Raw genomic sequence first — 288,358 nt, forward strand, 5'->3', positions numbered from 1 at the left:
AGCAGCTACAGGAAGCCTTGGGTCCTGCAGTCATGTCAGTGGGATCACACTTGCCTCTGATAAAGCTGAAGTTATCAGTGAAACGTGTTAGTCTCTACTGGGGTCTTGGGGTGCCCACACAGATACTAAAGACTCTCCCACTGCTGCACACTACTAAGGTGACCAGAATGGGAATTTTGCTGATTTTATTATGGACAGCAAACAACAAAGTCCAGAAGCATTAGATACAGCGTTGGGGCACACATCACTGTCCCGTACATGGGACTGTATAGGCTGCAGGAAAAAGGCTGCTCCCTACCTGCTTAATCTGGCAGAACCCAACTTTGCACTTTTCAAAGACTGGTAATATTTATCTGCCTTAATGCCTCTATTGATGGAGATATTATAATTTAATAAATAAATTTACCGTTAATATATTGTGTATATGTATATGTATATATATATAAAAAAAAAAAATATATATATATATATATATATATATATTTATAAAGGGGTGCCAGAATGTGTTGTTGTTGGAGGGCGGCATATATAAAAATAAATTTTGGCGCTCCCCCACAATTATCCCACCCCATCTCACCAGTCCCACCCCACCACACGTGGGGAGCAATTCAGATCGCAGCGGAGAATCTGTTCAAAAACTCAGATGCTGCAGTGTGCTGCCCCTTGTCCTCCTGCCCTAGCCGGCTCTCAGATGCATTGCTGGGAGGAGGCATGGCCATGCTGAGCCTGCTGGGACATCCCCGCCTCCGCCCAGTAATGCCTCTGTGAGTCGGCTGGACAGGACACGGGGCAGCATGCTGCGGCGCTGGAGTTTTGAAGTCTCAGTCTCCGCGGTGATCTGGGGGGGTAAGTGCTCTGTCATGTTTGGGAGGGGGCATGCTGCCCCCTTGCCTCCCCCATTCCGATGCCTATGTACATATATATACTGTATATATAAATATATGTAACTAAAAATAGGATTTTAATTACCTACCATTAAATCCTTTTCTCGTAGTCCGTAGGGGAAATTGGGAATCCAGTTAGTACCATGGGGTATAGACAGGTCCACTTGGAACCATGGGCACTATAGAAGTTTGATTACGTGTGCTGGCTCCTCCCTCTATGCCCCTCCTACCAGATTCAGTCTAGGAAAGTGTGCCCGAGGAGACAGACATACTTTGAGAGAAGGCCATAGAAAAGGAAAGTGGTGAGAATTCGAACCAGCACAACCAGAACAAGTGGAAAGCCATGCTAATCAAACTTGCAAATAGGGACAGCAGCAGCTGAACCAAACAACATTACTTAATCAACTAACAGAGCAGGAAGAACGAAGCACCGGGCTTTGTGCCTCCCAAGGTGTCGTAGGAGGCACAAAGGGAGGTTGTAAGTGCAGAACACCTTTCAAGAATGTTTGGACCTCAGGGAGAGACGCTAATTGTTTCTGAAAGAAAATAAACAAGGCTGAAATCTGAACTTTAATGGAGCCTAGGCGTAGGCCCACATCCACTCCCGACTGCAGAAAAAGCAGAAAATGTCTCAGATGAAATTCCACTGCAGAATATTGTCTGCTCTCACACCAAGAGACTTATTTCTTCCAGATACAATGGTAATGTTTAGACGTTACCCCCTTTCTGGCTTGGATCAAAGTCGGGATGACTTTGTCAGGAATCCCTCTCATGGCTAGAATCAGCCGTTCAACTTCCATGCCGTTAAACATAGCTGTGGTAAGTCTTGATAGACGAACGGGCCCTGCTGCAGAAGATCCTCTTGAAGAGGCAGAGGCTGCGGATCTTCGATCAGCATCTTGAGGAGATCCGCATACCAGGCCCTTTGTGGCCAGTCCGGAGCAATGATGATTGCACCTTTTCCATTTTTATTCTTTTTAGAATTCTTGGGATCAGAGAAATGGGAGGAAACAAGGACACCTAATGGTAAACCCACGGAGTTGTCAGTGTGTCTACTGCTACTGCCTGTGGGTCCCTCAACCTGGAACAATACCACTTGAGCTTCTTGTTGAGTAAAGAGGCCATCATGTCGATTTGTGGATACCCCCACCGACGTGTTAACCACTGGAATACCTCCGGGTGGAGACCCCATTCCGCCGGGTGCAGGTCGTGTCTGCTGAGGAAGTCTGCTTTCCAGTTGTCTACTCCTGGAATGAAGATCGCTGACAATGCCACGGTGTGTTTTTCTGCCCAGAGGAGAATTCTTGACACCTCCGACATTATGGCTCTGCTTTTCGTTCCATCCCTGTTAGTTTATGTACGTTACTGCTGTCACATTGTCCGACTGAACTTGAATGGCCTGATTCCGAAGAAGAGATGAGGCCTGCAGAAGGGCATTGTAAATAGCCATGAGTTCCAGGATGTTTATTGGAAGGATGACTTACTGACTTGGCCAATTTCCCTGAAACTGTACCCCCTGGGTGACTGCGCCCCAACCTCTGAGGCTTACGTCTGTGGTTAGCAGAATCCAATTCTAAATCCCGAACCTCTGACCCTCAACTAGGTGAGAAGTCTGTCTCCACTACAGGAGGGAGATCCTGGCTTTTGGTGACAGACTGATTCTCCTGTGCATGTGAAGATGTGATCCGGACCATTTGTCCAACAGATCCAGCTGGAAGGGCCTCCCATGAAACCTTCCGAACTACCACTGCTTCGTAAGAAGCCACCAGTTTCCCCAGAAGGCGTATGCAGAGATGCACTGAGATCCGGGTCGGCTTCAAGACAGCCCGAACCATTGACTGGATTACCACTGCCTTTTCCAAGGGAAGGAACACTTTCTGAGACTCTGTGTCCAGTATCATTCCCAGGAAAGGAAGCCTCTGTGTTGGTTCTAGGTGAGATTTTGGTAGGTTCAGAATCCACCCATGATCCAGGAGTAGTCTGGTTGAGAGGGCAATGTTCTCCAACAACTGTTCCCTGGACAGTGCCTTTATCAGAAGATCGTCCAGGTACGGAATTATGTTCACTCCTTTTTTGCGGAGTTGTATCATCATCTCTGCCATCACCTTGGTGAAAACCCTCTGTGCCATGGAGAGACCAAATGGCAGGGCCTGGAACTGTTAGTGACAGTCCTGCAGTGCAAACTGTAGATAAGAACATAACGGGAATAGGGGAATGGGATATGCTCTGCAACAGCTGAGTATTTAATATTATTTGAGAAGAGCCCTGACTAATGTCCATCAAATAATATATGCTTCCTACTGGATGTTCGGGGGGTGCTACCAGAGACAAATTGAATTGTACAGAAGAAAAGAGAAAAAGAATGTCTCTTTGTTGGTGCACAAAGGATAATTAAAATTAACTTTTATTATATTCATTAAGAATGTCCAATCACGAAATAAAGACAATACAATACAACAAAATTACACTTATAGTGGAGAAAGTTCTCAATAAAGTGAAGTTTAAAAGAGAATATTATCAGCCATCGACTATATGTTCCATAATCACCCCAAGATTAGTTGTTCTTAAGAATAAAAGAGCATATAGCATTGCAGTATCAGAAGCCATTTCTGAGAATTAATAAGAGAACTGCCTAAATAGTTTCTATTATAATCACCATACAGACTACAATACTTATTGACACACCATAGGTGGAATTTTGAACAACTAATCTTGGGGTGATTATGGAACATATAGTCGGTGGCTGATAATATTCTCTTTTCTCATGAATAAATGGTCCAACTAGAGATTGAAATCTGGACTCTGACCTGCAGCAATACATTCAAATCAGATGATAAATAAAGATACAACACAGGTAGCGAGCCTTGGTTTTAAACTTCACTTTATTGAGCACTTTATCCACTATAAGTGTAATTTTGTTGTATTGTATTGTCTTTGTTTTGTGATTGGACATTCTTAATGAATATAATAAAAGTTAATTATTAATTATCCTTTGTGCGCCAACAAAGAGACATTCTTTTTCTCTTTTCTTCTGTAGAAACTGTAGATAAGCCTGATGAAGTGGCCAGATCGGATTATGAAGGTACGCATCCTTGATATCCAGAGAAACTAGGAATTTCCCTTCCTCCAGAGACACTAGGAATTCCCCCTCCTCTCAGAGACTCCATCTTGAATTTGAGCACTCGTAAGTACGGGTTCAATGACTTGAGGTTCAGAATCGGTCTTACCGAACTGTCCGGCTTCGGTACTACAAACAAAGCTGGAATAGTAACCCTTGTTTTGTAGATGAGGTAAACTGGAACAATGACCTGGGTCTGTACCAGTTTTTGAATGGCGTCGTGTAAGGTTACTCTTGCCTCTTGTGAAACTGGTAAGCCTGATTTGAAGAATCTGTGAGGTGGGAGCTCCTGGAACTCCAGTCTGTAGCCCTGGGATATAAGGTCTATGACCTAGGGATCCTGGCACGATCCCATCCAGATGTGACTGAAGAAGTTTAGCCAGGCTCCCACCCTCCTGTCTTCCAGGCATCGCAGTCCACCGTCATGCGAAAGGTTTTAAGGAAGCAGCGCCTGAGCCCTGTTCCTGTTTGCGTGGTTTACCTCTAGTACCTCTAGCAGTGGTTGAAGAACCTCTGGCCTTGCCCCTAAACTTGGCAGTCCGAAAGGACTGTAAATTGGGTCCTGAGTAGGCCTTCCTAGCTGGCGGAGCTGCCGAAGGTAGATATGTCGACTTATCCGCAGTAGCTCGGGAGATCCATTTGTTGAGTTCATCTCCAAATAAGGCCTCTCCTGTGAAAGGCAGGCCTTCCACTCCTTTCCTGGAGTCTGCATCAGCAGTCCACTGACGTAGCCATAATCCCCTGCATGCCAACACTGCCATAGCTGTAGTGCGTGCATTAAGCAAACCTATCTCTTTTATGGCTTCCACCATAAAATTTGCAGAGTCTTGTATATGTTGCAGGAGCAAAACAATTTCCTCTTGAGGTAAGGTGTCTAACCCCTCAATTAAATTACCTGACCATTTAGCAATGGCTCGTGTAATCCACCCACATGTTATAGTGGGTCTCTGGGCCACCCCAGCAGCAGTATACAAAGATTTGAGTGTAGTCTCATCTTGCGATCAGCGCATCTTTTTGGGAGGCTGCACCAGGGACAGGTAATACAATTTTACATGAGAGCCTGGAGACTGACGCATCCACTATCGGTGGATTTTACCATTTTTTCCTATACTCAGAAGGAAAAGATGATTACAACCACCTAGGAATTAAAAATGTCTTATCTGTTTTAACCCACGGTTCTTCAAACAGGGTATTTAGTTCCTTTGACACAGGAAAAGTGGCTGAGAATTTTTTCTTAATATTAAAGTAAGATTCCTCACTCTCCTCTGTCACCTTATCAGGGATATTTAGAATTTATCTGATAGCATCTATGAGAGCCTCTACACCCTGTGACAGAGTACCCTCCCCTACCTCTATGTCCACCTCACCTTCCTCCATTTCTGACACTTCATTATCAGAGTTAGAATGCAGGATATGGGCCAAAGTACGTTTTTGCGGACAAATAGTAGAGGACTTAGAAGCTGGTCTGGGTACTGAGCCCTTTTTCATAAACTCAGCCATAGACTGTCTTAAGTATTGCGTCTCCTTCTCATTACGAGATAATTTTGTAGAAATAGTGGAAATCATTCCCCTAATGGAGTCCAGCCATGCTGTTTCTGCCCCACTAGCCTGGGAATGGATACTACACTGAGTACACACTAGTGAACTACCTGGAGAAGAGGAACATTGTGCCTTACATGAAATAAACTCTTTGCCTGACATACTGCAGTAGTGACAGCACACACACAGGAAAAGGTTAAAAGCACAATTACCCACAAAGAGCCCTTCCAGAGAGACACAGAGAGAGTATGGAACCAGCACACGGCGACCTTATCGCTAATGCCATGCTTAGCCGGGTCGCAGACTAAGTACCTAGATTAGGGACTTAGTACACTAGTAAACTGCACCCCTCTGCTATGACCCTCTGGTACCGCTGAGTTAAACTGGAGGCTTTCCGGAGGAGCTGCGCGTCCCTGTCAGTCAGCATCTGTGTCAGCTGCAGTAGGGAAAATGGCACTTGTGAGCTGCTGTATCCACTCATAGTGAAGCCCCGCCCCTTCAATGGCGTGCGGTCTTCCCGCTCTTCTTTATACTGGCTTTATGTGTCTGTATGCATAAAATGGAGACATTCCCTTTTATGGCTGTAGTGCCAGTCTGGGTACTGTGTACACTACAGTGTACTTAGGAGACTCAGTCCGCGCCATGGAGAAGCCGTGCGTCTCCGTACCCTTATGCCGCCATAATGGCCGGTGACCCGCTAACCGGGATGCTGGCTTAGTACTCACCACTCTTCATTCTTCTGGATCTTTTAGGGGTGGCGGCGTGCTGCGGAAATGTACGCTCGCTGTGATGGGGCTTGTGAATATTTCCCTCAGGTGCTAGCGTCCTGTCAGTGGGAAACGGGACCATTAACCCTTAGTGGGGTTGGGCCGTTCCCCCCTAAGTCCCACGAAGCAGGCAGGCTGGTACCAACCAGTCCTGCCTGAAAATAATAAACTTTAAAAATAAATGTAGAAAACTCTTCACGAGCTTCCAGAGATGTGACCGGCTCCTCCCGGCACATTTTCTAAACTGAGTCTGGTAGGAGGGGGCATAGAGGGAGGAGACAGCACACGTAATCAAACTTCTATAGTGCCCATGGCTCCAAGTGGATCCGTCTATATCCCATGGTACTAACTGGATTCCCAGTATCCCCAAGGACGTAAGAGAAACTATATCTATACGTGGTGTGGCTAATAAATAACAAGACTGTACTTGTAAAAAAATAAACCATACTGCATACGTTAAAAGGGAGTGGGGGAACATTAACCTTGGACTATCCCAAAACAGTTTTGCAAGTTTTACCCCTCTTGCACAGATAGTTTGCTATACATTTCATGGGTTACCCATACACCAGATTGAGCACAGCATGTTTTTTGCTGAAGTGCTGTCACACAATGTTTGAAGAGTTGTGTTTTCCTGTGCATCATAAAAATGCCTAGTTCAAAAGAAGAGCAATGTGTTAATTTAAATTTTTTTGTTAAATTGAACAAAATGCCCCCTGAATCTTTCCATATGCTAACCAAGGCTTATGTGTGAGATTGAATGTCACATGCTTGTGTGTTTGAATGGCATAAAATATCCAGTGATGGTCATGAGGATGTCAAAGACCATGAAGATCCCGGAAGGCCTTACACATCAATAACAATGTAGAACAAATTGTGAAAGCTGTCCAAATTGACCGTCAACTTAGCTTCCGAAATATGATAGAAATGGTAAACATCGACAAAGAAACTGTTGGGCAAGTTTTGCATCAAGATAAGTTTGTGCTAAGTTGGTTACAAGGCTTCTCACTGCAGAGGAAAAGAAAATCAAAAGCAAATTTGTGCAGACATTTTGGAACAAAGTCAAGCAGATTCACATTCTTTAGATAAACTTATTACCTGTGATGAAACATGGATCTTCCAGTATGATCCTGAGACAAAACACCAGTCCATGCACTGGAAAACACCAAGAAATAAGATAACACCTCAAAGCAAATCCAAATTCAAAGTCATATTAATGGTTATTTTGGCAGACTCGATACCAGAAAGCGCAACAGTGAATCAACATTAGTACAAAAATGTTCTAGAAACTTTACAGGAAAGAATCAAAAGAAAGAGACCAGAGTTGTGGAAAAATGGTTTCATCCTCCATCAGGACAATGCACCAGCTCACACAGCTTTCTCTGTGAAGCAGTTTTTGGCCGAGAAACAGATTGCAGTGCTAGAACACCCTCCATACTCAGTAGACCTAACACAGTGTGACTTCTTTCTTTTCCCTAAAGTGAACTCTGTACTCAAGGGAAACTGTTTTGCATCAGTTACTAAGGTAAAGAAGAAAACAACAGAAGTCTGACAGACAATGAGCTACAGGAGTACAGCATGCCTTTGACCAATGGAAAATAAGAATGCAGTTGAAGATAAATGCAGAAGGTGAGTACTCATTATTTAAAGAACATAAAAAAGGCTTGGCCAATAGATGCTTGTTTCAATCAATTCTAAGGACATCAATTCAAAGGACAGCTAAAATGTTAAATATCATTTTGACATTACACCAACCTTGTTAGATATATAAAATGTCTATCGTAGACTATCCTTCATTCATACGCATACTCAAGACATACTCTAAAGAAATAACTGACAACGACAACTGAAATAATTTTGCCAAATAAAAATGTCAGCTTAATTATTAGAAAATGGTATGGTGGCAAGGAGGGACGGCCTATTTAAATCAAGTCCCTATTTATTCTAAACTTTAACCATTTTTATTGTGGCTGACCCAAACAAATTCTAAGTTTCAAACCACAAGAAGAGGCAAGGGCTCAACTTCAGCCCTGCCTCCATCGCATCACAAGGGGAAATATGGGGCCATTTGCCACCCCTTGTGTTGATTAATCTTTACCGGGGATACCGTGGCCAACTCTCCACTCAAGGTATTCCCCAACTCCATACCAAAGGGTGCTCAGGTGTCTACCCACTCCACCGGAGACCAAAGCCACTCTGGTCCGATGGTACTCTGGCCCCATAATGTATCAAACTCCACCACCTTCTCATCTCCTGATCACCTATAGACCCTTTATCAACTACAGCCACAATTTCAGGCCGTCCCAACCCGTCAAAGTTTCAACGAAACCCCGCCACCATACCTCTAACCTTAACAACTCCACTTTCTCCTTTTCCAAAAACTCCTACCTAACTACTAACTCCCAACTATAGACAGATGACAACAAGTCTTCCAGAGAAATTTCCATACCCCTCAAATTTAAATGGACACCATCGGCCATGTAGACCTGACGTGTAGAAACCGAAATTGATGGATGCGGGACCACAAACCCCCAGTTCTCACTCACAGCCTGGCCCACCACAGAATTGATCCATGGCAGTTTCTTTGCACCTCTCCACACTAAACGTGGAACAATGTCAGACCATCCCATGCTTAGGAAGGGTAACCTGTTTTGTAGGCTAACTAGATCCCTAACCATGGTTTTACGGAGGTCCAGACCCCACCTTCTGGTCAAGTCGTTCCCACCGGCATGGACCACCACTCTCAACGGGCATCCCAACCTCTGAAGCTGTTGCCAAAATAGGACTTGCTCCCGACGTTAGCCCCTCACACCGATCCACCTGATCATCTCCACTTCAGGGGACTGTAGGCACTCCAACCTTGATCTTTCGCCGTGAAAGACATACGAGTGCCCCACAATCCATATCGGACACTCATCCAAATGCCAATCTGAAAAATATAAAATCAATATTCACACAACCTTTATACCACCAGAACTGAAAGAAATAACCTAAAAGCAACCTTACTACAAAGACCAAAAAAAACAAAACACAACTATCCCCATTATAACCTTTCTAATATGGTACTTTTAATAATTATACAATTTTTAATTTGTACTCTATGATGACATGTTTGAAAAGGTGAGGGTGTGAATGGGGGGGATATAAAGAATCAGACTTGACGAGAGGCGAAAAACACACCCCAGGGCTTAAGGCACCTGACAGGATAAAAAAAATCCTCAAGACCCCCAAATATGGCGAGTGGCTAAAACCTCAAGTCTGATTTAGTTATCAATGGTCAAAACCTGATATATTTCCAAAATACATCAGACTTCCACTTACCAAGAGTTCTAATTTGCTCAGTCGAACAGCCCTCTGTATCCGCTGATGTCGCCGCACCTATCCGGAATGAATGGGTACTGTATTTCGATACTGGCAAACCCATCGTGCAAATACAACATTCCATAACCCATCAAAAATAGGATTTTGGTACCTACCGGTAAATCCTTGTCTCGTAGTCCGTAGAGGATGCTAAGGTCCATATTAGAACCATAGGGTATAGACGGGTCCACCAAGAGCTATTGGCACTTTAAGAGTTTTAGAGTGTGGGCTGGCTCCTCCCTCTATGCCCCTCCCACCAGACTCAGTCTAGAAACTGTGCCCGAGGAGACGACATACTTTGAGAGAAGGATATTACACAGATAGTGGTGAGATTCATACCAGCTCACACATACAAGGCACATCAAGTCAACTAGCTTGAACTACTCAGCAACAGCTGAAACATTACTTACCAAGTAACAAAGCAGTACTCAGCTAAAACGAAGTTATACTGAACCAAATAACAATTGCAGGAAAACAAAGCGCTGGGCGGGCGCCCAGCATCCTCTACGGACTACGATAAAAGGATTTACCGGTAGGTACCAAAATCCTATTTTCTCTTACATCCTAGAGGATGCTGGGGTCCACATTAGTACCATGGGGATGTACCAAAGCTCCCAGAATGGGAGGGAGAGCGCGGAGGCTCCTGCAGAACTGATTGACTGAACTTCAGATCATCAGCAGCCAAAGTATCGAACTTGTAAAACTTTGCAAACGTGTTCGACCCCGACAAAGTTGCAGCTCGGCAAAGCTGCAATGCCAAGACACCCCGAGTAAAGTTTACGAGTAAAGTGGGCGAGTAAAGTGGGCCTTAACAGATTTTGGACACGGCAGTCCTGCCGTAGAATAAGCATGCTGGATAGTGAACCTAATCCAGCGAGAAATAGTTTGCTTAGAAGCAGGGCACCCAATTTTCTTGGGATCATAGAGGACAAACAGAGAGTCCAACTTTCTGTGATGACAAGTTCTCTTCACATATATCTTCAGAGCCCTTACAACAGTCAAGGACTTTGAAGTAATTGAGGAGTCAGTAGCCACTGGCACCACAATAGCTTGGTTGATATGAAATGCCGACACAACCTTCGGAAGAAACTGCTGACGAGTCCGGAGCTCAGCTCTATCTTCATGGAAGATTAAGTAAAGGCTTTTACATGATAAAGCCCCCAGCTCGGACACACGTATAGCAGAAGCCAAGGCCAACAAAGTGACCGCCTTCCATGTAAGAAATTTGACCTCTACCTCCTGTAGAGGTTCAAACCAATCCAACTGGAGGAACTGCAACACCACATTATGGTCCCAAGGCGCCGTAGGCGGTACAAAGGGAGGTTGGAACTGCAGAACTCCCTTCAAAATAGTCTGAACCTCAGGGAGGGCAGCCAATTGTTTCTGAAAGAAAATGGATAGGACTTAAATCTGGACCTTTACAGATCCCAAAATCAGACCCATATCCACTCCTGCTTGCAGGAAGAGGAGGAAATGTCCCAGTTGAAACTCCACAGTAGGAAACTTCTTGGACTCACATCAAGAGACATATTTCGTCCAAATACGATGGTAATGTTTAGACGTTACCCCTTTCCTAGCCTGTATGAGGGTAGGAATAACCTTCTTCGGAATGCCCTTCTGATCAAGAATCAGGCGCTCAACTTCCATGCCGTCAAACCTAGCCGCGGTAAGTCTTGATAGGTGAACGGCCCCTGCTGCAGCAGGTCCTCCCGAAGAGAAAGAGGCCTCGGCTCTTCTTGCAGTAGATTCAGAAGGTCCACATACCAAGCCCTTCTTGGCCAGTCTGGGGCAATGAGGATCGCTTGAACCCTTTTCTCCTTATGAGCTTTTGGATTCTTGGGATGAGTGGTAGTGGTGGAAACACGTACACTGCCTGGAACATCCACGGACACACCAGGGGGTCCACTGCCACTGCCTGTGGGTCCCTCGACCTGGAACAATAACGCTGAAGCTTCTTGTTGAGACGAGAGGCCATCTTGTCTATTTGGGGAAGACCCCAAAGATCTGTTACTTCCTTGAACACCTCCGGATGGAGACCCCACTCTCCTGGATGGAGATCGTGTCTGCTGAGGAAGCCTGCTTCCCAGTTGTCTACTCCCGGAATGAAGATGGCTGACAGCGCCAACGCGTGCTTTTCTGTCCAGAGGAGTATTTTCGTCACCTCTGACATCGCCGCTCTGCTCTTCGTTCCGCCTTGTCGGTTTATGTAAGCCACTGTTGTTACGTTGTCTGACTGAACTTGAATGGCCCGGTTTCTTAGAAGAGGGGCCGCCTGAAGAGGACCGTTGTAGATGGCTCTTAGTTCCAGAATGTTGATGGGCAGGCTGGCTTCCAGGCTTGACCACCGTCCTCAGAAGGTCACCCTTTGAATGACTGCTCCCCAGCCCCGGAGGCTCGCATCCGTTGTTAGCAGGACCCAGTCCTGAATTCCAAACCTGCGGCCTTCTAGGAGGTGAGGCAATTGGAGCCACCACAGGAGTGAGATCCTTGACCTTGACGACAGACCAATTCTCTGATGCATGTGGAGGTGAGAACCTGACCACTTGTCCAGGAGATCCAGTTGGAAGGTCCGAACATGGAACCTCCCATACTGGAGAGCCTCGTAAGAGGCCACCATCTTTCCCAATAGGCAAATGCATTGATGAACCGACACCCGGGGTGTCTTCAGGACATCCCGGACCATGGATTGGATCACCAACGCCTTGTCCCGTGGAAGAAACACCCTCTGCACTTCCGTATCCAGGATCATTCCCAGAAATGAAAATCTCTGGGTTGGTTCCAAATGTGACTTTGGAAAATTCAGAATCCAACCGTGACTCTGGAGCAGTCGCGTCATTAGAACAATGGACTGCAGCAGCTTCTCCTTGGACGATGCCTTTATAAGGAGATTGTCCAGGTAAGGAATGATGTTCACACCCTGCTTGCGGAGTAGTATCATCATTTCCGCCATCACCTTGGTAAACACCCTCGGTGCTGTGTAGAGGCTGAATGGCAGGGCCTGGAACTGAAAATGACAGTCCAGCAATGCGAAGCGGAGATAAGCCTGATGCAGCAGCCAGATCGGAATGTGAAGGTACGCATCCTTGATATCCAGTGATACCAGGAATTCCCCCTCTTCCAGACCTGATATCACCGCCCTGAGAGACTCCATCTTAAACTTGAACTCCTTTAGCAAGGGGTTCAATGATTTTAGGTTCAGAATGGGCCTGAACGAACCATCCTGTTTCGGTACCATGAAAAGGTTTGATTAGTAACCCTTGGTCAGCATGTGAGGTGGCACTGGCACAATGACCTGTGCCTCCACCAGCTTTTGGACAGCGTCTTGAAGCACTGCGCTGTCCTCCAACAGAGTTTGTAAGCCCAACTTGAAAAAACGATGAGGAGGGAGACTTTGAAATTCCAGCCTGTATCCCCGAGACACAATATCTATCACCCAGGGATCCAGGCCAGATGATACCCAGACATTACTGAACTGTCTGAGTCTCGCTCCCACAGGTCCCACCACCGGGCTGTACAGTCCACCGTCATGCAGAGGACTTTGGGGTACCTGAAGCAGGCTTTTGTTCCTGGGAACCTGCAGCGGCAGGTTTTTTGGACTTAACCCTACCTCTTCTAAAGAAGATATTGGATGATCTGGCCTTTCTAGGCTTGTTAGGCCGAAAGGACTGCTGCGCAGCTGAGGAGAAGGATTTCTTTGGAGCAGGTGCTGCTGAGGGAAGAAATGGAGACTTACCCGCTGCAGCGGTGGATATCCACGCGTCAAGAGCTTCCCCAAAGAGAGCCTGACCTGTTTAGGGTAGCGACTCCACGCTCCTTCTGGATTCCGCGTCGGCCGACCACTGGTGCAGCCACAGTCCCCGATGAGCTGAAACAGACATGGAAGAAATTCCCGCAGCCATGGAATCCAGGTCTTTCATGGATTCTACTATAAAACCTGCAGAATCATATATGTTGCGTAAAGATAATTCAACGTCATCCCTATCCATCATATCCCAATCCTCAAGCAAGGTAGCCGACCACTTCACTATTGCCTTTGCAATCCATGCATTAGCAATAGTGGGACGTAATATGGCCCCAGAGGCAGTATACAGTGATTTAAGTGTGTTATCAATCTTTCTATCTGCCGGCTCCTTTAAGGCGGTAGATCCCGGAACAGGTAAAACCACCTTTTCTGAGAGTCTGGATACAGATGTGTCAACAATCGGCGGGTTTTCCCACTTTTTCCTGTCCTCTTCAGGGAAAGGAAAGGCCACCAGAACCCTCTTAGCGATCTGAAACTTCTTTTCAGGGTTAACCCATGCTTTTTCAAATATAGCATTCAGCTCCTTTGACGCAGGGAAGGTTAGCGAGGCTTTCTTGTTTTCAGTGAAAAAAGCCTCCTCAACCTGCTCAGGTGTGGTATCATTAACATTTAACACATCCCTGATAGCCTCTATCAACAATTGCACCCGCCTTGCAAGAGATGCGGACCCGAGCAACACATCCCCATCACCATCTGTAGTGTCAGAATCGGTATCTGTGTCGTCTTGTGTGACATGCACCAGCGCACGTTTGTGGGGGTATATAGCGGGGTGTCCTGAGGTAGCAGACATGGGCCGTACAGCCATAGAGCTCTGCAATACCTGGGTTGCAGATTCATTACTAGCAACCCTGTCAGAAATCTGAGAAATCCAAGTTTTGATAAAGGAAAACCACTCTGGTTCCCTTGCTGGTATCTGTGCTAAACCAGTGCTAACCTGATTACATAGAATGGGATCATCCTGGGAGGATAAATCCTCTGCAGCATATGACACAGTATCCCTGGACATAGCTAAAGGAGACCACCAAACACTCCACACACACACACACACACACACACACACACACACACACACACACACACACACACACACGTGGGGCAGACAGAGTTTCCCCCCCAAGAATGGCAAGAGAGAGACAGAGATTGGAGCCAACCCAACACACAGCGCTTTCTAGCAAAGGGAGACCCCTTGTTAGCACTGACTGTGCTCCTTAATAGGACACACAGTCTAATTACAGCCACCCCTCCCTTCTACAACCCCCTGGTACCGTGTACTGACAGCTGGAGTTGCTGTGGAGGGGCCTGTTCTTCCTCCCAGTGCTGTGCAGGCAGGAAAATGGCGCTGGAACACTGCTGGGTCTGCTCTGAGGAGAAGCTCCGCTCACTTAATGGTGCTGTCTTCCCGCTCTTCAGATGTTTATACTGGCCTGAGGACTTTTGCTGGCAGAGATCCGTGGACCCCAACAGGCTTGCTGACCAGTGTGTGTGTGTGGGGGGTAAGCTCTGGCCCAGGGCGCCCCTCACAGCGCCGCACTATGTGCCTCTGGAACCTTCCTGGAGCGCAGTTAATACTGCGCTCCCTCCCCATTGCCGCCATCTTCACACTGGCCCCCTGCTTCCTAGGGGGGGTCGGTGACTCACTCACCACTTCTTCAGATCTGTAAGGGGTTGGCGGCATGCTGCTGGGGCGAGCGGTTCCCCTGTGGCGGAGACCGATCAGACCCCTCTGGAGCTCAGTGTCCAGTCAGCGGAGTCAGTGGCTCAGACCCCGCAGGGCGGATACTGCTCCCCCCCTTAGTCCCTCGCTGCAGGCAGGCTGTTGCCAACAGCCTCCTGTAAAAAAACAAACCGAGTTTGATGGGAGGGGCATAGAGGGTGGAGCCAGCCAACACTCTCAAACTCTTAAAGTGCCAATGGCTCCTGGTGGACCCGTCTATACCCCATGATACTAATGTGGACCCCAGCATCCTCTAGGACGTAACAGAAATTTAAATTGAGTAACCGGCATACCATCCCCATGCTGTAACCATGGACCTGGCACATCAGTCCTTGCTCTCAAATATTCTTTTGCCAGTGACACTGGGCAAATCTCAATATCCTCAAAACTCATCAGAGCCACCCAACACCCTTTACCTAATTGATCGGTTTTGGGACGCTGCACTTTGCACCATAAGGATCCCTCTTCCAGTGACACATGCTCAAGAAGCATAGGTGACATTGCTCTTTTTGGTGCTGACACCAATTCACTGACTCTAAAGGTCCCAAAGAAGGCCATAACGAAACACACAGACCTTTTGTAATACGATCGCCATGTGCCGCAACATTGAAATGGTTATTGGTCTGCGTGCATCCTGTAGAGGGGGCATCATTCACACCCACCCTTTCAATACTCTCGCTAAAAAGAAAGATTTAGTGAAATCATGCCGGCCTTCAAGTCTCAAGAAATAAGATAGAGCAGAGTGTGCTACAAACACTCTTGACTTGCCTTCGCTAAAACATTCCCAAACATAATCCAACAACATGGCATAATTGCTCTTACCTTGGTCTCGACGTATGCGGACGTATCTCTCCCACTCTCTCATTGCTGCTCTATAACCCCAAAGAGTGGAAGGCGCCAAAGACCTTAGCGCCAGGTCCTCCAATCCGGGTGAATCACCTGCCAGGCATAAGATGGGCAAGGGTCACCAGATACATTCGCATCCGGCACTAACACCCTGAACCTGTGCCACTCAAAACGTGATAGAGCATCTGCCACGCCATTTTGAATGCCTGGAACATACCTGGCGCAAAAATTTATATTCCACTGTAGACAACGCAGGACAATCTGACCCAACAAACGCAAAACAGGTAGACCAGCCACTCTTTGCCTGTTAATTGCCTGAACCACTCCCAAAAATCTACTGAAACATTGGCCAATACCTCGTGCCATAACTCATAACAACAACATATTCCCTGTTAGGCTTTCATCAAACCATGCTTTCAGCCAGGGGGACGCACACCACCTGCCCTCCAGATATGCACCAAAACCCAAAGAACCAGACGCATCAGTGAATAACTGCAACTCAACATTGGATCTGGGTTCAGTCTGCAAAATGTGAACACCATTGAAATCCACCAAAAACTCTTCCCAAATATGCAAATCCCTATGAATTTCTTTAGCTAAATGTATAAAATGACCTGGCCTCTTAACACCAGCTGTCGCTCTTTCTAACTTCCTGCTAAAGACCTTACCCATTGGGATAACTCAGCAAGCAAAATTAAGCGACCCCAATAATGATTGAGCCTGTTTCAACATCACCTTGCCATTAGCCAATGCCACCATTATATCCTCTCTCAACTTTTCTACTTTTTCCATGGGCAAACGACAGCAACCCATAATCATATCAATTTCAATACCTAAGAAGGTCAACACCGATAAAGGGCCCACCGTCTTTTCATCAGCTACCGGACCCCCCAAATCAGCGAACAATGACAATGCATTCGCTAAAATATTACCACAAATATCGGACTCAGCCGGGGCCATGAACTAAAAAAATCATCTAAATAATGAACAATTCCAGACTCGCCTGAATATTCTGAAACACACCAATGCAAGAAACTACTAATCTTTTCAAAATAGGAACAAGATATAAAACAACCCAGAGGAAGACATTTATCCACATAGAAACCATCCGCCAGGCGAAAACCCAAATAGCAAAAAAATTCTGGATCAATGGGCAACAGACGGAAAGCCGACTCATCAAAGCTCCTCTACCAAATGACCTAACCTATGTCAACGCATCTTCAAAAGATTGATAAGATACCATGGTCAAAACCTCTGGAATGGCATCATTAACTGAAGACCCCCTTGGACATGACAAATGCTGCATTAATCTAAACTTTTCCGGGGTCTTCTTAGGAACAACACCCACCGGGGACAAAATTAAGTCCGAAACTAGTGGAGAACTAAAAGGCCCTACCATTCTTCCCAAAGCAACCCTTTTATCCACTTTTTCTTTGAAAATTTTCGGAAACTGCTCAGCCGAGCGCAAATTTCGAACCACACCTGAAAAAACTTGGCCCTCAATAGGCAAAGGGAAGCCCCTGGAAAAACCCAACCTTAACAAATCAGCATCTTCCCTGTTTGGGTAATAGTCTAACCAATCAGACAATTTATCCAATCTCACTGGAGTAGGAGCCCTACTTGGTACTGGCAACCACGGGGGCGCGGTCCTGCTGTCTGTTGAAACCTCCTCTACCACCTGAAGGCCGCGTGGAGTCTCTAATGGGATGTGACCCCCCCCACAGCGGTTACAAACATGCCGAAAATGACACCTAGACCCTAGGGTACATTGGCCATTATTAAAAGCATAGCACCTACCTTAACTATTCTTCCCTGACGTCCATCTACTACTGCTACCACCAGGTTTTTCACTAATCGCTTCAGAACCACTCTTCTGTGGGTGTGTAACGTCTACAAAAATCTTAACATCTTTTTTACCAAAATCCATAACAGCTCTATCATGCTGTTTCCTACGAAAATCCTCATCATAAATCCTCCAAGCTGTCCCACGCCCTGATCTCACTAATTCGTTCAACAAATACATATATTTGAATACGTTCAAATGCTCTTGTGGTCTAGTCTCTAAATAACAGGCTGCAAGGACCAGCATACCTTTTTGCCAATTTGAATATGATTTATACGCCTCCTCACCTATACCCAATTTCTTTCTGGCTGCAGCTAATGCCTTCTTCGCTTTGCTCGTTAACGAAAACATGTTAACATATCTGCCCTCGCGTATGCAATCCCTAATTCTGGGCCGGATCCCTCTTAAAACAGCCGTATTAGCACATTGCAGAGAATCCTCGGGACCCTCCTCCGAGGACATGCTAGAACTGCTGTGTTTACGTTTCCTTTTGTGTTTTCTCTTACAACCACTGCAATCACTATCCTCCGAATATGAGGACTCTGACGAAGATGTTGATGAAACACTCTCCTTCCTGCGCATGCGCCTACGTTTACACTTATCTGCGGCTTTTTGCTTGCATGTTTTCTCTGTAACCACTGACCTATTAACCGAGCTGGCTTCGCACCCTCCTGGTGCACCTTAAGGTCAAAATCAGACTCACCATCACACCTTTCGCCATCGTCCTGAGCGGATTCGACCACAGCTGTCGATTCCCCCGAATCCTCCTGTAGCTCGGGGACAATCAAATACTCTGCAGGAGAAATGCAAGGGGATACATCCACTAGACACTCATCAAGATTCTCATGACCATCCCTTTCCCTGTGTGCTCTAGCGCGTGAACCAGAAGCCGCTGCTTCACTTACAGTACCCTCATTAATCCTGATGGACTTCTGCTCCCTTAAAACTCTCCCCTCTACATGACCAGCATTAAGAACAGGGACAAGTGCTTATATCACTGAGGTGCATATGGACGCCACCTCAGACGAATTCCAGACAGCACCTTTGTACCCTCCCGCCTGGCAACAGCGCCCTGAATGCACTGCATCTGCATATGACCACCCAGGGACCGTGAGCCTGCCTTGTGTTCCTTCAGAAACCACAGTTCTGCTCCTCACACTCAAGTTAAAAGGCTCAATTCTCCGCTGCACGGCAGAATTACAGAGGCCTGAAGTACGTGCACGCTGACCAACACCCCTTAAACTGGCCCTTTCCCTGCTATCGACTCCAATCGGGTGCTCCCAATCCTTGCACCGCTAATCGTTTACGTTTTCCACTAGCTTCCCTTCCAGACTGCTCACATCTAGAAAGTCTGGTTCTCTCACGAACGCCTCTGTTCGCCACGGTCCCCCGCGGGCCCACGGGGTGACTGCAACGAACCTCTGGAAACATGCAATCTTGAGGTAACACCTCTCGATGTTACCGCTCCCCGCATCACCCCACTCCTTGATTCCACCAAGGCGCCAAAGCTCCGAGACATTGTACTTTCCGTTTGCACTTCCAACGCAGTGGCACTCACTCCACTATGTCTGCCACAAGCATGTGTCACAGACGTGCTGGTCACCCGGTCTCTGTGTGATGCAGCTCCGCCCACCACCACAGCTCTCTCTGGAGGTCGAGCCCGACCCCTGGTGGTGGTACTACCACCCACATTCACTATGCCCTGCCGTCTTGCCTGTACTGTAATGCCCTGGCCCCCTCCTGACACTGACTCCGCGGTACCCATTCCTCCGCTTTCAATAAAACGAATAGGGGGACCCGCAGCACGACTGGGCCTAAGCATGTTAAATCTAAGAATAGATTAGCTAAAGGAAAGATTACGTAAAAAGGGGAGAAAAATAGAGAATGAAAGGAAATTGAAAATAAAATACAATAAATTCACAATTATAATCAGTTCAGTACAACACAAACATAGAGCACTTCACTGTTCAATTTTTCCTCGCCTCATAAGTGCTAAGCCCCTCCCATCACCTGATTTCTCCGCAACCCCATAGGTCAAGCAGTTACCATAGAAACACCTCTATCTGTTATTGCTGCTTCATTCAGTATACTACTCAGAATTTTATGTCATTGTAGACATATGAAATGTCCTCAGTTCTCTTTATTTATAGCTTCAACTGATATCATTGTAAATTGACTCCTTGGGGTGTTTACTAAAAGTCGATATTGGTTCTATTTAAAATTGACCAGAATAAAACCAACATCCCCACAAAATCGACTAGAGTGTTTCTATTCCATATAGCTAATTTACTAAAAGTCAATTTTGAGTTCCTTTTAAAAATTGCTGTGCGATGTGAGTTCTATTTAAAGTTCTAAAAGTGTTCTATTCAACAAAAATTGACCCAAAATTGATCAAACATCGACCAAAAATAGACAAAAGCATGTTTATTGGTCAAAACAGGTCACATGCACTGTATTAACCACACACCTTCATTCCTGGGCTAATTTGGATATCCACAATTTTTTAAAATCATTGCTGTGCCTTTCAATGTGATGATTTATGCAGCCAGAGTTCCCCTCATGCTTCTCTACCATGTTTTTTTTCATCATATTGAAGTTTCAGACAATTCCACATGAAAAAAACAAACAGTGAAACAAACAAACAGTGTTTCTTATGGGTCTATTAAAATATGGGTTTGGAACTGAACACTATATTAAAGTATTGAAGGTTCTGTTGTAGTTCTATTTCTATTTCAGTTGATTTTGTGTAGATTTTAAGTCAAATTTGACTTTAGTGAATACCTGTCATACAAAATCGACTGAAAATCGACTCTTAACCAAAATCGACTTTTAGTAAGTATACCTCTTCCTCTCTCCTTCTCATCAACAAGTAAAGATAATTGAAAGTTGCAGACTATTTCTCCTGGTGTGCTGCATGTTTAAATGGTTATGATTATGTAAAAAAAAATTAGAACCCCCCTGCAGATTATCTCTACTGATTTCACTAAAATATTAGTTAGCTAATTGGGTAATAAAGAATTATAGCATTGCCATAGGCCCAATGCATCTGTTTTGTAATAGATTGCCTATGCATATGATGTGTTGTTAGTGATAAATTGGAATATTTGCTATCTCCTGACTATAGGCTGAAATAGGGCATGACTCTTTGTCAAATCTTAGATGGTTGGTATGTTAGCTTGTTTTTTTGTTGTTTTTTTAACTGTTTTATTGCTAGCCATTGCTGGGGAAGGGTACACTGGAGTTTGGGTGTAATCATTGCATTTACATGATTGGTCTCATTATTTAAAAATAATTATAGAGGCTTGTGTTCATCAATATTAAGGACATGAATTCAAAGGATAGCTAAAATTTTAAATATAATTTCAATGTTACACTAACGTTAAACCAAAGGAAAACAGAAGGAGAACATTCTACCCAAAATCTGGATCAATGAAGGACTGCTTTCAAACAAGTGTGAGTCCAATTACTCTACACATCAAACAACTCTGATCTGAGTGACCTGGACACCTATCTATTAAATCTGTGTTAGGAATTCTGCAAGACCTTTCCACTTCATTTGCAATTACTCACATTTGTGCTTATTGTCTTCAAACTGAAGGACCTGCCAACCAGGGGTGTATCTACCTATTGGCCAGGATGGCATTCGCCAGGGGCGCCAGGAAAGGAGGGGGCGCCGCCTGGCTGTGCCACCTGCGGTCAAAGGGTAGAAAAGCAGTACTGTCAGACTGTACCTGGTGAGAGTCTGTTACTGCTGGAGCGGCGCTGGTGTCCGGCAGCACTGCACTTGTAATCAGACTCAAAATAAACTACAGCTCCCAGCAGCCCTTGTTTCTGGGAGCTCCCAGCAGCAAGGGCTGCTGGGAACTGTAGTTTATTTTGAGTCTGATTACAAGTGCGGTGCTGCTCGACACTAGTCTGATCACTAGTGCAGTAACGGCGCCGCGCCGGCAGTAACAGACTCTCACCAGGTACACAGCAATTGTTATACAGCACAGTGCTATAGATCTATTTGTTGCTGAAGATAATAAAATAGTGTCAGTGTTTGGGAGAAGGGACTGTGGTACCTGGAAAACTACACGATTTTTATGCATGTTAGATGTAAGTCAGTAGTAAGTAAGCGAAAACTTTAACTTGTTGAGTGTAATAAAGAAAATACATATCTTACCTATTTCAAGGCCAAGTTCAAGGAAATGTATATCAGTTAATTGTATAATTGATCATTTTATCTTGGAAGAGATGGCACCCTGATGTTTTTTCTAACAGGAAGCACTTCTACCATCCAACTAATGGTGTTTGGTTAATGGCTGGGTCCATTTGAGGCTCATCTCACTGCAGCTCATTAGCATTTCATTCGGGATGCAGTCAAGATGTCGGTGTTTGGCATCCCAGCGGTCGGAAAGCTGACGCCAGCATCCCGAAACTGCTCGGAATGCTGATGCTGGCATCCCAACATAGATAGCAATGCAGAATGCCAAAATCCGGATCGAGTTGGTGCCAAAGTTTCCACTGGCAAACCACGTGGGAGGGTTAGGGTTAGACTGCGAGGGTGGGAGGGTTAGGGTTAGGCTTCAGAAAGGGAGATTAGGAAGGGTGGGTTAGGGTTAGGCACCACTGAAGAGGCTCTTGGGGGGGGGCAGGTTGGTAAGGTTAGGCTGTGGGAAAGGTGGGTAAGGGTTAGGGGGAGGGATGGTGTAACGTGAATACGAGACACTACTGTGCGGTGTAATGTGAATGAGGGACACTACTGTGTGGCATAATTTGAATTGGAAGTACTATTGTGTCCACACCCTTCCCCCACAAGACCATGCCCCATTTGCAATACTCACACCTTATTCCAAATGTGTGCAAGGGGGGGGGGGGGGGGGGGCGCCAGCCCCTTACTTTGCCAGGGGCACTCGGACCCCTAGATACACCCCTGCTGCCAACGATTAGTGACATGTCTACTGTCACTGCATATGATTCTGTCACCATTGAAAGAATGGTGGAGGATTATATGAGTGACATCATCCAAGTAGGCATGTCAGACGGTCCGTACGTATACTGGCAGGAAAAAGAGGCAATTTGGAGGCCCTTGCACAAACTGGCTTTATTTTACCAAAATTGCCCCTCCTCCAGTGTGTACTCCGAAAGAGTGTTTAGTGCAGCCGGTAATCTTGTCAGCGATCGGCGTAGGAGGTTACTTCCACTAAATGTGGAGAAGATGATGTTCATCAAAATGAATTATAAAGTCCTCCGGGAAGACCTTTACCAGCAATTGCCTCCAGAAAGTACACAGGGACCTGTGATAATGGATTCCAGTAGGGACGAATTAATACTCAGTGAGGAGGATGTACACGGTGAAAGGGGTGAGGAATCGGAGGATGATGATGAGGTGGACATCTTGCCTCTGTAGAGCCAGTTTGTGCAAGGAGAGATTGATTGCTTCCTTTTTGGTGGGGGCCCAAACAAACCAGTCATTTCAGCCACAGTCGTATGCAGACCCTGTCGCTGAAATGATTGGTTTGTTAAAGTGTGCATGTCCTGTTTATACAACATAAGGGTGGGTGGGAGGGCCCAAGGACAATTCCATCTTGCACCTCCTTTTCTTCTTTGCATCGTGCTGTTTGGGGACTAATTTTTTAAAATGCCATCCTGTCTGTAACTGCAGTGCCACTCCTAGATGGGCCAGGTGTTTGTGCCGCACACTTGTGTCGCTTAGCTTGGCCATCCAGCTACCTAATTGCACCTCTTTTTCTTCTTTGCATCATGTGCTGTTTGGGGACTAGTTTTTGAATAGTGCCATCTTGTCTGCAACTGTAGTGCCAATCCTAGATGGGCCAGGTGTTTGTGCCGCACACTTGTGTCGCTTAGCTTAGTCATACAGCCACCTCAGTGCAACTTTTAGGCCTAAAAACAATATTGTGTGGTGTGAGGTGTTCAGAATAGACTGGAAATGAGTGGAAATGATTGTTATTGAGTTTAGTAATACTGTAGGAGCAAAATTACCCCCAAATTCTGTGAATTTAGCTGTTTTTATGTTTTTTCAAAAATCATCCAGATCCAAAACCAAAACTCGATAGGGGGGTTTTGGCAATTCCCAGCGCTTTCAAAACCAAAACACGAAAATGGAATTAAAACCAAAACACAAAACACGAAAAGTGCCCGCCACACATCTCTAATATTTACCAACACCGTACTTTTACCTGCACTCATGCAATTCTGCTATTCTATATCATACAGTCTCCAATCCGATTTTCAATTTTTTATCACCCATTTACCTTACCCATACTATGCCACGGTTTTCATCTCTGCCCGCCTCCTGTAGTTTCCCCTCCTAATTTAGGAGCCAGCAGCAACACTACACCTGCTTTATCCCAGCCATCCAAATTAATCTCACCTCAATGCTACAACAACCATGATAGTCTTATTCACATCTCTCCCACAAACTCACACCTCACTGCTTGACCCATTCCATTCTGGCTTCCATCCTCTCCACTCCACAAAAACTGCCCACATGAAAGTCTGCAGTGACCTCCTTTCCAAGGTCCACTACTCTCTTCTTATTCTCCTTGTCCTCTCTGCTGCTTTTGACACTGTCCACCCTCTCCTTCTGTAAATAATTCACTCCCTTGGTCTGCATGATGTTGACCTCTCCTGGTTCTACTCCTGCCTCTGACTGTTCCTTCTCTGTCTCCTCTCATGATTCCGCCTCCCCCCCACTTCCACTAACTGTAGGTGTCCCCCAAAGTTCTGTTCTTGGTCAACTCCTTTTCTTTCTCTGTATGTCCTCTTTGGGTGAGCTCATTAGCTCTTTAGACTTACAATATCATCTCCATGCTGATGATACTTAAATCTACCTTTCCTCCCCTGACCTCTCCCCTTCTCTCCTCATTCGTGTCTCCATGTTTCTCTCTGCTATCCTTGGATTTCCCAGCGCTTTCTTAAATTTAACATGTATGAGACTGAGCTAATCATCTTCCCACCCTCCCGCACAACCACACCTCCCACAATGTAATTATCCCTTGATAGCACTACTATCTCCTCTAGCCCCCAAGTGCGCTGTCTTGGAGTAATCCTTGACTCCTCCCTTTCCTTCAAACCACACATTCAGTACCTCTCACAAACCTGCCATTTTCATCTCAAAAATATTTTTGACCCTTTTAAACCCAGGATTCCACTAAGACCCTTATTCACTCACTGGTCATCTCCAGACTGGATTACTGTAATCTCCTACTATCTGGCATCCTTGACAAATGCCTCTCTACACTCCAATCTATACTCAGTGCTGCTTCCCAGCTCATCTGCCTTTCCAAATGTACTAAGGGGGTAATTCAGAGTTGATCGCAGCAGCAAATTTGTTAGCAGTTGGGCAAAACCATGTGCACTGCAGGTGGGGCAGATATAACATTTGCAGAGAGAGGTAGATTTGGGTGGGTAATTTGTTTCTGTGCAGGGTAAATACTGGCTGCTTTATTTTTACACTGCAATTTAGATTTCAGTTTGAACACACCCCACCCAAATCTAACTCTCTCTGCATATGTTATATCTACCTCCCCTGCAGTGCACATGGTTTTGCCCAACTGCTAACAAATTTGCTGCTGCGATCAACTCTGAATTACCCCCTAAGTCCACCTCACCACTCTTACAAGCCCTTCACTGGCTCCCTTCCCATTCAGAATCCAATTCAAGCTTCTCATGCTCACTTACACAGCACTCACCCACTCCTCTCCCATTTACATCTCTGGTCTTATCTCCCTTTACACTCCCGCCCATCCTCTTTGTGCTGTTTTCTTGCTTGCTCATTTGATTATGTACTGTGTAACGGGCGCTGCGGATCCCTTGTGGCACCATATAAATAAACTATAATAATAATAATATTAACCTACCAGTATGTTTTTGACTTGTAGGAGGAAACCAGAGTACCCGGATGAATCCCACACATGCACAAAGAGAAGGGTGGTCTTCAGTATGCCGACTGACGGGATCCCGGCGCACAGTATACCGGCGCCGGAATCCCGACAGCCGGCATACCGACACTTATTCTCCCTCGTGGGGGTCCACGACCCCCCTGGAGGGAGAATACGCGCGCCACCGTGCCCGTAGCGTGGTGAGCGCAGCGAGCCCGCAAGGGGCTCATTTGCACTCGCCACACTGTTGGTAAGCCGACGGTTGGGCTCCCGGCGCCAGTATGCTGGTCGCCGGGAGCCCGACCGCCGGCATACCATACTGAACCCCAAAGAGAAAATACAAACTCTGTATTGGAAATCAATCCCAGAACATCAGGGTAGTGAAACAGTAATGCTAACCACTACTGTATATCAATCCTGTCGTGTAAAGTAGGATGGATCTCTGCAAATATCTCTGAATAGCCTGCATCTTCATCCACATGTCCATAAAATGCAAACTTATATTACGTGCAAATGCCCAGAAGCCATAAAGTTACACCCATTTAGTCACAAGTGCAGATAAAATTGAAATCCATACAAAACTGAGTTGCTCAGAATTGAGCTAAGGTGTATAGTTTGTGTGGGCAACTCTTCTTTTTCTTCCCATGTCTATGTGGTACATAAGTATTGCTCAGGGGGGATGTTCCCTATGGCGTTGTGTTTGGATAAAAGTTGGCTGTGGTGTTTGACTTCTCCCAGATACTCCACATGGATTAATCTATAAATTCTTGGAAAGTTCCAGGAAAAGCCAACAGCATAAGCTTCTTTCTTATTTGCACATACATGTAGATACTAGATAGTGGGGGATATTCAATTGTTTGAAAAGTCAGTTGGGTGTCTGTTTTTTCCTATCTAATAGACAGGAAAAAACAGACACCCAACCAACTTTTCAAACAATTGAATTCCCCCCAGTGAGTCAGAGCAGCAGCTGCCCTTAGTACATGCAGATATTCATTGTGCACAGTAGAAGTCACACTGTAGCCGCCAGGTATAGTTTCACCATTGTGTTCTATTCAATGGTGTTTCAAGGGTATAGGTTTGGTAAATGACCCTAAGATTAGAGACGTTGGCGCTTATTTTAAATATTTGGAAATACTGTAGAATTTTACAGATTCTATAGCTCATATTCAGAGTTAATGAGGTATTGGGGTCTATTAAGGATGTTGATTTACACGTTAAAAATGCGGAAAGGAGTATTTCCGCATTTTTAACGCAACCGTGTTGTTCAGCAAAGGGTTAACAGAGAAGATAACACAGTTATCTTCTCTGTTTATACCCATCTCGCTGAATATCGCACAGTAAGGATCACTCCATTGATCTCTGTTGTGGTTTAACGTGTTATGCTATTAACCAAGCATAAACACGTAAAACTTCACAAAATATCTTTACTTTCTATAACGCTGTTTTATATAAAGAAAATCTTAAATTTTTTCCAAAAATGCAGGGAGAGAGGGAATTTTTTCCATCAGTCCCTTCAGGATGTTATGACATGCGGCAATTGGGCTATCAATTGTCACTTGATACATTGCAGACTTAACAATGCGAATAGGAGACTATTCGCATTGTTAAGTAAAAGAATGACTGAGCATGCGCAGAACTAAGGGGGTCATTCCGAGTTGATCGCTCGCTAGCAGTTTTTAGCAGCCGTGCAAACGGTAAGCCGCCACCCTCTGGGAGTGTATTTTAGCTTAGCAGAAGTGCGAACGAAAGGATCGCAGAACGGCTACAAAAAAAAATTGTGTAGTTTCAGAGTAGCTCCAGATCTACTAAGCACTTGCGATGCCTTCAGACTGTTCAGTTCCTGTTTTGGCGTCACAAACACGCCCTGCGTTCGCCCAGCCACGCCTGCATTTTTCCTGGCACGCCTGCGTTTTTTCGAACACTCCCTGAAAATGGTCAGTCGACACCCAGAAACGCCCATCTCATGTCAATCACTCTGCAGCCAGCAGTGCGACTGAAAAGCGTAGCTAAACCTTGTGTAAAACTACTTCAGCCATTGTGAAAGTATGTCGCGCGTGCGCATTGCGCCGCATACGCATGCGCAGAAGTGCCATTTTTTTGCATCATCGCTGTGCAGTGAACATTTTCAGCTAGCGCTCAACTCGGAATGACCCCCTAAAACCGGAAGGTTTTGTTTTGGTTTTCCGAAAACAAAGCCTTCTAGAACTTTACAGAAGCAGCTGTTACTGTGAAGTTTTATGCTGAATAGTATGCTAAAAAAAAAATCTTAACACTTTTTTTGTGTCGATATTGCCTGATAATGATCGAGGCAATATTGACTTTTTTGCTGAATAGACTGCATTATCAGAAGACATTAAAATGGACATCCCATGTTCTATGAGTGAAAATACCGTACCCGCAGGTGAAATTTCATGGATGTAACTAAATGGTCCCAGGAGCAAGTAGAAGAGAAGATATGGCCATGGCTGATATCCTGTGGAGGTCACATTAATTGGTGTTTATGAAATGGTTTGCAGGCCAAGTGCAATTAGCGTGTCATTCATACTATTCAAAGTCAATGATCTTACACTGCAAACCATGAATGTCACACTTATTGTTTGGCTCTTTCTAGGTCTGACCATAAGGAGAAGAAAATAAGCAGTACTGCGTATATTCCATTTGCTTATTATTTATTTGGGAATTGATGGTTATATCGGAATAAAATGTGTATACAGTATTATAATAAACAAAAAACTGGATGTTTTGATGTATAAATATTACAATAGCATACAATTAAGATGTTTGCACAAATTGAGTTGGTTATTGTGTTTACTGTATCTTTCAATTAGAGATCTGCGGCTGGCACTTTTCATGTTTTGTGTTTTGGTTCTAATTCCACTTTCATGTTTTGGGTTTGGCTTGGTTTTGCCAAAACCACCCTTTCGTGTTTTGGTTTTGGATCTGGATGATTTTTGAAAAAAACATAAAAACAACTAAAATCACAGAATTTGGGGGTAATTTTGCTCCTACGATATTATTAACCTCAATAACAATCATTTCCACTCTTTTCCAGTCTATTCTGAACACCTCACACCTCACAATATTGTTTTTAGGCCAAAAGGTTGCACCGAGGTTGCTGGATGACTAAGCTAAGCGACACAAGTGTGCGGCACAAACACCTGGCCCATCTAGGAGTGGCACTGCAGTGGCAGACAGGAGGGCAGATATAAAAAAAAGACCCCAAACAGCACATGATGCAAAGAAGAAAAAGAATTGCAATGAGGTAGTTGTAAGACTAAGCAAAGCAACAGAAACAATTAGGCCCATCTAGGCGTGGCACTGCAGTGGCAGACAGAAGGGCAGATATAAAAAAAAAAAGGCCCCAAACAGTACATCATGCAAAGAAGAAAAGATTTGCAATGAGGTAGTTGTATGACTAAGCCAAGCGACACACACAATTGGCCCATCTAGGCATGGCACTGCAGTGGCAGACAAGAGGGCAGATATAAAAAAAGGCCCCTAACAGCACATGATGCAAAGAAGAAAAAAAGGTGCACCGAGGTTGCTGATGACTAAACTAAGCGACACAACCACCTGGCCCATCTAGTAGTGTCACGCAGTGGCTGAATGTCGAGAGTGAGTCGCAATTGTTCGGTCCACTGACAGCATCTCCAGCACGCTCCAGTCACTTTTTAAAAAATTCTGCAATTGGTGGACTTATACGGCAGTACCCCAGGAAAAATACAGCAGTACCCCAGGACTCATATGGCAGTGTCACACAGGATGGCACTTTTCAAAAACTAGGCCCCAAACAGCACCTCATGCAAAGATGTCGAAGAGGTGCAATGAGGTAGCTGTATGACTAAGCCAAGCGACACAAACAATTCAAACTGGAATTATACATCCAAATCACTGGAGTTAATTGGCAAGATCACTGTAATTAATAATTATAAATCACTGAAATTAATTGGCAAAATCACTGTAATTATACGTCCAAATCACTGGAATTAAATGGCAAGATCACTGTAATTAATAATTATAAATCACTGGGATTAATTGGCAAGATCACTGGAATTAATAATTATAAATCACTGAAATTAATTGGCAAAATCACTGTAATTATACATCCAAATTACTGGAATTAAATGGCAAAATCTCGCTATCGCCTGCCTAGTGAAGTGGAATCTAGATGGGATTTGGTACCGGGGACACAATACCTCCATCAATTGTCTAAATCTCACTGCACTAATGGCATATACTGGGCGCAGGTCTAACACCAACATAAGTGTCAAGGCCTCAGTTATGAGGGCTTCCATCATCATGTGAAGCTGAACCACTAGTCATGAACATAGGCCAGGGCCTCAGCCGTTCCTTGACACTCTGTGTCGTAAATGGCATATTGGCAAGTTTACGTTTCTCCTCAGATCATTTAAATTTATTTTTTGGGGTCTTTTTACTGAACTTTGGCTTTTTGGGTTTTACATGCCCTCTACTATCACATTGGGCATCGGCCTTGGCAGACGACGTTGTTGGCATTTCATTGTCTATGTCATGGCTAGTGGCAGCAGCTTCAGCACTAAGAGGAAGTGGTTCTTGATCTTTCCCTATTTTATCCTCCAAATTATTTTTCTGGAGTTATATAACACAATATGCGGCACAGGAATGGCTGATGGCCAAGACACTACCACTGGTCTGATGCAGCACAACACATCAATACTGTAAGGGACTTGTGGTTGTTGTTGTTATTATTATACGGCAGCAGTGTACATATAGCAGCAGCGTATATCGTCACAGGAATGACTGATGAGACAGGACACTACCACTGATCTGATGCAGCACAACACAACAATACTGTAAGAGACTTGTGGTTGTTGTTATTATTATTATACGGCAGCAGTGGACATATAGCAGCAGCGTATATCGTCACTGGAATGACTGATGAGACAGGACACTACCACTGGTCTGATGCAGCACAACACAGTCAACAACACTTTATACAGCTACACTGGCAGGAGAGGACACCAACACTGTGACTGCCTGGACTGATGCAGCACAATACACTGTGACTACACTGGACTGGACTGAGCAGCACAACACAGCACAAGACTTGCCACCTCACTTTCCCGCCCCCACACAGACACTGGAGGACGAAGACACGTCCTCTCACTACAATCTCCGAGACTGGAGTGAAAATGGCGGGGACGTGCGGCTCCTTATATGGAATCCAAATGCCGCGAGAATTCGACAGCGGGATGATGAAGTTTTGCCGCGTTCGGGTTTCCGAGTCAGGCGGGAAAACCTGAGCCTGACTCGGATCCGGGCTCGGAAGGCAAAGTTCGGTAGGGTTCAGTTCTCTGAGAACCGAACCGCTCATCTCTACTTACAATGCTTGCAATAAAAATACATTTATATTTAGAATAAAATTAGGTTGCATATTAACTAGGAATGTAAGATGAGTTAATGCCTTATTTTTTTTCTCTTTCAGCTCATAATTATTATTATTATTATTATTAGTCCTCCATTGTCTTTAAGGAAGCCAAAGTCAAAAGAATTCTGAATATTGGCCTTCATTCCGAGTTGTTCGCTCGCAAGCGGATTTTAGCAGATTTGCTCATGCTAAGCCGCCGCCTACTGGGAGTGAATCTTAGCATCTTAAAATTGCGAACGATGTATTCGCAATATTGCGATTACACACCTCGTAGCAGTTTCTGAGTAGCTCCAGACTTACTCGGCATCTGCGATCAGTTCAGTGCTTGTCGTTCCTGGTTTGACGTCACAAACACTCCCAGCGTTCGCCCAGACACTCCCCCGTTTCTCCAGCCACTCCTGCGTTTTTTCCGGAAACGGTAGCGTTTTTTCCCACACGCCCATAAAACGGCCTGTTTCCGCCCAGTAACACCCATTTCCTGTCAATCACATTACGATCGCCAGACCGATGAAAAAGCCGTGAGTAAAATTCCTAAGTGCATAGCAAATTTACTTGGCGCAGTCGCAGTGCGGACATTGCGCATGCGCATTAAGCGGAAAATCGATGCGATGCGAAGATTTTTACCGAGCGAACAACTCGGAATGAGGGCCATTGTGTTACAGCCTAAATGAGGATATTTCCAGGATTTGCCATAGGGCAAACACAAAGAAAATAGGTCAAATGTGATTCCTCTCTAGGAAATTGTGCATAGACAGTTTCATTGTCATCAATAGTACGACTGCATGAGACAATATAGCCAAACTTCAGGAAAAGCTTATCATAATATTCAGCCTCAGACTCAAATAGGCCTTTATCAGAAACATCATTCTGACCTATTTTATCCAAGATAATTTTATCTTCTCAGTATTACCATAATTTTATCTTCTATTTAAGAAACTGTTATTATTAATAATAATAATAATAATAATAATCATCATCATCATCATAATAATCCTTTGCTTTTATCAAACTCCAATTTTTCTTTCTACTGGAGCACGATTGGCTATGAAAAAACATCTATGTGTCGCAGAGGTTGATATGGGAGTTTAAATAGGAGAACATGTAAGCAGCGAGAGGAGCAAATACATTTTACACAATGGAGAAAGACAGAGAAAAAGGGCATACATTTTAATTAACTTGTCTAAATACAGTACTTAGGGCTTCATTTAGGGATGTCTGCTTTAAAGGGTGCAAATTTGCACCCTGACGCGCCATGTTGCAAAGCAAGTGTTGCAAATGCTTTTTTTTTTTGCAATGAAAATACTGGTTATGTTTGCATATATAACGTACTGTTATTTTTACACTTTAGAGTTGAGCTAGGATACGACCCTTCCCAACTCTAAATCTGTCTGAACATTTATACTTGCTTCTATGCAGAGCAACATTTTGAAATTGAGCAAGATTGTATTTCATTCTATATTAGGTTCTTTCACTAGATGTACATGCTTCCTGTGTTTCACTAATATTTAGTATATAACAATTTAATTTCACATTTATTCCTTTGCAGTCCTGTGGTCGTGGAAATACATGAAGTGTGGAAATAACTAAGTGTATTTTAATAACAATTACATAAACAGTTATACAAACATCTAAGACAAGATGGTTTCACCATAGAACTTGCCATTTTCTTATGTACTATCCTAAACATCTATACTTTTAATCCAAAATCACCATGTACCCCAAATTGCTTTTGCTAATCTTACTCCGTGGTAACTTCTGTAAGGCTATAACATTCTTTACTCTCCATGCAACTCATCTCTTTCAGCAGATTGCAGCCTCAGTAATCTCCTCTCCTCTTGTTAAGACTGAACTTTTTTATTTTTATATACTCTGACTGTAACATCATCAGCCTTCATCATAAAAAACTTTCACACACCTCCTACAACTATACTTATCTCTCTCTCCTTCTGCTTATACTAGCTGGTGACACCCAGATGGAGCCTCCGTTATCTTTGATGGCTGAGGCGCACACGTGCACTCCCGGTGTGACAAGGCGATCTGTCCGCCTAGTCACGCCGGGAGTGCACAGAGCCGCTACCCATTGTAAGCGGCTCTGTCTGAGCATGCGCACCCATCCGGACGGAGACGCTCTCCATTCAAGTGAATGGGGAGTGTCTCCATCCAGGTGCGCGCGCCCGTCCAGATGGAAACGATCACAGTGTCTAGGTGCGCCCAGGCGGGTGCACCTAGTCACAGACGGAGCCACGACTAGCATGGCTACATCTGTATTACTAAATCCAGGCCCTACCCACATGCCCATCTCACATTCAGATGATTTACAATGAAATATAAATCCAGCAAACCTCATAAACATCACATGTCCCTCATCACCCTCCAAGTCACTAAAATGTGCCTTATGGAATGCATGCTCTGTTTGCAACAAATTAAAATCCATCCACCTCTTCATCTCAAAAAACCTAAACCTGCTGGCTTTAACAGAAACTTAGCTCACACATTGAGACATAACCTCCCCTGCAGTACTTTCACATGGTGGTTTCTTCTTCACACACACCTCCAGCCCTGTCAACAGCAAAGGAGATAGGGTTGGAATACTGTCCCAATTTTACACATACACAGTACTACCACAGGTACCATCACGCACATTTACATAATTAAAGTGCATTCTATCAGGTTTTTCTCCCCTTTCTCTCTGTGAGTTGTGGCTATCACCAACCTGGGCAACCCAAACAATTTCTGGAACATTTTTTTTTACCTGGCTTCCTCACTTCTTATCGTCTGACATCTCCACCATCATTATGGGTGATTTCAGTATGCCAGTTGACAGTCCACAATCTCCTCATACCTCCAAACTTCTCTCTCCAACCTCCTCTCTGGCCCTCTCCCAGTGGACTAACTCTTCTACTAATCAGAAGGGCCATTGCCCTGATCTTATATTAACCAGAATATGTTCAGTTTCTGAATTTACTAACACTCCTTTCCCTCTCTCAGATCACAAACCTTATCACCTGTGTCACGATCCGGGTATCTGGACGCCATTTCTTACCCATCAGATGCCTCCTAAGGCTGGCTCAGCGCTCCAGGACCGGATCCCATCTGTTATCCTGATGTGTACATTCCTGTATCCTCTCCTGTCACTCTGGGACGCTGTCACAGTAAACGCCATATTACACCTGGCATGGCGTCTCCCGCGGCCTCCGCCGCCGTCCCTGAACTTCTGCATGCAGAGTGTCTGAGTGGCGATTACGTCAGCCGCGGCCCTCCGCTGTGTCCGCGTGGTTGGATGTGCATCTGTCAGCCTGGCGCCTCCTGTCTCCGGTGGCCGGCGCCGCCATTTCTGTTTTCATTACCACATGGATTACAAACCAAACTTCCCTCCAAGTGTCTGCATGGGCGCAGCCATCTTGGATTCTGTCAGCTGATCATTTCCACCAATCTGTTCTCAGTATTGATAATCTGCATAATTGCCTAGCCAATCCCTTCCTTGCTGCAGGTATAAATACACTGTGCCTGAGCAAGGAAGGCGTCAGTGCTTTGGTTGTCAAACCTAGTTCCTGTTTGTCTCTCTCCTGTGATTGTCTTCCAGGTTCCAGCTCCTGTCTCAAGACTTCCACCATAGAGACCCGCACCAGCATTCCACCTGCGGTGTAGCCTGACTCTCCAATCCATTGTGGATTCATCTGTTTCCAGCTACAACATTACCTGCTTCCAGCAGAGTACAGCTTCCCTTAAAGGGCCGGTGTCCTTTCTACACTTTACCACTCTCCACCGGTATTATTATTTCTCCGCTCTCAAGTTCTACATTTCAGTTCATATTTCATCGCTCCCAAGTTCATTTATTATTTAACTGGTTCCAGCCAGTATCCACTCCGTGCTAACAACAGTCTGGTTCCAGCCAGTATCCACAGCAGCTGTTTTATCTTCAGCAACCCAGCTTTTCCTGGAACACCAGCTGGCACAATCCTGGGTTATCTCCATTGCTACAGTCGGGCCTGGTAAGGACTTTCCATCTAGAAGATCATAAGAACTATCTCTCACTACCAGTGCCCTGTGGCTCCTGCCATCCTGTAGTACCCAGGAACTGTATTTATTCTTTGCTGACTTTTACGTTTTCTTTTACTGCTGCTGTGTTGCGGAGTTGTCATAATAAACATCATTGACTTTTATCCAAGTTGTCGTGGTCACGCCTTCGGGCAGTTATTATTCATGTTACTTACATGTCCAGGGGTCTGATACAACCTCCCAGGTTCCGGTACATCTCAGCCCCTACAACTGAGGCTGCCTCCCGTCAGCTCAGGCCCTCAGTTGTGACAGTAAGCACTGACCTAATGAATCCAGCCGGAGACCAGGATCAAGCGGCCAGGCCGATGCAAGAACTGGCAGCCCGACTAGAACATCAGGAGGCTGCACAGGGCGACATCATCCGCTGTCTCCAGGATCTCTCTACTCGGCTGGATGGGATTCAGACAACTCTCCGTGGATCAGGCGCGTCTGGTGCGTCAACCACAGTGACTCCAGCTATAACCCCACCCACCTTACCCATTTCTGCTCCACGTCTTCATCTTCCAACGCCAGCAAAATTTGACGGATCTCCAAGATTCTGCAGGGGATTTCTCAACCAGTGTGAGATTCAGTTTGAGCTACAACCTGGCAATTTTCCCAGTGACCGTACAAAAATTGCCTACATTATTTCTCTTCTCAGTGGCTCAGCCCTTGATTGGGCATCACCGTTATGGGAGTGGTCCGACACCCTGCTATCTTCCTACACTGCCTTCGTGTCAACATTCAGGAGCATCTTCGACGAGCCAGGCCGGGTAACCTCAGCTTCATCCGAGATTCTCCGTTTACGCCAGGGGTCACGTACTGTAGGACAATATCTGATACAGTTCCAGATCCTGGCATCCGAACTGGCATGGAACGACGAGGCCCTGTATGCTGCATTCTGGCATGGCTTATCTGAGCGTATTAAAGATGAGTTAGCTACCAGAGACTTACCTTCTAAGTTAGATGAGCTAATCTCACTCTGCACGAAAGTTGATTTACGTTTCAGAGAGAGAGCAACTGAGCGTGGAAGATCATTTGCTCCAAAATCTTCTGCTCCTCCTCCTCGTCAACTGTCACCATCTAAAGATGAGCCCATGCAACTTGGCCGTTCCCGTTTAACTCCTGCTGAGCGCCGAAGACGTCTCTCCGAGTCTCTCTGTCTCTATTGTGCAGCTCCGTCTCACACCATTAATGCCTGTCCCAAACGTCCGGGAAACTCCAAATCCTAGCTCGCCAAGGAGAGGGCCGGCTAGGAGTAATGATCTCCTCTCCATCTCCTCAAGATTGTAATCTCCCAGTCTCGCTTCAAGTTGCTCAACGTTATCGGAACGTCATTGCCCTCCTTGATTCCGGAGCGGCTGGGAACTTTATTACCGAAGCCTATGTTAAACGGTGGTCCCTACCCACCGAGAGACTTCCTTCGTCCATTTCTTTAACTGCCGTGGATGGCAGCAAAATTTTTGATGCAGTTATTTCTTTAAGGACTCTACCAATTCGTCTGAGAGTGGGAGTTCTTCATTCCGAACTTATTTCTTTTTTAGTGATTCCAAGAGCCACACATCCTGTGGTCCTGGGCCTTCCATGGCTCCGTCTTCACAATCCTACAATTGATTGGACGACTACGCAAATCCTGGCATGGGGTTCCTCCTGTGCTGAGACATGTTTGTTTAAAGTATTGCCTGTCTGTTCTTCCTCCCCCAGGTCGTCTGATGTTCCACCTCCTCCATATCAAGATTTCGCGGATGTGTTCAGTAAAGCTTCTGCTGATATCCTTCCTCCTCATAGAGAATGGGACTGCCCGATTGATCTCGTTCCAGGGAAGGTTCCACCTCGAGGCCGAACTTATCCGTTGTCTCTGCCTGAGACGCATTCTATGGAGGAATATATTAAAGAGAACCTAGCAAAGGGGTTCATTCGACCTTCTTCTTCTCCAGCCGGCGCAGGCTTCTTTTTTGTAAAAAAGAAAGATGGTGATCTGCGGCCGTGCATCGACTACAGAGGTTTGAACGACATTACCATCAAGAACCGTTATCCTTTACCCCTGATTACTGAGCTCTTTGACAGAGTTAGCGGAGCTACCATCTTTACAAAGCTGGACTTGAGAGGTGCATACAATCTCATCCGGATCCGTGAGGGTGACGAGTGGAAGACCGCCTTTAACACCCGTGACGGACATTATGAGTACCTCGTCATGCCCTTCGGATTGAGCAATGCTCCAGCTGTCTTCCAGCATTTTGTCAATGAGATCTTCAGAGACATTCTATACCGTCATGTCGTGGTCTATCTAGACGATATCCTCATTTTTGCCAACGATTTAGAGGAACATCGTTTTTGGGTTAAAGAGGTTCTGTCCCGTCTCCGTGTCAATCATCTCTATTGCAAATTAGAAAAATGCGTCTTTGAAGTCAAGTCCATTCCGTTTCTAGGGTACATTGTGTCCAGTTCCGGACTAGAGATGGATCCTGAGAAACTACAAGCAATCCAAAATTGGCCGGTACCCTTAACCCTCAAAGGGGTCCAGAGGTTCTTAGGGTTCGCCAACTATTACCGAAAGTTTATACGAGACTTTTCCACCATTGTGGCGCCTATTACTGCTTTCACTAAGAAGGGTGCTAACCCGTCCAAGTGGTCCGAAGAAGCCATGCAAGCATTTCATCTTTTAAAACAAAGGTTCATCTCTGCGCCTGTTCTGAAACAGCCTGACATCGACTCTCCTTTCATCTTAGAGGTGGATGCCTCCTCCGTTGGAGTAGGAGCGGTGTTATCTCAGAGGGCTAAAGATGGCCATTAACACCCTTGCAGTTTCTTCTCCCGGAAGTTCTCCCCAGCTGAGCGCAACTATGCCATTGGCGACCAGGAGTTGCTAGCCATCAAGCTCGCTCTAGAAGAGTGGAGGTATCTGTTGGAGGGAGCTTCTCATTCAATCACCATACTTACAGACCACAAGAACCTTTTATATCTGAAAGGCGCACAATGTCTCAACCCTCGTCAGGCCAGATGGGCACTTTTCTTTTCCAGGTTCGACTTTAAACTCCAGTTCTGTCCGGGCTCTCAGAATCGCAAGGCCGATGCCCTTTCCCGCTCATGGGAGCAAGAAAATGAGTCAGAGTCTTCAGACAAGCATCCTATTATAAATCCGTTGGCATTCTCCATGGTAGGGATGGACTCTACGCCCCCATCAGGGAAAAGTTTTGTGAAACCGATGCTAAGGAAGAAGCTCATGCATTGGGCCCATGCTTCCCGTTTTGCCGGACATACAGGTATCCAAAAAACCCTGGAGTTTATCTCTAGGTCCTATTGGTGGCCAACTCTGAAAAAGGACGTCTTGGAGTTTATTGCATCTTGCCCAAAGTGTGCCCAACATAAAGTATCCCGCCAGTCGCCTGCGGGGCAACTGGTTCCACTATCCGTTCCCCGTCGACCATGGACCCACTTGTCGATGGATTTCATTACAGACTTACCCATGTGCAACAAGTTCAATACCATCTGGGTGGTAGTTGACCGGTTCACCAAGATGGCACACTTCATTCCTCTCACCGGTCTTCCGTCAGCTTCCAAGTTGGCTCAAGTATTCATACAAGAGATCTTCCGACTCCACGGTCTTCCTGAAGAAATTATCTCAGATCGAGGAGTTCAATTCACAGCCAAATTCTGGCGAAGTTTATGTCAAGTCCTCCAAGTCAAGCTAAAGTTTTCCACGGCTTACCATCCTCAGACCAATGGTCAAACCGAGAGGGTGAATCAGGACTTGGAGGCCTTCCTCCGCATCTATGTGTCCTCCTCTCAAGATGACTGGGTTCAATTACTTCCCTGGGCCGAGTTCTGTCATAACAACCAGTATCATTCTTCATCTGCTTCAACACCATTCTTCACTAACTTTGGATTCCACCCTAAAGTCCCTGAGTTCCAACCGCTTCCAGCAACTTCTGTTCCCGCAGTGGATATCACCTTGCATCAGTTTGCCAATATCTGGAAGAGCGTACAATCAGCTCTGCTCAAGGCATCGTTCAGGTACAAGAAGTTTGCGGATAAGAAGCGTCGAGCAGTTCCTGCTCTCAAGGTGGGTGATCGGGTATGGTTATCCACGAAGAATTAAGAGTTCCCAGTATGAAGTTTGCACCTCGCTATATCGGTCCTTTCAAGATTGAACAAGTCATCAATCCTGTTGCTTACAGACTCCAGTTGCCTCCCTTCTTAAAAATACCCAGGACATTCCATGTTTCCCTGTTGAAACCGCTGATCTTGAATCGGTTTCATTCCTCACTTCCTCCAACTCCGAAAGTCCAAACTCAACGAGGCGTTGAGTATGAAGTGGCCAAGATCCTGGACTCACGTCACCGTTACGGTCAACTACAATATCTTATTGACTGGAAGGGTTATGGTCCTGAGGAACGTTCATGGACCAATGCTTCTGATGTCCATGCTCCTGCCTTGGTCCGGAGATTCCATTCCAAGTTTCCTCAAAAGCCAAAGAAGTGTCCTGGGGCCACTCCTAAAGGGGGGGGTGCTGTCACGATCCGGGTATCTGGACACCATTTCTTACCAATCAGATGCCTCCTAAGGCTGGCTCAGCGCTCCAGGACCGGATCCCATCTGTTATCCTGATGTGTACATTCCTGTATCCTCTCCTGTCACTCTGGGACGCTGTCACAGTAAACGCCATATTACACCTGGCATGGCGTCTCCCGCGGCCTCCGCCGCCGTCCCTGAACTTCTGCATGCAGAGTGTCTGAGTGGCGATTACGTCAGCCGCGGCCTCCGCTGTGTCCGCGTGGTTGGATGTGCATCTGTCAGCCTGGCGCCTCCTGTCTCCGGTGGCCGGCGCCGCCATTTCTGTTTTCATTACCACATGGATTACAAACCAAACTTCCCTCCAAGTGTCTGCATGGGCGCAGCCATCTTGGATTCTGTCAGCTGATCATTTCCACCAATCTGTTCTCAGTATTGATAATCTGCATAATTGCCTAGCCAATCCCTTCCTTGCTGCAGGTATAAATACACTGTGCCTGAGCAAGGAAGGCGTCAGTGCTTTGGTTGTCAAACCTAGTTCCTGTTTGTCTCTCTCCTGTGATTGTCTTCCAGGTTCCAGCTCCTGTCTCAAGACTTCCACCATAGAGACCCGCACCAGCATTCCACCTGCGGTGTAGCCTGACTCTCCAATCCATTGTAGATTCATCTGTTTCCAGCTACAACATTACCTGCTTCCAGCTCAGCTTCCAGCAGAGTACAGCTTCCCTTAAAGGGCCGGTGTCCTTTCTACACTTTACCACTCTCCACCGGTATTATTATTTCTCCGCTCTCAAGTTCTACATTTCAGTTCATATTTCATCGCTCCCAAGTTCATTTATTATTTAACTGGTTCCAGCCAGTATCCACTCCGTGCTAACAACAGTCTGGTTCCAACCAGTATCCACAGCAGCTGTTTTATCTTCAGCAACCCAGCTTTTCCTGGAACACCAGCTGGCACAATCCTGGGTTATCTCCATTGCTACAGTCGGGCCTGGTAAGGACTTTCCATCTAGAAGATCATAAGAACTATCTCACACTACCAGTGCCCTGTGGCTCCTGCCATCCTGTAGTACCCAGGAACTGTATTTATTCTTTGCTGACTTTTACGTTTTCTTTTACTGCTGCTGTGTTGCGGAGTTGTCATAATAAACATCATTGACTTTTATCCAAGTTGTCGTGGTCACGCCTTCGGGCAGTTATTATTCATGTTACTTACATGTCCAGGGGTCTGATACAACCTCCCAGGTTCCGGTACATCTCAGCCCCTACAACTGAGGCTGCCTCCCGTCAGCTCAGGCCCTCAGTTGTGACAACCTGCATGCTGTCCTTCATTACTTCAAACTCAAAGTCAATAAAGTCTATCAAGGCTCCTCAAACCTGCAGAAATATTAACGCTATTAGTTTTTAACAACTAACCACCTCACAACAACAACTGCTCTCACTAATTTTTACATTCACCTCTCCTGAAACTGCTGTATCACACCTGAACCAGACTCTAAATATAACCCTCAATGAAGTGACTCAAACTACCCATCACACTCCACATAGACTTAGATGTCAAACATGGCTCTCTAAATTAACAAGACACCTAATAAAACTTTTCCATAAAGTACAATATAAGTGGCATAAATCTTGTACTCCAAGTGACTTCCTACATATAAGACTACCTACCACTCTTATCGCAATGCTCTGGACACTGCCAAACAAACATATTTCAGTCTATCATTTCTGCTCAAGCCTTTAACCCCAAATGACTTTTTAAAACATTTAAATCACTTCTTATACCTCCCCCACCAAACCCACTAGCTACTATCAGTGTAAATGATCTTGCTTCCTATGTCAAGGACAAGATTGATGAATGAATGAATGAATGAATGAATGAATGAAATTAATCATATGCTCTTCCAATGCTAGTGACCTACTCAATTCCCTAGTATATGATAGGGAAGTGGGCAATTTTAGGTGCTTTACTGATAGGTTGCAGCCTCTCAACATAATTTTAGATCTATCCCAGTGATCCTGGTAGTTTAGAACAAAGTGGATATATGATGTGGCGGATAGCACTACCTTACTAAACACATTCTAAATTATGCTTCGGTTAGGTGAATTATATATGCATGTTTATTACACAGAAAAAGAACATAATTATAAATTCCCTAAATTATATGAAATACTCATCCGCATAGGGTCCTCTTTGTTGTGGGTCATCATAGGTACATGAAGAATATATATGAAAAGTCCCACCATGTGTACTATATATCAGCTAGAAGTGTAATATATTATATCATGCTGACTTGATAGGTGTCTCAAGTTGAAAAGAAGAGAACGTGCCTCAAAATTCAATTTCCTACCTGACCCCTCTAGCATTGTCTCTTCATTTAATCCCACCAAAAAAGACAGTGTCTACACTCTTCTCATCCTCCTATTCTACTGCCACTCCTCCTGATTATATACTGTCATAAATCGGTAAAGATCTGTCGCCTGTGCTCATCCCAGACCTTAACTAAAAGCTGTAATCTCTCTCTATCTTCTGGTATCTTTCCATGACTGTTCAAACATGCAATGATTACTCCCATTCTGAAAAAATTCTCTCTCAAACTACCATTCCTTTTCTCAGCTCCCATGCCTCTCCAAGCTTCTTGACAGACTTGCCTACACTCACCTCACACACTTTCTTAATTCACACAATACAGAGACAGTGCTGACTAAGGTAGTGAAAGATCTGGTGATTACGAAGTCTAAAGGCCATTACTCACACTTATTCTTTTAGATCTCTCTGCTGCTTTTTACATTGTTGACCACTCTCTTCTCATACAAACGCTACAATCTCTAGGTCTTCTGGACACAGCATTTCTTAGTTCTATCTGACCTATCTAATCATTCTTTCAGTGTTCGCTTCTCTGAATCCACCTCCTCTTCGCTACCTCTCTCAGTTGGAGTACTGCAAGACTCAGTCTTAGGTCCTCTGCTTTTCCCAGTCTATACCAGATTTCTTGGCAAACTAATCAGCTCTTTGGATTTCATTATCATATGCATGCAGATGATACTCAAATCTACCTATCCTCACCAGATTTGTCACCATCTGTATTGGTCTATGTCACGGAATGCCTGTCTGCCATTTCATATTGGATGTCATCTTACCACCTCAAACTTCATATTTATAAAACAGTATTAAGTATAATTCCACCAGCCAATAGTAGTTAACAACCTGATATCTCTATCTCTGCTGATAACTTAACAATCAACCCTACCCCACAAGCTCGCTACCTAGGTGTCATCCTTGACTCTGAACTGTCATTTGTTACCCACATTCAATTTGATTCAAAATCATGTTACATGCATCTAACAAAACTATCCAAAATATGACCATATCTTACACAAGTTCTAATCCGTGCTCACATTATCTTCTGCATTGATTGGTCTCTTTACTAGTCTTCCCAAAAATAGGCTCTCACCACTACAATCCATTTTGAATGCAGTTGCGAGGCTGGTCTTTATCGCCAACCGTTCATCGTCTGCTGATCCACTCTGTCAGTCCCTCCATTGGTTACTGGTATTTCACTGTATTAAATATACAGTAAAATGTTTTTACTTACACATAATTCTATTAACCAAACTGCACCAACATACATCTCATTGATTGCTTATCTCAAAATATCTCCCTACCCAACTTCTCGGCTCTGCACAAGATCTGACTCTCTCATTCACATACTTTACTCCCTCCCATTCACGATTACAGGACTTTTTTCAGGCTGCACCCACTCTGTGGAATGCCCTCCTACACACAATAAGATGCTCCTCTAGGGCCCTATGTAATAGGGTCCGAGTTTGCCGGAGTTGCGGGATGCTGGCCAATCTCACAGTTTTTTTTAAAGCAGCAATCATTTACAAGGCAAAACCATGCCTTGTAAATGATTGCTGCGTTAAAAAATCATCCCAGATCAGCCAGCATCCTGCACCTCCGACAAACTCGGACCCTATTACGTTACGTATGCCCCCTGGTCTCCATAGTTACCTTAAAAGTCACCTCTTCAGACAAGCTCATAAGATTCCAGATCCGCCTACATAACCTTCATAAATATGTTACCCAATTACAGCCCCTCTATACAGACAACACATAACCTCATATAGTTTCTCTTTATTCCACATCCTGCTGACTCAAAATCTACATTCCTGTGTGACCATATCATACAGCCAGTGCTGGCCTGACACATACGCGGGGTACACGGCTGCATAGAGCGACAGGATGATGAGGACGCTGCTGCAGACAGTGAGCTACTGTCACTCACTCTGTACCCCTCCATCTGGACTCATGCTGGAAGTAGCCTAGCTGCAGCTCTCCCTATTGGCTTGTACCCACTCTCCCAGGTCTGCCGGTGGCAACTATAGGAAGGGGAGTGGGTCCACAGTGCTCAATCACCACTGCAGCTTACGAACAGGTCCCGCTGCAAGGGGTTGTGTTGTTCTAGAAAGTGGCAGTATGAAGCTCCGCCCTCCGACCACGACTTCCTCCCCCTGTGAAGTACCACCATAATCTGGAGCAGAGAAAGGTTTCACTTGCATGTCCTCCCTGTGCTGCATGCTGTCTTGGCGCTTCTGCACCATGTATGCTGAAACCGAGCAGAGCTCCACAGAGGCGGCCCGGCTGGGTGAGATTACGATGACTAATGATCCTCATGTGTCAGTCCTGTCCTGCTGTGGTGGCTGGGTGAGTTGCAGTGTTGTTTCTGATATACTCACATATGATTGGTACCATATGTGTATAAATTTTTATTGGGAGGAGAGGTGTATATGCATATGCATATGTGTAGGAGGATGTGCGTGTACAGGAGGATTTATTTGTGTATATTCGGGGTATGTTATATGTAGGAGTGGGGTGTATATTGTAGAGGAGGCTGTATATTGGGGAGGGGTATGCATATGGGAGGTATGTGCATGTACAGTAGTGGTGTATATAAGTTTATGTGTTGGGGGATGTGCATGTACAGGAGGGGTGTATATATGTATTGTATATGTGTTGGGGATGTGCATGTACAAGAGGTTGTATATATGTATATTGGGGAGGAGTATATGTAAATAAGTATATTAGGGTGTATGTGTATATATGCATATGGCGGTATGTGCATGTACAGGAGGGGTTTATAAATATATAATTGGGGGTTATGTGTATGCACAGGAGGGGAGTATATATCTACATGGGGAGGTATGTGTACGTACAGGAGGAGTGTATATAATCAGTATAACGGTGTGCTACGACACACCCATCTGGCGGGGCACCCCCTAATAAAATGTGCTGCGCACGTCTGTGCCAGACTGCTTTAATAAAAGAGCCACTGAGCAGAGGTGGAGGGCCGAACGGCTCCCCCTCTGTGACTGAAACTCGGTGCTCTGCACAGTCGGTTGACTGAGAAGCTGACTGGGAGTGCAGTGAAGAGGGTGATGCGCTGTCACTGCCTGCTGAGTAGAGAATTGTGCCAATGTGTATGTGTTTTTACCTGCAATGGGGTTAGTAATGCAGTGTAGGGTATAGAGGGTCTATAATGTAGTGTAGGGTACAATTGGGTCAGTTATGTAGTGTAGGGTACAGAGTGGTCAGTAATTTAGTATAGGGTATAAATGGGTCAATAGTTTAGTGTAGGGTGTAGAGGTGCCAGTAATTTAGTGAATGTTATAGAGAGGTCAGTGAAGGGGATAGAGGGGTCAGTGGTGTAGTGGTGGGTATAGAGGGGTCAGGGATGTAGTGTCAGGTATTGAGGGGTCAGTGGTGTAGTGGTGGGTATAGAGGGGTCAGGGATGTAGTGACGAGTATAGAGGGGTCAGTGGTGTAGTGGTGGGTATAGAGGGGTCAGGGATGTAGTGACGGGTATAGAGGAGTCAGTGGTGTAGTGGTGGGTATAGAGGGGTCAGGGATGTAGTGACGGGTATAGAGGGGTCAGTGGTGTAGTGGTGGCTATAGAGGAGTCCGGACAATTTTTTTCTTGCCTCTGGGCAACTGGGATGAAGTTATGCCACTGACCTATTCCGTGTGTATCAAAGCCAATTTCCCTATAGATTGTAAGCTTGCGAGCAGGGCTTTCCTACCTCTATCTCCATCTGTTATTACCCAGTTTTGTTCTATTACTGTTGTTCCAATTGTAAAGCGCAACAAAATATACTGCACTATATAAGAAATTGTTAATAATAATAAATAATGTCAATATAATCACATTTATTTTTGAGATTACAAAGTAGAACTTTTTTTTTCCTTTTTCCTTCCACTAGAAATTATGACCTCAAAAAAAGTTTTGTGTTATAACAATATTTTTTGCAAATAGTGTGATGTAGTCCTAAAGAAAAACAGAAGTGCACAGTAGCCTGACCCGCTAAGGACAGAGTAACAGAGACATTGAGATAGAAAAGTAAAATATTCCCAAAAAGTCTACATTCCTAGGAGTCAGGGAGCTTCTGCGCTTAACAAGTTTGCCCCTTCTACATTCACAGTAAGATGAAAAGAATAATAATATGGGGGCTCTTTAAGAGGGCCATTTCCTGAAACAGCAGTATCCTTTCACTTAGTTTGTGATATAAAGAGAGGACGAGAGGGTCTCACGGGACCGAGGATAAAAGAATCCTTCACTACAGAGAGAAACTTAGAGTGCAGATCTGTAATTATCATCACCACTTCAAATTCATCTAAATTAAGACAAATAACATATCCAGTTCCCCATTCATCACCAGACCTCCTTCTCTTAACAAGCTGGAATGACTCGTCTCAAGTCTCTGCTTCCTTTTGCTAACATAACAAGATTTGGGTTGTATTGTTGCCAAAATAACAAGCTGTTCAGTTTTCATATCTCTCTCACTCTGTATGTGCCCTGAATATGTTGAACTGTGTAGAACGAGGAGGTGTTCTCTAAACAGGGAGCTGTAGGGTGCGTGGAATTCTGCTGACTTTATCATTCCTCATTAAAGAGGAGGGGTGAGAGGGCGAAGGACATTCAGGAAACACTATTGTTTGGACATCGTCTGGACAGGTCCATTAATTTGCTGAACATTTTTATCTTCTGTACTACCTTCTTTCACATATATTCTACATGATCTATAATTAATGTTTTCCTCTTCATTTTGTCTCTTTATTTTCCAAATACTATACTCCCTCTTTTTTATACCTCCTATGTTTACTAATATCACTTAAAATGTAACTTGCTCTACTGTTAATATAGACAATAGAGCCAAATGACATATACTATGATATACACGCTGCAGAATAAATGACAAATAAGAAGGCACAAGACCACAGGTCAGGTGGTGGATGTCTATGCAATAATTAGGGATCAGCAAAATATTCAGAACTTTTCCACTAAAGCACACTCTGTGCAGGCCCTCTCCCTTCTGCTGCGCACCCGCTATGTTCCTGCTAACTTATCTCTATTGCGCATGCGCAGTTCTTTGGAAACATGGCACCCACCATTTCTCCTGCTGGGTCCACAGGTTATCCACAGGATAACATTGGGATATGCCGAAGCGACAGCGGAAATGGCACCAAATAGTCACAAGCTTTCTGGCCTCCCATGATGCATTGGGGCTCCTCCATATAATCCCTCCCACTGACTCAGTCAAATCAGTTTTTTTGTTTGGTGCGGCAGGAACCGGACCATGGTCACAGGGCTGCTGTTAAAGCAGCCCTAAGCTTTTATTATTTTATTTTTATAGTCTTACTATGTTTTGAAGTGATCTTTCTTAACAGCGTCTTAAATGCATGCTAGAAAGAGTCGCTCCAACAACTCTCCACCGGGTCGCAACAACGCCTACCTTTGGGTATTAGTGCTGTCTCGGCGGGCGTCTGTGACGGATGTTCTAGCAGGTCCAGCAGACGTTACCAGGCTGTGGCCGGAGCATGGGGAGAAGGTAAGGCATCAGTTCCACTTATTAGGGGATTCCAGACACAGCCGCATTGTATTGGAGGAGACTACAAACAGTGGTTGATGCGCCGCCACTCTTAAGTGCTCCAGCGGTATGCTTTAGGGATCGTAGGTGCCAGGACTAGGTTGAGGCCGCGATCCCTGGAGTTTATGTCAGCAGGGGGAGTCAGACGCTCACCTGGTCGTCCCTCCCCCCCAGTCCAAGACCAGTTTCCGTGCATCTCCCGTCCATGAACTGATGACCTCACTTCCGTCTCAGACGCCACCACGAGGGTACTCGGTCGCAGCTTAGGCCGCTGCGGTTGTGTACACTAGAGTTGCCACCGAGACCGGGTCACAGACAGGAGCGTCTGTATACACTCATCGTTCACTGAGCATCTGTGTCCGATATCAGTTACCGGAGCGGCAGTGTACACTAGTAGCTTCTGAATCCACTCAGCGTCTTTTGAGCGTATTGATCGATCTTGGAAGTGGGGTGATTCTCCCTGTATCCCACTCTACTGAGTAAGGGTTATACAGTACTAAGGTTCTATCTACTTGTTAGTACAAATAGTTAATTTTGGTACACAATGCATATGAGGCCTGTACAGTACTGTTGTTTTCTGCATATTATGTCTGAAAAACTTCTTGTAATTGCTGTTTAAAAACAGAGATACAGTAATTGTATTCCTACATACTAGAAAAGTATTTTTGTGGTTGATTATATTCTCATATGACAATTTTTAACATGTGACTGACTGCTAGTGTGATTGCTGACTTTTATATGTTTGTCAGTATTGTTTCTGAACCTCAATTCAGGTGCACGGGTTGTGGTCAGATTGATATCACTTCTATATCTATATAGGTTATTTTCAGTCACAGAGAGTGTAGTATTTGTAAAAAAAAAAAAACGGATTATTTACCATGTCGGTGAGCGGCAAAAGTCAGGGACTCCTACACCCTTAACATTGTTATCTGGTAAAAGGGTTTTTGCATGGAATAGCCCAGTATCTTACTTATGAGGGGCAACACCATGCAAGAAGGGGTGTGGTCGCACAGACCTTGTCTACAATAGCTAACAGATTAGCACCTGCAGTTCCACCCCCGGGAATAGGTTACACAATTAACCCATACATGCAGCTCCCTCCTTATGGTTTGGTTCCAGCAGCTTCTACAAATAGCCAGGGTAAAACCAGGGTAGATACATCCATGTTACAGACTATACAAAATGATACAACAGATGAGGATACAGTGTATTCAAATACCCCATATGATGATCCGTCGGAGGGTTTCAGTTCAGAGGATATAGCTGAGCTTATTGATGCCATGAAGGCTGTTCTATCTCTGGAGGAATCAGCCAAAGCAGTATCAAAATCTAAAGCACCTATGTTTAAACGTCCAAAAACAGTTAGGACTGAATTTCCAGAGTCAGAAGATCTGACGGAAATTATGGAAGGACCTTGGGCTACACCCAATAAAAAGTATAAGATTCCGAAAAAATGGGATTCTTACTATCCTTTTCCAGCTGCGGACTGTTCAAAAAGAGAAGTTCCTCCTAAAGTAGATGCACATGTCGTGTGACTTGTGCGTAAATCTATTTTACCATTGCCATCTACCTCACAGAATGATGTCACAGTTAGAACAGTAGATGGTTTCTTGAAAAATATTTTTTCTCTCTCAGGGGCTGTTGTAAGGCCAGCTATGGCTTCAGCCTGGATGGCGAAAGCAATGGTAGAATGGGCGGAGGAACTAGAGAATGGCCTCTCATCTTCTACCAGGGAGCAGGAGTCTCATCTAGGCTGTATAAAACAAGCTGCGCAATATTTGGAAGAAGCAGCAATTGATATAGGTACGATTGCTTCCAAAGCATTAGCCTTGACGGTAGCCGCTCGCAGAGCAATTTGGCTACGTACTTGGAAAGCGGATGCAGAATCAAAAAAAATAAAAGTTTTGGAAGCTCTGCCTTTTGCTGGTGATATTCTGTTTGGAAAACAATTGACAGATATTCTAGAATCGGAAACTGAACCCAAGAAGGTCAGGTTTCCGGCTAGTTATAACCCTAAGCCTAGGGGTTTGAAATTTTGGCCATTTCGATGGCAAGGCAGAGCAAAAGGGAAATGGGCCAATAGACGGCCAGCTTCCAAACCAGAACAGAACCCATCAGTCTGAGGGTGCGGGCCTCCGCCTGGAGGACTCCAGAGTTGGGGGCCGACTCCTTCACTTTGCACACATATGGCATCAGTCAACGACAAATGCTTGGGTGCAGAAGGTGGTATCTCTCGGTTATGTTTTCCCTTTCAAGAGGCAGCCTCCTCAAAGGGTTTTTTGCACCAGCCCGTCTCGTATAGAGTCGAAGGCCAACGCCCTGCAAGAAGCAGTTCAGAAATTGCTTCAGTCTGGGGTAATTATCCCAGTTCCCCACACACAACGGGGACAGGGTTTTTACTCCAATCTATTTTTGATTCAGAAGCCAAATGGGTCATTCCGACCAATTCTCAATCTCAAAATGTTAAACAAATACATTTGGGTTCCAAGGTTCCACATGGAAACATTATGTTCCATAGTTTTGGCTATGGAACCAGCAGATTACATGGTGTCTTTGGATATACAGGATGCTTACCTACATGTGCCCATAGCACGATCCCATCAGTGTTACCTCAGGTTGGCCATCCTCCAGCAACATTTTCATTTCCAGGCTTTGCCCTTTGGGCTAGCAACAGCCCCCAGGGTATTTACCAAAATTATGGTGGTTATGGCAGCTTATCTCCGCAAACAGGGGATAAGAATTTTTCCATACCTCGATGATCTTTTAATCCTGGCACAATCCCAGGAATTACTCTTGAGCCATCTCCAACAGACGATAGTCTGTCTACAAGGACACGGATGGCTCATAAATTGAGAAAAATTGTCTCTGAATCCATCACAACGGATGGTTCATTTGGGGGCCATATTGGATTCAAGTCTACAAAGAATAATTTTACCTTGGAAAAAGATATGTAAGGTGCAAGAATGACTCAGGAGTTGTTGCACAATATCAGTCCATGCAGCAATGCGACTGATGGGTCTGATGGTGTCAACATTCGATATGGTGGAATATGCACAATTCCACTCCAGACCTCTACAACACCTCATTCTGACCAGATGGAACGGAAGACATCAGACAATAAAAAGACAGATGATAAAGCTTCCAGTAAACGTAAAAAGGTCACTAACCCGGTGACTTCAGACGGATCATCTAGACAAGGGGAGACCCTTTTGGATAACAGATTGGCAAGTCCTGACAACAGATGCCAGTCTTCAGGGCTGGGGAGCGGTGTTCGAAATTTTCTGGTTCCAGGGAAAATGGTCCACAAGGGAAAGTTGCCTGCTAATAAATCTGTTGGAAATAAGGGCCATATATATATGGCTCTGGTTCAGGCAAGGACATTCTGCAAGGAAGACCAGTCCAGATCCGCTCAGACAATGCAACAGCAGTAGCGTACCTCAATCATCAGGGAGGAACTCACAACAAAAGGTTAATGGAGGAAGTAACTCACATACTAAGATGGGCAGAACTCCATCTTCCGGCATTGTCCGCAGTGTTTGTTCCAGGAGTACTGAACTGGGAAGCGGACTTTCTCAGTCGACACACCATTCAGGAAACCAAATGGGCGTTACACCCGGAAGTATTTCAGACTCTAGTAAACAGATGGGGTCTGCCAGAGTCAGATCTCATGGCGTCCCATCTGAACAACATAGTTCCGATATATGGGTCAAAAACAAAGGATCCCGGGGCGATCCTTGTAGACGCACTGTCAGAGAAATGGGAATTTCATCTGGCATATCTGTTTCCTCCAATCTCCCTGTTACCCAGGGTGGTGAGGAAAATAAAGCAAGCAAAGTGGGCTATAATTCTAATAGCTCCAGCTTGGCCCAGAAGGCATTGGTACACAGATCTCTACTAAGGATGTCCGTGGAAGCTCCAATACTGCTCCCTCAACGTCCAGATCTACTAATGCAGGGTCCTTGTTATCACAGCCATCTGGATCGTCTGTCTTTGACGGCGTGGCTGTTGAAACCTCTATCCTAAAGTCAAGAGGATTTTCACAACAAGTAATTCAAACTATGCTTAGAGCAAGAAAACCTTCTTCAGCTCATATTTATCATCGAATATGGCAAGCCTATATTCATTGGTGTAGTGAAAGGAGTATTGATCCAAGATCTTTTAGTATCCAGGATTTTGGATTTCCTTCTAGCAGGATTGGATAAGGGGTTAAAAGTAGCTTCCTTGAGAGTTCAAGTATCAGCATTAACTGTATGGTTTCAGAAAAAGATTGCTAACCTACAGGATGTGCGTACTTTCTTTCAGGGAGTGTTGCACATTCAACCTCCATTTGTTCCTCCTGCAGTTCCCTGGGATTTGAATCTGGTTCTTAAAATCCTTCAGGGGGCTCCATTTGAACCACTTAAGACAGCAGATCTTAAATGGTTGACAGTTAAGTTCTCTTTCTACTGACAATGGCGTCAGCTAGAAGAGTGTCAGATTTAGGAGCACTGTCGTGTAAGTCTCCTTTTCTGATCTTTTATCCAGATAAGGCAGTTCTCAGAACTAGATCTGGGTATCTTCCGAAGGTGGGCTCAAAGTTTCACCTTAACAAAGAGATTGTAGTCCCGGCTTTTCAGGTATCGGGACTTTCTGCGGGAGAAGCGTCGCTGGACGTGGTCCATGCATTAAGAATCTACATAGATAGTACTAGTGCCATCAGAAAGACAGATTCTCTCTTCATTCTCTACGGATATCACAAAAGAGGATGGCCTGCTAGTAAACAGACGCTGGCAAGATGGCTCCGAATGGTAATTTCAGAGGCATATTCTCGTGCTGATCTCCCTGCTCCGGCTAATGTCTCTGTGCACTCTACACGTAAGGTAGGTCCTTCATGGGCAGCACAACATGGTGCTTCAGCAGAACAGATTTGTAAGGCAGCCATATAGTCTTCCATTAACACATTCATTAGACATTATGCCTTGGATACTTTTGCCTCTTATGACGCAGAATTCGGGCAAAAGGTTCTCCTGTCTAATCAGGAGCGTCCCCACCACTAAAAATGGCTTTGGGAATCCCAATGTTATCCTGTGGATAACCTGTGGACCCAGCCGGAGAAATATACGTTATGGTAAGAACTTACCATTGATAACAGAATTTCTCCTATGTCCACGGGTATCCACAGGGATCCCACCCTGACGCACCTGATTTGAGGATCTTTACAATCACTAAACCTCTTCCCTCTTGTATGGAAGGGTGTGCATGTGTGTTCTTATCGCCTGAATAGGTTTCTACATGATGCTCCTGCCTAGATTGCTGTGAAAACAACTGATTTGACTGAGTCAGTGGGCGGGATTATATGGAGGAGTCCCGATGCATCCTGGGAGGCAAGAAAGCTGGTGACTATTTGGTGCCATTTCCGCTGTCGCTCCGGCATATCCCAATGTTATCCTGTGGATACCTGTGGACATAGGAGAAATTCCGTTATCAACGGTAAGTTCTTACCATAACGTATATTTTACAGACGACAAATCTCTACTGCGTATGCGTGAATCACGCGTGCACCATTTTCCAAGTTATTTCTGTTGCAGTAGCTGCGCAGACGTGGCCTAATTGGATACCCTCCTCCAAATGATTAAAACTAGGTATGATTTGTGTGGGTATTACACAGAAGGCAACATTGGTGTTGGAATGTGACCAGCTTACAAAGTTCCAATAATGGCTCAGCATTGGGGTGAATAAAGCGTCAGAAGTGGCAGAGGTAAAGGTATGGCCAGTACTCCACATTAGTGCGGCCAAAGATATTGTACATTGTTAACGACCCACGGGAGCGCGCATCGATAAAGATATAGTGAGCACACAATGGACGATGTGAACGATATATCGTCCGATCCGCTGGACAATATATCGGGTGCTTATCGCCAAGTATGTACCTAGCCTAATTAGAGTCTTCAGTAATCATCAACTCAATCCATGAAACTAGGAGAGCATCCCATTTTACATTATCTCCAAACACGGTTTAAATACAGTGTCATAAGTCTGTCACAACTGAGGGCCTGAGTTGACGGGAGGCAACCTCAGTTGTAGGGGCTGAGATGTAACGGAACCTGGGAGGTTGTATCAGACCCCTAGACATGTAAGTAACATGTAGAATAACTGCCCGAAGGCGTGACCACGACAACCAGGATAAAAGTCAATGATGTTTATTATGACAAACTCCGTAACACAGCAGAAAATAAGAAAACATAAAAGTCAGCAGGGCAATAATACAGTTCCTGGGTACTACAGGGTGGCAAGGGCCACAGGCACTGGTAGTGTGAGACAGTTCTAATAATCTTCTAGTTGGAAAGTCCTTACCAGGCCTGACTGTAGCAATGGAGAGAACCCAGGATCGTACCAGCTGGTGTTCCAGGAAAGGCTGGGCTGCTGAAGGTAAAACGGCTGCTGTGGATACTGGCTGGAACCAGACTGTTGTTGGTACGGAGTGAATACTGGCTGGAACCAGTTAAATAATAAACGAACTTGAGAGCGATGAAATAATAATACCGGTGGAGAGTGGTAAACTGCAGAAAGGACACCGGCCCTTTAAGGGAAGCTGTACACTGCTGGAAGCTGGGCTGGAAGCAGGTGATTGACTTGAGAGCGATGAAATAATAATACCGGTGGAGAGTGGTAAACTGCAGAAAGGACACCGGCCCTTTAAGAGAAGTTGTACACTGCTGGAAGCTCGGCTGGAAGCAGGTGATTGCTGTAGCTGGAAACAGGTGAGTCCAGAATGGATCGGAGAGTCAGGCTACACCGCAGATGGAATGCTGGTGCGGGTCTCTATAGCAGAAGTCTGGAGACAGGAGCTGGAACCTGGAAGACAACCACAGGAGAGAGACAAACTGGAACTAGGTTAGACAACCAAAGCACTGACGCCTTCCTTGTTCAGGCACAGCTTACTTATACCTGCAGCAAGGAAGGGGTTGGCTAGGCAATTATGCAAATCAACAATACAGACAGCAGATTGGTGGAAATGATCAGATGACAAAACCAAGATGGCTGCGCCCATGCAGACACTTGGAGGGAAGTTTGGTTTGTAATCCATGTGAGAATTGAAACAGTAATGGCGACGCCGGCCTCAGGAGACAGGAGACGCCAGACTGACAAGCGCACATTTAACCACGCGGGCACAGCGGAGGCCGCGGCTGATGAAATCACCACTCTGACATTCTGCATGTGGAAACTCAGAAACAGCGGGATCCGGTCCTGGAATGCTGAGCCAGCCTTAGGAGGCATCTGAAGGGTAAGTAATGGCGTCCAGATACCCGGATCGTGACAGCACCCCCCCCTTTAGGAGTGGCCCCAGGACACTTCTTAGGCTTTAAAGGAAACTTTGCGTGGAAATTTCGGACCAAGGCAGGAGCATGGACGTCTGAGGCATTGGTCCAAGAGCGTTCTTCAGGACCATAGCCCTTCCAGTCAATGAGGTATTGTAACTGACCGTAACGGAAACGTGAGTCCAAAATCTTGGCCACCTCGTACTCGACTCCCCGTTGAGTCTGAACTTTGGGAGCTGGAGGAAGTGCGGAATGAAACCGATTCAGGATCAGCGGTTTCAACAAAGAAACATGAAATGTCCTGGGTATTTTCAAGAAGGATGGTAACTGTAACCTGTAGGCAACAGGATTGATGACTTGTTCAATCTTGAAGGGTCCGATGTAGCGAGGTGCAAATTTCATGCTGGGAACTCTCAACCTCAAATTCTTCGTGGACAACCACACACGATCACCCACCTTGAGAGCAGGAACCGCTCTACGCTTCCTATCGGCAAACTTTTTATACCTGAATGAGGCTTTAAGCAGGGCTGCGCGGACGTTCTTCCAGTTATTTGAAAACTGACGCAAGGTGACATCCACTGCTGGAACAGAAGTTGCGGGAAGCGGTTGGAATTCTGGGACTTTAGGGTGGAATCCATAATTAATGAAGAATGGTGTAGAAGAAGATGAGGAATGGTATTGATTGTTGTGGCTGAACTCGGCCCAAGGAAGGAGTTGAACCCAGTCATCTTGAGAGGAAGACACATATATACGGAGGAAGGCCTCCAAGTCCTGATTCACCCTCTCGGTTTGACCATTGGTCTGAGGATGGTAAGCCGTGGAAAACTTTAACTTGACTTGGAGGGCTTGACACAAACTTCGCCAAAATTTGGCTACAAATTGTACTCCACGATCCGAGATGATCTCTTCAGGAAGACCGTGAAGTCGGAAGATCTCTTGTATAAACACTTGAGCCAACTTGGAAGCTGACGGAAGACCGGTGAGAGGGATGAAATGTGCCATCTTGGTGAACCGGTCAACTACCACCCAGATGGTATTAAACTTGTTGCAGATAGGTAGATCGGAAACAAAGTCCATCGACAAATGGGTCCATGGTCGACGGGGAACAGATAATGGAACCAGTTGCCCCGCAGGCGACTGGCGGGAGACTTTGTGTTGGGCACACTTTGGGCAGGAGGCAATAAATTCCATAACGTCCTTTTTCAGAGTTGGCCACCAGTAGGACCTAGAAATAAATTCAAGGGTTTTCTGAATGCCTGTATGTCCAGCAAAACGGGAAGCATGGGCCCAATGCATGAGCTTCTTCCTTAGAACTGGCTTAACAAAATTTTTCCCTGGTGGAGGCGTAGAGTCCATCCCTACCGTGGAGAATGCCAACGGATTAATAATAGGATGCTTGTCTGCAGACTCGGACTCATTTTCTTGCTCCCATGAGCGGGAAAGGGCATCGGCCTTACGATTCTGAGAACCCGGACAGAACTGGAGTTTAAAGTCAAATCTGGAAAAGAAAAGTGCCCATCTGGCCTGACGAGGGTTGAGACATTGTGCGCCTTTGAGATATAAAAGATTTTTGTGGTCGGTAAGTATGGTGATTGAGTGGGAAGCTCCCTCCAACAGGTATCTCCACTCCTCCAGAGCGAGCTTGATGGCTAGCAACTCCTGATCGCCAATGGCATAGTTGCGCTCAGCTGGGGAGAACTTCCGGGAGAAGAAACTGCAAGGATGTAGATGTCCATCTTTGGCCTTCTGGGATAACACTGCTCCTACTCCAATGGAGGAGGCATCTACCTCTAAGATAAAAGGAGAGTCGGTGTCAGGCTGTTTCAGAACTGGTGCAGAGATGAACCGTTGCTTCAGAAGGTGAAAGGCCTGTGTAGCTTCCTCGGACCACTTGGACGGATTAGCACCTTTCTTGGTTAATGCAGTGATAGGCGCCACAATGGTGGAAAAGTCTCGTATAAATTTTCTATAATAATTGGCGAACCCTAAGAACCTCTGGACCCCTTTGAGGCTTAAGGGTATAGGCCAATTCTGGATTGCTTGGAGTTTCTCAGGATCCATCTCTAGTCCGGAACCGGACACAATGTAACCTAGAAACGGAATGGTTTTAACTTCAAACACACACTTCTCCAATTTACAATAGAGGTGATTGACACGGAGACGGGAAAGAACCTCTTTTACCCAGAAACGATGATCTTCGAGATTATTAGCAAAGATGAGGATGTCGTCTAGATAAACCACGACATGGCGGTACAAGATGTCCCTGAAGATCTCATTCACGAAGTGCTGGAAGACTGCTGGAGCGTTGCTCAATCCGAAGGGCATGACGAGGTACTCATAATGTCCGTCACGGGTGTTAAAGGCGGTCTTCCACTCGTCACCCTCACGGATTCGGATGAGATTGTAGGCACCCCTCAAGTCCAGCTTTGTGAAAATGGTTGCACCACTAACTCTATCAAAGAGCTCAGTAATCAGGGGTAAAGGGTATCGGTTCTTGACGGTAATGTCGTTCAGACCCCTGTAGTCGATGCACGGACGCAGACCACCGTCTTTCTTCTTAACGAAGAAGAAGCCTGCGCCGGCTGGAGAAGAAGATGGTCGGATGAAACCCTTCGCCAGGTTCTCTTTGATGTACTCTTCCATGGAGTGTGTCTCGGGCAGAGACAACGGATAAGTTCGGCCTCGCGGTGGAACCTTCCCTGGAATGAGGTCGATTGGGCAGTCCCATTCTCTATGAGGAGGAAGGATATCAGCAGAGGCTTTACTGAACACATCCGTGAAGTCTTGATATGGAGGAGGCGGAACATCAGTTGACCTGGGGAAGGAAGAACAAACAGGAAGAACTTTGGCTAAACAAGTCCCAGCACAGGAGGGACCCCATGCCAGTATTTGCGTAGTCGTCCAGTCAATTGATGGGTTGTGGAGACGGAGCCATGGAAGGCCTAAAACCACTGGATGTGTGGCTCTTGGAATCACTAAAAAAGAAATATACTCAGAATGAAGAACTCCCACTCTCAGACGAACTGGAAGAGTCCTTAAGGAAATGACTGCGTCAAAAATCTTGCTGCCATCCACGGCAGTCAAAGAGATGGACGAGGACAGTCTCTCGGTGGGTAGGGACCACCGTTTAACATAAGCTTCGGTTATGAAATTCCCAGCTGCTCCGGAATCAAGGAGGGCAATGACGTTCCTGTAACGTTGAGCAATTTGGAGCGACACTGGGAGGTTACAGTCATGAGGAGATGGAGAGGAGATCATCACTCCTAGCCGGCCCTCTCCTTGGCGAACTAGGATCTGGAGTCCCGGACGTTTGGGACAGGCATTGATAGTGTGCGACGGAGCTGCACAGTAGAGACAGAGAGACTCAGAGAGACGTTTTCGGCGCTCAGCAGGAGATAGACGGGAACGACTAATTTGCATAGGCTCATCCTTGGATGGAGATGGTTGACGAGAAGGAGGAGCAGAAGATTTAGGAGTAGATGATCTTCCTCGCTCGGTTGCTCTCTCTCTAAAACGTAGATCAACCTTCGTGCAAAGAGAAATTAGCTCATCCAACTTAGAGGGCAAGTCTCTGGTAGCTAACTCATCCTTGATGCGTTCTGATAAGCCATGCCAGAATGCAGCATACAGGGCCTCGTCGTTCCATGCCAGTTCGGATGCCAGGATTTTAAACTGTATAAGATACTGTCCCACGGTACGTGTTCCCTGGCGTAAACGAAGAATCTCGGATGAAGCAGATGTTATCCGGCCTGGCTCGTCGAAGATGCGCCTGAATGTAGCTACAAAGTCAGTATAGGAGGATAGCAGGGGATCAGACTTCTCCCATAAAGGTGATGCCCAGTCAAGGGCTGAGCCACTGAGAAGGGAGATGATATAGGCAATTTTGGTACGGTCACTGAAGAAATTGCCAGGTAGAAGCTCAAAGTGGATTTCACATTGATTGAGAAATCCCCTGCAGAACCTTGGAGATCCATCAAATTTTGCTGGCGTTGGAAGATGAAGATGTGGACTGGAAATGGGTAAGGTGGGTGGGGTTACAGCTGGTGTCACTGTAGTGGACGCACCGGACGTGCCAGGTCCACGGAGGGTCGTTTGAATCCCATCCAGCCGTGTGGAGAGATCCTGGAGACAGCGGATGATGTGGCCCTGTGCAGCCTCCTGATGTTCAAGTCGGGCTGCCAGTTCTTGCATCGGCCTGGCCGCTTGATCCTGGTCTCCGGCTGGATTCATTAGGTCAGTGCTTACTGTCACAACTGAGGGCCTGAGTTGACGGGAGGCAACCTCAGTTGTAGGGGCTGAGATGTAACGGAACCTGGGAGGTTGTATCAGACCCCTAGACATGTAAGTAACATGTAGAATAACTGCCCGAAGGCGTGACCACGACAACCAGGATAAAAGTCAATGATGTTTATTATGACAAACTCCGTAACACAGCAGAAAATAAGAAAACATAAAAGTCAGCAGGGCAATAATACAGTTCCTGGGTACTACAGGGTGGCAAGGGCCACAGGCACTGGTAGTGTGAGACAGTTCTAATAATCTTCTAGTTGGAAAGTCCTTACCAGGCCTGACTGTAGCAATGGAGAGAACCCAGGATCGTACCAGCTGGTGTTCCAGGAAAGGCTGGGCTGCTGAAGGTAAAACGGCTGCTGTGGATACTGGCTGGAACCAGACTGTTGTTGGTACGGAGTGAATACTGGCTGGAACCAGTTAAATAATAAACGAACTTGAGAGCGATGAAATAATAATACCGGTGGAGAGTGGTAAACTGCAGAAAGGACACCGGCCCTTTAAGGGAAGCTGTACACTGCTGGAAGCTGGGCTGGAAGCAGGTGATTGACTTGAGAGCGATGAAATAATAATACCGGTGGAGAGTGGTAAACTGCAGAAAGGACACCGGCCCTTTAAGAGAAGTTGTACACTGCTGGAAGCTCGGCTGGAAGCAGGTGATTGCTGTAGCTGGAAACAGGTGAGTCCAGAATGGATCGGAGAGTCAGGCTACACCGCAGATGGAATGCTGGTGCGGGTCTCTATAGCAGAAGTCTGGAGACAGGAGCTGGAACCTGGAAGACAACCACAGGAGAGAGACAAACTGGAACTAGGTTAGACAACCAAAGCACTGACGCCTTCCTTGTTCAGGCACAGCTTACTTATACCTGCAGCAAGGAAGGGGTTGGCTAGGCAATTATGCAAATCAACAATACAGACAGCAGATTGGTGGAAATGATCAGATGACAAAACCAAGATGGCTGCGCCCATGCAGACACTTGGAGGGAAGTTTGGTTTGTAATCCATGTGAGAATTGAAACAGTAATGGCGACGCCGGCCTCAGGAGACAGGAGACGCCAGACTGACAAGCGCACATTTAACCACGCGGGCACAGCGGAGGCCGCGGCTGATGAAATCACCACTCTGACATTCTGCATGTGGAAACTCAGAAACAGCGGGATCCGGTCCTGGAATGCTGAGCCAGCCTTAGGAGGCATCTGAAGGGTAAGTAATGGCGTCCAGATACCCGGATCGTGACAAAGTCTAATTAAGGTTACTTGACTTAAAACAAGGCTGATCTGCCCCTTTACCAAACAAACAACATGACATTTTCACTAGGCATTCCTTGGTCGAGTCTTCTTTGGTTGAGGATTTGTACCTTGGGAAATCTAATTTTTTTTTTAAATATTTGGTGCAAGCACTACAGAAATACTGTAGCAAGTCCCCCCTAACAAATGAGGACAGAGTAAATGACTTTTAACCACTTAATTGGCATAGTTGCATGTGATGCTACTGGAGCTAGGTGTACATTGCTTGGCTTGGTTGCATCACATGCGATGTGCTGCCCCCAAAGTGCACTGTCCCTCCATTCTGCGGAGCCTCAGGTGTCCGCTACCCCCATTACGCCCTCTGACCATAGACATCACTGCCGTAATTGTGCCCCAGATTGCCGTGTGTGCCCCAGATTGCCCTGGACATTTTAGCTGATTTCTAAGATCAGCCAGTGGTGCACGCAGGGGGGGTTTCTAAGTACCCAGAAACCCCCCTGCTGAGCCAAGGTCTTTATTTTTGTTGACAGTGGCTGATGAGCAGCTCTCCACAGTCACAGTAACTGCCACAGGATCGGAGCCGCCGTATGCGACTCTTCAGAAAGCACTGCACATCTAAGCTCTGCAGATGAAAGTGGAGAGGGGAGCTGTGGGCTCTCAGTGGCAGCGGGAGGCCAGCAGTCATCACTTGGAAGCAGCGGGAATGGCAGCATCGGCAGTGGCAATCGGGAGGGGTCATCATTTGGGAGCAGCGGGAATGACAGCAGCGGTAGTAGTGGCAGTCACTTGGGAGCGGCAGAAGTGGTAGGCACGCTTTGTTGCCCTGACTACTAGAGCTGCAGACAGTTGGCTGCACTGCCCCCAGAAGAGGGCTTTTATATATATATATATATATATATATATATATATATATATATACATGTCTGGCTGTCCCTTAAACAAATTAACTCCGGGTACCCACACAGCAGCAGCAGCAATATATATCTCACCAATGTACCACTCCTGGCATAAACCATTACCACTTCGCACTGGCATACAGTATAATTTCATAATAATAATGATATGCCAATGTGAAATTGAAGTGGTATTGATATATGCCAGGAGTGCTACATTGGTGATATATATATATATATATATATATATATATACTGCACATATACTCTGTAGAGCTGGCACACTCCGCACCGGCTCTGCTGAAGTGATGCTGGTGATGGGAGGGGACAGATCCAGGCTGTGGGGCAGGGAAAAGAACCCGGGATATGGGTCAGAGAACATTGCAGTACTGCAGGGGAGAGGACAGAAGCCGGGCTGCGGCAGATGATCCACAGAAGGCACAAGTGCAGTGGCTGCAGGTAGGACCAAAGACACGGGCAGATGCCCTGAGATTCTAAGGGCACATAGCTGACTCTCCCCATATATATATATATATATATATATATATATATCCATTGGGTTGGGAGGGTAATCTCCAGGGAGCAATTATAACCAGAGGGAGGGGGGGGGGGTATATGATGCTATTTATTTAAATTATGCTGGAGGGGGGAATTATACCCTGGTCACAGGGTATGAGGGGGGTGGGGATTTATAAAACATGTTGTTGTTTTTTTGCTCCTAAAGGACTGTAGGAGCTGCTATTATTAGGATTTAAGACTAGTGGGGGTCTATGGCCGATTGGGAAGTGGGGATTTTTTTTTTTAAGGGGGATTATGGATGTGGGGGGAATGTGGAGTGAAAAACACTTCCTATAAAGAATTTTTTTAAATAGATACTTTAATATATTATCACAAATATATATTTTTTATTTTAATAAGTGAAAAAATAAATAAAATTCTGAGCAGTTTTTCAGGGGAAAAAATAGTCTGTTAAGTGGTTAAATATACACATTGTGACTGTCCCTTTCCAATCATGGTGATTTCCATATTATAGTTACAGTGCATTAAAAACAGTCCCATGTAAGTATAAGTTAGATCAATATGTAAACAGGGCCGGGCTGTCCCTCTGGACTTCAGGCCTAAGCCAAAAGGGCTAATGGCCTGATGGGCTGGTCTGGCCATGCAGAGAGGCCAAGCACCTTTGATTGGCTGCCTTGCTCACAGAAACTGCTTGGCTGAGCAGCTCCGCCTCCTGTGTGCCCCTGTGACTTGTCATGTGCGCACACAGTACTATGCCAGGGCTGGTTAACATCTCCAGTCCGTCCATGTATGTTAGTGTTAATATGGGCACATCTGGCAAAATCACTTCTAAAAGCAGCTATCAGGTGGGTCATCTGTAATTTAAAGCAGGGGTCTATTTGGTGTTTGTCAATAGAAAAACTTAAATAGAAGCATTTAGCAACAAGCCCATCACCATGTACACAAACTGATGAGTGCTGAGAAAATATACTACAAAGTTTGTGCAGCCCAATACATTAGGTAGTGGAAAATTAAGGCACCCTCTAAACAAATCACTGTTACTATGCTGTTTGCTGCTCTCAAAGAAAGGTATTAGCAGACCCCTAAATGGAAAAAAACCACAAAAGAGAGAATAGAGAGCGCAAACATACTTAAAACTTTTTTAATATATTTAGTTTTTATTTACTTAGTCTCATATAATTAATATTGATATCAATATCCCTTTAAATATCAATTAACATAATCATAAAAGACATATACCGATTATATCACAATCACAACACCCAGCATATAATACAACAATGTTTCAGAATAGAGAAAGAATGTTTCAATAATACTGGAAAACTTAAAATAATATAAAAAAGTCACAGTCTCATTGGAGTGTTTTCTTTATATATTAAACGTGCCTTCAGTTAAATCCAATGTTCATAATGACCTGCACTAAAGGTATTATTCTGGAACGTAATCGCTTGTTGTATTGATCTGACTTCTAGCACAGTCTCCACATGATGGTATATAGCTTATTCAGAATGCCGTATTCGAAAGTAGCTAAGAACTCAAATTTAAAGTGCAGTCTGGAATGAAACTGTATGCTGGCCAGCAATAATTAACACAACTCCCATCGGAGGCAACTTAGGCGAATGGCTCCAATTCAGGTTGTTAAGGCAGCTCATATACCTGTAAGGCGGCTCCGTTTGAAGCTCCGAGTAGCTGCCAGCATCCGTCACCATCAGCGTCCCATATAGCCGCGGCCTCCATGTAGCAGAGAAGCTGGTGCAGGTGGCTCCGGGTGAAAGGGCTTTGACCGCTCAGTGGTATTAGTACCTGCCAGCATCCGTCACCATCAGCGCTCCATATAGCCGCGGCCTCCATGTAGCAAAGAAGCGGGTGCAGACGGCTCTGGGTGAAGGGGTTTGGACCGCTCAGGGGTATTAGTATATTCCGTATACTGTATGTGGTAGGGATATTTGGGATAGCAAACCCCGTATCCTGACGTGTTTCTCAACCACAAAAACCTAGTCGTTTCTTCAGAGGGGTTGTGGGTTACAAAAGGGTAGGATTGATGTTGGATATGTGGTCCGTTGTGTACCCATCGGATGAGTTTAAATATATCTCTCTTGTGGGTTTTCACTGATGGTGACTTCAGATCACCATCAGTGATCATCAGTTTTCACTGATGGTGACTTCAGATCCATCACCAATACCCGCAGTATGTGGATTGGTTTGATATATATCTTATCAAATGTCCTCGGTGTGAGCGATGTGTTTATACTGGTGCATGGAGATATATATATATATATATAAAATTCACTCCCTTTCCTTGTTTTTTTCTGTATATTTACCTCTATGAAATTTCTATGTAATTTCCAAGTAATCTTGTTGTTGCTATGGACAACAAACGAATTCAAGCATTGGTCACTCCGTGCAATTTGCTCCCTATGTTACAATCTGGATGTTTTTGTGTTTATTTTGATGCTGCTGTCTTCTCTAAATACTTATATGTCTTTTACAATAATTTAAAGTATGAATATATATATTTTTTTACATTGGTTGATGTTTTTATATAAATTTTTATATACATTTTTTTAAACTGATATGTACTGCTATCAATATATCTTCTTAGTAGTGACTAAATAGTAATTACAGAGTATATAATAGATACATTTATACTGTGCGAATGTTAAATAAAATGTTCATTATTTTTAGTTGCACACTCCTAAACTACCTGGCTCAATGTTTGTGAACTCAGGTGGTTTTAATTATTAGGTTAATTGGTTACCTGTCCCTATAAGAAGGAATATTGGACAGGAAATGACTATCTTGTTCCTCTGAAGAAACGACTAGGTTTTTGTGGTTGAGAAATGCGTCAGGATACGGGGTTTGCTATCCCGAATATCCCTACCACATATACGGAATATACTAATATCACTGAGCGGTCCAAACCCCTTCACCCAGAGCCGTCTGCACCGGCTTCTTTGCTACATGGAGGCCGCAGCTATATGGGGCGCTGATGGTGACGGACGCTAGCAGCAACTAATACCACTGAGCGGCCAAAGCCCTTTTACCTGGAGCCGCCTGCATGGCTTCTCTGCTACAAGGAGGCCATGGCTATATGGGACACTGATGGTGACGGACGCTGTCAGCTAGTCGGAGCTTCAGATGGAGCCACTTTACAGGTATATGAGCCGCCTTAACAACTTGAATTGGAGCCGTTCGCCTAAGTTGCCCCTAATGGGAGTTGTGTTAATTATTGCTGGCCAGCATACAGTTTCATTCCAGCCTGCACTTTAAATTTGACTTCTCAGCCACTTTCGAATACAGCATTCTGAATAAGCTATATACCATCATGTGGAGACTGTGCTAGAAGTCAGGTCAACACAACAAGCGATTACGTTCCAGAATAATACCTTTAGTGCAGGTCACTATGAACATTGAATTTTAGGTACTGGAATCTTTTAATTGATGTCTAAATCGGAAGTCACATTTAATATATAAGGAGAAACACTCCAATGAGACTGTGACTTTTTTCTATTATTTTAAGTTTTCCAGTATTATTGAAACATTCTTTCTCTATTCTTAAACATTGTTGTATTATAGGCTGGGTGTTGTGATATAATCGGTATATGTCTTTCATGATTATGTGAATTGATATTTAAAAGGATATTGATATCAATATTAATTATATGAGACTAAGTAAATAAAAACTAAATATATAAAAAAAAGTTTTAAGTCTGTTTGCGCTCTCTATTCTCTCTTTTGTGTTTCAATACATTAGTTTATTTCAAAACATGGGAACCTGTACATACCTATTTGTAAAATGTAAAGTCACTTAGTTATATTCATTATTTAATTATATTATTTAAAATAGCCAAAAATTGCATCCAAGAAAATGAATTAGAGAAACACGAAAATCATTTTGTGGTCTAGACAGAATTAGTGTGGCTGTAATGTCCTGCAGACAGGCTATTTATCATGTCTAATGGAAAAATCACCTACACAGACTATGAAACTGAACATGGATTCTTTAAAGAGATTCCAAATTAGCAATTGCAGCTTCACTGATTATCACTAACAATTAAACCAATGATCAACAATATTACTGCTATCAATTTTGAAGAGTTAAAGTATTTCTCAAGGGTTTTTAAGGAGAAAGGTCCCCATGGGTCAGCAACCCAAAAAAGCAAATAGGCTTTAAATAGGTCTGCCAAAGCTTGTTATAAACACACTACCCTACAAAGTGTCAACTAGCTGACATTGTAGAAGAAAGCTAAGAGCTCATTTAAAAGTGATTACACAGCAACATGTCTTTAATTGAGCAGCACTGTGACATGTTCATGTTCGTTCTTTCTCAGTCTAAAATAGTGGATACGAAGATCCCTCCCCACTCACCCCCACCTCTCATTTGCTCCACACAATGTAAGAAGCAGAAAAGAAGAGCGGAGTGCAGCAGCTGAGTGGAAGCACATGGCACTTCCTTAGCCCTGTTTATGAGGCACAGGTAACTCATACCTCACAACTTTTCTGTTACGTGAATGCTGTGTGCATGCATCTATACAGTACAATAGGGCAATACAGATACTGCCCTACTCATTAATTCCTTTTTATAGACTTGCATTTCTTCAGGACTGTTTTAAGCCCTGGAAAAAAATTATATTATACAATTGTTCCGGCACTCATGATTAGGGTGTTTACTGAGGTTGGAACCCTTGGAATAGGAACTTTTTCCACCTTTTTCAGACCGCTACTCTTAATATCAAAAGTGTAAAATAAAATACACAATTTTATTACAGAAAAAAATACTTAAAAAGAGAATTGCCTAAACACCTTATTGATCAATTTATGAAATCTAAAATAAAACCTTCCTAAATCCTTTGTAGTCAAATAGACAAATAAAATATCTCCTCAAAAAATGTTCTCCCCAATCCCACACACCCTTGCATCAACTGCTGCTTATAGATCAAAAGTAGTATCCTCAGGAGTCAACCTTACAAACAGCCCATGACAAGCATTTTTCTATGGCAGTGCTTGTGACTGGCTATTAGTGAAGAGGGTTCCTAGACTATGTAATGCTACTCAGTGCCATAGGGGTATATATACTAAGGTGTGAGTGTTTTTAGAGGTGCCAATGTTGCCCATAGCAACCAATCAGATTCCACTTAACATTTATCTAGCGGCTTCTAGAAGATAATAGTTGGAATCTGATTGGTTGCTATGGGCACATCTCCACTTCTAAAAATCTCATATACCTCATCATGTGGGTGGGTTTGCAGGTGGCTTTCTTTTCCAAATGTCCCTCAGCACCAGGGTATAGAGCTCTAGCTTCCTACTGGCCACGGCAGAGTCCACCTTCTCCTCCTCCTGTGTGCGGAGAGCAGGCTGAAGGACTAAGCAGTGGAGCATAGGATGCTGGAGGGGCCACCACCACCAACATGATGGGGGCAAGAATGCTGCTGCTGGGAAAATCACAGGGTGGCAGCAAGGAAGGTGTTTAGTGCCTGAGGAGGCGGATGCAGAGGCATCACTGGAGAGTTGGATTCAGAGTGGCGCACTGGCAAGCAGGGAGGGACACACTGCAGGTGACATGGCGATTGACTGAGGTGACACTACAGGTGGCATTGTGATTGGCTAGGGAGACACTGCAGCGATTGGCTGTGGCACAGGTGCACACAACCAGATCATTGCGCATCTAATTTTCTAAAATTGGGTCCTAAGCAGCCACTATAATGCGTTTTTGCAATCACTGTTAAACATTAGAAAAATTAAAAGAAACACCCAATTGCCCAACACAGTTACCTATTTATATATAGTCACTTACTAGTACATATAGCTCACGGCTGATACAGTACACAGACCCCAAAATACAAAGCCCTAAGTAGCAAAGGGGCCCTTAGCAACATTTAAGCATGGCTACACTGCTCTACCTGTGTCTGAGAGCAGAGGTAGACCTTTCCTGATTATGTGGATGCATTGGCTTTGAAGCAGAGTAAAGACACTCAACCTTTAGAGAGCTAAGGCAGTCATCCCTTGATGAATGACAGAATTAATTTGATGGTACCGTATGATGTGCTTAGAAATACAATCTCCTTAATTGCTCCTGCCACAAACATTGTGGTGGAGCTTCCATGACTGCAGAGGGTACAGCTGGTATAGAGCCACTAGGTGAGCAGCTTGATCAGTGCCAGTCACCTTCGTGAGGGTCTCTCTCTGCTCACAGACCAGCACAGAGGTGGCCTCTTCTAAGCATGTACTACTCCAGTTCATGAGCAGTGATGCTTAAAATAAGGCTTCACTGCACATACGCCAAACCCACGCATGCTCAGAAGAAACTCCCACTCTGCTATTCTGACAGTAAATTGGGGGTTCAGGAGGCTGACATCATTGGGTCATTTCCTAAATTATGCTAAGTCATGCCCAGGTTCCACCCATGCACATGGATTCATATGAAGGATACATTTAGTAGAAATAATGCTATCCACTGTAAAGTGTTCACTGGAAAGATTTCTTCTTTTTGGAAAAACATTCTCTGAACTAGAAACTAGAAAAGGAAAACCAAAGTAATTAGCATTTTCTGCGATTTCATTATGGTTTAACTGCATATTTACAGCTTTCAAGTTATTCTTTTGTGTGTTAAATAAGCCGGGACATTGTAAAAAAAAACAAAAAAAAAAAACATTTTATATCCTTCAGCATAGAGTGGGACCATGCGTGTATTTAGAAGTTGTCATGCTCAAAAGCAAAATTTACTAGTGGATCAATGAAAACGACTCTCTATAATTATTTAGTTTAGGTTGTCTTGTTCACTATACCTGCAGTCTCAAGAAACAGAGGAGGGGCAGAAGTATTAACCTGGAGAAGGCATAAGGAAGTGATAAACTAGTGATATGTGCATGGTGATAAAGGCACCAGCCAATCAGCTCCAATATGTAAATTAACAGTTAGGATCTGATTGGCTGGTGTGTTTATCACCTTGCACATATCACTGGTTTATCACTTCCTTATGCCTTCTCCAGGTTAATACATCTGCCCCATTGGGAGATCAAATAAGGGGGTTATTCATTGGCAAGATTCCCTCACCCTATTTGCCCGCAAGTATAGCAACATACTAAGGAAACTGTAAATATTTGAAGAACATGATTTTAAACCAAATGTACATTATACATTTATTTACATTATAAATACATTATACATTATAACTACTATTTCTGAACTAGACAAGCAAACTAATACAGTATGTGTGAGAGCTGCTTTCTTCAAAATTAATTTCTGGCTGGGTACAAGCGCAAACACACTATACTTATGGGGCAGCTATTTTTATTTCATTATATTATATTATGTTTTTATTATTCACCTACTCTATGTTCGATGGATCCACCCCATAGCATACAAATCTTTAGCACCTTGCGTCATTGTAATCTTCACAATTACAAATTCTTACTTTAGCGCCATCCTATTCAATCACATACTGTAAGCTTTTCCTTTTTTTTAATTTAGCCTCATGTATGGCCAACAGTAGGCATGGCTATTGGCAGAACCTATGATTTAATATATGAAGGGATAATTCTCAGATGTAGAGATATTGTATGTACAGTATATATTTTTTATATGTTACACTTAAATATATTAAATATTATTCTTACAGTTTGTATCTGAATACAATTTACCTATTTGTACACAATTTTAAAATTTCATTAAAATGTGTTTAAATCACATTGTTAGGTTGTGTACAAATAGTGTATTGCCACTTCTCTATCAAGCACTACCATCAGGTGTACATACACTGGTACCCTTGCTAAAGTACACCTGGTGTGTAAATACAAATTTTTTGAGTTGCTTGCATCACAAGACATGCCCTCTCTACAAACGGAGGCAAGTATGCCTTTTTCTTGTGTGCATATTCCCTACTGTACCTGCACGGAAGGAGCTATGCATCCACCTCTCAATCAGCCCTTTTCACTTAAAAAATGGTCTGGGTCCAACACAGGTTAAGATGATAATGCTAAGTGCTAACTACATACCCTCCAACATGACCCGCCCCACTAGGTACAAAATGCTCTGTTTCTGGACTTCCCTCTTAATTTATTATTGCCATCACCTGTGAAGATACAGCTTTCTTATCATTTAACTAGTTCAACACAGGTGATGGAAATCATAAATTAAGAGGGAAGTCCAGGAACAGAGCATTTTGTACCTAGTAGGGTGGATCATGTTGGAGGGTCTGTAACTAGTGCATTGAAAGTGAAAGTGAAACTGCCTTGCTTTTGTACCAGCACTTGACTTACTGTATTTCAGCCAGGTACCTTCTCCCCAGTTTAAGACTATGCAAACTAAATGTGTAATCAGGGCCAGCACTAGGGTGCCAATGGTTAATGAACACTGAATGAGGAACATCATGTTTTTAACGTCCTTGCTTTGTCCCCACATTGAGAACTGTCCACTGAACATGTGAAGCTGTTCAATAGACATACTGTATGTGTTACTGGCATCCGGAATCCTGGCAGTCAGCATCTCAAAGCCGGGATCCAGGCCGAAGAATGCTGGCTGGGGGGTAGTGATGAGCGCCTGAAATTTTTCGGGTTTTGTGTTTTGGTTTTGGGTTCGGATCCGCGGCCGTGTTTTGGGTTCGACCGCGTTTTGGCAAAACCTCACCGAATTTTTTTTGTCGGATTTGGGTGTGTTTTGGATTCGGGTGTTTTTTTCAAAAAACCCTAAAAAACAGCTTAAATCATAGAATTTGGGGGTCATTTTGATCCCATATTATTATTAACCTCAAAAACCATAATTTCCACTCATTTTCAGTCTATTCTGAATACCTCACACCTCACAATATTATTTTTAGTCCTAAAATTTGCACCGAGGTCGCTGGATGACTAAGCTAAGCGACCCTAGTGGCCGACACAAACACCTGGCCCATCTAGGAGTGGCACTGCAGTGTCACGCAGGATGTCCCTTCCAAAAAACCCTCCCCAAACAGCACATGACGCAAAGAAAAAAAGAGGCGCAATGAGGTAGCTGTGTGAGTAAGATTAGCGACCCTAGTGGCCGACACAAACACCGGGCCCATTTAGGAGTGGCACTGCAGTGTCACGCAGGATGTCCCTTCCAAAAAACCCTCCCCAAACAGCACATGACGCAAAGAAAAAAAGAGGCGCAATGAGGTAGCTGTGTGAGTAAGATTAGCGACCCTAGTGGCCGACACAAACACCGGGCCCATCTAGGAGTGGCACTGCAGTGTCACGCAGGATGGCCCTTCCAAAAAACACTCCCCAAACAGCACATGACGCAAAGAAAAAAAGAGGCGCAATGAGGTAGCTGACTGTGTGAGTAAGATAAGCGACCCTAGTGGCCGACACAAACACCGGGCCCATTTAGGAGTGGCACTGCAGTGTCACGCAGGATGTCCCATCCAAAAAACCCTCCCCAAACAGCACATGACGCAAAGAAAAAAAGAGGCGCAATGAGGTAGCTGTGTGAGTAAGATTAGCGACCGTAGTGGCCGACACAAACACCGGGCCCATTTAGGAGTGGCACTGCAGTGTCACGCAGGATGTCCCTTCCAAAAAACCCTCCCCAAACAGCACATGACGCAAAGAAAAAAAGAGGCGCAATGAGTTAGCTGTGTGAGTAAGATTAGCGACCCTAGTGGACGACACAAACACCGGGCCCATCTAGGAGTGGCACTGCAGTGTCACGCAGGATGGCCCTTCCAAAAAACACTCCCCAAACAGCACATGACGCAAAGAAAAAAAGAGGCGCAATGAGGTAGCTGTGTGAGTAAGATTAGCGACCGTAGTGGCCGACACAAACACCGGGCCCATTTAGGAGTGGCACTGCAGTGTCACGCAGGATGTCCCTTCCAAAAAACCCTCCCCAAACAGCACATGACGCAAAGAAAAAAAGAGGCGCAATGAGGTAGCTGTGTGAGTAAGATTAGCGACCCTAGTGGCCGACACAAACACCGGGCCCATCTAGGAGTGGCACTGCAGTGTCACGCAGGATGGCCCTTCCAAAAAACCCTCCCCAAACAGCACATGACGCAAAGAAAAAAAGAGGCGCAATGAGGTAGCTGACTGTGTGAGTAAGATAAGCGACCCTAGTGGCCGACACAAACACCGGGCCCATTTAGGAGTGGCACTGCAGTGTCACGCAGGATGTCCCTTCCAAAAAACCCTCCCCAAACAGCACATGACGCAAAGAAAAAAAGAGGCGCAATGAGGTAGCTGACTGTGTGAGTAAGATAAGCGACCCTAGTGGCCGACACAAACACCGGGCCCATTTAGGAGTGGCACTGCAGTGTCACGCAGGATGTCCCTTCCAAAAAACCCTCCCCAAACAGCACATGACGCAAAGAAAAATAAAAGAAAAAAGAGGTGCAAGATGGAATTGTCCTTGGGCCCTCCCACCCACCCTTATGTTGTATAAACAAAACAGGACATGCACACTTTAACCAACCCATCATTTCAGTGACAGGGTCTGCCACACGACTGTGACTGATATGACGGGTTGGTTTGGACCCCCCCCCCAAAAAAGAAGCAATTAATCTCTCCTTGCACAAACTGGCTCTACAGAGGCAAGATGTCCACCTCATCATCATCCTCCGATATATCACCGTGTACATCCCCCTCCTCACAGATTATCAATTCATCCCCACTGGAATCCACCATCTCAGCTCCCTGTGTACTTTGTGGAGGCAATTGCTGCTGGTCAATGTCTCCGCGGAGGAATTGATTATAATTCATTTTAATGAACATCATCTTCTCCACATTTTCTGGATGTAACCTCGTACGCCGATTGCTGACAAGGTGAGCGGCGGCACTAAACACTCTTTCGGAGTACACACTTGTGGGAGGGCAACTTAGGTAGAATAAAGCCAGTTTGTGCAATGGCCTCCAAAGTGCCTCTTTTTCCTGCCAGTATAAGTATGGACTGTGTGACGTGCCTACTTGGATGCGGTCACTCATATAATCCTCCACCATTCTTTCAATGGGGAGAGAATCATATGCAGTGACAGTAGACGACATGTCCGTAATCGTTGTCAGGTCCTTCAGTCCGGACCAGATGTCAGCATCAGCAGTCGCTCCAGACTGCCCTGCATCACCGCCAGCGGGTGGGCTCGGAATTCTGAGCCTTTTCCTCGCACCCCCAGTTGCGGGAGAATGTGAAGGAGGAGATGTTGACAGGTCGCGTTCCGCTTGACTTGACAATTTTCTCACCAGCAGGTCTTTCAACCCCAGCAGACTTGTGTCTGCCGGAAAGAGAGATCCAAGGTAGGCTTTAAATCTAGGATCGAGCATGGTGGCCAAAATGTAGTGCTCTGATTTCAACAGATTGACCACCCGTGAATCCTTGTTAAGCGAATTAAGGGCTCCATCCACAAGTCCCACATGCCTAGCGGAATCGCTCCGTGTTAGCTCCTCCTTCAATGTCTCCAGCTTCTTCTGCAAAAGCCTGATGAGGGGAATGACCTGACTCAGGCTGGCAGTGTCTGAACTGACTTCACGTGTGGCAAGTTCAAAGGGCAGCAGAACCTTGCACAACGTTGAAATCATTCTCCACTGCGCTTGAGACAGGTGCATTCCACCTCCTATATCGTGCTCAATTGTATAGGCTTGAATGGCCTTTTGCTGCTCCTCCAACCTCTGAAGCATATAGAGGGTTGAATTCCACCTCGTTACCACTTCTTGCTTCAGATGATGGCAGGGCAGGTTCAGTAGTTTTTGGTGGTGCTCCAGTCTTCTGTACGTGGTGCCTGTACGCCGAAAGTGTCCCGCAATTCTTCTGGCCACCGACAGCATCTCTTGCACGCCCCTGTCGTTTTTTAAATAATTCTGCACCACCAAATTCAAGGTATGTGCAAAACATGGGACGTGCTGGAATTTGCCCATATTTAATGCACACACAATATTGCTGGCGTTGTCCGATGCCACAAATCCACAGGAGAGTCCAATTGGGGTAAGCCATTCCGCGATGATCTTCCTCAGTTGCCGTAAGAGGTTTTCAGCTGTGTGCGTATTCTGGAAGGCGGTGATACAAAGCGTAGCCTGCCTAGGAGAGAGTTGGCGTTTGCGAGATGCTGCTACTGGTGCCGCCGCTGCTGTTCTTGCGGCGGGAGTCCATACATCTACCCAGTGGGCTGTCACAGTCATATAGTCCTGACCCTGCCCTGCTCCACTTGTCCACATGTCCGTGGTTAAGTGGACATTGGGTACAGCTGCATTTTTTAGGACACTGGTGACTCTTTTTCTGAGGTCTGTGTAAATTTTCGGTATCGCCTGCCTAGAGAAATGGAACCTAGATGGTATTTGGTACCGGGGACACAGTACCTCCAACAAGTCTCTAGTTGGCTCTGCAGTAATGATGGATACTGGAACCACGTTTCTCACCACCCAGGATGCCAAGGCCTCAGTTATCCGCTTTGCAGTAGGATGACTGCTGTGATATTTCATCTTCCTCGCAAAGGACTGTTGGACAGTCAATTGCTTGGTGGAAGTAGTAAAAGTGGTCTTACGACTTCCCCTCTGGGATGACCATCGACTCCCAGCAGCAACAACAGCAGCGCCAGCAGCAGTAGGCGTTACACGCAAGGATGCATCGGAGGAATCCCAGGCAGGAGAGGACTCGTCAGAATTGCCAGTGACATGGCCTGCAGGACTATTGGCATTCCTGGGGAAGGAGGAAATTGACACTGAGGGAGTTGGTGGGGTGGTTTGCGTGAGCTTGGTTACAAGAGGAAGGGATTTACTGGTCAGTGGACTGCTTCCGCTGTCACCCAAAGTTTTTGAACTTGTCACTGACTTATTATGAATGCGCTGCAGGTGACGTATAAGGGAGGATGTTCCGAGGTGGTTAACGTCCTTACCCCTACTTATTACAGCTTGACAAAGGGAACACACGGCTTGACACCTGTTGTCCGCATTTCTGTTGAAATACCTCCACACCGAAGAGCTGATTTTTTTGGTATTTTCACCAGGCATGTCAACGGCCATATTCCTCCCACGGACAACAGGTGTCTCCCCGGGTGCCTGACTTAAACAAACCACCTCACCTTCAGAATCCTCCTGGTCAATTTCCTCCCCAGCGCCAGCAACACCCATATCCTCCTCATCCTGGTGTACTTCAACACTGACATCTTCAATCTGACTATCAGGAACTGGACTGCGGGTGCTCCTTCCAGCACTTGCAGGGGGCGTGCAAATGGTGGAAGGCGCATGCTCTTCACGTCCAGTGTTGGGAAGGTCAGGCATCGCAACCGACACAATTGGACTCTCCTTGTGGATTTGGGATTTTGAAGAACGCACAGTTCTTTGCGGTGCTACTGCTTTTGCCAGCTTGAGTCTTTTCATTTTTCTAGCGAGAGGCTGAGTGCCTCCATCCTCATGTGAAGCTGAACCACTAGCCATGAACATAGGCCAGGGCCTCAGCCGTTCCTTGCCACTCCGTGTGGTAAATGGCATATTGGCAAGTTTACGCTTCTCCTCCGACAATTTTATTTTAGGTTTTGGAGTCCTTTTTTTACTGATATTTGGTGTTTTGGATTTGACATGCTCTGTACTATGACATTGGGCATCGGCCTTGGCAGACGACGTTGCTGGCATTTCATCGTCTCGGCCATGACTAGTGGCAGCAGCTTCAGCACGAGGTGGAAGTGGATCTTGATCTTTCCCTAATTTTGGAACCTCAACATTTTTGTTCTCCATATTTTAATAGGCACAACTAAAAGGCACCTCAGGTAAACAATGGAGATGGATGGATACTAGTATACAATTATGGACGGACTGCCGAGTGCCGACACAGAGGTAGCTACAGCCGTGAACTACCGTACTGTACTGTGTCTGCTGCTAATATAGACTGGTTGATAAAGAGATGTAGTAGTATGTATAAGTATAAAGAAGAAAGAAAAAAAAACCACGGGTAGGTGGTATACAATTATGGACGGACTGCCGAGTGCCGACACAGAGGTAGCTACAGCCGTGGACTACCGTACTGTACTGTGTCTGCTGCTAATATAGACTGGTTGATAAAGAGATGTAGTAGTATGTATAAGTATAAAGAAGAAAGAAAAAAAACCACGGGTAGGTGGTATACAATTATGGACGGACTGCCGAGTGCCGACACAGAGGTAGCTACAGCCGTGGACTACCGTACTGTACTGTGTCTGCTGCTAATATAGACTGGTTGATAAAGAGATGTAGTAGTATGTATAAGTATAAAGAAGAAAGAAAAAAAAACCACGGGTAGGTGGTATACAATTATGGACGGACTGCCGAGTGCCGACACAGAGGTAGCTACAGCCGTGGACTACCGTACTGTACTGTGTCTGCTGCTAATATAGACTGGTTGATAAAGAGATGTAGTAGTATGTATAAGTATAAAGAAGAAAGAAAAAAAAACCACGGGTAGGTGGTATACAATTATGGACGGACTGCTGAGTGCCGACACAGAGGTAGCTACAGCCGTGGACTACCGTACTGTACTGTGTCTGCTGCTAATATAGACTGGTTGATAAAGAGATGTAGTAGTATGTATAAGTATAAAGAAGAAAGAAAAAAAAAACACGGGTAGGTGGTATACAATTATGGACGGACTGCCGAGTGCCGACACAGAGGTAGCTACAGCCGTGGACTACCGTACTGTACTGTGTCTGCTGCTAATATAGACTGGTTGATAAAGAGATGTAGTAGTATGTATAAGTATAAAGAAGAAAGAAAAAAAAACCACGGGTAGGTGGTATACAATTATGGACAGACTGCCGAGTGCCGACACAGAGGTAGCTACAGCCGTGGACTACCGTACTGTACTGTGTCTGCTGCTAATATAGACTGGTTGATAAAGAGATGTAGTAGTATGTATAAGTATAAAGAAGAAAGAAAAAAAAACCACGGGTAGGTGGTATACAATTATGGACGGACTGCCGAGTGCCGACACAGAGGTAGCTACAGCCGTGAACTACCGTACTGTACTGTGTCTGCTGCTAATATAGACTGGTTGATAAAGAGATGTAGTAGTATGTATGTATAAAGAAGAAAGAAAAAAAAACCTCGGGTAGGTGGTATACAATTATGGACGGACTGCCGAGTGCCAACACAGAGGTAGCTACAGCCGTGAACTACCGTACTGTACTGTGTCTGCTGCTAATATAGACTGGTTGATAAAGAGATGTAGTAGTATGTATGTATAAAGAAGAAAGAAAAAAAAACCTCGGGTAGGTGGTATACAATTATGGACGGACTGCCGAGTGCCGACACAGAGGTAGCTACAGCCGTGAACTACCGTACTGTACTGTGTCTGCTGCTAATATAGACTGGTTGATAAAGAGATGTAGTAGTATGTATGTATAAAGAAGAAAGAAAAAAAAAACCTCGGGTAGGTGGTATACAATTATGGACGGACTGCCGAGTGCCGACACAGAGGTAGCTACAGCCGTGAACTACCGTACTGTACTGTGTCTGCTGCTAATATAGACTGGTTGATAAAGAGATGTAGTAGTATGTATGTATAAAGAAGAAAGAAAAAAAAACCACGGGTAGGTGGAATACAATTATGGACGGACTGCCGAGTGCCGACACAGAGGTAGCTACAGCCGTGGACTACCGTACTGTACTGTGTCTGCTGCTAATATAGACTGGTTGATAAAGAGATGTAGTAGTATGTATGTATAAAGAAGAAAGAAAAAAAAACCACGGGTAGGTGGTATACAATTATGGATGGACTGCCGAGTGCCGACACAGAGGTAGCTACAGCCGTGAACTACCGTACTGTGTCTGCTGCGACTGGATGATAAATAATGATATAAAAAATATATATATATCACTACTGCAGCCGGACAGGTATATATTATATAATGACGGACCTGCTGGACACTGTCTGTCAGCAGAATGAGTTTTTTATAGAATAAAAAAAAAAAACACCACACAAGTGAAGTCACACGACGAGTGTTTAACTTTTTCAGGCAATCACAATATAGTATACTACTAACTATACTGGTGGTCAGTGTGGTCAGGTCACTGGTCAGTCACACTGGCAGTGGCACTCCTGCAGCAAAAGTGTGCACTGTTTAATTTTAATATAATATGTACTCCTGGCTCCTGCTATAACCTATAACTGGCACTGCAGTGCTCCCCAGTCTCCCCCACAATTATAAGCTGTGTGAGCTGAGCACAGTCAGATATATATACATAGATGATGCAGCACACTGGGCTGAGCAGTGCACACAGATATGGTATGTGACTGAGTCACTGTGTGTATCGTTTTTTTCAGGCAGAGAACGGATATATTAAATAAAACTGCACTGTCTGGTGGTCACTGTGGTCAGTCACTAGTAAACTCTGCACTCTCTACACTTCTACAGTACTCCTAAGCTCCAGTAAATCAGGTCAATCTCTCTCTCTCTCTGTCTTCTAATCTAAATGGAGAGGACGCCAGCCACGTCCTCTCCCTATCAATCTCAATGCAAGTGTGAAAATGGCGGCGACGCGCGGCTCCTTATATAGAATCCGAGTCTCGCGAGAATCCGACAGCGTCATGATGACGTTCGGGCGCGCTCGGGTTAACCGAGCAAGGCGGGAGGATCCGAGTCTGCTCGGACCCGTGAAAAAAACCATGAAGTTCGGGCGGGTTCGGATTCAGAGAAACCGAACCCGCTCATCTCTACTGGGGGGGGGGGGGGGGGGTTGGGGGGTTCGAGCGCAACGAAGGCCCTTGTGGGCTGGCTGCGCTCACCATGCTGCGGGCTCGGTGGCGAGTCACATAACTACATCCCAATAGACAATGGTTCCTTGCGCATAAAGGGGCTAATTCAGACCTGATCGCTGCTGTGCGATCAGGTCTGAACTGCACCGACGGCTGTCTCAGCCCTGCGATCGCCTCTGCCTGATTGACAAGCAGAGGCGGGAGGAGGTGGGCCGGCGGCGTTTGCCCGCAATTTAGGGGGCGTAGTCCGGCCAGTAGCTGCGCTGGTGGAGAGCTACTCTTCAAGTACAAAAGCATTGCCGCCGTGCAATGCTTTTGTACTTGTACAACAGGGCAGGGCCTGACATGCGGGGCGGACTAGCCCTGTGCTGGGCGTCCCCCCGCATGTCAGAGAATCTGAAGGTAGATGTGCTAAATTTAGCACATCTACGATCAGGTCTGAATTAGGCCCAAAGTGTGTGTATAATAGGGAAAATGACGCTTGCACAGGTGAGGATACCCGACCTCACTAAAGTGTAATAGATAGGATATGGTGCAGCGTGCAATCGCTATAACTAATGTGATGGTGTTACGGTGTGTTAATGGTAATAAACCAATAAGGCTGTGTGTGTGTACAAGTAAACACAATTAAATCCAAGTAGACAATACACACAATAGATGTCAGTACAATGCTAAGGGTGTGAATATATGATGCAGTGAAACTTGGCACCGACAGGTACAGAAGGTACCATGTGGAGGGAGTGCAGTTCCTGCAGCATATTGTTCCAGGTGATGAAACATGGGTACATTATGTGACACAAAGCAAGCATCCATGACATGAAAACATGCATCATCCCCACCTTCAATAAAATTCAAAACAACTCCATCTGCAAAGAAGGTCATGGTTACCGTGTTTTGGGACCGCAAATGCGTGCTTCTTGTTGCTTTCCTAACCAGGGGAGATACTGTGAATGCTGACTGCTATTGTGACATACTGTGTTGGTTGCAGAGGGCAATTCATCGAAAATGACCTGGGTTGCTGTGAAAAGGTGTCATATTGCTGCATGATAACGCCAAGCCCCACTCAGCCAACAGCACTCGTGAGTTGTTATGGCACTACCATTAGAAGATACTGGACCATCCTCCCTACAGCCCTGACCTGGCACTGATTGATTTCCAGGTCTGGGTTGAAGGCATCATTTCCTGGCTTAAGGTGCTTGACATTGATAATTTTCTATACTGTGATACAGTGGATGCCTTGGTGTACTGTTGTAACAAAAGCTTAGACAAGTATGGGGACTAAGTGGTACCAAGGCCATACTATTGATAATATGTATACTGTATGTACGAGTTGAAGAAATGTAAGCAATGAGAGATTTCCCTTATTTATTGGACCACACTCATAAATCTCCACAGTGGGGGTAAATATACTAGGCAGTGCTTTTCAATTCTGCTATGAATTCAGTGGTTTCAGCTGCTGGATTTAAAGGGGAACTGGTTATGTATGTTATATTATTGCCCCTTTAAATCCAGCAGCCAAAACTGCCAAAGACACAGGAGCTTTGAAAACTCCAGATTACTAAAAAAATGATCCCTTATTATCTATTATAAGAGATACTTTGATGTCATTGCTCAAAGGGATATACCAAAGGTTACATGCAAATTAGAGATGAGAAGGTTCGGTTCTCATAGAACCGAACCCCCCCGAACTTCACTAACCAAGCCTGGATCCGAGTCAGGCTCAGGTTTTCCCGCCTGACTCGGAAACCAGAACAAGGCAAAACATCATCCTCCCGCTGTTTGATTCTCGTGGGGTTTGGATTCCATATAAGGAGCCGCACATCCCCGCCATTTTCACTCCGGCATTGGAGAGTGTAGAGAGAGGACGTGTCTCCGTCCTCAGTGGTAGTGTCTTGTGCTGCATCAGTCCAGTCACAGTGGTGGTGTCCTCTGCTGCCATATGTCCAGTGCTGCTGTATAAGTCCAGTCCAGTGGTGCTGTGTTGTGCTGCATCAGTCCAGTGGTGGTGTGTTGTGCTGCATCAGTCCAGTTACAGTGTTGGTGTCCTCTGCTGCCATATGTCCAGTGCTGCTGTATAATTCCACTCCATTGCCGCATAAATCCAGTGATGCTGACGTATAATTGCATTGGTACTGGCGTATAAGTCCAGAGATCCTGTCGTATAATTCCAGTGCTACTGGCGTATAAGTCCAGTCCAGTGATACTGCTGTATATATGCAGTGGTAGTGCCGTATAATTCCAGTGATCCTGCCGTATAATTCCAGTGGTACTGGCGTATAAATCCAGTGATCCTGCCTTATAATTCCAGTGGTACTGGCGTATAAATCCAGTCCAGTGATACTGCCGTATATGTCCAGTGGTACTGCCGTATATGTCCATTGATACTGCCGTATATGTCCAGCGGTACTGCCGTATAAATCCAGTGATCCTGCTGTATAATTCCAGTGATCCTGCCGTATAATTCCACTGGTACTGGCGTATAATTACAGTGATCCTGCCGTATAATTCCAGTGGTACTGGCTTATAAATCCAGTGATCCTGACGTATAATTCCATATAAGTCCAGTTCAGTGGTGCTGCCATATAACTTCAGTGGTGCTGTCCTGTGCTGTATATTATTTACTCTAAATAAAGGGGATATTAATATTTTATCCAAATTTTCACAGGGTTTGCCCTGTGTGGTGTAGAGGTACGCGCTCATGTACCGCATAATGGGGGTCATTCCGAGTTTTTCGCTCGTTGCCGATTTTCGCTATATTGCGATTAGTCGCTTACTGCGCATGCGCAAGGTTCACAGAGCGCATGCGATTAGTTATTTTACACAAAAGTTAGGTATTTTACTCACGGCATAACAAGGATTTTTCATCGTTCTGGTGATCGTACTGTGATTGACAGGAAGTGGGTGTTTCTGGGCGGAAACTGGCCGTTTTCTGGGTGTGTGCAAAAAAACGCTGGCGTTTGTGGGAAAAACGCAGGAGTGTCTGAAGAAACGGGGGAGTGTCTGGGTGAACGCTGGGTGTGTTTGTGACATCAAACCAGGAACGAAACTGACTAAACTGATCGCAATGGCTGAGTAAGTCTCGAGCTACTCAGAAACTGCTAAGAAATTTCTATTCGCAATTCTGCTAATCTTTCATTCGCAATTCTGCTATGCTAAGATACACTCCCAGAGGGCGGCGGCTTAGCGTGTGCAATGCTGCTAAAAGCAGCTAGCGAGCGAACAACTCGGAATGAGGGCCATTGTAATATAACTCCAGAAAAATAATGGAGAACAAAAATTTGGAGGATACAATAGGGAAAGATTAAGAACCACTTCCTCCAAGTGCTGAAGCTGCTGCCACTAGTCATGACATAGATGATGAAATCCCATCAACGTCGTCTGCCAAGGCTAATGCCCAATCTGATATTAGAGGGCATGTAAAATCCAAAAAGCCAAAGTTCAGTAAAAAGACCCAAAAATAAAGAAATTTAAATGGTCCGAGGAGAAACGTAAACTTGCCAATATGCCATTTACGACACGGAGTGGCAAAGAACTGCTAAGGCCCTGGCCTATGTTCATGACTAGTGGTTCAGCTTCACATGGCGATGGAAGCCCTCATCCTTCCGCTAGAAAAATGATAACATTTAAGCTGGCAAAAGCAAAGTAAAGAACTGTGCGTTCTAAGATGGTATCACAAATCCCCAAGGAGAGTCCAAGTGTGTTGGCGGTTGTAATGCCTGACTTTCCCAACACTGGACGTGAAGAAATGGCTTCTTCCACCATTTGCACGCCCTCTGCAAGTACTGGAAGTAGCACCCACAGTCAAGTTTCTGATATTCAAATTGAAGATGTCACTGTTGAAGTACACCAGGATGAGGATATGGGTGTTGCTGGTGCTGAGGAGGAAGTTGATGATGAGGATTCTGATGGTGATGTGATTTGTTTAAATCAGGCACCAGGGGAGACAACTGTTGTCCGTGGGATGAATAGGCCCATTGTGATGCCTGGGCAAAATACCAAAAATACCAAAAAAGCCACCTCTTCGGTGTGGAATCATTTCTCCACAATTCTCCACAAATCCGGACAACAGGTGTCAAGCCGTGTGTTGCCTCTGTCAATCCTCCCTTATACGTCACCTGCAGCGAATTCATCAGAAGTCAGTGTCAAGTTGTGAAACTTTGGGTAAGAGAGTAATCAGTCCACTGACACCTAAATCCCTTCTTCCTCTTGTACCCAAGCTCCTGCAAGCCGCACCACCAACTCCCTCAACGTCAACTTCCTCCTCAGTCAGGAACGTCAGTAGTCCTGCAGGCCATGTCACTGGCAAGACTGAGGAGTCCTCTCCTAACTGGGATTCCTCCGGAGGATCCTTGAGTGATACGCCTGCTGCTGTTGCTGCCGCTGCTGTTGTTGCTGCTGGGAGTCGATCGTCATCCCAGAGGGGAAGTCGGAAGACCACTTGTACTACTTCAACTAAGCAATTGACTGTCCAACAGTCCTTTGTGAGGAAGATGAAATATGACAGCAGTCATCCTTTTGCAAAGCGGATAACTGAGGCCTTGACAGCTATGTTGGTGTTAGACGTGCATCCGGTATCCGCCATTAGTTCAGTGGGACTTAGAGAATTGTTTGAGGTACTGTGTCCCCGGTATCAAATCCCAACTAGGTTTCTCTTCACTAGGCAGACGATACCGAGAATGTACAGAGACGTCAGAAAAAGTGTCCTCAGTGTCCTAAAAATTACAGTTGTAACCACTGTCCACTTAAACACGGAAATGTGGACAAGTGGAACAGGGCAGACTAAGGACTATATGATTGTGAAAGCCCACTGGGTTGATGTATGGCCTCCCGCAGCAACAACAGCAGCGGCACCAGTAGCAGCATCTCGCAAACGCCAACTTGGTCCTAGGCAGGCTACGCTATGTATCACCACTTTCCGTAAGAGGCACACCGCTGACAATCTCTTTCTTACGGAATCTGAGGGACATCATTGCTCAATGGCTTACCCCAATTAGACTCTCCTGGGGATTTGTGATATCGGACAATGCCACCAATATTGTGCGTGCATTACATCTTGGCAAATTCCAGCACGTCCCATGTTTTGCACATACATTTAATTTGGTGGTGCTGAATTTTTTGAAAAATGACAGTGGCGTGCAGGAGAAGCTTTCAGTGGCCCGAAAAATTGCGGGCCACTTTCGGCATTCAGCCACCGCGTGCTGAAGACTGGAGCACCATCAACCACTGCTGAGCCTGACCTGCCATCACTTGAAGCAAGAGGTGGTAACGAGGTTGAATTCAACACTCTATATGCTTCAGAGGATAGAGCAGTAGCAAAAGCCACTCAAGCCTATACATCCACCTACGATATACTGTAGGCAAAGGAGGGGGAATGCACCTGACTCAAGTACAGTGGAGAATGATTTCCGTCTTGTGCAAGGTTCTCCAACCCTTCGAACTTGCCACACGTGAAGTCAGTTCAGACACTGCCAGCTTGAGTCGGGTCAGTCCCCTCATCAGGCTTTTGCAGAAGCAGCTGGAGAAATTTAAAGAGGAGCCAAGATGGAGCAATTCCGCAAAGTATGTGGGACTTGTGGATGGAGCCCTTCATTCGCTTTGCCAGGATTGAAGGGTGGTCAATCTGTTGAAATCAGAGCACTACATTTTGGCCACCGTGCTCCATCCTAGGTTTAAAGCCTACATAGTATTTCTCTTTCCAGCAGACACAAGTCTGCAGAGGTTCAAAGACCTGCTGGGGAGAAAACTGTCAACTCAAGCAGAACATGACCCGTCAATAGATCCTCCTTCACTCTCTCCCGCAACTTGGGCTGCGAGGAAAAGGATAAGATTTCCTAGCCCACCCGCTGGCGGTGATGCAGGGCAGTCAGGAGCAAGTGCTGACATCTGGTCCGGACTGAAGGACCTGCCAACGATTACTGACATGTCTACTGTCACTGCATATGATTCTGTCACCATTGAAAGAATGGTGGAGGATTATATGAGTGACAGCATCCAAGTAGGTATGTCAGACAGTCCGTACATATACAGGCAGGAAAAAGAGGCAATTTGGATGCTCTTGCACAAACTGCCTTTATTTTACCTAAGTTGCTCCCCCTCCAGTGTGTACTCTGAAAGAGTGTTTAGTGCAACCGGTAACCTTGTCAGCGATAGACGTAGGAGGTTACTTCCACAAAATGTGTAGAAGATGATGTTCATCAAAATTAATTATAAATTCCTCCGGGAAGACCTTTACCAGCAATTGCCTCCAGAAAGTACAAAGGGACCTGTGATGGTAGATTCCAGTGGGGATGAATTAATACTCTGTGAGGAGGAGGATGTACACAGTGAAAGCAGTGAGGAATCGGAGGATGAGGTTGACATGTTGCCTCTGTAGATCCAGTTTGTGCAAGGAGAGATTGATTGCTTCTTTTTTGGTGGGGGCCCAAACCAACCAGTCATTTTAGCCACAGTTGTGTGGCAGACCCTGTCGCTGAAATGATTGGTTTGTTAAAGTGTGCATGTCCTGTTTATACAACATAAGGGTGGGTGGGAGGGCCCAAGGGCAATTCCATCTGGCACCTCTTTTTCTTCTTTGCATCATGTGTTTGGGGCCTAGTTTTTTTAAGTGCCATCCTGTCTGCAACTGCAGTGCCACTCCTAGATGGGTCAGGTGTTTGTGCCGCACACTTGTGTCGCTTAGCTTAGTAATACAGCTGCCTCATTGCAATTCTTTTTCGTCTTTGTATGATGTGCTGTTTGGGGCCTATTTTTTAAATCTTCCATCCTGTCTGCCACTGCAGTGCCGCTCCTAGATGGGCCAGGTGTTTGTGCGGCACACTTGTGTCGCTTAGTTTAGTCATACAGCCACCTCTGTGCAACCTTTTGGCCTAAAAACAATATTGTGAGGTGTGAGGTGTTCAGAATAGACTGGAAATGAGTGGAAATGAATGTTATTGAGGTTAATAATACCGTAGTGGCAAAATTACCCCAAAATTCTGTGATTTTAGCTGTTTCTATGTTTTATTCAAAAATCATCCAGATCCAAAACCAAAACCTGAAAGGGTGGTTTTGGCAAAACCAATCCAAAACCAAAACACGAAAAGTGCCCGCCGCACATCTCTAATGCAAATCTAGATCAGCATTTTCAAAATAATATTTGAATCCAATGAAGCTTCATTTTCAGAGCAAGAGGTCCAGAGGAAAAGTTGATTGTAACATAATTTAAGTGGTAGGCAAACAAAACTAAACATAGAAGAGTTTCAACAAATTACTATTAACATTTGGCAATTGTCAAACCTCCCAACTTCTGTTCATCGGAAGGAGGGACATCCGCTCGTGCGAAGCGGCCGCCCGTAAAGTGGGCATGGCCTATGGAAAAGGGTTGTGGCTTCACGGGAGGGCCGCAATCTCGAGCCACGCCCCCGTTTTCATCACTGAGGGGGCATGCTAAGCAGAGCAGCGAGTGCAGGAGCCTCCCAACTGCTCCCCCCCCCCCCCCCCACCGTGGGACACTTTGGCCCACGGGTGGAACAGCAGGACAGTCCCAAAAAAACGGGACTATCCCACGGAAATCGGGACAGTTGGGAGGTATGAATTATGACTCCAGTAATGGTTATTATTAGTGCTTTACAATTGTTGGGTTCCTTTGCTCTTTAAAACAAGAAACAGGAATTGCAGCTGTTCTGAGTATAAGGAAGGAAAGAGGATAAACTGTGCTGCACCACACAGAAAGGTACTGTAGCAAAAATGTGCAGTCAAAGGTGCTTCGCCTTTGACAAAAATATCACAACAATTAAAAAACCACCAAGGAGTATTCAGTCATTTCAAATATTGCTTACAGGAATAAGAATTGCAGTTGTTACTCCTGTATGTGAGTATGTAACAGATTGTCCTCTTTTTTTTCTGTGGATATTTGGTTATCCCGCCTTCAACCCTCACCGTCATTTTCCTCCACTCCTTTTTTTAACCATATTCATCCAGAAATCTTGTAGGCCCTGATAGGCCTGTTCTGAATCAGATGGATCTCTTTACATGGACGCAAACGGTGAGTTTTATGCGCAGGTGCAAATATACACATTTTTGCATATCTATGTCCTATTCTGAGAGTGTCAAAATCTGTCTTTCCTTGAAATGGGTGTTTCAGGGCGGGAACTGTGTAGTGACAATGTGGGAGTGTCATGAGGGTTTTGCTAAAGTTCCATGCTATTCTGAGTTATGCTTATGGAGAAGCGAATTCTGTTTCAGATGGAACTCTTGCACCTGTGGCTGATGCAAGTGCTTATACCAGGGACATGCGGTGAGGTACATGGCTCATTTGGAGCCTACTTGTACTAGAGCCAGATTTACACACAATATATAAGCCCAAAGGTTCATGTGGGCATTATACAAAGATGCAGCAATATATACTCCTTAGGGCCAGCTCCAGGCATGTCCCACACGAGCGGAAGCACAGGGCGCCACCCTTATTGCGTGCCGCTATTTGTGGCCATCATATTGTCTTCACATACCTGGAGCCGGCCTGGCCCTGATCACAGTTATCCACCACAGCTCCCAGCAGTCGCCGCAATGATGGGGGAGTGTTGTGGGTGTGAATTTGTGTGCGGTGCCTGGCCTGCCTGAGCAGCCCCGCCTCCCTCTCGACACACCCACTGCCTATCTACGGCCACTGTGCTCTCCTCATCCCCCTCACCTCCCCAGAATGCCGACGCTGGCGCGACGTCATTGTGCACGGCATTCTGGGAGCATAAGCGTTGGTGGGAGAAGAGAGGAGCGGGGAAGATCGAGGAGCAGTGACAGCCCCAGCAACAGCGCGCCCTGTACTCCATGCGCCCACCCATCTGCCTACATGCACCAGCCTGCCTAAGCACCTGGCCCCGAGGAGGCATCCTGCCAGTCCAGGATCCCAGTACCAGCAGCAGCACAGCACACGGCCAGCATGAGCACTTCAGGGAGAGTGCTGCCCCCCAGCCGGGGTGAGTGTGGATGTATACATGCCCTGGCTGACTCTCTCTGTCCTCTCTCTCTCTGTCCTATGTACCTAGCCGCTTTCTCTCTCTCTCTTGTACTCAGCCTCTCTCTCTCTCTCTTGTACTAACCTCCCTCTCTTTCTTTTGTCATTACCTTACTCTCTTTTGTCGTTACCCCCTCTCTCTCTTTGTCATTACCCCCCCCTTTCTTTGTCGATACCCCCTCTCTCTTTGTCATTACCCCCTCTCTCTCTTTTGTTGTTACCTCCACTCACTCTTTTGTCGTTACCCCCTCTCTCTCCTTTGTCGTTACTCCCTCTCTCTTTTGTCGTTACCCCCTCTCTCTTTGTCGTTACTCCCCCACTCTCTCTCTCTTTTGTCTTTACCCCCTCTCTCTCTTTTGTTGTTACCCCCACTCTATTTTGTCATTACCCCCTCTCTCTTTTGTCGTTACCCCATCTCTCTCTGTCGTTACTCCCTATCTCTCTTTTGTCGTTATCCCCCTCTCTCTCTCTTTTGTCGTTACCCCCCTCTCTTCTTTGTCCTTATCCCACCCTCTCAATTTTGTCCTTACCCCCCTCTCTCTCTTTTGTCCTTACCCCTCTTTCTCTCTTTTGTCCTTACCCCCTCTCTCTTTTGTCCTTACCTCTCTCTTGTCCTAACCTCTCTCTCTCTCTCTCTCTAGTCCTCACCTCTGTCTCTTGTCCGCACCCCTCTCTCTATCTCTTGTTCTCACCTCACCTCTATCTTTCTCGTCCTCACCCCTATCTTCTCTCTTGTCCTCACCCCCTCTCTTTCTTCTCTTTTCCTCACATCTCTTCTTTTGTCCTTACCCCTCCCTCTTGATCTCTATCCCTCTCCTTCATCCTCACTCCCTCACTCTCTTTTGTCCTCACCCTCTCTCTTTTTTGTCTTCATCTCTCTCTCTTGTCCTCACCCCCCCTTTTGTCCTCACCTCTCCTCTCTCTTGTATTCACCTCTCTCTCCCTTGTCCTCTCCCCCCCTTTTGCCCTCACCTCCCTCTCTCTTGTCCTCACCCCTCTCTCTCTATCTCTCTCTATCTCTCTCGTCATAGCGCACAGACGGGAGAGAAGTCCTAGGAGCAGCAGTAAGGCGTTGAGCAATGGCACGTGGTACTACATGCGGCTGGCCACCCACAAGCACCCAGTCGGCAGCCTGCCTGCCTGACTGCCTGAGCCCCTGGTCCTGAGGAGGAGTCCTGCCACCCATGCAGTCCGGGATCCCAGCAGCAGCACAGCATACAGCCAGCATCAGCACTGCAGGGAGAGTGCTACCCCCCTGGCCAGTGTGAGTGTGGATGTATACATGCCCTGGCTGACTCTCCCTGTCCTCTCTCGCACTCTCTGTCCCTCTGTTCTCACCTCCCTCTCTCTTTTTATGTCCTCACCCCCTCTCTCTCTCTCATCCTCACCTCCCCTCTCTCTCTTGTCCTCAACTCTATTGTCCTCAACTCTCTCTCTCTCTTGTCCTCGTCCCCTATCTTCTGCCTCTTGTCCTCACCCTTCTTTGTGTTGTCCCCACCTCTCTTTTTTGTACTCACCCCCCTTTCTCTCTCTTTTGTCCTTACTCCCCCCTTTCTTTTTGGCCTTACTCCCTCTTTCTCTTTTGTCCTCACTCCCTCTCTCTCTTTTGTCTTCACCGCCTCTCTGTATTTTGTCCTCACCCCACTCTCTCTCTTTTGTCCTCACTCCCTCTCTCTCTTTTGTCCTGACTCCTTCTCTCTCTTTTGTCTTCACCCCCTCTGTATTTTGTCCTTACCCCGTCTTCTCTCTTTTCCTAACCTCTCTCTCTCTTTTGTACTCACCACCCTTTCTCTCTCTTTTGTCCTTACTCCCTCTTTCTTTTTGTCCTTACTCCCTCTCTCTCTCTTTTGTCCTTACTCCCTCTCTTTTGTCCTCACTCCCTCTCTCTCTTTTGTCTTCACCCCCTCTCTGTATTTTGTCCTCACCCCCCTCTCTCTTTTTTGCCCTCACCTCTCTCTCTCTCTGTCGTCCTCATCTCTCTCTATCTCTCTTTCACTTGTCCTCACCTCCCTCTCTCTTGTCCTCGTGTCTTTCTCTCTCTTGTCTTCCAGATATATACATGCCCTGGCTGACTCTATCACTCTCTCTGTCCTCTCTCTCTCTCTGTGTCTTCATCCCACTCTTTCCATCCCTCTGTCCTCATCAGCCCCCTCTCTCATTTCTTGTCCTCAACCCCTCTCCTTCTCTCGTCCTCACCTCTCTCTCTCTCTCTCTCTCTCTCTCTCTCTCTCTCCCTCCCTCACCTTTCTTTCTTTCTTTCTTTCTTTCTTTCTTTCTCGCTTTATTTTTTTCTCTCTCTTTCTCTCTTGTCCACAATTCACAGCTACTTCCATAGTGGCTCTACTGGGGTGTAATGTGTATAAGGAGCTCTACTATGGCATAATGTGTGTAAGCGGCTCTACTTTGGTGTAATGTGTCTAAAGGTTCTGATGTGGCATACCATGTACAGTTTAAGCGTCTCTACTGTGGTGTAACGTGTATAAGGGGCATTACTTTGTGGGGCATACTAAGGTATAAAGGGCATTACTGTGTGGGCATATTAATGTGCAAGGAGCATTACTGTGTGGGGAATGATACAGTGCAAGGGGCATTACTGTGTGGACCCACTGTAGAGTATATTTGAGAACTGGGATTGCATATAAGAGAGATATTTTACAAGGATCTGCTATATGACATTAACCAATATCCTGGAGTTTGAAGGGAATTAATTTGGAACAGCGCTGTGGATTCCTTTTTGGTCTGGTATTTTCAAATATGTGTATCTGGCACTACGGCGGGCATATGTGTATCTAGCACTGCACTACTGGTGTCATTATGTATATCTGGCACTGCACTACTGGGATCATTATGTGTATCTGGTACTGCACTACTGGGATCATTATGTATATCTGGCACTGCACTACTGGGGTCATTATGTGTATCTGGTACTGCACTACTGGGGTCCTTATGCGTATATGGCAATCTACTGGGGTCATTATGCACATCTGGCAATCTACTGGGGTCATTATGTGTATCTGGCAATCTACTGGGTCATTATGCGTATCTAGCAAATCTACTGGGGTCATTATGCGTATCTGGAAATCTACAGGGGTCATTATGCATATCTGGCAATCTACTGGGGTCATTATGCATATCTGGCAGTCTACTGGGGTCATTATGCATATCTGGCAATCTACTGGGGTCAATATGCATATCTGTCAATCTACTGGGGTCATTATGCGTATCTGGCACTCTACTGGGTTATCTGGCACTATACTGGAATGTTATGTGTATCTGACAGTCTACTGGGTACCAGTGACGTGGGTACATTATGTGTAAGGAGCACTACTGTGGGAGTTATGTGTAGGGATGCTAATTGTTTTTGTAGAGGGGGGTGAAAATCTATATATTTATAGTTTGATATAATAATATAAAGCTGCGTGGCCACGCCCACTTTCGAAGGCGCGTGGATTGAGAGGACGGGGTGCTTCAAAATTTGCCTGGAGCCGGCCCTGATACTCCTGGAAGTTTGGTGAGTGTTAATCAGAGATGTGCAGGGAAGGTAGACAGGGGAGACACTGCCTCACCTGTCATAGGCTTTTTACTTCAGAATGATTAGAATAATACAAAGAAGATATTTATAATATATTCTTTGTATTTTTCATATACTTTATATGGGTGTGGTTCATCAAATCGACAGTGTCTAGGTCGACAATGTTTAGGTCGACCACTATAGGTCGACAGTCACTAGGTCGACATGGATGGAAGGTCGACAGGGTTTCTAGGTCGACATGTGCTACGTCGACAGGTCTAAAGGTTGACATGAGGATTTTTTATTTTTTTTTGTGTCGTTTTCTTCGTAGAGTGACCGGGATCCCAAATTAGTGCACCGCGTCCCCTCGCATGGCTCGCTTCGATCGCCATGCTTCGGGCATGGTGCCTTCGCTCCGCTACCGCTTCGCTCGGCACACTTTACCGTTCCAATCGTAGTCCACGTGGATCGTTAAGTATGAAAAAATTCAAAAAAAGAAAAAAAATGTGAAAAACTCATGTCGACCTTTAGACCTGTCGACCTAGCACATGTCGACCTAGAAACCCTGTCGACCTTCCATCCATGTCGACCTAGTGACTGTCGACCTATAGTGGTCGACCTAAACATTGTCGACCTAGACACTGTCGATCTTCAGATCGGATCCCCTTTATATAGTCAAAACTCGGGCTTATATGTTAGTATGACAGGAACGTCTTTGTCTCACCTGCCTCACCCCATGCCACTGGCCTATACTAATGATAGTGGTTGCAGCTGTGGATGGAAAAACTGTGGGCGGTGTGGCTTCCTGCTTGATACCGCATAAACTCTTGCATTATCCCTATGCAAACTTGCGTTACCATAAGTTAGGAGATCAGGCTTCCTTGACTACCTGTACATACAGCCAATTTGCTGCTGACTCTCAAACACACTAATACACTCAAACACCTGTACATATAACATATATCTAAAACATGTAACCCATTTACTTTGAAAATATTTTAAATGAAACAATTGGTGCATGCAGAGAAAGACATGTTAGGTGCAGGATTTGAGCAATATGGTAGGTGCTCTGAGGAAAGGTATGCCTATCCTTATAGTAAAGTAAAATAACAAATGAAATAATAGCTATCAAATTAGTTATAAATGACATGGAATGCTTGAAATATTCTGCTATAAACAGATGTTAAATACACACCAGATTGCGTCCTAGGCGCTTAAAAAATAATTAATTTGTACAATACGTTCCTTTATGGAGATGGGATGGCCTCAGAATTGGTTTCCGTCTTGTATTCTAATCTCATCCGGTTATATTGTACCGTAAATATTCAAACATGTGGAAGAAAAAAATAGCATACAATGTGTAGTATTTCTAATAGTCAGATGATCGTAATAGAAAAGATGCTCCACAGATATCTTGCGTACCCCACTCACAATAAGGTGAATGTAGGTGTATCCATAAAGGTATCTTTTAATATGGTGATGTTAACTGCATCCAGACAACCAAACACTGTGTAGTGGTGGTTTAATAAAACACAGGCGTACCCAAAACTCACACAAAGGAAGCAGAGGGCACTCCTTGAAAGGTATCTTTTATATTTCTTCAAAAATCAAAGCGTACCCCAACTCACACTGGCACGGAGGGCTGTAATCCTATCAAGGTTTCTTTATTCCGTAATGGTGCTGTCAGTAGACTTCAGTATTTTGGTTTAATGACTCGCCGATATACGGAGAAAAGGAAAATAATAACAAACAATGTGTGATATTGTTTTCACCCGAAAAATGCACAGGATAGAAGGCACCAGTGTTGCGTGGGACAGTCGTGTTTAACGTACCCCACTTACATCAGCAAAAGGGTAATAATAAGCCCATAAAGGTATCTTTCATACGAAGACTATCATAGACCATGGAATAAAGGCTTAATCTAGAATGGATTGCTGTAGGCAGGCGTACCCCAACTCACACTGGATAGGTGACACACGTTCCTATAGCAGTATCTTTCACACCATGACACTCTAATGTAGGCGTACCCAAACTCACGTTGCAGTGGAATAGATGAATCCTATCAAGGTATCTTTTGTGGGCTCAAAAAGCCTTTCTCCAATCAGTGTATAATAGTAGACAACTTCCCACATAAGAAATATGTTGTAAACTCTCCAGAGGAAATTCCAAATAAAATATCCAAAAAAATTTGTACTTTATTCCGATCTGACAGAACAGCAGGTTTTTCAAATACGGGAAAAATCCAAGTTCAATACAAAACAATAAATGTCCATAAAAAAGTTATATTCAAATACCCGAAAAAAAGGGATAAAATCTAAAAAAAGAAAAAATACTTAAGAGAGGAAAAAATGGAAATCTTGCTACTCACAGTCCAGATAATGTCGACGCGTTTCGGTCGTGAGACCTTTGTCAAGACATATCTGGACTGTGAGGAGACTAGGTATTTATAAGACCACTGTCCTATCTGTGAGTAGCAGGAAGTGATGCCGTCAATTAGCCAACTTCCTGTTCCTTGATTTCATTAATCATAACGTTATGAGCAAAAGTTACAATATAAATAAAAAACATTACAGTTAGTGTAATATTATAAAAAGTATATCCATAAAATACATATATTCAGCACAGAAGCATTCATTCCTAGACGATCGCGCTGGCTGCGCTTGGCCTTGTGGGATCTGTAGTTTTCTACGTCTAATTTAAGGTCCATATATGGTGTTTCCGCCGGAACCGGAAGTGGAAATGACGTCACGGACACTCGCGTCAGCGCTATTTATCACAGTGCATCCTGGTCTTGGTAGTTTAATGTCCCGGACTCAACGGATCACTGTGTACTATAACGATATAGTGTTCCCGCTGTAGCCGGAAGTGACGTCTCGGCCGCTCATGTCAGCGCAATTGTCCCAATGTATTCTGGTCTTTGTAGTTTAATGTTCCGGACTCGGTAACTGTGTATCATAACAGTAAAAAGAGCATTTAGGGGAGGATACAAAGATCGATCACCGCATTCTGGCAATATGTATATTGTTTTTAAAAACCATATAATGAAACAGTATCATATGTTGATGATTAGTGGGACATTAATAACATCAATTTGAGAAATAAGAATAACAGTGAAAATAGGATTTTAAAACCGCTCCTTAATGGAATATTTTCCAATCTCATTTATAAACAAGTGATATTAGCAACCCTCATACAACCCCTAATTCATGTTATTTTCAAATATATATATTAGGGTGTTCCTGGTTGTATCGTAGTCTAAGATATATTTAAGATATATTTATAAGAACCATTGAGCGGCCGAGACGTCACTTCCGGCTACAGCGGGAACACTATATCGTTATAGTACACAGTGATCCGTTGAGTCCGGGACATTAAACTACCAAGACCAGGATGCACTGTGATAAATAGCGCTGACGCGAGTGTCCGTGACGTCATTTCCACTTCCGGTTCCGGCGGAAACACCATATATGGACCTTAAATTAGACGTAGAAAACTACAGATCCCACAAGGCCAAGCGCAGCCAGCGCGATCGTCTAGGAATGAATGCTTCTGTGCTGAATATATGTATTTTATGGATATACTTTTTATAATATTACACTAACTGTAATGTTTTTTATTTATATTGTAACTTTTGCTCATAACGTTATGATTAATGAAATCAAGGAACAGGAAGTTGGCTAATTGACGGCATCACTTCCTGCTACTCACAGATAGGACAGTGGTCTTATAAATACCTAGTCTCCTCACAGTCCAGATATGTCTTGACAAAGGTCTCACGACCGAAACGCGTCGACATTATCTGGACTGTGAGTAGCAAGATTTCCATTTTTTCCTCTCTTAAGTATTTTTTCTTTTTTTAGATTTTATCCCTTTTTTTCGGGTATTTGAATATAACTTTTTTATGGACATTTATTGTTTTGTATTGAACTTGGATTTTTCCCGTATTTGAAAAACCTGCTGTTCTGTCAGATCGGAATAAAGTACAAATTTTTTTGGATATTTTATTTGGAATTTCCTCTGGAGAGTTTACAACATATTTCTTATGTGGGAAGTTGTCTACTATTATACACTGATTGGAGAAAGGCTTTTTGAGCCCACAAAAGATACCTTGATAGGATTCATCTATTCCACTGCAACGTGAGTTTGGGTACGCCTACATTAGAGTGTCATGGTGTGAAAGATACTGCTATAGGAACGTGTGTCACCTATCCAGTGTGAGTTGGGGTACGCCTGCCTACAGCAATCCATTCTAGATTAAGCCTTTATTCCATGGTCTATGATAGTCTTCGTATGAAAGATACCTTTATGGGCTTATTATTACCCTTTTGCTGATGTAAGTGGGGTACGTTAAACACGACTGTCCCACGCAACACTGGTGCCTTCTATCCTGTGCATTTTTCGGGTGAAAACAATATCACACATTGTTTGTTATTATTTTCCTTTTCTCCGTATATCGGCGAGTCATTAAACCAAAATACTGAAGTCTACTGACAGCACCATTACGGAATAAAGAAACCTTGATAGGATTACAGCCCTCCGTGCCAGTGTGAGTTGGGGTACGCTTTGATTTTTGAAGAAATATAAAAGATACCTTTCAAGGAGTGCCCTCTGCTTCCTTTGTGTGAGTTTTGGGTACGCCTGTGTTTTATTAAACCACCACTACACAGTGTTTGGTTGTCTGGATGCAGTTAACATCACCATATTAAAAGATACCTTTATGGATACACCTACATTCACCTTATTGTGAGTGGGGTACGCAAGATATCTGTGGAGCATCTTTTCTATTACGATCATCTGACTATTAGAAATACTACACATTGTATGCTATTTTTTTCTTCCACATGTTTGAATATTTACGGTACAATATAACCGGATGAGATTAGAATACAAGACGGAAACCAATTCTGAGGCCATCCCATCTCCATAAAGGAACGTATTGTACAAATTAATTATTTTTTAAGCGCCTAGGACGCAATCTGGTGTCTATTTGTTGTGTTAAATATCTGTGTTTTATAAATGTGGTGGCATTTATTTTGATACCAGAAGTGTACAGGCGGCTCTGCGCCCAGGGGACTTGCTTGACTTTCTTTAGTCTTTAGATGTTAAATACAGTATAGAAGCAAACAGGCCGGCATGGCTGTTATAACCTTGCCTTGCAGATACCTAAAGAAACACTCTTTATGGGGCCTAGTTATCATGAAACCCTATGTGACAGGTAACAGGACATCTCAGGGAAGTAAATAATTGTACAGGTCACAGGACATCTCAGGGAAACAAATAGTAGTACAGGTAACAGGACATCTCAGGGAAGTAAATAATTGTACAGGTCACAGGACATCTCAGGGAAACAAATAGTAGTACAGGTAACAGGTCATCTCAGGGAAACAAATACTAGTACAGGTAACAGGACATCTCAGGGAAACAAATAGTAGTACAGGTAACAGGACATCTCAGGGAAACAAATAGTAGTACAGGTAACAGGACATCTCAGGGAAACAAATAGTAGTACAGGTAACAGGTCATCTCAGGGAAACAAATAGTAGTACAGGTAACAGGTCACCTCAGGGAAACAAATAGTAGTACAGGTAACAGGTCATCTCAGGGAAACAAATAGTAGTACAGGTAACAGGACATCTCAGCGAAACAAATAGTAGTATAGGTAACAGAACATCTCAGGGAAACAAATAATGATACAGGTAACAGGACATCTCAGGGAAGTAAATAATTGTACAGGTCACATGACATCTCAGGGAAACAAATAGTAGTACAGGTAACAGGACATTTCAGGGAAACAAACAGTAGTACAGGTAACAGGTCATCTCAGGGAAACAAATAGAAGTACAGGTAACAGGACATTTCAGGGAAACAAATAGTCGTACAGGTAACAGGACATCTCAGGGAAACAAATAGTCGTACAGGTAAGAAGACATCTCAGGGAAACAAATAGTCGTACAGGTAACAGGACATCTCAGGGAAGTAACTAATGATACAGGTAACAGGACATCTCAGGGAAACAAATAGTCGTACAGGTAACAGGTTATCTCATGGAAACAAATAGTCATACAGGTTACAGGACATCTCAGGGAAACAAACAGTAGTACAGGTAACAAGTCATCTAAGGGAAACAAATAGTAGTACAGGTAACAGGTCATCTCAGGGAAACAAATAGTAGTACAGGTAACAGGACATCTCAGGGAAACAAATAGTAGTACAGGTAACAGGACATCTCAGGGAAACAAATAGTAGTACAGGTAACAGGACATCTCAGGGAAACAAATAGTAGTACAGGTAACAGGTCATCTCAGGGAAACAAATAGTAGTACAGGTAACAGGACATCTCAGGGAAACAAATAGTAGTACAGGTAACAGGTCATCTCAGGGAAACAAATAGTAGTACAGGTAACAGGACATCTCAGGGAAACAAATAGTAGTACAGGTAACAGGTCATCTCAGGGAAACAAATAGTAGTACAGGTAACAGGACATCTCAGGGAAACAAATAGTAGTACAGGTAACAGGTCATCTCAGGGAAACAAATAGTAGTACAGGTAACAGGACATCTCAGGGAAACAAATAGTAGTACAGGTAACAGGACATCTCAGGGAAACAAATAGTAGTACAGGTAATAGGTCATCTCAGGTAAACAAATAGTAGTACAGGTAACAGGACATCTCAGGGAAACAAATAGTAGTACAGGTAACAGGACATCTCAGGGAAACAAATAGTAGTACAGGTAACAGGACATCCCAGGGAAACAAATAGTAGTACAGGTAACAGGACATCTCAGGGAAACAAATAGTAGTACAGGTAACAGGTCATCTCAGGGAAACAAATAGTAGTACAGGTAACAGGACATCTCAGGGAAACAAATAGTAGTACAGGTAACAGGACATCTCAGGGAAACAAATAGTAGTACAGGTAACAGGACATCTCAGGGAAACAAATAGTAGTACAGGTAACAGGACATCTCAGGGAAACAAATAGTAGTACAGGTAACAGGACATCTCAGGGAAACAAATAGTAGTACAGGTAACAGGACATCTCAGGGAAACAAATAGTAGTACAGATAACAGGACATCTCAGGGAAACAAACAGTAGTACAGGTAACAGGTCATCTCAGAGAAACAATTAGTAGTACAGGTAACTGGACATCTCAGGGAAACAAATAGTAGTACAGGTAACAGGACATCTCAGGGAAACAAATAGTAGTACAGGTAACAGGACATCTCAGGGTAACAAATAGTAGTACAGGTAACAGGATATCTCAGGGAAGTAAATAATGATACATGTCACAGGACATCTCAGGGAAACAAATAGTAGTACAGGTAACAGGACATCTCAGGGAAACAAATAGTAGTACAGGTAACAGGTCATCTCAGAGAAACAATTAGTAGTACAGGTAACAGGACATCTCAGGGAAACAAATAGTAGTACAGGTAACAGGACATCTCAGGGAAACAAATAGTAGTACAGGTAACAGGACATCTCAGGGAATTAAATAATGATACAGGTAACAGGATATCTCAGGGAAGTAAATAATGATACATGTCACAGGACATCTCAGGGAAACAAATAGTAGTACAGGTAACGACATCTCAGGGAAACAAATAGTAGTACAGGTAACAGGACATCTCAGGGAAACAATTAGTAGTACAGGTAACAGGACATCTCAGGGAAGTTAATAATGATACAGGTAACAGGATATCTCAGGGAAGTAAATAATGATACATGTCACAGGACATTTCAGGGAAACAAATAGTAGTACAGGTAACAGGACATCTCAGGGAAACAAATAAAAGTACAGGTAACAGGACATCTCAGGGAAACAAATAGTAGTACAGGTAACAGGACATCTCAGGGAAACAAATAGTAGTACAGGTAACAGGTTATCTCAGGGAAACAAATAGTAGTACAGGTAACAGGACATCTCAGGGAAACAAATAGTAGTACAGGTAACAGGACATCTCAGGGAAACAAATAGTAGTACAGGTAACAGGACATCTCAGTGAAACAAATAGTACAGGTAACAGGACATCTCAGGGAAACAAATAGTAGTACAGGTAACAGGACATCTCAGAGAAACAAATAGTAGTACAGGTAACAGGTCATCTCAGGGAAACAAATAGTAGTACAGGTAACAGGTCATCTCAGGGAAACAAATAGTAGTACAGGTAACAGGACATCTCAGGGAAACAAATAGTAGTACAGGTAACAGGACATCTCAGGGAAACAAATAGTAGTACAGGTAACAGGACATCTCAGGGAAACAAATAGTAGTACAGGTAACAGGACATCTCAGGGAAACAAATAGTAGTACAGGTAACAGGACATCTCAGGGAAACAAATAGTAGTACAGGTAACAGGACATCTCAGGTAAACAAATAGTAGTACAGGTAACAGGACATCTCAGGGAAACAAACAGTAGTAGAGGTAACAGGTCATCTCAGAGAAACAATTAGTAGTACAGGTAACTGGACATCTCAGGGAAACAAATAGTAGTACAGGTAACAGGACATCTCAGGGAAACAAATAGTAGTACAGGTAACAGGACATCTCAGGGTAACAAATAGTAGTACAGGTAACAGGATATCTCAGGGAAGTAAATAATGATACATGTCACAGGACATCTCAGGGAAACAAATAGTAGTACAGGTAACAGGACATCTCAGGGAAACAAATAGTAGTACAGGTAACTGGTCATCTCAGAGAAACAATTAGTAGTACAGGTAACAGGACATCTCAGGGAAACAAATAGTAGTACAGGTAACAGGACATCTCAGGGAAACAATTAGTAGTACAGGTAACAGGACATCTCAGGGAAACAAATAGTAGTACAGGTAACAGGACATCTCAGGGAAACAAATAGTAGTACAGGTAACAGGACATCTCAGGGAAGTTAATAATGATACAGGTAACAGGATATCTCAGGGAAGTAAATAATGATACATGTCACAGGACATCTCAGGGAAACAAATAGTAGTACAGGTAAAAGGACATCTCAGGGAAACAAATAAAAGTACAGGTAACAGGACATCTCAGGGAAACAAATAGCAGTACAGGTAACAGGATATCTCAGGGAAACAAATAGTAGTACAGGTAACAGCTCATCTCAGGGAAACAAATAGTAGTACAGGTAACAGAACATCTTAGGGAAGTAACTAATGATACAGGTAACAGGACATCTCAGGGAAGTAAATAATGATATAGGTCACAGGACATCGCAGGGAATCAAATAGTAGTACAGGTAACAGGTCATCTCAGAGAAACAATTAGTAGTACAGGTAACAGGACATTTAAGGGAAGTAAATAATGATACATTGTAACCCCGTTATTTCACACAGACATCACTTCCTCACCTTGCCATCCGATTTGATCAGTCTGGAGCCACCTGCATTGGTCTTCCCTGCAAGACGGAGACCGTGGCTACCAAACATCTAACCAGCGAGCACAAGCGGCGTAGCCAGCCGCTTACGGTCATCATCAGTGCCGCCTGTCTGGACCTCTCTGGAAGCGGTAAGCCGCAGTCACTCCAGACGCTACTCTAAATACGGTCACACAAAGAGCGGCAGACGGAGTCGCTGCAGTGTTAAGTTCATTACATTGTTCTCCAAGTGTGCAATAAGGATAAAACAATATCAGATGCCCTGGTCAGCAGTGTAACATTCCAGCGTTCAAAGGTGTCAGCTCTCTGATTCCCGCACTGATTAAAGGGCAAGTACCCTCAACGAATATTAATTGATTATACCAAATATCCGTATGGAACATGGAATAAATATTTTCTGCAGAAAACATAATCATTTGTTATAACTATTAATTATCTCTTGAGGGACTCTTTGTTTCTAACACCAAACAAAGGAAAATACACAACCAAAACCGGTACTTTGTTATTACAGTATATCCAGTTCCATGGAACAATTAGTTGATTATAGCCTGGAGGACTTCATTTAATTCAATTTAACATTTTAATGTTTTTATTGGTTAATTTTTGTTTTTGTATATGTATGCAAATCAATTCAACCGGTGATAAATATGTTTGATAATTAAGTGTATATCCGTTTGTGGAAGTTGTTAGTATAATATTAAATATCTGGTGAACCACAGTCTGTTTGCGCTCTCTATATTTTCTTTGTTGTTGCATTTACAGGGTTTGCTAATACTAGAGATGTGCACTTGAAATTTTTCGGGTTTTGTGTTTTGGTTTTGGGTTCGGTTCCGCGGCCGTGTTTTGGGTTCGACCGCGTTTTGGCAAAACCTCACCGAAATTTTTTTGTCGGATTCGGGTGTGTTTTGGATTCGGGTGTTTTTTTCAAAAAACACTAAAAAACAGCTTAAATCATAGAATTTGGGGGTCATTTTGATCCCAAAGTATTATTAACCTCAAAAACCATAATTTCCACTCATTTTCAGTCTATTCTGAATACCTCACACCTCACAATATTATTTTTAGTCCTAAAATTTGCACCGAGATCGCTGGATGACTAAGCTAAGCGACCCTAGTGGCCGACACAAACACCGGGCCCATCTAGGAGTGGCACTGCAGTGTCACGCAGGATGGCCCTTCCAAAAAACACTCCCCAAACAGCACATGACGCAAAGAAAAAAAGAGGCGCAATGAGGTAGCTGTGTGAGTAAGATAAGCGACCCAAGTGGCCGACACAAACACCTGGCCCATCTAGGAGTGGCACTGCAGTGTCACGCAGGATGGCCCTTCCAAAAAACACTCCCCAAACAGCACATGACGCAAAGAAAAAAAGAGGCGCAATGAGGTAGCTGTGTGAGTAAGATAAGCGACCCTAGTGGCCGACACAAACACCGGGCCCATCTAGGAGTGGCACTGCAGTGTCATGCAGGATGGCCCTTCCAAAAAACACTCCCCAAACAGCACATGACGCAAAGAAAAAAAGAGGCGCAATGAGGTAGCTGTGTGAGTAAGATAAGCGACCCTAGTGGCCGACACAAACACCGGGCCCATCTAGGAGTGGCACTGCAGTGTCACGCAGGATGGCCCTTCCAAAAAACACTCCCCAAACAGCACATGACGCAAAGAAAAAAAGAGGCGCAATGAGGTAGCTGTGTGAGTAAGATAAGCGACCCTAGTGGCCGACACAAACACCGGGCCCATCTAGGAGTGGCACTGCAGTGTCACGCAGGATGGCCCTTCCAAAAAACACTCCCCAAACAGCACATGACGCAAAGAAAAAAAGAGGCGCAATGAGGTAGCTGTGTGAGTAAGATAAGCGACCCTAGTGGCCGACACAAACACCGGGCCCATCTAGGAGTGGCACTGCAGTGTCACGCAGGATGGCCCTTCCAAAAAACACTCCCCAAACAGCACATGACGCAAAGAAAAAAAGAGGCGCAATGAGGTAGCTGTGTGAGTAAGATAAGCGACCCTAGTGGCCGACACAAACACCTGGCCCATCTAGGAGTGGCACTGCAGTGTCACGCAGGATGGCCCTTCCAAAAAACACTCCCCAAACAGCACATGACGCAAAGAAAAAAAGAGGCGCAATGAGGTAGCTGTGTGAGTAAGATAAGCGACCCTAGTGGCCGACACAAACACCGGGCCCATCTAGGAGTGGCACTGCAGTGTCACGCAGGATGGCCCTTCCAAAAAACACTCCCCAAACAGCACATGACGCAAAGAAAAAAGAGGCGCAATGAGGTAGCTGTGTGAGTAAGATAAGCGACCCTAGTGGCCGACACAAACACCGGGCCCATCTAGGAGTGGCACTGCAGTGTCACGCAGGATGGCCCTTCCAAAAAACACTCCCCAAACAGCACATGACGCAAAGAAAAAAAGAGGCGCAATGAGGTAGCTGTGTGAGTAAGATAAGCGACCCTAGTGGCCGACACAAACACCTGGCCCATCTAGGAGTGGCACTGCAGTGTCACGCAGGATGGCCCTTCCAAAAAACACTCCCCAAACAGCACATGACGCAAAGAAAAATTAAAGAAAAAAGAGGTGCAAGATGGAATTGTCCTTGGGCCCTCCCACCCACCCTTATGTTGTATAAACAGGACATGCACACTTTAACCAACCCATCATTTCAGTGACAGGGTCTGCCACACGACTGTGACTGAAATGACGGGTTGGTTTGGACCCCCACCAAAAAAGATTAATCTCTCCTTGCACAAACTGGCTCTACAGAGGCAAGATGTCCACCTCATCATCATCCTCCGATATATCACCGTGTACATCCCCCTCCTCACAGATTATCAATTCGTCCCCACTGGAATCCACCATCTCAGCTCCCTGTGTACTTTGTGGAGGCAATTGCTGCTGGTCAATGTCTCCACGGAGGAATTGATTATAATTCATTTTAATGAACATCATCTTCTCCACATTTTCTGGAAGTAACCTCGTACGCCGATTGCTGACAAGGTGAGCGGCGGCACTAAACACTCTTTCGGAGTACACACTTGTGGGAGGGCAACTTAGGTAGAATAAAGCCAGTTTGTGCAAGGGCCTCCAAATTGCCTCTTTTTCCTGCCAGTATAAGTACGGACTGTGTGACGTGCCTACTTGGATGCGGTCACTCATATAATCCTCCACCATTCTTTCAATGGGGAGAGAATCATATGCAGTGACAGTAGACGACATGTCCGTAATCGTTGACAGGTCCTTCAGTCCGGACCAGATGTCAGCATCAGCAGTCGCTCCAGACTGCCCTGCATCACCGCCAGCGGGTGGGCTCGGAATTCTGAGCCTTTTCCTTGCACCCCCAGTTGCGGGAGAATGTGAAGGAGGAGATGTTGACAGGTCGCGTTCCGCTTGACTTGACAATTTTCTCACCAGCAGGTCTTTGAACCCCAGCAGACTTGTGTCTGCCGGAAAGAGAGATCCAAGGTAGGTTTTAAATCTAGGATCGAGCACGGTGGCCAAAATGTAGTGCTCTGATTTCAACAGATTGACCACCCGTGAATCCTTGTTAAGCGAATTAAGGGCTCCATCCACAAGTCCCACATGCCTAGCGGAATCGCTCCGTGTTAGCTCCTCCTTCAATGTCTCCAGCTTCTTCTGCAAAAGCCTGATGAGGGGAATGACCTGACTCAGGCTGGCAGTGTCTGAACTGACTTCACGTGTGGCAAGTTCAAAGGGCAGCAGAACCTTGCACAACGTTGAAATCATTCTCCACTGCGCTTGAGACAGGTGCATTCCACCTCCTATATCGTGCTGAATTGTATAGGCTTGAATGGCCTTTTGCTGCTCCTCCAACCTCTGAAGCATATATAGGGTTGAATTCCACCTCGTTACCACTTCTTGCTTCAGATGATGGCAGGGCAGGTTCAGGCGTTTTTTTGGTGTTGCTCCAGTCTTCTGTACGTGGTTGCCTGTACGCCGAAAGTGTCCCGCAATTCTTCTGGCCACCGACAGCAGCTCTTGCACGCCCCTGTCGTTTTTAAAAAAATTCTGCACCACCAAATTCAAGGTATGTGCAAAACATGGGACGTGCTGGAATTTGCCCAGATTTAATGCGCACACAATATTGCTGGCGTTGTCCGATGCCACAAATCCACAGGAGAGTCCAATTGGGGTAAGCCATTCCGCGATGATCTTCCTCAGTTGCCGTAAGAGGTTTTCAGCTGTGTGCGTATTCTGGAAACCGGTGATACAAAGCGTAGCCTGCCTAGGAAAGAGTTGGCGTTTGTGAGATGCTGCTACTGGTGCCGCCGCTGCTGTTCTTGCGGCGGGAGTCCATTCATCTACCCAGTGGGCTGTCACAGTCATATAGTCCTGACCCTGCCCTGCTCCACTTGTCCACATGTCCGTGGTTAAGTGGACATTGGGTACAGCTGCATTTTTTAGGACACTGGTGACTCTTTTTCTGAGGTCTGTGTACATTTTCGGTATCGCCTGCCTAGAGAAATGGAACCTAGATGGTATTTGGTACCGGGGACACAGTACCTCCAACAAGTCTCTAGTTGGCTCTGCAGTAATGATGGATACCGGAACCACGTTTCTCACCACCCAGGATGCCAAGGCCTCAGTTATCCGCTTTGCAGCAGGATGACTGCTGTGATATTTCATCTTCCTCGCAAAGGACTGTTGGACAGTCAATTGCTTGGTGGAAGTAGTAAAAGTGGGCTTACGAGTACGACTTCCCCTCTGGGATGACCATCGACTCCCAGCAGCAACAACAGCAGCGCCAGCAGCAGTAGGCGTTACACGCAAGGATGCATCGGAGGAATCCCAGGCAGGAGAGGACTCGTCAGAATTGCCAGTGACATGGCCTGCAGGACTATTGGCATTCCTGGGGAAGGAGGAAATTGACACTGAGGGAGTTGGTGGGGTGGTTTGCGTGAGCTTGGTTACAAGAGGAAGGGATTTACTGGTCAGTGGACTGCTTCCGCTGTCGCCCAAAGTTTTTGAACTTGTCACTGACTTATTATGAATGCGCTGCAGGTGACGTATAAGGGAGGATGTTCCGAGGTGGTTAACGTCCTTACCCCTACTTATTACAGCTTGACAAAGGCAACACACGGCTTGACAAATGTTGTCCGCATTTCTGGTGAAATACTTCCACACCGAAGAGCTGATTTTTTTGGTATTTTCACCAGGCATGTCAACGGCCCTATTCCTCCCACGGACAACAGGTGTCTCCCCGGGTGCCTGACTTAAACAAACCACCTCACCATCAGAATCCTCCTTGTCAATTTCCTCCCCAGCGCCAGCAACACCCATATCCTCCTCATCCTGGTGTACTTCAACACTGACATCTTCAATCTGACTATCAGGAACTGGACTGCGGGTGCTCCTTCCAGCACTTGCAGGGGGCGTGCAAATGGTGGAAGGCGCATGCTCTTCACGTCCAGTGTTGGGAAGGTCAGGCATCGCAACCGACACAATTGGACTCTCCTTGTGGATTTGGGATTTCGAAGAACGCACAGTTCTTTGCGGTGCTTTTGCCAGCTTGAGTCTTTTCAGTTTTCTAGCGAGAGGCTGAGTGCTTCCATCCTCATGTGAAGCTGAACCACTAGCCATGAACATAGGCCAGGGCCTCAGCCGTTCCTTGCCACTCCGTGTGGTAAATGGCATATTGGCAAGTTTACGCTTCTCCTCCGACAATTTTATTTTAGATTTTGGAGTCCTTTTTTTACTGATATTTGGTGTTTTGGATTTTACATGCTCTGTGCTATGACATTGGGCATCGGCCTTGGCAGACGACGTTGCTGGCATTTCATCGTCTCGGCCATGACTAGTGGCAGCAGCTTCAGCACGAGGTGGAAGTGGATCTTGATCTTTCCCTAATTTTGTAACCTCAACATTTTTGTTCTCCATATTTTAATAGGCACAACTAAAAGGCACCTGTTAGGGTCTCCTGCCCTGTGCTGCCACGTCGTCATGGCAACCGGGAGACAAGTGCTAGTGGAGTAACCTGAGCGCAGCTGATACTCCGGTTCGGGTCTTTTGCTGTGCAGTGGTTATAGGCTCTGTGCACGGCAGGGGATCCGGTGCTGGTTTTTGTGCTCACAGTCTGTGAGGTCTGAGTGGGGCGTGGACAGCACCTGCTTTATAAGGCCTCTTTTCAGGGTAAGCAGATGCTGCTGAATCTTTGTTGGTTAGTCAGTTCATGAAAGTTAGCCAGTACTGTGTAGCTTTGTATTTGTTTGTTGCTTACTGCAAATAGGCCTGGGGATTTGGTATTACACTCTGCCAATCCAGACCTAGCAGTAAGACTGGAGTCAGTCGTTTAGCTTGCTGGGGTTCTGTTACTACTCTGTGAACTTAGCAAGTTTGCGGCTGTATTCTAAGACTTGCCTGTCTAATCCTGTCTCACTGTGCTAGGTGTCAGGGGTCAGTTTAGTGGCAGTAAGCTAAAACCTGCGCACTGCAAGTGAGAATTAGGATTGTGGAGATTCTCCTTGTGTCTATCATTCCATCTCTGACCAAGGAGTTTACTGCCACACCCGTTGGTAACCCTTTAGGGTTTTGCTGTTGCCCTTAGCAACAGCATTTCGGGTTCTCTACGTATTAAAACACAACATCTTGCTTTTCCATCTGAGCAGTTCTAATACAAGGGAGATACCCAGTTCCTTAGCCTCTGGGCTTCTCTGTTCACTTTGTGTGTATTTTGTTACCCTATCACCTTCTGTGTACGTTATGTCATATCCCCCAGTTTGTCTGTGAGTCCATCTGTTTTGCATAACAGTTCAAACACCAGTACATTCCTGCAGACACTGGAGTGCATAACAGTTCTGACACCAGTACTTTCCTGCAGGCACTGGTGTGCATAACATATTCAGCAGCCTAATACTCCTGTTGAAATTTTGTGGGAATATGGAGCATACCCCTCAAAATACGTTGCAACAGGTGGTCGATCAGGTGCAGGTCCTGACTCGACAATTTAATGATTTGTCCATTAAAATGCACACCTCCCAGGCTGCTGGCGGAGCTCCCGCAGCAGCAGCACCTGCAGGGGTTAAGGAGCCGAAAGTAAATCTCCCGGATCGTTTTTCTGGAGATCGCTCGCAGTTCTTTTGTTTCAAGGAGAGCTGCAAGCTATACTTCCGGCTTAGGCCTCAGTCTTCTGGGTCGGAGATTCAGCGGGTGGGCATAGTGATTTCCTTGCTACAAGGAGACCCACAGGTCTGGGCATATGGGTTGCAGCCTGACTGTCCGTCGCTTAAAAGTGTTGATGCTTTTTTTACGGCACTGGGCATGTTGTATGATGACCCTGACAAGACGGCCTCAGCCGAGGCTCAGATTTCGATCCTTAAGCAAGGGCGAAGGCCAGTTGAGGTTTACTGTACGGAGTTTCGGAGGTTGGCCCATGATACCCAGTGGAATGACCCAGCCCGGAGACACCAGTACCGAAGAGGTCTTTCTAACCAGATATAGGACCAACTGGTACAATATCCCTTGCCTGATAGCTTGGATCAGCTCATGCAGTTATCCATCCGGGTGGATAGACGGCAGAGAGAGCGTAGGCTTGAAAGGGAGACTGAGATTTCCTTCCTTCCCAAGGGAACCTCAGACTCTGAGGAATTTTCTGAGGAGCCTATGCAGATTGGGGCTACCCGCCTCTCCTCGCGTGAGAAGACGCGGAGGAGACAGCAGGGGTTGTGTTTGTACTGTGGGAATAAAGGTCATGTGGTAGTATCATGCCCAGAAAAGCCGGAAAACTTCAGGGCCTGAGGGTGATGGGAAATATCCTGTCAGGCCAGAAGTCAGAATTTCCCAAGAAGACTTTTATCATTCCGGTGACCTTGAAGATCCTCGGTCAAACTGTCAAGACTGAGGCCTTTGTGGACAGTGGGGCCGACGGGGTTTTTATGGACCGCCAATTCGCCCTGAAACACTCTGTTCCCTTAGTACCCTTGGCATCGGAAATTGAGATTTGTGGGTTAAACGGGGAACCATTATCCCAAGGTAAAATTACCTCTTGCACTAGCCAGATTTCTTTGTTTATTGGAGCCACACACTCTGAAAAATTGTCCTTTTATGTGACTGTCTGTACTTTTGCCCCATTGGTGTTGGGGTTACCCTGGTTAAGGGCCCACAATCCTCAATTTGACTGGGTCTCTGGGGAGATTCTTAGTTGGGGTACTGATTGTTTCAGGAGTTGCTTGAGCCTTCCAGTCAGGCTCTCGCAGCTAAGTTTGCCAGGATTGCCAGGGTGTTATGCAGATTTTGCGGACGTGTTCTCCAAAAAAGTTGCAGAGGTACTACCTCCCCATCGCCCCTATGACTGTGCCATTGATTTGTTGCCAAATGCTAAGCTTCCCAAGAGCAGGTTGTACTCCCTGTCACGTCCTGAGACTCAGGCTATGGCAGAGTACATTCAGGAGAACTTGGCTAAGGAATTTATCAGACCTTCACAGTCTCCAGTTGGGTCGGGGTTCTTCTTCGTGGGTAAAAAGGACGGTTCGTTGCGACCCTGCATCGACTTCAGGGAATTGAACCGTATCACGATTAAAAACTCATACCCACTGCCTCTCATTTCGGTCTTGTTTGACCAGCTTCGTACTGCCACCATTTTTTCTAAGATTGACCTACGTAGTGCGTACAATCTAATCCGAATAAGAGAGGGGGATGAATGGAAGACTGCCTTTAATACCCACTCAGGGCATTATGAATATTTGGTGATGCCTTTTGGGCTCTGTAATGCCCCGGCAGTCTTCCAGGATTTCATGAATGATGTGCTCAGGGAATATTTGGATAGATTCTTAGTTGTATACTTAGATGACATCCTAATCTTCTCCCATTCCCTGGAGGAACATCAGAAGCATGTACGCTTAGTCCTCCAGAAACTCAGAGACCACCGGCTTGGGGCGAAGCTGGAGAAGTGCGAATTTGAAGTTCAGCAAATCGCATTTCTAGGATATATTATCTCCCCAGAAGGTTTCCAAATGGAGGGTTCCAAGGTACAGGCAGTCCTGGATTGGGTGCAGCCCACTAGTTTGAAGGCGCTTCAGCGTTTCCTGGGCTTTGCGAATTTTTATAGACGATTTATCGCTGGATTTTCGTCTATAGTGGCGCCCTTGGTGGCACTCACTAAGAAAGGGGCGGATGTTGCTCACTGGTCTTGTGAGGCTAAAGCGGCTTTTGCCCGTCTCAAAAGGGCATTTGTTTCGGCCAAGGTGCTGCGACACCCAGATCCAGAGCGTCCTTTAGTGGTGGAGGTGGATGCCTCTGAGATGGGTATTGGGGCAGTGCTTTCTCAGATGGGAGTGTCTGATAATCGCCTTCATCCCTGTGCTTACTTTTCCCGTAAATTTTCGCCTGCCGAAATGAATTATGACGTGGGTAACCGGGAATTGTTGGCTATTAAGGATGCACTCGAGGAGTGGAGACACTGGCTTGAGGGGGCTAAGTTTGTGGTCTCAATTCTCACTGACCATAAGAATCTGGCATATTTAGAGTCAGCGAAGCGTCTCAATGCCAGGCAGGCACGATGGGCTTTGTTTTTTGCTCGCTTTAATTTTTTGATAACATATCGCCCTGGGTCAAAAAACATCAAGGCTGATGCGCTCTCGCTGAGTTTTGCTCCAATCCAGGATACCACCGAGGAGCCGTTGCCCATTGTTTCCCCATCATGTATTAAAGTGGGCATTACCCAGGACCTCTTATCATTAGTCCTTAGAGCACAGGAGCAGGCTCCTCCAGACCTTCCGGTAGGTCTTTTGTTTGTGCCTCCTAGGTTAAGACAGCGAGTGTTCCTGGAATTCCATGCCAAGAAGACGGCAGGTCACCCGGGTATTGCCAGAACTCGGGAGTTGCTATCTAGGGCGGTGTGGTGGCCCTCGGTGGCTAAGGATGTGGATCAGTGGGTTCGGGCATGTGACATCTGTGCCCGAAATAAGACTCCTAGAGGGGTTCCTGTTGGCCCATTACATCCACTCTCTATCCCATCTAAGCCATGGACCCACATTTCAATGGATTTTGTGGTGGACTTGCCCAAATCCTCGGGGATGACAGCCATCTGGGTTGTCGTTGACAGGTTTTCGAAGATGGCGCACTTCGTTCCACTGGTTGGGCTGCCATCAGCCAGACGCCTGTCTGAATTATTTATGCTGCATGTTGTGCGTCTCCACGGGTTGCCACTTGATGTGGTCTCTGACCGCGGATCCCAGTTTGTGGCCAAATTCTGGAGGGCATTTTGTTCCGATCTCCAGATTTCTGTCAGCTTGTCGTCAGGCTACCATCCGCAGTCTAATGGGCAGACTGAAAGGGTGAACCAGTCCTTGGAGCAGTTCCTCAGGTGTTATGTCTCCAAGTGTCAGACTGACTGGGTTGCTCATCTGTCCATGGCGGAGTTTGCCTATAACAATGCGGCTCACTCTGCTACAGGGATCTCTCCCTTCCTTTGTGTGTATGGGCATCATCCTAAGGCCAATTCTTTTGACCCCCTGGACTCCACGCCTGGTGGTTCCTCTGTGGTTTCGGTCCTTAGAGGTATTTGGCGGAAAGTGAAGAAAGCCCTTGTGTCTGTGTCATTAGTGACCAAAAGGATTTTTGATAAGCGGAAAAGACCCTGCAGCTTCAAATTAGGAGACTTCGTCTGGTTGTCTACCAAGAATTTGAAGTTGAGACAGCCATCTCATAAGTTAGGGCCCCGGTTCATCGGCCCTTATAAGATCACCAGGGTTATCAATCCGGTGGCATTTCAGTTAGATCTGCCCCGTTCTTTGGGTATCAATAAAACATTTCATTGTTCCCTTTTAAAACGGGCGATTAGTAATCCTTCTTCCAGTGGAAGACCTTCCCCTCTTCTGATACGTGGCCAGAGGGAGTTTGTTGTTGAAAGGATTCTTGACTCCAAGGTGGTTCGGGGTCGGCTGTCATTTTTGGTGCACTGGAAGGGGTATGGCCCGGAGGAGCGGTCGTGGGTGCGCAGTTGTGATCTTCATGCCCCCAGACTGATACGCTCTTTCTTCTCGCAGTTCCCCGATAAACCCGGTGGAAGGGGTTCTTTGACCCCTCGTCAGAGGGGGGGGTACTGTTAGGGTCTCCTGCCCTGTGCTGCCACGTCGTCATGGCAACCGGGAGACAAGTGCTAGTGGAGTAACCTGAGCGCAGCTGATACTCCGGTTCGGGTCTTTTGCTGTGCAGTGGTTATAGGCTCTGTGCACGGCAGGGGATCCGGTGCTGGTTTTTGTGCTCACAGTCTGTGAGGTCTGAGTGGGGCGTGGACAGCACCTGCTTTATAAGGCCTCTTTTCAGGGTAAGCAGATGCTGCTGAATCTTTGTTGGTTAGTCAGTTCATGAAAGTTAGCCAGTACTGTGTAGCTTTGTATTTGTTTGTTGCTTACTGCAAATAGGCCTGGGGATTTGGTATTACACTCTGCCAATCCAGACCTAGCAGTAAGACTGGAGTCAGTCGTTTAGCTTGCTGGGGTTCTGTTACTACTCTGTGAACTTAGCAAGTTTGCGGCTGTATTCTAAGACTTGCCTGTCTAATCCTGTCTCACTGTGCTAGGTGTCCGGGGTCAGTTTAGTGGCAGTAAGCTAAAACCTGTGCACTGCAAGTGAGAATTAGGATTGTGGAGATTCTCCTTGTGTCTATCATTCCATCTCTGACCAAGGAGTTTACTGCCACACCCGTTGGTAACCCTTTAGGGTTTTGCTGTTGCCCTTAGCAACAGCATTTCGGGTTCTCTACGTATTAAAACACAACATCTTGCTTTTCCATCTGAGCAGTTCTAATACAAGGGAGATACCCAGTTCCTTAGCCTCTGGGCTTCTCTGTTCACTTTGTGTGTATTTTGTTACCCTATCACCTTCTGTGTACGTTATGTCATATCCCCCAGTTTGTCTGTGAGTCCATCTGTTTTGCATAACAGTTCAAACACCAGTACATTCCTGCAGACACTGGAGTGCATAACAGTTCTGACACCAGTACTTTCCTGCAGGCACTGGTGTGCATAACAGCACCTCAGGTAAACAGTGGAGATGGATGGATACTAGTATACTTATGGATGGACGAGCGACTGCCGACACAGAGGTAGCTACAGCCGTGGACTACCGTACTGTGTCTGCTGCTAATATAGACTGGATGATAATGAGATGAAATCAATATATATATATATATATATATATAATATCACTAGTACTGCAGCCGGACAGGTATATATATTTAAATACTAGTACTGATGTCAGGCGCTATCAACAGTTATAAATAGTGTATAAATAAATAGATAATTCTCTTACAGCTCATACAATTTAAATAGCCGCAAACAAGGTGAAATGGCCTGTGGAAATGGCCAACACAATCACACCTGATTGAAACCAGGTGTAGCAAAAATGATTCTAGTTAACCTCTTGCGCTATTGAATTAAAGGTAACATGACTTGAAGACACTTAATTAATGATTGAAATAGATTTAATATCCATAAAATAAATTATAAACATAAAAATTAATAGTTAAGTATGCGCATACACATAAAAAGATAAATACTAAACTTTACTACTGAGCATAAGAGGTGGATCATATAATTAATTGTGACCATATATGACTAATCAGTATTCATACGTTGACAGTGTCCTTTAGTTGGTATTTTCAACATGGAACAGTCCCATTAATTGTGCTCGTAGAAATGAGTTTAGGTGTGTACCAAGTAGGTAAATCGAACCACTATATCAGTTGTAAATGGTCCTTTTGTACATGGAGAAAATCTCCAAACAGCACGGAGAGAATAAATGTCACCTGGGGTTTGGTGCACAGCAAGCACCTATATGAAAATCCCGGTTACCACTATCCGTGGATGGTGTACTCCGTCTTCTGCTGTGTCAGGTTATCACACACACACACCTTACTTCGCATTAGGGGATGGAGGTCGTATCCGGCTCCCGGAGCTTTGCGCACTGCAGGCGCTGATTAGATGATTCCGCTCCCGTCTTCAAGCCGCCGCATATAGCGTCCTCCCGTCTCCCGCTTATCGGTCTCAGACAGTATTGTACATCAATAGGACCTACTGTCAATTGTCCGTTAGGTCACACAGGGCTCCTTCTCTCTTATGGATATTAAATCTATTTCAATCATTAATTAAGTGTCTTCAAGTCATGTTACCTTTAATTCAATAGCGCAAGAGGTATATATATTTATTATGTAATGACTGATGACGGACCTGCTGGACACTGTCAGCTCAGCAGCACCGCAGACTGCTACAGTAAGCTACTATAGTAGTATGTATCAAGAAGAAAGAAAAAAAAAACCACGGGTAGGTGGTATACAATTATGGATGGACTGCCGAGTGCCGACACAGAGGTAGCTACAGCCGTGGACTAACGTACTGTGTCTGCTGCTAATATAGACTGGATGATAATGATATGAAATCAATATATATATGTATATATAATATCACTAGTACTGCAGCCGGACAGGTAGATATATATTTATTAGGTAATGATGACTGATGACGGACCTGCTGGACACTGTCAGCTCAGCAGCACCGCAGACTGCTACAGTAAGCTACTATAGTAGTATGTATCAAGAAGAAAGAAAAAAAAAAACCACGGGTAGGTGGTATACAATTATAGATGGACTGCCGAGTGCCGACACAGAGGTAGCTACAGCCGTGGACTACCGTACTGTGTCTGCTGCTAATATAGACTGGATGATAATGAGATGAAATCAAAATAATATCACTAGTACTGCAGCCGGACAGGTATGTATATTTATTATGTAATGACTGATGACGGACCTGCTGGACACTGTCAGCTCAGCAGCACCGCAGACTGCTACAGTAAGCTACTATACTATAGTAGTATGTACAAAGAAGAAAGAAAAAAAAAACCACGGGGAGGTGGTATACAATTATGGATGGACTGCCGAGTGCCGACACAGAGGTAGCTACAGCCGTGGACTACCGTACTGTGTCTGCTGCTACTATAGACTGGATGATAATGAGATGAAATCAATATAATATCACTAGTACTGCAGCCGGACAGGTATGTATATTTATTATGTAATGACTGATGACGGACCTGCTGGACACTGTCAGCTCAGCAGCACCGCAGACTGCTACAGTAAGCTACTATACTATAGTAGTATGTACAAAGAAGAAAGAAAAAAAAAAACCACGGGGAGGTGGTGTACAATTATGGATGGACTGCCGAGTGCCGACACAGAGGTAGCTACAGCCGTGGACTACCGTACTGTGTCTGCTGCTAATATAGACTGGATGATAATGAGATGAAATCAATATAATATCACTAGTACTGCAGCCGGACAGGTATGTATATTTATTATGTAATGACTGATGACGGACCTGCTGGACACTGTCAGCTCAGCAGCACCGCAGACTGCTACAGTAAGCTACTATACTATAGTAGTATGTACAAAGAAGAAAGAAAAAAAAAAACCACGGGGAGGTGGTATACAATTATGGATGGACTGCCGAGTGCCGACACAGAGGTAGCTACAGCCGTGGACTACCGTACTGTGTCTGCTGCTACTATAGACTGGATGATAATGAGATGAAATCAATATAATATCACTAGTACTGCAGCCGGACAGGTATGTATATTTATTATGTAATGACTGATGACGGACCTGCTGGACACTGTCAGCTCAGCAGCACCGCAGACTGCTACAGTAAGCTACTATACTATAGTAGTATGTACAAAGAAGAAAGAAAAAAAAAAACCACGGGGAGGTGGTATACAATTATGGATGGACTGCCGAGTGCCGACACAGAGGTAGCTACAGCCGTGGACTAACGTACTGTGTCTGCTGCTAATATAGACTGGATGATAATGAGATGAAATCAATATAATATCACTAGTACTGCAGCCGGACAGGTATGTATATTTATTATGTAATGACTGATGACGGACCTGCTGGACACTGTCAGCTCAGCAGCACCGCAGACTGCTACAGTAAGCTACTATACTATAGTAGTATGTACAAAGAAGAAAGAAAAAAAAAACCACGGGGTGGTGGTATACAATTATGGATGGACTGCCGAGTGCCGACACAGAGGTAGCTACAGCCGTGGACTAACGTACTGTGTCTGCTGCTAATATAGACTGGATGATAATGAGATGAAATCAATATATATTGTCAAAGTCAAAAATATTACATAGAGAGACCATATAAACTGCACACATATAAGTCGCTATACTTGCAAATATGCGCAGCGAGCACAGCAATATATGGAAACACACGCATTTGCTCGGACATGGCACAGAGATGGATTCGGCACTTGTTTCATACAGTACATGGTTATAATAATGAACAGCACCAGACATCATGGAGATTTAGAATTGGCTAATGAATTAATGTCATGGATGTGTATCATTCGAACCGAACCAGATAAACACATCATGTTTGGTATTGAAGCAAGCAGAATCAGGTGTGGTTTAGTTTGAGACCTATTGTGTTGTCGTGGGACATTGCAGCGGATAGATATGATTATATGTATAAAAGTTAAGATCAGCTTTGTTGGGAACAATGGATGATCAACTAAGTTTTCAGGGCTGAACCTGATTAGCATATACAAAGAGAACAGTGATTCAATACAAAAGCTAGAGAGACCCCTCCCCCAGGGACTGGTCAAACAGGAAGGTAGTTTTTCAGTGTTGCTTGTTTTGCCTCAGAGAGCAGATGTGATGTGGCTGGACTCAGAACAGAGCTCTCAGAAGCATGGCTGGATCCTCGCCATCGAAACAAAGGCTAAGTATCATAAAATCAATATCTCATGGCTGATTGGCATAGAGTAGTTTTAAATGTGTGGTTTGAGGTGGGGTAGTTGTGGAAAGATGGGTAAGCATAGAGTGGTTGGTTTGGTGAAACAAATGGCTTGGGGATGGTGAGGCTTGCGCAGCCGTGTGATTGTAACTTGTTTGTGTTGGTGCCCTGTGGAATCTGTGATGATTGTTGGGTGTTAGTGTTGGTGCCCTGTGGAATCTGTGATGATTGTTGGGTGTTAGTGTTGGTGCCCTGTGGAATCTGTGATGGTAGCTGGGATCTTGTTAATCATAAATACCACCATGCAGTACTTTTGAATATGTGCTGGTAGCAATGGCAGGCTGATACTTGTGAGTACCTGGTGGTCTGGTCTTGTGATAACTCATATGCTCTGGTTATAGAGATACTGTGTTTGCTTGAAATTGTGAAAGGTGTTTTAGATGGTTTGGAATTGTAAAATCAGAACATATGCATTGTTTTGAGGCTTGGACATTTTGGAATAAAATGGAGTCTTGTGTTTTCTGCTATGTGATTGTGGTGCCATGTGTTTGGACCTGCAAATCTAAAATGGCTGCCGCTGGATGTCTTCCCCTCCCCCTTTCAGGCATGTGGTGTGGTCTTTGGAATCAAGTGGAGGTTTCTCAGAAATGGAGTCTAGCTTCCATCCCATGCTGTATTCAGCATTGACTAACTGCGCAGCGATTGTCTCTCACATGTGTAGTTTTATCTGCAACCATGTTGTCTCTTATTTAATGTTATCATTGTCTTTCTGTGAGCCAATCTCTCTCTCTCTCTCTCATCTGTTCTCTCATATCTCCCCTAGACTAGGCTAGTATTGTATTGTATTAGATAGTATTGTATTGCATTTAGGTCAGTGTAGTATTGTCTTTTTGTATTTATTGTTTAGTTCTGTGGTTAGGAAGTCTTTGTTATATTGTAGTGTATCATATGTACTGTTATCCCCTTTTACAAGTATATTAGATATAATACAGTTAATAGGCCTTGGAACCTAAACCAGTATCTGTGTATTTACTATAGTGTTAAGTGTTCACTTGAGCGTCGGTGACGCACAAGCAGCTTTGTAGATAGTCAGGTTACACAAGGTTGCACTTACACCCTGTATTCACATTAAGGTATTCTGTGTATTTCATTGGTATAAGGTTTTAACATAAAGGTATAGTGTTGTGAGCGTCTGCATCGCTGGTGACCTCCTCGTGGTCTCGAGCGTAAGCTACGCTACAGCGAATCTTTCCCCTAGACATAACCAATAACGTGTCCTGTGATCACTGGGCCGTGAGCGAACGTGACGCTTGAGCGTCTCGCCTACGGCTGAGCGATCGTTACGCAAATAGCGTATCATTACGGTATTTCTTAAGTAAACAGCGTACAGTGTTCTTAGCTTCATAAGGGTTGTTTATACGACAAAGGAATTTAACATTGTCAATTGCGGGCTCGTCCTATACTTCTCATATCTGCACTAGGTAGATCAGCAGACATTATCCCTCCAGCAAAGGGTGGGAGGTTGTCTCACAGTGCTGACGGGATAAGCGTCTGCTTCGCTTAGATAAAGAGTGCTGAAGGAACCCGGTAACCGGAGGTAAGAACAGTACGCTATTGTCTTTGAAAATCTGGTTTTTATTTCAATTTGGTGCCAACTACACACTCAGGCCTAGAATAACTTTAGGAGTTTTGAATGATGACTTTCTTTGTGACAAGAGGCCGCATGGTCTGTCCACCATTTTGTGTGACCCTCATGGAGGTGGAAGGGGGAGGAGCAGCGGCCATTTTGGGAAGGTCAAAAAAATTTTTTTTTTTTTTCTGAGCGGCTGGTTTTCAGTTGACTCAGGAAACAATCAGCCATCCACTGTCAAAAAGAAATCATCATTTAATGAGGTTTTTTTTTAATGCATTTATTTAATCTATATCATAGTCAATCATAAGTAATAGTGATTGGTACTTATATGTAATTTCATATGCGTGTGCTTACATCAATGTATGTTATTAGATTAAATTTAGAATTGCATTTTCATCTGTGTAAGTTTCACATCTCACCTTCCTGTTTGCCATTTGCATTGATAACGTGCTGAGAAAAAACAAGCACACAGCATAGAAGATACTGTGTGGTGTTTGGTAAGCGTTTATATAGTGAAATATCGCTTATAGTAAGGCGATACAGAAGCCACAAGACAATAGCACACATTTGTTCAGTTTCCAAAATTTAGTTTAAATACCTTACTTTACTGTAACGCCTCTGGGGAGAGCTATCAGACTACGGGAAATGATTTTTCTGATCAGAAAACTATAAGAATGATAGTGGGTTGAAAACGGTATGAGTGTATTGAATCCCGCTTTGTGGACTTTGTGATCTATGTGATAAAACGGTATTGAATTCCGCTTTGTGGACTTTGTGATTTGTGTGATCTATGTGGAACGTGATGAGCACGATCTGAGTGAAAACGTGCAACAGAGTGTGATAAAGTTTTCGTTGTATTACGCTCTGGCTGTTTTGGAGCACAGTAGGGAGACTCCAATGATCCTACCATTTATGGGCAACAAGTGTCTATAAGTGGTACGATTGGACCGCACGGTTGTATGTGTGACCAATAACGCAACGTGATATGAGGTCGTATATCCATGCGTAAATCTTGCCCTCATACGTGTTGTAGGGAGCACATGCAAGCGTGATTTGTGTAAAAGAAAAAGGAAGGGAATTTTCTCAGGAAAATCTCTAGAGATAGGGCCTGCAACGGCTACACGTGTCTGCTAGAAGGCGGAACGGGGATACCCGGAGCAGAAGAAGTTCAGTGGAAGAGCTTTAAGGATTTCCAACGAAGTTCTGTGTTTGGTGCACTTTAGGAAGTTTTTCTGTGTTAAAAAGGTCCACAATGGCAGCCAAGTGCACAACACAGAGACGGTCGGAGGTCAGGATTCAGACTCCAGAGGCTTGCAGACCCCGAGGGTCTGCTCGGTTAGTAATGTGGGGGAAATATGGTCCCCACACTGAGACCTTTTGTGATGAATGGACACGAATGACTGCGGGGGATAAGGCACCATTTCCCGGGATAGGTAGTTTTGACTTAGAGGTGTTGCATAATTTAAGGCGGAGGATCTGTCTCATAAAATCCTGGAAACAACGAGTTAAACATTATGATTGTTTGCAGTTATGGCAACAGGAAAGTGAAATGCAAAGAAATGTAACTTACATATCTAACTTTCATCTTGAGAGGAGAGACATGGCATTGAAGAGGATTATGGTTGCAGAGAAATGGCACAATGTTGTACGATAAAAATGCACTTAGTAACTGTATTAAGAATGAAAGTGTTAAATGTAATAATGTTTATGAAAATGAAAGTGTAAAAATTACAAATGTTAACCTGTGCAAGTCGCACCCCATGTTAAACTTCCCTCAGGATTACCAACAAGAAAGTGAGCCCAGAACGATGTCGGCACCTCTTAAAGAAGCCATCCTACAAGACATCCAGGTGGACGCGACCAAATTGGTAAAGGCAATAATCAAACCCCCTAACGGAGGGTCAGGTGAGGTCGTGTCCACAGGTACGTACAATGTTTTATATCACGCACAAACAAATGTACCCCATATTATAAGACCAAAACAAGGTGATGTAATTGAGTTTAGTCCTGTCAGGGTGATCACAGTCCCCAATGGGAAGACTGACGATCAGGGAACCATTCCCGTCAAGGACAGTGCAATGCGCCATCCCTGGTCCCGAACAGAATTGAGATCAATCATGTCTGATTACCCAGATCCTAGGAAAGATCTAACTGTATGATCAAAGATTCACAGAAGGTATATCAACTCCCTAGACAACGACATAATCATGGTATCCAAGGAATCAGGTAGGTACAGGGAAAGCGGTTGATGGTGATGAGCATCCAAGCGTTTGAGGAGGCATCAAATCAACCAAAACCCCAGGCCATTGGCACATGGAGGAACTTCAAAAGTTATGACACACCATTATAATCAAGGATCACATAGGCAGGAAAGGTGATTATTAGGAATGGAGGCAAGCCTGAGGTAACGGTTAATAAATTGGGAGGTCATTCACTGAAGACACAGGAATGACCAGGTTAAACGTTGTAAATGTATTTGTGAAAAATGTTTTTTCTTTCTCTCTCTATCCCCATCTCTGACGATTATTGGTAAGAATTCAAACATTGCATATTCGCTTGGTCCTTGCAGAAGTCTACCAAACCCCAGCATGACCTATCCACCACAATGTATTCTGGCCAGATACAGACAGTGGAATAATGCAAGTGCTGGTGGGGAGGGACTGCTCAAGGAGACCATTAGACACGTAGATACGACAGCCTGATAGTCTAACAATGTTTTCTTAATGTTGACAACGTTTTAAAAATGCTTTGTTTCTCTTTTCCTATTGATGGTTATTGTCAAGTTATGTAAAATATATATATATGCATATGAATTATTCTCTCTTTTGTTCTTGTTTTCCTCTCTCTTCTCACTCATGTTTTCATGTTTAAAGATGGTATGTCACACATCAGTTAGACAAATGGTAATGCAAGATTTTTGCTCCTTACAGAAAGATCGTCGGTTAGGAAGGAATATTGCATCACCAGAATGATCGTTTTTGAAGACTGAGAGACAACACCTTTGAGAGGACAGCAGAACAAGAAGAACAACAAGACGAGAGAACTTATTATCGTAACGAGTTCTCTCCCCCTCAAACTAATTTTTTTGTACCCCATTACAAATTTCTTCTTTTCTCCTCCTGTAAGATGGACTTGCCCCAAGAGACTGTGATATGGATTTTCCCGTTGACCATGATGTTGACCAGAGCAGTCTGTTTCGGTGAGAGTATCAGTGAGGTCGAGAAAGAGTCCAGAAAGGTCCTGATGACTGAGACGGAGGTGTAAATTTCCAATAGCAACACAAGCACCGAGCAAAGGCGAGTACCGGAAACGATCTAACAGCCATGTTATTTGTAAACACTGTTAGCTGAAGAAAACTGTATCTGTAGGCTTTGTAACAATGTCATTGAAGATGGGTTTATAAAGAAATGCCAATCTAGTTTTAATATCCATATGGACCGGCATCCATTGAGTGACTATCACTCTCTAGTGGGTAACGTGTTGAACCAAACAGATTGTTGGGTATGCTCTCAAGTACCTCAGGGTCATAGTAAATCAGGGCTAGTACCATTTCCTTTAACGGTAGGGGAGGTACTTGAGCTAAAGGGTGGGAGACCGGTGGACAGGAGGTTTAATATCTCCAGCCCTCCTAGTTTGAAGCTCCACCAATACCATGTGGATAGGTCCCTCTTATGTTTTAACATCTCCAATCCCAGAAAACCGGGAAATTGGGAAGTGTCATGGAGCAACCTTACCATGACCTTTTCACACAGAGCAGATAGAATGCCTACAGATACAGAGCTGGTACGCCACATAGCCAGTAGAGGAAAATCTTTTCGGTATCGATATACCTTAGGAAATAGGATTGCTAGAGTTGGAGAGGTATCACCAGGATACTGTGCACATGTCATACAAACTGATGCGTGCATTAGGCAGATGGAAGAATTAGGGTCAGGAGATTTCACCTGGAAGGTTTGTAACATGGTCATGTCCTTCTCCGTCCCTTATGTTCTCCCCGATGACGCATATTTCATATGCGGGAGAAAGGCGTACAAGTGGCTAGCCCCAAACTCTGAAGGATTGTGTTATATTGGAAAAGTATTGCCTGAAGTGATGACTGTTACACATGACAAAATGAAGGACATACACCGTGGTGCCCAAGCTCCTTATACTCACACTCATTACGAGCACCGAGTTAAAAGACAACTGTCAGAAAGGTTAGAGCATCCGGCCTCTGATCTTATCCATGAATCCACCGGGATTCAGGTTCTGGTAGCGTTAGATTTCACTCGTACCGCTCGAGGAGTGATGAATTATAAATACATTTCCGCACTCGCCAATTTGTTAGATAATATCACTGAAATGTATGATGACACGTTTAGATACACTGGAAGAGAACTTCAAGCTTACAAAACAGAACTAGTTCAGCATAGGATGGTTCTTAATTATCTTACAGCAGTAACAGGCGGATATTGTGTTACATTGGCAACACAGTACGGCATAAAGTGTTGCACGTATATCACAAATAGTACCGAGGATCCGGTAGAGGTCATAGACCAAAAGATGGACGATATTCTCCAATTGAAGCGGGAATTTCGTCGAAAACACAATCTCACCCTTGCTGCTGTAGGTAATGAGCTGACTGGTTGGGTGTCATGGTTGAACCCGCGAAATTGGTTCTCCGGTTTGGGAGACTGGGCTCAAGGAGTCATAATGGATGTTGGAAAGTTTCTACTATGTATCTTGGGTGTCATTATATCGATTGGATTGATATTTAGATGCGGGCAGGCTTTAATGAGGTGCAAACAAAGTACAAAAGTGATGAGCTTGAGGAGTGAGGAAACTGTAATTAACCTGGATTTGATTTATGACCCAATGATAGAAACCAGAATGTGATGAAAATGCGATTATACGGTCCGTTTCTTTCACCTGTTTTTCTGCTTTTCTCCCAGATACAAAGACCCCCTTGGACGAGGAAGCTGACGAAACGAGATGTATACAGACAACGGATGGACCAAAGAAGAAGATTTGACAACTTTAAATATGGACACTTGATGAACTTTGCCATGGATCCCCAGTTTCCCTAGTATTTTTAAACTCACGCTAGCCCAACATTTTTGTAAATCTGATGGCTCAGACAAAGCTTGTTGCTCATGCCTAAGGAGCAATACAGCGCAAAGAAGACGACTCTCAACAGATACCGAAAACAACTTCGACGACAGATGTACATTTCCCTGACATAGAATATCATTGCATTTTCCATAAGTGTTCTTTATCTTCATCTCTACAACCCTCAGGTAATGACACACATAGACGATAGGGAATACAGGCACAGATATCAGCAACCACATACCTCCCCCATTCATGTATCATCAACTAAAATGTGCGCCCCCATTTTGTTACAACCACAGCCGAAATGAGCTCGGTAAAGTTTGACAGCCCATCCACAGACCCTTAGTACGGGATAAGAAGGAATTCAAATGTATACTTCGCAATACCTCGAAGCTTGATGTACAACACGTACGGCACGATGATACATGACCCCCCAAACATGGATTCATACACACATGCTTCTGCTTTCTCACTAGGTCATACCCTCTTCACATCTTCTCCTCTCTCCTCCCTTACCCAACCATGGAAATGTATTAACCCCTGACATATATTTTTCTCTTTTTGAAATGTTTTAGGAAGTGGCAGTTATTGGTGACTGCCAAAGGGTGGACTGTCAAAGTCAAAAATATTACATAGAGAGACCATATAAACTGCACACATATAAGTCGCTATACTTGCAAATATGCGCAGCGAGCACAGCAATATATGGAAACACACGCATTTGCTCGGACATGGCACAGAGATGGATTCGGCACTTGTTTCATACAGTACATGGTTATAATAATGAACAGCACCAGACATCATGGAGATTTAGAATTGGCTAATGAATTAATGTCATGGATGTGTATCATTCGAACCGAACCAGATAAACACATCATGTTTGGTATTGAAGCAAGCAGAATCAGGTGTGGTTTAGTTTGAGACCTATTGTGTTGTCGTGGGACATTGCAGCGGATAGATATGATTATATGTATAAAAGTTAAGATCAGCTTTGTTGGGAACAATGGATGATCAACTAAGTTTTCAGGGCTGAACCTGATTAGCATATACAAAGAGAACAGTGATTCAATACAAAAGCTAGAGAGACCCCTCCCCCAGGGACTGGTCAAACAGGAAGGTAGTTTTTCAGTGTTGCTTGTTTTGCCTCAGAGAGCAGATGTGATGTGGCTGGACTCAGAACAGAGCTCTCAGAAGCATGGCTGGATCCTCGCCATCGAAACAAAGGCTAAGTATCATAAAATCAATATCTCATGGCTGATTGGCATAGAGTAGTTTTAAATGTGTGGTTTGAGGTGGGGTAGTTGTGGAAAGATGGGTAAGCATAGAGTGGTTGGTTTGGTGAAACAAATGGCTTGGGGATGGTGAGGCTTGCGCAGCCGTGTGATTGTAACTTGTTTGTGTTGGTGCCCTGTGGAATCTGTGATGATTGTTGGGTGTTAGTGTTGGTGCCCTGTGGAATCTGTGATGATTGTTGGGTGTTAGTGTTGGTGCCCTGTGGAATCTGTGATGGTAGCTGGGATCTTGTTAATCATAAATACCACCATGCAGTACTTTTGAATATGTGCTGGTAGCAATGGCAGGCTGATACTTGTGAGTACCTGGTGGTCTGGTCTTGTGATAACTCATATGCTCTGGTTATAGAGATACTGTGTTTGCTTGAAATTGTGAAAGGTGTTTTAGATGGTTTGGAATTGTAAAATCAGAACATATGCATTGTTTTGAGGCTTGGACATTTTGGAATAAAATGGAGTCTTGTGTTTTCTGCTATGTGATTGTGGTGCCATGTGTTTGGACCTGCAAATCTAAAATGGCTGCCGCTGGATGTCTTCCCCTCCCCCTTTCAGGCATGTGGTGTGGTCTTTGGAATCAAGTGGAGGTTTCTCAGAAATGGAGTCTAGCTTCCATCCCATGCTGTATTCAGCATTGACTAACTGCGCAGCGATTGTCTCTCACATGTGTAGTTTTATCTGCAACCATGTTGTCTCTTATTTAATGTTATCATTGTCTTTCTGTGAGCCAATCTCTCTCTCTCTCTCTCATCTGTTCTCTCATATCTCCCCTAGACTAGGCTAGTATTGTATTGTATTAGATAGTATTGTATTGCATTTAGGTCAGTGTAGTATTGTCTTTTTGTATTTATTGTTTAGTTCTGTGGTTAGGAAGTCTTTGTTATATTGTAGTGTATCATATGTACTGTTATCCCCTTTTACAAGTATATTAGATATAATACAGTTAATAGGCCTTGGAACCTAAACCAGTATCTGTGTATTTACTATAGTGTTAAGTGTTCACTTGAGCGTCGGTGACGCACAAGCAGCTTTGTAGATAGTCAGGTTACACAAGGTTGCACTTACACCCTGTATTCACATTAAGGTATTCTGTGTATTTCATTGGTATAAGGTTTTAACATAAAGGTATAGTGTTGTGAGCGTCTGCATCGCTGGTGACCTCCTCGTGGTCTCGAGCGTAAGCTACGCTACAGCGAATCTTTCCCCTAGACATAACCAATAACGTGTCCTGTGATCACTGGGCCGTGAGCGAACGTGACGCTTGAGCGTCTCGCCTACGGCTGAGCGATCGTTACGCAAATAGCGTATCATTACGGTATTTCTTAAGTAAACAGCGTACAGTGTTCTTAGCTTCATAAGGGTTGTTTATACGACAAAGGAATTTAACATTGTCAATATGTATATATAATATCACTAGTACTGCAGCCGGTCAGGTATATATATTTATTATGTAATGACTGATGACGGACATGCTGGACACTGTCAGCTCAGCAGCACCGCAGACTGCTACAGTTAGCTACTATAGTAGTATGTATCAAGAAGAAAGAAAAGAAAAAAAACCACGGGTAGGTGGTATACAATTATGGATGGACTGCCGAGTGCCGACACAGAGGTAGCTACAGCCGTGGACTAACGTACTGTGTCTGCTGCTAATATAGACTGGATGATAATGATATGAAATCAATATATATATGTATATATAATATCACTAGTACTGCAGCCGGACAGGTAGATATATATTTATTAGGTAATGATGACTGATGACGGACCTGCTGGACACTGTCAGCTCAGCAGCACCGCAGACTGCTACAGTAAGCTACTATAGTAGTATGTATCAAGAAGAAAGAAAAAAAAAAACCACGGGTAGGTGGTATACAATTATGGATGGACTGCCGAGTGCCGACACAGAGGTAGCTACAGCCGTGGACTACCGTACTGTGTCTGCTGCTAATATAGACTGGATGATAATGAGATGAAATCAATATAATATCACTAGTACTGCAGCCGGACAGGTATGTATATTTATTATGTAATGACTGATGACGGACCTGCTGGACACTGTCAGCTCAGCAGCACCGCAGACTGCTACAGTAAGCTACTATACTATAGTAGTATGTACAAAGAAGAAAGAAAAAAAAAACACGGGGAGGTGGTATACAATTATGGATGGACTGCCGAGTGCCGACACAGAGGTAGCTACAGCCGTGGACTACCGTACTGTGTCTGCTGCTAATATAGACTGGATGATAATGAGATGAAATCAATATATATGTATATATAATATCACTAGTACTGCAGCCGGACAGGTATATATATTTATTATGTAATGACTGATGACGGACCTGCTGGACACTGTCAGCTCAGCAGCACCGCAGACTGCTACAGTAAGCTACTATACTATAGTAGTATGTACAAAGAAGAAAGAAAAAGAAAAAAAACACGGGGAGGTGGTATACAATTATGGATGGACTGCCGAGTGCCGACACAGAGGTAGCTACAGCCGTGGACTAACGTACTGTGTCTGCTGCTAATATAGACTGGATGATAATGAGATGAAATCAATATAATATCACTAGTACTGCAGCCGGACAGGTATGTATATTTATTATGTAATGACTGATGACGGACCTGCTGGACACTGTCAGCTCAGCAGCACCGCAGACTGCTACAGTAAGCTACTATACTATAGTAGTATGTACAAAGAAGAAAGAAAAAAAAAAACCACGGGGTGGTGGTATACAATTATGGATGGACTGCCGAGTGCCGACACAGAGGTAGCTACAGCCGTGGACTAACGTACTGTGTCTGCTGCTAATATAGACTGGATGATAATGAGATGAAATCAATATATATGTATATATAATATCACTAGTACTGCAGCCGGACAGGTATATATATTTATTATGTAATGACTGATGACGGACATGCTGGACACTGTCAGCTCAGCAGCACCGCAGACTGCTACAGTAAGCTACTATAGTAGTATGTATCAAGAAGAAAGAAAAGAAAAAAAACCACGGGTAGGTGGTATACAATTATGGATGGACTGCCGAGTGCCGACACAGAGGTAGCTACAGCCGTGGACTAACGTACTGTGTCTGCTGCTAATATAGACTGGATGATAATGATATGAAATCAATATATATATGTATATATAATATCACTAGTACTGCAGCCGGACAGGTAGATATATATTTATTAGGTAATGATGACTGATGACGGACCTGCTGGACACTGTCAGCTCAGCAGCACCGCAGACTGCTACAGTAAGCTACTATAGTAGTATGTATCAAGAAGAAAGAAAAAAAAAACCACGGGTAGGTGGTATACAATTATGGATGGACTGCCGAGTGCCAACACAGAGGTAGCTACAGCCGTGGACTACCGTACTGTGTCTGCTGCTAATATAGACTGGATGATAATGAGATGAAATCAATATAATATCACTAGTACTGCAGCCGGACAGGTATGTATATTTATTATGTAATGACTGATGACGGACCTGCTGGACACTGTCAGCTCAGCAGCACCGCAGACTGCTACAGTAAGCTACTATACTATAGTAGTATGTACAAAGAAGAAAGAAAAAAAAAACCACGGGGTGGTGGTATACAATTATGGATGGACTGCCGAGTGCCGACACAGAGGTAGCTACAGCCGTGGACTAACGTACTGTGTCTGCTGCTAATATAGACTGGATGATAATGAGATGAAATCAATATATATGTATATATAATATCACTAGTACTGCAGCCGGACAGGTATATATATTTATTATGTAATGACTGATGACGGACATGCTGGACACTGTCAGCTCAGCAGCAAAGCAGACTGCTACAGTTAGCTACTATAGTAGTATGTATCAAGAAGAAAGAAAAGAAAAAAAACCACGGGTAGGTGGTATACAATTATGGATGGACTGCCGAGTGCCGACACAGAGGTAGCTACAGCCGTGGACTAACGTACTGTGTCTGCTGCTAATATAGACTGGATGATAATGATATGAAATCAATATATATATGTATATATAATATCACTAGTACTGCAGCCGGACAGGTAGATATATATTTATTAGGTAATGATGACTGATGACGGACCTGCTGGACACTGTCAGCTCAGCAGCACCGCAGACTGCTACAGTAAGCTACTATAGTAGTATGTATCAAGAAGAAAGAAAAAAAAAACCACGGGTAGGTGGTATACAATTATGGATGGACTGCCGAGTGCCGACACAGAGGTAGCTACAGCCGTGGACTACCGTACTGTGTCTGCTGCTAATATAGACTGGATGATAATGAGATGAAATCAATATAATATCACTAGTACTGCAGCCGGACAGGTATGTATATTTATTATGTAATGACTGATGACGGACCTGCTGGACACTGTCAGCTCAGCAGCACCGCAGACTGCTACAGTAAGCTACTATACTATAGTAGTATGTACAAAGAAGAAAGAAAAAAAAAACCACGGGGAGGTGGTATACAATTATGGATGGACTGCCGAGTGCCGACACAGAGGTAGCTACAGCCGTGGACTACCGTACTGTGTCTGCTGCTAATATAGACTGGATGATAATGAGATGAAATCAATATAATATCACTAGTACTGCAGCCGGACAGGTATGTATATTTATTATGTAATGACTGATGACGGACCTGCTGGACACTGTCAGCTCAGCAGCACCGCAGACTGCTACAGTAAGCTACTATACTATAGTAGTATGTACAAAGAAGAAAGAAAAAAAAAACCACGGGGAGGTGGTGTACAATTATGGATGGACTGCCGAGTGCCGACACAGAGGTAGCTACAGCCGTGGACTACCATACTGTGTCTGCTGCTAATATAGACTGGATGATAATGAGATGAAAATCAATATAATATCACTAGTACTGCAGCCGGACAGGTATGTATATTTATTATGTAATGACTGATGACGGACCTGCTGGACACTGTCAGCTCAGCAGCACCGCAGACTGCTACAGTAAGCTACTATACTATAGTAGTATGTACAAAGAAGAAAGAAAAAAAAAACCACGGGGAGGTGGTATACAATTATGGATGGACTGCCGAGTGCCGACACAGAGGTAGCTACAGCCGTGGACTACCGTACTGTGTCTGCTGCTAATATAGACTGGATGATAATGAGATGAAATCAATATAATATCACTAGTACTGCAGCCGGACAGGTATGTATATTTATTATGTAATGACTGATGACGGACCTGCTGGACACTGTCAGCTCAGCAGCACCGCAGACTGCTACAGTAAGCTACTATACTATAGTAGTATGTACAAAGAAGAAAGAAAAAAAAAACCACGGGGAGGTGGTATACAATTATGGATGGACTGCCGAGTGCCGACACAGAGGTAGCTACAGCCGTGGACTACCGTACTGTGTCTGCTGCTAATATAGACTGGATGATAATGAGATGAAATCAATATAATATCACTAGTACTGCAGCCGGACAGGTATGTATATTTATTATGTAATGACTGATGACGGACCTGCTGGACACTGTCAGCTCAGCAGCACCGCAGACTGCTACAGTAAGCTACTATACTATAGTAGTATGTACAAAGAAGAAAGAAAAAGAAAAAAAACACGGGGAGGTGGTATACAATTATGGATGGACTGCCGAGTGCCGACACAGAGGTAGCTACAGCCGTGGACTAACGTACTGTGTCTGCTGCTAATATAGACTGGATGATAATGAGATGAAATCAATATAATATCACTAGTACTGCAGCCGGACAGGTATGTATATTTATTATGTAATGACTGATGACGGACCTGCTGGACACTGTCAGCTCAGCAGCACCGCAGACTGCTACAGTAAGCTACTATACTATAGTAGTATGTACAAAGAAGAAAGAAAAAAAAAACCACGGGGTGGTGGTATACAATTATGGATGGACTGCCGAGTGCCGACACAGAGGTAGCTACAGCCGTGGACTAACGTACTGTGTCTGCTGCTAATATAGACTGGATGATAATGAGATGAAATCAATATATATGTATATATAATATCACTAGTACTGCAGCCGGACAGGTATATATATTTATTATGTAATGACTGATGACGGACATGCTGGACACTGTCAGCTCAGCAGCACCGCAGACTGCTACAGTAAGCTACTATAGTAGTATGTATCAAGAAGAAAGAAAAGAAAAAAAACCACGGGTAGGTGGTATACAATTATGGATGGACTGCCGAGTGCCGACACAGAGGTAGCTACAGCCGTGGACTAACGTACTGTGTCTGCTGCTAATATAGACTGGATGATAATGATATGAAAGCAATATATATATGTATATATAATATCACTAGTACTGCAGCCGGACAGGTAGATATATATTTATTAGGTAATGATGACTGATGACGGACCTGCTGGACACTGTCAGCTCAGCAGCACCGCAGACTGCTACAGTAAGCTACTATAGTAGTATGTATCAAGAAGAAAGAAAAAAAAAAACACGGGTAGGTGGTATACAATTATGGATGGACTGCCGAGTGCCAACACAGAGGTAGCTACAGCCGTGGACTACCGTACTGTGTCTGCTGCTAATATAGACTGGATGATAATGAGATGAAATCAATATAATATCACTAGTACTGCAGCCGGACAGGTATGTATATTTATTATGTAATGACTGATGACGGACCTGCTGGACACTGTCAGCTCAGCAGCACCGCAGACTGCTACAGTAAGCTACTATACTATAGTAGTATGTACAAAGAAGAAAGAAAAAAAAAACCACGGGGAGGTGGTATACAATTATGGATGGACTGCCGAGTGCCGACACAGAGGTAGCTACAGCCGTGGACTACCGTACTGTGTCTGCTGCTAATATAGACTGGATGATAATGAGATGAAATCAATATAATATCACTAGTACTGCAGCCGGACAGGTATGTATATTTATTATGTAATGACTGATGACGGACCTGCTGGACACTGTCAGCTCAGCAGCACCGCAGACTGCTACAGTAAGCTACTATACTATAGTAGTATGTACAAAGAAGAAATAAAAAAAAAAACCACAGGGAGGTGGTATACAATTATGGATGGACTGCCGAGTGCCGACACAGAGGTAGCTACAGCCGTGGACTACCGTACTGTGTCTGCTGCTAATATAGACTGGATGATAATGAGATGAAATCAATATAATATCACTAGTACTGCAGCCGGACAGGTATATATATTTATTATGTAATGACTGATGACGGACATGCTGGACACTGTCAGCTCAGCAGCACCGCAGACTGCTACAGTTAGCTACTATAGTAGTATGTATCAAGAAGAAAGAAAAGAAAAAAAACCACGGGTAGGTGGTATACAATTATGGATGGACTGCCGAGTGCCGACACAGAGGTAGCTACAGCCGTGGACTAACGTACTGTGTCTGCTGCTAATATAGACTGGATGATAATGATATGAAATCAATATATATATGTATATATAATATCACTAGTACTGCAGCCGGACAGGTAGATATATATTTATTAGGTAATGATGACTGATGACGGACCTGCTGGACACTGTCAGCTCAGCAGCACCGCAGACTGCTACAGTAAGCTACTATAGTAGTATGTATCAAGAAGAAAGAAAAAAAAAAACCACGGGTAGGTGGTATACAATTATGGATGGACTGCCGAGTGCCGACACAGAGGTAGCTACAGCCGTGGACTACCGTACTGTGTCTGCTGCTAATATAGACTGGATGATAATGAGATGAAATCAATATAATATCACTAGTACTGCAGCCGGACAGGTATGTATATTTATTATGTAATGACTGATGACGGACCTGCTGGACACTGTCAGCTCAGCAGCACCGCAGACTGCTACAGTAAGCTACTATACTATAGTAGTATGTACAAAGAAGAAAGAAAAAAAAAACCACGGGGAGGTGGTATACAATTATGGATGGACTGCCGAGTGCCGACACAGAGGTAGCTACAGCCGTGGACTACCGTACTGTGTCTGCTGCTAATATAGACTGGATGATAATGAGATGAAATCAATATAATATCACTAGTACTGCAGCCGGACAGGTATGTATATTTATTATGTAATGACTGATGACGGACCTGCTGGACACTGTCAGCTCAGCAGCACTGCAGACTGCTACAGTAAGCTACTATACTATAGTAGTATGTACAAAGAAGAAAGAAAAAAAAAACCACGGGGAGGTGGTGTACAATTATGGATGGACTGCCGAGTGCCGACACAGAGGTAGCTACAGCCGTGGACTACCGTACTGTGTCTGCTGCTAATATAGACTGGATGATAATGAGATGAAATCAATATAATATCACTAGTACTGCAGCCGGACAGGTATGTATATTTATTATGTAATGACTGATGACGGACCTGCTGGACACTGTCAGCTCAGCAGCACCGCAGACTGCTACAGTAAGCTACTATACTATAGTAGTATGTACAAAGAAGAAAGAAAAAAAAAAAACCACGGGGAGGTGGTATACAATTATGGATGGACTGCCGAGTGCCGACACAGAGGTAGCTACAGCCGTGGACTACCGTACTGTGTCTGCTGCTAATATAGACTGGATGATAATGAGATGAAATCAATATAATATCACTAGTACTGCAGCCGGACAGGTATGTATATTTATTATGTAATGACTGATGACGGACCTGCTGGACACTGTCAGCTCAGCAGCACCGCAGACTGCTACAGTAAGCTACTATACTATAGTAGTATGTACAAAGAAGAAAGAAAAAAAAAACCACGGGGAGGTGGTATACAATTATGGATGGACTGCCGAGTGCCGACACAGAGGTAGCTACAGCCGTGGACTACCGTACTGTGTCTGCTGCTAATATAGACTGGATGATAATGAGATGAAATCAATATAATATCACTAGTACTGCAGCCGGACAGGTATGTATATTTATTATGTAATGACTGATGACGGACCTGCTGGACACTGTCAGCTCAGCAGCACCGCAGACTGCTACAGTAAGCTACTATACTATAGTAGTATGTACAAAGAAGAAAGAAAAGAAAAAAAACACGGGGAGGTGGTATACAATTATGGATGGACTGCCGAGTGCCGACACAGAGGTAGCTACAGCCGTGGACTAACGTACTGTGTCTGCTGCTAATATAGACTGGATGATAATGAGATGAAATCAATATAATATCACTAGTACTGCAGCCGGACAGGTATGTATATTTATTATGTAATGACTGATGACGGACCTGCTGGACACTGTCAGCTCAGCAGCACCGCAGACTGCTACAGTAAGCTACTATACTATAGTAGTATGTACAAAGAAGAAAGAAAAAAAAAAACCACGGGGTGGTGGTATACAATTATGGATGGACTGCCGAGTGCCGACACAGAGGTAGCTACAGCCGTGGACTAACGTACTGTGTCTGCTGCTAATATAGACTGGATGATAATGAGATGAAATCAATATATATGTATATATAATATCACTAGTACTGCAGCCGGACAGGTATATATATTTATTATGTAATGACTGATGACGGACATGCTGGACACTGTCAGCTCAGCAGCACCGCAGACTGCTACAGTAAGCTACTATAGTAGTATGTATCAAGAAGAAAGAAAAGAAAAAAAACCACGGGTAGGTGGTATACAATTATGGATGGACTGCCGAGTGCCGACACAGAGGTAGCTACAGCCGTGGACTAACGTACTGTGTCTGCTGCTAATATAGACTGGATGATAATGATATGAAATCAATATATATATGTATATATAATATCACTAGTACTGCAGCCGGACAGGTAGATATATATTTATTAGGTAATGATGACTGATGACGGACCTGCTGGACACTGTCAGCTCAGCAGCACCGCAGACTGCTACAGTAAGCTACTATAGTAGTATGTATCAAGAAGAAAGAAAAAAAAAACCACGGGTAGGTGGTATACAATTATGGATGGACTGCCGAGTGCCAACACAGAGGTAGCTACAGCCGTGGACTACCGTACTGTGTCTGCTGCTAATATAGACTGGATGATAATGAGATGAAATCAATATAATATCACTAGTACTGCAGCCGGACAGGTATGTATATTTATTATGTAATGACTGATGACGGACCTGCTGGACACTGTCAGCTCAGCAGCACCGCAGACTGCTACAGTAAGCTACTATACTATAGTAGTATGTACAAAGAAGAAAGAAAAAAAAAACCACGGGGAGGTGGTATACAATTATGGATGGACTGCCGAGTGCCGACACAGAGGTAGCTACAGCCGTGGACTACCGTACTGTGTCTGCTGCTAATATAGACTGGATGATAATGAGATGAAATCAATATAATATCACTAGTACTGCAGCCGGACAGGTATGTATATTTATTATGTAATGACTGATGACGGACCTGCTGGACACTGTCAGCTCAGCAGCACCGCAGACTGCTACAGTAAGCTACTATACTATAGTAGTATGTACAAAGAAGAAAGAAAAAAAAAAACCACAGGGAGGTGGTATACAATTATGGATGGACTGCCGAGTGCCGACACAGAGGTAGCTACAGCCGTGGACTACCGTACTGTGTCTGCTGCTAATATAGACTGGATGATAATGAGATGAAATCAATATAATATCACTAGTACTGCAGCCGGACAGGTATGTATATTTATTATGTAATGACTGATGACGGACCTGCTGGACACTGTCAGCTCAGCAGCACCGCAGACTGCTACAGTAAGCTACTATACTATAGTAGTATGTACAAAGAAGAAAGAAAAAAAAAACCACGGGGAGGTGGTATACAATTATGGATGGACTGCCGAGTGCCGACACAGAGGTAGCTACAGCCGTGGACTACCGTACTGTGTCTGCTGCTAATATAGACTGGATGATAATGAGATGAAATCAATATAATATCACTAGTACTGCAGCCGGACAGGTATGTATATTTATTATGTAATGACTGATGACGGACCTGCTGGACACTGTCAGCTCAGCAGCACCGCAGACTGCTACAGTAAGCTACTATACTATAGTAGTATGTACAAAGAAGAAAGAAAAAAAAAACCACGGGGAGGTGGTATACAATTATGGATGGACTGCCGAGTGCCGACACAGAGGTAGCTACAGCCGTGGACTACCGTACTGTGTCTGCTGCTAATATAGACTGGATGATAATGAGATGAAATCAATATAATATCACTAGTACTGCAGCCGGACAGGTATGTATATTTATTATGTAATGACTGATGACGGACCTGCTGGACACTGTCAGCTCAGCAGCACCGCAGACTGCTACAGTAAGCTACTATACTATAGTAGTATGTACAAAGAAGAAAGAAAAAAAAAACCACGGGGAGGTGGTATACAATTATGGATGGACTGCCGAGTGCCGACACAGAGGTAGCTACAGCCGTGGACTACCGTACTGTGTCTGCTGCTAATATAGACTGGATGATAATGAGATGAAATCAATATAATATCACTAGTACTGCAGCCGGACAGGTATGTATATTTATTATGTAATGACTGATGACGGACCTGCTGGACACTGTCAGCTCAGCAGCACCGCAGACTGCTACAGTAAGCTACTATACTATAGTAGTATGTACAAAGAAGAAAGAAAAGAAAAAAAACACGGGGAGGTGGTATACAATTATGGATGGACTGCCGAGTGCCGACACAGAGGTAGCTACAGCCGTGGACTAACGTACTGTGTCTGCTGCTAATATAGACTGGATGATAATGAGATGAAATCAATATAATATCACTAGTACTGCAGCCGGACAGGTATGTATATTTATTATGTAATGACTGATGACGGACCTGCTGGACACTGTCAGCTCAGCAGCACCGCAGACTGCTACAGTAAGCTACTATACTATAGTAGTATGTACAAAGAAGAAAGAAAAAAAAAAACCACGGGGTGGTGGTATACAATTATGGATGGACTGCCGAGTGCCGACACAGAGGTAGCTACAGCCGTGGACTAACGTACTGTGTCTGCTGCTAATATAGACTGGATGATAATGAGATGAAATCAATATATATGTATATATAATATCACTAGTACTGCAGCCGGACAGGTATATATATTTATTATGTAATGACTGATGACGGACATGCTGGACACTGTCAGCTCAGCAGCACCGCAGACTGCTACAGTAAGCTACTATAGTAGTATGTATCAAGAAGAAAGAAAAGAAAAAAAACCACGGGTAGGTGGTATACAATTATGGATGGACTGCCGAGTGCCGACACAGAGGTAGCTACAGCCGTGGACTAACGTACTGTGTCTGCTGCTAATATAGACTGGATGATAATGATATGAAATCAATATATATATGTATATATAATATCACTAGTACTGCAGCCGGACAGGTAGATATATATTTATTAGGTAATGATGACTGATGACGGACCTGCTGGACACTGTCAGCTCAGCAGCACCGCAGACTGCTACAGTAAGCTACTATAGTAGTATGTATCAAGAAGAAAGAAAAAAAAAACCACGGGTAGGTGGTATACAATTATGGATGGACTGCCGAGTGCCAACACAGAGGTAGCTACAGCCGTGGACTACCGTACTGTGTCTGCTGCTAATATAGACTGGATGATAATGAGATGAAATCAATATAATATCACTAGTACTGCAGCCGGACAGGTATGTATATTTATTATGTAATGACTGATGACGGACCTGCTGGACACTGTCAGCTCAGCAGCACCGCAGACTGCTACAGTAAGCTACTATACTATAGTAGTATGTACAAAGAAGAAAGAAAAAAAAAACCACGGGGAGGTGGTATACAATTATGGATGGACTGCCGAGTGCTGACACAGAGGTAGCTACAGCCGTGGACTACCGTACTGTGTCTGCTGCTAATATAGACTGGATGATAATGAGATGAAATCAATATAATATCACTAGTACTGCAGCCGGACAGGTATGTATATTTATTATGTAATGACTGATGACGGACCTGCTGGACACTGTCAGCTCAGCAGCACCGCAGACTGCTACAGTAAGCTACTATACTATAGTAGTATGTACAAAGAAGAAAGAAAAAAAAAACCACAGGGAGGTGGTATACAATTATGGATGGACTGCCGAGTGCCGACACAGAGGTAGCTACAGCCGTGGACTACCGTACTGTGTCTGCTGCTAATATAGACTGGATGATAATGAGATGAAATCAATATAATATCACTAGTACTGCAGCCGGACAGGTATGTATATTTATTATGTAATGACTGATGACGGACCTGCTGGACACTGTCAGCTCAGCAGCACCGCAGACTGCTACAGTAAGCTACTATACTATAGTAGTATGTACAAAGAAGAAAGAAAAAAAAAACCACGGGGAGGTGGTATACAATTATGGATGGACTGCCGAGTGCCGACACAGAGGTAGCTACAGCCGTGGACTACCGTACTGTGTCTGCTGATAATATAGACTGGATGATAATGAGATGAAATAAATATAATATCACTAGTACTGCAGCCGGACAGGTATGTATATTTATTATGTAATGACTGATGACGGACCTGCTGGACACTGTCAGCTCAGCAGCACCGCAGACTGCTACAGTAAGCTACTATACTATAGTAGTATGTACAAAGAAGAAAGAAAAAAAAAACCACGGGGAGGTGGTATACAATTATGGATGGACTGCCGAGTGCCGACACAGAGGTAGCTACAGCCGTGGACTACCGTACTGTGTCTGCTGCTAATATAGACTGGATGATAATGAGATGAAATCAATATAATATCACTAGTACTGCAGCCGGACAGGTATGTATATTTATTATGTAATGACTGATGACGGACCTGCTGGACACTGTCAGCTCAGCAGCACCGCAGACTGCTACAGTAAGCTACTATACTATAGTAGTATGTACAAAGAAGAAATAAAAAAAAAAACCACAGGGAGGTGGTATACAATTATGGATGGACTGCCGAGTGCCGACACAGAGGTAGCTACAGCCGTGGACTACCGTACTGTGTCTGCTGCTAATATAGACTGGATGATAATGAGATGAAATCAATATAATATCACTAGTACTGCAGCCGGACAGGTATATATATTTATTATGTAATGACTGATGACGGACATGCTGGACACTGTCAGCTCAGCAGCACCGCAGACTGCTACAGTTAGCTACTATAGTAGTATGTATCAAGAAGAAAGAAAAGAAAAAAAACCACGGGTAGGTGGTATACAATTATGGATGGACTGCCGAGTGCCGACACAGAGGTAGCTACAGCCGTGGACTAACGTACTGTGTCTGCTGCTAATATAGACTGGATGATAATGATATGAAATCAATATATATATGTATATATAATATCACTAGTACTGCAGCCGGACAGGTAGATATATATTTATTAGGTAATGATGACTGATGACGGACCTGCTGGACACTGTCAGCTCAGCAGCACCGCAGACTGCTACAGTAAGCTACTATAGTAGTATGTATCAAGAAGAAAGAAAAAAAAAAACCACGGGTAGGTGGTATACAATTATGGATGGACTGCCGAGTGCCGACACAGAGGTAGCTACAGCCGTGGACTACCGTACTGTGTCTGCTGCTAATATAGACTGGATGATAATGAGATGAAATCAATATAATATCACTAGTACTGCAGCCGGACAGGTATGTATATTTATTATGTAATGACTGATGACGGACCTGCTGGACACTGTCAGCTCAGCAGCACCGCAGACTGCTACAGTAAGCTACTATACTATAGTAGTATGTACAAAGAAGAAAGAAAAAAAAAACCACGGGGAGGTGGTATACAATTATGGATGGACTGCCGAGTGCCGACACAGAGGTAGCTACAGCCGTGGACTACCGTACTGTGTCTGCTGCTAATATAGACTGGATGATAATGAGATGAAATCAATATAATATCACTAGTACTGCAGCCGGACAGGTATGTATATTTATTATGTAATGACTGATGATGGACCTGCTGGACACTGTCAGCTCAGCAGCACTGCAGACTGCTACAGTAAGCTACTATACTATAGTAGTATGTACAAAGAAGAAAGAAAAAAAAAAACCACGGGGAGGTGGTGTACAATTATGGATGGACTGCCGAGTGCCGACACAGAGGTAGCTACAGCCGTGGACTACCGTACTGTGTCTGCTGCTAATATAGACTGGATGATAATGAGATGAAATCAATATAATATCACTAGTACTGCAGCCGGACAGGTATGTATATTTATTATGTAATGACTGATGACGGACCTGCTGGACACTGTCAGCTCAGCAGCACCGCAGACTGCTACAGTAAGCTACTATACTATAGTAGTATGTACAAAGAAGAAAGAAAAAAAAAAACCACGGGGAGGTGGTATACAATTATGGATGGACTGCCGAGTGCCGACACAGAGGTAGCTACAGCCGTGGACTACCGTACTGTGTCTGCTGCTAATATAGACTGGATGATAATGAGATGAAATCAATATAATATCACTAGTACTGCAGCCGGACAGGTATGTATATTTATTATGTAATGACTGATGACGGACCTGCTGGACACTGTCAGCTCAGCAGCACCGCAGACTGCTACAGTAAGCTACTATACTATAGTAGTATGTACAAAGAAGAAAGAAAAAAAAAACCACGGGGAGGTGGTATACAATTATGGATGGACTGCCGAGTGCCGACACAGAGGTAGCTACAGCCGTGGACTACCGTACTGTGTCTGCTGCTAATATAGACTGGATGATAATGAGATGAAATCAATATAATATCACTAGTACTGCAGCCGGACAGGTATGTATATTTATTATGTAATGACTGATGACGGACCTGCTGGACACTGTCAGCTCAGCAGCACCGCAGACTGCTACAGTAAGCTACTATACTATAGTAGTATGTACAAAGAAGAAAGAAAAAAAAAAAAACACGGGGAGGTGGTATACAATTATGGATGGACTGCCGAGTGCCGACACAGAGGTAGCTACAGCCGTGGACTAACGTACTGTGTCTGCTGCTAATATAGACTGGATGATAATGAGATGAAATCAATATAATATCACTAGTACTGCAGCCGGACAGGTATGTATATTTATTATGTAATGACTGATGACGGACCTGCTGGACACTGTCAGCTCAGCAGCACCGCAGACTGCTACAGTAAGCTACTATACTATAGTAGTATGTACAAAGAAGAAAGAAAAAAAAAACCACGGGGTGGTGGTATACAATTATGGATGGACTGCCGAGTGCCGACACAGAGGTAGCTACAGCCGTGGACTAACGTACTGTGTCTGCTGCTAATATAGACTGGATGATAATGAGATGAAATCAATATATATGTATATATAATATCACTAGTACTGCAGCCGGACAGGTATATATATTTATTATGTAATGACTGATGACGGACATGCTGGACACTGTCAGCTCAGCAGCACCGCAGACTGCTACAGTAAGCTACTATAGTAGTATGTATCAAGAAGAAAGAAAAGAAAAAAAACCACGGGTAGGTGGTATACAATTATGGATGGACTGCCGAGTGCCGACACAGAGGTAGCTACAGCCGTGGACTAACGTACTGTGTCTGCTGCTAATATAGACTGGATGATAATGATATGAAATCAATATATATATGTATATATAATAATACTAGTACTGCAGCCGGACAGGTAGATATATATTTATTAGGTAATGATGACTGATGACGGACCTGCTGGACACTGTCAGCTCAGCAGCACCGCAGACTGCTACAGTAAGCTACTATAGTAGTATGTATCAAGAAGAAAGAAAAAAAAAACCACGGGTAGGTGGTATACAATTATGGATGGACTGCCGAGTGCCAACACAGAGGTAGCTACAGCCGTGGACTACCGTACTGTGTCTGCTGCTAATATAGACTGGATGATAATGAGATGAAATCAATATAATATCACTAGTACTGCAGCCGGACAGGTATGTATATTTATTATGTAATGACTGATGACGGACCTGCTGGACACTGTCAGCTCAGCAGCACCGCAGACTGCTACAGTAAGCTACTATACTATAGTAGTATGTACAAAGAAGAAAGAAAAAAAAAACCACGGGGAGGTGGTATACAATTATGGATGGACTGCCGAGTGCCGACACAGAGGTAGCTACAGCCGTGGACTACCGTACTGTGTCTGCTGCTAATATAGACTGGATGATAATGAGATGAAATCAATATAATATCACTAGTACTGCAGCCGGACAGGTATGTATATTTATTATGTAATGACTGATGACGGACCTGCTGGACACTGTCAGCTCAGCAGCACCGCAGACTGCTACAGTAAGCTACTATACTATAGTAGTATGTACAAAGAAGAAAGAAAAAAAAAAACCACAGGGAGGTGGTATACAATTATGGATGGACTGCCGAGTGCCGACACAGAGGTAGCTACAGCCGTGGACTACCGTACTGTGTCTGCTGATAATATAGACTGGATGATAATGAGATGAAATCAATATAATATCACTAGTACTGCAGCCGGACAGGTATGTATATTTATTATGTAATGACTGATGACGGACCTGCTGGACACTGTCAGCTCAGCAGCACCGCAGACTGCTACAGTAAGCTACTATACTATAGTAGTATGTACAAAGAAGAAAGAAAAAAAAAACCACGGGGAGGTGGTATACAATTATGGATGGACTGCCGAGTGCCGACACAGAGGTAGCTACAGCCGTGGACTACCGTACTGTGTCTGCTGTTAATATAGACTGGATGATAATGAGATGAAATCAATATAATATCACTAGTACTGCAGCCGGACAGGTATGTATATTTATTATGTAATGACTGATGACGGACCTGCTGGACACTGTCAGCTCAGCAGCACCGCAGACTGCTACAGTAAGCTACTATACTATAGTAGTATGTACAAAGAAGAAAGAAAAAAAAAAAACCACGGGGAGATGGTATACAATTATGGATGGACTGCCGAGTGCCGACACAGAGGTAGCTACAGCCGTGGACTACCGTACTGTGTCTGCTGCTAATATAGATTGGATGATAATGAGATGAAATCAATACAATATCACTAGTACTGCAGCCGGACAGGTATGTATATTTATTATGTAATGACTGATGTAGGACCTGCTGGACACTGTCAGCTCAGCAGCACCGCAGACTGCTACAGTAAGCTACTATACTATAGTAGTATGTACAAAGAAGAAAGAAAAAAAAAAAACCACGGGGAGGTGGTATACAATTATGGATGGACTGCCGAGTGCCGACACAGAGGTAGCTACAGCCGTGGACTACCGTACTGTGTCTGCTGCTAATATAGACTGGATGATAATGAGATGAAATCAATATAATATCACTAGTACTGCAGCCGGACAGGTATGTATATTTATTATGTAATGACTGATGTCGGACCTGCTGGACACTGTCAGCTCAGCAGCACCGCAGACTGCTACAGTAAGCTACTATACTATAGTAGTATGTACAAAGAAGAAAGAAAAAAAAAAAAACCACGGGGAGGTGGTATACAATTATGGATGGACTGCCGAGTGCCGACACAGAGGTAGCTACAGCCGTGGACTAACGTACTGTGTCTGCTGCTAATATAGACTGGATGATAATGAGATGAAATCAATAATAAGAATTTACTTACCGATAATTCTATTTCTCGTAGTCCGTAGTGGATGCTGGGGACTCCGTCAGGACCATGGGGAATAGCGGCTCCGCAGGAGACAGGGCACAAAAGTAAAAGCTTTAGGATCAGGTGGTGTGCACTGGCTCCTCCCCCTATGACCCTCCTCCAAGCCTCAGTTAGGATACTGTGCCCGGACGAGCGTACACAATAAGGAAGGATTTTTAATCCCGGGTAAGACTCATACCAGCCACACCAATCACACTGTACAACCTGTGATCTGAACCCAGTTAACAGCATGATAACAGCGGAGCCTCTGAAAAGATGGCTCACAACAATAATAACCCGATTTTTGTAACAATAACTATGTACAAGTATTGCAGACAATCCGCACTTGGGATGGGCGCCCAGCATCCACTACGGACTACGAGAAATAGAATTATCGGTAAGTAAATTCTTATTTTCTCTGACGTCCTAAGTGGATGCTGGGGACTCCGTCAGGACCATGGGGATTATACCAAAGCTCCCAAACGGGCGGGAGAGTGCGGATGACTCTGCAGCACCGAATGAGAGAACTCCAGGTCCTCCTCAGCCAGGGTATCAAATTTGTAGAATTTAGCAAACGTGTTTGCCCCTGACCAAGTAGCTGCTCGGCAAAGTTGTAAAGCCGAGACCCCTCGGGCTGCCGCCCAAGATGAGTCCACCTTCCTTGTGGAATGGGCATTTACAGATTTTGGCTGTGGCAGGCCTGCCACAGAATGTGCAAGCTGAATTGTACTACAAATCCAACGAGCAATCGTCTGCTTTGAAGCAGGAGCACCCAGCTTGTTGGGTGCAAACAGGATAAACAGCGAGTCAGTTTTCCTGACTCCAGCCGTCCTGGAAACCTATATTTTCAGGGCCCTGACAACATCTAGCAACTTGGAGTCCTCCAAGTCCCTAGTAGCCGCAGGTACCACAATAAGCTGGTTCAGGTAAAACGCTGACACCACCTTAGGGAGAAACTGGGGACGAGTCCGCAGCTCTGCCCTGTCCGAATGGACAATCAGATATGGGCTTTTGTGAGACAAAGCCGCCAATTCTGACACTCGCCTGGCCGAGGCCAGGGCCAACATCATGGTCACTTTCCATGTGAGATATTTCAAATCCACAGATTTGAGCGGTTTAAACCAATGTGATTTGAGGAATCCCAGAACTACGTTGAGATCCCACAGTGCCACTGGAGGCACAAAAGGGGGTTGTATATGCAGTACTCCCTTGACAAACTTCTGGACTTCAGGAACTGAAGCCAATTCTTTCTGGAAGAAAATCGACAGGGCCGAAATTTGAACCTTAATGGATCCCAATTTGAGGCCCATAGACTCTCCTGTTTGCAGGAAATGCAGGAATCGACCGAGTTGAAATTTCTTCGTGGGGCCTTCCTGGCCTCACACCACGCAACATATTTTCGCCACATGTGGTGATAATGTTGTGCGGTCACCTCCTTCCTGGCTTTGACCAGGGTAGGAGTGACCTCTTCCGGAATGCCTTTTTCCCTTAGGATCCGGCGTTCAACCGCCATGCCGTCAAACGCAGCCGCGGTAAGTCTTGGAACAGACATGGTACTTGCTGAAGCAAGTCCCTTCTTAGCGGCAGAGGCCATGAGTCCTCTGTGAGCATCTCTTGAAGTTCCGGGTACCAAGTCCTTCTTGGCCAATCCGGAGCCACGAGTATAGTTCTTACTCCTCTACGTCTTATAATTCTTAGTACCTTAGGTATGAGAAGCAGAGGAGGGAACACATACACCGACTGGTACACCCACGGTGTTACCAGAACGTCCACAGCTATTGCCTGAGGGTCTCTTGACCTGGCGCAATACCTGTCCAGTTTTTTGTTCAGGCGGGACGCCATCATGTCCACCTTTGGTTTTTCCCAATGGTTCACAATCATGTGGAAGACTTCCGTGTGAAGTCCCCACTCTCCCGGGTGGAGGTCGTGCCTGCTGAGGAAGTCTGCTTCCCAGTTGTCCACTCCCGGAATGAACACTGCTGACAGTGCTATCACATGATTTTCCGCCCAGCGAAGAATCCTTGCAGCTTCTGCCATTGCCCTCCTGCTTCTTGTGTCGCCCTGTCTGTTTACGTGGGCGACTGCCGTGATGTTGTCCGACTGGATCAGCACCGGTTGAGTTTGAAGCAGAGGTCTTCCTAGGCTCAGAGCATTGTAAATTGCCCTTAGCTCCAGTATATTTATGTGGAGAGAAGTCTCCAGACTTGACCACACTCCTTGGAAATTTCTTCCCTGTGTGACTACTCCCCAGCCTCTCAGGCTGGCATCCGTGGTCACCAGGACCCAGTCCTGAATGCCGAATCTGCTGCCCTCTAGTAGATGAGCACTCTGCAGCCACCACAGAAGAGACACCCTTGTCCTTGGAGACAGGATTATCCGCTGATGCATCTGAAGATGCGATCCGGACCATTCGTCCAGCAGATCCCACTGAAAAATTATTTCGTGAAATCTGCCGAATGGAATCGCTTCGTAAGAAGCCACCATTTTTCCCAGGACTCTTGTGAATTGATGCACTGACACTTGGCCTGGTTCTAGGAGGTTCCTAACTAGCTCGGATAACTCTCAGGCTTTCTCCTCCGGGAGAAACACCTTTTTCTGGACTGTGTCCAGAATCATCCCTAGTAACAGCAGACGTGTCGTCGGAATCAGCTGCGATTTTGGAATATTTAGAATCCACCCGTGCTGTCGTAGAACTACTTGAGATAGTGCTACTCCGACCTCCAACTGTTCTCTGGACCTTGCCCTTATCAGGAGATCGTCCAAGTAAGGGATAATTAAGACGCCTTTTCTTTGAAGAAGAATCATCATTTCGGCCATTACCTTGGTAAAGACCCGGGGTGCCGTGGACAATCCAAACGGCAGCGTCTGAAACTGATAGTGACAGTTCTGTACCACGAACCTGAGGTACCCTTGGTGAGAAGGGCAATTTGGGACATGGAGGTAAGCATCCTTGATGTCCAGGGACACCATATAGTCCCCTTCTTCCTGGTTCGCTATCACTGCTCTGAGTGACTCCATCTTGATTTGAACCTTTGTATGTAAGTGTTCAAAGATTTCAGATTTAGAATAAATCTCACCGAGCCGTCTGGCTTCAGTACCACAAATAGTGTGGAATAATACCCCTTTCCTTGTTGTAGGAGGGGTACTTTGATTATCACCTGCTGGGAATACAGCTTGTGAATTGTTTCCAATACTGCCTCCCTGTCAGAGGGAGACGTTGGTAAAGCAGATTTCAGGAACCTGCGAGGGGGAGACGTCTCGAATTTCCAATCTGTACCCCTGGGATACTACTTGTAGGATCCAGGGGTCCACTTGCGAGTGAGCCCACTGCGCGCTGAAACTCTTGAGACGACCCCCCCCACCGCACCTGAGTCCGCTTGTACGGCCCCAGCGTCATGCTGAGTACTTGGCAGAAGCGGTGGAGGGCTTCTGTTCCTGGGAAGGGGCTGCCTGCTGCAGTCTTCTTCCGTTCCTCTACCCCTGGGCAGATATGACTTGCCTTTTGCCCGCTTGCCCTTATGGGGACGAAAGGACTGAGGCTGAAAAGACGGTGTCTTTTTCTGCTGAGATGTGACTTGGGGTAAAAAGGTGGATTTTCCAGCTGTTGCCGTGGCCACCAGGTCCGATGGACCGACCCCAAATAACTCCTCCCCTTTATACGGCAATACTGCCGTTTGGAATCTGCATCACCTGACCACTGTCGTGTCCATAAACATCTTCTGGCAGACATGGACATCGCACTTACTCTTGATGCCAGAGTGCAAATATCCCTCTGTGCATCTCGCATATATAGAAATGCATCCTTTAAATGCTCTATAGTCAATAAAATACTGTCCCTGTCAAGGGTATCAATATTTTCAGTCAGGGAATCCGACCAAGCCACCCCAGCGCTGCACATCCAGGCTGAGGCGATCGCTGGTCGCAGTATAACACCAGTATGTGTGTATATACTTTTTAGGATATTTTCCAGCCTCCTATTAGCTGGCTCCTTGAGGGCGGCCGTATCTGGAGACGGTAACGCCACTTGTTTTGATAAGCGTGTGAGCGCCTTTAATCATTTAATTTATCTGATTCAGGAAAAACTACAGGTAGTTTTTTCACACCCCACATAATACCCTTTTTTGTGGTACTTGTAGTATCAGAAATATGTAACACCTCCTTCATTGCCCTTAACATGTAACGTGTGGCCCTAATGGAAAATACGTTTGTTTCTTCACCGTCGACACTGGAGTCAGTGTCCGTGTCTGTGTCTGTGTCGACCGACTGAGGTAATGGGCGTTTTAAAGCCCCTGACGGTGTTTGAGATGCCTGGACAGGTACTAATTGGTTTGCCGGCCGTCTCATGTCGTCAACCGACCTTGCAGCTTGTTGACATTATCACGTAATTCCCTAAATAAGCCATCCATTCCGGTGTCGACTCCCTAGAGAGTGACATCACCATTACAGGCAATTGCTCCGCCTCCTCACCAACATCGTCCTCATACATGTCGACACACACGTACCGACACACAGCACACACACAGGGAATGCTCTGATAGAGGACAGGACCCCACTAGCCCTTTGGGGAGACAGAGGGAGAGTTTGCCAGCACACACCAAAACGCTATAATTTTACAGGGACAACATTATATAAGTGTTTTCCCTTATAGCATCTTAATATGTAATAATATCGCCACAAAAATGCCCCCCCTCTCTGTTTTAACCCTGTTTCTGTAGTGCAGTGCAGGGGAGAGCCTGGGAGCCTTCCCACCAGCAGTTCTGTGAGGGAAAATGGCGCTGTGTGCTGAGGAGAATAGGCCCCGCCCCCTTTTCGGCGGGCTTCTTCTCCCGTTTTTCTGACAACCTGGCAGGGGTTAAATACATCCATATAGCCCCAGGGGCTATATGTGATGTATTTTAAGCCAGCATAGGTACTTTCATTGCTGCTCAGGGCGCCCCCCCCAGCGCCCTGCACCCTCAGTGACCGTTGGTGTGAAGTGTGCTGAGAGCAATGGCGCACAGCTGCAGTGCTGTGCGCTACCTTAAGAAGACTGGGAAGTCTTCTGCCGCCGATTTCTGGACCTCTTCTCTCTTCAGCATCTGCAAGGGGGTCGGCGGCGCGGCTCCGGTGACCCATCCAGGCTGTACCTGTGATCGTCCCTCTGGAGCTAGTGTCCAGTAGCCTAAGAAGCCAATCCATCCTGCACGCAGGTGAGTTCACTTCTTCTCCCCTAAGTCCCTCGATGCAGTGAGCCTGTTGCCAGCAGGACTCACTGAAAATAAAAAAACCTAACAAAACTTTTACTCTAAGCAGCTCTTTAGGAGAGCCACCTAGATTGCACCCTTCTCGGCCGGGCACAAAGATCTAACTGGGGCTTGGAGGAGGGTCATAGGGGGAGGAGCCAGTGCACACCACCTGATCCTAAAGCTTTTACTTTTGTGCCCTGTCTCCTGCGGAGCCGCTATTCCCCATGGTCCTGACGGAGTCCCCAGCATCCACTTAGGACGTCAGAGAAATATATGTATATATAATATCACTAGTACTGCAGCCGGACAGGTATATATATTTATTATGTAATGACTGATGACGGACCTGCTGGACACTGTCAGCTCAGCAGCACCGCAGACTACTACAGTAAGCTACTATAGTAGTATGTATAAAGAAGAATGAAAAAAAAAAAACCACGGGTAGGTGGTATACAATATTATATATATATATTATATACAATTATATATATATATATATATTAAACTGGTGGTGATTGATTATTAAACTGGTGGTCAGGTCACTGGTCACACTATCAGCAACTTGCAAGTAGTACTCCTAAGCAGACAATAACAAAATATATTATACTGGTCTGGTGGTCAGTGTGGTCACAATGGCAGCGTGGCACTGACTCTGGCAGCAAAAGTGTGCACTGTACGTTATATGTACTCCTGAGTCCTGCTCTCAGACTCTAACTGCTCCCCACTGTCAGTGTCTCCCCCACAAGTCAGATAATTAATACAGTCACACTATCTAATCTATATCACTTCAGCAAGTAGTAGTAGTATAGTAGTACTCCTCCTAATAATGCTCCCCAAAATTACTACTACTGTGTCTCTCTCTACTGTCTCACTCTCTTCTCTAAACGGAGAGGACGCCAGCCACGTCCTCTCCCTATGAATCTCAATGCACGTGTGAAAATGGCGGCGACGCGCGGCTCCTTATATAGAATCCGAGTCTCGCGATAGAATCCGAGCCTCGCGAGAATCCGACAGCGGGGTGATGACGTTCGGGAGCGCTCGGGTTAACCGAGCAAGGCGGGAAGATCCGAGTCGCTCGGACCCGTGAAGAAAAAACTGAAGTTCGGGCGGGTTCGGATTCAGAGGAATCGAACCCGCTCATCTCTAGCTAATACCCTGGTTCTTTGAGAGTAGCGAACAGCACATCAGCATAGGTATTTTACAGGCGCCTTTTTCAGTGGATTGTCTACAGGTAAAAGGACATCTCAGGGAACTACATAATGGTACAGGTAACAGGACATCGCAGGGAAATAAATAGTAGTACTGGTAACGGTTACATCTTAGGGAAGTAAATAATGGTACAGGTCACAGGACATCTCGGAAGTAATTAATGTTACAAGTAACAGGACATCTCAGGGAAACAAATAGTAGTACAGGTAATAGGACATCTCAGGAAAGTAAATAACTGTACATGTAACAGGACACCTCAGAGAGATAATTATTGGTACACAGGGCCGTTTCAAGATCATTTGGCTCCCAGTTAGAACAGTACAAAAATGTGCAGTAGGACCTCTAGCACCTATATCCTCTAAGGTGACTGCCATTTTGGGTGGGACATTTTCAGCAGTATTCCATGTGGTTGGTAAGACCGCATGGAATACTGCTGCAGACACTAGCAGCGGCTCTCCATGCGATTTCATGGCTCGCAAAGCCCTAGAAACGGCCCTGTTGGTGTATGTAAGAGGACAGACTGTGGGGGGGATTCAGAGCTGATCGTAGATGTGCTAAAATTAGCACTTCTACGATCAGATTCTCTGACATGTGGGGGTACTCCCAGCACAGGGCTAGTCTTCCCCGCATGTCAGACTCTACCCACAGGTGCGAAAGCATCACACGGCTGTAATGCTTTTGCTCCCGCCATGTAACTACCTGCCTTGCAGGTGGCTACCCGGCGTGTTCTGGGTTGCAGCGGCTGCGTGTGATGTCATGCAGCCACCACGGCCCGCCCCAGCAATGGTTTGGACACGCCTGCATTGTCAAGACCACACACCCCAACAGCGTTCTCTAACAGCGTTCTAAGACCACACCTCCTCCCACTCCGCAGCCTGATTGACAGGCAGAGGCGATCGCATCTCATTGGGTGTGCGCGTGCGCACTCCAGAAATTGCTTCAGAGTGCGATCGCTGTTGTAGCAGTGATTGGCTCTGAATTAGGCTCTTAGATTGAGTCAATGAGCCAAGTCAGAACAAGAAGGTGTATTCAGAACCAGATCAGCAGGATTAGAGAGAGAGAAGAAATTGAGTCCAGGCCATACACAGAAACACTAGGGGTGGAATTCAAATGTTGCCACCCTCTCCCTCTCGCTCCTGCCCGCATCTGCCAATGGGAGCTACATCAGCATTTCAGCTTGCTATCCCTGGGGGTGGCAAGCTGAAATGTGTGAATAGTAGAGATGTGTGGCGGGCACTTTCGTGTTTTGGTTTTGGATCTGGATCCCGGCTCGTGTTTTGGATCTGGATAGGTTTTGGCAAAACCACCCTTTCGGGTTATGGTTTTGGATCTGGATGATTTTTAAAAAATCATAAAAATAGCTAAAATCACAGAATTTGGGGGCAATTTTGATCCTACGGTATTATTAACCTCAATACAATTAATTTCCACTCATTTCCAGTCTATTCTGAACACTTCACACCTCACAAATTTGTTTTTAGGCCTAAAAGTTGCACCAAGGTAGCTGTATGACTATTCTAAACGACACAAGTGTGCAGCACAAACACCTGGCCCATCTAGGAGTGGCACTGCAGTGGCAGACAGGATGGCACTTAAAAAAACTAGTCCCCAAACAGCACATCATGCAAAGAAGTAAAAGAGGTGCAATGAGGTAGCTGGATGACTTAGCTAAGCGACACAAGTGTGTGGCACAAACACCTGGCCCATCTAGGAGTGGCACTGCAGTGGCAGACAGGATGGCACTTAAAAAAAATAGTCCCAAACAGCACTTCATGCAAAGAAGTAAAAGAGGTGTAATGAGGTAGCTGTATGACTAAGCTAAGCAACACAAGTGTGCAGCACAAACACCTGGCCCATCTAGGAGTGGAACAACAGTGGCAGACAGGATGGCACGTAAAAAAAAATAGTCCCCAAACATCACATCATGCAAAGAAGTTAAAGAGGTGCAATGAGGTAGCTGCATGACTAAGCTAAGCGACACAAGTGTGCGGCACAAACACCTGGCCCATCTAGGAGTGGCACTGCAGTCCAACTGCACTAATGGCGGATACCGGACGCATGTCTAACACCAACATAGCTGTCAATGCCTCAGTTATCCACTTTGCAACAGGATGACTGCTGTCTTATTTCATCTTCCTCGCAAAGGACTGTTGGACAGTCATTTGCATAGTTGAAGTAGTACAAGTGGCCTTCCGACTTCCCCTCTGGGATGACGATTGACTCCCAGCAGCAACAACAGCAGCGGCAGCATCAGCAGTAGGAGGAAGTGGTTCTTGATCTTTCCCTATTTTATCCTCAAAATTTTTGTTCTTCATTTTTGTTCTGGAGTTATATAACAAAATGCAGCAAAGGAGAGCATACCTTTACGTCACACAGGGCAAACCCTGTAAAAATTATTTGGATTAAATATTAATAACCCCTTTATTTGGAGTAAATAATATACAGCACAGGACAGCACCACTGAACTTATATGGCAGAACCACTGGACTGGACTTATACCGCAGTACCACTGGACATTTACGGCAGTATCACTGGATATATATGGCAGTATCACTGGATTGGATTTATTCTGCAGTACCACTGGATTAATACGGAAGTAGCACTGGACATATACGGCAGTACCACTGGAGTTATAAGGCAGTACCACTGGACTTATACAGCAGTACCACTGGACTGGATTTATATGGCAGTACCACTGGACATATATGGCAGAATCACTGGACATATACGGCAGTTCCACTTGACATATACGGCAGTATCACTGGAATTATATGGCAGTACCACTGGACTTATATGGCAGTACCACTGGACTGGATTTTTACGGCAGTACCACTGGACATATACGGCAGTATCACTGGACATATACGGATGTATCACTGGACTGGATTTATACGGCAGTACCACTGGACTGGATTTATATGGCAGTACCACTGGACGTATATGGCAAAATCACTGGACATATACGGCAGTTCCACTTGACATATACGGCAGTATCACTGGAATTATATGGCAGTACCACTGGACTTATACGGCAGTACCACTGGACTGGATTTATACGGCAGTACCACTGGACATATACGGCAGTATCACTGGACATATACGGATGTATCACTGGACTGGATTTATACGGCAGTACCACTGGATTTATACGGCAGTACCACTGGATTTATACGGCAGTACCACTGGACATATACGGCAGTACCACTGGACATATACGGCAGTATCACTTGAATTATATGTCAGTACCACTGGACTTATACGACAGTATCACTGGACTTATACGGCAGTACCACTGGACAAATACGGCGTATCACTGGATTTATGTGGCAGTACCACTGGACTTATATGGCAGTACCACTGGACTGGATTTATACGGCAGTACTACTGGACACATATGGCAGTACCACTGGACATATACGGCAGTATCACTGGACTGGATTTATATGGTAGTACCACTGTATTTATACGGCAGTACCACTGGACATATACGGCAGTACGACTGGACATATATGGCAGTATCACTGGAATTATATGACAGTACCACTGGATTTATATGGCAGTACCACTGGACTGGATTTATACGGCAGTGCCACTGGACATATATTGCAGTATCACTGGACATATACGGCAGTATCACTGGAGTGGATTTATACGGAAGTACCACTGGATTTTAACGGCAGTACCACTGGTCATATACGGCAGTATCACTGGAATTATATGGCAGTACCACTGGATTTAGACAGCAGTACCACTGGACTGGATTTATACAGCAGTACCACTGGACATATACAGCACTATTACTGAACTGGATTTATACGGCAGTACCACTGGACATATACGGCAGTACCACTGCACATATACGGCAGTATCACTGGAATTATACGGCAGCACCACTGGACTTGATTTATACGGCCGTACCACTGGACATATATGGCAGTATCACTGGACATATACAGCAGTATCACAGGACTGGATTTATACGGCAGTACCACTGGATTTATACGGCAGTACCACTGGACATATACGGCAGTATCACTGGAATTATATGGCAGTACTACTAGACTTATACGGCTGTATAACTGGTCTTGAATGGCAGTACCACTGAACATATATGGTAGTATCACTGGAATTATATGGCAGTACCACTAGACTTATACAGCATCACAGGGACACCACCACTGGACTGATGCAGGACAACACAGCACCACTGCAATGGATTGGACTTATACAGCAGCACTGGACATATGGAAGCAGAGGACACCACCACTGTGACTGGACTGATTCAGCACAACACACCACCACTGAACTGATGCAGCACAACACAGCACCACTGGACTGGACTTATACAGCAGCACTGGACATATGGCAGCAGAGGACACCACCACTGTGACTGGACTGATGCAGCACAAGACACCACCACTGGATTTACGCAGCACAACACAGCACTGGAATGACACACATAAGACAGAGCAAGTCGCCACACCACTTTCCCGCACAGACAGACACTGACAGACACTGAGGAGACATGCCCTCTCACTACACTCTCCAGGACTGGATTTAAAATGGTGGCAACACGCGGCTCCTTATATGGAATCCAAAACCCGCAAGAATCCGATAGCAGGATGATGACGTTTTGCCTCGTTCTGGATTCCAAGTCTGGCAGGAAGTCCCGAGCCGGGCTCGGATCCGGGCTCGTGACATGAAGTTCGGGGGGGTTCGGTTCTCAGGGAACCGAACCCGCTCATCTCTAGTGAAAAGTGACCCGTTTGGGCACCCAAACCGGACTTTTTGTGATTGCACCAATGACTTTAGGTGGGTTTAGCTGCTTTACTACTGCTATGGGCACGATAGGTGTGATAACAGAGGACAAATGTATATTACCGCGCGATGTCCCATCACTTAAGACGGGAGCTTGGGCATGATATATCAATTGAATCTCGCCCTAGGAGTCTGAAAAACACTGACATGCTGGAGACCGGGGGATATATTTACTAACATGCGAGTTTATGGAAGTGCACATGTTGCCCGTAGCATCCAGTTAGATTCTACTTCTAATTTATCTAGCACCTTCCAGAAGATAATAGTTAGAATATGATTGGTTTCTATAAACCAGCACTTTAATAAAAATACCCCTAGGTACAGGGGCGCTTTAAGAGAGGAGTATGCCCATGTACAGCCTGTATTAAACAGATTATTCCAAGTGAGCATTGCTTGAAAGTCTCCCACTTGTCCCCTAGTGTCCTAGCATTGGTGCCTGCATAGTTTCCAACATTGGGAAGAGAGAATGTACCTCCAAACTTTTCCAACATTGGGGAGAGGGAATTTACCTCCAAACTTCTCCCCTACTTACTGTTCTATTGTGAATTTCTTGTTCTGGAAAAAAATAGCAAATGTTTGTGATATTACTGAAATGGTAAAAAATATATACTGTATTCAGTAGGGTTGTAGTATGCATCTGAATACTGACCACATTTAACTCTTTCAGTCCATACACAATTTAACGGTAGGATCCTATTTTTAATGAAAAATACAGTGTGCATATAACATATAAATCTAATCACAGATTTTAAAACAAGTGTAAGATCAAGAACAGCAAAGGTATAGCCATTGAAGACTGTCAGATTTTACTCTGCATATTCTAATCTTTCTGGATGAAAAGTGGTTAACTGTGACTAGCTATGCAAGAGTTCAGAGCTATTATACGGGGACCTGGCTGTGTTCCTGAGATGGTTTGGAAAACAGAGTCTGTAGCACAGCTGGGACACTGTCAGGAAACAACAGAACCAAGAACAAAAAGTCTTTCACCGGGACACCGACTCCGCAAAACCTTATGTTCTCAATAACTGTGCAGGTCAACAGCCAGAGATTTATCCACAGTGGAGGGGACAACCTCCTCATAATTATTCATTACATCCCTCTGAACAAAAGGCTCTAGATCAAGAGCCATCACACATAAAGACGTGTATCCTAGCAGTCCCTGTGCCAACGCCCTGTTCCTTTAGAAACAAGACAGCCTATCCCAGAGGTAGCGTGGGACATCATCAAATCAAAGAGAGGGGATTTAGTACAATCAGCCAAATTGGCTGTTGCAGCTGAACTGGTCATTAGCGACCTATAGAGTTTCATTTCCATCTGGTCTCCAATGACATACACATTCCAGAAGTCTGATGAGTCCAATAACTAAATATTTTGGAGCAGTGCTGGGTAGACAGACTGTTTTCTCAAGCATGCATGCCTGCAGATTGCGGCCATGGTGCAATGGCATGCCAGACCTGTAATGGTCCTCATTAGCTTGATCCCTGTGGTAGCCTGGAGGGGGGGGTTGGTTGAAACATTGAAAGACCTTGTAAAGTGGAGCATCAACTAAAGCATTTTAACTCTTTCAAGAAATATTTTTATTTTTTTTAAAACCTTGTACTATATATACTGTACAGTATATAGCTAAAACACAGAACGGTGTCTGCGGTCTATATTACTGAGTATTGTAACTGAGGGAAAAATATTGTTCTTGCTGTCAGGATTGGATTGGGCAATTAAAGTGCCCTGGAAACATTTCTGAAAGTGACCTTATCTTGTTGGGACCAAATCAAATGAAAGTGATACAAACACTAAAGTAAGAGAGGGTTAGGGCACTGTCATCTCTAACCACAACAGTGATAAGTGACCTGATAGGTGGACTATCAACTGTAGGCGGAGCCTGTCACAGTAGGTAATACACAAGTAGACAAAACTTTTCACTGGTAGGAATTGGCAAATAAACAACCAGGCAGAGTCAGAATAGCAGTGGGTGGAATACACGCCTTGCTTGTGCAGCTTAATCCACAGTAGGGGGAGCTCCCATGGACAGCATTAATGTGATTGTAGTTGAGTCTGGGAAGATCATACCTGTTGGATGAAACCCATTAGATAGATCACTCTATCTGGTGTCTAATCCACTATGATACGCTTGCTGGTTCTAAAGTCTCCCTAACAGTATATGTCCTTAGCCAAGAATAGGTTCCACACTCCCAATGATCTCTGTACCTCTTATTGGTTTGGCCTTCACATGTAACAAAAATAGTTTTCAATATAACTGCTATTTTTATATTTTTTTTTTATACTTTCATGCATAGTAATTTGTCCATTAGTACTGATAGATAGGATAGAGAGAGTATCCATCCTAGTGACATACAATAAAGAGAATCTTAGTGAGCATCATACAGTATAGAGTGTAATTTAGTGACTGATATACAATACACATCCTAGTAAGCACTATATAATATAGGGAGTATGGTGACAACTATACAATACAGGGAGCATTCTAGTGACCACCATGTGCTGTAGAAAACATAGTATTAACCACCACACACTACAGAGACAAATCTTGACAATTAAAGGTGACATCTTCCAATTGCTGAAATTGTAAACAGCGATTCATCAGTGTTACTTTTGACCGCTGAAATTATAATTACCTCATCTGCTAAAATGCATTTGTAAAGAGTAAGTATAGCATGCTTACTCCTTTACTGAGTGCTGCAGATACTGTACCACTGGCAGAGACATAGTTAGCCGTGGCAGGCCCAGCAGAGGGGGGCACCACCAGCCAGGACATCGTGCCCGCATTGCCCTCCGGTAATCACACCCCATCCTCACCGATGCGCACCCCCGTCACACAGCCATAGCCGGCCAGAGTAGGAAGAGGGGTGGTATGGGATTTGTAGGTTTTTTTCCTGCTCATACTCTGAGCAATAAAAAAGAAACTACAAATCCCAAGATGCATTGCACCTCCAAAGATGACCGGCACTGGAGCAAAGGAATAGGGGTGGTAATGTATAGGATTTATAGTTTATCTTTTACTGCTTAGAATCTGAGGGGGGAATGATGGTGTGTTGAGAGATTATGTAGGGGGGAGATGGTGTGCTGAGAAATGTAGCAGGGTGGAAATGATGGTGTGGCTGAGAGACCAGGGGGGGAGATGATGGTGTCAGGGGTCAGGATGTGACACAGGGGGCACAAGTCTCGTTGAACTGCTGTTGTATGATGATGACCTTGTTAATATTTCTACACAAACAGGCATCTTCCAGACGATATGATATCCTACATGAATAGTGAATACCGACTGAAAAAGCCGTCATCCCAGGGAGGATACATCGCTTCAGAGGTTCCCCATTGTGAGAAACCATCATATAGGAAAGGTGCATATGAAATGGTAAGGAATGTTCCCAGAGTGACGAGAAATGGGTGACATGTCATGTTGACACGTCTCATTTTCAGTGACCATGCCCCCTCTTGCATGTGGCCACGCCCCCATTGCCCTGCATTTTAATGGTTTTTTTTTGTATTTCTCATACATTCTAGAGGATGCTGGGGTCCACTTCAGTACCATGGGGTATAGACGGTTCCGCAGGAGCCATGGGCACTTTAAAACTTTTCAAGGGTGTGAACTGGCTCCTCCTTCTATGCCCCTCCTCCAGACCTCAGTTTTAGAAATGTGCCCAGGCAGACTGGATGCACTCCAGGGGAGCTCTACTAGTTTCTCTGAAAAGACTTATGTTAGGTTTTTTATTTTCAGGAAGCACTGCTGGCAACAGTCTCCCTGCTTCGTGGGACTTAGGGGGCAGAAATAGGAACCAACTTCCTGAATAATTTCATGGCTCTGCTTCTGCTGACAGGACACCATTAGCTCCTGAGGGGAACTGAACGCTAGCTGCGGCTATGTGCTCACTCCCACAGCCCGCCGTCACCCCCCTTGCAGAGCCAGAAGTCAGAAGACAGGTGAGTGTTAGAAGAAAGAATCTTCAATCAAAGTGACGGTTAAAGGTACCGCACGGCTGGCGGGAGTGCAGCGCGCCATGCTGCCCACACATACACAGGCACTGCAGGGTGCAGGGCGCGCAGGGGGGGGTGTGCCCTGGGTAGCATGTAACCTACCAAACTGGCTAGAATAAGGGACATAAGTTGCTGAGGCACAGCCCTACCCCCTCCAGTATAAATATCTATATAAAAAAAGCTGAGGAGAAACGCGCCATTAAGGGGGCGGGGCATCATCCTCAGTCAGCCAGCACACTGCTCAGCGCCATTTTTTCTCTCCTCAGGCTGCGGAGACAATGCTGGTCCTCCTCCACTGCTGAGTACAAGTATCAGGGTGACAAACAGGGGGGCACAGTGAAATTTGGTGCTATATATAGTGTAATAATATCTTTATTAAAGCGCTGCAGGTCTGTGGGCATTTTGTGTCTCACAGACGTTTCATTACTGGCGCTGGGTTGTGAACTGGCAAATCCTATCTGTGTCCTTCTGACAGATTTTACTGTGGGTCTGTCCCCTATAAGTCCCGGAGTGTCTGTGGTGTGGTTGTGCACGTGTGTGACATGTCTGAGGCAGGGAGCTCTTCCCCTGAGGGAGCCATTTTAGGGACACAGAGTTGTAATGTGGTGGCTCTGCCGACACACCATGAGCCTGAATGGGTGAAAGAATTACGTGACAGTGTGAATCATATCAGTAAGAGGTTAGATAAGTATGTGTCTCATGCAAAAAACTGGAGAAAATCAGTGGAAGATGTGATTTTTAGTGGTTCTGCTTTTTCATCCGCAGGCGACCCCTCTAGGTCACATAAAAGACCATTTGCACAAATAGTGCAAACTGATACCGACACGGACTCTGATTCCTGTGTCGACACTAGTGATTCCAGGGGAATAGATCCTAAATTGGCAAAAAGCATTCAATACATGATTGTTGCTATAAGGCGCCCATGAACGTCTAAATGTCCAACCGCAAGAGAAGGACACACATGCCGTCCTTCTAAATAGGGTGCCCCACAATGACCACTTATGCCTGTTTGACCGCTGGTTGGTAGCGACTTCCCGCCAATCTGGCTGTCAATAGCCAACTGTAGAGAACAAAACAAATCAAATGTAATCATGGAGGGTGGGAGGGCATACAATAAATGGCAAGAGGAAGTCTGAGGCACATGACCATGCCATATATACTATCCTGAGACCAACCCCTTAAAGCCTGACGGACAACCCTCTGATCCTATAGGAAAAAACCACCGGAAACATGATCTACCTAGCAACTGCTTAGTCATAAAACAACCAATCACAAAAAGTTGGGCTCTTATATGGCCTCAGGTTATGCAGCCTTCAGCTAATCTAAGGTGCCCATAACTTTTTTGTGATTACATAAACCTTTCTTAAGCTAGTTTATCACTAAAATAAAACGACACACACACTGAAATAAAGACACGGACACGGCAGCTGGAGTTAAAGGTCAGACGATATTTATTGATCGCTGACCAACTCTTTAAACTATAATTGTAATTGAATTGGAATTAATTTAGATTGTAAAGTTAAATTTAGATTGGAGGATGGCAAAGGAAAAGTCGCTACCAGACACCAGCTCCAGTCACTTAGATGAAAACCAACAAACCAAGAAGGGGAGTACCCAAACCCTGCCTCCTTCCTGCATAACCCGCATTATGCTGGCCTCACCACTCTTTTCTCTGGAAAACGTTCGGTTCCCGCAGGGGAACGTCTAAATGTCCAACCGCAAGATAAGGACACACCTGCCGTCCTTCTAAAGAGGGTGCCCCACAATGACCACTTATGCCTGTTTGACTGCTGGTTGGTAGCGACTTCCCGCCAATCTGGCTGTCAATAGCCAACTGTAGAGAACAAAACAAATCAAATTTAATCAGGGAAGGCGGGAGGGCATACAATAAATGGCAAGAGGAAGTCTGAGGCACATGACCATGCCCTATATACTATCCTGAGACCAACCCCTTAAAGCCTGACGGACAACCCTCTGATCCTATAGGAAAAATCCACCGGAAACATGATCTACCTAGCAACTGCTTAGTCATAAAACAACCAATCACAAAAAGTTGGGCTCTTATATGGCCTCAGGCTTATGCAGCCTTCAGCTAATCTAAAGTGCCCATAACTTTATTGTGATTACATAAACATTTCTTAAGATAGCTTATCACTAAAATAAAATGACACACACACTGAAATAAAGACACGGACACGGTAGCTGGAGTTAAAGGTCAGACGATATTTATTGATCGCTGACCAACTCTTTAAACTATAATTGTAATTGAATTGGAATTAATTTAGATTGTAAAGTTAAATTTAGATTGGAGGATGGCAAAGGAAAAGTCGCTACCAGACACCAGCTCCAGTCACTTAGATGAAAACCAACAAACCAAGGAGGGGAGTACCCAAACCCTGCCTCCTTCCTGCATAACCTGCATTGTGCTGGCCTCACCACTCTTTTCTCTGGAAAACGTTCGGTTCCCGCAAGGGAACGTTTAAATGTCCAACCGCAAGAGAAGGACACACCTGCCGTCCTTCTAAAGAGGGTGCCCCACAATGACCACTTATGCCTGTTTGACCGCTGGTTGGTAGCGACTTCCCGCCAATCTGGCTGTCAATAGCCAACTGTTGAGAACAAAACAAATCAAATTTAATCAGGGAGGGCGGGAGGGCATACAATAAATGGCAAGAGGAAGTCTGATATGGAAAGGAAAAAATGGACAGCGCACTTTAGGGATGTGGATACCAGGAGAAAGGGGAGAGGGGGGAGGGAAGGGGTGACAAATGCAAAATGTCTATTTTTGCATAAGGAGTGTCAATGATGGATGTAAGCCCTATGTGTGCAATGATAATCGTGAGACAAAATAAACTGTATTTGTTTATTGTTTTGGTTTATACGAAACCCTCTTCAGGTGTGTCGTGCAGACTACCCTTTATAGGTGTACCCTCCTGAATGGTACACTTTTTCCCAGACCCTTGTAGTCAATAAGTCTAAAATGCCACTATCAGGTGTGTCTTGCAGACCACCCTTTATAAGTATACCCTCCTAATGGTATACCCTGTTCAGAAGGACCCCAGCTGGGGTTAATGTCGGGTGTACCCTGGTGAGGGTCACCTTTACCATAGGTGTGGTGTGCCTATGTGCTTCTGAGGGTTCTCTGTTAGTCTGATGTGAATGAGTGTGACAGTTTGCGCGTCCCGCCTGTCAGACACTTCCTGTTGTGCTCGGCTGGAGGTAGCGGGTGTGGTGCTGTGTAAGTTTCACTTACCGCCGGGGGCAGGTTGGTGCGCCTGCCGCCGATTTCTGCAGTCCCATCCAGCGTCCTGCGCTGCCTCCGTGAGTTCTGTCTGCAGCTCCGGTCCCCGGCTCGATTGCAGGCGCTGCTGTGTTGCTCCTGCTCGCGGGTCCCGTCTGCTACTTCCTGGTGTCGGCATCACGTGCTGGGTCACATGAGCGGGCGAAATTGTCCGGAAACGTGTACTCTCCCTCTCCGGCCTGAGAGGGGGATCTGTGGTGTAATGACAGGGTAAAAAGTCTGTATTCAGGGTGTGTATCAGGTCTCCAACGCGTTTCAGCATACGTGCCTTTTTCTAGGATTACATCCCTGATACTCTGGATTGCTTTTAAGCCAATGTCTAATCCGTGATTGGTTGTTAGTGGGTGCCACCCTCTTTGGCAATGGAATGTTCCTTGTCCATCATTTGTCAATAAAGTTCACTGAAATGTATTCAAAGTCTGTCCCATTTATCTGAATGTCTAATTGAATACATGAATCCTATTTGTGTATATATTTATAGAGTCATAAATAATGAATGATAATTATAAGAAAAAAGGGGGGGATTTGCACAGATAGATATTTTGCATTTATCACCCCTTCCCTCCCCCCTTTCCCCTTTCTCCTGGTATCCACATCCCTAAAGTGCGCTGTCCATTTTTTCCTTTCCATATCTGCACAAGGAGGTAGGACACCTCCAGGTCTAGCGGCACTCATCCAAACCCTTCCCCAGTGAGCGCTATCTCTCCCAACCACAAAAGAGGAAGTCTGAGGCACATGACCATGCCCTATATACTATCCTGAGACCAACCCCTTAAAGCCTGACGGCCAACCCTCTGATCCTATAGGAAAAAACCACCGGAAACATGATCTACCTAGCAACTGCTTAGTCATAAAACAACCAATCACAAAAAGTTGGGCTCTTATATGGCCTCAGGCTTATGCAGCCTTCAGCTAATCTAAGGGAGGTTTTGGAAGTTACGGAAGCCCCTCCGGTACCTCAGGAAAAGGATTATTTTTATAAAGAAAAGAAAATTAATGTAACTTTCCCTCCTTCTCACGAGCTAAATACTCTCTTTGAGGGAATTTGGGCAAACCCTGAAAAGAAATTTCAGATTCCCAAAAGGATTCAGGTTGCTGATCCTTTCCCGGCAGAGGACAGGAAAAGGTGGGAGTCACCCCCAGTTTTAGACAGTGCTCTGTCACGCTTAACAAAAAAGGTGATTCTCCCTGCACCTGGGATGGCTTCACTAAAGGAGCCGGCAGACCGCAAAATGGAGTCTACGTTAAAATCTATTTATGTGGCCAATGGTACAATGCTCAGGCCCACCATTGCTTGCGCATGGGTGAGTAGTACTATCGAAAAATGGTCAGATAACTTGTCATCTGAAATTGACACGATAGATAGAGACGAGATTCTCCTAAAGTTAGGTCATATCAAAGACGCTGCTGCATACATGCTAGAAGCCATGAAGGATATTGGACTTTTAGGTTCAAACGCCGCTACCATGGCAGTCTCGGTTCGGAGGGTGTTGTGGATTCGCCAGTGGAATGCTGATGCAGATTCCAAAAGAAATATGGAGGCTCTCCCGTATAAAGGTGAGGCCTTGTTTGGAGATGGGCTAGATGCGTTGGTCTCTGCGGTTACCGCAGGTAAGTCGACATATCACTCTCAGATGCAGTCCTTTCGGCCCAACAAATACAGAAAGGCCAAAGGTTCCCCCTTCTTTGCAGGTAGAGGGAGAGGACGAGGAAAAAAGCCTGCAGCATCTCCCGGATCGCAGGAGCAGAAGTCCACCCCTGCTTCTACCAAATCTGCAGCATGACTCTGGGGCTCCCTTGTGGGAGTCCACTCGTGGTGGGAGCACATCTGAAACTTTTCAGTCAGGTCTGGGGTCAATCTGTCCTGGACCCATGGGTCTTGCAAATAGTGTCCCATGGATACAAACTGGAGTTTCAAGACGTCCCCCCATGCCAATTTTTCAAATCAACCTTGCCAGCTTCTCTTCCGGACAGAGAAGTTGTAACAGCTGCAATTCTAAAATTATGTCAGGATCAAGTCATTGTCCTGGTTCCCGTGTCGCAACAGGGAGAAGGGTTTTCTGCAAGCCTCTTCGTAGTTCTGAAGCTGGATGGCTCGGTCAGACCAATTTTGAACCTGAAATCGCTGAATCTTTACCTGAAAAGATTCAAGTTCAAGATGGAATCTCCGAGAGCAGTGATTTCCAGTCTGGAGGAAGGGGACTTCATGGTGACAGTAGACATAAAAGATGATTACTTACATGTTCCCATTTATCCTCCTCATCAAGCTTATCTGAGATTCGCGGTACAGGATTGCCATTACCAGTTCCAGACGTTGCCGTTCGGACTCTCCACGACACCGAGGGTATTCACTAAGGTGATGGCAGAGATGATGGTCCTCCTTCGACAACAAGGAGTCAATATAATTCCTTACCTGGACGATCTCCTGATAAAAGCGAGATCCAAGGAATGGTTGGTGCAGAGCATTGCACTCTCCCTGTCAGTTCTCCAACGACACGGTTGGATCATGAATTTTCCAAAGTCACAATTGGAACTAACGACAAGATTGTCCTTTCTGGGGATAATACTGGACACAGAAGTACAGAGGGTATTTCTTCCAGTGGAAAAGGCTCTGGAAATCCAGAGACTGGTCAAGCAAATTTTTAAGCCAACAAGAGTGTCGATCCATCAATGCATTCGGTTGTTGGGAAAGATGGTAGCGGCCTACGAGGCCATACAGTTTGGCCAATTCCATGCCAGAGTATTCAAGTGGGACCTGTTGGACAAGTGGTCCGGATCCCACCTGCACATGCACCAGAAGTTAATCCTGTCCACCAAAGCCAGGATTTCGCTCCTGTGGTGGCTACACAGTTCTCACCTATTAGAGGGACGCAGGTTCGGGATTCAGGACTGGGTCCTAGTAACCACGGATGCAAGTATCCGAGGCTGGGGAGCAGTCACACAGGGAAAAAGCTTCCAAGGAAGATGGTCAAGTCAGGAAACCTGTCTTCACATTAACGTGCTGGAATTGAGCGCCATTTACAATGGCCTTATACAAGCGGTGCATCTTCTTCAAGATCAACCCGTGCAGATCCAGTCGGACAATGTAACAGCAGTTGCGTACATAAACCATCAGGGCGGAATGAAAACAGAGCAGCAATGGCAGAGGTGACAAAGATCCTCCTCTGGGCAGAAAGACATGCAAGAGCTCTGTCGGCAATTTTCATTCCGGGAGTTGAGAACTGGGAAGCAGACTTCCTCAGCAGACACGATCTCCATCCAGGAGAGTGGGGCCTCCACCAAGAAGTCTTCGCAGAGGTGACAAGTCTTTGGGGAGTTCCTCAAGTAGACATGATGGTATCTCGTCTCAACAAGAAGCTTTAGAGATATTGTTCCAGGTCGAGAGACCCTCAAGCAATAGCAGTGGATGCACTGGTGACCCAGTAGGTGTTTCAGTCGTTATATGTCTTCCCTCCACTTCCACTGATACCAAAAGTTCTAAAAATCATACGAAGAACAAAAGTTTGAGCGATCCCCATTGCCCCAGATTGGCCAAGGAGGGCTTGGTATCCAGATCTTCAGGAGTTACTCCTAGAAGATCCTCGGCATCTTCCTCCTCGCGAGGACCTGCTGTAGCAGGGGTCGTGCGTATATCAAGACTTATGTGGCTACGTTTGACGGCATGGCTGTTGAGTGCTGGATCGTAGCCCGAAAGGGTATTCCAAAAGAAATTATTCCCACACTTATTCAGGCCAGGAAAGGAGTAATGTCTAAACATTACCACCGTATTTGGAGAAAATATGTGTCTTCGTGTGAATCCAAGAAGGCTCCAATGGAAGATTTTCAGTTAGGACGTTTTCTCCATTTTCTACAGGCTGGTGTGGATGCGGGCCTACGATTGGGTTCAATCAAGGTCCAGATTTCGGCCTTATCAATTTTCTTTCAAAGACAATTGGCCTCCCTTCCAGAAGTTCAGACGTTCATGAAAGAAGTGCTGCACATCCAACCTCCATTTGTGCCCCCAGTGGCACCATGGGACCTTAATGTGGTGTTGCAGTTCCTGCAATCAGATTGGTTTGAACCACTGAAGGAGATAGAATTGAAGTTTCTCACTTGGAAAGTGGTCATGCTGTTGGCCTTGGCATCCGCAAGGCGGGTGTCTGAGTTGGGGGCCTTGTCCCACAAGAGCCCTTACCTGATCTTCCATGAAGATATAGCAGAGTTGAGAACTCGCCAACAATTTCTTCCAAAGGTGGTTTCGTCTTTCCATATGAACCAACCTATTGTGATGCCAGTGGCTACTGACACCTTCACTGCGTCAAAGTCTCTTGATGTAGTTAGAGCTTTGAAAATTTATGTTTCAAGAACAGCTCGGGTACGGAAAACAGAGTCTCTGTATGTCCTGTATGCTCCCAACAAGATTGGGTGTCCTGCTTCTAAGCAGACCATTGCGCGTTGGATCAGAGGGACGATTCAGCACGCTCATTCCATGGCAGGATTGCCGATACCAAAGTCGGTAATTGCCTATTCTACTAGAAAGGTGGGCGCATCCTGGGCGGCTGCCCGGTGGATCTCGGCATTACAACTTTGCCGAGCAGCTACTTGGCAGGGCTGTAACTAGGGGGGAGGGGGGCTAAGGGGGCAGGTGCCCCGGGTGCAGTATTTGAGGGGGCGCCAATGAGTTACAGAGGAGCAGGTTTTTTCTGTTTAGTTTTTTTTCCGGCAGTGCCGTGCTGCTCCAGTGAGACAGCAGACAGCTCCCAGGGCAATGTATCTGACTCACCTGTCTGCCCGCTGCTGGCTCCAATGCTGTGCGGGTGATCTCCAGTACCTGAGATCTCTCCCATGTTGGCTACTGTCTTAAACTCTCTTCTGTGCCATGCAATGCTGCGACTAGCATGCGGTGCACCATACAAGCTTTACTATAGAAGCGCACTATGCACCCAGTTAGCAGTATCAACCTACGCTTTGCCTCCCAGATGGGGGGATTTGGTGTAGCTTATAGGGGGGTGTAGCGCAGTGATGTAGTGTTCCATATAGGGTATGTAGTGTGGTCATTTATTGCAGTATATAGGGGCATGTAGTGCACCAATGTGGTATAGCATATAAAGGGATGTAGTGTAGTGATGTAGTGTAGCATATAGGGTATATAGTGGAGTGCATAGGTGCATGTAGTGTAGTGATGTAGTTCAGCGTGTAGGGGATGTAGTATAGTGATGTAGTTCAGTGGATAGGGGAGTAGCGCAGTGATGAAGTGTTATGATATAGTGCAATGTATGGGGACACACAGAGGAGCATGTCATTGAACACGCTGGCGGGGCATGTGACGCATAGGGCATTTGAGGCACATAGGGGAATATTGTCCAGTAGTATACCCTTTTTTCAAAATGTTTGATAATCTGATTATTTTAGTCTGATAGGGTTTTTTTTTGTAGTGGTGGGTGGGGGGTGGGGTGGTGGGGCTCCAAATTACTGCCTTGCCCCGGGTGACGAAAATCCTAGTTTCGGCCCTGTACTTGGTCAAGGGCAAACACGTTTGCAAAGTTTTACAAGTTTGACACCTTGGCCGATGAGGACCTAAAGTTTGGTCAATCGGTGCTGCAGGGTCATCCGCACTCTCCCACCCATACTGGAGCTTTGGTATAACCCCATGATACTAAAGTGGACCCCAGTATCCTCTAGGACGTATGAGAAAACAGGATTTTAATACCTACCGGTAAATCCTTTTCTCCTAGTCCGTAGAGGATGCTCAGCGCCCGACCCAGTGCGTACTTTTCCTTTTTGCGTTTGTAGTTAAACAGATGTTGTGTTACAGTTATTTTCAGCAATTTGCTGCAATTGTTCATGCCCATTGGCATGTGTTATGTTGAATGCCATGTATGCGGCATGGTTGAGGTGTGAGCTGGTATGAATCTCACCTTTAAATTATAAGTAAATCCTTTCCTCGAAATGTCCGTCTCCCTGGGCACAGTTCCTATAATTGAGGTCTGGAGGAGGGGCATAGAGGGAGGAGCCAGTTCACACCCTTGAAAAGTCTTAAAGTGCCCATGGCTCCTGCGGAACCGTCTATACCCCATGGTACTAAAGTGGACCCCAGCATCCTCTACGGACTAGGAGAAAAGGATTTACCGGTAGGTATTAAAATCCTATTTTTTTCTTTTTGGAGGGGGGGGGGGGGGGCACCATTCAGCTTCTTGACCTGGGCGCCAAAGACCCTAGTTATGCCTCTGTGTACCAGTAATGAGATGGAAGAGCAGGCTATGATGCATTGCTATATGTTGGAAGAAGACATACAGTATAATTAGGTGGCTGGTCCTAGAGGATGGCTCAGCCACCAAGAAGTGAATAAATGTTAACCAGCTCTGATAAACTCAAGTCACGCAGACCTGGGTGCAAAATGTGTATATATATATATATATAGATATTATATATTTATATATATAAACATGAATAATTTCAAAATTAAAGCATACCCATGAGCAGGGGTTAAAGTGGGCCGGAATGGGGCGGAATTGCGTTCCGTCACCTCCTTCTGGAGGCGGAATCATTCCGCCTCCGCCAGCCCACCTTCCCCTGGTTATACCCGAACAGATTCTGCAGATGAGCCGCGCTGCATGTCTAAATAGATGAGGGAGACGGGTGGCACTACAGTGACATGGCCCGCCTCCCCCCTCCTATGGCAAGCTGGGAATGAGACGCAGTGACGTCATGGAGCGGCGTCTGCCTCAATCCCAGCGGCGCGCCGCACAGAGAGCAGCAGAGGAGCTGCTGCTGGACTTGAAAGAATGCCGTCGCTGTGCAGATTTGGAGCGGGCACAGAGATAGGAGCACCCACACAGCCCCTACCTTACACACAGCTGCACCCACTCTGTTCTGGATGTGGGAGGTGCACACAGCAGCCCACAGGGTCAGGTGAGAGAATGCTGAAGGGAGGTATGGGGGGGGGGGGGGTCTACTTATATCACATGTCTCTAAATAGTATTCTGAGGTTTAGGTGTTTTTTTTTCAAATCGTTGTTTTTTTTTTGTTTTTTTTTTTGGGGAAGGGGATTGGGGGGTGTTGTTAGTACTCATTGAGGATTTCTAGGGTTGTTATTAGTGAATAGGGTTTGGGTTCTTTGGGGTGTTATTAATGAATGAGGGTGTTGGGTGCTTTGGGGTGTTATTAATGAATGAGGGTGTGGGTGCTCTGGGGATTTTATTAATGAATGAGGGTGTGGGTGCTTTGGGGTGTTATTAATGAATGAGGAGTGTGGGTGCTGCTGAGGCATTAATGGTGGATTGGGGTGTGTTAGGTCAGGTTATGGATCTGCTTAGCTGACAAATGAAACAAAACTAATATAAAGAGTGTGTTGGGGGCAGCAGTGACTAGGGCAGTGGTTCTCAACTGTGTACCGTGCCTCTGGACTAGTGGCAATCAAAAGAAGGGGCGGCTATTTCAAAATCTGACATGAGCCAATTACGGCTCGCGGACTGGCAGCTTCTCATTAGCTGGTGGTCCGGGAGCTATGAATGGCGCACAATTGGCGCCAGATTCAAAGTGCAGCCTTGCTTCTTTTGAATAGCAGCCGGTCTGTGAGCCAGGACTATCTGGCAGCCGCTGCCAGCTTTATACCACAGCCAGGACCTTTTGATTCAGGCCACAGCCACTGATGCAGGAGACCCAATGCTCCAGAGTCCAGGCTTTCAGGATGCAGGGGGTGAGAAAGAAGCAGGGGGTGAGTTGGGGGAGGGCGTGAAAGAAGCATGGGGTGAGACGGGGAGGGGGTGAAAGAAGCAGGGGGTGAGTTGGGAGAGTGAGAGGAGCAGGTGGTGAGTTGGGGGAGTGAGAGGAGCAGGTGGTGAGATGGGGGAGTGAGAGGAGCAGGTGGTGAGATGGGGGAGTGAGAGGAGCAGGGGGTGAGATGGGGGAGTGAGAGGAGCAGGGAGTGAGTTGGGGGTGTGAGAGGAGCAGGGAGTGAGTTGGGGGAGTGAGAGGAGCAGGGAGTGAGTTGGAGTGAGAGGAGCAGGGAGTGAGATAGAAGCAGAGGCTGAAAGGGTCGCAGGGAGTGAGAGGTGCAGGGGGTGAGATGGGGGAGTGAGGCACAGGGAGTGAGAGGTGTAGGGGGTAAGAAAAGGAGAGAAAGATTCAGATGATTAGACACAAAGGAGAGCATATAGGGAGTATGGGCTACCTAGGATGAAGATATGGACACATGAGGAGAGTGACAGACAAAGGAAACAAGAGAGAAGTGAGCAAAGGTTGTTCAACATATACTGCTATATTGTGAATCGAATCTAAAATTAGGAGGGGGAGGGCACTGCTGTGGGCATTGTGTGTGCAAAGGGCACTAGTATGTTGGGCGGGCAATGTGAATAAGAGTGTGCTACTGTGAGGCATTATTTTTAATTAGGGGTACTTTTGTGTGGCCATGCCCCTTTCTTGTGAGGCCACAGCCCTTTCTTGGGGCGCGCCTTCGGCGCGCATAGGGAGAGGGGTCGTGGGGGAGATGAGTTCCCCCACCTCTCCAGTACCACTTTAAGCCCTGCCCATGAGCCACCAGTCTACTTGGAAAACTCCCTATGAATCCTATGTTCTCTGCCTTCCACTGAGTTCCATATTTAACATAAATTCTGATTAAAATACACATAAAAAATGTGTTTACACATATGCTGAGGTATAAGCTTTACAAGATGTGTGCAGGTCAGAACCAGTTGCAATGAACTCGGTTTACACTTGGCACGCATCACATATACTTAAGCCCATGTTTTGCACTATATGTTTTGCTTGTGAAGCACGCAACATAAAAGAGAATATATAGGGCCTTATTCATAGGCGTGCGCAGCACATTTTATTAGGGGGTGCACCATTGGAGGGGTAAGTCTAGCACCGCCTTTTGGGCGTGTCTAGTACCATCTATTGATGGTCAACGCAATATAAAATATCCACCCTTGTACCAATCCTAATAATCCAGATACATTGTCAGATGTTGTGGTGTGCACCAAACAAACACCCCTGATGGCACTCACTGCAATTACACTGCTCCTCCTCAGCCTGGTCTGGCTCCCCCTCTCTTTCCCCTGCAAGCTGCAGCAGCTTACTTACAAGTCAGTCACTCACTGACACTGACAGTCGCAGACTAGTACTGCTGCTGCTGGAAAAACGAGTGACGTGTCAATGCTGCTGCCGGCCGCCTGCCAGTATTGAATTTGTCTTCCTAAGAGGATCGCTGGCTGCATGCTGATCCTCATCAGTGGCTGGCGTTGGCATAGCATAGAAGGAAAGAGGTGGGCGTGTGGCGGGAGGGCGTGCGAGCAGCATGACATCACGCTGTTTTTGTACATTGAGGTGGAGCCAGGAGTTTGAAAGCCGGCGGCAGTGGCACCCTTGATTAACCCAGGCGTCTGGTCAGTAATGCAATCCTGACTGGGTGCAGCGCAGAGGGGACAGTAATCAGCCTGCTCAGCGATCGCTGCATCAGGCATTTGAGATCGGGGTGCCAGACATTAGGGGGTGCCTGTGCACACCAGGCACCCCCCCTGCGCACGCCTATGGCCTTATTCAGAGATGGATGTAGTAGTATGGCCTATAATTTTCCACCTTGGGTACGAAAATAAAGCTACAACATGCACATAAAAATATATGAACAAGCAATGACTATCAGTTTCAGGGATGAATTTACAATCAGTTAATGTGTCAGATACTTATGATGTTGGTATAAAAGTTTAGTGGGAACACATACTCACCTATGGGCAACTGCATGTGAAAGAGTATCTGGAACTGTGCCAAATTTCATGTTTCTTGAGATATTGGGGACAGATTAGTACAATGGGGTATAGATGGGTCCAAAGGAGACAATGCACTTTAAATTTCTTCAACTGGGTGTGCTGGCTCCTCCCCTCTATGCCCCCTCCCACAGGCAGTTTAGAAAAAAGCGCCCTCAGGAGAGGATGCACACTTTGCAAGCTCCAGAGTTTTTCTTCAATTTCATTTAAACTTTTACTTATTTTGGTATGCTGTTTGGACAACAGCAAATCTTCGCCGTAGGAGTTAGCGGTGGGAGACGGTCACTGGCCTCATGAGGTGCTGAGCCGCTTCTCCGCTGCAGGACCACCGTCCTGAGGGGCTGTTTGTTCAGTGGGGCACTGCGCCTTAGCTGTTGCAGCTTGCCGCACACCCCTAACAGAGTCTGAAGGTGATCGTCGTGGTGTGTACAAACCGGGGGCCCCGCTAGGGGGGACCCCCGTTTCATTGTGCGGCAGAAGCATGGGTGAGGCATATGGATACCTCCTGAGGGGGACCCGCGGGTGCCCCTGCGTGAGACTGGCGGGAGGTGTGTTGTACCAAGCATTTATGTGAGTCTACACAGCCTGTGGCGAGATAGCCAGTATAAAACTTATTAGTAGCTCCAGCGCCATAGTAGGGGGAAGAGCTACATCAGAGCGGGCTCAGCGTCATTTTGGCGCCTTCCTCTGCATAAGCAGCAGCAGCCTCATACAGCTCCTCCAAATGGTCACAGGATCACTAGTACCGGGTGTAGAGGGGGAGAATCGCTATTAGTGCACAGCTTACATTCCTCTGGGGAATTTTCTGTACAGCTTTATAACTTATATATATTACTACATAAAATTATGACAGTCTCACTGGGGCTATTTAGTCTGTGTTGTATGTGTATTGTTTCTGTATTTCATTATGGTAAAACAGAAGTCATGCAATGTATGTAATGGCAGATTCTCCCCTATTTCATCGGGCTCCATATCCTGTGAGCAGTGTAGTCAGTCATCACAAAATGCTGATAACAACATGGGGGAGAGACCAGAGCCTTCTTGGCTGGGGGTTATAGAAACTATGATGTCAGATATGTCATCCCAGCTCACTGGCAATGCCAACAAAACACAAGATCTGCAACAAGCAGTAGCTAGCCTAACTGCCAAGGCTGATGCTTCCCATCCCCCGCTGTGTCTACTACAGGTGCACAAAAATGTGCTTTACCTGCAATTTTATCAGATTCTGATGATATGTACAGGTGGATGGGGATGATGGGGATCCCATTAGTGGGGATTCCACCCCTACACAAGGTATCGAACCCCTCATATTGGCCATACGGGATGTGTTCAAGCTCCCCGTGGAGGACTCTACTAATCAGCAGTCATGTTTCCTCCCTCAAGACAAACTGACAATCACTTTTCCTGATTCCAAGGAATTGGATGATTTATTCAAATTAGCCTGGAAAAATCCAGATAAAAAATATCAGGTGTTCAAAAGGATTTTAAATACCTTCCCATTTGACCCTGAAGGCAGGAAATTCTGGGAAGAATCTTCAGCAGTAGACATCTCAGTCTCTCACCTTTCTAAAAAGGTGGTGCTCCCTGCTCCGGGCTCTTTTTCGGTAAAGGACCAGGGGGATAGGGAAATTGAGACCACTCTGAAATCTATCTACACTGCTGCAGGTGTAGCTCAAACACCGGTCATTGCTGGTTGCTGGATGACACATGCCATTAATACATGGGCTACTCAGATTCAAGAGGGTCTTTCAGGTGATATGACCTTGGTTACTACTGTAACTTTCCTAAAACACATTCAGGACACGGCAAGAGTCCTCTGTGACTCCCTTAAAGAGATTGGCAATATAAATGCTAGAACCACTGCTTTGGCTTTGTCTGCATGAAGAGCCATATGATTGCGTCAGTGGATGGCAGATGCTGACTCCAAACGTAATGTGGAATCTCTTCCCTTCACAGGTGAATGGCTCTTCGGAACTGAATTGGACGCATGGATCTCCAAAGCTACTGCTGGGAAATCCATGTTTCTCCCTTCTGGGGCTCTGCCTACTAGGCGTACCTACTCAGGACCGTCTACTCAGTCCTTTCAGTCCTCCAGATTTTTTTCTAGGGCCCGAGGTGACTCCACTGCAGCTAGAGGCTCCAGAGGTAAGCCTAGGAAATCAACCGTTGCTGGCTCTCAGGAACAGAGCATCAGTTCAGCTTCCACAAAGACTTCAGCATGATGGTGCCCACCCACCCTGAACGGATCTCATGCTGGGAGCTCGGTTACATCACTACAGCCACGTCTGGGATGGTTCCTGCCAAGATGCCTGGGTAAGGGACTTTATCTCTCAGGGTTACAAGCTGGAGTTTGACGGTTCTCCTCCCCAACGATTTTTCAAATCAGGCTTGCCAGTTTTGGAAGATATGCGTGTTTAGCTACTACTGGCCATCGACAAGTTGGTCCAGTCCCAGGTCATTGTTCCAGTACCCCTGCTACAGCAAAGACAAGGTTACTACTCCAGTCTGTTCATAGTGCCAAAACCAGATGGGTCTGTGAGACCAATTTTGAATCTGAAGTCCTTGAATCTTTACCTGAAGGTTTTCAAATTCAAGATGGAATCTTTGAGAGTGGAGATCTTGGGCCTGGAACAACAGGAATTCCTTGTGTCTCTAGATATCAAGGATGCCTACCTACATATCCCAATTTGGTCTCCTCATCAGGCCTATCAGCGGTTCGCCCTACTGAAAGATCACTACCAGTTTCAGGCATTGCCCTTCGGCCTGTCTACAGCTCCGAGGGTGTTCACGAAGGTGATGGCGGAAATGATGTTCCAGCTCAGAGTCCAGGGGGTCAACATTGTCCCTTACCTGGATGATCTCCTGATAAAAGCAAGTTCCAGGGAGCTTCTACTGCTCTATATAGATCGCACTATCCAACTTCTGTCTCACCACGGGTGGATCCTGGGTATGATACTGGATACTGTAGCTCAGAGAGTGTTCCTCCCAGAGGACAGGGTGAGAACACTTCAAGAGATGGTTCGCATGGTTCTCTGACCTGCTCGAGTTTCCATTAATCTTTGCATAAAATTGGTGGGAAAAATGGTAGTCTCGTAAGAGGCGATACAGTTCAGAATGTTCCATGCCAGACCCTTCTAATTGGACATCCTGAACAAGTGGTTCGGTTCACATCTTCAGATGCACCGGATGATTCCGCTGTCACCCCAGGCCAGGATTTCACTCCTGTGGTGGTTACAGTCTTCCAACCTGCTAGAAGGTCGAGGTTTCGGGATTTAGGATTGGATCCTCCTCACGATGGATGCGAGCATGAGAGGATGGGGAGCTGTCACCCAGGGGGCACAGTTCCAGGGCAGGTGGTCTGCCCAAGATGCCCTACTTCCGATCAACATTCTGGAACTTCGGGCTATCTACAATGCTCTGATTCAGGCCTCCCCTCTACTCAGGGATCAGGCGATACAGGTTCCGTCGGACAACGCCGCAGCAGTGGCACACATCAATCGACAGGGAGAGACAAAAAGCAGGACCTGCATGCGAGAAGTGTCAAAAATACTTCTCTGGGCGGAAAGAAATGCAAGAGCGCTGTCCGCAGTTTTCATTCCAGAAGTGGACAACTGGGAAGCGGACTTCCTGAGTCACCACTACCTCCACCCGGGGGAGTGGGGATTACATGCTCAGGTGTTTCAACAGATTGTCGACAGGTGGGGATACCCACAGATGAACGTGATGGCGTCTCGCCTTAACAAGAAACTTCGCTGCTACTGCTCGCGAACCAGAGACACTCAGGCGAGTGCAGTGGATGCGCTGACGTCACCTTGGCCTTACCGACTGGTCTACCTATTCCCTCCGATTCCGTTGATCCCAAGGGTGCTCCAGCGGATCATACATCACAGAGTACAAGCAATCCTGATTGTGCCAGATTGGTCCCAAAGGGCGTGGTTCTGGACATGTCCTTAGAAGACCCTTGGCCTCTGCCACTAAGAAAGGATCTTCTTCAGCAAGGGCCATTCGTCTACCCGGACTTACGGCAGCTTCGTTTGACGGCATGGAAGTTGAGCGGAACATCCTAGCTCACAAAGGACTTTCCAAAAAAGTCGTTGCCACTATGGTGCAAGCCAGAGAACCTGTGACGTCAAAACACCATCATCATATCTGGATGAGATATGTCTCTTGGTGCGAGGAACGCATGTATTCACCTGCAGAGTTTCACTTGGGACGTTTCCTCCGTTTTCTGCAGGCTGGTGTGGATAAGGGCTTACACCTGGGTTCCGTTGAGGTTCAGATTTCAGCTCTCTCAATTTTCTTTCAGAAGAAATTGGCTGTGTTGCCAGAATTTCAGACCTTCTTACAAAGGGTACTCCACATACAACCTCCCAATGTGCAGTCTATGGCACCCTGAGCTTTGGATGTAGTGTTGAAATTTCCACAGTCCTCCTGGTTTGAGCCTCTGATGACGGTAGAAGACAAGTACCTCACGTGGAAGACATTGATGTTATTGGCCCTGGCTTCTGCTAGACGCGGCTCAAAATTGGGGGCATTATCGTGTAAAAGTCCTTACTTGGTCTTTTACGAGGACAGAGGGGAGCTCCGGACTAGACAGCAGTTCCTGCCGAAGGTTGACTCCGCATTCCACCTGAATCAACCTATTGTGGTTCCGTCCTGTTCTGATGCTTCAGTTCCTCCGGAGTCTTTGGATGTTGTGCATGCTTTGAAGATCTATGTCAGGCACACTGCTCGGGTCAGGAAGATGGATTCTTTATTCGTGCTTTATGATGCACAGAAAAAGGGTTGTCCTGCTTCAAAGCAGACCATTGCTCAATGGATTAGGTTTACTATCCAACAGTCCTATATGTCGGCAGCCTTACCTGTTTCTCAGTCTCTGAAGGCCCACTCTACGAGGTCAGTGGGCTCTTCTTGAGCGGCTGCCCGTGGAGTCTCGGCCTTGCAAATATGCCGAGCGGCTACCTGGTCGGGGAAGAACACTTTTGTGAAATTCTAGAAATTTGATACCCTGGCCAAAGAGGATACCCAGTTTGGGCAGGCAGTGCTGCAGCAGTCTCCGCACGTTCCCACCCATTCTGGAAGCTTTGGGACATCCCCATCGTACTAAATCTGTCCCCAATATCCCTTGTGGATGCTAGAGAAAAGAGGATTTGAAATACCTACCGGTAAATCCTTTTCTCGTAGTCCATAAGGGATATTGGGTGCCCGCCTCTGTGCGGTGACTTTCTGCAGGTTCTCTGTTATGTTACCTGTTCTGCTGTTGCTGTTTTCTGTTGCCAGCTGTTGCTGGCCCGGTTATGTTATGGTGTGCTGGTGTGTAAATCTCACCACACTTATTGTTGTTATGTTCCTTCTCTCAAGTATGTCATTTCTCCTTCGGCACTGTTTTACCTATAACTGCCTGTGGAGGGGGCATAGAGGGGAGGAGTCAGCACACCCAGTTGAAGACATTTAAAGTGCCCTAGCTCCTATGGACCCGTCTATACCCCATTGTACTAATCTGTCCCTTATGGACTACGAGAAAAGGATTTACCGGTAGGTATTTAAAATCCTATTTTTCCATAACCATTAAAGGGTAAGTCCATGCAAAACAAAAAAATAACAAAAATCCTTAGAAAAACACCTACAGTATGTTTTATACTACACCTTGCAACAATAACTCCTGACAGGATGCAGTTAAATTGTCAGCAGTAGGGATCACGGTGGTCAGGATACCGATGCCAGAATCCCGACTGCTGACAATGGGAACAGCAGGAATCCCGATTTACAAGGGCTATTCCCACTCGTTCATGACACCCATAAAGTGGGAAATAGAACCTGTGGCGAGCGCAGCAAGCCTGCAGCATGGTGAACACAGCGAGCCCGCAAGGGGACTCTCTGCGCTCGCCCCGCTGCCGGCATAATGACGGCCGGGATGCCTTTGTCTGTATACTGACGGCCGCCATCCCGAATGTTGGTAATTCATAGTGATCCCCTCCTGACAGAGCCAGATTAAGGCTTGGGGGGGGGGGGGCGGGGTACTTAAAACAAGGGGGCCCTAAGGTCTAAAATTAAAATCAGAATATATATATATATATATATACAGGTTGAGTATCCCTTATTCAAAATCCCACATTTTTGTGTATTATATATATTATTTATAAATATATATATTTAAAGATAATATATATAATACATATGTCATTATCTCAGTAGGGGACCACAAAATGTGGCATTTTGAATTTTGGATAAGGGATACTCAACCTGTGTATGTGTGTGTGTGTGTGTGTGTGTGTGTGTGTGTGTGTGTGTGTGTGTGTATGTGTATGTGTATATATATATAATATATATGTATATATATATATAAAATGACACACGCTGTACAATTTGAACTAGGGGAAAATCGGGTCTATTATCCTCTACATATGATATATATATACAACCCACTCACATGCATACAGCACTCACACTTCGACTAACACTGTGACCTCTGCCTCTGCTTGGATACAGATGTGTCCTCACAAATCTTGCATCAATGCTAACGTCGGACACCTTTTTTTAATGAAAATGCATCTTATTTGCATTGCTATGTGTCTAGGATGCACAAGCAGCTTCTGCTGATTAAACTGATATGCAGCATGCCTATATACTGTGTGAATCTGTGGCTGTATCTGCATATGAAATGCTACACACAGAATATAGGCATGCCGCATATCATTTTAATCAGCAGAAGCTGATGATAGCCCTAGGTATACCAAATGCCCTAGGCAATTGCCTAGTTTGCCTATGCCTATGGCCGGCTCTGGCGGAGCCGTCGTTCAGCTCAGCTGCCCGGTAAAAGTCTACAGCGCTGCTGCAGCTGCTTGACGGCAGTCAGTGGGGTGAGCAGGGAGGGCAGCGTCGCAGATCGGATCGGTGATAGAGATCCGATCTGCGGCGGGTGGCGGGGGGCCCTCTCACAGCATGGGGCCCAGGGGTACTTACCCCCATAGCCCCCCCCCCCCCCCTTAATCCAGCTTTTCCTCCTGACACTTGGAAATTGGAATAAGTCTCCTGACTGTTGAAACCTTATGAGCACACTGGTCGCATGCCATACAATGAATGCCTTAGTTTTCACTGCTGCAACTGTGTGGTGCGTCGACAACTTATAAAAGGAGCATGCCTACTCTGCCTTTACAGGAGATGTGCCTTCTAATACAGTAGAAGTACATTTTGTAGAGAGAAATAAATAGAAATATTTCAAATTCACAATATGCAAAAGTTTAAATGTCAAAGCTCTGTTAAACCTTGACCATGATACCACCATTTCCATAGAAATAACTTTTCACTGTCTCTTATAAAATACAGTTCAATTTAGTTTTATTTATAGCTGAAAATAATAATCCTAGTGAAAGGATATGGAGGCTGTATTTAATACGGTGTGTTTTGCATCATGTACCTATAATGCTCTTCATCAATAAAGTGCAACATGGAGCGGTGTAAGATGGGTTATAAACTTCTACTACACTGGCGATGCCATCATCAAACTCATGAACACTGGCAGATGTTATGTGTATGTGACACTTGGCAAATAGAGAAGGATGGCACCTGAATTTGCACTGTATTGTAGACATTTTACACTATGGAAACTACCTGCACAGTTGCAGTATATTTACATATAGTTTGTGCAGAGCAACTTCTTTAGCCAAAGAAATAACCAGCAGAATCTACAGTTTGTTTCCACGGTTATTCATTTCATTATTCAATTCCCAGTTGTGTTTCTGAGATATTAAAGTGAGATTTTAGGCATTAGTTCTATTTCAAGTACCAGGAGTTATGATAGTAAGTTGTAGTACCAAGTGTCCGTTGCGCTCGCCCCCTCCACCTGCATTCTCGATCCGGGGATCCCGGCGTCTGTATGTTGACTGGTGAGATCCCAAACGCCGCAATACCCAACCCTCCGAATAAGGCCCAGAAACAAATATAGTGAATAATACATTATTAAGGAGTAAGTTAAGGGTCCAATAGTTTATTTTAAGTAAATGAGCATGTTAGCCGGGCTGGATAACCATATAGACTAGTACCAGCAAATGACTTGAAATAACGTTATAGTGTTTATGACCTTATAAATAATTACTTAGAACAAGTATATATAACCTCCTAGCTAATAGTGTATATTCGGGTGAGATACAAAAAAATCTGATCATTTTATTTAATACTCTCAGTTTCTAAAAAAAGCATTTACACGAAATGCACTTTATAGCGTTCACACAAAAATCTCACATGATAGACAAAAAAGGGGCTCAGGGTATTCTATATATTTTTTTGTCATACCGAAAACTTAGTTGGCTTATTAGAAAAAAATGTGATACTCTATATAATTATATATTGTGTCATAACAGGTTTTGTAGGAGCAAAAAGGGATTTTATATAAATGAAAGAGATGTGATCCGCTGTATGACAAATTGTAATGCTGGGAGTTCTCGATTACAGTTGGGAGCTCTCAAATAAATCAATTTCTAGGCGTAATTTCCAGCCTTCAAAAAATTTCAGCTTCAGAGCCCGAGTTGAGAATGTAACAATAAAGGTGTGGATGAGCAGAGCGCACTTAAGGTCTCGTACAAAGCCATCATTGGAGGGTGCTGGTCTAAATAATGGAGGTAACATAAAACACACTGTTCTATTGCAGGGAAGAGGCATAGTGGTTGTGGTGTACTTCATCTCTATTTTCTACACTTTCTGTAAATCATTTTTCTGTGCCCTGCAAAATGTGTTCCAAGGAGCAGAAACAGATTCCAGCATTGAGGTGTCTGCAGATCTGGTAAGGTTTTAATTTTTGTTTTTTGCATTATATTTCTGCATGGTCACATGCAGTATACTAGGGTACAATAGGTGCCCATTATAAGTGCATTTCTTTAAGCGTCTCTCCTTTTTTCATGTCCATTGAAGAGCTTTTGAAACCTGACCTTTCTTTTCGTCATTTTTATATGGCCTCTCCACATTCTCTTGGTCTCCACTTCATGACAATACACTCGATAACCCTTTAGGTATCATTCCTATATTTTTATCCATCTGATCCCTTTTTCTCTACAGAGCCATATGTAGTTTTCCAAACCTCATGTGCCTTTTTCGATAAATAATTTTGTGGACGTAAAACTGTAAAATCATGTAAAACTGTTTCTATACAACATTTTGGGGGTGTAATATTTCACCGTCGAGTGTAGACAGTGACACCTTTCTGAATTCTGACATACTTATGTACTTCGATGCATGTATTCTCTCCCAAACTAACAGGTGCCTCTCCTGTAACGGCAGAGTTCTACTGAAGTTCAGAGATTTTTCATGGGAATACATAGCAGAATTCGCCAAATATGTCTGTAAAATAATGAATCTAAGTGGACAAGCTATACAGGCGTCCATTTATATACAGTATGAGTGTTTTAGATTATGCGGTACTAGAGTTCTTATTCACAACTTATTTCGACGAAAAACAATTCCCCATCAACTACACCACTAGTGTCTAGCATACACATAAAAGATTTTGTGAAAGTTTGGAGGTATTGCTAAGTGACACACTGTAGATGCTGGAAAATGCCAATAGACACAAGAATTGCATTGTTTAATCTCCATTTGGCTGCTATTCAAGTCTGTATAAAAATGTACAGTATGTTTTATATTCGCCATTCACTGTTTGCATTGGGTGATGGCATTTGGTTACGGCTATTGACTCTGTTTGCAGAGGGGCGTGGCTTGCATGCAAGGTTTGCTGCTCACATATGAGTTTTACCATTTGAGGGTCTTTTTCAACATACATGTTTAAAAAAAAAAATTTTTAAATGCTATCTAAATAATACTTTAAATCATTAGAAATATTTCAAAATTTTACAAGTCAAATTGCAACTGTACTGAAGTTGGCATTCACTTTTTGGGTTCGAGGTTCACTAAAACAAAAAGGTGAAAATGTTTCAACTCAAGCTTGAATGTGCTGGATTCGGTTTGCACATGTGATAATTAGCCCAAACAAGATCACACCTGTTTGACTGAAATTTAGTGCACATTTTTTAATTTGTAGAAATTTCAGAAATTCTGGGATTTTATTTATACCAATTCATCAAAACATTTTAAGAAGTAATACACTGTGTATCTTTATCCTAAATTGCCTTTACTTCATCTGTAGTTCTGTTATGAGTATAACTTTTCTCCAGATGATTCATAGTTTAGGCCTCATATACAGTGCATCCGGAAAGTATTCACATCGCTTCACTTTTTCCACATTTTGTTATGTTACAGCCTTGTTCCAAAATTGAATAAATTCATTTTTCCCTCCAAATTCTACACACAATATCCCATAAGGACAATACGAAAAAAGTTTTTTTGTGATTTTTGCAAATTTATTAAAAATAAAAAACTAAGAAATCACATGTACATAAGTATTCACAGCCTTTACCATGAAGCTCAAAATTGAGCTCAGGTGCATCCTGTTTCCACTCATCATCCTTGAGATGTTCCTACAGCTTAATTGGAGTCCACCTGTGGTAAATTTAGTTTATTGGATATGATTTGGAAAGGCACACACCTGTCTATATAAGGTCCCACACTTGACAAGGCATGTTTGAGCACAAACCAAGCATGAAGTCAAAGGAATTGTCTGTAGACCTCCAAGACAGAATTGTCTCGAAGCACAAATCTGGGGAAGGGTACAGAAAAATATTTGCTGCCTTGAATGTCCCAATGAGCACAGTGGCCTCCATCATCCGTAAATGTAAGAAGTTTGGAACCATAAGGACTCTTTCTAGAGCTGGCCGGCCATCTAAACTGAGCAATTGGGGGAGAAGTGCCCTAGTCAGGGAGGTGACCAAGAACCCGATGGTCACTTTTTCAGAGCTACAGCATTCCTCTGTGGAGAGAGGAGAAACTTCCATAAGGACAACCATCTCTGCAGCAATCCACCAATCACGCATGTATCGTAGAGTGGCCAGATGGAAGCCACTCCTTAGTAAAAAGCATATGGCAGCCCACCTGGAGTTTGCCAAAATGAACCTGAAGGACTCTCAGACTATGAGAAACAAAATTCTTTGGTCTGATGAAACAAAGATTGAACTCTTTGGCGTGAATGCCAGGCATCATGTTTGAAGGAAACCAGGCACCACTCATCACCAGGCCAATACCATCCTTTCAGTGAAGCATGGTGGTGGCAGCATCATGCTGTGGGGATATTTTTCAGCAGCAGGAACTGGGAGACTAATCAGGATAGAGGGAAAGATGAATGCAGCAATGTACAGAGACATCTTGGATGAAAACATGCTCCAGAGCGCTCTTGACCTCAGACTGGGGTGACGGTTCATCTTTCAGCAGGACAACGACGAAAAGCACACAGCCAAGATATCAAAGGAGTGGCTTCAGGACAACTCTGTGAATGTCCTTGAGTGGCACAGCCAGAGTCCAGACTTGAATCTGGCTGAACATCTCTGGAGAGATCTGAAAATGGCTGTGCACCGACACTTTCCATCCAACCTGATGGAGCTTGAGAGGTGCTGCAAAGAGGAATGGGCGAAACTGCCCAAAGATAGGTGTGCCAAGCTTGTTGCATCGTATTAAAAAAGACTTGAGACTGTAATTGCTGCCAAATGTGCATCAACAAAGTATTGAGCAAAGGCTGTGAATACTTACTGTATGTGTGATTTCTATTTTTTTTATTTTTAATAAATTTGCAAAAATCTAAAAAAAAAAAATTTTTTTTCACATTGTCATTATGGGGTATTGCGTGTAGAATTTTGATGGAAAAATGAATTTAATGCCCTTTGGAATAAGGCTGTAACAAAATGTGGAAAAAGTGAAGTGCTGTGAATACTTTCCGGATGCACTGTAGAACTGGACACATTTTATGTAAAAAATGCAGGCACAATAACGTGTGTGGCTGCTGAGCAGAACGCATCCAAATGTGTGACTCTACATATTATATTAAATGTTTCTCTTGCAAAAATCACTATAAGTAAGGCATAGTGTAGAGATACTAGTCGTCATTATGATGTTGATGATTATGATTGGCATTTCAAGGTAGAATTAAATAAATAAATAAAAATATAAATAAAATAATAATAATTAAAAGTGATCTATGCACCAGAGCTCATACCCTGGCTGGTTACAAGGATTCGGAAGGGGGCAGGGGGTGGCGGTTGATAGAGATGGACAGTTAAAAGATAGTCATTAGGTCGACAACATATGGTTGACAGTCAAAAGTCCAACAGAGTCAAAACTTCGATAGAGTCAAAAGTCCGATAGTCAAAGGGTCAAAAAGGTAGATACCGTCGACTAGAGATGTGCACTTGAAATTTTTCGGGTTTTGTGTTTTGGTTTTGGGTTCGGTTCCGCGGCCGTGTTTTGGGTTCGACCGCGTTTTGGCAAAACCTCACCGAATTTTTTTTGTCGGATTCGGGTGTGTTTTGGATTCAGGTGTTTTTTTCAAAAAACCCTAAAAAACAGCTTAAATCATAGAATTTGGGGGTCATTTTGATCCCAAAGTATTATTAACCTCAAAAACCATAATTTCCACTCATTTTCAGTCTATTCTGAACACCTCACACCTCACAATATTATTTTTAGTCCTAAAATTTCCACCGAGGTCGCTGGATGACTAAGCTAAGCGACCCTAGTGGCCGACACAAACACCTGGCCCATCTAGGAGTGGCACAGCAGTGTCACGCAGGATGACCCTTCCAAAAAACACTCCCCAAACAGCACATGATGCAAAGAAAAAAAGAGGCGCAATGAGGTAGCTGTGTGAGTAAGCTAAGCGACCCTAGTGGCCGACACAAACACCTGGCCCATCTAGGAGTGGCACTGCAGTGTCACGCAGGATGGCCCTTCCAAAAAACACTCCCCAAACAGCACATGACGCAAAGAAAAAAAGAGGCGCAATGAGGTAGCTGTGTGAGTAAGCTAAGCGACCCTAGTGGCCGACACAAACACCTGGCCCATCTAGGAGTGGCACTGCAGTGTCACGCAGGATGGCCCTTCCAAAAAACACTCCCCAAACAGCACATGACGCAAAGAAAAAAAGAGGCGCAATGAGGTAGCTGTGTGAGTAAGCTAAGCGACTCTAGTGGCCGACACAAACACCTGGCCCATCTAGGAGTGGCACTGCAGTGTCACGCAGGATGGCCCTTCCAAAAAACACTCCCCAAACAGCACATGACGCAAAGAAAAAAAGAGGCGCAATGAGGTAGCTGTGTGAGTAAGCTAAGCGACCCTAGTGGCCGACACAAACACCTGGCCCATCTAGGAGTGGCACTGCAGTGTCACGCAGGATGGCCCTTCCAAAAAACACTCCCCAAACAGCACATGACGCAAAGAAAAAAAGAGGCGCAATGAGGTAGCTGTGTGAGTAAGCTAAGCGACCCTAGTGGCCGACACAAACACCTGGCCCATCTAGGAGTGTCACTGCAGTGTCACGCAGGATGGCCCTTCCAAAAAACACTCCCCAAACAGCACATGACGCAAAGAAAAAAAGAGGCGCAATGAGGTAGCTGTGTGAGTAAGCTAAGCGACCCTAGTGGCCGACACAAACACCTGGCCCATCTAGGAGTGGCACTGCAGTGTCACGCAGGATGGCCCTTCCAAAAAACACTCCCCAAACAGCACATGACGCAAAGAAAAATGAAAGAAAAAAGAGGTGCAAGATGGAATTGTCCTTGGGCCCTCCCACCCACCCTTATGTTGTATAAACAGGACATGCACACTTTAACCAACCCATCATTTCAGTGACAGGGTCTGCCACACGACTGTGACTGAAATGACGGGTTGGTTTGGACCCCCACCGAAAAAGAAGCAATTAATCTCTCCTTGCACAAACTGGCTCTACAGAGGCAAGATGTCCACCTCATCATCATCCTCCGATATATCACCGTGTACATCCCGCTCCTCACAGATTATCAATTCGTCCCCACTGGAATCCACCATCTCAGCTCCCTGTGTACTTTGTGGAGGCAATTGCTGCTGGTCAATGTCTCCACGGAGGAATTGATTATAATTCATTTTAATGAACATCATCTTCTCCACATTTTCTGGATGTAACCTCGTACGCCGATTGCTGACAAGGTGAGCGGCGGCACTAAACACTCTTTCGGAGTACACACTTGTGGGAGGGCAACTTAGGTAGAATAAAGCCAGTTTGTGCAAGGGCCTCCAAATTGCCTCTTTTTCCTGCCAGTATAAGTACGGACTGTCTGACGTGCCTACTTGGATGCGGTCACTCATATAATCCTCCACCATTCTTTCAATGGGGAGAGAATCATATGCAGTGCCAGTAGACGACATGGCCGTAATCGTTGGCAGGTCCTTCAGTCCGGACCAGATGTCAGCATCAGCAGTCGCTCCAGACTGCCCTGCATCACCGCCAGCGGGTGGGCTCGGAATTCTGAGCCTTTTCCTCGCACCCCCAGTTGCGGGAGAATGTGAAGGAGGAGATGTTGACAGGTCGCGTTCCGCTTGACTTGACAATTTTCTCACCAGCAGGTCTTTGAACCCCAGCAGACTTGTGTCTGCCGGAAAGAGAGATCCAAGGTAGGTTTTAAATCTAGGATCGAGTACGGTGGCCAAAATGTAGTGCTCTGATTTCAACAGATTGACCACCCGTGAATCCTTGTTAAGCGAATTAAGGGCTCCATCCACAAGTCCCACATGCCTAGCGGAATCGCTCTGTGTTAGCTCCTCCTTCAATGTCTCCAGCTTCTTCTGCAAAAGCCTGATGAGGGGAATGACCTGACTCAGGCTGGCAGTGTCTGAACTGACTTCACGTGTGGCAAGTTCAAAGGGCAGCAGAACCTTGCACAACGTTGAAATCATTCTCCACTGCGCTTGAGACAGGTGCATTCCACCTCCTATATCGTGCTCAATTGTATAGGCTTGAATGGCCTTTTGCTGCTCCTCCAACCTCTGAAGCATATATAGGGTTGAATTCCACCTCGTTACCACTTCTTGCTTCAGATGATGGCAGGGCAGGTTCAGGCGTTTTTGGTGGTGCTCCAGTCTTCTGTACGTGGTGCCTGTACGCCGAAAGTGTCCCGCAATTCTTCTGGCCACCGACAGCATCTCTTGCACGCCCCTCTCGTTTTTTAAATAATTCTGCACCACCAAATTCAAGGTATGTGCAAAACATGGGACGTGCTGGAATTTGCCCATATTTAATGCACACACAATATTGCTGGCGTTGTCCGATGCCACAAATCCACAGGAGAGTCCAATTGGGGTAAGCCATTCCGCGATGATCTTCCTCGGTTGCCGTAAGAGGTTTTCAGCTGTGTGCGTATTCTGGAAACCGGTGATACAAAGCGTAGCCTGCCTAGGAAAGAGTTGGCGTTTGCGAGATGCTGCTACTGGTGCCGCCGCTGCTGTTCTTGCGGCGGAAGTCCATATATCTACCCAGTGGGCTGTCACAGTCATATAGTCCTGACCCTGCCCTGCTCCACTTGTCCACATGTCCGTGGTTAAGTGGACATTGGGTACAGCTGCATTTTTAGGACACTGGTGACTCTTTTTCTGAGGTCTGTGTACATTTTCGGTATCGCCTGCCTAGAGAAATGGAACCTAGATGGTATTTGGTACCGGGGACACAGTACCTCCAACAAGTCTCTAGTTGGCTCTGCAGTAATGATGGATACCGGAACCACGTTTCTCACCACCCAGGATGCCAAGGCCTCAGTTATCCGCTTTGCAGCAGGATGACTGCTGTGATATTTCATCTTCCTCGCAAAGGACTGTTGGACAGTCAATTGCTTGGTGGAAGTAGTAAAAGTGGTCTTACGACTTCCCCTCTGGGATGACCATCGACTCCCAGCAGCAACAACAGCAGCGCCAGCAGCAGTAGGCGTTACACGCAAGGATGCATCGGAGGAATCCCAGGCAGGAGAGGACTCGTCAGAATTGCCAGTGACATGGCCTGCAGGACTATTGGCATTCCTGGGGAAGGAGGAAATTGACACTGAGGGAGTTGGTGGGGTGGTTTGCGTGAGCTTGGTTACAAGAGGAAGGGATTTACTGGTCAGTGGACTGCTTCCGCTGTCGCCCAAAGTTTTTGAACTTGTCACTGACTTATTATGAATGCGCTGCAGGTGACGTATAAGGGAGGATGTTCCGAGGTGGTTAACGTCCTTACCCTACTTATTACAGCTTGACAAAGGCAACACACGGCTTGACAAATGTTGTCCGCATTTCTGTTGAAATACTTCCACACCGAAGAGCTGATCTTTTTGGTATTTTCACCAGGCATGTCAATGGCCATATTCCTCCCACGGACAACAGGTGTCTCCCCGGGTGCCTGACTTAAACAAACCACCTCACCATCAGAATCCTCCTTGTCAATTTCCTCCCCAGCGCCAGCAACACCCATATCCTCCTCATCCTGGTGTACTTCAACACTGACATCTTCAATCTGACTATCAGGAACTGGACTGCGGGTGCTCCTTCCAGCACTTGCAGGGGGCGTGCAAATGGTGGAAGGCGCATGCTCTTCACGTCCAGTGTTGGGAAGGTCAGGCATCGCAACCGACACAATTGGACTCACCTTGTGGATTTGGGATTTCGAAGAACGCACAGTTCTTTGCTGTGCTTTTGCCAGCTTGAGTCTTTTTATTTTTCTAGCGAGAGGCTGAGTGCTTCCATCCTCATGTGAAGCTGAACCACTAGCCATGAACATAGGCCAGGGCCTCAGCCGTTCCTTGCCACTCCGTGTGGTAAATGGCATATTGGCAAGTTTACGCTTCTCCTCCGACAATTTTATTTTAGATTTTTGAGTCCTTTTCTTACTGATATTTGGTGTTTTGGATTTTACATGCTCTGTACTATGACATTGGGCATCGGCCTTGGCAGACGACGTTGATGGCATTTCATCGTCTCGGCCATGACTAGTGGCAGCAGCTTCAGCACGAGGTGGAAGTCGATCTTGATCTTTCCCTATTTTTGGAACCTCAACATTTTTGTTCTCCATATTTTAATAGGCACAACTAAAAGGCACCTCAGGTAAACAATGGAGATGGATGGATACTAGTATACTTATGGATGACGAGCGACTGCCGACACAGAGGTAGCTACAGCCGTGGACTACCGTACTTTGTCTGCTGCTAATATAGACTGGATGATAATGAGATAAAATTAAAATATATATATATATATCACACTAGTACTGCAGCCGGACAGGTATATATTATGTAATGATGGACCTGCTGGACACTGTCTGTCAGACTCAGCACTGCAGACTCCTAAAGTAAGCTACTAGTATCAAGAAGATAGAAAAGAAAAAAAAAACCACGGGTAGGTGGTATACAATTATGGATGGATGAGCGACTGCCGACACAGAGGTAGCTACAGCCGTGGACTACCGTACTGTGTCTGCTGCTAATATAGACTGGATGATAATGAGATAAAATTAATATATATATATATATATATATCACACTAGTACTGCAGCCGGACAGGTATATATTATGTAATGACGGACCTGCTGGACACTGTCTGTCAGACTCAGCACTGCAGACTCCTAAAGTAAGCTACTAGTATCAAGAAGATAGAAAAAAAAAAAACCACGGGTAGGTGGTATACAATTATGGATGGACGAGCAACTGCCGACACAGAGGTAGCTACAGCCGTGGACTACCGTACTGTGTCTGCTGCTAATATAGACTGGATGATAATGAGATAAAATTAAAATATATATATATCACACTAGTACTGCAGCCGGACAGGTATATATTATGTAATGACGGACCTGCTGGACACTGTCTGCAGAATGCGTTTATAAAAACACCACACGACGAGTGTTTAACTTTTTCAGGCAGACAATCACAATATACTGGTGGTCAGCAGACAATCACAATACTGGTGGTCAGTGGTCACTGGTCAGTCACACTGGCAGTGGCACTCTGGCAGCAAAAGTGTGCACTGTACTTAAAATATGTACTCCTGCTATAACTGCTCCCCAGTCTCCCCCACAATTAAGCTGTGTGAGCAGTGAGCACTCACCACAGTCAGATAATGATATACAGTATTACATATGATGCAGCACACTGGGCTGAGCACAGATATGGTATGTGACTGTGTCACACTGTGTATCGTTTTTTTTCAGGCAGAGAACGGATTAATTAAACTGGTGGTCACTGGTCACACTATCAGCAGCAAGTAGTACTCCTCCTTATAATATGCTCCCCAAAATTAGTGTCTCTCTCTAGTACTCTAGTCTAAACAGAGAGGACGCCAGCCACGTCCTCTCCCTATCAATCTCAATGCACGTGTGAAAATGGCGGCGACGCGCGGCTCCTTATATAGAATCCGAGTCTCGCGATAGAATCCGAGCCTCGCGAGAATCCGACAGCGGGATGATGACGTTCGGGCGCGCTCGGGTTAACCGAGCAAGGCGGGAAGATCCAATTCGCTCGGCCCCGTGTAAAAAAACCTGAAGTTCGGGCGGGTTCGGATTCCGAGGAACCGAACCCGCTCATCACTACCGTCGACATGTTATTTTTAGAGATTTTTCATGCTTTTACATAACTTTTTTTTCCATCTACTATCCATGTCACAAACTATTACCTTTAGAAATCTTGTGGCAAGTGAATTATAGCATAGCGAGCCACCGAGCCCGAAGCATGGTGAGCGAACAAATTTCAACAAATTTTGGAAAAAAATGTTTAAAAACATAAAATAACACAATTGTTTGTGTCAATCTTTTGACTGTTTGACTTTTGACCCTGTTGACCTATTGACTGTTGACCATGTGGTGTCGACCTAATGACTGTCTATCTTTTAACTGTCTAAATTGTATACTGCACTCAGGAAAAAGGATGCATGGGATTCCACATCAATGCCACAAACAGGCCAGCCTGTTCACATTATAACAGAGAAACCTGTAGCTTGGGGTTCCCCATGTCATAAGGTCACACAGCCCGGCTTGTTTAGGACAAACCTGATTTTCTTAGGGAAAGTGGTCCTCAAATTGAATATAGGCTTCCTCCACTAGGGAAAATTGCCCAATGCTGAGAGCACTATTGGTCCCAACAGCACTAAACCGGGAGCTCTAAATTACCTGGGTGTACAGTCAAACAACAAGTGCCAGCATACCAATGGCTGCCAGATTAGGGTCGTAACTGGGGGTGTGCGAGCTGTGTCATCGCCCAGGCCCTGGAGATGGCACCATTGTTGCTCCACGGCACCTGTATATGGCTTGCAGAGTGCCTGGAACAGCACACTGCAGCCAGTAGCACTGCTGCAGAACCGCCCAGACTGATCAAGGGATGCCTTGTACACTGCTCTACTTTCCCTCCAGCTGGAGACCCCTGCACCAGTCCTTTGGTGGTAATTCCGACCTTATAGTAGATGTGTGAAAAAATGCACGTCTACGATCAAATTCTTTGACATGCGGGGGGGCGGGACATCCAGCACAGGGCAAGACCGCTCCCCATGCCGGATCCACCCTTCCTCCCCCTGGCAGCTGCAGACAATGACATGCAAAAGCATTGCACGGTGGTGAAACTTTTGCATGTTTCGAGTAGCCCTCTGCCTACACAGCCAAGCGAAGGCAGTCGGCTACCCACCATGTTAAGGGTCACAGCGGCTGTGTGTGACATCACGCAGCCGCCGCAACCTATCCCAGCAACGGTCCGGACACGCCTCCGTTGTCCAGTCCATGACCCTTAAACGGATTGTTGATGCCCACAAAATGCAGTGTCGACACCCCTTCCCACCCCCCTCCAGGTCATAAACTGCGTTCTGAAGAGAACGCAGTTTCAGACCTTGCACATGCGTGTACCAGCATACGTGCATGCGCAGATGTACAAAAATAATTTCATAGCGATTTTTGCACATCAGCGACAGGGTCTGAATCAGGCCCTTTGTCAGAGCATGCTGGTGCTTGTACAGTTACCAGTGCTAGCCATTCTGGGAGATAAGCATTGTGCTTGTATGTCCTTTCATCCAGTTGGAGACTAGTAGTGCCATTTAAAAAAAAATAAAAAATACCACTAACTATGTGACTAGAATCCTTTATTTAAAGACTTTTCCAGTTACTTCTTCACTAATGTATGACTCAGCTAAATCCATCCTCTTCTTTCTTGAGGCTTGCAATCCACAAGGAATTGAAAAACAAGGCAGATGCAGAATAAATACCTTAGTCTTGCGTAGCAGCAACGCAGATGACAAACAGACTGATTGGTCACAGCGAGAGTAAGCCTTTCTAATTGATCACTAGAGGTTATCGCTGATGTGTCCTATTGGTGTAGAACGATAGGCACCAATAGAATGTGAAATGGAGTTGAGACCAAACAGTTTGTCCTTAAGCAAGTTTGGAGGTTTATTCAATATAACAGTGGTTGCCAGCGGTAACAGCAGTAACAGAATATAGCACAGAGTAAGTGGTTATGTTATTACCAGAGACAGCGGTGGCAGTACTGCAGATGTTATATCTTTAGTAAGACTTCCCCGGAGTAACGTGTTGCATGCTGTGCAGTACATGGGAGTCATAAACTGTCTAAGATGGCACAGGGGTGCAAGGTCATGCATGGACCGTGAGGATGCAGTGGCCATCTTGGTAAAGTTTGCTGCCCACTCTTCTCTAACAGTTATAAGGTATAAACTAGAGATGTGCGCGGACCCTCAGTGTTTTGTTTTTGTTTTTCAGTTTTGGCAAAACCACCCTCAAGTGTTTTGGTTTAGATTTGGGTTTGGTTTTGGATTTCTTGAAAACTGATTTAATTTGGAGCTATTTTTGTACCTACAGTATTATTAAAATCAATAACATTTATTTCCTGTCATTTCCAGTCAAGTTTGACCACACTTTCCTGTGTGAAATGGCACCTGAAATCACGAGGGCCGTACAAGCAAAACCCTACACTCTGATTTTAAATCTGAGGTCCGAACTGGGGGAAGCTCCGAATTGTGATTCGGTTCAACTCGAATCCCCTAAATTTGGGTGAGTTCAGATTTCTATAAAAACAAACCGTACATCTCTAGTATAAATGCAATGAACTATATTGATACACTGCACTTCACCAATACATTATTGCTGCAGCTGCCGCCCAGCCCAGCCTGTGAGTTGTTTAGTTGTTTTGCTTACATTACTGTTGGAAGGAGACTTTGTTTTTTACTAAATTATTGATGTAGGTAACCAGAATCAGCACTTTATCACATGCATTGTACACCCATGCCCCCCCACCCCTCCGACTCATTATTGTCAGCACATTAGCATCTGATTTCATAATAGCACTAGCAAAACCACCATCTCCTACACTTCCATAGTGTTCTCCTCAGCATGTTTTAAAGTGTATATCTTCCTGACACTTTACCACCCAATATTATCATTAAGGCTTTATTCACTGAGCCATAGAGGCAAGCTCTGCGAATCAGACTCCCAGGATGGTAGCTTGTGAGACAATGTTGCTGGATAGCTTCCAACAGGTGAAAGAGATGCATCAAAGCTTATTACACATAAAGAAAACAGGCAAAAGTCCATTAAATAGCTCACATAAATGTAGGTGAACCAGACAAAACCCCAGTGACTGTAATGATAAATGGCACTGAGCTGTCTGAACAGAATGCTGCACTCAGGCCACTTCCCCTGCTTCTCCAGGCCTCTAAATCAGGGAAATAACTTTGTCATAAACATGATGCTTGTGGTCTGCCTGGAAAGGAGAGGTGTAGTTAAGAAAGGCTGAGGCATTAAATCAGAGATGGATCAAGCAGAGAAATTCAGTTATTCTGTCGTTTCAGAATACTATAAGAATCAGATAGATAAGAAAGATTTCCCCCATAGACAAATAAATAGGATGACAGTAATAAAGTGACAGAATTACAAGGCAGGTTGAGCTCCTTTCATCGGTAAATACTAGAGATGAGCGGGTTCGGTTCCCTGAGAACCGAACCCCCCAAACTTCACTACCCAGCCCGGATCCGAGTCAGGCTTGGGTTGTCCCGCCTGACTCGGAAATCCAAGTAGACAATACACACAATAGATGTCAGTACAATGCTAAGGGTGTGAACATATGATGCAGTGAAACTTGGCACCGACAGGTACAGAAGGTACCATGTGGAGGGAGTGCAGTTCCTGCAGCATATTGTGCCAGGTGATGAAACATGGGTACATTATGTGACACAAAGCAAGCATCCATGACATGGAAACATGCATCATCCCCACCTTCAATAAAATTCAAAACAACTCCATCTGCAAAGAAGGTCATGGTTACCGTGTTTTGGGACCGCAAATGCGTGCTTCTTGTTGATTTCCTAACCAGGGGAGATACTGTGAATGCTGACTGCTATTGTGACATACTGTGTTGGTTGCAGAGGGCAATTCATCGAAAACGACCTGGGTTGCTGTGAAAAGGTGTCATATTGCTGCATGATAACGCCAAGTCCCACTCAGTCAACAGCACTCGTGTTATGTTGTTATGGCACTACCATTAGAAGATACTGGACCATCCTCCCTACAGCCCTGACCTGGCACTGATTGATTTCCAACTCTTTGGACCAGGGCCGACTCCAGGCATGTTCGACTAGACCGGCCGCGCGGGGCGCCACCCTTAATGGGCGCCACCATAGTCATACCTGGAGCCGGCCCTGTGCACTGCAGCTCACCCTGGCCTTTGACTGTGTGTGCGCGCTATGCGCGCTACGTGGCGCCGGCGTCTGACATCAGACGCCGGCGTAACGCAGCGCGCATGGAGTGCTCAAGCGTTCGGGAAAAGTCCTCCAGTCCCGCGACCTCAGACAGCAGCACTCCCCCTCCCAGCGCCGCCGCAGGTATTGTGGGGGGCACTTATGGATCATCGGGCACTGTGTAGGGGCATATCTGGCACTGTGAGGTCATCTGCACTGTGGGGGCACTGGCACTGTGTGGGGGCATATCTGTCACTGTGGGGTCATATCTGCACTGTGGGGGCATTTATGTATCTGGCACTGTGGGGGCATATCTGAATGTGGGGGCATTTATGTATCTGGCACTGTGGGGGCATTTATGTATCTGGCACGGTGGGGGCATATCTGCACTGTGGGGGCATTTACGTATCTGGCACTGTGGGGGCATATCTGCACTGTGGGGGCATTTATGTATCTGGCACGGTGGGGGCATATCTGCACTGTGGGGGCATTTACGTATCTGGCACTGTGGGGGCATATCTGCACCGTGGGGGCATTTATGTATCTGGCATTTAGGGGCATATCTGCACTGTGGGGGGAATTTATGTATCTGGCACTGGGGGCATTTTTATCTGTCACTGTGGGGGCATTTATGTATCTGGCACTGTGGGGGCATTTATGTATCTGGCACTGTGGGGGCATTTATTTATCTGGCACTGTGGGGGCATTTATTTATCTGGCACTGTGGGGGCATTTATGTATCTGGCACTGTGGGGGCATATCTGGCACTGTGGGGGCATTTATTTATTTTGCACTGTGGGGGCATTTATTTATCTGCCACTGTGGGGGCATTTATGCATCTGGCACTGGGGACATTTATGTATCTGGCACTGTGGGGGCATATCTGGCACTGTGGGGGCATTTATGTATCTGGCACTGTGGGGGCATTTATTTATCTGGCACTGTGGGGGCATTTATGTATCTGGCACTGGGGGAATTTATGTATATGGCACTGTGGGGGCATATCTGGCACTGTGGGGGCATTTATGTGTCTGGCACTGTGGGGGCATTTATGTATCCGGCACTGTGGGGGCATTTATGTATCTGGCACTGTGGGGGCATTTATTTATCTGGCACTGTGGGGGAATTCATTTATCTGGCACTGTGGGGGCATATCTGCACTGTGGGGGCATATATTTATCTGGCACTGTGGGGGCATATATTTATCTGGCACTGTGGGGGCATATAGGTATCTGGCACTGTGGGGGCATTTATGTATCTGGCACTGTGGGGGCATATCGGCACTGTGGGGGCATTTATCTGGCACTGTGGGGGCATTTATCTGGCACTGTGGTGGCATTTATGTATCTGGCACTGCTGGGGGGCATATCGGCACTGTGGGGGCATTTATTTATCTGGCACTGTGGGGGCATTTATGTATCTGGCACTGCTGGGGGGCATGTCACGTGTATCTGGCACTGCTGGAGGGCATGTCATGTGTATCTGGCACTGCTGGGGGGCATGTCGTGTTGCTGGCACTGCTGGGGGGCATGTCACATGTTGGTGGCACTGCTGGGGGGCATGTCACGTGTAGTTGGCACTGCTGGGGGGCATGTCATGTGTAGCTGGCACGGCTGGGGGGCATGTCACGTGTAGCTGGCATGGCTGGGAAGCATATCATGTAGTGTTCCCGCTAGGCGTCTGTGGCTAGGCAATGTGTCTCAGTGCTCTACCTGGCGCAATGTGTCTCAGTGCTCTGCCTGGTGCAATGTGTCTCAGTGCTCTTCCTGGCGCAATGTGTCTCAGTGTTCTTCCTGGCGCAATGTGTCTCAGTGTTCTTCCTGGCGCAATGTGTCTCAGTGCTCTTCCTGACGCATTGTGTCTCAGTGCTCTTCCTGGCGCAATGTGTCTCAGTGCTCTTCCTGGCGCAATGTGTCTCAGTGCTCTTCCTGGTGCAATGTGTCTCAGTGCTCTTCCTGGCGCAATGTGTCTCAGTGCTCTTCCTGGCGCAATGTGTCTCAGTGCTCTTTCTGGCGCAATGTGTCTCAGTGCTCTTCCTGGCGCAATGTGTCTCAGTGCTCTTCCTGGCGCAATGTGTCTAACGTGCTCTGCCTGGCGCAAAGTGTCTAACGTACTCTGCCTTGCACAAAGTGTGTAGGAGGTTCTACCTGGTGCAATGTATATTAGCTGCACTACTGTGTGGTGTAATGCGAATTGCCACTATAATGTGGCCACGCACCTTCCCCATGAAGCAACGCCCCTAAATTTTTGCAGCGCGCCTTCGTCGCGCACTGTCCATGCTGTGGCATGTGGGTAGGTGAGCACCAAGCATTACAGTATGTACATAATTTTGCCCTCCTAACTTAAAAATGTGCCCTCCCTGTGATCAGCACCCTGCCCTAAAAAGTGAACACTATAATGTGTAGCTGGCACTGCTGGGGGGCATATTGTGTATAGCTGGCACTGCTGCGGGGCTTGTCATGTGTAGCTGGCACTGCTGGGGGGCATGTCATGTGTAGCTGGTATGGCTGCGGGGCATGTCATGTGTAGCTGGCACTGCTGCGGGGCATGTCATGTGTAGCTGGCACTGCTGCAGGGCATGTCATGTGTAGCTGGCACTGCTGGGGGGCATATTATATCTATCTGGCACTGCACATTATGTGTATCTGGCACTATACTGGAGACATTGTGTGTAAGGAACACTACTGTGGCTGTTATGTGTAAGGCTGCTAATTGTGTGCGTAGGGGGTGTGTGAAAATATATTTATAGTCTGATAATATACGAGGTCACGCCCACTTTTCCAGGAGGCTACGCCCACTTTTCTTGGAGAGCGCACATAGAGGTTTGGGGTGGGGGCGCTTTTATATTTTCTTGCTCAGGGTGCTAGTAGGCCTGGAGCCGGCCCTGCTTTGGACCATTGAATAAGCACCTGGGTTTAAGGCATCATTTCCTGGCTTCAGGCGCTTGACATTGATAATTTTCTATACTGTGATACAGTGGATGCTTTTGTGTACTGTTGTAACAAAAGCTTAGACAAGTATGGGGACGATGTGGTACTACCAAGGCCATACTATTGATAATATGTATATGTACGAGTTGAAGAAATTTAAGCAATTAGAGATTTACTTATTTATTGGACCACACTTATAAATCTCCACAGTGGGGGTAAATAATATACTAGGCAGTGCTTTTCAATTCTGCTATGAATTCAGCGGTTTCAGCTGCTGGATTTAAAGGGGAACTGGTTATGTATGTTATATTATTGGGGGTAATTCCTAGTTGATCGCAGCAGGAATTTTTTTAGCAGTTGGGCAAAACCATGTGCCCTGCAGGGGAGGCAGATATAACATGTGCAGAGAGAGTTCGATTTGGGTGTGGTGTGTTCAATCTGCAATCTAAATTGCAGTGTAAAAATAAAGCAGCCAGTATTTACCCTGCACAGAAACAAAATAACCCACCCAAATCTAACTCTCTCTGCACATGTTATATCTGCCTCCCCTGCTGTGCACATGGTTTTGCCCAAATGCTAAAAAATTTCCTGCTGCGATCAACTTGGAATTACCCCCATTGTCCCTTTAAATCCAGCAGCCAAAACTGCCAAAGACACAGCAGCTATGAAAACTCCAGATTACTAAAAAATGATCCCTTACTATCTGTTATAAGAGATACTTTGATGTCATTGCTCAAAGGGATATACCAAAGGTTACATGCAAATTAGAGATGAGCGGGTTCGGTTCTCCCCCGAACTTCACTACTCGAACCCGGATCCGAATCAGGCTCAGGTTTTCCCACCTGACTCGGAAACCAGAACGAGGCAAAATATCATCACTCCGCTGTCAGATTATCGCAGGGTTTGGATTCCATATAAGGAGCCGCGCGTCACCACCATTTTCACTCCGGCATTGGAGAGTGTAGGGATAGGACGTGTCTCTGTCCTCAGTGTCCTGCATCAGTTCAGTGGTAGTGTCTTGTGCTGCATCAGTCCAGTCACAGTGGTGGTGTCCTCTGCTGCTATATGTCCAGTGCTGCTATATAAGTTTAGTCCAGTGGTGCTGTGTTGTGCTGCATCAGTCCAATCATAGTGGTGGTGTCCTCTTCTGCCATATGTCCAGTGCTGCTGTATAAGTCCAGTCCAGTAATGCTGTGTTGTGCTGTATCAGTTCAGAGGTGGTGTATTGTGCTGCATCAGTCCAGTCACAGTGGTGGTGTCCTCTGCTGCCATATGTCCAGTGCTGCTGTATAAGTCAAGTCCATTGCAGTGGTGCTGTGTTATTCTGCATCAGTCCAGTGGTGGTGTCCCTGTGCTGCTGTATATGTCCAGGGGTACTGCCGTATATGTCCAGTGATACTGCCGTATATGTCAAGTGAAACTGCCGTATATGTCCAGCGGTACTGCCGTATAAATCCAGTGTTACTGCTGTATATGTCCAGTAGTACTGCCATATAATTCCAGTGGTACTGGCGTATAAATCCAGTCAGTGATACAGCCGTATATGTCCAGTGGTACTGCCGTATAATTCCAGTGATACTGCCATAAAATTCCAGTGGTACTGGTGTATAATTCCAGCAGTACTGCTGTAGAAATCCAGTCCAGTGTTACTGCCGTATATATGTCCAGTGGTACTGCCATATAATTCCAGTGGTACTGCTGTATAATTCCAGTGGTAATGCCGTTTAATTCCAGTGGTACTGCCGTATAAATCCAGTCCAGTGATACTGCCGTATATGTCCAGTGGTACTGCCGTATAAATCCAGTGATACTGCCGTATATGTCCAGTGGTACTGCCGTATAAATCCATTGATACTGCCGTATATGTCCAGTGGTACTGCCGTATAAATCCAGTGGTACTGCCGTATAAATTCAGTCCAGTGATACTGCCATATAATTCCAGTGATACTGCCGTATAATTCCAGTTGTACTGGCGTATAAGTTCAGTGATACTGCCGTATAAATCCAGTCCAGTGGTACTGCCATATAAGTCCAGTGATACTGCTGTGTAATTTCAGTGATACTGCCACATAATTCCAGTGATATTGCCGTATAATTCCAGTGGTACTGCCGTATAAGTCCAGTCCAGTGGTGCTGCCATATAAGTTCAGTGGTGCTGTCCTGTGCTGTATATTATTTACTCCAAATAAAGGGGTTATTAATATTTAATCCAAATAATTTTCACAGGGTTTGCCCTGTGTGGTGTAGAGGTTCGCTCTCCTGTACCGCATATTGTTATATAACTCCAGAAAAATAATGGAGAACAAAAATTTGTTGGATAAAATAGGGAAAGATCAAGAACCACTTCCTCCTAGTGCTGAAGCTGCTGCTACTAGTCATGACATAGACAATGAAATCTCATCAACGTCGTCTGCCAAGGCCGATGCCCAATGTGATAGTAGAGGGTATGTAAAATCCAAAAAGCCAAAGTTCAGTAAAAAGACCCCAAAAAAATTAATTTAAATGGTCTGAGGAAAAACATAAACTTTGCAATATGCCATTTACGACATGGAGTGGCATGGAACGGCTAAGGCCCTGGCCTATGTTCATGACTAGTGGTTCAGCTTCACATGATGATGGAAGCCCTCATACTCCTGCTTGAAAAATTATAAGAGTTCAACTGCCAAAAGCACAGCAAAGAACTGTGCATTCTAAGATGGTATCACAAATCCCCAAGGAGAGTCCAAGTGTGTCAGCGGTTGCGATGCCTGACCTTCCCAACATTGGATGGGAAGAGGTGGCTCCTTCCACCATTTGGACACCCTCTGCAAGTGCTGGAAGTAGCACCCACAGTCCAGTTTCTGATATTCAAATTGAAGATGTCACTGTTGAAGTACACCAGGATGAGGATATGGGTGTTGCTGGCGCTGAGTAGGAAGTTGACGATGAGGTTTCTGATGGTAATGTGGTTTGTTTAAATCAGGCACCGGGGTAGACACCTGTTGTCCATGGGATGAATAAGCCCATTGTGATGCCTGGGCAAAATACCCAAAAAGTCAACTCTTTAATGTGGAATTATTTCTCCACAAATCCGGACAACAGGTGTCAAGCCATGTGTTGCCTCTGTCAATCTGTAATAAGTAGGGGTAAGGCTGTTAACCACCTAGGAACATCCTCCCTTATATGTCACCTGCTGCGCATTCATCAAAAGTCAGTGTCAAGTTGTGAAACTTTGGGTAAGAGCGTAAGCAGTCCTCTGACACCTTAATCCCTTCTTCCTCTTGTACCCAAGCTCCTGCAAGCCACACCACCAACTCCCTCAACGTCAACTTCCTTCTCAGTCAGGAACGTCAGTAGTCCTGCAGGCCATGTCACTGGCAAGACTGAGGAGTCCTCTCCTAACCAGGATTCCTCCGGAGGATCCTTGAGTGGTACGCCTACTGCTGCTGTTGCTGCCGCTGCTGCTGTTGCTGCTGGGAGTCGATCGTCATCCCAGAGGGGAAGTCGGAAGACCACTTGTACTACTTCCAGTAAGCAATTGACTGTCCAACAGTCCTTTGTGAGGACAATGAAATATGACAGCAGTCATCCTGTTGCAAAGCGGATAACTGAGGTCTTGACAGCTATGTTGGTGTTAGACGTGTGGCCGGTATCCGCCATTAGTTCAGTGGGACTTAGAGAATTGATGGAGGTAGTGTCCCCTCGTACCAAATCCCATCTAGGTTATACTTCACTAGGTAGGAGATACCGAGAATGTACAGAGACGTCAGAAAAAGTGTCCTAAAAAATGCAGTTGTACCCACTGACCACTTAATCACGGACATGTGGACAAGTGGAACAGGGCAGACTAAAGACTATATGACTGTGACCGCACACTGGATAGATGTATTGCCTCCCACAGGAACAACAGCAGCGGCACCAGTAGCAGCATCTCGCAAGCGCCAACTCATTCCTAGGCAGGCTACGCTATGTATCACCGCTTTCCGTAAGAGGCACACCGCTGACAACTTCTTACAGAAACTGAGGGACATCATCGCACAATGGCATTAGGTTGTCCAGAATTTTCTGAAAAATGACAGGCGTGTGCAGGAGATGCTGTCGGTGGCCCGAAAAATTGCGGGCCACTATCGACATTCAACCATTGCGTGCCGAAGACTGGAGCGCCAGCAAACACTCCTTAACCTGCCCTGCCATCACCTGAAGCAAGAGGTGGTAATGAGGTGGAATTCAACACTCTATATGTTTCAGAGGATGGAGGAGCAACAAAAGGCCATTCAAGCCTATACATCCACCTACGATATAGGCAAAGGAAGGGGAATGCACCTGACTCAAGTGCAGTGGAGAATGATTTCCGTCTTGTTCAAGGTTCTCCAACCCTTTGAACTTGCCACACGTGAAGTCAGTTCAGACACTGCCAGCTTGAGTCAGGTCATTCCCCTCATCAGGCTTTTGCAGGAGCAGCTGGATAAATTGAAGGAGGAGCTTAGACGGAGCGATTCCACAAAGTATGTGGGACTTGTGGATGAAGCCCTTCATTCGCTTTGCCAGGATTCAAGGGTGGTCAATCTGTTGAAATCATAGCACTACATTTTGGCCACTGTGCTCAATCCTAGGTTTAAAGCCTACGTTGTATCTCTCTTTCCGGCAGACACAAGTCTGCAGAGGTTCAAAGACCTGCTGGTGAGAAAATTGTCAACTCAAGCGGAACGTGACCCGTCAACAGCTCCTCCTTCATTTTCTCCCGTAACTGGGGCTGTGAGGAAAAGGATAAGATTTCCTAGCCCACCCACTGGCGGTGATGCAGGGCAGTCAGGAGCGAGTGCTGACATCTGGTCCAGACTGAAGGACCTGCCAACGATTACTGATATGTCTACTGTCACTGCATATGATTCTGTCACCATTGAAAGAATGGTGGAGGATTATATGAGTGACAGCATCCAAGTAGGCATGTCAGACAATCCGTATGTATACTAGAAACATAGAATTTGACGGCAGATAAGAACCACTTGGCCCATCTAGTCTACCCCTTTTTTTATCCTTTGGCTTTAGGTAATCTCAACCCTTTTTGAACCTTAATTCTTTGTTAATTGTTTGTAAGGCTATTCATATGCCTATCCCAAGCATGTTTAAATTGCTCTACATCTTAACCTCTACCACCTCTGATGGGAGGCTATTCCACTTATCCACTAACCTTTCTGTGAAGTAATTTTTCCTTAAATTTCCCCTGAACCTGCCTCCCTCCAGTTTCAGTGTATGTCCTCGAGTTCTAATACTTCTCTTCCTTTGAAAAATGTTTCCCTCCTGAACTTTGTTAAAACCTTTGCTATATTTGAAAGTTTCTATCATGTCCCCCCTATCCCTTCTCTCCTCCAAACTATACATGTTAAGATCTTTTAGCCTTTCCGGGTAAGTTTTGTGATGTAGGCCATGCACTATTTTAGTACCCTTCTTTGTACACTCTCACTATATTGTCAGGAAAAAGAGGCAATTTGAATGCCCTTGAACAAACTGGCTTTTTTTTACCTAAGTTGCCCCCCCCCCCCCCCTCCTTCCAGTGTGTACTCCGAAAGAGTGTTTAGTGCAGCCGGTAACCTTGTCAGCGATCGGCGTAGGAGGCTACTTCCACAAATTGTGGAGAAGATGATGTTCATCAAAATGAATTATAAATTCCCCCGGGAAGACCTTTAACAGCAATTGCCTTCAGAAAGTACACAGGGACCTGTGATGGTGGATTCCAGTGGGGACGAATTAATACTCTGTGAGGAGGAGGATGTACACACTGAAAGGGGTGAGGAATATGAGGATGAGGTAGACATCTTGCCTCTGTAGAGCCAGTTTGTGCAAGGAGAGATTGACTGCTTCTTTTTTTGGTGGGGGCCCAAACAAACCAGTAATTTCAGCCACAGTCGTGTGGCAGACCCTGTCGCTGAAATGATTGGTTTGTTAAAGTGTGCATGTCCTGTTTATACAACATAAAGGTGGGTGGGAGGGCCCAAGGACAATTCCATCTTGCACCTCTTTTTCTTCTTTGCATCATGTGCTGTTTGGGGACTAGTTTTTTAAAGTGCCATCCTGTCTGACACTGCCGCACAAGTCCAGGGGTACTGCCGTATAAGTCCAGGGGTACTGCCGTATAAGTCCACTCCAGTGGTGCTGTCTTGTGCTGCATCAGTCCAGTTGTGGTGTCTTGTGCTGCCATAAGTCCGGTGGTGTTGTCCTGTGCTGTATATTATTTACTCCAAATAAAATGTTTTTTATATATTATTACTTTTATTATTATCCAAATAATTTTTACAGAGTTTGCCCTGTGCTGCATATTATTATAATAGCTCCAAATAAAAGGGTTATTATTATCCAACTTAATTTTACAGGCTTTGCTGTGTGTGTGTGTGTGGTTTAGAGGTACACTCTCCTGTGCCACCAATATTGTGCGTGTATTACATCTGGGCAAATTCCAGCACGTCCCATGTTGTTTGTGCCGCACACTTGTGTTGCTTAGCTTAGTCATCCAGCTACCTCATTACACCTCTTTTTCTTCTTTGCATGATGTGCTGTTTGGGGCCTAGTTTTTTTAAGTGCCATCCTGTCTGCAACTGCAGTGGCACTCCTAGATGGGCCAGGTGTTTGTGCCGCACACTTGTGTCGCTTAGCTTAGTCATCCAGCCACCTCGGTGCAACCTTATGACCTAAAAACAATATTGTTAGGTGTGAGGTGTTCAGAATAGACTGAAAATGAGTGAAAATTTATGTTATTGAGATTAATAATACCGTCGAATCAAAATTACCCCCAAATTATGTGATTTTAGCTGTTTTTTTATCAAAAATCATGCAGATCCAAAACCAAATCCAAAACATGAAAGGGTGGTTTTGGCAAAGCCAATCCAGATCCAAAACACGATCATGGAACCAGAACCAAAACCAAAACACAAAACCCGAAAAGTGCCCGCCGCACATCTCTAGTAAATACCTAGGTGGCATGGTCAGTGTACTATATCATGGCAGGGACTCTAGGAGGAGTAATAGAGCCTGAGGCAGTGCTGAAACCTACAGTATGTGCTGGCGGTTGTCTCCAAACCATCATGATTCCCCATTTATATTTATACTATGTAAACTACACACCATGGGCCAAATGTAATAGAGTGAGAGTTTCAGAAAGTGAGAGATTTGGTAAGGTTTTTCAGTTTTTTTTAAAGTGGCAATCACTTACACTGCAAAACCAGGTTGATCTTGCTGTGTAAATGATTGCCACTTTAAAAAAAACTGCAAAACCTTACCAAATCTCTCACTTTTTGAAACTCTCACTCTATTACATTTGGCCCTATCTGTTATTTATTTCTCTAATCTGCACTCATGACAACAAAAAAGAAAATAACTCGGGATTTATCAACCAAAAAATTGTTCCATTAAAAGTTACTGGACTACTTTGATCTGGTTTGAACTTTTTGAACTGAATTTGCCTTAAGTTGGCTACAGAGAGACATTACTGCACAGACCTATCTGTTTTCATAGAACACTAATTTGCTTCTATTTCTGGCTCCCCTTCTCTCTTTCCGCCTCTGGTCCCCAATTGACCTCTGAAATTTCCTCTATTTAGATGTCAGTCACAAACACCAGTTTAAAGGCCCCGTTTAAACTTAGATGAACACGATTAAGGTATACAAGGGTGTCGCTGTGAATAGCTTTATACCTGTTTTAACCTTTCTCTGGCATGTGATATTCTCTGGAGCATTGGAATGAGGCAGATCAGCTCCTTTTGTTTATCTGTTTGACTAATGATGACATCTTAATTACATTGTAATCAAAAGAACAAAGCCAAACTAGCAACTGTGATGACTCAGTAATGTATTTTATTAATATGCTTAAACAGCCCAAAAATCACCAAGATATTTGTTTACCATGGACAAGGTAGTGTTTACATTTGCTGATCACTTCTGTTCCTTTTATGTCATTGTCCTTATTTAACTTTTGGGCAATTCTATTCTCCCCCTAATTAAAGGTACGGCAGATGCTTCATCTCAGATTGTTGGTACCCTCGAACATCCTCCTTTCTGCCCTATAATGTTCCTCATTTGACCTCTAGAAAGTCATACAGTATTTTCTACCATGGAATGTTACTGTTTCAGATTGCTGCTTAAATGAAAGAAGGTGATGGGTAGATAGCAGTACTAAGACAAACAGTACAGGAGTGATGCCAGGGCACACACTGATGCAGAAATATGTACCACCATAAACACTCTAAACGAAGTGAATTTCTCAACACTGAACAACACCTTTTGTTTATTTAAATATGAATAACAAGCTGTTTTATGTAGGGTGACTGTCCCTTGTTTAGCTCTCTGCAACTCTGGCTCCTGGGAGGATTAAATAGTCTCATCGCTGCCAGGTTAATATTCACTGACCTCAGAACCTCCAGTCGGCACAGATCCTCACTGCAAACAGGATTGCTATTTGCACAGTGCTGGCTTGTTCAGTGCCATAATAGACATTTGGGAGGAATGTCAGAAGGGATCAAAGCTGGAGAAGGCAGTGAATAGAGAGGTCATTTTACTACATGCACTATATGAGTATGAAGAGGCTATGGGAATCGGTAATGAGCTGATGGGCACTTGGCTCGAGAGCATGAAGCTTTGTTAGTACAGCATACCATTCTGGGCTCTGAATGTAGTAAATGAAAAGGACTACAACAGTTACTGGTCCACAAATCTTTCTATTGCTGATAAATTCTGTGACAATATAAAAGGATGAGCCATGCAATTTCAGGTTTCAGCAGTAACGTAGACACAGTAGCCCAGTAGCCCCACTATTTTGTACAACAAAAATTATTTTTTTCTCTATAAACTCAAGACTATCGACCAAATGTTTATATTGTAGTAGATGATTGTTGAAATATGTAAAATATGAAGCTCCACCTCCAACCCCCCCACGCATTCTTATTTCGCCTCAGCCCCCCTTGGCCTCCCATTCACAGCAGGTCCTCTCCTACTAGTGTCTGCCCCCAGCCCCCACTCAACATGTATGTTGGAGACAGGACAGGCTCCCTTAATTATATAAAACAGTGTTAGCTAACCTTGGAACCTTGTTGCTGGCACAGCAAGAGTTAAAGAAATAGACCAGAGCCAGGTCACGTGTCCTGTTCTGTGAGGAGGCGGGATCTGATTTGTTGTAGCAGCAGAAGCAAGTGGAGAATAAGATTGTGTGGAGCTGGAGCCATCGTGGTGAGCCGACGCGTGTGTGAGGAGCGGAGCAGAGCAGCAAACCGGAGAGTCGGCAGTCACGCAAGAGGCGGCTGTGAGCTACGCTGCAGAGCTTAAAGCAGTGGGGTGCTGGCAGGAAAGTTGTGAGAGTTGGGAGTGTGGGTGTGGGATGCCACAGCCAGAGACCAGATGCCGCCAGGCCTATGCAGAGGAATGGACGCTGTGGCCTTTTTGAGGAGGTTGTAGATGCAGCATGGAGACTAGCATGGGTGCAGAAGAGCCGTTGAGAGCCTAAGTGAGTCATAGAGACTGGGCTTATCATTAAACCACAGGAGGGTGAGTGCTAAACCCTATTTCTATTAACACATATACATCGCCCAGCTACCACATTGAGAAGTGTGCCTGGAGGCATAATACAGATACAGTAATCACCACAAATTGACCCCAGTTTAAAGGCAATGCTGTCACTACAGGGACACTTTTTACTTTAGATAATCGCTACAGGGACATTTCACTAAGTTGGAACCTAAAGACATATTTGCCACACAAACCCTGTGAATAATTGGAATACAGTGACACTGTATACCATGACACAGAGATTCAGAGATTTGATTGCAGAACCTTTATTTTTTTGAGGAGGTGCATAAACCCTTGTGTAACAAGTTTACTTCAAGCCTCTGTACCCCACTGGAACACTGTGACACTGTGGGATCTATGAGCTCCAATGTTGTTCTAGTTGCCGGTGAAGATCAGGGCTGTGTGTAGGGATATTGAGGTAAAATAGGGAATAGTCATTTTCTGAGCCTCAGTGACTTTATTTTATTTTTTTGCAAATTACTAAATTTTTCTTGATCATATCCTTCTTTATTGTCTTCTTGGAAATTGCAATGATTAACACTTGTATAACTGTGATTAGATTGATTATAAATCAGAATCTTTATCAACCACTGTTTGAGTTAGGCCTAAACCACGTTGAGTCATCCAGTGTATTGTGAGCTGTTGATTTAATTAGTCTTTATTGAATGCCACAAAGTGATTTTGTTCTTCGTGAATGTCATTGTCTTCATTGAATGCCGCAAAGTAATTTAATTCTTTATGAATGTTATTTTCTATATTATCCTGAATTTCTGAAACAAATACAGGTTGAGTATCCCATATCCAAATATTCCGAAATACGGAATATTCCGAAATACGGACTTTTTTGAGTGAGAGTGAAATAGTGAAACCTTTGTTTTTTTGATGGCTCAATGTACACAAACTTTGTTTAGTACACAGTTATTAAAAATATTGTATTAAATTACCTTCAGGCTGTGTGTATAAGGTGTATATGAAACATAAATGCATTCTGTGTTTAGATTTAGGTCCCATCACCATGATATCTCATTGTGGTATGCAATTATTCCAAAATACGGAAAAATCCGATATCCAAAATACCTCTTGTCCCAAGCATTTTGGATAAGGGAGACTCAACGTGTATCTTTCTTTATACCCAGCATTTATTGCGGTAAAATAAAGAGTACTCTCCACGGAGATTGCTGCTAATTGACCTTCCTGATTATGTATCAATCTATCCTACCTCTCTAAATGGGTTGAGTATGCGAGACCAGCATTCGGGATCCCGGCAGTCAGCATACTGACGCCGGGATCCTGAATGCCAGAATGCTGACAGGAGGGTGAGCACAATGAAGCCCCTTGCCGGCTCGCTGTGCTCGCCACAGGTTCTATTCCCACTCTATGGCTATTGTGGACACCCACCAGTTGGATTAGCACCTTGGCCTCCCATGGACACCCATGTGTGTTGTTGATCATTTGGAGCTAAATGCCATATTTAATAAAACCATGTTATTGTTCCAGCATTACTAAAGGATAATTTGGTAGAACCCAAAACTAAAGTTATGCTATAATACCCCGCGTTTTTCCCTGAAACGCCTGCGTTTTTTCACACACTCCCATAAAACGTCCAGTTTCCGCCCAGAAACACCCACTTCTTGTCAATCACACTCCGATCAACAGAGCGATGAAAAATCTTCGTTAGGCCGTGAGTAAAATACCAAACTTTTGTGCTAATTTACTTGGCGCAGGCGCACTGCGTACATTGCACATGCACGGTTTGCGACTAATCGCTCCGTTGCGAAAAAAAACTAACGAGTGAAAAACTCGGAATGACCCCCATAGTATCTGACTATAATTACAACTATCTATGAACTGCTTATGCTAGGAAGCTGCCAGAGCTAATTCAAGAGGAAAGAGTGATATTTGCTGAAAAGCCAGTGAGTCCGGAATGTAAATTTGTAGGACTATTATATATCTATAGTACAAAGAATACAGAAACTGTGGTTCGATAAAAAGTGACCTAACAGGGAGGGAGAGGAAAAGAATCAGGATCTGGAACCTGAGGATTATAAATATTTCATAAGACAAGAGGAATCTCAGTGATATCGGAACTGTTATTTGGGATTAATTGAACTCCGTCAAAGCACTACTAACATACATTGCTCAAGGGCCTCAATTGCGCAATTATTTTTCCTGAGAGTACCCAGGTCACTCATTAACTAATATAAAGGTTTTTTTGTATTGCATGCATATATTTTTATTGTATAGGCACCTTAGATAAGGGGGAGGGATTTCTTGAAATTCTATATTCTATATGGTTGCATAGTTTGTTGTATGTTAACTGCAACTGTGATATTGATGTATTAAAACCCAGATTGGCTTCCTGTCTAAGGAGGAAATTGACACTGAGGGAGTTGGTGGTGGGGTTTGCAGGAGCTTGGTTACAAGAGGAAGGGATTTAGTTGGCAGTGGACTGCTTCCGCTGTCACCCAAAGTTTTTGAACTTGTCAATGACTTCTGATGAATGCGCTCCAGGTGACGTATAAGGGAGGATGTTCCTAGGTGGTTAACATCCTTACCCCTACTAATTACAGCTTGACAAAGGCAACACACGGCTTGACACCAGTTGTCCGCATTTCTGTTGAAATAATTCCACACCGAAGAGGGGATTTTTTTTTGTAATTTGACCAGGCATGTCAATGGCCATATTCGTCCCACGGACAACAGGTGTCTCCCCGGGTGCCTGACTTAAACAAACCACCTCACCATCAGTATCCTCCTTGTCAATTTCCTCCCCAGCGCCAGAACACCCATATCCTCATCCTGGTGTACTTCAACAGTGACATCTTCAATTTGACTATCAGGAACTGGACTGCGGGTGCTCCTTCCAGCACTTGCAGGGGGCGTGCAAATGGTGGAAGGCGCCACCTCTTCCCGTCCAGTGTTGGGAAGGTCAGGCATCACAACCGACACAATTGGACTCTCCTTGGGGATTTGTGATTTAGAAGAACGCACAGTTCTTTGCTGTGCTTTTGCCAGTTTAAGTCTTTTCATTTTTCTAGTGGGAGGATGAGTGCTTCCATCCTCATGTGAAGCTGAACCACTAGTCATGAGGAACATAGGAGAGGGCCTCAGCCGTTCCTTGCCACTCCGTGTCATAAATGGCATATTGGCAAGTTTACGCTTCTCAGACGCTTTTAATTTAGATTTTTCATAAGACAAGAGGAATCTCAGTGATATCGGAACTGTTATTTGGGATTAATTGAACTCCGTCAAAGCACTACTAACATACATTGCTCAAGGGCCTCAATTGCGCAATTATTTTTCCTGAGAGTACCCAGGTCACTCATTAACTAATATAAAGGTTTTTTTGTATTGCATGCATATATTTTTATTGTATAGGCACCTTAGATAAGGGGGAGGGATTTCTTGAAATTCTATATTCTATATGGTTGCATAGTTTGTTGTATGTTAACTGCAACTGTGATATTGATGTATTAAAACCCAGATAGTTAAGCGACCCACGTGGCCGACACAAACACCTGGCCCATCTAGGAATGGCACTGCAGTGTCAGACAGGATGGCAGATTAAAAAAATAGTCCCCAAACAGCACATGATGCAAAGAAAAAAAGAGGCGCAATGAGGTAGCTGTGTGACTAAGCTTAGCGACACAAGTGGCCGACACAAACACCTGGCCCATCTAGGAGTGGCACTGCAGTGTCAGACAGGATGGCACTTCAAAAAATAGTCCCCAAACAGCACATGATGCAAAGAAAAATGAAAGAAAAAAGAGGTGCATGATAGAATTGTCCTTGGGCCCTCCCACCCACCCTTATGTTGTATAAACAGGACATGCACACTTTAACAAACCCATCATTTTAGCGACAGGGTCTGCCACACGACTGTGACTGAAATGACTGGTTGGTTTGGGCCCTCACCAAAAAAGAAGCAATCAATCTCTCCTTGCACAAACTGGCTTTACAGAGGCAAGATGTCCACCTCCTCCTCATCATCCGATTCATCCGATTTCTCACCCCTTTCAGTGTGTACATCCCCCTCCTCACAGATTATTACTTCGTCCCCACTGTAATCCACCATCTCAGGTTCCTGTGTACTTTCTGGAGGCAATTGCTGGTGAATGTCTCCACGGAGGAATTGATTATAATTAATTTTGATGAACATCATCTTCTTCACATTTTCTGGAAGTAACCTCGTACGCCGATTGCTGACAAGGTGAGTGGCTGCACTAAACACTCTTTCGGAGTACACACTGGAGGGGGGGCAACTTAGGTAAAATAAAGCCAGTTTGTGCAAGGGCCTCCAAATTGCCTCTTTTTCCTGCCAGTATACGTACGGACTGTCTGACGTGCCTACTTGGATGCGGTCACTCATATAATCCTCCACCATTCTTTCAATGGTGACAGAATCATATGCAGTGACAGTAGACGACAGAGTGATATGCAGTGACAGTAGACGACATGTCAGTAATCGTTGGCAGGTCCTTCAGTCCAGACCAGATGTCTGCACTCGCTCCAGACTGCCCTGCATCACCGCCAGCGGGTGGGCTTGGAATTCTTAGCCTTTTCCTCGCAGCCCCAGTAGCGGGAGAATGTGAAGGAGGAGCTGTTGACGGGTCACGTTCCGCTTGACTTGACAATTTTCTAACCAGCAGGTCTTTGAACCTCTGCAGACTTGTGTCTGCCGGAAAGAGAGATACAACGTAGGTTTTAAATCTAGGATCGAGCACGGTGGCCAAAATGTAGTGCTCTGATTTCAACAGAATGACCACACGTGAATCCTGGTTAAGCGAATGAAGGGCTCCATCCACAAGTCCCACATGCCTAGCGGAATCACTCTGTTTTAGCTCCTCCTTCAATCTCTCCAGCATCTTCTGCAAAAGCCTGATGAGGGGAATGACCTGACTCAGGCTGGCAGTGTCTGATTTGACTTCACGTGTGGCAAGTTCAAAGGGTTGCAGAACCTTGCACAACGTTGAAATCATTCTCCACTGCACTTGAGTCAGGTGCATTCCCCCTCCTTTGCCTATATCGTAGGTAGCTGTATAGGCTTGAATGGCCTTTTGCTGCTCCTCCATCCTCTGAAGCATATAGAGGGTTGAATTCCACCTTGTTACCACCTCTTGCTTCAGATGATGGCAGGGCAGGTTCAGGAGTGTTTGCTGGTGCTCCAGTCTTCGGCACGCGGTGGCTGAATGTCGAAAGTGGCCCGCAATTCTTCGGGCCAACGACAGCTTCTCTTGCACGCCCCTGTCGTTTTTTAAATAAATCTGCACCACCAAATTAATTGTATGTGCAGAACATGGGACGTGCTGGAATTTGCCCAGATCTAATGCATGCACAATATTGGTGGCGTTGTCCGATGTCACAAATCCCCAGGAGAGTCCAATTGGGGTAAGCCATTCTGCGATGATGTTCCTCAGTTTCCGAAAGAGGTTGTCAGCTGTGTGCCTCTTATGGAAAGCGGTGATACATAGCGTAGCCTGCATAGGAACGAGTTGGCGTTTGCGAGATGCTGCTACTGGTGCCGCCGCTGCTGTTCTTGCTGCGGGAGGCAATACATCTACCCAGTGGGCTGTCACAGTCATATAGTCCTGAGTCTGCCCTGCTCCACTTGTCCACATGTCCGTGGTTAAGTGGGCATTGGGTACAACTGCATTTTTTAGGACACTGGTGACTCTTTTTCTGATGTCTGTGTACATTTTCGGTATCGCCTGCCTAGAGAAATGGAACCTAGATGGTATTTGGTAGTGGGGACACAGTACCTCAATCAATTCTCTAGTTCTCTGTGAATTAACGGTGGATACCGGAAACATGTTTTTCACCACCCAGGCTGCCAAGGCCTGAGTTATCCGCTTTGCAGCAGGATGACTGCTGTGATATTTCATCTTCCTCGCAAAGGACTGTTGGACAGTCAATTGCTTAGTTGAAGTAGTACAAGTGGTCTTCCGACTTCCTCTCTGGGATGACGATCGACTCCCAGCAGCAACAACAGCAGCACCAGCAGCAGTAGGCGTTACACTCAAGGATGCATCGGAGGAATCCCAGGCAGGAGAGGACTCGTCAGACTTGACAGTGACATGGCCTGCAGGACTATTGGCTTCCTGTCTAAGGAGGAAATTGACACTGAGGGAGTTGGTGGTGGGGTTTGCAGGAGCTTGGTTACAAGAGGAAGGGATTTAGTTGGCAGTGGACTGCTTCCGCTGTCACCCAAAGTTTTTGAACTTGTCAATGACTTCTGATGAATGCGCTCCAGGTGACGTATAAGGGAGGATGTTCCTAGGTGGTTAACATCCTTACCCCTACTAATTACAGCTTGACAAAGGCAACACACGGCTTGACACCAGTTGTCCGCATTTCTGTTGAAATAATTCCACACCGAAGAGGGGATTTTTTTTTGTAATTTGACCAGGCATGTCAATGGCCATATTCGTCCCACGGACAACAGGTGTCTCCCCGGGTGCCTGACTTAAACAAACCACCTCACCATCAGTATCCTCCTTGTCAATTTCCTCCCCAGCGCCAGAACACCCATATCCTCATCCTGGTGTACTTCAACAGTGACATCTTCAATTTGACTATCAGGAACTGGACTGCGGGTGCTCCTTCCAGCACTTGCAGGGGGCGTGCAAATGGTGGAAGGCGCCACCTCTTCCCGTCCAGTGTTGGGAAGGTCAGGCATCACAACCGACACAATTGGACTCTCCTTGGGGATTTGTGATTTAGAAGAACGCACAGTTCTTTGCTGTGCTTTTGCCAGTTTAAGTCTTTTCATTTTTCTAGTGGGAGGATGAGTGCTTCCATCCTCATGTGAAGCTGAACCACTAGTCATGAGGAACATAGGAGAGGGCCTCAGCCGTTCCTTGCCACTCCGTGTCATAAATGGCATATTGGCAAGTTTACGCTTCTCAGACGCTTTTAATTTAGATTTTTGGGTCATTTCTCTGACGTCCTAGTGGATGCTGGGGACTCCGAAAGGACCATGGGGAATAGCGGCTCCGCAGGAGACTGGGCACAAAAGTAAAAGCTTTAAGACTACCTGGTGTGCACTGGCTCCTCCCCCCATGACCCTCCTCCAAGCCTCAGTTAGATTTTTGTGCCCGAACGAGAAGGGTGCAGTCTAGGTGGCTCTCCTGAGCTGCTTAGAAAAAAGTTTAGTTTTAGGTTTTTTATTTTCAGTGAGACCTGCTGGCAACAGGCTCACTGCATCGAGGGACTAAGGGGAGAAGAAGCGAACTCACCTGCGTGCAGAGTGGATTGGGCTTCTTAGGCTACTGGACATTAGCTCCAGAGGGACGATCACAGGCCCAGCCATGGATGGGTCCCAGAGCCGCGCCGCCGTCCCCCTTACAGAGCCAGAAGAGCAGAAGAGGTCCGGAAAAATCGGCGGCAGAAGACGTCCTGTCTTCAATAAGGTAGCGCACAGCACCGCAGCTGTGCGCCATTGCTCTCAGCACACTTCACACTCCGGTCACTGAGGGTGCAGGGCGCTGGGTGGGGGCGCCCTGAGACGCAATATAAACACCTTAGGGGGCAAAAAATGCATCACATATAGCTCCTGGGCTATATGGATGCATTTAACTCATGCCTGTTTTTCCATAAAAAAGCAGGAGAACGGCCGCCGAGAAGGGGGCGGAGCCTATCTCCTCAGCACACTGGCGCCATTTTTCCTCACAGCTCCGTTGGAGGGAAGCTCCCTGACTCTCCCCTGCAGTCCTGCACTACAGAAACAGGGTAAAACAAGAGAGGGGGGGCACTAATTTGGCAGATAAATCTATACAGCAGCTATATAAGGGAAAAACACTTATATAAGGTTATCCCTGTATATATATAGCGCTCTGGTGTGTGCTGGCAAACTCTCCCTCTGTCTCCCCAAAGGGCTAGTGGGGTCCTGTCCTCTATCAGAGCATTCCCTGTGTGTGTGCTGTGTGTCGGTACGTTGTGTCGACATGTATGAGGAGGAAAATGGTATGGAGGCGGAGCAATTGCCTGTATTAGTGATGTCACCCCCTAGGGAGTCGACACCTGACTGGATGGTCTTATGGAAGGAATTACGTGATAGTGTCAGCACTTTACAAAAGACTGTTGACGACATGAGACAGCCGGCAAATCAGTTAATACCTGTACAGGCGTCTCAAACACCGTCAGGGGCTCTAAAGCGCCCGTTACCTCAGGTGGTCGACACAGACCCAGACACGGACACTGACTCCAGTGTCGACGGTGAGGAAACAAACGTATTTTCCAGTAGGGCCACACGATACATGATCACGGCAATGAAGGAGGTTTTGAACATTTCTGATACTACAAGTACCACAAAAAAGGGTATTATGTGGGGTGTGAAAAAACTACCCGTAGTTTTTCCTGAATCAGATGAATTAAATGAGGTATGTGATGAAGCGTGGGTTTCCCCCGATAAAAAACTGCTAATTTCTAAAAAATTATTGGCATTATACCCTTTCCCGCCAGAGGTTAGGGCGCGTTGGGAAACACCCCCTAGGGTAGATAAGGCGCTCACACGCTTATCAAAACAAGTGGCGTTACCGTCTCCTGATACGGCCGCCCTCAAGGAACCAGCTGATAGGAAGCTGGAAAATATCCTAAAAAGTATATACACACATACTGGTATTATACTGCGACCAGCAATCGCCTCAGCCTGGATGTGCAGTGCTGGGGTGGCTTGGTCGGATTCCCTGACTGAAAATATTGATACCCTGGACAGGGACAATATATTATTGACTATAGAGCATTTAAAGGATGCATTTCTATATATGAGAGATGCACAGAGGGATATTTGCACTCTGGCATCAAGAGTAAGTGCGCTGTCCATTTCTGCCAGAAGAGGGTTATGGACGCGACAGTGGTCAGGTGATGCGGATTCCAAACGGCATATGGAAGTATTGCCGTATAAAGGGGAGGAGTTATTTGGGGGTCGGTCTATCGGACCTGGTGGCCACGGCAACGGCTGGGAAATCCACCTTTTTACCCCAGGTCACCTCTCAGCAGAAAAAGACACCGTCTTTTCAGGCTCAGTCCTTTCGTCCCCATTAGGGCAAGCGGGCAAAAGGCCACTCGTATCTGCCCCGGGGCAGAGGAAGGGGAAAAAGACTGCAGCAGACAGCCTCTTCCCAGGAACAGAAGCCCTCCCCCGCTTCTGCCAAGTCCTCAGCATGACGCTGGGGCCTTACAAGCGGACTCAGGCACGGTGGGGGCCCGTCTCAAGAATTTCAGCGCGCAGTGGGCTCACTCGCAAGTGGACCCCTGGATCCTGCAGGTAGTATCTCAGGGGTACAAATTGGAATTCGAGACGTCTCCCCCTCGCCGGTTCCTGAAGTCTGCTTTACCAACGTCTCCCCCCGACAGGGAGGCGGTATTGGAAGCCATTCACAAGCTGTATTCCCAGCAGGTGATAATCAAGGTACCCCTCCTACAACAGGGAAAGGGGTATTATTCCACGCTGTTTGTGGTACCGAAGCCGGACGGCTCGGTGAGACCTATTTTAAATCTGAAATCCTTGAACACTTACATACAAAGGTTCAAATTCAAGATGGAATCACTCAGAGCAGTGATAGCGAACCTGGAAGAAGGGGACTATATGGTGTCTCTGGACATCAAGGATGCTTACCTCCATGTCCCAATTTGCCCTTCTCACCAAGGGTACCTCAGGTTTGTGGTACAGAACTGTCACTATCAGTTTCAGATGCTGCCGTTTGGATTGTCCACGGCACCCCGGGTCTTTACCAAGGTAATGGCCGAAATGATGATTCTTCTTCGAAGAAAAGGTGTCTTAATTATCCCTTACTTGGACGATCTCCTGATAAGGGCAAGGTCCAGAGAACAGTTAGAGGTCGGAGTAGCACTATCCCAAGTAGTACTACGACAGCACGGATGGATTCTAAATATTCCAAAATCGCAGCTGATTCCGACGACACGTCTGCTGTTCCTAGGGATGTTTCTGGACACAGTACGGAAAAAGGTGTTTCTCCCGGAGGAGAAAGCCAGGGAGTTATCCGACCTAGTCAGGAACCTCCTAAAACCAGGCCAAGTGTCAGTGCATCAATGCACAAGGGTCCTGGGAAAAATGGTGGCTTCTTACGAAGCGATTCCATTCGGCAGATTCCACGCAAGAACTTTTCAGTGGGATCTGCTGGACAAATGGTCCGGATCGCATCTTCAAATGCATCAGCGGATAACCCTGTCTCCAAGGACAAGGGTGTCTCTCCTGTGGTGGTTGCAGAGTGCTCATCTTCTAGACGGCCTCAGATTCGGCATTCAGGACTGGGTCCTGGTGACCACGGATGCCAGCCTGAGAGGCTGGGGAGCAGTCACACAGGGAAGAAATTTCCAGGGCTTGTGGTCAAGCATGGAAACGTCACTTCACATAAATATCCTGGAACTAAGGGCCATTTACAATGCCATAAGTCAGGCAAGGCCTCTGCTTCAGGGTCAGCCGGTGCTGATCCAGTCGGACAACATCACGGCAGTCGCCCACGTAAACAGACAGGGCGGCACAAGAAGCAGGAGGGCAATGACGGAAGTTGCAAGGATTCTTCGCTGGGCGGAAAATCATGTGATAGCACTGTCAGCAGTGTTCATTCCGGGAGTGGACAACTGGGAAGCAGACTTCCTCAGCAGACACGATCTCCACCCGGGGGAGTGGGGACTTCACCCAGAAGTCTTCCACATGATTGTGAACCGTTGGGAAAAACCAAAGGTGGACATGATGGCGTCCCGCCTCAACAAAAAACTGGACAGATATTGCGCCAGGTCAAGGGACCCTCAGGCAATAGCTGTGGACGCTCTGGTAACACCGTGGGTGTACCAGTCAGTGTATGTGTTCCCTCCTCTGCCTCTCATACCCAAGGTACTGAGAATCATAAGAAGGAGAGGAGTAAGGACTATACTCGTGGCTCCGGATTGGCCAAGAAGGACTTGGTACCCAGAACTTCAAGAGATGCTCACGGAAGACCCGTGGCCTCTACCTCTAAGAAAGGACCTGCTCCAGCAGGGACCATGTCTGTTCCAAGACTTACCGCGGCTGCGTTTGACGGCATAGCGGTTGAACGCCGGATCCTGAAGGAAAAAGGCATTCCGGATGAAGTCATCCCTACCCTGATCAAAGCCAGGAAGGATGTAACTGTGCAACACTATCACCGTATTTGGCGTAAATATGTTGCGTGGTGTGAGGCCAGGAAGGCCCCTACAGAGGAATTTCAACTGGGTCATTTCCTGCATTTCCTGCAAACAGGACTGTCTATGGGCCTAAAATTAGGGTCCATTAAGGTTCAAATTTCGGCCCTGTCAATATTCTTCCAAAAAGAACTAGCTTCAGTTCCTGAAGTTCAGACGTTTGTCAAGGGGGTACTGCATATACAGCCTCCTTTTGTGCCTCCAGTGGCACCTTGGGATCTCAATGTAGTTTTGGGGTTCCTAAAATCACATTGGTTTGAACCACTCACCACTGTGGACTTAAAATATCTCACATGGAAAGTGGTAATGCTGTTAGCCCTTGCCTCAGCCAGGCGTGTCTCAGAATTGGCGGCTTTATCCTATAAAAGCCCTTACCTAATTTTTCATACGGACAGGGCAGAATTGAGGACTCGTCCTCAATTTCTCCCTAAGGTGGTTTCAGCATTTCACTTAAACCAGCCTATTGTGCTGCCTGCGGCTACTAGGGACTTGGAGGATTCCAAGTTGCTGGACGTAGTCAGGGCCCTGAAGATATATGTTTCCAGGACGGCTGGAGTCAGAAAATCTGACTCGCTGTTTATCCTGTATGCACCCAACAAACTGGGTGCTCCTGCTTCTAAGCAGACTATTGCTCGTTGGATTTGTAGTACAATTCAGCTTGCACATTCTGTGGCAGGCCTGCCACAGCCAAAATCTGTAAAAGCCCATTCCACACGGAAAGTGGGCTCATCTTGGGCGGCTGCCCGAGGGGTCTCGGCTTTACAACTTTGCCGAGCAGCTACTTGGTCAGGGTCAAACACGTTTGCTAAATTCTACAAATTTGATACCCTGGCTGAGGAGGACCTGGAGTTCTCTCATTCGGTGCTGCAGAGTCATCCGCACTCTCCCGCCCATTTGGGAGCTTTGGTATAATCCCCATGGTCCTTTCGGAGTCCCCAGCATCCACTAGGACGTCAGAGAAAATAAGAATTTACTTACCGATAATTCTATTTCTCATAGTCCGTAGTGGATGCTGGGCGCCCATCCCAAGTGCGGATTGTCTGCAATACTTGTACATAGTTATTGTTACAAAAAAATCGGGTTATTATTGTTGTGAGCCATCTTTTCAGAGGCTCCTCTGTTATCATGCTGTTAACTGGGTTCAGATCACAAGTTGTACGGTGTGATTGGTGTGGCTGGTATGAGTCTTACCCGGGATTCAAAATCCTTCCTTATTGTGTACGCTCGTCCGGGCACAGTATCCTAACTGAGGCTTGGAGGAGGGTCATGGGGGGAGGAGCCAGTGCACACCAGGTAGTCTTAAAGCTTTTACTTTTGTGCCCAGTCTCCTGCGGAGCCGCTATTCCCCATGGTCCTTTCGGAGTCCCCAGCATCCACTACGGACTATGAGAAATAGAATTATCGGTAAGTAAATTATTATTTTTACTGAACTTTTGTTTTTTGGATTTTACATGCTCTCTACTATGACATTGGGCATCGACCTTGGCAGACGACGTTGATGGCATTTCATCATCTCGGCCATGACTAGTGGCAGCAGCTTCAGCACGAGGTGGAAGTGGATCTTGATCTTTCCCTATTTTACCCTCCACATTTTTGTTCTCCATTTTTTAATGTGTGGAATTATATGCCAGTAATATATCAATAGCAATGGCCTACTACTATATATACTGCGCACAAAAACTTAAATGCACCACAGGTATGGATGGATAGTATACTTGACGACACAGAGGTAGGTAGAGCAGTGGCCTACTGTACCATACTGCTATACATTATATACTGGTGGTCAGCAAAATTATGCACTATCCTACTACTATATATATATACTGCGCACAAAAACTTAAATGCACCACAGGTATGGATGGATAGTATAATTGACGACACAGAGGTAGGTAGAGCAGTGGCCTACTGTACCGTTCTGCTATATATTATATACTGGTGGTCAGAAAAATTATGCACTGTCCTACTACTATATATATACTGCGCACAAAAACTTAAATGTACCACAGGTATGGATGGATAGTATACTTGACGACACAGAGGTAGGTAGAGCAGTGGACTACGGTACCGTACTGCTATATATTATATACTGGTGGTCAGCAAAATTATGCACTGTCCTACTACTATATATATACTGCGCACAAAAACTTAAATGCACCACAGGTATGGATTGATAGTATACTTGAGGACACAGAGGTAGGTAGAGCAGTGGATTACTGTACCGTACTAATATAATTCTGGTGGTCACTGGTCAGCAAAATTCTGCACTGTCCTCCTACTATATACTACAATGCAGCACAGATATGGAGCATTTTTCAGGAAGAGAACGTATAATACTGGTGGTCACTGGTCAGCAAAACTCTGCACTGTCCTCCTACTATATAATACTGGTGGTCCCCAGTCCCCACAATAAAGCACACTGAGCAGAGATATTTGCAGCACAATGAGCACAGATATGGAGCATTTTTCAGGCAGAGAACGAAGATATTTGCATCACACTGAGCACAGATATTTGCAGCACACTGAGCACAGATATTTGCAGCACACTGAGCACAGATATTTGCAGCACACTGAACACAGAAACTGAGAGAACGCCAGCCACGTCCTCTCACTATCATCTCCAATGCACGAGTGAAAAATGGCGGCGACGCGCGGCTCCTTATATAGAATACGAATCTCGCGAGAATCCGACAGCGGGATGATGACGTTCGGGCGCGCTCAGTTTAACCGAGCAAGGCTGGAGGATCTGAGTCTGCTCGGAACCGTGCAAAAATGGGTGAAGTTCGGGGGGGTTCTGATCCAGAGGAACCGAACCTGCTCATCACTACTTAACATAGGCTTACCCAATCAGGCCTATAGATATTATTCTAGCTTGGGTGGAGGCACTTATGTACTGATAGCCCCTGGGTGGTGAGAAAGGGGTTACATTTCTGGAGGCACTGCTGAGCTCCCATCATATCAGTGTTTTCTGTTACCAAAATAGCACAGGTAGTCAGTGTCAGGATGAAGATGGTTACTGGAGAGGATATCTCTCGCTGGTGCCGAGAGAAAGGAGTGGACACTCACTATAGTTTTGGGCTTGCAGGGAATCTGTTACTGATGAAGGGGTATTTAAAGTAGTAGGGCAGTTATGTGGGGTTAGTCAGCCATGTATCATAGACAAGTGGAAGGGACAGTACAGAGAAGTATTTGCCATGCCCATAAGCAATAAAGACCTGTTAGACAGAACTTTAATACCTAGTATGATTATATGAGAAATAGGGACGGGAAGGAAGGTACAAATACTGTGGCCGGATGGACAGAGATCAGACGATGAGGAAGCCGCAACCTCCCAGGATGAACCAGGAGCAGGGGAACCCCTTCTAGGGGGTAGTACTCTTACTCCCTGTAACGACTCAAATTCTTCGGGAAATCAGAATGTCAGTATGGAGCCGCAAGTGGAAAAGGTAGTGGACAAGGTAGTTATCTTGAGAGATGGCATTTCGAAGGGGGATAGCGCAGATTGAGGATATTCTCTGGAATCACCCCCACACTGGCAGGGGAGGAAACTTACGATATGTGGAGGGAAGCTGCCATACAACACTCGGAGGAGTGGCAATGCCCGGAGCACATAAGGAAACAAAGAGTGGTGGAAAGTTTGCGAGGACCGGCCATGGACGTGATTCAGGCTACCCGGCGCAGCAATCCCTCTGCTACATTGAGTGAATATATAGAGGCATTAGACTTTTCGTTTGGGACGTTGGAGGATGTGGGAGACCTGATGGCTCGGTTAAACAGTACCTATCAGGATCATGGAGAGACGTTAACCAACTATATTTATTGAGTGGACCGGTTGATTTACAAGATCGTGGATAAGGGAGGACTTACCAAAGAGGTAGTAGACGAGAAACGCCTAAATCAGGTATTGAAAGGGGCTCTTACCAACAACCCAGTAGCCCAGAAAATAAGATGTACCATGACTACTGCCCGACCTCCTACATTAAATGAATTAGTTAGAGAGGTTAAAGTGGAAGAAGTTCAGATAGAGGCTCGGGAGAAGTCTATCAAGAAGGTTAAAGTGGTATTTCCCACTACGGATCCTCCTCCAATAGATGAGAGACTGGTGAAGCTGATTGAGGAACAGAACAAGAAAATTGATCAGCTCATTGCCCTACAGACCAGTCAAAATCGGACCACCAGTAGGCCAGATGGCCTAGGGAGAGGAGTAAATAGGAGGGGAGACTTTTGGCCAAACTATGAGTGTTATAGTTGTGGGCAGATGGGGCACAGGTTGTTTGAATGCCCAGAGAGTGGGTCAGAAAGGAGGGGAGGTAATTTCCCTAGTAGAGGGAGGGCCCTCTCTGGGAGAAAATGCCAACAGGAGCTCTGTGGACACAACAGAGACTCCCCAATAATAAATGTTCGCGCTATGGGGAGTGCCCAGTGTTCGCATCATATACCGGATAGTTTGATGGGACATGCTCCTATAATCAAAGCTGTGATCAGTGGGCACGATTGTACCATTCTCATGGACAGTGGATCTCAAGTGTCCAGAATATTTGAATCTTGGTATAAAACTCATCTTTCAGACATCCCCATCCAACCACTTAGTGGTCTCACCATATGGGGTTTAAGTGAGCAATGCTACCCCTATTTAGGGTATATTGTAACTCAGGTTACTTTTGAACCTGGGTTGGGTTCCCTGAATAAGATCGTCCCGTTGGTAGCATTAGTATGCCTTGACTCCCCAGGAGACAATGGAAAATTGCTGGTTATAGTGGTCACTAACACTAATATGTATCGGAACCTCATCCAATGGTGCGAGAAACAGGATCAGGATCACTCAGAGAGCCCTGGCCAAGGTGTCCCAGATAGCACATGTAGGTGTCACCAGATAGAGGGGTCGGTTGAAGCTGGGGAGATGGAAGTAGGTACACCTACTTCAAAGTTTGATCAAGAATCCTGTTTCATCGGAAGTGATATTGATGAGGGTAACAAACAAATTCTGATGGAACAACTACAACAGAGGGAGTCGGCATTCTCTAAAAGTGAGTGGGACCTTGGCACTGCTGTGGGCGTGGAACATCATATCAAGCTGACGGATGACACCCATTTCCGAGAAAGATCAAGGCGCCTGGCACCAGCAGACTTTGAGGATGTCAGGAACCATTTACGAGGGCTGTTGGAAAACAATGTAATAACCAATTCCGAGAGCCAGTATGCCTCTCCAACAGTGGTAGCACGGAAGAAAAATTGTGAAATCAGACTTTGTATAGATTATCGCACCCTCAATAACCGCACCGTCCCCGACCAATACACTGTACCAAAGGTCGACGAAGCCCTAGATTGTCTACAGGGGAGCAGGTGGTTTTCAGTATTAGATCTACAGTGTGGTTATTACCAGATCCCAATTAGTGCAGCAGATCGATCCAAAACGGCCTTCATATGTCCTATAGGATTCTTTGAATTCTTAAAGATGCCGCAAGGGATAACTGGTGCCCCTGCTACGTTCCAAAGGACTATGGAAAAGACAGTCGGGGATATGTGCTACCGAGAAGTATTGGTTTACTTGGATGATATTATTGTGTTTGGAAAGACCCTGGAAGAGCACAATCAGCGTCTAATTAAAGTGTTGTATCATTTGCGTGCCCGAGGGTTGAAACTTTCCATTGAAAAATGCAAGTTATGTTGGGCTTCAGTAAAATATCTTGGCCATATTGTTAGTCGACAAGGTGTGGCCACCGATCCAGATAAAGTAGAGACTGTAAAAAATTGGCCACGACCTGATAACCTCCGGGAGCTGAGATCTTTCCTCGGATTTTGTGGATATTACCGGAAATATGTGCCACATTACTCTAAACTTGCTTGCCCTTTAATCGAGTTGACTAAAGGCTACCCACCGAATGGGAAAATCCATGGTACTTCCCTATCAAAAGAGAAGGATTACTTTAAACCAAAAGATCCATTTGGGCCCAGATGGGATGCAAAGTGTGAGGAGGCTTTCCATCAGCTAAAGGAGAGTCTAACTAACTCCCCGATATTGGCTTATGCTACCCCAGGACTTCCGTATGAGGTTCACGTTGATGCGTCCTTCGAGGGGCTTGGGGGAGTTTTGTATCAACTTCAGAATGAGCAATTAAGACCGATTGCTTATGTAAGTCGAGGGTTATCGAACAGTGAAAAGAAGTATCCCGTCCATAAGCTGGAGTTTCTAGCTCTCAAGTGGGCCCTTACGGAGAAGTTCCATGATTACCTTTATGGGGTGGAGTTTGTAGTGCAGACGGACAACAACCCTCTGACCTATGTTTAGACTACTGAGTAATTAGATGCAACGGGCCATAGGTGGTTGGCCGCTCTGAATAACTATCATTTCACGATAAAATATAGACCGGGAATGGTCAATCAGGATGCGGATGCGCTGTCAAGACTACCACATCCGGTAGGTAATGAGGACACGAATGAGTGGGTTGAGGCCCTGGCTGCAGCAGTAAAGGGGCTGTGTCATCACATCAGTAACAACAGATATATCGAAAGGAAGCCATTCTTTTGGAGGGAGCTTCAGAAAAGGTCATACCCCCCAATTATCAGAGAGTAACTCAGTCAGATGTGAATGGATTGGAGGTTAACGAGCCGACTCTGATATTTTACCCATCATTCCGATATTAGAGAATCCTCAATCTGGTAGAAATATTCGACCTCTGTCCGCAAAGTCTCAAGTACTTCTACACCAATTAAAATAAATTAAGGATGAATAATGGTGTAGTTTACCGTAGCAGCCAAAGGCGGGATTGTAGAGAACGGCTGCAGATAGTATTACCAGCCAGCTTTAGACGGCAGGTAATGACAGAACTGCACGATAGGCATGGCCATTTAGGGTATGATAAGACCCAGGGTTTGATCGCTGAACATTTCTTTTGGCCCTTCATGAATATGGAGATCGACCAATTCTGTAAGACCTGTGGAAGCTGCATTCTACGAAAAACTCTACCCACAAAAGCTGCTCCATTAGTAAACATCCAAAGTACTGGACCCATGGACTTGATATGCATTGACTTCCTTTCATTAGAAGGACCGGGAGGACAGGATGGGAACATCCTTGTAGTTACCGATCATTTCACACGGTATGCGCAAGCATATGTGACCCCTAATCAAAAGGCAGTAACTGTTGCTAAGACCTTGTGGGAAAGATTCTTCCAACATTATGGGTTGCCTGCTAGGATTCACTCCGACCAAGGCCGTGACTTTGAAAGCAAACTTATTCATGAGCTATGCTTTTGTTGCGGGATAAAAAAATCCCGAACAACTCCTTATCATCCCCAGGGTAACCCTCAACCTGAGCGATTCAGTAGGACCCTATTGAATATGTTAGGAACATTGAATTCTAATATGAAATTAAGATGGAAACAGTATGTTTCAACTCTGGTGCACGCTTATAACTGCACACAAAATGAGGCCACTGGATATACACCTTATATCCTTATGTTCGGCCGCGAGGCTAGATTACCAATTTATGTATGTTTGGGGACTCATATTAATTCCCCAACTGTGGTTTCGCACACACAGTACGTGCAACGTTTATGACGGCAGATAAAAGAGGCCTATCAGCTTGCTCAAGTGGCTGCAGAAAGCCTAGGAGAAAGGAACAGGCTCCGATACAACAGCCATGTAAAAGAACACTGTTTGTTCCCAGGGGATCGGGTGTTAATTAGACTGCTAGGCGCCCCCCGACGATGAAAGCTCGCCAACCGTTGGCGATACAAGCCTTATGTCATAGTAAAGCAACTGGGTAATCTCCCGGTATATCAGTTAATGCCTGAAGATGGACAGGGATCAATGGTGACGTATCATCGACAACATCTGTCACCAATTGTGCTAAATCTGCGATGGGGACATGATGACACTGACTCCCCCAGCCCAGGCCTTGTACTGCGGCCAAATAACACAGATGATGGAAAGCCCTTTGAATCCGAAGGGGAGAATGAGATGACAGAGGAGGATCACTATAGAGGATATTATTATAAGGAAAAGGAATCTTCCAAAGCTGAAGGTGCACTAAAGACCCATGAAGAAGTTATAGAAGCCCCAATGTCTCATCATGAGTGGAGAATGGATGGGAGCTATAGAAATGAAGAAGGGGGTTGGGAAGAGGATAGTGACATTGAAGTACCAAGTAAGCTAAGGGCGAATACTGGTACAGATTCAGAAGAAGTAGCGGTTATACCGACCCCTAGGCCACAACGACTTCGAAGGCCTCCCAGGGTACTCACATATGATAAATTGGGAACCCCCACTGAGGTACCATTGTTAGTACACCCTAATAGGGTCCTGCCCTGGCCATATTTTGAACACGTTTCTCATTAGCCAAATAGAAGGAAACACCCAACACACCCTATATTGGTGGGCTATATGTCTACAGGTGGTGATGCCTTCATTTAGTCAATCAGACTCACCAGGGGGGGAGTGTAACCCTGTGGTTATAAACGGGCTAATGATGCTAGCAATGTACACAATATATACATGTTATAAATGTATGTGGGACTGTTAAATGCTGTATAATTTACTGGGAAGCCCCCTTAGGGTGGAGGTGTCAGGGCACATGGTAGTAGTGAGGAAGTTTCTAGTGACTGCATGCGTGGAGAAGGAGAGACCGGTGGGGACAGTTGGGGGAAGCGGTTGGACTGGTGGATGGAGTCAGAGGTCAGTGATTCCCCCCCAGGGAGAGCCCAGTGGGAGAGCAGCTGAGGAGAGACCGAGGGTTCTCAGGTGCAGCTACTATCGGAGGGACTGAACGACCGGAGAGCGGAGCTTTTGAGACCAGCAGCGCTGAATTGTGCGGCAGAGCGGTTATTGTACCTCCCTCTGACTGCAGGGTAGCCGAGGTCCCTAGCAACGCAACAGACCGGGAGCCCTTCCAGCGGTAGAGACAAAGGAAGTGATGATGGTTCAGGTTAGCATACCCAAAGGCTCCAGTTAGCGCTTCCTGGTGAGGGGTGAAGCTGCAGCGCTAGACAGACAGACAGCTGCGCCCTCCGAGGAGGAGTCGGGGGAGTGACAGATGCGTGTGCAGTGAAACTAGAGAGGAGGTGTAAGTGTGAAGAATCATTCCCCACCAGCACACTCAGCCCATTAATCTATATGCATTTGGACACACAGCCACACAGGCATAATAGCAATATTAGAGACATAGTATCTGACTGTAATTACAACTATCTATGAACTGCTTATGCTAGGAAGCTGCTAGAGCTAATTCAAGAGGAAAGAGTTATATTTGCTGAAAAGCCAGTGAGTCCAGAATGTAAATTTGTAGGACTATTATATATCTATAGTACAAAGAATACAGAAACTGTGGTTATATAAAAAGTGACCTAACAGGGAGGGAGAGGAAAAGAATCAGGATCTGGAACCTGAGGATTATAAATATTTCATAAGATTTAAGAGGAATCTCAGTGATATCGGAACTGTTATTTGGGATTAATTGAACTCCGTCAAAGCACTACTAACATACATTGCTCAAGGGCCTCAATTGCGCAATTATTTTTCCTGAGAGTACCCAGGTCACTCATTAACTAATATAAAGGTTTTTTTGTATTGCATGCATATATTTTTATTGTATAGGCACCTTAGATAAGGTGGAGGGATTTCTTGAAATTCTATATTCTATATGTTTGCATAGTTTGTCGTACGTTAACTGCAACTGTGATATTGATGTATTAAAACCCAGATAGTTGTTATACTTACCATAGTTGTCGCTTGTACTCAAATCCATGGGACCCGAAAGAAGAAGAATCATCATAGGAAATACACAAGCAACTTGAATAGGTAACATTGTATTTACACATATACTTAATATAGGCTTACCCAAGCGGGCCTATAGATATTATTCTAGCTTGGGTGGAGGCACTTATGTACTGATAGCCCCTGGGTATTGAGAAAGGGGTTACACAAGTAAGAATTTCCGCCTCCCAGGTGACACCCACTGGCCCTGAGGCTACTAGTTTTATAGTCACATATCTGCATAGACAGCCATGGGAAGGGAACACATTTTACAATGATGTGTGTATAGATTCTAAGTACAATTTTAGCATGCACTAATGTTCTTTATTCCATTTTACGTTAATTAAATATGACCCTGACCACAGTTGTTTATAATATTGTCTTTAATCCTATCTCCATGAAAAACCCAAATATGAAATGAAACATTTTTCTACATTTCATGCAGCTATTAAAGGTCAGACTGTTAATTTATTAAAGGGTTAGATGTCATTATTACGAGCTGCTCGGTGCTTCTAATGGAGATTAGTGTTTTTATTTGTGTGATGTTTAGGAGGCTGGAACATGCTGTAAAAGGTCTGTCTGATACATCTGAAAGAAATCTGTTTTTAATCTGCGGCAGGTCTTATTTTATTGAAATGTGTTTCAACAATTCTGCTAACCATTCACGTTAAGCATTCCAAGTCTCTTGCTAAAAAGCACTTTCAAGGAAAGATTCCAAAGATCTGTCAAATTTCTTATTTCTCCCCAGAAATTAGATTATCCTCATTTAATTAGTCAGCAGCGCAAACACCACCCTGTGAGACAAAACAGCTGCCATTTTACTATTCCCAAAATTTTAGAATTGAGAGGAGCCCAAACCTCATATCCCCCTGCAAATCACCCAAAGAGAGAAGCCTGTGAAAATTCAAAGCATATCCAAAAGATATTAACAAGGTTTTCCTATATTGTCACCATGTCTTTCTCACTTAGAGTGATGGAAACTGATGTCTAAACTGTTGTTTCAACAGAGGAAATTATTGGGATGCACCACTTCTTATCTAATACAGGGAGACAGGTATAAAAACTGCATAGGAAATAGTGCTATACCCTATAGACCCTGTGTTCGTTCATATGATCAGGCACTAAGAGGTGGAATGGACAGGTGCAACTAAGAACGAGCAGTCACACCCCCAATATTATGTAGTAAATGGCATATATCAGATCAATTGTATTTATGATCAATTCAATTTCTGATTCTGAACATTGGAACTGGTCAGTGTAGGGCTGGAGCATGAAGGGCCCACCGGGGTAATGTAGTGATAGGGGCTCATGCTTTGGGGTTTGGCCATCCACCACAATGGCTAACTATTAGATATCGGATTATTTGGGCCCCTTTATAAATAAATAAATAAATATAGTAAATAATGCTAGTGCCTGCATGATAATGTAGCAGATTAATAACAGCAATGCACTGTAGTGAGTACACCGTAGTCCTGTGCAGTATAATGTAACATATGTATAATGTATAATTCAAGTGCACAGTCTAAAACCTGATCCCTAGAGGAGAGGGTGGGCCCTCAGGCAGTGGGGCCCACTTGGGGTTTCCTCTGTACCCCTATGGGCCAGTCCAAACCTGGGGTCCGTATATAGGGGGTCATTCCGAGTTGTTCGCTCGCAAGCTGCTTTTAGCAGCTTTGCACACGCTAAGCCGCCGCCTACTGGGAGTGAATCTTAGCTTATCAAAATTGCGAACGAAAGATTCGCAATATTGCGAAAATACTTCTCTGTGCAGTTTCTGAGTAGCTCGAGACTTACTCTGCCAGTGCGATCAGTTCAGTGCTTGTCGTTCCTGGTTTGACGTCACAAACACACCCAGCGTTCACCCAGACACTCCTCCGTTTCTCCAGCCACTCCCGCGTTTTTCCCAGAAACGGTAGCGTTTTTTCACACACTCCCATAAAACGGCCAGTTTCCGCCCAGAAACACCCACTTCCTGTCAATCACACTCCGATCACCAGAACGAAGAAAAAACCTTGTAATGCCGTGAGTAAAATACCAAACTGCATAGCAAATTTACTTGGCGCAGTCGCACTGCGGACATTGCGCATGCGCATTAGCGACTAATCGCTCCGTTGCGAGAAAAAAATACAGAGCGAACAACTCGGAATGACCCCCATAATGCAGTGAGAAACAGCAAGAGCTCCGAGATTCCGTCCGAACTCATACATTTTTTAAAGCGGTAATTGTTTACAAGGCAAAACCAACCTGGTTTTGTCTTGTAAATGATTGCCTCTTTAATAAAAAAAAGTACGAGTTTGGCTGGAATCTCGGAGCTCCGGCTGTCTCGCACTGGATTACATCCGACCTGGATCTGGCAAACCTTTAGGCAGTTTGGTTCCCAGCTGGCAACATTTGAGCAGATGCAAAGTTGCACTTATGCCTGTTTGTGGAGCATATCTTGATTGTGTTTGCACTACACGTTTCATATGCTCACCTTGGAATAGGTTGAAATTAGAGATGTGCGGCGGGCACTTTTCATGTTTTGTGTTTTGGTTCTCGTTCCATGCTCGTGTTTTGGATCTGGATTGGTTTTGCCAAAATCACCCTTTCATGTTTTGGTTTTGGATCTGGATGATTTTTGATAAAAACAGCTAAAATCACATAATTTGGGGGTAATTTTGATCCGACTGTATTACTAACCTCAATAACATTAATTTCCACTCATTTAAAGTCTATTCTGAACACCTCACAATATTGTTTTTAGGCCAAAAGGTTGCACCGAGGTGGCTGGATGACTAAGCTAAGTGACACAAGTGTGCGGCACAAACACCTGGCCCATCTAGGAGTGGCACTGCAGTTGCAGACAGGATGGCATTTAAATAAACTAGGTTCCAAACAGCACATCATGCAAAGAAGAAAAAGAGGTGCAATGAGGTAGCTGTATGACTAAGCTAAGCGACACAAGTGTGCGGCACAAACAACATGGGACATGCTGGAATTTGCCCAGATGTAATACACGCACAATATTTGTGGCACAGGAGAGCATACCCCTAAACCACACACACACGGCAAAGCCTGTAAAATTAATTTGGATAATAATAACCCTTTTATTTGGAGCTATTATAATAATATGCAGCACAGGTGGGGCGTAGTATGGTATGCCGGCGGCCGGGATCCCGTCGGCCAGCATACCGGCGCTGGAATCCCAACCGCCGACATACTGACAGCTGGGCGAGCGCAAATGAGCCCCTTGCAGGCTCGCCACGCTGGGGGCATGGGGGGGGGGGGTCGTGCACTCCCAACAGGGAGACTAGGCATCGGTATGCTGGGTGTCGGGATTCCGGCTTCGGTATACTGAGCACCGGGATCCCCACAGACGGCATGCTGAATACCACCCGCACAAGCGAGCATACCCCTATACCACACAGGGAAAACCCTGTAAAAATTATTTGGATAACAATATAAGTAATGTATATAACCCTTTTAATTGGAGTAAATAATATCCAGCACAGGACGCCACCACTGGACTTATGGCAGCACAAGACAGGGAAAACCCTGTAAAAATTATATGGATAACAATAAGTAATGTATATAACCCTTTTAATTGGAGTAAATAATATACAGCACAGGACGCCACCACTGGACTTATATGGCAGCACAAGACACCACCACTGGACTGATGCTGCACAAGACAGCACCACTGGACTGGACTTATATGGCAGTACCCCTGGACTTATACGGCAGTACCCCTGGAGTTGTACGGCAGTGTCAGACAGGATGGCACTTTAAAAAACTAGTCCCCAAACAGCATATGACGCAAAGATGAAAAAGAGGTGCAAACCAATCATTTCAGCGACGGGGTCTGCCACACGACTGTAGCTAAAATGACTGGTTTGTTTAGGCCCCCACCGAAAAAGAAGCAGTCAATCTATCCTTGCATAAACTTGCTCTACAGAGGCAAGATGTCAACCTTATCCTCATGCTCGGATTCCTCACCCCTTTCACTGTATACATCCTCCTCACATAGTATTAATTCATCCCCACTGAAATCCACCATAACAGGTCCCTGTGTACTTTCTGGAGGCAATTGCTGGTAAAGGTCTTCCTGGAGGAATTTATAATTCATTTTGATGAACATCATCTTCTCCACATTTTGTGGAAGTAGTAACCTCCTACTCCGATCGCTGACAAGGTTACCGGCTGCACTAAACACTCTTTTGGAGTACACACTGGAGGGGGGTAAACTTAGGTAAAATAAAGGCAGTTAGTGCAAGGGCATCCAAATTGCCTCTTTTTCCTGATAGTATACATACGGACTGTCTGACATGCCTACTTGGATACTGTCACTCATATAATCCCCCACCATTCTTTCAATGGTGACAGAATCATATGCAGTGACAGTAGACATGCCCGTAATCATTGGCAGGTCCTTCAGTCCGGACCAGATGTCAGCACTCGCTCCTAACTGCCCTGCAACACCGCCAGCGGGTGGGCTAGGAAATCTTATCCTTTTCCTCGCAGCCCCAGTTGCGGGAGAAAATTAAGGAGGAGCTGTTGACGGGTCACGTTCTGCTTGAGTTGACAATTTTCTCACCAGCAGGTCTTTGAAACTCTGCAGACTTGTGTCTGCTGGAAAGAGAGATAAAACGTAGGCTTTAAACCTAGGATCGAGCACGGTGGCCAAAATGTAGTGCTCTGATTTCAACAGATTGACCACCCTTGAATCCTGGCAAAGCAAATGAAGGGCTCCATCCACAAGTCCCACATACTTTGTGGAATTGCTCCATCTTAGCTCCTCCTTCAATTTCTCCAGCTGCTTCTGCAAAAGCCTGATGAGAGGAATGACCTCACTCAAGCTGGCAGTGTCTGAACTGACTTCACGTGTGGCAAGTTCGAAGGGTTGGAGAACCTTGCACAAGACGGAAATCATTCTCCACTGCACTTGAGTCATGTGCATTCCCCCTCCTTTGCCTATATAGTAACATAGTAACATAATAATTGAGGTTGAATAGAGGCAAAATGCCCACCGTGTTCAACCTGTAGTTGTGTTGATTATAATGTACCTGCAGAAGTAATGTTTTATGACTAGTTAACCCAGATTAACATCAAAATTTTACATGTTATAACCTTGGATATCATTTTCAATCAGAAATTTATCCAATCCTTTTTTAAATGCATTTACAGATTCCGCCATTACTACCTTCCCTGGCAGTGAATTCCAATTCCTTATTGCCCTAACAGTGAAGAACCCTTTCCTCCGTTGCGTACGGAATTTCCTTTCCTCCAGCCTCAGCAAGTGCCCACGTGTCCTAAACAGTGTTCTTTAATAAATAATTCCTCTGATAACTCTTTGTAATGCCCCTTAACATATTTGAAGATATTAAGACGCCTATTAGACGCCTCTTTTCCAGTGTACACATATTCAACCTAGTAAGCCTTTCCTCGTAATCCAGTCCCTCTAGCCCTTTAATCAATTTAGTAGCTCGTCTTTGAACCCTTTCGAGTTCACTGATATCTTTTTTATACAGTGGTGCCCAAAACTGAACACAATATTCCAGGTGCGGACGTACCAATGATTTATACAGCTGCAGGATTACATCCTCGTCCCTTGTCTCAATTCCCCGTTTTATGCACGCTAGCACCTTACTTGCCTTTTTTACTGCGCTTTGACATTGTATACGGTTATTAAGCCAATTATCAATGAGTACTCCCAAATCTTTTTCCAATACTGTTACCCCTAGAATTACCCCATTTAATATGTAGGATGCAAGTTTGTTTTTATTCCCGAAATGCATAACCTTGTATTTTTCTATATTGAACCTTATTCTCCATTTAGAGGCCCAGGTCTCAAATTTAGATAAATCATTCTGCAGAAACTCCACATCTATTTCCGAATTAATTACCCTACACAGTTTAGTATCATCTGCAAATATTGACTCTGTGCTTACCAGGCCTATTGCTAGGTCATTGATAAATATGTTGAACAGTAGTGGCCCGAGTACGAACCCTTGTGGTATTACGCTGACTACTGGGGTCCAGCTTGACCACTACTCTCTGTACCCTGTTATCCAGCCAGTTACTTATACATGTGCAAACAGTTTTTCCTAGGCCAATATGGCGAAGACTTTTGCAAAATCTTAGTAGACCACATCCACTGCTTTTCCCTGGTCGAGATTATTGCTCACTTCCTCGTAGACGCTAATTAATTTAGTTTGACATGATCTGTCCCTCACAAACCCATGCTGGTTCTTGCTAATAATCATAGTGGACTACAGATACTCCTGTATGCTATCCCTTAGAATTCCTTCCAATATTTTCCGCACTATAGACGTCAAACTAACCAGTCTGTATTTACCCTGATGATTTTTGGATCCCTTTTTAAATAATGGCACTACCTCAGCTATACGCCAATCCTTCGGTACCATGCCTGATCTAATTGAACTATTGAAAATCAAGTATAGGGGTCTTGCTAGTTCTGACCTAAGCTCCATAAGAACCCTCAAGTTAAGGTGATTTATTAATCTTAATTTAATCTTAATTTTGCTTAGTCTCTCCCGGACTACTTCTTCACTTAAACAAGTATCTAGCCACGAATTATTACTGTCACTATTGTTATGCACTCCTCCCACCATCAGTTCTTCTCTGGTGAACACTGATGAAAAAAATTTGTTCAGTATTTCCGCTTTTATTTTGTCATCATTTATCAATACTCCAAATTCATCCTTTATTGAACCTATGTTCTCCTTTTTTAACCTTTTACTGTTTATGTATTTAAAAAACTTTTTAGGATTGGTTTTACTCTCTATAGCGATTTGCTTTTCATTTTCCATTTTAGCTGCTCTTATTGCTTTTTTGCATTTTTTATTGCATTCCTTGTAGTACTTGAATGACTCCTCCTTTCCATTAGATTTAAATACTTTGAAAGCACGCTTCTTGTTATCCATTTCTGCCTTGACCTTTTTGTTAAGCCACATCGGTTTGAGTTTAGTACTCCTGCGTTTACTGCCCATGGGGATACATTTGTGAATATTGCTATCTAGCAACCCTTTTAAAGCATCCCACATTTCCGAAGTGTTCTTGTTATGAAACAAAACTTCCCACTCAATGGGCCTAAATCAGAGTTGATTGCAGCAGCAAATTTGTTAGCAGTTGGGCAAAACCATGGGGGTCATTCCGAGTTGATCGTAGCTGTGCTAAATTTAGCACAGCTATGATCATCTTCCCTGACATGTGGGGGGACGCCCAGCACAGGGCATGTCAGTGCCGGCCACCCCACAAATACAAAAGCATCGCACAGCGGCAATGCTCTTGTATATGTGGAGTAACTCCCGGCTGGCCGGGAGTTGTGTTGTTACCGCTGGCCGCAGCAGCTGCGTGAAACGTCACGCAGCCGCCGCGGCAACCCCCCCGAATGGTCCGGCCATGCCTGTGTTGGCCGGACCATGCCTACTAAACGGTGGCTTAACGCCGCCGTTCAGCCCCCTCCCGCCCAGTGACCACCTCTGTCTCAGAGGCGATCGCTAGCCAGCGACGACTGCCATGCGCCGGCGCACTATGGCGCTGGCACATGCGCAGTTCCGACCCGATCGCTGCGCTGTGACAAACTGCAGCAAGCGATCGGGTCAGAATGACCCCCCATGTGCAGTGCAGGTGTGGCAGATGTAACATGTGCGGAGAGAGTTAGATTTGGGTGGGGTGTGTTCAAACTGAAATCTAAATTGCAGTGTAAAAATAAAGCAGCCAGTATTTACCCTGCACAGAAACAAAATAACCCACCCAAATTTAACTCTCTCTGCAAATGTTATATCTGCCCCCCCCCCCCTGCAGTGCACATGGTTTTGCCCAACTGCTAACAAATTTGCTGCTGCGATCAACTCTAAATTACCCCCAATGTCTTTAAGTGCACATCTCAGCATACTGAAATTAGCCTTCCTAAAGTTAAATGTTTTGGTTGGAACCTTATAGGTATGTTTCCTGAAACTGATGTTGAATGTGATCATATAGTGATCACTGTTACCCAAAGTCTCCCCAACTTTAATGTTCGATATAATGTCCACATTATTAGTAATTACTAGATCCAGAGTAGTTTTTTCCCTAGTTGGGTCCTCGACTAATTGAGACAAGTAGTGATCCTTTAACATATTTAAGAACCTGTTGCCCCTCACTTTAACACATGAATTGTTACTCCAATTTATATCAGGATAATTAAAATCACCAATCACTATGATGTCCCCCAATCCCGCAGCCCTTTCGATTTGCTGCAAGAGTTGTTCTTCCTCATGTATGCTAATATCCGGCTGTTTGTAGCACGTGCCTATGACTACTTTTTTGCATCAATACCTCCACTTGAGATTTCTACCCATAGTGACTCCACATTATCGCCAGTCCCCTCATAAACAACCTATAAGTATGGTTTAAGAGATGGTTTAACATAAAGACATACACCTCCCCCTCTTTTGCTTGCCCTGTCCCTCCTGAAAAGAGAATACCCCTCCAAGTTTGCCACCCAGTTGTGAGAGTCGTCCCACCATATTTCCGTAATACCTATAATGTCATACTCAGCCTTTGATGCTAACAATTCCAATTCCCACATTTTACCTGCTAGACTTCTTGAGTTTGCAAGCATACATTTTAGTTTAGCGGTTCCCTTATCCATTTGTTTTTTTAAAGGTAACCTATCATGGTTTAATAGTGCGTCCCTAGAGTTTTTCTAACTGACTGTCCTTCTCGCTCCCTCTCCACCCCCACCCCCGCCATACTTAATACTGCCCACCTTACTCTTCTCTTTGATCAACCCAATGTTTCCATCTAAATTCTCCGCCCTGACATAAGTATTTTCCTTTATGTTCCGTACATCATTTTCTATATGCTGTAATGATGACACAAGATTGTTGTTAGTTAATGTTTTGGCAATACCTTCATTAATACCCTTTTAGAACCCATGTACATACCCTTGCCAGCTGCTCTCCCCCCCCCCTTCTCCACCCATATTTAATTCACTACCAACATCCCTACTATTCCCACTGCATGACCCATAGTTTCTAGCTAAACCCTCCCCCCAGGCTCCTAGTTTATCATAGGTGGATGTATAGGCTTGAATGGCCTTTGCTACTTCTCCATCCTCTGAAGCATATAGAGTGTTGAATTCCACCTCGTTACCACCTCTTGCTTCAGGTGATGGCAGGGCAGGTTCAGGAGTATTTGCTGGCGCTCCAGTCTTCGGCACGCGATGGCTGAATGTCGAAAGTGGCCTGCAATTTTTTGGGACACCGACAGCATCTCCTGCACGCCCCTGTCATTTTAAAAAAAATTCTGCACCACCAAATTAATTGTATGTGCAAAACATGGGACGTGCTGGAATTGGTGGCATTGTCCGATATCACAAATCCAAAGGAGAGTCTAATTGGGGTAAGCCATTCTGCGATGATGTATCTCAGTTTCCGTAAGAGGTTGTCAGCGGCGTGCCTCTTACAGAAAGCGGTGATACATAGAGAAGCCTGCCTAGGAATGAGTTGGTGTTTGCGAGATACTGCTACTGGTGCAGCTGCTGCTTTTGCTGCAGGAAGCCATACATCTACCCAGTGGGCTGTCACAGTCATATAGTCCTTATTCTGCCCTATTCCACTTGTCCACATGTCCGTGGTTAAGTGGACAGTGGGTACAATTGCAATTTTTAGGACACTGAGGACACTTTTTCTGACGTCTCTGTACATTCTTGGTATCGCCTGCCAAGTGATGTGGAACCTAGATGGGATTTGGTACCGGGGACACACTACCTCCAGCAATTCTCTAAGTCCCACTGAACCAATGGCGGATACCGGACGCACGTCTAACACCAACATAGCTGTCAAGGCCTCAGTTATCTGCTTTGCAACAGGATGACTGCTGTCATATTTCATCTTCCTCACAAAGGACTGTTGGACAGTCAATTGCTTAGTTGAAGTAGTATAAGTGGTCTTCTGACTTCCCTTCTGGGATGACGATCAACCCCCAGCAGCAACAACAGCAGCGGCAGCAACTGCAGCAGTAGGCGTACCACTCAAGGATCCTCCGGAGGAATCCCGGTTAGGAGAGGACTCCTCAGTTTTGCCAGTGACATGGCCTGCAGGACTACTGACGTTCCTGACTTAGGAGGAAGTTGACGTTGAGAGAGTTGGTGGTGGGGATTGCAGGAGCTTGGGTACAAGAGGAAGAAGGTATTTAGGTGTCAGTGGACTGCTTACGCTCTTACCCAAAGTTTCACAACTTGACACTGACTTTTAATGAATGCGCAGCAGGTGACGTATAAGGGAGGATGTTCCTAGGTGGTTAACATCCTTTCCCATACTTATTACAGATTGACAGAGGCAACACACGGCTTGACACCTGTTGTCCGTATTTGTGGAGAAATAATTCCACACCGAATGGGTGGCTTTTTTGGTATTATGCCACACAATGGGCTTATCATCCCACGGGCAACAGGTGTCTCCCCCAGTGCCTAATTTAAACAAACCACATCACCATCAGAATCCTCATCGTCAACTTCCTCCTCAGCGCCAGCAACACCCATATCCACATCCTGGTGTACTTCAACAGTGACATCTTCAATTTGAATATCAGAAACTAGACTGTGGGTGCTACTTCCAGCACTTGCAGAGGGCGGGCAAATGGTGGAAGGAGCCTCCTCTTCCCGTCCAGTGTTGGGAAGGTCAGGCATCGCAACCGCCGACACACTTGGACTCTCCTTGGGGAGTTGTGATACCATCTTAGAATGCACAGTTCTTTGCTGTGCTTTTTCCAGCTTAACTCTTATCAGTTTTCTAGCGAAGGATGAGGGCTTCCATTGTCACGTGTAGCTTAACCACTAGTCATGAACATAGGCCAGGGCCTTAGCCGTTCCTTGCCACTCCGTGTCATAAATGGCATATCGGCAAGTTTACGTTTCTCCTCAGACCATTTAAATTTATTTTTTGGGGTCTTTTTACTGAACTTTTGCTTTTTGGATTTTACATGCCCTCTACTATCACACTGGGCATCGGCCTTGGCAGACGACGATGGCATTTCATCATCTATGTCATGACTAGTGGCAGCAGCTTTAGCACTAGGAGGAAGTGGTTCTTGATTTTTCCCTATTTTATCCTCCACATTTTTGTTCTCCATTATTATTCTGGAGTTATATAACAATGGGAGTCATTCCGAGTTGATCGCACGCTGCCGATTTTCGCTGCGCTGCAATCAGGTCTCTACTGAGCATGCGTATGCACCACAATGCGCACGCACGTCGTACGGGTACAATGCGGATCGTTGCTGAGCTATGGATTTAACAAAGAATCCATACATACAGGCGATTGCAAGAAGATTGACAGTATGAGCGTTTATGGGTGGCAACTGACCATTTTCTGGGAAAACGCAGGCGTGTCCGGGCATTTGGAGGGCATTTGCACGACTATGCATTTGCACGGCTGCTAAAAACAGCTAGCGTGCGATCAACTCGAAATGACCCCCAATATGCAGTACAGGAGAGCGTACCTCTACACCACGCAGAACAAACCCTGTGAAAATTATTTGGATTAAATATTAATAACTCCTTTATTTGGAGTAAATAATGTACAGCAATGGACAGCACCACTGAACTTATATGGCAGCACAACTGGACTGGACTTATACGGCAGTACCACTGGAATTATACAACAGTATCACTGGAATTATACGGCAGTACCACTGGACAGGATTTATACGACAGAATCAGTGGATTTATACTGCAGTACCACTGGAATTATACGGCAGTATCACTGGAATTATACAGCAGTATCACTGGAATTATACGGCAGTACCACTGGACTTATACGGCAGTGCCACTGGGCTGGATTTATACAGCAGTATCACTGGATTTATACGCCAGTACCACTGGATTTATACGGCAGTATTACTGGAATTATATACGGCAGTACCACTGGACTTATACGGCAGTACCACTGGACTGGATTTATATGGCAGTATCACTGGATTTATATGCCAGTACCACTGGAATTATACGGCAGTATCACTGGAATTATATGGCAGTATTACTGGATTTATACGGTAGTATCACTGGAATTATACGGCAGTACCACTGGATTTATACGGCAGTACCACTGGACTGGATTTATACGGCAGTATCACTTAATTTATACGCCAGTACCACTGGAATTATATGCCAGTATCACTGGAATTATACAGCAGTATCACTGTAATTATATGGCAGTACCACTGGACTTATACAGCAGTACCACTGGACTGGATTTATATGGCAGTATCACTGGATTTGTACATTAGTACCGCTGGAATTATACAGCAGTATCACTGCAATTATATGCAGTATCACAGGAATTATATGGCAGTACCACTGGAGTGGATTTATATGGCAGTTTCATAGAAACATAGAATTTGACGGCAGATAAGAACCACTTGGCCCATCTAGTCTGCCCCTTTTTTTTTATCCTTTAGGTAATCTCAACCCTTTTTGAACCTTAATTCTTTGTAAGGATATTCATATGCCTATCCCAAGCATGTTTAAATTACTCTACAGTCTTAGCCTCTACCACCTCTGATGGGAGACTATTCCACTTATCCACTACCCTTTCTGTGAAGTAATTTTTCCTTAAATTCCCCCTGAACCTCCCCCCCTCCAGTTTCAGTGTATGTCCTCGAGTTCTAATATTTCTTTTCCTTTGAAGAATGTTTCCCTCCTGAACTTTGTTAAGACCCTTGTGTATATTTGAAAGTTTCTATCATGTCCCCCTTTCCCTTCTCTCCTCCAAACTATACATGTTAAGATCTTTTAGCCTTTCCGAGTACGTTTTGTGATGTAGGCCATGCACCATTTTAGTTGCCCTTCTTTGTACACTCTCTAATGTATTTATATCCTTCTGGAGACATGGTCTCCAGAACTGGACACAGTATTCCAGATGGGGCCGCACAAATGACCTATACAGTGGCATTATCACTTCTTTTTTCCTACTACTGATTCCTCTCCCTATGCAACCAAGCATCTGACTTGCCTTTCTCCTTGCTTTGTTGCATTGCTTTCCTGCCTTCAAGTCACTTGAAATAGTGACTCCTAAATCCCTTTCCTCCTCAGTAGTTTCCATTATAGTACCCTTGATACTATATTTAGCCTTTGGGTTTTTGAGACCCAAGTGCATGATGTTGCATTTTTTAGCAGTAAACTGTAGTTGCCACGTTCTTGACCATTTCTCAAGCCTACCTAGGTCATCAATCATTTGTTTGACCCCTCCCGGTGTGTCTACCCTGTTGCATATCTTTGTATCATCTGCAAAAAGGCATACCTTCCCTTCAATACCATCTGCAATGTCACCAACAAAGATATTAAAGAGAACTGGACCAAGTACAGGTCCCTGGGGTACTCCACTGGTAACATTTCCCTCCATAGATTGCACTCCATTAACTACAACTGTCTGTTTCCTATCCTGCAACCAGGTTCTTATCCATTTAACTGTTTTATAATACACCCCCACGCTTTCAAGTTTATTTAGCAGTCTGCGATGTGGGACAGTGTCAAATGCCTTACTAAAGTCTAGATATGCTACATCTACAGCTCCCCCTTGATCTATTATTTTTGTCACAGAGTCAAAAAAGTCAATAAGATTTGTTTGACATGATCTACCACCAGTAAATCCATGCTGTTTTGGATCCTGTAAGTGGTTTGATTTAAGATATTCCACAACTCTTTCTTTTAATAGTTTTTCCATTACTTTCCACACTACTGATGTAAGGCTTACTGGTCTGTAGTTACTTGCTTCTTCCTTGCTTCCACTTTTGTGCAGTGGAACTACATTTGCTCTTTTCCAGTCCTCTGAAATAGCACCTGTATTTAGTTACTGGTTAAATAATTCTGTTAACGGTGTAACCAGCACATCTTTTAGCTCTGAGTATCCTTGGGTGTATACCATCTGGTCCCATTGATTTATCCACTTTTAGTTGTGAAAGTTCTGTTAGGACCTTCTCTGTAAATGTACTTTCAACTAACTTATTTTTATGAATGTCCTTAACTGTGGCTCCATCCCTTCTTCTGTAGTAAATACTGAGCAAAAATAATTATTTAGGTTATCTGCTATTGCCTTGTCACCCTCCACCAAATGCTCACTCTCTGTCTTAAGTCTTATTATTCCTACATTTGATTTTCTCCTTTCACTTATATACTTAAAAAAAGTTTTGCCCCCTTTATCTACTGACTGGGCCATTTTTTCCTCAGCTTCTGCCTTTGCACGTCTGATCACTTTCTTAGCATCCTTCTGTCTGTCAAGATACACCTCTTTGTCATTATTATTTTGAGTCTGTTTGTATTTCCTAAAAGCCATCTGTTTTGCTTTCACACTAGTTGATACTTCTTTTGTGAACCACACTGGCTTCCTTTTCCTGGTGCTTTTCCTAACCCTTTTGATACAAAGATCAGTTGCACTTAGTATTGCACTTTTCAGTTTTTCCCACCTCTCCTGCACTCCTTCCAAGTTCCACCAGTCCGCCAATGAATCACTTAAACATCTCCTCATTTTTGCAAAATCAGCATTTCTAAAATCCAACACCTTTGTTTTTGTGTGACAGGAGTTGGATCCTGTCTTTATACTAAACCATACTGCTTGATGATCACTGGATCCCAGGTGCTCACCCACATATATGTCGGATATCCTATCACCATTTGTAAGAATTAAATCTAATATTGAATCTTTGCGAGTGGGCTCCATCACCAATTGCTTGAGAGATGCTCCCTGTAAGGAATGTAGAAATTTGCCACTTGTAGCTGAACTTGCAAAAGACCCCTCCCAATTTACATCAGGTAAATTAAAGTCTCCCATGATTATGACTTCTCCCTTTAAAGCCATTTTAGTGATGTCCAACAATAGGTTCCTGTCCAAATCCTGCCCCTGGCCTGGTGGTCTATAAATCACCCCAATGCGAATAACATTCTTCTCCCCGGTTTCTATGGTGATTCAGTATCACTGGAGTTATCCGCCAGTCCAGCTTGAATTACAGGGCAGTATCACTGGAATTATACGACAGTGGCCCTCATTCCGAGTTGTTCGCTCGCTAGCTGCTTTTAGCAGCAATGCACATGCTAGGCCGCCGCCCTCTGGGAGTTTATCTTAGCATAGCAGAAGTGCAAATGAAAGATTAGCAGAATTGCTATTAAATATTTTCCTGCAGTTTCTGAGTAGCTCCAGACCTACTCCTAGATTGCGATCACCTCAGTCCGTTTAGTTCCTGGTTTGACGTCACAAGCACGCCCTGCGTTCGGCCAGCCACTCCCCCATTTCTCCAGCCACTCCTGCATTTTTCCCTGGCACGCCTGCGTTTTTTAGCACACTCCCGGAAAACGCTGAGTTGCCGCCCAGAAACACCCCTTTCCTGTCAATCACTCACAGATCAGCAGAGCGACTGAAAAGTGCCACTCGAGTAACAGCAAATCTACTAAGTTTTGTGTTAAATAACTAAGCACATGCGCGCTACTGTCAAGTCGAAAAATATTGCAGTACACACATCACATACAAACTACAGACAGATGGCCGTGCGTGTAATTGTTCTGCAGTGCTTGCGCATATTCGCAATTTGCTTATGGTCGGTCCTGCACATTAGCGCGTGGTTTAAGTATTTACTGTAGAGTTTGTGAACGCATGGAAAAGCCATCAAAACACATTACATATTTAATCCAAATAGTGCACAATGTACACATAGTCTCCCTGCACCACACCAGCAAGTTACAACAGTTTAAATGGTATAAGAACAAAGGGATTCACCTTTACAGGATAGGAGGGGACAGAACAAGGTTTTAAGGTGGTGTTTGGTATCAAGCTGTAGGATATTTTAAGGGTAATATTCCGGTGTTGGTTTGCAGCAGATCGCACGTTCCTGCAAATAGTTATGTGCAGGAGCAGAATATAGATACAAACTGTATTTACTGTACATTTGGTATGCGGCGGGAACCCAGAGGAGACGACCCACAAGTGCATCTGGACCAGACATCGCCCAACCTATTCAAACCAACCTATGACCTCTCCTGTACTGTAAATGACCATCCCTGTGTCCAATGGACAAAGAGATTACAGTATCCATTGTGTTAAGTTTTGGAAGATTGTATAAAAGAAGCCAGCTACAGGCCTGGTCACACAAGACTCTAAAGGTTATCTATCTAGATGACTGAGGACCAGACTGGGTAGCGCGGCGAAAACCAAACACGTATGTACCATTGACTGTAGCCATTATTCTTTTGTATTGTATTGCTTTGTTATTGTAACCCCCTTTCAGTAATATGTTGTGGTGTCGGAACCCGGCATTTTAAATACAAACTGGTGTCGTGTTTTCCTTTTCCTGCTAAGGTTATAAGTGTATTACTATCGCATGCATAGCTGTTAATGGTTCACGGTGTATCTTTGGGTGTGTACGCACTGAGTGTACTTTGTACAGCCAGCGCGGCGTTTGTACGCAAAGTACGTACACGATACGGGACTCTGTGCGCTAATGGTGTAATAAGTACGTAGGTTGAGGATTAAGTATAGCGGCCGCAGCGGCTCCATTTAAAGTGTATGAAATGTCTTTTTAAAGTGTTGCTTTTAGTCCTGTATATAAATCAGCATTTACAATTGGGAGCATCGTCCGGTTTCCACATACTCACAGCCAAACAGTTCATAGCAGACTTAATCTATCAGCAAAGGGCGGACAAGTTATCCTACATAACCTTTTCTTGGTAGATGGATACACTGAAAACCCTATTTGTGTGCTGATTAGATGGCGTCTGCTCTGTATGGTCTGCAGAGGTGTTGGTAGAACCCGTAAAACATAGGAAAAAAGCTATTTAAAAAAACCCTCTCACATTGTTGCAAAACAAAGTTCAAATAAGTCATATTGTGTTTGATTCAGATTGGATTGTTTATCTGTTAAGTAGATTTAAAAGTACATTTAAAAGTTGCTGCATAGCCTTGATATAGTTTTTTTTTTTTTAACTCAGGCCTAAAATAACTTCTGGTGCTGGTATGATTTGGGATTTCTGTGTGACAAAGGTAGCCGCATGGTCTATCCTCCATTTTGGACTAACCACATGGCCTGTCCACCATTTTGTTTAAACCTCATGAATGTGGAAGGGGGAGGAGCAGTGGCCATTTTAGGAAGGTCATTTTCTAAATAGCTGATTTTCAGTCTGCTCAGAACAATCAGTTTCCTTTGTCACATCAAGCACCATTTATGAGTTACCAATGCATTTATTTAACCCATGCCATAGTCAATTACAAATAGTTTCAATTGGGCCTAGTGTGAGTAAATGGTGAGATAAATGCTTGGCTTGGTGTAAGAAATTGCACACAGATAGAAAAAGGAAAGAAAGGTTTTTTTTTTTCTTTTTCCTTCCAAGACTTGTAGAATCTGCTTACTAGGGAGGATAGCCATTGAAATGCAAATTAACCAGTGTAACTGCTTTTTTTTAGCAGTGAAAAGCAAATAGCTTTGATATACAAATAAGAGGTAAGGTGTCACATAGAAGGCTAGTGAATGATACATATATATATATATATAATATAATTATGTGTATATTTATATCAGTTTATGTTCTGCAAGATGGCTATCCAATCTGAATCATATCATTTAAATTATAGATTATTGCATTCATTTAGATCTGTGTGAAATCGGATACATTTGTTGCTATCTAGTTAAAACTAAAATAAGAGTATTTTAAGGAAGTGTAAAGACACAAACGCAGGTCTGCATAAAAGTTTATACAGAACAAGTTGTGTCTAGTGGGCAATAGTAATTAGTATTGTTCACATTTATAGAGCTGTGGGATTTGTTTTATTGCGGACGCACGGTTTTGTACACGTGTCTCGGACAAAGTACAGGACTGCGCACACAGCGTAAAAGACACACACGGTCGCGTAAGAGTGCGGGCGTTAAGTACAAATTAAACAATAGTGTCATTTAGTTCAAAGGTAGGACAGTAGCTATGCTATGCTACAATAGCACACAACTATCCGGTTTCTAAAGCAGATTAGTATAAAACTTTTGTTTAAACTGTATTGCCTCTGGGGTAAAGCTGCCAATCTGAACGAGTGAACATTTTCTGTACAGAAAAACAAAGTGTATTTGAGTGAGCGAAAGCGGAGTGAGTGGATTTGGACCCCAGAAATCGTCCCGTGGTACACCAAGCGAGTGGAGGCTTGGTGGCGTGAGGCGGCTGACTCACGTTAATATAGATTGAAATACGTAAGTCGTGAGGAGACTTGCACAGGAGCGTGGTAGGGAATTGTGAATTGTGACCCATGTAGTTTTTTTTATATGCTCCGGCTGAGGTTTCGCAGCTTGTGATTCAATTCCAGTGGTCGTACGGCAGATAGGTAACAAGTACCTATACTCTGTGCGATTGGACTGCGTGTTTGTGGGTGCGATATATAGCGCAACTTGATACCCCTTTTATGAGCTTTTGCGTAAAATCGCGGTATCATTAGCACTGTGTACAGCATACGCAAGCGTGATTTGTGTACAAGTGCATAAAGGGAGATTTCGCTGGTTACTCTCAGGAAAATCTCCAATGACAGATACTTTACTGGAAAGGGTAAGTTATTCCTAAAAACTTCCAGTAAATATAGGTCAATTAGGAGCCCTAGGTTGGGTACATCGCCTTCGCTATCGACAGTGTATGGTAGTACTGGCCAACGTGGGCGAGAGTGGGTGGAAGCGCTCAGAGAACTTTCACTGTCACCTTATATTGAGTATTTTGGTGTCCCTCAATTATGGGAGCCAGTTGCTCAACTAAGGGACGTCTAGCCAGGGTTCAGGCTGAAGTGCCGCTGACGAGAGGGTCAGCGAGGTTTATTATGTGTTAAAAATATGGTTCACACACGGAGGCTTTTTGCAATGAATGGTTATGTATGACTGACAAAGATAGGGCACCATTCCCTAAGGTGGGCAGCTTTGAACCGGAGGTATTGCAGAACTTAAGGATAAGGATATGTCTGATAAAATCCAGAAAACAAAGGATTAGACATACAGATTGTTTAAATTTATGGCAGCAAGAGGGGGAGATGCAAAGGGAATTAGCTCGCACAGCAGGTTCCAAACCTAGCGGGAAAACAATGGTGACCGCACCACCACCATATATTGTTGTGGAGAAAGTGGCTACAAGCAATGGTGCATTGGTACAGGATAGGAATGTGATTTATAAATGTAATAACGCTAACCCTTGCCAGCTGTATCCCATTTTACATTTTCCCCAGGATTGTGAGCAGGAAGATGATCCCAGCACGATATCGGCACTCTCTCTAGCAGCCACCATACAGGACACCCAGGTGGGCACGGCCCAACCATCAAGAGCTGTAGCAAGGCCCCCTAGCGGAGGGTTAAGTGAGGTCATGTCCACAGGTAAGTACGGTACCATACATTATGCAGAAACTATAGCTCCCCACATTATAGAATCAAACCAGAATGATGTAATTGAATAAAATCCTGTCAGGGTAATTGCAGTTCCCAACGGTAAAACTGACAATCAGGGAGTAACTCCCATAAGGAACATTTCCATGCATTGTCCCTGGTCCCGAGCAGAGTTAAGGTCAATTATGTCTGAATTTCCCGATCACAGAAAAGATCTAGTCGGATGCCAGATATTCAATAAAGAGTTAGGTAACGCCCATGAGCCTACAAATAAAGATTGGCGAACAGTACTACGAGTGTGTTTACCCTCAAATATTGACACCACGAAGTTCATAGCAGACAGTAAGTTAGATGCAGAAGTACCTCTCACTGATGAATACAATCAGGAGAACGTAAAGCAAATCAATCTGCAACTAGGAGTGTATTTCCCTACTGTTGTCAAATGGAATAAAATTTTCTCCATAAGACAAAAGGAAGGTGAAACGGCATCCAAATATTTCCATCGAGCACTTCAGGAAATGGCTAGATACACTGGGATCGAGGACATTAAAGATAATGCACATCACAGGGAGGTAGCTGTTACTGTATTAATGGATGGGTTAAAGGAGGCATTAAGAACAAGGGTACAAACCTCTCTACCTAACTGGAGAGGTATCTCGGTGGCTGCTTTGAGAGAGCCTGCTATCGAGCACGACCGGAATATCAGTAAGCACAGGGAGTCTCAGGGGGATAAGCTGATTACAGTAAGTATAAATGCTCTTACAACAATACCACATCAGCCAAAACTCCAGACCACTGATGGTAAGTCAGGGTCAATAATATGCTTCTATTGTAAAAAGGAAGGACATTTTGCAAGGGACTGTAGGAATAAAGGTACACATAACATATACCGACCCCCTAGACCAGGATATGAATCACACTACAATTCACATAATTGGGATCAAAGACCACCTAGGAGAAATTACAAGCCACATGCAGGGGAAACAAGGCGGTACCCACCAAGGAGAGATTGGCAGACCTCCGAAAATTCTCAGCTACCCGCCTCACATATTGTAGCTGCCAATGCGCTGTGGGAGGGTCCCAATATACAATAGGGGTTGGGCCACACCTGTAGTCTGCAGCCAGTTACATTGATTGCTAGCCTTGGTAGCGAACCTGAGGTCACGGTTGATGTAGCTGGTGTACCATTACCATTTCTTGTAGATACAGGGGCAGCCAGGTCAGTGGTGAATTCCACATCAGGTATAAAGACCACGGGAAAAATGATTTCGGCAATGGGAGTAACAGGAACGGTGCAACAATACCCTTTGAGTAGACCTGCAGAGATTACGATAGGGCCCTTGCAAACCAAACATTCTTTTCTATTGGCTGCATCGGCTCCGACTAATCTACTCGGCAGATACTTATTGTGTAAAATGCAGTGTGTCATATATTGTACTCCTGAGGCTGTCTTCTTGGATATACCTGAGAACCATGCTCAAGAAGTGCAAGATATATTAGACACCCCTCAAAGGCTAATGTCGCATTCTACTGTTATAGACAAGTGTCCATCAAAGGTAGAGGAAATGAGCTCACAAATACCGGGTTCCCTTTGGCCCAAAGATGGACAAGACACTGGATTGATGGCGAATGTAGCTCCAGTAGTAGTACAAGTAAAAGATGGTAGGATATCTCCAAAAATCCCTCAGTATCCTCTGAAGCCAGAGGTAGAATTAGGAGTGTACCCCGTCATAGAGTGGCTGCTACAGCAGGGCATCCTATTCAGGACGTCCAGCACCGCCAATAGTCCCATCTTCCCTGTGAAAAAGAGTGGGGGGTGGGGTTACAGGCTAGTGCAGGATCTAAGGGGGATAAACAAGATAGTTGAGAGCCAATTCCCCGTAGTGCCCAATCCAGCTGTCATCCTCATGCAAATTCCCTCTACTGCAAAATTCTTCACTGTCATTGACCTCTGTTCTGCTTTCTTTTCTGTCCCTCTTCACCCTGACAGCCAGTACCTTTTTGCCTTTACATACAGGGGAGTACAGTACACCTGGACTCGTCTCCCCCAAGGTTTCATTGACAGCCCAAGTATTTTCTCCCAGACTTTGCATGACTGTTTACAATCCTTTCAACCTGAGAGTGGATCAGTACTAATACAGTATGTTGATGACTTATTGTTGTGTTCTGACTCACTCGAATCGTCCTTGAAAGAGACGAAACAGCTTCTATTTCATCTTTCCCAAACGGGACACAAGGTTTCAAAGGATAAGTTGCAGTTGTGCCGGACCAGGGTCAAATATTTGGGACATTGCTTGACTCAAGGACTTAGACACCTCACTGCTGATAGAATACAGGCGATTCGCGAGATGACTCTGCCACAAATTCAGCAACAGACCCGCACTTTCCTTGGAATGTGTGGGAACTGTCGAAACTGGATTCCAGGGTTCTCTATACTGGCTTTACCTTTGCAAGAAATGGTCTCTTCGAACAAACCAGAACGGATCTCGCACACAGATGAGTCCGAACTGGCGTTTGAGAGACTCAAACAGTGCCTATCACAAGCACCTGCATTAGGTATGCCAGATTATGAGAAGCCCTTTGAATTGTACGGTACTGAAAGTGCGAGGTGCATGGCAGGGGTTTTAACTCAGAGACATGGTGATGCCAGCAGACTGGTAGCTTACTACAGTGCACAGTTGGACACTGTAGCGCGGTCTCTCCCCACTTGCTTGCGAAGTGTTGCAGCGATAGCTTTGCTGGTAAGTAAAAGCGAGGACGTAGTGTTAGGACATGACCTGACCATTCATACACCTCATGCAGTATCAGCCTTACTAAACTCAGCCCAAACCAGACATTTCTCATCTGCTCGGTTTACAAAGTGGGAATTATCACTGATGGCCCCGGTAAACATCACCATTAAGAGGTGCAGCTCACTAAATCCTGCAACTTACTTGCCAAGTGTGCCTGGACAGGCACAAAGGGTGGAGGATGAGAATGTTGGTGAAGGAGGATTTAGTGCAGACACTGATACGCATGATTGTATGGAATACCTGAATCAGACTTTCACAGCGAGACCTGACATCAGTGACAACCAACTGGAAGGAGTAGACTTTACATTCTACACTGACGGTAGTTGCCACAGACAGACAGAATTGGGAGACTTGTGCACTGAATATGCAGTTGTAGATGACAAAGGTATCATAGAAGCTGAACCCCTGGGCCCACCGCACTCAGCACAAGTTGCTGAGTTGGTCGCCCTAACCAGAGCGTGTGAATTGGCCAAGGGTAAGTCAGCTAATATATACACAGATTCTAGGTACGCCTTTGGAGTAGTGCATGATTTTGGGGCCCTATGGCGCCTCAGAAATTTCATGATGGCAGCTGGCATGCGTCCCACATCAAAAGGCTTTTGACAGCAATACAGGAACCAGACAGAGTGGCTGTTATCAAGTGTAAAGCACACACAACCAAGACCCAATTTCACTTGGTAACAGCCAGGCAGATGAAGCTGCTAAATCAGCAGCAAGCACCCCCATACAAACGACCATCACATCACTGATGACATTTAACACGATCAACACACAACAATTAATCGAAATGCAAAATTTGTGTTCCCTACAGGAAAAGGCAGTCTGGAGGGCAAAGGGGTATGGCCAGGAGTCCTCAGGACTGTGGACAGGTGGACACAGCAAGCCGGTGGCCCCCAGAGCATATCTTCCAAGCCTAGCTGAGGCGGCACACAGTCTGACTCATCTGGGCAAAGAGGTTATGTGCAAGTTGGTAAGAACCTACTGGTGTGCGCCAGGATTCTCTTCTCATGCAGGTAAGAGAGCAATGACATGTTTTACTTGCTTGAGGAAGAATATTGGAAAGACAATACCAACAGAGCCATCCCTTATCCCTCCCACAGACTGACCTTTTCAGGTAATACAAATCGATTTCATATAGTTACCACCCTGTAGGAATTTGAAATATGTGTTAGTTTGTATTGATGTATTTTCCAACTGGGTAAAAGCATTCCCTGCTGCCACAAATACTGCTACGTTCACTGTAAAGAAAATTGTGCAGGAATTTGTGTGTAGATATGGTATCCCTAGAATAATTGAAAGTGACAGGGGTACCCATTTTACAGGGGAAGTCTTTCAGGTCATGTGCAAACTGATGGGAATTAATAGCAAGCTGCATACTCTGTACCGTCCACAGGCGAGTGCAAAGGTAGAGAGAGTGAACAGCACTATTAAGAACAAGCTGAGCAAATGAATGGCTGAAACTGGATTGTTGTGGCCAGAAGCTTTGCAACTAGTGTTGTACAGCATCAGAACCACTCCCAGGTCTCCACTTAACTTATCACCCTTTGAAATTCTTTTTGGTCGACAACCTCATCTAATGATAGACCCCCAGGATGATTTGAAATGTAATAATGAAGTGACTGTGAAATATTTGGTTGGGATGAGCCAGCAGCTGAGAAATCAACAAAGAAATTTAAAGCTGGTGATTCCTGACCTATCGAACAGTAATTGTCATGACATTGAGCCTGGGGATTATGTGATGATTTGAAATTTCTTACGCTCAGGTTGCCTCATAGACAGGTGGGAAGGACCATACCAAGTCTTGTTAACCAGCACGACAGCATTGAAGGTCGCCGAAAGAGAGACTTGGGTCCACTCGTCCCACTGCAAGAAGGTCACTGACCCGGAGAGAACTCGTGACAAAGAGCAGAGTGTAGAGAATCTCGTACCACTGGAGTGTTTGTTCCGGGAAAGTTGAGAGGCAGGACTGTTGAAGGGCATCTGAGCACAGAGAGCAACAAGATCTAGAACGGTTGTTGCACCATTTTCTTTTTTCACCTCCCCCTGTATTTTCCTTTCTTTTCTCCTTCTTATTTTCCTCCTTTACCCTAACAAAATGGATCGATCACAAGAGACTGCGTTTCGGGTTCTGTTAGTTCAGATGTATCCACCTTTGTCTTGACCGATTCTCCGCCTAGACGTCCGTTTAGTCACACTAAGGCGATAGCTGAGTTTAATCACAGGCAGGCGCGTTCAGGCGATCTAGATACTCATCATGCATTACACATCTCCACCACTGGGTGGCTAATGCTCCACTAATCCAGTACTTTCGATCGTAACAGTATAGCGGCGGATTGATCTACCTGTACCTGTACAGCTCTGGCAATTGGTCAGTGACGACTGTAATGTTAATACTGTAGGCGTAACGGGAGGCGGTGGAAAAAGATGGTGACCTACTGTAGAGTACTGTATGTGTATGGAGACGCAACTAATTGTGTAAAAGGAAGAATGTACAGTACAATGTATAAACACCGTGCTTTTAAAATACATGAGCGTCTGAGTTCCCTAAGGCATAATGGGAATGGAGGGCTAGCAGGAGGCGGTGGAAAATACCGTGCTTTACAAATGCGAGTGTCCAAGTTCTCTAAGGCATAAACCAACACCAATGGGGTGGGGGCCGGGCGCTGTTTGCAGTACTTTTACACATGAAATTGGGAATCTCTCATGAGGCATCGTGGGCTAAGGGTGAAGGCTCCCACCTCCCACGCTGAGGGTCCAGGGTTCGAGACCTGATGTGCCTTCTTTTTTTTTATTGTAATAATACACTGTATTATTTTATTTTCATTGTAAGACAGTCAATGGAAGGATGCACACAAGTATCATATAAATCAGAGTAGATCTGCAGGAGCGATTCTTTACGCTAAATGCATCTACACAGCGGTAATGAGTAGAAATTAGTGTATTCTGAGTGAGCAAAACAGTACAGTAGATCTTCGGCGTTTGTGTATTGCACAGGACCTGAATTCCCTCCCTGTCCACTGCATGATCTGTGCATGCTCCCAGGGGGGAAGGGCGATGGGCTAGCAGGAGGTGGTGGAAAATACTGTGCTTAACAAATGCGAGTGTCTGAGTCCCCTAAGGCATAAACCAACACCAATGGAAAGGAAGGGCCAACCTTTTTTTTTAATGTGTTCCCGTGAACAAGCACAAACAGCTAATTAGTACCCTAATAGAACATACTGTACAGAGATACTAAGTACGGTGATTTGGCATCCGGTAAAACAGCTGTTCATGCTAATTAGTACACTAGTAGAACATACTGTACAGAGATACTAAGGATGGTGATTTGGCATCTAGGAACTTTCAGAGGAGCTTTTATCTCTCTCCATTATACATACAAAGATTAAACTTGAAACTGTACGTTACAAGCTGTTCGTGCTAATTAATACACTAGTAGAACATAGAGTACAGAGATACTAAGGACAGTAATTTGGCATCCAGGAATTTAGGGAGGAGCTTTTATCTCTCTCCATTATACTTAGATAGATTACAATGGAGAGATTAAAGCTCCTCCCTAAGTTCGTGGATGCCGAATCACTGTACTTAGTATCTCTGTACAGTATGTTCTACTAGTGTACTAATTAGCACGAACAGCTTGTAACGTACAGTGGCAATTTTAATCTTTCTATGTATAATATAGAGAGATAAAAGCTCCTCCCTAAGTTCCTGGTTGCCAAATCACCATCCTTAGTATCTTTGCATAGTATTTTCTATTAGGGTACTAATTAGCACAAACAGCTAATTAGTACACTAGTAGAACATAGAGTACAGAGATACTAAGGACAGTAATTTGGCATCCAGGAATTTAGGGAGGAGCTTTTATCTCTCTCCATTATACTTAGATAGATTACAATGGAGAGATTAAAGCTCCTCCCTAAATTCGTGGATGCCAAATCACTGTACTTATTATCTCTGTACAGTATGTTCTACTAGTGTACTAATAAGCACGAACAGCTTGTAACGTACAGTGGCAATTTTAATCTTTCTATGTATAATATAGAGAGATAAAAGCTCCTCCCTAAGTTCCTGGTTGCCAAATCACCATCCTTAGTATCTTTGCATAGTATTTTCTATTAGGGTACTAATTAGCACAAACAGCTTGTAACGTACAGTGGCAATTTTAATCTTACTATGTATAATATAGAGAGATAAAAGCTCCTCCCTAAGTTCCTGGTTGCCAAATCACCATCCTTAGTATCTCTGCATAGTATTTTCTATTAGGGTACTAATTAGCACAAACAGCTAATTGGTACCCTAATAGAACATACTGTACAGAGATACTAAGTATGGTGATTTTGTATCCAGGAACTTATTGAGGAGCTTTTATCTCTCTCCATTATACATAGAAAGATTAAACTTGCCGCTGTACATTACAAGCTGTTCGTGCTAATTAGTACCCTAATAGAACATACTGTACAGAGATACGAAGTATGGTGATTTGGCATCCAGTTAAAAGCTGTTCGTGCTAATTAGTATACTAGTAGAACATACTGTACAGAGATACTAAGAATGGTGATTTGGCATCTGGGAACTTCCAGAGGAGCTTTTATCTCTCTCCTTTTTACATAGAAAGATTAAACTTGCCGCTATACTTTACAAGCTGTCCGTGCTAATTAGTACCCTAATAGAAAATACTATACAGAGATACTAAAGACGGTAATTTGGCACCCAGGAATTTAGGGAGGAGCTTTTATCTCTCTCCATTATACTTAGAAAGATTACAATGGAGAGAGATAAAAGCTCCTCCCTAAGTTCGTGGATGCCAAATCACTGTCCTTAGTATCTCTGTACAGTATATTCTACTAGTGTACTAATTAGCACAAACAGCTTGTAACGTACAGAGGCAAGTGTAATTTTTCTAAGTATAATGGAGTGAGATAAAACTCCTCCCTATGTTCCTGGATGTCAAATTACCATGCTTAGCATTTCTGTACAGTATTTCCTATCTAGCCAGAAACCCTGTATCCTGTGCAAGCTAGGCGGACAACTGGAGGGGACCCGAAACACGGATGCTTCCCGTTTCCCTTCCCAGTATCACATAAACTAGTGGTTGGTCTACCCCGAAAGCCAAGAGTCTCCTCTTTTGTATGGTACAAGTCCTGAGTCTCTGGTACACCCAGAACTAGAGATATCAGTACGCAAAGTGGACCCATTTTCCCATAGACTATAATGGGACCGTTAATTCAGACCCACCATAGGTTCCGACGCTTGCCATGAGCCTTGTGGGGCTCACAGAAACTTGGGGTTGGTACCCTCCGGTAGCTAATTGTCTCCCCTTCCATACCAACCTAGTGATGAAGGCTCCCACCTCCCATGCTGAGAGTCACAAAGTGCCAACCTTTTTTTTTCTATGTTCCCGTGACATTCACTTTATTATTTTTTTTCTTTGTTGTACATTCAATGAAAGGGTGCACACAGGTTTCACATAAATCGAAGTAAATCTGCAGCAGCGATTCATTCCGCAATATACAAATACACAGCGGTAATGAGTATAAATTAGTGTATTCCGACGCAACTAACTGAGCAACACAGTACTGTAGATCGTCAGCATTTGTGTATTGTACCTGACCTGAACTCCCTCCCTGTCCACTGCATGACCTGTGCAGGCTCCCAGGGGGGAAGGGCGATGGGGGTAGGGAGAGGCGGTGGAAAACACTGTGCTTTTGAAATACAAGTATTAACGTCCGAGTCCCCTAAGGCATAAACCAACACCAATGGGAAGGAAGTGCCAACCTTTTTTTAATGTGTTCCTGTAACATTCACTTTATTATTATTATTTTTCTTTGTTATACATTCAATGGACGGGTGCACACAGGTTTCACATAAATCAGAGTGGGCGGTGGATTTTCCTACATACAGTAGTATACTGTTGCACATGTCTTGTAACCTGTACAGAACTCCCTCCCTGTCTACTGCATGTACTTTGCAGGCTCCCAGGGGGGGAAGGGGAAAGTGGGATGGGGGTAGGGTAAGGCAGTGGAAAATACCGTGTTCAAAGAAAAGGCATAATCAAAACCATGATGAACTTTGCGGTGTATCGTTATGTGCAAAGACCTCACTTATCCCTATCACCCCTGTGTATTTTAGCTAGGGGATTCTGACGCTCCTTCAGCATTGCCCCGTGACCTACCAAATCTGTGCTGTTACTTGCTCCATAGCCGAGGGCCTCCATTGGGTGAGGAGTCACAGGCGGTAGCCATTTCAATTGAGTCTGCCCTGCTACAGAATTGTATGTATACCATATGGTGCATAGACCCTAAACAGTACAACTGCTCCTGCATCTTTGCCCTAGTTTATGTGAATAACTCCCTCCCTGTCTACTGCATGACCTGTGCAGGATCCCAGGGGGGAAGGGCGATGGGCAAGCGGGAGGCGGTGGAAAATACTGTGCTTTTGAAATGCAAGTACTGTATGAGTCTGAGTCCCCAGTATGTTCTTCTAGTGTATTAATTAGCACGAACAGCTTGTAACGTACAATTGCAAGTTTAATCTTTCTATGTATAATGGAGAGTGATAACAGCTCCTCTGGAAGTTCCTAGATGCCAAATCACCATCCTTAGTATCTCTGTACAGTATGTTCTACTAGTGTACTAATTAGCACGAACAGCTTTTAACTGGATGCCAAATCACCGTCCTTAGTATCTCTGTACAGTATGTTCTATTAGGGTACTAATTAGCAAGAACAGCTTGTAAAGTACAGCGGCAAGTTTGATCTTTCTATGTATAATGGAGAGAGATAAAAGCTCCTCAGTAAGTTCCTGGATGCCAAATCACCGTCCTTAGTATCTCTGTACAGTATGTTTTTAGCTAATTGTCTCCCCTTCCATACCAACCTAGCGATGAAGGCTCCCACCTCCCACGCTAAGAGTCCCAAAGTGCCAACCTTTTTTTTCTATGTTCCCGTGACATTCACTTTATTCTTTTTTTTCTTTGTTATACATTCAATGAAAGGGTGCACACAAGTTTCCCATAAATCAGAGTAGGTGGAGGATTTTCCTACATGCAGTAGTACACTGTTGCACATGTCTTGTAACCTGATCGGAACTCCCTCCCTGTCTACTGCATGTACTTTGCAGGCTCCCAGGGGGGAAGGGGAAAGTGGGATGGGGGTAGGGCGAGGCAGTGGAAAATACCGTGTTCAAAGAAAAGGCATAATCAAAACCATGGGGTACTTTGCGGTGTATCGTTATGTGCATTGACCTCGCTTATCCCTATCACCCCTGTGTATTTTAGCTAGGGGATTCTGACGCTCCTTCAGCATTGCTTCAAATCTGTACTGTTACTTGCTCCATAGCCGAGTGCCTCCATGAGCTAGGAGTCACAGGCGGTAGCCATTTCAATTGAGTTTGCCCTGCTATAGAATTGTATGTGTACCGTAAAGTGCATAGAACCTTGACAGTAGAAACTCTCCTGCAGCTTTGCCCTGCTTTATGTAAAACTTGTGTTTTGTCAGTTTGCCATGCGATCGAGCCTGGTGTAACGTAATGTGCATAGACCTCACTTATCTCTATCGCCCCTGTGTATTTTGGCTAGGGGATTGTGACGCTCCTTCAGCATTGCCCCGTAGCCTGCAAAATCGGTGCTGTTATTTGCTCCATAGCTGAGTGCCTCCTAGGAGCTAGGAGTCACAGGCGGTAGCCATTTCAATTGAGTCTGCCCCGCTATAGAATTGTATGTGTACCATACGGTGCATAGAACCTTTACAGTAGAAACTCTCCTGCAGCTTTGCCCTGCTTTATGTAAAACTTGTGTTTTGTCAGTTTGCTATGCGATCGAGCCCGGTGCAACGTAATGTGCATAAACCTCGCTTATCTCTATCGCCCCTGTGTATTTTGGCTAGGGGATTGTGACGCTCCTTCAGCATTGCCCCATAGCCATCGCTGCCTGCCACGAGGTGGGGGTTCAGGGGTAATGGTCATTTTGCCAGTGTGCTATGCGATTGAGTCCGGTGTACCGTAATGTGCAGACCTAGCTTATCCCTATCGCCCCTGTGTATTTTAGCTAGGGGATTGTGATGCTCCTTCAGCATTGCCCCATGCACAAGGGTTCAGGGGCGGCGGCCATTTTGCCAGTGTGCTATGCGATCGAGTCCGGTGTACCATAATGTGCATAGACCTCGCTTATTCCTATCGCCCCTGTGTATTTTAGCTAGGGGATTGTGACGCTCCTTCAGCATTGCCCCATAGCCTGTAAAATCTGGACTGTTACTTGCTCCGTAGCCTAGGGCCTCTGTGGGGCAAGGAGTCATAGGTGGTAGCCATTTCTATTGAGTCTGCCCAGCTACAGAATTGTATGTGTACTGTACGGTACATAGAACCTTAACAGTAGAACCGCTCATGCAGCTTTGCCCTGGTTTATGTGAATAAAAAAAATAATAAAGTGTCTGGAAAAAACTAACATGCATTTGTACTTTAGGAATCGAACTCAGGACTCTGAGTATAGGAAGCGGAACACTTCGCCGCAGACAGATGAATAAATCCATTGGTTTTGATTATGCTGTAATGACTACGGGATTAGGACGCTAACATACTGTACAAAATTCCTAATCTCAAGAGGCAATAGTGAACTTCTAACACGTCCATTTGCGACAGTGTACACTACTGGTTTTCTGTTGTTTTGTCTGCGGGACTTGGACGCTCACATATTCATAAAGTACTGTAGATGGATCATATACTGTATGCTGTACTATCTGTGTCTGTATCGTATATACTGTATTAAATAATGCAGCGTAATTAGTATTTACTGTATGCAGCGTAATGAGACGCCTTCGTAAAGTAGTCCTTATTATATATTTCAGTATTGTACTTTACGGGAGACCACACGCATGCTCAGTGGTGATTGTAAAAAGCGACATCTGGTGGCTGATCGCAGGTATTACACGTAAAGGTAACGCCAAACGCTCTGTCTGCCTCCGTGCGATTAGGTACGCCTCTCTGTGACTAGGCGCGCCTCCCTACGCTGCGTATGCTCGATCGGGACAAACGCCTCAGCCAGTCAAGATAAAGGTGGCTACATCTGTAATTCTGGTTTTGATCAGGACAGTTTGTTTTGGTGAGGGTCCCAGAGAAGTCGAGCAGGGATCTGGAATGGGTTCTGATGGCGAGCATGCATTTGTAGGATATCAGGAGCAGCACATCACTCGAGTAAAGGCTGGCATCAGTAAGCGCCCTGGTAGTCAGGGAGCTCGGAGGCACTGTGAAGGGTTATTGTCTGATGAATATTGTATTTGTAGGAATTGTTAGAATATAGTAGAGGATGGGTGCATCCAGAGATGCCAGTCCAACCATAATATCGTCATGGACCGCCATCCGTTGAGTGATTACCACTCACTAGTGGGTAAGGTCTTAAACCAGATAGAATGCTGGGTGTGCTCACAAGTGCCTCAAGGTCAGAGTAAGTCAGGATTAGTACCATACCCTTTAGCAATAGATGAGGTACTCGAATTGCGGGGTGGGAGACCGGTGGACTAGAAATTCAATATCTCTAGGGCCCCTAGTTTGAAGCTCCACCAGCATCATGTAGACAGGTCCTTATTGTGTTTTAATATTTCCAATTACTGAAAACCGGGAAATTGGGAAGTGACATGGAATAACCAGACAATGACCTTTTCACACCGAGCTGATAGGATAACCATAGACTCTGAAATTGTACGCCAAATAGCCAACAGTGGGAGGTATTTTTGGTATAGGTATACCAGTGGAAGCAAGACCATGTGGGTTGGAAAAGTATCGTCAGGGTATTGTGCTCATATCATTCAGCCTGATACTTGTACTGAGCAGATGGGAGAACTAGGGATTGGTTTCTTTACTTGGAAAATTTGTAATATGGTGATGTTATGTTTTGTCCCCTATGTTAACCCAGATGATGCCTATTTCATATGTGGGAGGAAGGCGTACAAGTGGCTGGCCCCGAGCTCAGAGGGATTGTGTTATATTGGGAGAGTACTACCGGAGGTCATGACCATAACCCATGATAAAATGAAAGACGTTCACCGCAGTGCTCAGGCTCCTTATACTCATACTCACTATGAACACATCATCAAGAGACACCTCATAGATAGGACAGAGCACGCAGCCTCTGATTTGATCCACGAATCCACCGTGATTCAGTTCCTTCTCGCATTAGACATTACCCGTACTGCCAGAGGAACTATAAATTATAGGTATATCCATGCGCTAGAGAACTTGATAGATAATATCACTGACATGTATGACGACACCTTCAGGTATACGGGAAGGGAGTTACAAGCTTACAAGAAGGTACTGATTCAGCACAGAATGGTCCTTAATTATGTCACAGCCGTTACAGGTGGGTACAGTGTTACTCTGGCAACTCAATATGGTGTGAAGTGCTGTACGTATATTACAAACAGCACTGATGACCCAACGGAGATCATCGATCAAAAGATGAATGATATCTTGCAGTTGAAGTGGGAGTTCAGGAGGAAGCACAACCTTACCTTAGCGACTGCGAGTAAAGAACTGACCAGCTGGGTCTCATGGTTGAACCCACGCAAATGGTTCTCAGGTTTAGGAGAGTGGGTTCAAAATGTCATTATGAGTGTGGGGAAGTTTCTCCTTTGTATCCAGGGAGTCGTCATAATTATTGGTTCGATATTTAGGTGTGTTCAAATTCTAATGCGGCGCAAGCACGGCACAAATTTAATGAGTCTAAGGAGTGAGGGCGCTGTTATAGCAGCAGATTTAATTTACGACCCATCCATAGAGACGGTGTTATGATAAGGATTGCAAATGAATTTCATCGCCTGTTTCTTTCACCCGTTTTTCTTTGTCTCCCCATCTGCACAGATACATCCATCCGGAAAAGACGTCAGCCCTTCCCAAAAATGTTTATGTGAATGTATTTTTATATATGTGTCTTATCTTCATCTCTGCAACCTCCAGCTAATGGCACACATAGTCGACTGGTGATATCCACATATACTAGCACTCACATATGTTTCCCCCCTCCATGTATCATCAACTAAATGTGCACCCTATTTGTTGGAATAAGAAGCCGAAAAGAGCTCGTTAGTGTTTGTTGACCCATTTACAGACCCTTAATATGGGATGAGAAGGATTTAATGTATACTTCGCAATACCTCGAAGCTTATGTAGAACATATACGGCACGATGATACATGCCCCTCAGACATGGACTCATACATACATGCTTTTTACTATCCCACTAGGTCATACATTTCCCACCTACAACTCTCCCCCGACCATCCAAGCTTCTGTAGATATTGTATAGATATTTTTCTGTTTATTGATTAGATAGTGGCAGTTATTGGTGACTGCCAAAGGGTGGACTGTCAAAGTCGAAAAATATTGCAGTAGACACATCACATACAAACTACACACAGATGGCCTCCGTGTGTGCTTGTTCTGCCATGCGTGCGCATATTCGCAATTTGCGTATGGTCGCTCCCGCGGTCCTGCGCATTAGCGCGTGGTATGAGTATTTACGGTAGAGTTTGTGAACGCATGGAAAAGCCATCAAAACACATTACATATTTAATCCAAATACTGCACAATGTACACATAGTCTCCCTGCACCACACCAGCAAGTTACAACAGTTTAAATGTTATAAGAACAAAGTGATTCACCTTTACAGGATAGGAGGGGACAGAACAAGGTTATAAGGTGGTGTTTGGTATCCAGCTGCAGGGTATTTTAATTGCAATATTCCGGTGTTGGTTTGCAGCAGATCGCACATTCCTGCGAATAGTTATGTGCAGGAGCAGAATATAGATACAAACTGTATTTACTGTACATTTGGTATGCGGCGGGAACCCAGAGGAGACCACCCACAAGTGCATCTGGAACAGACATCGCCCACCTATTCAAACCAACCTATGACCTCTCCTGTACTGTAAATGACCATCCCTATGTCCAATGGACAAAGAGATTACAGTATCCATTGTGTTAAGTTTTGGAAGATTGTATAAAAGGAGGCTGCTGCAGGCCTGGTCACACAAGACTCTAAAGGTTATCTATCTAGATAACTGAGGACCAGACTGGGTAGCGCGGCAAAAAACAAACTGACTGTAGCCATTATTCTTTTGTATTGTATTGCTTTGTTATTGTAACCCCCTTTCAGTAATAATAAGTTGTGGTGTCGGAACCCGGCATTTTAAATACAAACTGGTGTCGTGTTTTCCTTTCCCTGCTAAGGTTATAAGTGTATTACTATTGCATGCATAGCTGTTAATGGTTCACGGTGTATCTTTGGGTGTGTACGCACTGAGTGTACTTTGTACAGCCAGCGCGGCGTTTGTACGCAAAGTATGTACACGGTACGGGACTCTGTACGCTAATGGTGTAATAAGTACATAGGTTGAGGATTAAGTATAGCGGCCGCAGCGGCTCCATTTAAAGTGTATGAAATGTCTTTTTAAAGTGTTGCTTTTATTCCTGTATGTAAATCAGCATTTACACTGCATACCATGCGCATGCGCATTTTCCACCTAATCGCTGCGTTGCGAAAAACGGCAACGAGCGAACAACTCGGAATGACCCCCAATATCACTGGAATTATACGGCAGTATTACTGGAATTATACGGCAGTACCACTTGACTGGATTTACACGGCAGTATCACTGGATTTATACACCAGTACCACTGGAATTATACGACAGTATCACTGGACATATACGGCAGGATCACTGGAATTATATGGCAGTACCACTGGACATATACAGCAGTATCACTGGATTTATACGGCAATACTGCTGGACTTATCCGCCAGTACCGCTTGAATTACACAGCAGTATCACTGGAATTATACAGCAGTATCACTGGAATTATACGGCAGTACCACTGGAATTATACGGCAGTACCACTGGGCTGGATTTATACGGCAGTATCACTGGATTTATACACCAGTACCACTGGAATTATATGGCAGTATCACTGGAATTATACGGCAGTATCACTGGACATATACGGCAGAATCACTGGACATATACGGCAGGATCACTGGAAATATACGGCAGGATCACTGGAATTATATGGCAGTACCACTGGACATATACAGCAGTATCACTGGATTTATACGGCAGTACTGCTGGACATATACGGCAGTATCACTGGACATATACGGCAGTATCACAGGACATATACGGCAGGATCACTGGAATTATATGGCAGTACCACTGGACATATACAGCAGTATCACTGGATTTATACGGCAATACTGCTGGACTTATCCACCAGTACCGCTTGAATTACACAGCAGTATCACTGGAATTATACAGCAGTATCACTGGAATTATACGGCAGTACCACTGGAATTATACGGCAGTACCACTGGGCTGGATTTATACGGCAGTATCACTGGATTTATACACCAGTACCACTGGAATTATACGACAGTATCACTGGACATATACGGCAGGATCACTGGAATTATATGGCAGTACCACTGGACATATACGGCAGTATCACTGGATTTATACGGCAATACTGCTGAACTTATCCGCCAGTACCGCTTGAATTACACAGCAGTATCACTGGAATTATACAGCAGTATCACTGGAATTATACGGCAGTACCACTGGAATTATACGGCAGTACCACTGGGCTGAATTTATACGGCAGTATCACTGGATTTATACACCAGTACCACTGGAATTATATGGCAGTATCACTGGAATTATACGGCAGTATCACTGGACATATACGGCAGGATCACTGGATTTATACGGCAGTACTGCTGGACATATACTGCAGTATCACTGGACATATACGGCAGTATCACTGGACATATATGGCAGTACCACTGGACATATGCAGCAGCACAGGGACACCACCACTGGACTGATGCAGGACAACACAGCACCACTGCAATGGACTGGACTTATACAGCAGCACTGGACCTATGGCAGCAGAGGACACCACCACTGTGACTGGACAGAGGCAGCACTATACAGCAACACTGAACTTATGCAGCACAACACAGCACCACTGGACTGGACTTATACAGCAGCACTGGACATATGGCAGCAGAGGACACCACCACTGTGACTGGACTGATGCAGCACAAGACATCACCACTGTACTGATGCAGGACACTGGGGACGGAGACTCGTCATCTTGCTACGCTCTCCAATGCCATCTCTAGTTGAAATGTAGTCTGCAGCAAGCTTATTCTAATTGTGAAAGCTCCTTTACCACATAGGGCAGTCACAAAATGGAAAAAATGTGTATTTCTCACACACTGCTTTTTTTAATCTTTTGTGAAACCTGTTTTTGCACAAGTGTGATTTTTATTGTTGCATCCGTGTGGGTCAATATGGTGGGCACAACAAAAAGTTATTATTGTCATCAATGCTGTTGCCACACGCACCATTACATACTATACTACTAAACTGGAAAACTGTGGTGCAGTTGTATTGGAAATAAAGTATATTGTCTATCAGAGATCTTTGCTAGTATTACACTCCATCAGGACTATTGTTCATAGGACTCCATCAGCACTCGTGGATCCATAAACCTAAGACAGTCCCTGGGCTCAAATGTTGGCTCATTTCCTATAGACCAAAATGATCTTATTAGCTGAGCAATTAAACTCTTTCTTCCTTTCAAATCTTCAGTCACAGATAAATTAGGTCATTGTAATTAAGCAGGAAGTGACCTTAGCTGTACCACCATCATCATCATCATCATCATCATCATCAAATAATGAATGCATCATGGTAATATTAACTAGGACTGGCAGCAGCATTCGTATTCTCATGCCATGAGTTGATTTTCCTCAAAATGTTAATTATTTTTTTTACCAATGGTACTATGATTGCTCAATGCGTAGCTGGAATGGTGTGCTTGTTGTGCCTAAATATTTACCCATGTAACCCTGCAAACTAGTTGATCATATAGATGATACTTTGATTTGGAAACAACAGATTTATCAAAATAAAAAACACTAAAGATTTGTAATTTTTGTTAATAAAATATGATAGACCATGGTATGATAGTGGTGGAGATACTTCTCTGAGCAACCTTGGTGCTGCTTGTGGTGTAGTGGTGCCACTCCTGGGAATCATTGTAATGAGGATATTAACACACTTAGTATATGCTTTTGAAAAGATGACTTAGGTATTTGTAAGGATACAAGGTAAGTTTGCCCTTTTACCTGACCAACTGGCTGATTTTCCCATTGGTACCATTATGCATCAGCCTACACAGATCGTACTTTTATATGGCTTAGAAAAACAATTAGGTAAAACTACAAGTAGGCTTTGGGGGTAATTCAGAGTTGATCGTACATGTGCTAAATTTAACACATCTACAATCATTTACTCTGACATGCGGGGAGACGCCCAGCACAGGGCTAGTCCGCCCCGCATGTCAGGCCCTACCCCTTCCCCCCAGCACAGTTACAAAAGCATTGCACGGCAGCAATGCTTTTTTACCAGACAAGTAGCTACCTGCTCCAGAGCGCTGGCAGGAGGCTAACTGCCGCACCCTGGGTCACAGCGGCTGCGTGTGACATCACACAGCTGCTGCGCCCCCCCCCCCCCCCCCAACGGTCCGGACACGCCTACGTTGTCTGGACTGCGCCCCGCCAATGGCGTTCTAACGCCATTGGCACGTCCCACCCCGCAACCGCCTCTGCCTGTCAATCAGGCAGAGGCGATCGCATCTCACTAGCTGCACATGCGTAGTGCGACCGCCGCGCAAGCACACTGTGCGTAGTAATTCAGACTGTGATCACTTTGCTATGCAATTTGAACTACCCCCTTTATTGTTACAAGAATGCATTCTAGATTATAACGGACTTATTAAATACTTGCATGGGGTTTCATTGCATAAAGAGCCTACTAAACATACTTACCCTAATGGAAGAATGAGGATGAGGTCAGGGAGCTGTTGCGGATAAGAGGGGAGTCTGAAATCACCCACCAAATGACAGGGACTGTTAAGGATGCAATCACGTACAAAAACATAACAAAGATGCTTGCAGCCTCTGGATTCCACCGTACCTCCCAGCAGGTAATCAATAAACTAAAGGCCCTTAAATGGAATTTCCATAAGGTCCACGACCACAACCGAAATAGAAGGGGTGCTGCATGTATGGAGCGGCAATATTACGAGCAGTGTGCCACCATATTTGGCCACACAGCACTTGCAACATCAGTTAGCTTATCCTCCAGCATAGCAGCAGCAGAAACAAGTCAGGCCTGTGCTGCTTCCACCTGCAGCGTACAGGACCCAGACACCCGATCACCACCACCACCACCACCATCTCCACCACTCATACTGGATGATACGCAACCGATACAAACCACTATGCCTGACCCAATTGTACAGGAACCCAGCAGAACTGCAACAACTGATGCGACGGAAGACACAGAGGCTGGGCCAAGTCTAATGGCCTCAATTGCACAAACGCAGCCTTTACGTGGAAACAGTAAGTACAACAATCCTAAAAACATAATAACTAACATTAACAATTAACGCAAACTAAACACAAACTAACAACTCTAAACATTAACGACATTAAATCTTAACAATAACATTAACTTAATAAATTATTTAAAATACTTACTAATACATTACTAAATAAATGCATACAATTAAAAATGATAAATGTTGCAGAGTATACGGAGTGTGTAGGTGGGAGGAGGCCACAAACACGTTTGCGAACAACACTGCTATTTTATATAAGCTCTTGTTAGGGTCTCCTGCCCTGTGCTGCCACGTCGTCATGGCAACCGGGAGACAAGTGCTAGTGGAGTAACCTGAGCGCAGCTGATACTCCGGTTCGGGTCTTTTGCTCTGCAGTGGTTATAGGCTCTGTGCACGGCAGGGGATCCGGTGCTGGTTTTTGTGCTCACAGTCTGTGAGGTCTGAGTGGGGCGTGGACAGCACCTGCTTTGTAAGGCCTCTTTTCAGGGTGGGCAGATGCTGCTGAGTCTTTGTTGGTTAGTCAGTTCATGAAAGTTAGCCAGTACTGTGTAGCTTTGTATTTGTTTGTTGCTTACTGCAAATAGGCCTGGGGATTTGGTATTACACTCTGCCAATCCAGACCTAGCAGTAAGACTGGAGTCAGTCGTTTAGCTTGCTGGGGTTCTGTTACTACTCTGTGAACTTAGCAAGTTTGCGGCTGTATTCTAAGACTTGCCTGTCTAATCCTGTCTCACTGTGCTAGGTGTCAGGGGTCAGTTTAGTGGCAGTAAGCTAAAACCTGTGCACTGCAAGTGAGAATTAGGATTGTGGAGATTCTCCTTGTGTCTATCATTCCATCTCTGACCAAGGAGTTTACTGCCACACCCGTTGGTAACCCTTTAGGGTTTTGCTGTTGCCCTTAGCAACAGCATTTCGGGTTCTCTACGTATTAAAACACAACATCTTGCTTTTCCATCTGAGCAGTTCTAATACAAGGGAGATACCCAGTTCCTTAGCCTCTGGGCTTCTCTGTTCACTTTGTGTGTATTTTGTTACCCTATCACCTTCTGTGTACATTATGTCATATCCCCCAGTTTGTCTGTGAGTCCATCTGTTTTGCATAACAGTTCAAACACCAGTACATTCCTGCAGACACTGGAGTGCATAACAGTTCTGACACCAGTACTTTCCTGCAGGCACTGGTGTGCATAACAGCTCTTTGCAAATTCCAATAACATAATTATTTGATTTGTGTCTGCAGTACTGTATATACTGTTCCGCCAAGGAGGCGCCGCCCGAACAAAACGGAGCAAGCTGCAAGAATTATGACCACTGGCCTGGTGGAGAAATTAGAGCAGATGGACGCTGCCATGACTGATCGAGAAGATGCACGTCTCAAGCGATTTTTGCAGGCAGAGCAAGACATGAACAACACATTTATGACCCAGCTCATCTCTATGCAGGAAACCTATAATAGGGAAGCAAGAGAACGTCAGAGGGAAATGCAGGAATTTCAAATGTCCATATTTGACCGAATGTTCCAAACACAGTGCCACCAAACTACCCTCAACCGTATACCCACTATAACCCTGGCCCCCCCTACTATGAAGATACCCCACCTCAACAAACGCCACACCATACCCATCCTCGACATAACCAACCTCAAGACACCCAATCACCTTGTGAAACGGAGACAACTACAGAGTCTCCTGTTTACCGGGATATATCTTAAATGGTTATTGTTTTAAAAAAAAAATGGTTTTAAATTCATGGGAGTGTTTTTCCTACACTATTACTGGTTTGTCTTCTATTGCTGTAAAGATTTCACTACTTTATTTACCAAAGTTTTATACAAATTCAAATTATAAGGTCTCTGACCTTTTGGTAATCTTTGGACTTGTCCTATTTTTACTTACAAACAAAATGGTGATACATCCATTTCAAATTGGGTATTGATGTTGTACATTTGTTATCGACATACTAGCAGAACGTCAACTAGACAGGTTTATTTTTTGTAGCAACAACAATTAACAGAATATACTAACTGAAAAAACTTAACGGAGTAATCAGGGAAGGTTGGTCATTATAGCAGACCTCATCTGTTCTGCACTTCCAAAATGGTCGCCCAAATAGGCCTCACAATCAAGTGCTGGGTACGCAACGGAGGCCTGCACTGTCCACTCTGGTAGGAATTCCTCCCTCTGAAATTCACATACAGTAGGTTATGCAGAATACAACATGCTGCAACAATGTTAGGCATGATATTATATGTCTACATCATCGCGCTTCATAATACAGCGCCAACATCCTTTTAAGTGTCCAAAGGCATTTTTGTCCACCATTCTTGGTTGTGCGTATATGTAATTTGATTGGGGCTCAGCTGGACATGTTGGTTGAACCCCTTCATGAACCATCATCGTAACGGGTAGGCTGCATCACCAATTATGTGTGCCGGGATCTCCACTCCGTCAACAAATTTAGATTTCTAGTAGGAATATAGAGAAAAAAATGTACATTAGCAACAAGAAATAGGTATACAAATATGAGCAGACTCCTCCATGATGGGCAGGCTGGTGGGCACATAGGAAGCATGTGTGAAGGTAACGACAACTATTTGGTCCCAATGTAAATTAAATTGCATTCATCTATTACCTGCTTGATTCATGAACATTGCGTCAGTTTAGAAATAATAACACATCTTTTCCTGGGCATGTTTTCAAAAATATTAAAATAATTATTAAACAAAATCACCTCTCTTGGAAAAACGTAGCCCCCTTGCTTGTCCTCAGCTAGGCGGTACAGATCAGAGTTAACAAGCACTCGAGCATCATGTGACCGGCCAACCGATGAATACGTCTGTGAAGCTAATGTAAAAATATATATTAAGTTTTAAATTAATTATAAACAATAAGCATTAAGAAAACACACTGACAAGAACATTCTTATGATCCACCACAGCTTGCAAAACAATGGAATGCAATCCCTTTCTATTGTAGTAGTTGGCAGGATTATCATAAGGTGCGATTATAGGGAAGTGGGTACCATCGATTGCACCTGCACACTGCGGATATCCAGACTCCAAAAATACCTTAATTGTTTTATCCAAACGCTGGCCATGCGGCAGAGAAATAAATCTGGGGTATAGGTTGTCCACCAATGCTCTGGTCACCTCATGTACAATGGTGCAAACAGTAGATATTCCCACACCAAAGAGGCAAGCAATTGTGCGATATTCACTAGAGATGAGCGCCTGAAATTTTTCGGGTTTTGTGTTTTGGTTTTGGGTTCGGTTCCGCGGCCGTGTTTTGGGTTCGAACGCGTTTTGGCAAAACCACACCGAATTATTTTTGTCGGATTCGGGTGTGTTTTGGATTCGGGTGTTTTTTTCCAAAAACACTAAAAAACAGCTTAAATCATAGAATTTGGGGGTCATTTTGATCCCAAAGTATTATTAACCTCAAAAACCATAATTTACACTCATTTTCAGTCTATTCTGAATACCTCACACCTCACAATATTATTTTTAGTCCTAAAATTTGCACCGAGGTCGCTGTGTGAGTAAGATAAGCGACCCTAGTGGCCGACACAAACACCGGGCCCATCTAGGAGTGGCACTGCAGTGTCACGCAGGATGTCCCTTCCAAAAAACCCTCCCCAAACAGCACATGACGCAAAGAAAAAAAGAGGCGCAATGAGGTAGCTGTGTGAGTAAGATTAGCGACCCTAGTGGCCGACACAAACACCGGGCCCATCTAGGAGTGGCACTGCAGTGTCACGCAGGATGGCCCTTCCAAAAAACCCTCCCCAAACAGCACATGACGCAAAGAAAAAAAGAGGCGCAATGAGGTAGCTGACTGTGTGAGTAAGATTAGCGACCCTAGTGGCCGACACAAACACCGGGCACATCTAGGAGTGGCACTGCAGTGTCACGCAGGATGTCCCTTCCAAAAAACCCTCCCCAAACAGCACATGACGCAAAGAAAAAAAGAGGCGCAATGAGGTAGCTGTGTGAGTAAGATTAGCGACCCTAGTGGCCGACACAAACACCGGGCCCATCTAGGAGTGGCACTGCAGTGTCACGCAGGATGTCCCTTCCAAAAAACCCTCCCCAATCAGCACATGATGCAAAGAAAAAGAAAAGAAAAAAGAGGTGCAAGATGGAATTATCCTTGGGCCCTCCCACCCACCCTTATGTTGTATAAACAAAACAGGACATGCACACTTTAACCAACCCATCATTTCAGTGACAGGGTCTGCCACACGACTGTGACTGATATGATGGGTTGGTTTGGACCCCCCCCAAAAAAGAAGCAATTAATCTCTCCTTGCACAAACTGGCTCTACAGAGGCAAGATGTCCACCTCATCTTCACCCTCCGATATATCACCGTGTACATCCCCCTCCTCACAGATTATCAATTCGTCCCCACTGGAATCCACCATCTCAGCTCCCTGTGTACTTTGTGGAGGCAATTGCTGCTGGTCAATGTCTCCGCGGAGGAATTGATTATAATTCATTTTAATGAACATCATCTTCTCCACATTTTCTGGATGTAACCTCGTACGCCGATTGCTGACAAGGTGAGCGGCGGCACTAAACACTCTTTCGGAGTACACACTTGTGGGAGGGCAACTTAGGTAGAATAAAGCCAGTTTGTGCAAGGGCCTCCAAATTGCCTCTTTTTCCTGCCAGTATAAGTACGGACTGTGTGACGTGCCTACTTGGATGCGGTCACTCATATAATCCTCCACCATTCTATCAATGTTGAGAGAATCATATGCAGTGACAGTAGACGACATGTCCGTAATCGTTGTCAGGTCCTTCAGTCCGGACCAGATGTCAGCATCAGCAGTCGCTCCAGACTGCCCTGCATCACCGCCAGCGGGTGGGCTCGGAATTCTGAGCCTTTTCCTCGCACCCCCAGTTGCGGGAGAATGTGAAGGAGGAGATGTTGACAGGTCGCGTTCCGCTTGACTTGACAATTTTGTCACCAGCAGGTCTTTCAACCCCAGCAGACCTGTGTCTGCCGGAAAGAGAGATCCAAGGTAGGCTTTAAATCTAGGATCGAGCACGGTGGCCAAAATGTAGTGCTCTGATTTCAACAGATTGACCACCCGTGAATCCTTGTTAAGCGAATTAAGGGCTGCATCCACAAGTCCCACATGCCTAGCGGAATCGCTCCGTGTTAGCTCCTCCTTCAATGCCTCCAGCTTCTTCTGCAAAAGCCTGATGAGGGGAATGACCTGACTCAGGCTGGCAGTGTCTGAACTGACTTCACGTGTGGCAAGTTCAAAGGGCATCAGAACCTTGCACAACGTTGAAATCATTCTCCACTGCACTTGAGACAGGTGCATTCCACCTACTATATCGTGCTCAATTGTATAGGCTTGAATGGCCTTTTGCTGCTCCTCCAACCTCTGAAGCATATAGAGGGTTGAATTCCACCTCGTTACCACTTCTTGCTTCAGATGATGGCAGGGCAGGTTCAGTAGTTTTTGGTGGTGCTCCAGTTTTCTGTACGTGGTGCCTGTACGCCGAAAGTGTCCCGCAATTCTTCTGGCCACCGACAGCATCTCTTGCACGCCCCTGTCGTTTTTTAAAAAATTCTGCACCACCAAATTCAAGGTATGTGCAAAACATGGGACGTGCTGGAATTGGCCCAGATTTAATGCACACACAATATTGCTGGCGTTGTCCGATGCCACAAATCCACAGGAGAGTCCAATTGGGGTAAGCCATTCCGCGATGATCTTCCTCAGTTGCCGTAAGAGGTTTTCAGCTGTGTGCGTATTCTGGAAAGCGGTGATACAAAGCGTAGCCTGCCTAGGAAAGAGTTGGCGTTTGCGAGATGCTGCTACTGGTGCCGCCGCTGCTGTTCTTGCGGCGGGAGTCCATACATCTACCCAGTGGGCTGTCACAGTCATATAGTCCTGACCCTGCCCTGCTCCACTTGTCCACATGTCCGTGGTTAAGTGGACATTGGGTACAGCTGCATTTTTTAGGACACTGGTGACTCTTTTTCTGAGGTCTGTGTACATTTTCGGTATCGCCTGCCTAGAGAAATGGAACCTAGATGGTATTTGGTACCGGGGACACAGTACCTCCAACAAGTCTCTAGTTGGCTCTGCAGTAATGATGGATACCGGAACCACGTTTCTCACCACCCAGGATGCCAAGGCCTCAGTTATCCGCTTTGCAGTAGGATGACTGCTGTGATATTTCATCTTCCTCGCAAAGGACTGTTGAACAGTCAATTGCTTACTGGAAGTAGTACAAGTGGGCTTACGACTTCCCCTCTGGGATGACCATCGACTCCCAGCGGCAACAACAGCAGCGCCAGCAGCAGTAGGCGTTACACGCAAGGATGCATCGGAGGAATCCCAGGCAGGAGAGGACTCGTCAGACTTGCCAGTGACATGGCCTGCAGGACTATTGGCATTCCTGGGGAAGGAGGAAATTGACACTGAGGGAGTTGGTGGGGTGGTTTGCGTGAGCTTGGTTACAAGAGGAAGGGATTTACTGGTCAGTGGACTGCTTCCGCTGTCACCCAAAGTTTTTGAACTTGTCACTGACTTATTATGAATGCGCTGCAGGTGACGTATAAGGGAGGATGTTCCGAGGTGGTTAACGTCCTTACCCCTACTTATTACAGCTTGACAAAGGGAACACACGGCTTGACACCTGTTGTCCACATTTCTGGTGAAATACCTCCACACCGAAGAGCTGATTTTTTTGGTATTTTCACCTGGCATGTCAACGGCCATATTCCTCCCACGGACAACAGGTGTCTCCCCGGGTGCCTGACTTAAACAAACCACCTCACCATCAGAATCCTTCTGGTCAATTTCCTCCCCAGCGCCAGCAACACCCATATCCTCCTCATCCTGGTGTACTTCAACACTGACATCTTCAATCTGACTATCAGGAACTGGACTGCGGGTGCTCCTTCCAGCACTTGCAGGGGGCATGCAAATAGTGGAAGGCGCATGCTCTTCACGTCCAGTGTTGGGAAGGTCAGGCATCGCAAACGACACAATTGGACTCTCCTTGTGGATTTGGGATTTCAAAGAACGCACAGTTCTTTGCGGTGCTTTTGCCAGCTTGAGTCTTTTCAGTTTTCTAGCGAGAGGCTGAGTGCTTCCATCCTCATGTGAAGCTGAACCACTAGCCATGAACATAGGCCAGGGCCTCAGCCGTTCCTTGCCACTCCGTGTGGTAAATGGCATATTGGCAAGTTTACGCTTCTCCTCCGACAATTTTATTTTAGGTTTTGGAGTCCTTTTTTTTCTGATATTTGGTGTTTTGGATTTGACATGCTCTGTACTATGACATTGGGCATCGGCTTTGGCAGACGACGTTGCTGGCATTTCATCGTCTCGGCCATGACTAGTGGCAGCAGCTTCAGCACGAGGTGGAAGTGGATCTTGATCTTTCCCTAATTTTGGAACCTCAACTTTTTTGTTCTCCATATTTTATAGGCAGAACTAAAAGGCACCTCAGGTAAACAATGGAGATGGATGGATTGGATACTAGTATACAATTATGGACGGACTGCCACGGTTAGGTGGTATAAAAAAACCACGGTTAGGTGGTATATATTGTAATACAATTATGGATGGACGGACTGCCTGCCGAGTGCCGACACAGAGGTAGCCACAGCCGTGAACTACCGCACTGTACACTGGTTGATAAAGAGATAGTAGTATACTCGTAACAACTAGTATGACTATGACGACGGTATAAAGAAAGAAAAAAAAATACCACGGTTAGGTGGTATATAATTATACAATTATGGATGGACGGACTGCCTGCCGAGTGCCGACTGCCGACACAGAGGTAGCCACAGCCGTGAACTACCGCACTGTACTGTGTCTGCTGCTAATATAGACTGGTTGATAAAGAGATAGTATACAACAATATACTACTATACTGGTGGTCAGGCACTGGTCACCACTAGTCACACTGGCAGTGGCACTCCTGCAGCAAAAGTGTGCACTGTTTAATTTTAAATTAATATAATATTATGTACTCCTGGCTCCTGCTATAACAACCTGCAGTGCTCCCCAGTCTCCCCCACAATTATTATAAGCTTTTATACATTGATGTGCAGCACACTGGGCTGAGCTGAGTGCACACAGACTGAGTCACACTGTGTGACTGCTGTGTATCGTTTTTTTCAGGCAGAGAACGGATATAGCAGAGAACGGATATATTAAATAAAAGTTAACTTAACAACAACTGCACTGGTCACTGTGGTAAACTCTGTCTGCACAATCTCTCTCTCTCTCTCTCTCTCTTCTAATCTATTCTAATGGAGAGGACGCCAGCCACGTCCTCTCCCTATCAATCTCAATGCACGTGTGAAAATGGCGGCGACGCGCGGCTCCTTATATAGAATCCGAGTCTCGCGAGAATCCGACAGCGTCATGATGACGTTCGGGCGCGCTCGGGTTAACCGAGCAAGGCGGGAAGATCCGAGTCGCTCGGACCCGTGAAAAAAAAAGTGAAGTTCGTGCGGGTTCGGATTCAAAGAAACCGAACCCGCTCATCTCTAATATTCACTTGGAGTGGCGTACCACCACAATGCTATAGCTAGCCTCCTGCTTGGCTCTATTGGTGACCTGAAGTTTGTGGACTGTCTAGAGAGTGCTGGGGACATTAAATCCAAAAGGTAGTGGAATGTGTGATGCGACATTCTGAAGTGACACTTCCACTGAACATCCTGAAAATGAAGCACACTTTGCATAAAAACTTGCCCATGCTGCCGTTCTTTAGCCCACAATCTTCGTTGTGTAGAGAGGTTAAGGTTGAGTATGGTGGTCACAGAAGCTGATCTAAACGATCTCCTCCTGCGCAGGTATTGTCGGTGACGAATGGCGGTGTCTCTCAAATACTGCAACCTCCTCCTCCTCCTCATAACATAGCTGCTGAACAAGCTACAGAATGTGAGAAGCTCAAATATCCTCCCACAGGCTGAATCCAAGAGCAGTACAGCTGATACTATCACAAAGTCTATAGAGACATGTGCTGTGTCGGCCATGATTTCTGCACTACTGAGCACTCCCCAGACCCTCCTTGTAATACCTTTCAAACCTCATCAATGGGAGACAGAAAAGTCCATTTAAATCCATTTAAAATGACATCACACTGTTTTCAAAGGGAGAACCGGGTTCAGTGTGAAAGGCACCAACCCGGGAATAACCCAGTAATAACACGGCTCCAAAATGCGATGTGAAAGGGGTATAGCGTCAGACCTGGGTCGGAAGCGTGTTCAAACAAAGCGGTTCTTTACCGGGTTAGCGATGTGAAAGCAGTAAAATTTTCTGCTACGATCAGGTCTGAATTACCCCCTTTATGCGGGATATTTCATTGTCCCCGCTAAATTTTCATTTAATAAAAACTGGGTATTATACGACTTCCGGTTCCGGGACCCATGGAGTGAGTCTCTCATCGCCGGAGCTCCGTCCTACAGCCCGCCGCACTGAACCTTTTCAAGGCTGCTACAGCCTCCACACCGCCCAGATTACCCCTGGTGAGACCCGTGATCACGATGGATCGTTTCGTGACACCCGTAACCGCGGCTACACAGGCCCCCGCTGGCGCACCCACAAGACTGGAGAAGCGCCGCGCGGGAAGCAATATGGCGCCTGGCGCCGGACCTGAAGTTACCTCTCCTGCCTCTAAGAAAGCCGCGGCGGAGGGGACTGAATATGCAGGCTCACAGGTATGCAGAGATCCGGAGGCTCCGGTAACATATGGAGACGTTGTGGCAGCAATAAAAGCCACTATGGCCCCCCTGCTTTCACAGGCTGTCAGTGATATAACAACACAGCTGCAGCACTTACAGCAGAGGGTCACACACACTGAATCTCAACTGCATGCTGCCACACATGACATAGAAGGGCTGCACCACTCAGTGAAATCTCTAACTACAGAGAACTATCAGATATGGAATAAATTAGATGATATGGAAAATCGCGCAAGAAGAAATAATATCAGAATTGTGGGACTGCCGGAATCACTTAAAGGCACGGCACTGGCTCATTTTGCCCGAGTCACCCTTCCCGCAATTTTGAATATAGAACGGGAATGCAATGATTTAGTGATTGAAAGAATTCACCGTGTGGGTCCTATGCCCACCCCCAATAAACCGCGCCCACGTGTAACTTTGTTCCGCTGTCTGAACTACCTTCATAAAGTAGCATTCTGGTCCGCGTCTCGCAAAATGAGGGATATCCAGTGGGAGGGTAACAAGCTCTTCATATTCCAGGACTATTCAGTGGAACTGACCCGGGCCCGCAAAGCTTTTTCTCCTATTTGCACTCAACTTGTCTCAGAGGGCCGCAAGTTTGGCCTGTTATATCCCGCTCGCCTGCGCATTTACGAAGGTACCTCCCACAAAGATTTCTTAACACCTGCTGACGCAGCGGCCTACCTCCGTAATATATCCAGAGAAGACAGCGCGGACATTTCTGATCTCCCTTCAGCGACAAATTGATCATTTCCTGCTGAATGTTCACCTGCAGTTTAGTAGCTCATTAGGCATAGACTGCCTTGATTTATTTTGTTAGAGCAACAATGACTCACAGGCACTATGGTAGCTATCGCTACTCCACAATTACTTTAACTGCTCTAAGATGTTGTTTTGACCGATTCTCTGCTTTTTTCTTTTGAAATATTCTAACCTAAGCGCATACTTTACAGATACAAATTGAAAAAGCGCTATGTTGGTCGGGACATATCCCATTATGCTGCATTTTCATGTTATACAGCCGTCTCCACTACATTAGCCACAGGTTGTATACTATATACCGCTCACTGCATATTGCATATATTATATCATAATATTATATTGCTTCTTGGAGCATTTGGTTACATAGCTCAGTTACTAGGGGTCTCTGGGTGGGATTTGTTTATGTATATCGCGGTGGGGAGGGGCTCCTCCTTTCCTGCTGGTACACACTGCTTAATGCCGGGGTTCGAGATTGCCACCACTGGTAGTCGCCCATGCTCGTTGACCGGAGGTCACTGGTCACAGAAATATTGGCTATTTATCACAGTATCCTCTTTTCAATTGTATGGCCTGTTATATAATACTACTTTCTATTTCTATCTCCTCTTTTCCCCACCTGTTTTGTCTCTTCCCTCCCCCCTCCTCCCCACCCCCCGTCCTCAGGCAGGTGATGATGCTCATTCCCCTTATGTGAATGGTTTACGGGTCCTCTGTTTTGCCCTTTCCTCTGAATTATGCCTAACCTGATAGTGGGATCTTGGAATGTCGGGGGCTTTAACTCCCCAGCAAAGAGACGGAAAATACTCCTATATTTAGGTAAACAGCACATAGACATGGCATTCCTACAAGAAACGCACCTAACTCCAGAGGAAACGGCAAAATTGAATGCCCTGAACTGGCGGGTTTTAGGTTTCAGCTCTTACAATTCCAAAGCCAGAGGGGTTGTCATATTGGCGAAACGTTCTGTGACCACAGAAATCCTGACCACAGTCACTGATCCTGAAGGTCGTTATGTGATACTGTCTGTTAAGCTTAATGGTAGAGTTTACACACTATGTAACGTATATGCACCCAACATTTATTCCAAAAATTTCTTTCAGTCTTTACTCGCCAAACTAACCCCCCTTCTCACAGACCCCTTAATACTCTGTGGCGATTTGAACCTTATCTCTTCCCCCTATTTGGACCGATCCCACACACCAACAAAACCTCTTTCACTACCCAAACTCGGGGTCCCTCTATTAGCCGACAGCCTACAGACGGTAGATATCTGGAGAGCTTTACATCCCACAGAGAAGGAATACACATGTCTCTCAGCGGCCCATCACACGCTATCTAGGATAGACTATATTTTACTGTCCCATGCTCTACTACCGAACGTATCAGATTCACAAATTGAGACAATCTCCTTATCGGACCATGCCCTAGTCACTGCAACGCTCCACTTCCCAGACATACCGCACTCTCCCAGATTGTGGAGATTCCCCTCCTATCTCGCTCACTCCCTGAAATTCCAGCAAAGGTTGGAATCCTCTTGGGAGGCCTTTAAAACTAACAACGCGTCACATTTAGAGGAAAATCCAATTCTATTTTGGATGACTGCAAAATCAGTTCTCCGGGGAGACATTATATCCTATGTCTCAGCTACCAATAAAAAATATGCCTCTCAATATTTGGAGTTCCAGAGACCCTTGTCGACAGCCTATCAGCAATACAAATCCTTTCCGACCCCTCAAAATCGCCTTATATACATCGAAGCCAAAGCCCACTTTGATGAATTCATGTCCTCCATGGGTAATAGGTATTCATTCTCGGTGAACTATCGGTTCTACAAATTTGGTAATAAAACGGGCAAATTGCTGACGACACTCCTCATGGGCTCCCGCCCTCCCATGGTCACTCACCCTTTGTATACCCCTGCTGGCACATTAACTACTAATAATCAGGAGATTTCTGATGTTATGAAAACATTTTACGAGGATCTATATTCCTCTTCCTCAAACTCCACCCCTTCTACTCCTCCCACCCAGTCACCATGGCCCAAGAACTTTTGGGATAACCTTTCTGCTCCCCAGCTTCAGGCTTCCATGACATCACCATTGCTGGCGCCCAACTCATTGGAAGAAGTCCGGAGTGTCATTGGACAGTTTGGCAGAGATAAGGCACCGGGCCCTGATGGCTTTAGTGCCGACTTTTATAAAATTCTTTTACCCCGAATAGGGGACACACTGGTGTCCGTCCTCAATGCGATTCTGTCTTCTGATACTCTTCCTAAACACTTTAACACTGCCATCCTCAAAGTCCTCCCTAAACCTGGTAGAGACTTATCCCAACCAGGGTCATATCGCCCAATTTCACTCTTAAATCTTGATTACAAACTACTTACTAAAATCTTAGCTAACCGGATTAAATTATTACTCCCTCATATCATACATAAAGATCAAACTGGGTTTATTTGGGGCAGACACTCGGAGATCAATGTAAGGAGAGTTCTTTCTGCCATTTATGTCTCCTCCTCCTCTTCAAATACCCCTTCCTCCCTTCCAGTTATTCTATCACTCGACGCGGAAAAAGCGTTTGATATGGTGAATTGGGATCATCTTTTTTCCACACTCCTACAATTTGGCTTCCCAGTAGATTTTGTAAATCTTCTAAAACTTCTCTACACGGCCCCACAAACACAGATATCCTGCAATGGAGTTCTCTCTTCTCCCTTTGAGATTCAGAGAGGTACCAGGCAGGGGTGCCCACTTTCACCCTTACTGTTTGCAGTAGCATTGGAACCCCTGGCGATTGCCCTACGCCAATCGAGTGTAATTAAAGGAATTCAAATAGGAGATATTGACCTTCGCCTTGCCCTCTTTGCCGATGATATGCTACTATTTGTTTCAGATCCATCGACCTCTATCCCAGAGATCCTTGGAATGATACAGGCATTCGGAGTTAGGGCGGGGTATAGGGTCAATGTGGCCAAATCAGAACTTTTACCATTAGGTCCCTCCTCACGTACTATTTCCACACTACTCCCAGATCTCTCATTCAAAATAGCCCTCACTAAGATCACATACCTAGGGATTCAAATCCCAGCAAACCTCTCCAGGCTTTATGAAGAAAATTTTACCCCTGTTCTTGCACGTATTACCGCACTACTGGATGGTTGGAAATTGTTACCTCTATCCTTGATAGGGAGAATAGCTGTGTTACAAAGTATTGTTTTCCCAAAGATATTTTACCTCATGCAGATGCTCCCAGTCCGCCTTACTAAACATGATATTCAATATCTACGGAAAATTATGTCAAGGTTTTTATGGAAAGGCAAGAAGGCGTTCATTGCTTTGGATAAACTGATGGCACCCAAGTCCGCAGGCGGATTTGGTGTTCCAGATTACGCATCCTACTCAATGGCATCCCTATTTAGATGTGCTGCTGACTGGCTGTTTGACAGGGAACTCTATACAGACTCCGCTCTAGATGAGGCACTATTCACTCCTTACTCCCCGGGGGCATTACTCCTATCTAAACCCTCACTGATCCCGACCCACATCCTTGCTAACCCCCTTTTTAGGGATATCTATTATAACTGGCGCGCTTTACACAAGAAATTTAAATGCAATCCTGAGGAATCTATATGCATCCCGCTATGGGGTAATCCAGCTTTCCCCCCGTCCCTCCTTAACTCAAATTACCGACTCTGGAAAGAGAAAGGACTCTCAAACTCTTCCAAAGTATTTGACCCGGGAGGATCCATGTACTCCTTCACATCGCTCCAAGAGAAATATAGCCTACCCCACTCTCATTTTTTCATGTATCTACAGACACGACACTATCTAGGCTTGGCTACCCACAGGAGTACTACCTCACAAGAAACTCCCTTATCTACTAACCCACTACAGCTTTCGCTTAAAACACATAGAATAGGCCCGACACGCATTAGACAAATATACTCTATTCTGACATCTAGCACAACAGACTGTAGATGGGAAAGACTACTTCACCAATGGAGTAAAGATATACCTACTCTGACTGCCCATCACCAACTCAGTGATCATTATGTTTCTAGCTTGAAAGCCCTGGCCTCACCTTACTTACAGGAGGTCCACCTCCGTACGTTACAGAGAGCCTATATTTCCCCGAGCCAACATGCTAAGTTTCACCCCACGGAAACTGGGGAATGTCCCAAATGTCATATACGTACGGCTTCCTTCTATCATATGTTCTGGGAATGTGGTCGGATTAAACGTTTCTGGAACAAACTTCTGGCTTACATTAATAAGCTTTTGAATATACATGTAACAGCAACACCCCTATCTTGTTTGTGTGCAAATTTCTCCGAATGGCATTTAGGACCTGAGAAACGGCGAACTATACCATTTCTCACAATTTTGGTAACAGTCTCAAAGAAAATTATTTTATCACACTGGTTGTCACCCTCTCCCCCTACACTCGGGGAAGTTCATGGTAAACTTCTACAGATACTATACTATGATAGGAAATCGGTCCAAGCCAATATAGAGGTGGGGGTTAAAACTTTTTACAAAAAGTGGGGTCTTTATATAGAGTCACGAGATCAGTCCACACAAGCCCAGATATTTAAAGTCTTTGAACAAACTGAATGGTTTCTCCATAGGAAACTATTAGAAGAATCTACCTCATAACCATCCATGCAGTTTAGGCTATTCAGTCCTAGGGTTGACCTCCTCCAGACCCTGCCAGGAGATTGATATATTCACTGCTATTTTTCCTCGATTCAATTGTCAGGAGCATCTTTCCCTCCTTCCCCATTTACCCTAATGTATTTCCCTACCCCATCTTCTTTCTTCTCTCTCTGTACTTTTTTCTCATCTTCATGTGAAAACAAATTGATTTTTGAATGATGTTTTAATGGTTAGCTTTAAGGAACATCTTCCTGAGGGTTTTATGGTACAAATAGTGCATACCTGAAACACGGGAACATATGCCTTTTTCACTACTTTTATTCCCATGCTCAGATAAGATTGTATGTTTTCTTTCGATACAGTTTGATGTACCTACCTACATGATATAATTGTTTACTTCATCAAATGCTACCGATTTGTTCCTGTTTGACTTTATACTCTATGAAAATCAAAATAAACAGATTTATAAAAAAAAAAAAAAAACTGGGTATTATTTCCATTTTTAACCAATGTTTCTCATTTGGGTATTCAGTTATACCCCTTTTTTCATGCAAAAATATTCTCATTTTCTTGCAAAAAACATAGGCTCCATGATAAGTTCCTGTACCTATGTGCTTTCACGAAAAATGGGGCTGATAGGGCTGTTATCACAGATATTTTTTTTCTCCTGCCTCCAGCAGGTGATAATAGTTTCCCAATAAGTGCTGTCAGGGGCCACTATTCAGGGACAATTGAATATTCCCTTGGGGATTAATCAGGCACAGAAAATTACTGCGGCTAATTGAATATCACCCTGCATCTTCTTTATTTTCAGGTGATAGAGAAGAGGGGCTGCTCCTCGGTCTCTTAACACCACTGATGTCTAAGTCAGGTTGCCCCATAACATTTGCATTATTCATTTTAGTTTGACTATTCTTCTAGTCATTTACTGTACCTCATAAGCTTTGAAGGATTTATAAGCGTAGAAGGATTTTGATACGACTGCTCAATGTAACAGTACATTAACTGCATCTCTTTTAATTTCTATTGCTTACATTTTAGTTGCCTTCCTTTACAAGGGGTGTAGTATGGTATGTCGGCTGTCGGGGTCCCGGCGCACAGTATACCGGTGCCGGAATCTTGACCACCGGCATACCGACAGTGTGGCAAGTGCAAATGAGCCCCTTGCAGACACGGTGGCGCACTACGCTATCTATTCTCCCTCCAGGAGAGAATAGATAGCGTAGTAAGCTCCGTCCCTGCTATGAATCTCCGCAGCACTATTGGGGTATTTTTTTAGAAAAAATTCCCCTAATTATGTACTTTCTTCATGTTGCTTTCTCTGTAAAATGACCCCTAGTTAGTGCAGTGTGTCCCCTTGCATAGCTCGCTCTCTCATTTGGTTACTATTCCCAATCGTAGTCTTCGTGGATGGTAAAGTATGAGAAAAACTGGAAATTATTTTTTTTTTGTAAAAAAACCCATGTTGACATTTGCCTGTGTTGACCATTGCCATTGTAACACCCCGGGGTTGGCGGGTATGTCTAAGTAGTTGAGAGAGATATCACAGGTGTTGGATGACTATGTGATGGGCCTTTTCCCTGAAATGTTTCTCCCTGTTCTTTGTCCTGTAGTACCGTGTTCAGAGAGGTAGGATAGAATAATATGAAACCGGAGTGAGTTAGCAATTCCAACAGGATGTCTTTTATGGAGCCACAATGAACTCTGGATTGAAGATGATGATTGGCATAAGAGATTGAATAAAAATCACAAATAGATTAAAAAGACAATCAATAAGAATCACAGATATTAGCATTACTATAATTGGAAACACAGATATTAGCATATTATAATTGGAATCAAAGTTTCTAATGTGGTCATGAGGAGAGTGATGACAAACACATTTAACAATAACAATTGCTAACTTTCTAGCTAACCCTAGCCAAGGTATAATTCTCCACAGGCAATTAACATTGGAGCAGTGTCCACGCCTTTCACTAGGCCTAGTGGTGTCCAGTCTCCGGCTGCGACATCAGTCTACTACAACATAATATCATGTTTCACAGCAGAGCATTACAGGTGGCAGTGCCATGATTGCATTATCATGCCCCTGTCCCACCCACTCTCCTGGGAGGGCTCTCTACTTTCTTGGGATCTGGTAGAACCCGGTGCCAGATTAAGGTCCCCATGGGCCTGGAGCTGAAAATGATCAAGGGCCTATTGTGTGCTGCCACAGGGGGTGTGACCAGAGTTGTGGCATTGGGGGTCATTCAGATCTGATTGCTGCTGTGCGGTTTCCCATAGCGGGCGATCTGACGTCAGCTCCAGCCCCGATCAGCCTGATGTGATCGCACAGGAGGAGTAAGTCATGGGCTGCGCAGAGACTGTACACACTGAATTTTAGCAGCTCGGCGTACACATAGCATCGCACACTTGCAAAGCGAAAATACACTCCTCCTGTAGGCGGCGACTATCTGAATGCAGGACAGTAAAAATCACAGCCTAGCGATCAGATCTGAATGACCCCCATTTCCATGATCAGTGCTGTGGGGGTGTGGGTTGCACAGGTGTGTGTCATGGGGTTTGGCTAGCACCTAACTTCAACCACCTCAATCTCACTTCCCTCTTAATATATATATATATATATATATATATATTTTGAGTCAACATCCAAAATCGTCTAGCAAATTTTCTCAGGTTCTATATACACCTTCCAAACTTCTTTGGTGGCAGCTCAGTTCCTCAAAAAATGACCTGGGTAGGTTCAGTCATGAATTTCTGTGGAGGTAGGGGAGAAGAACAAGCGCCATATGGTGTAGTAATTTAAGTAAATGGTAAATTATAGACACGTAAATATGAGTTAAGTACCGGATGTAATCTTGAAATCAGGCCTATCAGTCTCTCTTTCCCAGTGGCTGTTCCCCACCGGTATGTCAGGAGACAAAGATCATCGCCATATAGTGTAGTACCTTCGTAAATATTTTGGGGTTCCCTCCCCTATATATCATGCGTACCAAATAAATGCTTTACTCAACCATATAGGATAAGCTTTTATCCAAATAACCCAAGCAGGTCCTGTGTAGTATGCTGTTCACTCAATTTCAACAAACTGCCTTGTATGACAATTTAGTTTCGCCTTTTAGGAAGCCTAAAAGGTGAAACGCGTTGAGAGACTGACCTACCTATCTACTGCCTGTATCACTGAGCTAAGATATTTTACATTATTATTTTTTATTTGTTTATTAAAAAACTTTTAAATTGTTATACAAGGCAGTTTGTTGAAATTGAGTGAACAGCATACTACACAGGACCTGCTTGGGTTATTTGGATAAAAGCTTATCCTATATGGTTGAGTAAAGCATTTATTTGGTACGCATGATATATAGGGGAGGGAACCCCAAAATATTTACGAAGGTACTACACTATATGGCGACAGAGGCGTAACTAGGGTTTTTGGAGCCCAGGGCAAGATCAATAATGGCGCCCCCCCCCACCCCAAAAAAAAAAAATAATAATTTTTTCTTAATAAAATAAATTAATAAAATGATAATAAAAAAAAAAATACAAAAGGAAAGTATGTGCAGACGCCACCGGTGTCACTGCATATAAAGATGTCAGGGTGTGTATGTATGTGTATGTAGGTGCAGTGGTCGAAGTTGAATTTTTGAAGGTGGAATGAAAGAGTGCAGATAGCAATTATGCGCGCGCCGAAGGCGCGCGCGCTCCGGAAAAGGGGCGTGGTCACTCAAAAGGGGCGTGTCCTTCAGTATAGTAGGACCCCTTATACTATCTAGTACTGGTGCCCCTTTCACATTATAGCACACGGTATGAGCCGAAATTCACATTATAGCACACAGTATGAGCCGAAATTCACATTGCCCCACACGGCATGAGCCGAAATTCACATTATAGCACACAGTATGAGCCGAAATTCACATTACCCCACATGGTATGAGCCAAAATTCACATTATAGCACACGGTATGAGCCAAAATTCACATTTCCCCACATGGTATGAGCAGAAATTCACATTTCCCCACATGGTATGAGCAGAAATTCACATTACAGCACACGGTATGAGCCGAAATTCACATTACAGCACACGGAATGAGCCAAAATTCACATTACCCCACATAGTATGAGCCGAAATTCACATTATAGCACACGGTATTAGCCAAAATTCACGTTACAGCACATGATATGAGCCAAAATTCCCATTATAGGGTTAAATTTACTAAGATTCGTATTTTCCCGTTTCAGGTCAAAGTTCAATCACGAATGACATCGAAAGTGTAAAACTGCAACTTTTTGAATTTGTTACGATGGATTTACTAAGCTGTCGTATTCGGGTTTTTCTTTTCTTCCGATGTCGATGTCATTCGTGTTTTTTTTGTATTTTTTACGGCAGTGATTAGCAAAACACTGCCGACTTTTTTACAATTAATCTCGGCCGGATCTGTGTGATCCGTGCTGGGGTTCTATTTTTTTTTTTTTTTTAATTAAACACTGTAAAATTTAAAAAAAAAATTGCGTGGGGTCCCCCCTCCTAAGCATAACCAGCCTCGGGCTCTTTGAGCCGATCCTGGTTGCCGAAATATGGGAAAAAAAATGACAGGGGTTCCCCCATATTTAAGCAACCAGCATCGGGCTCTGCGCCTGGTCCTGATTCCAAAAATACGGGGGACAAAAAGAGTAGGGGTCCCCCGTATTTTTAAAACCAGCACCGGGCTCCACTAGCTGGACAGATAATGCCACAGCCGGGGGTCACTTTTATATAGTGCCCTGCGGCCGTGGCATCAAAAATCCATCTAGTCACCCCTGGCCGGGGTACCCTGGGGGAGTGGGGACCCCTTCAATCAAGGGGTCCCCCCCCCCAGCCACCCAAGGGCCAGGGGTGAAGCCCGAGGCTGTCCCCCCCCATCCAATGGGCTGCGGATGGGGAGGCTGATAGCCTTTGTTGTAAAAGAAAATATATTGTTTTTAGTAGCAGTACTACAAGGCCCAGCAAGCCTCCCCCGCATGCTGGTACTTGGAGAACCACAAGTACCAGCATGCGACGGAAAAACGGGCCCGCTGGTACCTGTAGTACTACTACTAAAAAAATACCCCAAAAAAGACAAGACACACACACCGTGAAAGTATAATTTTATTACATACATACACACATACATACATACTTACCTTAAGTTCCCACGCAGGTCGGTCCTCTTCTCCAGTAGAATCCAAGGGGTACCTGTTGAAGAAATTATACTCACGAGATCCAGGGGTCCAGGCTCCTCGGGAAATCCAGGGGTAATCCACGTACTTGAAAAAAATAACAAAACGGTGTCCCGACCACGAACTGAAAGGGGACCCATGTTTGCACATGGGTCACCTTTCCACGAATGCCAGAAACCCACTTTGACTTCTGTCTAAGTGGGTTTCTTCAGCCAATCAGGGAGCGCCACGTTGTAGCACTCTCCTGATCAGCTGTGTGCTCCTGTCCTCACTGACAGGCAGCACACGGCAGTGTTACAATGTAGCGCCTATGCGCTACATTGTAACCAATGATGGGAACTTTCTGCCCTGCGGTTGACCTAAAGTGACGTCACCGCTGAGCAGAAAGTTCCCAGCATTGGTTACAATGTAGCGCATAGGCGCTACATTGTAACACTGCCGTGTGCTGCCTGTCAGTGAGGACAGGAGCACACAGCTGATCAGGAGAGTGCTACAACGTGGCGCTCCCTGATTGGCTGAAGAAACCCACTTAGACAGAAGTCAAAGTGGGTTTCTGGCATTCGTGGAAAGGTGACCCATGTGCAAACATGGGTCCCCTTTCAGTTCGTGGTCGGTACACCGTTTTGTTATTTTTTTCAAGTACGTGGATTACCCCTGGATTTCCCGAGGAGCCTGGACCCCTGGATCTCGTGAGTATAATTTCTTCAACAGGTACCCCTTGGATTCTACTGGAGAAGAGGACCGACCTGCGTGGGAACTTAAGGTAAGTATGTATGTATGTGTGTATGTATGTAATAAAATTATACTTTCACGGTGTGTGTGTCTTGTCTTTTTTTGGGTATTTTTTTAGTAGTAGTACTACAGGTACCAGCAGGCCCGTTTTTCCGTCGCATGCTGGTACTTGTGGTTCTCCAAGTACCAGCATGCGGGGGAGGCTTGCTGGGCCTTGTAGTACTGCTACTAAAAACAATATCTTTTCTTTTACAACAAAGGCTATCAGCCTCCCCATCCGCAGCCCATTGGATGGGGGGGGACAGCCTCGGGCTTCACCCCTGGCCCTTGGGTGGCTGGGGGGGGGGACCCCTTGATTGAAGGGGTCCCCACTCCCCCAGGGTACCCCGGCCAGGAGTGACTAGTTGGATTTTTGATGCCACGGCCGCAGGGCACTATATAAAAGTGACCCCCGGCTGTGGCATTATCTGTCCAGCTAGTGGAGCCCGGTGCTGGTTTTAAAAATACGGGGGACCCCTACTCTTTTTGTCCCCCGTATTTTTGGGACCAGGACCAGGCGCAGAGCCCGATGCTGGTTGCTTAAATATGGGGGAACCCCTGTCATTTTTTTTCCCATATTTCTGCAACCAGGATCGGCTCAAAGAGCCCGAGGCTGGTTATGCTTAGGAGGGGGGACCCCACGCAATTTTTTTTGAAAAAATAAGCACTTTCCCACCCCTTCCCACTGATATACATGCACGGATCTCATGGATCCGTGCATGCCTATCCAATCACGAATAAAAAAAAAAGGTCTGTTTTTTTTTAGCACTTTTTTACGAGTTGTAATTTTTCACGGCAGTGTTTGTTTGTTTTTTGCTTTGCACTTCTTAGTAAATGACCGAGATTCATACTTAAACAGCCGCGTTTTGACCGATGGTGTATTCATTCGTAATTTTTTACTTGGACTTGCAAAAAATTACGAATGCCCTCATCTCTGCCGTGATTAGTGTTTAGTAAATTACCGAGATGACACTTTGATGAAAAAACGGCATCTCGGTCAAAATCGGGAGCTTAGTAAATTTACCCCATAGAGTTAGGGGATCCTACCCCCAGAATTAACATGGCCTGTGGGGCACTATGATGAGGGGAGCCCACCCCCTTAATAGACTAATTGCAGAGTTTAGCAGCGGAAGGGCTGCAGCGGTTTCTCACCCCAAGCTGCGGCGCTTCTGCCACCTCCGACACTCCACATCTTCTGCACCACCCGGGATGCAGAGCACCGCACCGGGTATGCACCCTTTTCAGTGTGGCCTGCTGCGCTCCGAAGGGGTTCTTGTTTCATGCTGCAGGATCCCGATGTGCGCCTTCCTCCCCGCTGTTACTGTCACGGTAAGCATTAGTATCGTTTACCGCAGAGGCCATTTTCTGAGGCATATGTGTTAAACCTCAGGAACTGAGATGCCCTTCTCACCATACAGCTGTGTGGCCGAGCCGGGCGGGGGGACAGCCAGCAGCAGCATGCCGGATATCAGCTGCAGAGGGTGCGGGCTGTACATACTTGGGGCAGCTGGA

The 288,358-nt window shown here is 45.0% G+C and overlaps 1 long non-coding RNA gene across 1 annotated transcript; it reads left to right on the forward strand.

Moving 5' to 3' along the window:
- The first annotated feature begins 66,277 nt into the window (after nt 1-66,277).
- On the forward strand, nt 66,278-192,043 carry LOC134947637 (uncharacterized). Its single transcript, XR_010182670.1, has 3 exons — nt 66,278-66,363; nt 157,339-157,474; nt 191,899-192,043. It is a non-coding gene; the product is annotated as an uncharacterized LOC134947637 (long non-coding RNA).
- The last annotated feature ends 96,315 nt before the right edge of the window (nt 192,044-288,358 follow it).

Source organism: Pseudophryne corroboree, chromosome 8 (assembly GCF_028390025.1).
Source record: "Pseudophryne corroboree isolate aPseCor3 chromosome 8, aPseCor3.hap2, whole genome shotgun sequence".
In the NCBI taxonomy this organism is placed as follows: domain Eukaryota; kingdom Metazoa; phylum Chordata; class Amphibia; order Anura; family Myobatrachidae; genus Pseudophryne; species Pseudophryne corroboree.